Consider the following 238,461-nt stretch of genomic DNA (forward strand, 5'->3'; position numbering starts at 1 on the left):
ATTATACTGTATATACAAATTTTCATTAAAATTTTTGAATCAGATGAATTTTTTTTATAATGTAAAAAAACTTTTATCTTTTATCATATATAGTATATATAAAATTCAAAATATATAAAAGCTCAGTGCTTCTTCAAATGTTAATTTAGAATTAATTTTTTTTTCAAATACTTTATTTGACAGAAAAGAATTTTCTAACAATCTTAATTATAGGTGTCTTGAATACAATTCGATTATTCGCGTTAACATTTGAATTTATAATCTCATTATATCACTTTCATCAAAAATTTTATGAATTGCTTAATTTTAATCTTTTTAATATGATTATCAAATAATAATCGAATTTTTTGTTTTTTTTATAATGTAGAATTTTATGATCATAATGAAATCTTTGTATAATATTCTCAGTGAGTAAATTCTATTTATATTGTTAAAATAATATTACAAAAAATCTATTGATTAATAATTTATCTAAAGGAGGAACTAATATCATCACAGATATCAGCTTATCAGATAATAAATATTACGTATACATATCTTTTGTTTGATGAATGATATTTCTATTTTTTCTAAAGATAAGCTTTTAAATATTAGAAGAGGCATATTGTGGAATAATTATTTTTGTAGAGATTTTGGATCTTTAAAATTTTTTAAATTTGAGTAGTTTGATTTCAGATATTTCACGAATTATGAACAAATTTGTAATCTTTGGAATATCATTCAATTTAAAAAATTACGAATTAAAATTTGACAACCTGAGTTTGAACATGAAGTTTGTTTTAATAAATGTAGTATAAAAACATTACAGTGACTTAAAGAAATATACAAACATGCATAATACATAATATATAAATAAGAACTATTAGATACATAAATAATATTAGATACATATAGATACATAAATAAGAACTATTTTAATTGATAATTAAGATAATTTATTAAGATAATATGCAAATTGAAAATAATGCGTAATAAAGAAATAATAAAAGAAATGCAAGAATTTGAGAACCACAAATCTAGAATTGTCATATAGAATAGTTATTTAAAGATTTAAATAATTATCTTATTAAAGAAAACTTACTCACCGTGAAAAATCTGATTTTAATGAAATAAATATTTTAATGATTTTAATGAAATGAAATATTTATATTTTATATAAATATATAGAGCAATTTATTTTTTGATAGAAAATATCATTGAATGCGTGATATCAACAAGTTTTTATCATTTGTTGATATCACGCATTCTTTTATCATTTATTTTTCATTTTTTTATACTTTATTTACTTTACAAAGTTACATTTAAACGAAAAAAATTATTGAAATATCAAGGATTGATTTCATCTCCTTGACTGATATTTTATTAATAAGAAATTTGTTTTATGTATAATTAATTATGATTTATTCACAATGTTTTATTTAAACAAAATATATTCTTGGTTTAATAATTTATTATTAAAATTTTCATAACATGTATGAAAATTTTGTGTCGTATACAGGATGTTAATATATTTATTAAACATTTTTGGAAGGTGGATACTAAAGACTAAAATAAATTCTAAGATTGATAAATAAAAATGTCGTATATTTATTAAATTATAAATAATTAAAGTTTGTATTAGAAAAAGTAAAAAGGATATAAAATAAATACACTCTATCATATTACTTTTTTTGTTTTTTATATTTAACATAAATTTGTTTAAAAAATTAAATAAATTTTAATCGATATTTTTTTGTATCAACTTTTATGATTATTTTAACTTAATTTGATTTTTTGATAACTTGATCTTTAACTTGATCTTTCAAAGATATTTTACAAATATTAAGTATGTAAATAAGTTCCTTTCCCTTTTTTTCTAATCGATCATAATTTTTGGTTGAGTTGGAATTACTTTGTTACTTTGGCGCCATTTGAAAGAGCGTTTTTTTATTTTTAAGAAAAATCGAAACAACAATATCTAAGCAACAGAAACAATTGATTCAGAAGATAGAGCAATTTGCCTCACGTGAATTGAGCAAAAGATGAATAAAGAAAATAAAATCGGGATTTCTGTTGCCTTTCATGATATAAAAACAAAAATTTTTTGCACAAATTTGTTGCTAGCTATGAAAAATAGATCTTTTATGACAAACAATAGAAATTATTCAAACAAAATTTTACTGTCTATGGGAGGAGAGGGTGGAATTTTCAAAGAATCATCCATTATAAATTACTTTCACTTGAAAGGACAATAAAATCAATTAATGATTTTATATGATCAGCTAGAACAATACACAACACGATAGTGCTAGGCTATATATTGCAAAAGGAACGCGAGACACAATTTATACGTTGGGATGGGAAGTCGTGCCACGTGCGACATATTTTCCAGACTTGGCTCCATCAGACTATCGTCTTTTTTGGAGTCTCAATACGAATTATTGGAAAAGTATTTCAACTCGGAAGAAGTGACCGAAAATGTATTGATGATTTCATAACCAGCAAGTAGCCATCATTCTTCAGGAATAGAATTTATAATTTATTCATCAGGTGAGAAAAGATTATAAAAAATGAGGGTGAATACTTTGAGACGTGATCTTATACCTGATGTATGTAATAAAATCTTGAATTTGGAAAAGAAAGGAGAAAGAATTTATTTGCATATCTAATAAATTATAATTAATTATATTAAATAAATAAATTTCTTATTAGTGGAATATGACTTTAAAAAAATGAAATCCCTGACGTTTCGTTTTTAAATATAACTTTTATAGAGTAGATAGAGAAGATAGAGTAAAAATAAAATATAGGTTTTTTCTATATTATTTCTCGAGATTATATATAAAAATGAAAAAGTGATGAGAACTTATTGGTATTAGACATTCAAAGATATTTTCCATCAAAAAAAAAAAAATAATTTTATATATTTATATAAAATTGTTTTCTTGACAACAAAATAATGTAATTTAAGTTTTTATAGAAACAATAAAAACTTAGATATAAAATTTAAACTATGAAAAAACAAAATAGAAACTTATAAATCAGTAGCTATAACTTATAAATCAAAATCACAAAAAACATTATACGTCATATTGAAATCATTTTGATTTCAATATCCTTAAATTATTTATTTACGTTAAATTTTTTACATTTAAAAAATCACTGCAAAAAATTAATAAGAAATGAATTTAATAAACAAAATTTAAAATATATATATATATATATTATATATATGTATATCATATGTATGTAAGCATCTATGTCATCTATGTCTATATCTTTAAAAAATTAAATTTTCAAAAAAAATTTATTTATATATGTCCAATTTTTATAAACACCAATTAAAGAATCAGAAATAAATAATTAGCACAATAGAAATTTTATTGATTTATTTATCTTTCTAAATTTTATATAATATTATATAATATTATAATATTATATTATATATATCTTTAAATTTTATATATTTCGACGATATAATACATGTAAATCCAAAATTTGTATTTTTGGTAAAAATTTTAATTCTTGTCTATTTTGTCTTTTGATCTAAGATTCTGAAATAAATGTCAAATAATCAATCACAATCTTATATCAGAAGATACCCTCTATTATCCTCTTTATTCTGTAATCAAATCTTTTAGAAACAATATCTCTATTTTTTAAAACAAGCTTAGGTCGCTTGTTATATTTAAAGATCCCAAATTTTTTATATATCATATGCATGCAAATGTAAAATTGCAAAAATTTATTTCTTGGTTTTTTAAATTATTTTTAAATATATTATTGAGGAAAAGATTCTAAACAACATTTTATCTTGACACATAAGTAGTGATCGATCTTCGTTTTTGAGATTTTTACAATAAAAGATTGCTACTATTACATGAAATTTTATTTATATATACATAATATACGTCTATAAAGTAAAAAAATTGTGCATATTTAATAGTAACTCGGGCAATTTTCATTTTAATAATTTTAAAGTCTTAATTCATAAGTTGAAATACTGTAATATTTAAAATATTTTTCCGCAATTATTCAAAATCTTTGGACAATATTTCCTTGCAATAGTCACATATGGGACATCACTATTTACGTTTACTTTTTCACCATTGCTTAATTTATTCCACACATGAATTGTTATTGCTTCTTCTATTTTTTTCATTGTTGCATTTTTGTTCGTTGTCTGAAAATATGACTTCCAGTTCCCATAATGAATTGGATAAAAGGTGGAAGATGGATAAATTTTGAAACCTTTACATCGAATCATGGACATGTCCTGCAACTGTAGACAAATATTTTTGTATATTTATGTTTATAATTTCAATATTAAATTGATTTGATTGATTTAAAATAGAAGTAAGAAATATATAATATAAAATAAAAGTAGAAATGAAATAAATATTATAATTGCAAAATAATTGAAATGATGCAATTATTCAAGAAAAATTATCTTTATTTTCAATATATCCATATTGATGTTTTTGGAATCTGTTTTCGATTATATAGAATTTTAATATTATCGTGATTTATTTTTAGAGAATCGATTTTAAAGACAAGTTTAATATTTAGGATAATGTCAATCAATAGAAAATTTATCAATAAAAGAATCAAAAAAAGTGAATATCCAAGATTAGGAATTTATTCATTTATAAATTATAGCAAAATAATTATAAGATATAATTATCTTTGTGGGTCTAATTCATATAAAGAAGTATACTTTTTAAATTAAAATATTATAATATGATAATGTCATATTTATTTATAATAATTTAATAATGCATCGGCTCGTTCCAAAAAAATCATTTGATTCTAAAACTTTTAACGAAACTCGTGAAATTCATATGAGTTTATAACAATGTAATAAAATTTTTTATTTTTGAATTGAGACTTTTTTTAGATTTATTAGTAATAAACGTGCATGAAATTTATTTATTTATTTATTTTGTGTTTAATAGTTATAAATTGACTTTTTTCAAAAATAATTTATTAAAGTTAATTTGTGATGGTTTCCTTAATCGAAGTCTTTATCTAAAAGAAGATTTTGAAATTTTGCTAGTCTTCAAATATCAGCCTCATTAATAAGCCTCAACATTGTGCAAATACAGAGAAGATGGATATAATCGTTAATGTATTTTTTGATTCTTGAAAAATGATAATTGATCAATTAAAAATACTTTAAAAACATAAAACAAACCAAACGAAAATCGAAAGACAGAAATAAATTAATCAGAAACGAAGCAATATCAATCATCGAAGCAATAGTAATCAACTATCAGTAGCAATATCCTATCAATATATCGCAATCATCTCAAGAAATTTTGCATCATTAATTTGGAATAGAATCAAAACGCTATCAATATGCAATAGATCAATTTTTTAATATATTGATATATTGTTGAACATAATTCTGAATAATTTTTTCCTTTGCATTGTTGCTATTCGCTTTTAGTTCGTGACGTATTTGCAAAAAAAAATTGCTATTATTATATAGAATTTCGTCTATAAATATATATCTATTGCGCCATCAAGTAACTGCTGTTTATCAGTTAAAATATATTTATATAAATATATCACAGCCAATTGGAAAAAATGTAACATGTGAATTAATATCATTATTCTTTGGATTTTCGAAATATAAAAATGAAATATAAAAGAAACAATGGATAATTAAAAATTATAATGATCAAAATTATAATATTGTCACATATACTTCTTATTAATATTTATTACAATGATAGACGAATAAAAATTATATTTATTGATATCAAAGAAAGAATACAATTATATACAAAATAAATAATAAATAAAAAAAATTATTTATTGTCTCGTCGGTCAAAATACATTTATAGTCTCTTGAAATATATTTATATATTATATATATTAATTGAATATTTTAAATTTTAGGTGATATATAACCTAAGTTATTTTTTTTTAAATGTAATTTTTTAATTCAAAATTAAAATTTTTTTTATTTACAATTTTATTATTTTTTTAAAATAATACAATTTTATTATTTTTTTAATTTGTGTAATTCACTTTTTAATAGTCTTCATTCCTTTTTTATTTAAAAACTGTAAATAAAAAAAACATTTAAATAGAAAATTTTATTTTTATTTATATAAAAAGTATTCTTCCACTTAAGAATTAATATATGGAACTCTGATTGTCTGAAACGAAAATTTTTATTTATGTGGATATATTGATTATGATATTTAATAAACTTATTATTATCATTTTTATTTTTAATATATTATTATTATTATTAATTATTACATTTTTAATTATAATTTATTTATAATTATTTACGTTTATATATAAATTAATTTATTTTTAAGAATCACAAATATTATTTCAAATATAATCATTTTTATATGTAATATATAAAATAAAAATAACAAAATAATAATATATATAATAATAATAGTATATTTGGAAATATATCTAAATATATGTATTTAAAAAATAAATAAAAAATACATATTTATTCAAATAATATGAACTAAAAAACAGATTCTATATTATCTGTATTAACATAAATTAAGTAACATAAATTTTTTTAAATTAATGTTATTTTTTATTTAAATTTTAAACAGTTTTTAGTATTGTAAATCTAAAATTTTTTTATAAAATTTTTTATATAATATACTATTAAGCTCTTTTAACTACACTACAATAATCTAAACTTGTAAAAATAAAACTATGTAAAAAATAAGAAAAAAAATTTCTTAATTTCAGAAAAATATTTAAACTATTATAAGAAATTAAATACATTTTCGTTTGCTTTCATATCATCATATCAATTTCATATCATTTTTTTCTTTATAAACATACTTTATTGTAAAATTGCAAATATTCAATACTATTATATTACTATTATACAATTATTTATAATATATAATTATTAATTTTGTTGGAATATTATTTTTATTTCAATTTATTATGATTCTACATTATTAATTTCTTCTGTATTTAAATAAATTATATTTCATCATATACATATAATATATATAATAACTGAAATTCGGATAATTAATGTTTTACCATATAAAAGATATAAATATATTCATAGAACATCTCTGGAGGATTAATTCTAGAAACTAAAACAAGCACAAAAATTGTAAAAATGTGCAAAAATATTGATTGTTATAAAAGTATATTAAGTTATTAATAAATTAAGTTAAGTTTAATTAAGTTATAAATTAAAGTTTGCAAAGTTAGAGGAAACGAGACGATATATATTTCTATCACGCTGTCTTGTTATGTTTCTATTTCAGATCATATAATGAAAATTAAATTGCTTAAGATTTATTAATAAGCCTTAACCAATATTTATAATGTTATAAGAACTAAGCATTTTTCTATTTTTCTTTTAATCCTTGGAATCGATTCTCTAAAGATATCTCACAAATACTCCGAATATTTTTAAAAATATCTCTCTTATATTTGTATATAATTATGTCTAATTAAAAATCAAAATTAATTTTGCCAAAGCATTTACATATATCTTAAGTAAACGTAACAAGAAAAATTGTGAAATCAATCAATTTGATTGTTTTCGTGTATATAATTGTATTATTAAAAAATAGATTTAAAAATAATTTTTTTTTACTATTATTATTATTAATTAAAATTTATATCGAATATTCATTATATTATTAATATGTAAATCTTTTTGTACTCACTTTTTCTGTTGAACAAATTTTTTTTAATATTCTGGTAATTACACCGGGACCATTGTGATTCCAGATATCGCCTCGAAAATTACTTCGTATCTCCTGAATGCATTCATTAGCCATGCGACGACCAATCATCGAAGTGTCGAATCCTATAATTCCTGCAGCCACTTGACTTTCATCCTCAGCACCGGCGAAATTTGCTAAATATTTAATCGGTCTGTCAAAAAAAAAAAAACATTTTGTGTAATATATTAATTGCAACTTTTATAATTTATCATTATTTTTTTCATTCTATATATACATACTATAACATACAGAATAGCAAAGATTCATAAAACACTTGCTGTTATCGATATTTATTATGATTAAACTGCAAATATTTATGCAAAATATTTTAAATATATTTGATAGATACAAGTAAAAAGATAGAGATCAAAGATTTTTTTCTATTAAATATTATGATCTATTAAAAATTTAATATTATAATAATATTAATATTATGATAATTAAATTATAATTTGGATGTTTTACATGATTTTGTACATTCTTATATTTTCTCAATACAATTTAATGTAATTATCTTGTAATTAACTTTCATCGAAATTTATTATAATGCATTCCTTATTTTAAAATTTCCAAACATATTAGAAATAATAATAAAATAATAATACGTGATTAAAAATAATAAAACATTAAAATAATTTATATTTATATAAAAAGAAACAAAATTACGAAATATAAGTCAATATAAAATATTGTCATTCTAAAAATCTTGATGAAAATAATTAATCCATGACTAAAACACGTTGAAATAAACCCATGAACTTGAAATATATAGTAAATAAGTGTAAAGTAAAGAATAATATTTTAAACAATTTTTTTGTTTTATATATAACTGGAGATATGTATATAAATATTATATAATATATAATAATATATATATAATATAATATAATATATAATATATGTATTAATTAAACTTTATTATTAAAATCAAATTTTTATGATTAAAGAAATAGAGATTCTTCGAATATCATAATGCGTTAAATATTTCATGTTTTTTTACATGTGTATTTTATAGATTTATAAGATTTTTAGATGTATAATTTTATATAAATAATTATAATACAATAAAAAAAATACAAAATATAAAGTATTAATATAATACAACAAAAAAGATGACACATATTATTTATTCTTTTTCACATTGATAAATTATTATATATTATTAATAATTATATAAATTTATAATTGTTTTAATGAATCAGTAAAAATTTTCAATTTCAAAAAATAAAAAAACATTGTTTTAAAGTTATATTGTTAAATTATTACCAATAAATAAATATTTTACTATTGTTTTATGAAAATTTTATATTGACATAACTATATTTTAAATGTAATATGTCATTTGATTAATGTTTAAAAAATGAAAAAATAATTGTTTCAATCAAAATAAAATAACAATCAGAAATTGACATATTTATTGTATTTCAATTTTTCTTTTGTAATTATTAATAATTAAGAATCATGAAAAATTCTTTTCCTTTCAAATATTAAACATGAATAAAACTATTTACAACAAATATATAAAATGTTAATATATTCATGAATAATATATTTAGAATATAATATAGTAATATATATATATATATATATAATTTTTATATAATTTTATATATATCTAATTTTTATAATATAATAATATTTTTTTATAATATATTTTTTATAATATTTTTTTATAATATAATAAAATAATTGTATTTTTTTATAATATATTTTATCGTTTTATCTCGTAGACAAAATTAACAATGAAAAAAACACATGTACATTGATTATTAAGATATGAATTTTTTTGTTAAAATAATAATTATATTATAAAGACATTACTTTTTATTTATTAATTAATAATTTATTTATTAAAGATAAACTGATGATTGATCATTATATATCTTAGATTATTAGACAATAATTAGATGCTATATATAGTGTTTAAAATAATTCCATAAATCTCATAAAAATATGAATATCTATGGAGGATGGATTCTAAATCAAAACGATGAAAAAATTCATATATATCTGATGAAAACTTAATTAATGAGTTATAAGCATTTTAAGTTTTATTAGATAGATTTTCTTAGATAGATAAGATAGCGAAAGAGAACACTTAGCTAGATACACGACAGTACTATATTGTTTGTATAGTGAAGCCCCCCAATAAAAATAAATACATTGATATTTTTTTATGTGATTATTACACAATTTTTATTATACATTGATTTTATTGATTTCAAATAATTTTCAGTATAAGATAATAACAATGTACATATTATGTAACTACTTATTTAACAAAAACTTCGAATAAGTTTTAGTAAATTCCAGGATATTAATAATATACTACATTATTCACCACATTATATAGCACATTGTAAGTCTACATCATTTTATGATACAAACATATTATTTAAATCCATAGCTGAATTGTTGTAATAATCAATCTGTCTACTTATCGAAATTCATAAGAGCAAAACACACTCCCATAAAATTTTAGATTAGAAAGATTGAATGTATTTTTCTACACATAAACTTGGTTATTTTCACATGTATAAGAAAATCATTAATGAGACTTGAATAAATTTGAAATTCACAGATCAATTGAAACATTAGTTGAAAAATTTTTGTTTCTATTTTATTATTTTGAATTCAATGTTTTTTATTTCGATATGACATAATATTGATTCATATTATCAATAAATAAAATTCAAATCAACTATTATTTTTCTCTGCATAAGAATAAGAAATATTGTGCAAGTGAAATAAAGATAAAGATTTGTTAGTGATTTAATTGAATATTTAATAATCAGAAATTCAAATTAATTCAAGTATCATTAGTACTTTCTGGATTTTCTTGTACATATGAAAATAATTAAAAAAGCAATTGTGCATATAAAAACACATTCAATCCTTTTAATTTAAAATCTTACAGAAGTATTTTGATTTGCTTCTATGGATTCGTACTGTAGGTTGAATGAAATACAACGATTCATCTATGATTTTAAATGAAATATTATGTAATTATCATAGCTTCAAATTGAAATTTGCTATAATTTGTTCGAGATAAGTTTCTGTTAAATTATATAATTTTGAATTTGTATAATAAAACATTTTTTTTAAACGATATAAAAATGTTGCATAATTATATATATTACACGATATTTATATGTATTGTACATAACCTTATACTGAAATTTATTTGAAATAATTTGAAAAATATATTAAATTTATTTGAAATAATTTGAAAAAAATAAGTGTTTTTACTTTTATTGCTACAAAAGCGATATTGCAATACGGTTCTGCATCCAGTTCTCTTTTGCCGTCTTACTTTATCCAATACAAACTTGAAATGCTTATATCATTAATATCATTAATTAAGTCTTATCAGATATATATATTTATGAAATATATATATATTTTTTTTTTCATCGTTTTGATATCTATCCTCGAAAAATGTATTTTTTTGAATATATATTTGTATATATCTCATATAAAATATATATATTATGGTTGATACGAGATATTTTTATTTTTTCTAGAGATAGATATTTAATATTACAAAAAGCATCTATGAAATAACTAAAAATTTTTTACCTTTAAAAATAATTTTGAATAATATGACATTGTTTAAGTTATTTTATAGAATAAAAAAAATTTGTGATGCCTGAAATATTATTCAATTTATATCATTGAAAATATAAAAAAAATCTAATTTAAAAATCTGAATTAAAACTTGACAATTTGAGTTTGATTTAATTTATTTTAATTTTATAATATTTATATATATTATACTTTTATAATATGTATTAATTTTATAATAGATAATAAATTAAAAAAATATGTATCTATTTTTTTAGAATAATTTTAAAAATTATTTTTTCAAATAATTAATTCCTTAATTTACTATTTTCTCAAATATTCATTTTATCTTAAATTTCATTAATTAATCAAGAATATTATCTTAATTGAAATATATTACTTATTTAATAATATATATTTTATTTTAAAATAATTATTTTTAAATTATTATTCGAAATATATTAATAATAAATTAAAATCATTTTATATTTATCAGCAAAAATACACAAATATAATATTTTTATAAAAGAAAAATCAAAATTATTTGAAATTCAATTTTTTTCTAAATTAATTTAAATATTAGTATAAAGATATCAAATTACAATTAATTGATTCCAAGGCAGTTGTCTTCCTGTTAAGCGAGAATAATGAACTATACTATATGATGTTAAAAAAATATTAGAACATTTATAAATTGAAAATTCTTGAAATAATTTTAAGCAACGTTTTTCTTTGCAAATACTTTCGTTATAACTTTGTTAATGAAGTATTATCAAAAAGCATTAACTAATCATAAAGTGCATTACCGTGATAGTAATGTTACGTGCTATCAGCTAAACAGGAACAAGCAACATATCTCGAAGAAAATATATTGAATATAACATATTTTTTTATCGATATTTTATATCGAATTATATCAATGAATAAATAAATAAATATAATATTTTATACATTTTTTTTGATATGTTGCTTGGACTTGTTGTTATTTAATCGACATAAAGCTGATATTATTGTCGCAGCTCAATTATGTTACGGGCTCCATGATTACTTAATGTTTTTTTATTAATAATTTGTTAATTTTCGTAAAGCAAAATTTTGCATGAAATTCTCAGAAATTTATTAAATTATTTCAATTTACGGATATTCCAACATTTTTGGGACATCTTGTATAGTGTAAAATATATAATTTGTTATATATGAATACAGTAGTATACTTAATTCTACCAATAAATTGCAATGTGTATGAAAATATGCTTACTTGATGACAATAATGTCTAAATCCAAATATATTCCTCCGTATTTCCAAAGTGTCAGATATCTTAAAATATCAGACATATGATTTATTGGCCATTTACTTTTCTTCAATATTTCGGTTTTATACCATGCATCCAGAGGTGTATTTTTCATATAATCTTCGGGTTTGATACGCCTGATATGAATATTCGGATATGTTTGCAATTGTTTGAGTAATTTTCTGAATCGTCTCGAAACCTTTGAAGGAGAGAGGAATAATACATATACGTTCATATCTGGATTCATTTTAGCTGCGGATTCAACGGCGCATGCTTGACGAGGATTCAGTGCTAAATCATTTTCATCAAAACAAGATGTTTCGTGAAAAAAGATATTCCAGTCCGTATCTGTTGTTAATTGAAATAAAAAGAATGTATTTGCAATCATCTGTTTGAAAATTTGTTATATCATTCAAAATATTGTATATTATATATAATATAATAATTATATAATATATATAATATAATAATAATTATATACATATAAATTATATATAATATATAATATACGTGAAAAATTATATAAATTATATAAACCAATTTTTTCAAGCTATTTTATTCGTTTATTTATTTTTATTTTCATTTATGGAATATGTAATTTTCATTATCTAAAAAAAATATGCAACTTTTCAAATAATGTTTTTTTATTTATATTCTATTAAATGCAAAATGATATCAAAAATTTATTTAATTTTAAATAAATATATTAATTATTAAATAAAATATTTTTGCACATATCTCGAAAATTAATCCGTCTATTATATGTATGCATAGGAAAAAATTGTTGACTTTGATAACGTATTTCCAAAGATTATTTTATATAATTATTTTAATTTTTATTTTAATAAATATATAAAATTCTAATTTTCGTATATGATAAAAAAAATCAAATACATTGCATTAATATTTTCAAAAATTTATAGTTATAATGTATTAAAATTAAGATAAATAACAAAATTAAAAGCATAATGCTTTTTATGCAAAATCATCTAATATTAATTAACTGCTTTATAATAATCTTTATAAAAATATATACATTTTGAATATATAAGCAATTTTATGAAATTTTATATTTTGTTTAAGTTTACAAGACAATTCTGTTCTATATTTTATTTATGATTTCATTATTAAAAATTAATTTTAATTCTAACCACTATGCTGCAATCTTATTCTGCGCTGAATCGATAAGATTGAGAATGATACTAAAATGATAGAAGAATTCTAAATCATATAACAAAAAAATTATTGCATTATATATCTCTATTTTGTCTATATATAATTCATTTATAAATAAAATATGATATAATAGCATATCATATCAATATTTTTAATAAATATTATTATATTTATTATATTTTTACCGGTAATATTTTATTATTATATTAGTTTTAATTGTAATTCAATTTTACTATCGCGATGCGATAGTCAATTTTCACATATTCTGCGATAATTGTATATTAATATAGATTAAATATAAAAATAAATCGATTGATAAATTGATTATCTTAAAATAATAAAAATATGAAATAATCAATTATTTAAAACTATCTGATAAAATAACAGTAAAAAAAAAATTGAAAAAATGAAATTTTTTGATTTTTTTTAATATTAATTATTGTTGATGATAATTGTTCGAATTATTGATTTTTTGAGTATGTAGAAATACTTGTTATTAAACACTTTGAACAATTTTTTCTTTGTACTGCCATTTAATTTTCGAGATTTTTAAAAAAAGATTGCTATTATATTGTAAATTTTCTTGTGTAAACGACTACAAATGTTTGTATAAGAGATGTTATTAATGTATTTATTATTATTTGCGATATTATGCTGCCTATTTAGATATTACTAACATCAGTGTAATAATTATATATGTTCGCTGTAGTAATTATCATCATTGAATGTTAAATTAAATCGATGGAAAACAGATTTCTTTTGTGAATTATTTCTTTTAAATACTATACATTTACAATATAAAATCGTTTTTATTTAAAATAACAATATTTGTCACATCTTTACGTCTTTTTATTTGCACATTGTTTTTTTCTATTTTTTCTTGTACTTGATATCTCTTTAAAAATATCGATTTATCTAGAAATAATTAAATCTAACTAAATTTATATAAGCAAAGACATTTGGTCAAATAATTTCTTTTAATTTCTTAAGAATTTAAGGAGATATTTTGTATTGATATTTTGTAAAAAATATATGGAAGATTATATTATATATAAAGAAGATTATCGAGCATGGAAATAAGATGAAAATATGTTTATAAAATGAATTTTTTTATTGAAACTCACAATAAGTTCTACTTATAATGAGTTCTAATCAATGTCTCTTTTCGAATAGTTCTAATTTTTTTTTCTTGATATATTTTCGAGATTTCATTATTTGGATTTCATTAAGTGAAAAAAAAAGAACGAAATACCGTCATTAATACTAAAATTTAGATTTTTTGCGATATTGGCTGCTATTTTATACAAGTAATTTTTGTTATCGGCTGTTTCATTTAATTCGATACTCGATAACGATAGCTACTATAGTGAAAACATTTGTATTAATATTTAAATAAACATATTCATTCAATTATTAACATCTGAATACGCAGTTTTCAAAGTATAATATTAAAATTTATCATTTTTATATCACAATGTTTTAGAATATATATCACGTGTATTTATTCAATATTATTATTTGTATTAAAACATAATTTGCTGTGAAGAAAATATGATGTGTAACATATGAAATAAAGAATGTTTGCATATCTTTGATAATTCCTTCATATCAGAGAACAAAATATTTCTATCTTGTTGAATGTCATTTATTACTTTAATCAATATTATATCTATAAATAACATTCAGTTATATTATTATAAGTATTGAAAAATGGAAATGCAAATTATTTCATAAAAAACATTATATAAATGATATTTTATATTATGAAATATTTCGATTAAAATAGAAAATAGAAATATATATTTTATTGCTTCGAGTGATACATAATTTTAAAAAATAAACTTTTTAAATAAAGAAATAATATTTCATATATGCTACATTTTAATATGAATTCATATAATACTTTCAAGCAGTTTCTAATTTTAATATTTTATAGTACAATATAACGTATTAAAGTTACATTATTATTTATAATATTGTTTATAAAGATATGTAAACCTCAATCTAAATATATGAAATATAAGATTAATATATTTATTTAATTAATTATATATATTCGATAATATTTTGTAAATAACAAACAATTAATACTAAATAATATATTTACGTATAATTTAAACAAAGAAAATAATATTTTCAAAATAGTAATTTGATTTAAGCATGAAATAAAATAGTCAAATTTTCAAATATTTTTTTATGAAAATATTTCAGTTTTTACTATTTTGTCTCAAAATACTAAAATGTATTTTAAATCTTTTCCAGAGTTAGTCTAAACTCTGGAACAAAATATCTAAAACATATTATCGATCTAGATCGATTAATTCTATCAATTTGAAATTTAAACTGTAATTATTTATGCACAATATTATACAATTAATGTACATTAGATCATTATTCTAAAAATTTCAATAATCTAACATTGAATTACTAATTTTTTATTTGTTAGACTAATAAATTAAAAATGATTATTTTTCTTTTTTTTTAAATTAAAATTTTATTCGTATACGAAATTCTTAGAAATATCAAATTTAAAATAAAATTGTTTTCATTTAAAAATTAGTTTTTGAGAAAATTTAATTCAATCAATTCATGGATACGATTTTTCATACTATTTAATCTCGATTTTCTTAAAAACAAAGATTTAAGTGATAAAATTTTTTTTATATTTTTTGTTTCACATGTAAAATAACTTGCTATCGATAATTCATTCGATATCCAAGTATCCAATTAAATTTTATTTACTCAAAAATTTTTATTACACTAAAAAAATTTTTTAATCTCATTTATTCGAAAACGAAGTCTAAGTAAATTTTATTCTATTTTTTAACTTAAAGAAATTCATTTTATCATTAATTATATTAGATTAATAAAACATTATTATATATGCGTAGATATCACCTCTGAGTTTAAACTTAAAAAAGATGTTTTTAATTTAAAAAATCGTATAATGAATAAAAAATTCTTATTAATTAAATTATTTCAAACTTAATGAAAAATTATAACTGAATAATATCAATCAAATTTAATAAACATACCTAATTTCCCATCAATGCTTGGAAGACTGTCCGATGTGCTTGTTTGATTGTAACACAAAATATTCATACTGTCAATGTTTTTTCTTATCGGTTCAAGTTCATCTTCTTCAATGAAGTTGTCATTTAATAATATTATTATATTTTTTATTACCAGGACAATTATGACGATGCAGAGAAAATATAAAAACAATTTCTTCTTCATTTTCTTTCGATGTCTATCGATTTCAATTATCACACTATTTATAGTTCTATCAACGTTTAAATGTTAATTTTTTCAAAAATTAAAAAAATTTTTTTTTCAAACATTATTTTATATTTTTGTTAGATACAATATAAATATATATAAAAAGAATTTATTTTTTTATTATTTCAAATGTTCATTAAATTAAAATTATGTTTTTTTATATATTATCTTTATACACCGTTTTTTTATTTAAATTATATATTATAATTTTATATATTATAAATTATAATTTTATTAGTGCTTTAATCAAGTTTCATATTATAGTCGATTCATTTGATTGTTTTCTTACAATGTATAGTTTTTTTTATATGAATATTGATCATTTCGATACGAAATTTTGTTAAAATAAAGAATGAGTTATAAAAAGTTCACTTACTTAATTATATTGGCTAATAGTTAACCTAAAGTCAATATCGGAATTAATAAATTGCTTTCACAATTGCTTTCACAATACCAATAGTATATAGAATAAAGATAAAATGTTTTCTGTAAATAGCAATCTATTTGATAAATAGCAATATTTTTATTGGAATCTAAATATAAATAATTATAATATTGATTGCGAACAAATTGCGAGATAATTAGAAGTTTGTTACTTCTTTAAAAATAAATTAATTTATTAATTTCGATTTTCCGGAAAATATATTTGACGTCGAATACTTGAAGTTTATCGAAAGATTTACAATGTTTCAAAACTTACAATAATAAAAAATTGAATTTTTTTCATAACTTATAATTTTTTTGTTTTATTTTTATTTATATTGAATTAAATGTTTCTTTTATCATAATGAAATTATTAATATTAAATTCTCTTTCTTTTTTTATATAAACTTAAAATTCAAAAATATAAAACATCAGTGATAACAAAGTAAAACTTTCTCAAAAGGAGATTAAATTTAAAAGAAGAAAGAAATAAATGAAGGAATTATTAATATATCAATTAAATTATAAATCTAATTAATATAATCTATTAATTAATCTATTATAAATCTTGTTTTATGTTGATTTAAAAAATTATCTATAACTTAAAGTTTATCGATAAAATGTATTGAATTTTTTAAGTTAAGCTAATTTATATCTTCAATAAAATTGTAAAATTCTTAAAAATCATTTCATTTACAATAAAGCAATAAAGTTATAATAGTTTAAATTTATTTAAATTTTCGAAATTGATTGCGAATTTTCAAATATATATTGTATTGATTATAAACCAATTGAACTATAAAGTTAATAATGAATTTTAATAAATATAATAGTAAATTAAATAATAAAATTTTATTCTAGCTGAAGCTATAAGATGAACTTCTTTTATAAAATTTATTTATAATGCATACTTGTCATTAAATCTTACAAGATTAATGATAATAAATAATCATATTTTATAAAATTTATATTTGGATATTAGTTGAAGATGAAAATAAGAATTCTAATATAAAAATGTGTTTTAATAGTAGTGATTTAGAATTGATCTAAAGATAATTTTATGAATAGAATAACAAACAATTGTTATTTTTTATATTTTAATAGAAGTTATTAATTATTACTATATTAATAATTCAGAAAAATTCATATATAAAATATATGTATTAATCTGCATTATTAAAGAAAAAAAAAATTCAAAACATCTATTGCATTTGAATGCAACTTACTTATTTATGGAACTTGCGTAATTTTAAGATATTATTAAAGATTTGTGAATAAAAAAAACACTAATAAAAACAATATATTGTGTTTTGAAATAAACATTTAACTATAATAATATATTTTTAATTTTATAAAATTATTTCTAATTATTAATATTAATATTATTCTGTTATGCTTTCGATATGCAATGGTTCAACTCTTTTTGCTACCTGAGAATAGATAGTAGATACTCTTTTGTTTGGCTAATGATGATTTCAATTCTAATTGGCTTTTTGCGGAATAACACTACTGCTAACAATTGTTATATCCTCGAAACAATTTGTAGAATTCAAAGAGAAGATCAAGATTCAGAAATGTCGATTCAACTCAAATAATCTTTACAAGGAAGTGTTTTATTCTAGACTTTCTTTATAAAAGTGAATATAATTGTCTTAACGTTCTAAAACTGTTCTTCGAAAAACTGTTTGTCTCGAATTGTCAATCAATCTTTTTTAATCTTTCATCTTAGACGGGAATTTTGAAAATAAACAATCTTCGAGAAGAAATTTTGCACACTTCTCGTGTTTTTGAATTCTTTACTCGAGATTTTCACAATCTCTCTTATGATTTACAATATCCCAAATATAATTGCACTGTTACAAAATATTATCTTCACGCATTGATTTTTGGAACACTATAATACACTTTTAATACACTTTTAATTTTGTAAAATATATAAAATATAAAATAGATATGTGACAAACGAGATTTTGTCGATATGATGGAAATAGAACTATTTTATCTAAGACAAAAAAAAAACTTATCAAACTTATCAGATATATTATCATAACAGGAAAGTCATAAGATATTATGTAAAAAAAATTATAAAGGGTATAGCTGTGAAAGTATAATATAAACTCAAGCGATTTAAACTAATAACAAAATTGAAAACGATAAAATAATATTCCATATGTAAATTATTAATTTAAGCCTTGAATCACTTGAATCAATACATACATCCCAGTAATGTATGTTTCAGTGGATATAAGCTGTTTATAAAATAATAAAATAGTAAAATATAAAATAAATATTTAACAATTTAGAAATACATGTGTTCCTTAAGTTTATTGAAATTTCTATCAAACTATTGATAATATAAAAAAATATTTCAAATAAAAATTCAATAATTTCAGAGAGCATACAATTTAATATAATTAATTTTTTTGTTAATACATATAGAGAATATGTGAAGAACAATTTTCTTTTAAATTGAATCATATATTTTTATTTATTATTGAATACAGGTAAAGATTTTCTATAAAAAAATATTAAGATTTATATATCTGTATAAAATTATTAATTCAGAAAATATAATTTTAAAAATATATTTGATTTGAATATTGTGTAGTCATATCATTTATTAAAAATTAATTATCAAATGTTCATTTTTTAGCGTGCATATAAAGATTCAATCTATTTCTATCAATAAAAATGATCTATCAATATTTTTAATATTTAATTAATAAACAACTCAATTTTACTTTCAACTTAAAAATATTTTTATATATAAAACATATACAATAAGTAACAAAAATATTTGGACAATGATATAATTTTGTCAAATAAAACTACGATAATTTTTATGAAATAAACTCAATTTTGGAATTAATAAAAAAACAATATTAAACATTAAGATAATATATTAAATTCTATTAAAAAGATGAAATATAAAATTATTTTATATTTATTACAATTATTAATAAAAAATAAATTTTAATATATTAAATTGCTTAATATAATATTATATATAAAGGGAATATAACAAAAATTGTTAATTTAATTCTTTTAACTTAAATTTGTTAAATATCCATGTTTAAATAATAGTTTATTGAAAGTTATTTTGCTTTTTATTCTAAATATATTAGTCTATATTTACATATATTTATCTATATATTTATCTATATATATATCTATATATATATTAGTTATCTATATCTATATATATTTATCTATATATATTAGTTTATTTTAGATATTTAGATATATACATATATGTATGTACAGAATATCTCAAAAATGTTGGAATATTCATAAACTGGACATTTTTGAAATAATTTTAAGCAATATTTTCTTTTCCAAAAATTTTCCTTATAGCTTTATTAACGAGTTATTAACAAAAACACTAGCCAATCATGAAGCGCTAATCGATCACATACAAATCCAAACAATATATGTTAAAGAAAGTATATTGAATATTATAATTTATTTATCATTCGTGACATAATTTGACATAATTTTTTTATTAATAAAAAAGTATTTGTTTTATTTATATTTCAATATATTTTCTTCTACATATGTTGCTTGAATTTGTTTGAAGATATATAATCAACGCTATCAATACAGCTCGACTAGATTATGCGTTTCGTGATTGGCTAATGTTTTTTGTTTATAATTCGTTAACAAAATCAAAAAAAAAATTTTTTTTTTTACAAAGGAAAAAGTTAAAATTACTTCAGAAATATCCAGTTAAAGGATATTCTTACATTTTTAAAACATCTTGTATATATAATTATATTGGATATAATTTTTATTATATTTATATTGAATATGGTTATGAAAGATTAATGTTATTAAAAAAAATGTTTTACATATTGTTTTTTTTAGAATTTTTTTTTGCAAGCCGAATAATGGGGAAGATTTCAAGATCAAATTAATTTTTGTAATGAAATTATATAATTTGAATTAATAGATTTATTTAAGCACTTCTTATTAAATATGATTAATCAAAATATATGATTATTTTTATATCAAAAAATCATTGGTTTATATATAGAAGATATTTTAATTTAAACATTGTGATAAAATTCGAAAATTGAAAAGATAATAATCTGTGATTGGTTCTGCTTTAGTAGAACAATTTTCACGGATAGATACATAAAAACAAAAGATACTATTTGTCCGCAAATTCTATTGAATTACATTCAATTACAGACAATTATCCTAAGCTTTGAATTTTAATAGAATTTTATTAGGGAATTACAATAAAAAATAATCCGTGCAAAATTTGATTGGATAATGGAAAAATGTATCCTTAAGTATTAAAATAATTAATTAAATGCTCATAAAATCGATTTTTCGAATTATCTTTTAAATTATTGATTATATCAAAAAACATATCAGACAATATTCAGATCATAAATTAAAAAGATTTTATTTATTTGAATCCAATAGATTGTAAATATGCTCATAATTATATATTCAAATTTACACAAAAATTTTCATATATAATTTTGCTGTAATGGAAGTTATATCTCGTAACACTATATCATAAGCTAATATAATTTATTTATAATTCTTTATAAGAATTACTTGTAAATAATTCAAATATAATAAAATAAATAAATAAATAAATAAAATTTATAAATTTAGAAAAAACACGTTTATTACTTTTTTTGTAGTTTTGTGCAATAAATGATTTTTGAAAAAAAGTAAAAACTTGAAAAAAATTAATTATTTTTTAATTTCGAAAATTGCAGTGTATTTTTTTTTTTTATGAATAAAAAGTACAACTTTTTTTTTATTTTTAACTTTAGAAATTTTTTTTTTAAATTTCATATGATATTTTTTAAAAAATTTCGTAAATTTCATTTATTAAAAGTTGAAAAATTCAATTTAAAGAAAAAAATAATACAATTATGATTAATTAAAAATTTTTTGAATCAAGAAACTTATATATCAATGATAAAAATTCATGTTTTTAGAATTTTTATTTTTTTTACGTTCAACAGTCGAAAAAGTGTTAAGCTGATTACGATTTTCAAAAATATGATTAAGAAAAGAGATATTTTTACAGATATAAAGATACAAGGATATAAATATTTATACCATTTCATCTTTTACTATTATCATCATAAACATATCGCAAATTTTTTCGTTTCTACTAAAGTATTTTTATAGTATCTCTATAAAATTTTATTTCTATAAAAATATAATAAGCTCATTTAAAGTTGAATATGAATTGACTTCATTATGACATGTTCATCATGATGACCGATGAATATGTTCGTATTAAAATATTTGAAATTAAATAACTTTTAATTTTGAAATAAGAATTAGGTTTTTATTTTTGCTAATAAAAAACAGCGAAGAGAAAATTATAAGTTTTTTACTTCTTTCATGTTTCAAAATATTAATAAATATCTAAGGATAATATTTAACTTTGAATGGTCTTTACAATATTATTATATTATTAAATTAATTAAATTAGTCTTCTGTGAAACATAGCATTATTAATAACATTGTTAAGTTAATTAATAAAAGTTATATGAATTTGTTTTAAAAATTTATTATTTTCTTTTTCAGAAAATATAACCGGAATGTGCAAATAATAATAAATATACATACATATAAAACACATAAAATTTTCAAAAACAGTACATAAGATTTTTATATTTGCACAATAATATTTCATAAATTAGGAACACGAACACCTCATCCTTATATTTAACTTACTAACTAATAAATGATTGAATCTTATATTCAATTCACAATTTCTTATTGTGTATTTTGAAAACAATTTAAAAAAATAGTCCATTTTTCTTTAACTATTTTAACGCCGTTAATGTTTCTATTAGAAAATCAACTATATATATATATTTTCCAAGTGACATTGTTTTCTTTATAATTGCTACATATTTTTGCTTACAATATTTTATTTTTATTAATATTTTTATTAAAAATTATCTTGAAATTTGATTTAAAATTAAAAAAATTCATTTACAAGGCAGTCAACATGACATATTTAATTATTTATTTGTTTAATATAAATTCTTTTTTGATACGTTAAATTTGTATATTATATTACGAACATTCTTTTTTTATTTTTATTTCTTGTTGCACAATATATGTTGTTTTATTATTATCAATTAACATATGCTCGTATTTTTCTTTAAAATTTGATTTTTAAATAAATTTTTGCTAATTTTTCATTTGTTTTTTGCTTGTCATGTCGTTAATAAAATATTTAGTTCGCGTCACAAAAGACATTGTACAAATATAGAATAGCTTATCTTGATGAAATGAAATGAATGAACAATAGATAGAAGCATTAATACTTAAAAGTAATGATAAATGAAATTATATTATCTAATGAAATTATACTATAATGTTTAATTGAGTATTGAGATTTGAAAGCGAAATTTCTTTTGTTACAAAAAAAGAAATAATAACGTAAAAATGATACACTATTATCTAATATATGCACTAATATATATACTATAATACTATATAATATATACTATAATACTGATTAAACCTGAGTAATGTAATGAATTTATTGGTTATTGCAAATGAAATGATCGAATTCTTAAAAATTTAAAAATTATTTTTTTATTAAAAATAATATTAAACAGAATTGATTAAATAAATTTACTATATTTTTATTGAAAAAAAATTAATTATAAATAATATAATTAAAATCTTTTAATTGATTGTTATCAATTAATTCTTTATATCTTCTTTTATATTTATATTTGTCAATTTAAATTTTTCACATTAAAGGCAAATTATTTATTCTTTCATTTTTAACATGATTTTTTCAAGGATTTATTAATGCAATTAAAAATTATTGAATTATTGATTATATTTTCAATATATATAAGAATTTTAAATATATATAAGAAAAGTATTTGAATTTAATATTAAACCATAATTCATTATAATATATAATTTCCTATTCATAATAGATCTTTTTCAATAGATAAAATATCCAATTATTTGTATTATTTAATTCGTTCATTAAAATTAAAAGCATGAAGTTGATGTGTAACAAATATTATTTAAGTACATTTAATCATTAAATTCTAGTGTTTAATCATAAATTTTAAATATTTATGAAATCGGCTATTTCATATGCAATACAATATAATAAAACATATATCATTACATTAAAATTAAAAGTAAAATTGAGAATAAAATTATTGATAAATCTTATAATTCCAAAATTTATACACTTTGATTATTACTATAAAGAGTATATACTCTCGTTCGTAAGTATTGGATTATTCATTCCTAATCCTTATCAATCTTTGAACTGATAATAGTCGTAAAAAAAATAATCTTCTTAGAATAATTTTAAAATTGAACTCTCTTTTTGTATCTTTAAGTTATTATCTATCCTATCTATCTAAGTCATTTTGAATAAAAAGTGTGTTATTAAAATACAAGTATGAAATACAATTCAATATTAGAATAGAGAATTTAGTATATTATTCAACATAGAATAATATGGCGAGAAAAAATCGTATACCAATCGTAATCGTAATCCAATATCTTTTAAGAGAAGCTGTTGTAAAGAGAATTTTTAAATTCATGATAATTTTAATTGTATACAAATTTTTTTTAACATTTACATATCATTTTTTCAGTTTTCTTAGAAAAAATTATTTTCATTTTTTTTACTCACTTGCTACTGAAATAGTTTTCAAGAGAATGTAATTTCTGAACATAAATAGAAAGTTCAATCTTTAAAATTATTTAGCGAAGTTATAACAATTCAAGGATTGATAATTCAATAAAATATTTAAATATTTATGAATAAATGTATATACTGCAAACTTCACAGTTTTTTTTATAAGCAACATGATTTTAAATAGATACTTGATAAAATTTCTTTAAATGTTATACATCCTCAGAATTCTTTGTAATTCACAAATAACGTTATAATTGCACCAACAATAAATATTTTTGATGCAACAATAAATACTTTTGGCGAAGTTTTCATCTCAATTTAAAAACTGTAGCTATATCATATATCTATCTTACATTTATATTATAAATACATAACATATATACATGTATTGTACATATTTGTTTTCATTTTTTTTTTTTTCACTAACTTTCGTCTTTAATATTGTCATAATTGTCTGTTCTTCATCAAACTTTATATACACGTGTTCATTTAAATTTGTTCATAATTTTTATTTATTAATATTATATAGAAAAATACAAGCATATGTATTGGATATTTATATAAATTAATCTATATCATTAAAAAAAATTTCCTAAAATATTGTAGAAAGCATAGTTTGTTATCGTAAAAAAGATATGCATTCATTGAGTAATGCAAGAGATGATATGATTGTGTTCTCTTATTCTAAGTTTCTTTTTTATTTATTAAATTCACTGATAATTCTTTAAAATACTTTCCCGCAATTGTTAAAAATCTTTGGACAATGTTTTCTCGCGATATTCACATACGGTACATCACTATTTACGTCCACTTTTTCAGCGCTGCTTAATTTGTTCCACACATGAATTGCCATCGCTTTTTCTAACATCTTCATCGTTGCATTCTTGTTCTTTGTCTGAAAGTATACTTTCCAATTGTCGTAATGGATTGGATAAAAAGCCGAAGGAGGAAAAACTTTAAAACCTTGACATCGACTCGTGGACATGTTCTGAATCTGTGCAAAAGAAAAATGATTTTTATTATATATATATTATATATTAATTTATTATTTATTATTATATATATTATATATTAATATATTATATAGATATAAATATTAATTTTTATCTTTATTGTTTCATTATCAACTGAATTATAATAAATATTTAAAAAATACAAAAGATTCAGGATCGAAATTTTTCAGTTTAGTTTATTCAATAGAAATATTGATTCTTATTTGTATATAATTCACTCATTTTATTTTGTTTTATCTTTCTTATTTTATATTAGATTGGTTTTTTCACTAATGATGCTCTTTCTTCCAAATGAGTTTTTTGTATTAATATAAGATTAAATATAATACAATTTGAATCATATTTGTGATTTTTTTTATGAACTAATAAATATAATTCAAATCTATGGATATAACATTTTATCTTATTTTAATTAAAGAAATTTATAAAAATTTTATTAAAGAAAAACCAAAGAAAATTTTAAAATTATATTAATATTATTTCATGGATATTTGAACTTGAATTAGATTGCAGCTCAAAACTTCCGTGATAATGAATCTTTTGCAATTATGCTGAATTTTGATTTTATAGTTATAAAATATTGAATGTATTTCATTTTTTATTTTATTATAGTTTTTCGGTATTTTTTTAAATATTCTTATTGTTTTTATCATTTTTGTTATTTCATATTGTTTAATATTTTTTTTTAATTTTCGTTTTGGTTTTGTTAATGAATTATTAACGAAAAACACTGAATAATCAAAAATGTATAAATTTATCAATTTATCACTGCAGCGGTAAAGTTGAGTATATAGTTGATGAATTGACAGTCTCAATATATGTTTGCCTTCATTGCTTTATTTGTTTGTTAAAATCCATTTGCCTAATACTATTGCTATAGCGCGATAAGTTTATGTAAATTTTTTTGTGATTGATCAATGTTTTCCACTAATTGATTAACAAAGCCGAAACAAAAAAAATATTGTTTAAAAGCATCTTAAAAATCACTGATTAAGTCTTTTTTGTCTGTTAATTTCTGATACCCTGTACAATATTTTAGTTGTTCTATATATTTACAAAATAATAAAAAATTATTCAAAAATTAAAATTAATAAATATCAATTTTTATTTAATGTCAGAATTAGATTTTCTGATCATATAAATAATTTATATAATTTATTTTTATGTATTTTAAAAAATAATTAATAACTTATATTGTAACTATTATATTTTCTTCATTATTATATTTCTTAATAAAATTTTTAATAAAATAATAAAAATCATATTTTGTTTTAATTGTCAAGGAATATTGTATTAATTATTATATTAAAAAAATGTATTGTACGTATTCTATACTTTTACATTATAATTATTGTATGCAATCTATTTCATGTAATATCGATAAGAATTTATTTAAAATAATATGAAAATAATTCATTTTTTCAAAGAATGATAAGTAATAATTTTTTAATCTTACTTACATTTTTTGTTGAACAAAATTTTTGTAATGTTCTAGTAATTACACCAGGACCATTATTACCCCAGATATCGCCTCGAAAATTTGCTCGTATATCGCGAATACAAGCATCGGCCATTCGTCGACCTAGCGTTGAAAAATCAAATCCTATTACACCTGCAGCTACATACTTCCAATCTTCAGCACCGGCGAAATTTGTTAAATGTTCAATGGATCTATCAAGAAGTAAAAAAACAAATTATTTGATTATATATTTATAAATTTTATAATTTATCAGAGATTTTTTTAATTCTATTATATTTTTATTATACATATATAAATTACGTAATATAAAGAATAGTATTAAAATTTTATTGAGATGTGTATTATAATGAATATTTTTTTACATAAACGAATGTAGAATAAATTAAATAGCTAATAAATATAGTGATCTTAAAGCCAAATATAGCATTTATCTAATTCAAAATGTAATAAAAAAGATTGTATATTGAAAAGTAAACTGTACGTTATGAATAAAAATCATATCAAAAATTTTATTTTTTTTATTTTTGATTTTCATCGTATTTTGACTTATCATTTATAAAATTCTTTATAGATATCTGTAGTCAAACATCTTTGTTAAAATAAATAAAATCATAATTTTATGATGTACTATGAGATTAGATAAATAGATTATATATAAAATTAAAATAGAATTCCAAAAACCTCTGCTAGCCACAATTTAGAAGAATAGTAGAGAAAGAAAATGAAATATAAAATTTTAATTTTGAATATTTATTAGTTTATATGATATTAATGAAAAATTTTATTTAAAATTGTACATTATATATTATGAATTATATATTAAATTATTATAATGTAATTATATTATTATAATTATAATATTTATTATTATTATTATTATATAAATTATATATTATATTATATATTATAAAGAAATGTATAAAAAATTATACATTAAATTCTACCTATGTAGACATGATTAATATAATTTGACTTTGAGAAAAATATCAAATGTATTTGTATTTATAAGATATTCTATGTAAAATATTCAATTGTTTCCATAAAAATTCGCAAATATTAGATTTTATAGGGATCGTTTTTCTACTTACATTATTTTTATGTATTTTTTAATTACAATATTCAATATATTAATAATTACATATTTCTGTATATACAGTTTGTCAATGTATAATATCGAAATTTTAATATTTCAAAAACTAATAAATAATCGAAGCTAAAATTTTAGATCTGATCTATTCCTTTTTCCCTTTTCAAATTTCGCATTAATTGCAAATCAAGAATTAATCTTATACTCAAATATTTTATAATACTTTTGAAACTATAATCAAATGTTAATTTAGATAATATTCATCATGAGTTATTAATTTTTTGTATATACAGTGTATTATTTTAATTATAAAATATATTTCTCTTCTATTTATTTGATTGCAATTATTTTATAAAATACAAATATATAATGTAATTAAAAAATAAAATATAAAACATTGTAAAACAAATCTAACTTTTCTTATATTTTCATATAATGAAAATATATTTAAAAATTAATATAATTCATATAAGAATAAGAATTCATATAAGAATCTTTATTATAAGTTATCTATTTTCCACAATCTCTAATCACAGAATATTAATGTAAATAAAATTCTGACATTAGAATATTGATTCTAGAGGACAAAAGAAATGAAAAATTGATATAAAAATTGATTGAGACTTATTTAATAAAATATTAAATAATTGAAATTTGTATTAAATTAAAATTGCGAAGATGCAGCTTTATCTCCGTCATATCGTTATATCATACGTTATATCATTTTGTCTCCATCTTGTTTTATTTAATACAAACTTAAATTGCTCATAATTTAATAAATAAGTTTCATCAAAATTTTTGTAAATCAACTTTTTTTGTGTTTATTTTAATTTTTAGAATCGATCTTTCAAAAATAACTTACGAATATATTAACATTTTGTATATTTTTTTCAAATAATAAATTGCAATTAAAATGCACTTACGTAATAACAACAACATCCAGATCCAAATATATTCCTCCGTATTTCCAAAGTGTTAGATACCTCAGAATATCAGACATATGATTTCTTGGCCATCGACTTCTTTTCAGTATATCACTTTTGTACCATAGATCCAAAGGTGTGTCCTTTATATAATTTTCGGGTTTGATATACCTGATGTGAATGTTTGGATAAGTTTGTAACTGTTCAAACATTTCTTTGGACTGTATGGAAATCTTTGAAGGAGAAACGAATAATAGATATACGTTCATATTTGGATTCATTTTTGCGGCGGATTCGACGGCGCATGCTTGCCGAGCGTTTAACACCAAACCGTTTTCATCAAAACAGGATGTCTCGTGGAAAAAGATATTTCTGTCCGTGTTTGGTTTATCTATTTTTAATTGGAATAAAAAGAATACATTTATTTATAATTACGATTTTTTTAAATTTTAAATGAAACAGAAATTTAATATTTTTAAAATAATATTACAGTCAGAAAAATAATTTGACAAAAAAATTTTTGATAGAAAAATATTTTAATTAACATTCTAAACATTTTATGCGAATTTTATATATATTCTTATTATATATATATTCTTATTTCTATATATTCTTATATATATATATATATATATATATATATATGTATTATATATAAATATATATATATTTTATCTTATTCTAAAATTAATATTTATATATCTATGAATATTAATATATATATCTAAATTATATGAATATTTATATATAATACATGTAACTTACACACACACACGCATATATATATATATATATATGTGTGTATTTCATGTATATGATATATATATATATAATATATACATATAATATACATACATACATTTTTTTTAAATAGAAAAATGGAATATCTTATGAAATATAAAAAAAAAAAAATATAGAGACAAAAATTTGGATGAATTTTCGTGGTATAAAAATTTGTCTATTATAGTAGAATAGACAATAAAACAAATCAATTTTTTTTAAATAAAATTCGATATTTTTTTTATCTATAACATAATAATTTACTGAAATGAATTAATCTATATAATAATTAATATTTTTTAATAAGATATTTATCAGAGTTTCAATTTATTCGATCAATATTCGAGTTTACTTGGAAATATTATTTTAGTTTCCAAATTCATAAAATGTTCAAATTTATTACATTTAAGTTTAAGTATTAACTATTAAGTATTCAAGTATTTGGAAGTTTTTTTTTTTATTTTCTGAAACATAAAGAATTTCGCTAGTCAAAGTTCAAATTCACTTATAAGATATTTTACTTCTAATTCTACCGATTAGATTGCATATTATACACATTTAAATTACATTTATTTTCTGAAACATAAAGAATTTCGCTGGTCAAAGTTCAAATTCACTTTTAAAATATTCTATTTCTAATTCTACCGATTAGATTGCATATTATACACATTTAAATTACAAACATATGTATACGAAACAGATATAATGTTAAAAAATAAAAAAAAATGGAATAGATCGAGAGAATCAAGAATGAAATAAAATAAAATGTGCATTCTTAATGATGCGATAATATACATGTTGAAGGACAAATAGTACAAAAAATTGATATTTAATTTTTAATAAATAGTGATAAATGAAAACGAAAATTCATTATTATAATTTATTTTTAACATTTCTTATATTCTTGATATTACTTTCATATGAAAAATATTTAATCAAGAATAAAAGTTAATTTATGAGTATAGTCGTTAAAATATTTGTTATTAAAATATTGTTGCCTTTGAAAGATTTTTAGATAATAGATTTCAACTTTAAATATTAAAACAAACATAAAAGTTATGCAAAAATGTCAGTTGAAATTTTATTAAGTTATAATTAAATTATAAATATTTATATAAATTACCTATAAACATAGCAACAGAAGTTGATATAAAAATCTATTTCACATTTTAAATAATATATTATAATTAAGTAGATATTTTGCTGTAGATATTTGCATTTTTAATTGGATTTTGCTGTTATGTTTGCATTGTTATTGCATTTTGTATATTTCTGTATATGTAAATTTTTCGTAAACTTTTGTAAATCCATAGAATTTAACCAGCAAAAATAAATATTTCAAATATTTAATAACTTACTGTTTGGCTTAAATAGTGTTTTAAATAGGATGCTAAGATTTCTGGAAATTTTTTATTTTAATCAAACCATAATAAAATAAATAAAATATTTCTTTTTAACAATTTCAAACATAAAATAAAATATTTTATTTTAATAATTTGATATGAAATAAAATATTTTAATTTTAAAATATTAAATCATTTCACAATAGTTTTTTCGATTTATTCTCATAAAATCTAAGAGTTTCTAAATATTTCTAAAAAAATTAATGAAAACAAATAATGCTAAAAAATTAAATTTTTGCAGAAAAACTATGCTATCAATTTTATCACGATTTCGATATATAATATATAAAAGAATATTAAGAAATTACTTATTACAGCTATTTCATAATCATACTCATAATCAAATTAATCATTAAATATAATGAATGCGAATCGTTATTCTCAATATTAATATTTAAAATAAAAGAAATGAATTGAAATAAATAAAATATTATAAGATGAAATATTTTCCAAATATTTTTAATATTATTCTTCGAATAGAATAATATTTTTAAATGCTATTTTATAAAACTTATTATATCAAAATATAAAATATTTTATTTTCAAAATTATAATTTAAAATAAATAGAATTATTTAAAATAATATTTTATTCAACTTTGTATTTCCAAACGTATCTTCTTTGTCAATAATTGTTGCAGGATCATAAGTAATTTCCTTAAATTTGATCAAACGAATTGAATTTTTTACAGAAGTTAGGATTAGTTAACTATATTGAAGATTAGTTTACTATAAAGCTAATTTTTAACAACTAATAGTAAAATTAATTTTTAACAACTTTTTTATCTGAATAAAAATTATGAATGAAAACGAAAAAGATATATTTAAAGATATATATAGATTATATATTAATTACATATATATATTGGAAATTTTATCGAAATCAATTAATTTTGTTATGAATTAAACAATTAAAAACGGTGAAAAATTGCAGTTTTTCAACGCTTTCGTAATAAATATAAAAATTTTTACGTTTTTCGATGAAATTTCCATCAAAATTGATAAGTAAAAATATAACTTTACCAATTAGAATAAAATAATTTTCTTAAAATTGAACTAAATGATTTAAATTTTTTTACTTTTTTTATTTGAATCTTTTTTTTTATTTATAATGAAAATTTGAAACATACATTTTGTAAATTTATGTCAGCGTATGTATTATACATATATATAGCGTAATTTATAAAATATATGTTTCAAATAATATCTAAATTTCTATTAAATTTCTAAATATACACGATTATAAATGAAAAATTAAAATTTCAGTTCCAGGATTTGATAATTAAGCGATAGCTAACGTATTCGATAATATGAATATAAATACTTAAGTAAAGAGTATATGAAAAATAAGACTTGTAACTCTTATAACGTGATTTTACAGCTCTGGATTTTTGATAGAAATTTGTTAAAAAAAATTTACCGCAAAAATTTGACATTCAGCGTTAAATTTTTTTATATTACATTGGATAGCTACAAGGAACAAAAATATCAAAGAATATACATATCACAAATAAATTTTTCTTGAAAAATGATTTTGAAGTTTTGTAAATAATTTTGTCTAATATATTTATACTCATAGAGAGATATAATTGTTTAAAATTTAATTAGATATTAGCTAATGAAAAATGAATTTGATGAATAAAAAAGACGACTGTATTCGAGAGAAATATCAATTTGATTTTCAATATATATTAATAATTTAGTATTTAGAAATTAATATTTCATTCTAACATATTAGAGATCAGATGGATCTCATAATAAAAGGTCGTTGCTGTTCATCTGTTTATTTATTAATGGACATATAATCATCATTCCTGCTGTTTATTTATTAATGGACAGTAATTCAAATAGGAATAAATCGTAAGAATAAATCGTATATTCATATATATCTAATTATACAATCACACAGTTTGACAAGATTTCTGTCTATGGATTATGAAAAATGAAACGCAACTTTTTAAATGCATGCTTTTTAAAATATGTGGTATTTCTAAAATGAAAAGAATATCAAGATTTGAATTTAACATTTCGCTTTCAATGTTTGTCAAGAATTATACTATCGGCTTCATTTTTTTTTATTTAAGTGAACTTCGATAATTCATAGTAACTCATATATAACACAATTATATCTCAATCAACTAATTCGAAAAATACGATAAACAAAATGTATTTATGTCTTCGTTCAAATGCGAAAGTATTAGATTTATTTTTTCAAGAAGCAATGATAGACCGTTTCTACAGTCTGTTGTAAAGTATTCGATGAAATATGAAAATTTATATGAATTTTTTGTTGGAAATATGATAATTATTTACTTTATATTTCACAATTATATATACAAAATATTGTCAAAACGACAATAATGTTAAATGTTAAAATCATTTTTCAAGAGAATGATTTCTTTAAGACTTTTGTTCCTTGTGTATTATATATAATGTACAATATACAAATAATAATAAAAAAATTTAATCTTGATTTTAAAATCTAGGTTAATTTTGCGACAAATTTTTTAATACATCTCCATCATCCATCCAGTGCTGTAGCATCACGTAATAATTATAATATTATTTTTCGTATATTTCCTATTCTATGGTATTTGACGAATATATCATGAACTTTTCCAAAAAATATGGAAAAAATTTTTTTCACATATTTCTTTTTGCATATATGTTCAATACAAGAATTATTATTTAATATCCATTGTCATTTTGGATTTCGTTGCATTTTTCATCGTTTTAACTGTTTTTTGTAAAATAAATAAAAAAAATATACGCCATTCAAGGAACCCATTTCAATTTTTCATGCCTTTAATTATATTAAACAAAAAATATAACAATTAATTGTACATTGCTATAATTACGAACAATTTATGTTTCCATTAGATGAAGTGACAAAACTCATTGAAAATGAAAAATGTTCATTATCATTTATCCAAAAAATGTTAGAATATTCGTAAATTGGAAATTCTAAAATAATTTTAAGCAATATTTTCAAAAACTTTTGAAAATGTGTTGAATATTATAGTTTATTTATTGTTCGTATATAATTCGGTATAATTTTTTATTAATAAAAAAATATTTATTATATTCAACATATCCAAAATTTTTTCTTTGACATATGAATTTGATCGTACTCGATCTATAGCACATAGCTAATGCTATTCAAGGTTACACACTTCATGATTGACCAATGTTTTTTTGTTAATAATTCATTAACAAAGTGTAAAATTTTTGCAAAAAAAAATATTTTTTGAAATTATTTCAAGAATCTTCAGTTAACGGATATTCCCACATTTTTATGAAATCCTGTATAAAACTCCTCAATAAAAAATTTATAATACGATATATTTAAAGCATTTTAAAGGTGTAATTTATCATACTAAAATATAATATAAAAGAAAAATATTTCATATAAAAAAAAATATTTTATCTAATTCATGATCCATTTAGCTATCTATTCTCAACCTTATCTATTTTTCATTATTTTGCTACTATTACTTTATAATAGATTTTGCGGCGATTCGAATAAGATTTTAATAAAAAATTAAACATATTAAAACACATGTTGTATACCTTTATTAGATGTTGTATATTTTATCAGCTTTATTAAATTTAAAATTAAAGTTCATTCCTTTTTTCAATTTTTCCAAATTTCATATCAATTAAAAGCATATTTTTTGGAAGTACAATATGTCGATGATCGAAGTTGACAAAAATATGTACATTTATTATTTCAATTTATTTTTCTTATTTACGTGTTATTATTTTTGAGACGATTTTGGCCGAAATTAAAACCGAGCAATGATTATATAGGAAAAAGTTCAAAATTTTGTCATAATTAAAAATATTTAAATTTCTATAAAATATTATATTTATAAATTTATAAAATACGTTCTTATTTGGAATAATTATCAAAAGATTGTTATTATTACATAGAATCAGTTTATATGCATTTATATTAAAAAAAGTTAAATGCGATCCCATACTTACATATTGCCGCAGAAATATATATATGTATATATAATTCTATGTAATAATAATCTTTTTGACACACACACACACACACACACACACACACACACACACACACACACACACACACATATGGAAAATTTTACAATAATAATTTTCTCTTGCTAATATTTTGAAATGCATAAAAAAAAAAATATTAAAAATCTTGAATATATATATCTAAAATATATCTCTATAATATATCTAAAAATCATCAAAATCGATAAGAAAATAGAATTTTTTAGAATAGAATTACTAAAAAATTCAACTTGTTTGGTCAATAAAAAAGTTATCTAGTTTAAAAGATAATACTATTTTTAGAGCTATTGTAAAATAACAGATAATAGTACTAATTTGTTCTTGAGACTCGACATATAAGTCGATAGCCAATAGCTATACTCACAATAATTGGATAAATGTTTTGTTTATTGCCTCGTATTGTTGTGAAAATTATATTTATTTGAAAAAAAACTAAGATCTATTCAATGAAACAAATATAATAATATAATAATTCAATAATAGAAATAACAAATGCAGTGATAGATGTATGAGCAAGACAAGGTTAGAAAATAAAAAGATATTTTTGTGAATAATAATTTTTCTATACGTTTTTTACTTATAATTTTGGTATACACACTTTTTCATTTAAAATGAAGATTATTTGTAAAAAAAAAAAGCACGGAATAATGGTACCATGCTTTAATAATGACATAATTTGCATTTGAAGATCGAGTGGCAATTAATTAATAACTATATCCGTAGTAATCTATTATATTTTATTTATTTTTTGTTATGTTATCTATTATCTGTCCGAATTAGATTAATTCTAAATTAATATCAAATGAAAAAGAAGTCTGTTAAGTTCCTTATTTCTTTAAAATGTTTCAATTTACATGTTTCTTCAAACATATAAACTTTAAACACTAATTGATTTTATTATATTAATTCCAATTATATCGCTTCCATTGATTATATACGATCGGTTTATTTTTATATATAAATCACGATTTATGAATGTGAAAAAAGAAATTAAGAAATAAAATAATATCTATAATGCAATTATATTTACTAAAGAAAAACATGTTTCAGATTGCATTGTAAATCAAAGTAATAAAGTTGATAATAATTTAATTATTAAGGAATCAATCATATTAAGTATAAATATTGTAAAATATTAATTGTAAAATATTATAAAACTAGATTTAACTTATAAAAATAGATTATCTATCTATACATTATATCAGAGATAATTAGATTTACCTGACATTTACCTGATAGAGGAAAAATAAATAAATAATGAAAATTATTTTAATTAAAATTGTATTGTTTTTTTCATATTAATAAATATTTATACATATCTTTAAAAAGAATCTCGAAAATTTATTCTAATAAAATAGCCATTTAATTTAAAGTCGGTTTCAATAAATCAGAGTTAAACATTAAATTTAAAAAAGTAACTAATAAAAATTTTGAATAAAATTGTTTTAATAGCTTTGAATATTTAATTATTAAAATAATTGAAATAACTTTATTCTTAACTTCAATTGTTAAAATTTTATGCATCTTTCCAACAATGTTATAAGATAAATAATATCTTAAATAAATTGATAAGATTTAGTGACATTACAGTTTATATCAATGATGTTTTGCTTGCAACAAAAACATTAAAATATTACCTATATGTTTTAAATTTCTTTATTTATTTTTACATGTTTTTTGATAATTTTTTATGTTTTTAACAAAATATCTTAAAACAACTGCGAATAATAAGACATTTTTTTTTAATTTTACATTGAATTTTATTGAATTAATTTTCTTATTCAAGTTATAAAAAGATATTTTTTTGTATTATAAAATTTTATTATTAGGGGAAATTAAGAATAAAGGAAAATAAAATTATTATTATATATTTGATGTATTGAAACATACATTCAGAATTAATTAATAGTAAATATTTTGATTGACTAAAGAAGAATTGATTTATTTAAAATAAATTTTTCGTTTATGCATAAGAAATAAAATCGAATTATGAATAGATAAATATAAATTTCTCTTTACAAAGATTATAAATTTAAGATATTCTATTATCTTCTAGAAAAAAGTGACGAAAAAAAGGGATATGTATTGAAAGGAACTTATAAATTTTTTGAAGATGGAAAATTTGCCCAAACGATTTTTTTGTTCTATAATATAGTTCTATTCATGCATATGCATTTGCATCCAGTTTTAAATCATTATCCTATCAAACATAGTAATACGTGATTAAATGTTTTCGATTTCAAAAGTAAAATTTTTAATAATTTCTTGAAATGTTTTATGAAGTGTTGTTATTAGTTTAATTAATTTCTTTTTTACGACATTTGATCAATTTATTTAAGATAATATTATGAATTATCTAAAGTTTTTCGTTTAATAATAAATATTGATTAGATTTTCAATTTATTTGTTAAATTTATAAAATAGATGCTCTTTTCATAAATTTTGGAAAACCTTTTCCAAAATTTCACTAATTCTAAATATGCACTTATTTTATGTAAGAAACTTTTTTTTAAAATATTTTTCTTCATATTTTTTAATTTAAATGTGTAATCTGAAAAACGTGAATGAAATTGTGTTAATATAAATGAAATATAAGAAATGAAATATGAAAAAAAAGTTCAATAAGATTAACTGCTAAATTTTTTAATTATAATACATAATCTAATATAATATAAATTATATTTAGCTAAATTTTAATTATTTTTATTAAGCAGATTAAAGATTCAACTATTATCTTATTTATTTATGAACCAAATATAATAAAAATTATTTGCTATAGATGAATCTTGATCTTTCAAATTATTTAAAAAATGTGATAAAAATTCTATGAAAATTATCTAAATTAGTTATTATATCAGTATGCTATATATTTGAAAAAATAGTAAAAAAAAGCCAGTTCGAATTAATTCAAGAGTTTTTTAAAAAGTTCTTTTTTTATTATACTATTCTTTTCATAAATGTCCGTTCCAGTACAACCAATTTATAAAAAATAGAAAATATTTTTAACTTTTTTAAAAAACGAAAAAAAAACAAATATAAAAGAGGGTTAATAATAGTATGACTATAGTTAAATAATTGGCTCTTTCGATCTATTAAAAATAAAAAAAAGAAGTAAAATAGTCTTTTAATTTTTTTATATCTTGTTTGAAACAAAAATGTCTCTTTAATTCCTTTCATCTCTCTTCTACTATTTAAGATACTTAATCAACGTAAAAAATATAAGTCCAGCAATAAATGATAACAATGTGATTTTAATTATACAATACTCAAAATTGTTCTTAAAATAAGTATATTTATATTTTTGGAAATTTGTTATGGAGATTTGTTGATAAAAATTATTGCAAAAATTAATCTTAAATTTAAAATTAAATTTTCTTTCACAATCGTAATAATCACGATTATAATAAATTGTATTATCATATAAAATATTAAAAATATAGGAACATTCGTATAAACTCATTCCTAAGATAAAGTTTCAAGCATTTTCATTGAATATAACTCATTAAAAAGACTAAAATTATGAAAAGAATCATTAGTTTTCTTTAAAAATAATAAAAGAATTTTACGATTATTAATTATGTATAATATTTAATCTTATAATTTGATTGATTTTTCATGCATACTAATCCTATAATTATGACATATAATCTTATTATTATAACTTAATATTCTGTTTTCTATTCTTATTAAGTAAAATATGATGTCAATATCAAATATATTAAAAAAATAGCAAAATATATAGAATATTAAAATGTGATACTATTGAAAATTTTAACTGTATTTAATCCAGCATTTCAATCAATATTTCTTATTCCAATATATGAGAAAACATTATGACAAAAAGATTTCGAATTTTTTTTTCTATTAAATCGTTATATAAATTTACATCTTCAGTTTTTTACTTATTGTATGAATTAATAATAATTAATTAAACTTATAATAATTAAACTTGTATCCAATATTTTTATATTTATTTTAGTTTCCAGAATTAAAAAAATTCTAAATAATACCAAAAATATATTAACATTCTACAACAATTCAAGTTCAATTCAAGTTATCACACTTGATTTAATATATTTATTATTAATTCTCAATAATTATTACTCACAATGAAAAATGTTTCATATGAAAATTAAATGATGTTGAGAAGAACACGTTATGATAGATATTACTAGTTTTTTCATGAATAAACTATAAAAATTAAAATTATGTATAAAAATTACTCATGAACTTAATTTTATTTAACTTTATTTTTTTAAATGGAATTATATATTTTTATTTTACTACATTAATTAATGCAATTCGATATTCTTCATATAAAAATATTCACTTATATATGCCTAAAAATTATTAATTTAGAAGATATTTTAATTTGAATTTTATAAAATTTATTGTATGAATATCGTCTGTTTGTCTTTTATGTCTCCTTTGTCTTTTATACTTGTCAATATAAATTTTATAAAATTTAAATTAAAATAATTTTATTTTTGCTAAATTATAATAATTTTTAGGTATACATAAGTTTTGTATAGAATATTAAATTATAAAGAATATCAAATTTCATCAATTAACATATTAAAAAATAATTTCATTTAAAAAAAAATTATTCTTTATATTATTTTTATTTATCTAATCATAAAAGAATTAATAACATCAGAATATATTTTTGAAATTTTTATTAATTTTTTTTTTTTTTCGTTACAATAATACTGAGAAAATCAAAATATTAAAATGAGATGATATATGCTATATAGGATCTTTCTATATAGGAAAAGAAATTCTTTTGTTTTAATAGGAAATGATTAAATACAATAAATTATATAGTATAAAACGTCTCTTATTCTCTATAAAAAAATATTATAAATATTTTTTGTATTTTAACAAATACAATATTTATTCGAAAAAGATTAATTGCATAAAATTAAAACGAATCGCGAAAAAATTTATTAGAATTAAAATTAAATTTAATCTGTAAAGTATTAAAAAAAAAAAAGTATTTTATTGATTAATAGTAATTGTATCAAACAGGTTTAGAATGATAGTAATAGAATGACAATAATAATTAAGTTTAATATTTTCATTAATTAATAAATTTAAAAGTTAATAATTTGAAAATTTATAGTTTCTAAAAACAAAAATATTTTTTTTAAGAAAATAAATTAAATAATAAAAAAAACGCTTTTCATAAATAAAAAAATTATGCAAATAGTTAAAAATTATATAATATTAAGAACTTTCTATTCTATTTTAATTGCTATTTTCCTAAAACAAATGAGTATATGAGAGAAGGCATGTCAATAAGATATTGAAATTAATAGCGAAAATTCTAAATGGAACTGAATATTTAATATCTTAGTATGAATATTTAATTCAAAATAGATTTTATTGAATATTATCTTAATATTAAAATACATTATATAAAATAAGTTTTTTATTCAACTAATCTTTTATTTAGTGTGGACTTATTTTGTCTAAAGTGGTTGATAAAGTTTATTACGCTCATTGTAGTATGAGATTACCTCTAATAATTATGGTATATTATGGTAATATTTCAACAATTATCTCATTAATTGTGACATTTTTTTAAAAATCTTAGTGCAATTGAAGTTAACAATTCAGCTGATACTTGTAATAAAATGAAGAAAATAGAATCACATTATAAGAATATTTTAACCATATTTTAATAAAAAATAATTTTTATTATATTTTTAAGCATTTTTATTCATAAAGTAAATTAATAAAAAGAGATCTATTTCATATTAGAATTGTATGAAATATACAAATGTTAATATATTTGTGGAACATCATTAAAAATTCGAACATCTTAAAAATTTATAGAAACAAATGTAAAAGTTGAATTAATTGAAGCTATTTATCAAATTATAAACAATTAAAATTTGTTATATATAAGATAGTAGCGCGTCGTACCGGAAATATGTGATTTGTTTTATCTAACTAACACAAATTTAAATTGCTTAATAATAATTTCAATAATAACAATAAATAATAAGAAAATAAATTTCAATTGGTATTATATATTAGATATTACTAAAAATAAATGCAAAACTATTGTTGTTTTGTATTTATTTTAATTTTTAATTATCCCAAAATTATTCTAGAAATATTTTAATATGTATATTTCGTTACCTATTGGTTGTTTTTATTTCATTAAAAAAATTTTAATTGAATTATATGTAATTGTTATATGTGTAAATGTTATATGTGAAAGCATTTATCAAATGGCTGTTTAATTTTTTATATCTGTTCTTTTATAAAATATCAAGATTACATTTAATTTTTTCAAGGTCGTTTTTTTTTTACTATTATTTTATAGCTTAATTTAAAGATTTTATAAAATAATTTTAAACCGATCTTGAACTTTAAAATGAAACAAAATATTAAATATAATACAATTTACATGTTAGAAGTTTCTCTATTATGAACATTATGGACGAAAATTATAATATATTTTAATTAATTATAATTATATATATAAATAGAATTAATATCACAAAATAGGTAAAGTTTAGAGATATATTATATATGTTGTAGAAAATTTCATTAAGTATTGCTCGTGTAGTTGTTTTTAAAAACATTTATAATAAATGTTATTTTCCCAAAGAATTTTTTACAAATGATATATATATATATATATATATATACAAGATATTCCTGAGAAGTCGATCGACAAAACTCAATTAATGAATAAATTAAGCAACTTTTTCTTTTGTGAAAATTTTCATTTCGAATTAACGAGTTATTAACAAAAAGCATATAAAGTGCGCAATAATATGCTATTACATCATACTGTCAAGTCATTTGAACAAACAAGTCAAAACAATATGTATTAATGCTAATTATTTTATTCATTGCTCATAAATAAAATATAACTCGATATAACTTTTGCAATAATAATTCATACTTTGATTTGTTTACTTTGAAACAGATAATGTACAATGTATCAAAATTTAAAAATAAAAATTAAATTTTGGTTTTTTATTATTTATCTATTTTAATATATTATAATAATATACTTTTTATAAATAATCAATAAAAATACAGTTACAAATAATAAATTTATTATTTTATTTTATATTATATTTATAGGATATAAATATTATTAATTAATTGTTTTATAATATACACAAAATATAAGTATATAATAATGTAAATATATAATGTTATAAATAATATTTATAATAATAATATTATAATATATATTATAATAATTAATTATAATTAATTTTTACTACATCTCATTATATTGTTATTATAGTTATTATTTACATTATTTCTATTATTACTTCTATTATTTACTTGCATAGAATTCGGTAGAATTTTGTAATTGCAGAAAAGCTTGAATGTAACTTCAGTTTTTTTTCTTCGAAAATTATTATAGCAAAAATATATTTGTTTATATAGATTGTGAAAAGAAAATCCTGAATAAAAATGAAGTTATTTTGAAGAATATTTTTTAAATTAAATAGTTAAATAGTTAATAACCTTAAAAGTATCAAAAGAAATTAAAATTTATTAATTTATTAATTTCAAAAAATTGGAAAGAAAAAATAAAAACTTATTAAAAGAAAGAATATTTATTTTCAATATTTTTTATTTTACTAAATTATAAACATATTTCATGAAAATAATAAAAAAATTTTCATTTCTATAAAACAATTCATTACTTCATCACTTAAAAAATAAATTTCAATTGAAATTTCTGACTTGCAAGTAATATATCCAGATATAATTGATATTCGATTCATTGTTTTAAAAATACTTCTAATTTTATTAATAAATATCCAAGAAATTATGAAATTTTTATGTGCTACCATAAAACTTGATTTTTTGATTTTTATCTTATAGTTAATGTACTGGCGTCAAGCGCAAGCGCTTTGTGATTAGTTAATATTTTTTGTTAATAATTCGTTAACAAAGTCGAAGTGAAAATTTTTGCGAAAAAGAAAGTTGCTTGAAATTATTTCAGGAATCACCAATTAAACTTTGTCAATATTTGAGACATTATATTTATATTATTTTGTATTATTCTGAAAAATCTTTTCATGTATTTATATGCATGGATTTGAAGAGCAAAATTTGAAAAATACACAAATTTGTTTATTTTTAATTAAAATTTTATTTTCTTATTGAATGTTTTAGATTTTTTATAATTTATCTGCATATTATTATTTAAGTTACAAGTTACATAGATTAGATCTTTATATGAAATAGATTACAATTAACGTGAAATAAAATAGTCAAATAATTTGATGAATCTTTATAAAAAAAATTGGTTCTTTCGAATATTTTTTAAATAAAAATATTTTAAAAAAATCGAATGGTGAAAGTTTTAAAAAAATTGAACTTTGACTCTTGAATATAAATAGAACGCTTTGTATCTAAATAACATGTATAAAATTTTATAAATGATAAAATATCATTAAAATATATTAATATCATCTAATCTATTTCAATAATCTAATCTGAAAAAATGAAATTTATAAAAATTATGGAACAACTAAATATATATACATAATAAAATTTATGATTCGTTAAATTAACTCTATTGATTGACTAGGATTTTAATATTTAAAATAGCTAGACAAGTGCCACTATGATACATAATTGATATTGTATGGTTAGTCTATCTATAGGCACTTTTAACGTTTAAATCGCATATAATTTATAAAATAACTTTAACCGACATTTTTGCATTTCAATTTTTATGTTTATTTCAATCTCTAAAAGTAATTAAAGTGTTCTATAAATATTATAATAATCTATAAATAGCAGTCATGCAAAATTCAACTGATTGATATTGTCGAATTTGACTTAACTATTTCAGACCATTCTTATTTTATATCTGTTCTATATCAAATCCATATTATAATAGATAAAATGATAAAATTATAAAGATTATTAAATTTTTACTAATAAATATTGTCATTTTATAACTAAGAAGTATAGAATTTCATTTGAAAAAATTAATTCAACTCTCATTCTCCTATTACACTTTCAATAAAAAAATTGTTAAAACTACATAATTTCACAATTTATAATGTTCAAATCATTTTTTTAAATAGCTTCAATTTTTGCTTTTAGTTACATAAAATTCATTATATATCTTGAAAAATCTTCGACTTAGATATTTATAGATGCTTATATTATAAATGTTAAATTGATAAGAGCATAATACTAATTTAATAACTTAAAGCAATAATAGTTAAAATATTAAAGATAGTAATGTTTATTGAAACGTCTGATAAAAGTTTTGAATGTATGAAATATTTTCATTTGTAGATTTTGAGATACGCATTTATTTTATTATACCACAAAACAAATTTAAAAATTATTTTTGTTCTAATTTTAATTAATTTTTATTTTATATTAATATGCAATTATTTCAATGCATTTGTCAATTTATTCAAAGTTGACATCATACAAATTTATCGTTCAAGATATCATTCTAAGTCAAGGAAAATTTCAAAAGTATTTGAAAAGTAAAATATATATCGACATTAAATAATAGATTTACATTAATTTTGGATTGCTTGCTGAATACAAACAATTCAAAAATAACAAAAATTCATAAATTATTTGAAATTCAAAAAATTATTTGAAACTTGAAAAAATATTTCAAATCAACTAAATAATAAATTTCTAAAGTAGTTTTGATTAATAGAATTTCATATTTTTTGAATTTATCTTATTTAACTAATTTGATCAAATGTGCACAAATATAATCAACTGTAAATTTGATAAACAATAAATGCAATTAAAATACAAATATAATATTAATTGATGTAGATTCGTATAAGCGCATAAAATAAAAAAATAATTAAATTACAAAGAATTAATTTGTTTTCAAAACGGAAATTTCAATGAAATTAGCAATTTGTGATTTTGTTGTACAGAATTTAATTCGAATATTTTGTTATGTCTCTTATCATATTACTCATATTCATATTACTTACGACATAATAAAAAATCAAAGAAAAAAGCATTACTTGAAAAAAAAATATTATGATAGGCAAATTTTTCTCAATATCATATTTTTTAAAATTTGAAGAATGTCAAATCTTTTTTAAATGAAACTATATATTTTTATTATTGTTTTTTTTATTATGATGATTGAAAACCTATTATAATAATCTTCAAATGAGTTTAAATATTTATCACAATTAGATAATTTATTTTCACACTAAGTCTGTTCGAAATAATATAAACTTATATTTATAAATATATTTATTTAAATGATTCATGAAATTGTCCTTTTTGTAATTCGTACATTGATATTATGATACGTATAATTCTTATTATTTCTCAAAATTAGATAAAATTAGATAAATATCAATGTAATTTAATAAGAATTAAAAAAAAAAGTTAGTAAATTATTTTAAATATTTGTTAAAATAAATTTATATTTATTAATATTTCTACTATAATTATTTCTTTCAAGTCATCGAATTTGCTAATAACATTTATTTATCGATACATTAAAATCACTGATATTTTTAAACTTGGACTTTAATCTATAGAAGATTTATCACTTACTTGATTAATATTTTTATGTTTGATTTCTATATATACTTATTTATAATAATAGCTTAATTTGTATAGAATAGATGAAATGAATTCATCAAAAGGAAATCAAAATTCTAATCAAATTGAATTTTTCTCCTCCAATCGCGATAAACATTTTTATTGTAGTTTTGTATTCAATAAGTCAAAAAATAGGAATAATTTATATTATTCGGTACGAGAGAAAAGACTAATAACTATAAATGCAGAAATACAGAAATAAGTATATAATTCATAACTACGATGCTTTAAATCATAATCATGCATCGGAACAGTTAAGATATGAAATCATAAAATGTTATAATAAACGGAAATTTCTTATCTAATAATAAAGCTGGCAAATTTGTTATGAATATAATTACAGAAACTGAAAAATCTATTCAAATATATTTTCCCAGAAATACTTTAAAACAATACTGAATATTATTTCAAAGAAAAAAAAATAAGCATAAAGTATTCAAAAAATATTAATAATTTTAATTTATCAAATAAATTATCGAAAATCTTAAATGGAAAATTCTTTGTAGAGATTATAAGAAAGTAAACAAGAAATATAATATTATTTTTGACGAATATGATAAACTAAAAATTTTAGGAAAAATTTGATTAATGGAAAGTTAATAATATATTTAAATTAATTTCTAACTTTTATAAACAATTATAAATCATATATGATAATATTGAACAGAAAAATTAAATTCTTCTTTTAGTATATGCACTTTTGTCATCGAAATGATAGAAAATTTACGAATTATTATATATTAAAATTTCTTAATATATAAATAGCTTCTGAATTAGGCATTGTGTTAAAATCATAATTTGTTATTATGAATTTTAGAAAAATTGTCGTAAATGCAGTCAAATTTCATCGACAAAAATAAAAAATTATTTTTTCATTTATGTTAAAAATTATATAGAAAAATTGTAAGCAATTATTTATTAAAAAATAGATTTAGTAAAAAAAATATAAAACCTATATAAAATATTCAATTCACATTTAATGATTTAAAAAATTTACTTTCTTTTAAAGCTAATATCATTATAAAATGATTTAATAAATATATATAAAATGATTTAATATATATATAAATGGCAGCATTAAACGTAATGCAACATTAATGATTCAACCTTCACTATTTTTATCGAAAATAGTCGGCCTATGATAATGATTCGTGTAATTTTCCATATTAAAATTCTAAAAAAGCTTGGCACTGATGTTGATAATATAATCGCAATAATGTTTTTTATTATTCAAAATTGAAATTTAAAAAGAGCTGAAGATGTTCTTAAAAAATTATCATTATCACAATGAAAAAAGAAAAAAAAGAAGATCGTGTACAAGAAAATAGGATTCAATGAATAATATAAAATAAAATTAGATGTACACGGAAATGAATTTTATAAAAGTATTACTACATAATATATTTTTATAATACAAGTTATATTATATTTATATTATTATATTGTATATAATATGTATATAATATATTAATCGATAAAGTTATGATAACTTTTATAATTTGCTTCATTATTTTTTTTTAATAAAAATGATAATTTTATGAAAATGAATATGTAGATAAAAACACGTTTACTAATAATAATTAATAATATATATAAAATAATTGTCGATAAAAGATGATCAAAAGTTCGATGAAATAAATATCAATGAAATGACTGTCGATGATTTTATATCGATAAATAAATAAATATTGTCGGAAAATTTGATATCAATGAAATCGTATTAATAAAAATGTTGTCAATGAAATAATTGTAATAATAATTAATAATTAATAATTTAAAAATAACTCAATTATTTTATTAGCTATTTCATTATTTGTATTGATTGGTCAATTTCTATGAATTTTTTATATTCAAAATTATGTTAATATCATAGTATTATATCATTGAATTCATTTTAATTTTATCTATTACAATATTATGTAATTATATTTATAATATTATAATATTATATAAAAATATATAATTCTATTTAAAAAACTTATATAATCTTCATATTATATTATAAACAATAAGCAAAATGTAACACAAACGACACAATTAGAAGTATAAAATATAATCAAAATAATTTACTTTTATTATTCCACCAAGAATCACTATTTAATATATGTGTGTATGTGTGTGTGTACAAAATTTTGAAAGATCCGTAATGTATGATAAGTGGATCATTTTAATGTTAAAAAATGATTATGTCTAAATAATATTAGTTATATTTCATAAACATACCTAATTTAGGATCAAAATCCAAAAGACTGTCTGGCATATTCGGTTGATTGTAACACGAAATATCATCCCAAACAACGATGTTCATCAATGGTGAAACGTGTTGTTGAATAAAATCATTGTCAGTAGAAATCATCAAGATGAAGAATATGACAGCGCAGAAAAAGCAAAGGACCAATCTCTTCTTCATTTTCCTTGAATGACTGTCGATTCCAACAGTCCTACCAGTTATAATTGTATCAAAATTCAAATCTCGATCTTCTCAAATGTATATATTTTTTTATATTTTTAAATACTATATTAATATTAAATATAAAAAAATTTCTTATAATCATATTTTTAATTCTTTATTGAATTAAAAATATGCTATTTTATCGCATTATATTTATATATGGTTTTATACAAATTATCTTAACGTGTATAAGTTATATGTATAGGATAAATTCTAAAATTTTAAATAATAAGATCTTATTTATAATCTAATTAGTTTTATATAATCGAATTTCTGTTGTTTTATAATGTAAAAATTTTTTAATCATATCGAAATCTAATATATAAAACAATTGAATGAATCTTGTAAGTGTTTTATGAAATTTTTCATTAAAATGATGATCAAATTATGAAGAATTAAAAAAGCGATATCAAAATTGAAAATCGGATCTTCGCAAATATTTGATTTTTGAAAACAATTCTTCGATTTTAAAAAGTTGTTTGATGTTACTCTAATATTTTGCGGCTATCAAAAAATTTATGGAATTGGGCATATTATTTAATCGTAAAAATTCTATTTGTTCCATTTTTTTTTGTAAAATTTATTGGAATATATTGATTATAATATCATTTAAACAATGAGTGAACTATGATGATACTTATTGTGATATGAATTCTTAGAAAAAATTTAATTTTATATGATGCTTATGTCGCATATAAATTGATCTTTATTCTTATTGATGTATAGAATGGATAGTAATTTTACAAAATTTATTTATAATACATATTTACTGTTGATTCAAAAAATTTTCAAAAAATTGATTCAAAAAGTTTTATTTATAATACACATTCGCTATTATCTTATAATATTTAATTTATTGTACTTTGAACATGAATTTGTATATTTTAAATAATCTTTATTGTGAAATAAGTAGAAATGTATATATCCATCCTATATTATATGATTTTGAATTCAATTCTAATACGATAATAAACAATGAAAATTGTCTTTAAAAACTGTCTTTATTATTTTGTTTTTTATTTTCGACTTAATTTAACATTAACATTAATTTAATAATTTAATAAATTCATTAATTTTTATAATGGGATATATATTTTAATTTTAAGTTAAATTTTATAGTTAATTAATTAAAATTAATTAAATTTAATAATTATTATTAAATTTTATCCAAAATTAAATAATTTAGTTATTATTTTTTAACATTAATCTATTAAGATAAATTAATTTATAAATTAAATTTAATCGTTATTGCTGACATTAAATTTATCTTTATTAATTTTAATCTTCGAATTTAATTAATTTTTAATATATTTTTAATATCATATTTTTTTACAAATTATTAATATAATTAATTTTTAAATTTTAATAAAATTTTATTTTTATTTAATAATCTTTTATATATATTATTTATTTATTTAATTTTAAAATTAAAATTTAAATTCTATATCTTTTAAAACTTGCTCGAAATTTCAAATAAGCATTAAATAATATGTATTTAATTTATTTAATCTTATTTTTTTATAGCATTTATATAATTGATTAACTATAACATAAGTGTTTCAAAAACTTGATATAGATGATGTAATATAAATAATGAATATGTAATATAAATAATGTTTTCTTCTTGTTTTTCAAATTCCTATAATTCAAAGATAAAAATATCCATATATTTCATCCTGTAAATCATAATCTATTAATTAAAGAAGATAATATGAAAATTGGATATGTATGATGATATCTTATATTTATTATACGAACAAGATATTTATATCAATTATTGTATTCCTAACTTATTTTTTTCTATTCATAATTAACATAATCAAATTATTGATAACAAATAAATAAATAAATTGTATTTATTAAATTATTTATTAATTTTTTATCTATTATTTATTTATTTTAATTAAAAATATAACACATTTTTTTTTAATTCTGAAAGCAATATTTCAAATTTCTAATATTCGATTTGGCATAATTTTTATGTAAAGTTAAGAAGTTTAGAAATAATTCAGTAAACAGAATTTAAGAAATATCACGAAATTTATTGTTTTAGTAAATAAAAACTTTATTATATCTATAAAAAAATTTATTATAAAAAATAAATAATAAAAAAATAATTCATTTAGAAATAAATATAATATTTCTTTTTTTTTTAAATAATTCAATATTAAAGTCAATTTTAAATTTGTTTCTTTTATTATGCTATGCCAAATGTAGTCAAATTTTTAATATGTTAATTACTATCGCAAAAAATCTTTTAGTAAGACATAACCTTATTTTGTAACAAACAAACAATATAGAACAGTATCTAATATAGTGCACAGTATTCAGTTTTTTATATATATTTAGTATTCAATTTTTATATGTACAATATATATTCAATAAAAGAGTACAATAATTAAAACATAGCAATTGGTTTTTCGTCTTTTAAAAACAATATTTTTAAAACTCATTTGCTTTGTTTTCATAATAATTTTTTTTTATTTTCATTGTTATTTGAGGTTATTTTAATATTTTATTTGCAAACACTACTAATAAGAAAAATATGAAATACTTTGAATACATTGGAAAGTAAAAATAAAATATAAAAGTTTTTATTTATTTAAAAGATACAATAATGGATATAAATACTTTATGACATATATAATAAAGTAATAATACAAATTCGAATCGAAGTAAACGTACGTACGATTTGCATATTATATGAAGTTACACGTCAACGTTCATAGTAAGGGTGGTCCATACTGCGCACCCATCGGTTCCTGTCCTTTTTTCGTATCAGTCTGTCTCATGGAATCGATAAACTGGAGGGCGATTCCGTTATTCCGTACGGGTATATTTTGTACGAAATGTAACATCGTAAATATTATTGTATTGAACAAATTGTTCTTTTCTCACAAACACTACCGATTTTAACTAAATCTATTCTTGATATAATTTTTATTGATACTCATCCTATTCAATTGTTTGCACTAACATCACTGTCAATCATTATCCTTTTCTAAACTCATCCGAAAAATCTTCTATTAAATATTTTCCTTTTATTTTGTTTTGTAACTTGATCGAAAGATAATTATTTTTATATTCATTAATATATTGGATATGATCATGAAACACTTGAAACACTCGAAATGAAAGTAATTTATATAAGATGAATGATATATTGTTGTTTAAGATTTTATTTAAGATTTTTTAACGTTATTCACGGAACTGTATACATTTTCGCTCGTCACTGCATGCATACGTCTATCTTTATACGCAGCCGAACAGGGTAGTCTTGCGCATGCGTATTATATAATTAAAGTTAGATATGTAATGCCTCATAAATATCTTACTTAAAAATATTAACAGATTTATTGTTTGCGAATAATTATAAATAACTTTTTAAAATTGTCGTATGGCTTATAATTTTTTATGTTTTTGTTCAAGTAGCAGTAAGATAATTCATGTTTCAAAAATGTCCAAGAAATTGCCGCAAAGTTTAAATGATTTTCAAATGTTTTATTATATTATAAATTAAAATATTTAATATCTTGAAAAACAATTTGATATTAACCAAGCATTAATATAAGAATTGCGAAAATGATATTATTATGATATCTTTACATCTATAGGAGATAATTATTATTGAAATAATTATCTCATAATAAAAAAATACAGACAAATTACGTTATCTCATAAGTTATAACTATTAACTATTATTTATTTCTATTTAAAAAATTTTTATATAATATTTTTATATAATATTTTAAAAATTTATCTTTTACAGTCTTGAATATTTTAGATTATTCTAGACCTAAGAATTATGATTACATTATTCTTTAATTAATGATGAAAGACAAAAAATACTTTAATAAACTTTAATTCTTTACATTAAAACAGAAATAAAATACAATACATAAAAGAAAACATAATAAAAATAAAATATAATAAATATAAAATTAAAATACAACATATATATATAATATTTATAATATAAATCGTATATATTTACAAATATCGATAAATTATATAATTAGGCATTTGGTAACTTTTATAGTTTAATAAAATATAAAAAAATTATAAAATCAAACATAGATAAATAATTAAACAATAACAGCATAATAATTAAACAATAATTACCTTATTATCTAAATAAAACATTTCTGAAAATTAAAAATTAATTGTGATTAAAGGATGATTAAAATTTAGTTGTTAATCGTGATTGATGATTAAAATTGTTATTTTTTCACATGTTCAATATTTAATCAATTATGATTTTCTTTACAATTAATTATTTAATTATAATGATAAACATATGCCTGAATGAATGAATTGATTGATATTAAGGATGATTTTATATATGTAAAATATGTATAATATGTATTTATTACATATATATATATAAAATATGTATTTTTATTATATATTTTTAGCAAACTTAAAAATTTACATTTAAATAATAAGCACAAACAAACTATTTATATTATTATTAGAAATAAAAAATTTTATGATTAAAATAATATTAAAATATATATATATATACTACATATCGTACAATTAAGAATAAAATAATAATACGCATATTATTATTTCTTAAGAATTGTTTCTTAATATATATATATATATATATATCCTTATATAGATAAATATTTAAAATCTATTTAAAATTGTTTTAAAAAATATATCTCATGCCTTTTAGTTCTCATAAATAATTAATGCATATAATTATTAAAAAATTTAATTATTAAAAATATCACAAACATATAATTATAGATTGTTCATTAATTATTTGTATTTAAACTGAATATTAATTATTTATAATAATATGAAAAACATTTTAAACAAAAAAAAATAATTTTTATTAAGAAAAATATACAATTATTATTTTATTTTCTTTGAAATGTAATGTACAAATATAATATGTAATATTTGATTCAACATTTTGAAGTAGCATTAAATAAAAAAATTAAGATATATTTCCAACTAACTAATGATATATATTTTAATAAAAATAATAAATTTTGTGATTAAAAAACCCGTGCATTTGTTTATTTAATTCTCAATATATTTACTAATGAATAAAAATCTAAAATTATGCGCGAAAAAATGCGGAAAAAATATTATATACATGTTCGTGACAAACACTTCCATATAACAACATTATTATCTTTATGCGGAAATATATATGCATTTAAATTTATGTTCTTTCTGTCTTGAAAAGTAAATAAGAACGTTGAGAATGTTACCTTGGATTGTAACATATAATTTAAAATATTCTCGTATTATAATACAAATCGTGCAATTGTTATCTTTGCAATTTTTCGCTTGACTCAGTCATATAATTTTTATAAATATCAGTCACGCTCTATGTTGAAACGATTAATAATATAATTGTATTTTACTACGTAATGTATATGAAAGGCTATTATATATATTTTTAGAGGACATAACATGATATGTCATCTAATTATAAGGATATTTTGCAAAATAATTATGTAAAGACTTATATTGCATTATACGACAAATTATAAATGTTAAAATTAATAATGATTTAATATTCATTAGATAACAAAATATTTATTTTATTATTAATTTTTTTATATTTGTATAATTTACAATATCGTTATAGAACATATTAATTATATGCAACAATATGCATATTGTGTATTCATGTTTACATAAATGTAAGAACAGTTAACAAAAGAATTTGATAAGTTTACGTTCTTACTTATCATATATTGATAAAATTGTAATGATAAAAATTATTTTAAAGGAAGATACAAAATAATTTTATTTTTAATTAATAAATTAAAAAAGTCTTAGAATTAATGTTTAATGTTAAATATGATCATTTATTTTTTATTCATTTTTTTTATCAATCAATTACTTTTAATGAATAGAATTTAAAAATATCAATTTTAATTTTTAAAATTATATAAATAATTTTTAAAATAATTCATTTAAAATTATGTAAATAATTTTTAAAATAATTCATTTAAAATTATGAATAAAATATAATCTAATATTAATTTAACTTATTTCTTAAATGTAAGGTAAAGATAAAATTAATAAAACTGAAACAAACTTCAGTTATTATAAATCGAATGTAAATCAAATTTAATTTTAATATTAATATTAATTAAATAAAGATTTAATTAATGTTATTTGGAATGTATACAGAAACAAGAAATCTGCATTACCAATAGTGTCATCAATCTATTTTTTATTTCTATTTTAAAGGACATATCATTTCTATAACTATTGATTAGTTTTATTAAATATGTATATGTTAATAATACGCATTTTTTTAAGAACATAATTTTTAAATTATAGTTTTCAAAATTTAAAACTTATAAATAATCAAAATTATTGATGTAAGATTAATCATAATAAATATAATAATAAAATTAAGACTGGTATTTTTGAATTAAATAAATAAATAAATACTTCCATAAATTAAATTTCGACCGATTTTAGAATTATAAATATTTTGTATCTTTCCAACATTTTTACATAAATTAAAGTTTTATCTTTTGTAGGATATATTTCGTTTTTATCTATAAATTAAAGTTAACATTATTATAAATACATATAATAAAATAATATAATTTATGTATATATGTAATTGTATTAAATTATTTTTATATTTCGATTAAATAATTCAATTATTAAAATGTCGATAAAAAATGATGCCACGATGCCACAATCTTAGTTCACATTTGATCTGCGATATGGAAGAGGGCGTTTATATCGCTTGAGCCCAGAGTAGTCAGTATACAGTGAAAATGGCGCCGCTTAAGTGAAGGTGGGTGATTCTGTGCGTGCGTGTGTCCGGAAAGTGCGTGTTTTTCGGAAATGTGGCAAGATCTGGACGGTCTGGGGGGTGCGGGAGTAAATTCTGGTGCTCACCAGCTCGACCAGTTCGGCACAACAGGTACGAAAATTTTCAATAAATTTAATATATCTGTCTCTATGAACAGCACCTGGCAAAAATCTAGGTTTTCCCTGTCAGAGCGCACGCGCTCTTTCTCCTTTTCCATTGTATATATCTCGTAAACAAAAGAAAAATTTCTTTTTTCAATAAAGTCTACGAGATTTATAAAATATTATTTTGTAATATATAATTTTTCGAATATCCGATTAAACATCATAAAATATTCAGTCTTTTGAATGTTCATCCCCATCTGTCAACAAAAATGCAGCATCAAAGAGAGAGATAGAATGAAAGAGATTGAATGAGAAAGAGATTTACTGGAATTAAGAATTAAGAATAATGAAAACAGTTTTATACTCATTCTGAATTAATATTATACAATATTCGAATATATAATATAAAAAAGAAAAATTTTTCGAAGTATTCAACATATACTGATTATCTTTTCTGTTTACATCTTAAAACAAAATATCTCAGTGAATTATTCGATTACGCAAAACGCCGTATCATATTTAATATCTTTAACGGTTTTAATTTTTTCGAAAATGTGATAATGATATTATCGTTACAACATTGTATCGTTACATTATTAACAATTGCATCGGAATCATATATCATAGTTTTAAGATTAATAGTTTTGAAGACATTCTACAGTTAACGGTATTGCAATTTAAATCGAATCCTTCATGATTGTCGAAACATGTATATATGTATTGTACTCCGTTATGTATTCCTTATACTTTAGATAGAAGCAACAGTTTCTAATTGTTCTGCTTCTTCACGTAACCTAGCCTAATCCGATCATCGACTTTCCGTTCGTTGCGCGAAAGGAAGAGGTTAGCGTACTTTCCGTTCGAATTACATAACCTCATGTGGAGGTCGAGTCACGGGATCATACGGTACCCTCACGACGTAGCGCAGGTGGCAGAACGCATTATGAATGGCGTATGAAACACAGTTCGCAATTTCCCCCTTCATTGCTCCCCTCTCTATTCTCGCATTTTCATGTTTACGCTCGCTCGGCGAACGGCAAATTATACAACACAGACATCGCATTATTTATTGACACTCGATCGCGTCTTTTCATCCATGATCATATTATTTTGATTCAGTTTTATTACTGCTAATATGCTATTTCTTCTAGAATTCTTTCGAAATTAAACTTTAATTATTACATATTTTTTATAATATACAATTTGATTGCAATATACGATTAAACATCCAATTGCATAAATTAATTTATTTTTTTTTTATTAAGATTAAAATTGCACATGTTTAATCATTTGATGAAACAAACGTAATCTAAAGTTCGTGATGTTTAAAGGTTAACGCTTTGATTCTGCTAGTAGTATTTTTGCCGTAGCATTTAAATCGCTCGGGTATCTTCGTTGCTAATGCTATTTAAGTAGTTATACAAGGTGTTCCGTAATTTGTGACAAAAATAATTTTTGATTTGAGAAAATAAATATAAAACAAATTGTTTAAGAAATTAATTCTTAAAAAATATTTGCATCAATGAATTTAATTTGATTATTTTAAGTAAAAAATTATTTTTTGTCGTATCTTATATATTCTTAGTAATTCTTCATGATTATATTACCTATATGATCCTATATGATCATATTAAATTTTTTTTTAAAACGATCAATACAATGAATATCTATTATATCATTATTACATTCATTGATCTTCGTTTGTATAATTAGAATGTTAATTATACAGACAAAATATTCAAAGATAATCTTTATCATAATGATCCCGCATAAATAATATAATATATTTATTTTATTTATTCTTAACAATATACATTTTAAAAAAAAGGAAAAAATTTATAATACATTATTTATAATATATTATTTTTTATTCTATATATATTATAATTTATGTTTTTATAAATTCCGAATAAAATATATTTAATACAATAGATTAATTTTTAATCTTTTATTTAGTAATTTTCTTTAAAATTTAAAAAGTTTTTTATTAGAGTATTTTTATTTAAATAAAAGTATATTTATATAATATAATATATAATATTTATTATTATTATATTATATAATATTATATTATATAATATTTATATAAAAGTATTTTTATTAGAAAAGTTATCTTTTATTAGAAAGTTATTATTGACCAATTAAAATGAAATTTTGTAGATGTCATAAGAATAAAAAATAAATCAAGAAAAGTTTATATATATGCATGTGAAAGGAAGATAGATCAATGTGAATTAGATTATGAATTAGTATTTTGGAAAATAACTTTCTATTAATGAGATTCGTTGTTTTTTGTTGTTTACATTTGAACTTATATAGCGATCGTCAAATTTTTTTGTATTTTTATTTTTATTTTTATTTAATTTTTATTTTTTTATATATAATTTATTTAGTTATAAGTTAATTATCTTAGAAATATAGAATTATGTAATAAAACATATCTTTATTATTATTATTATTGTTAGAGGATGGAGAGTTGCATTGACACGTCTCGAAATTATAGATAGTTATACATGTAAATTTATTTTTATTTTCGATCCTTTTTTTCTTTAATCCATTGCTCTTCTCTATGTTTAATAAAATTCAAAGAATTCTGATGAAGCCATATTGGGATTAAAAGTCAATTCCACTATTCTATAAGGATTCGTTTATATTTATTATCCTCTATGGCACGATCCAACGCGACTCATACAATCATTCTTGCGTATCACTGAATTGATATGCGTGGTGTGATGACATGAACACTTTCAATTGTTGACACGTCGGTTAATGTAAACGAAACAATAAGTTATACAATTTTTGATTAGATATCCAATTTTTTATTTTGATCTAAAATAGAGATAAGCAAATTTTATTCAAACTTAAATTAATAATTAATAATAATTATTTTTAGTAAGTAAAAAATATTGGTTGTAATTATATATACTAATTATTGATTAAAAAAGTTTAACGCAAGAATATTTGAGACAATAATAAAATTGAAGAATAGATTATTTGAGAAAATTTATTTCTGAAAATTTATTAATCATTTAGTAATCATCAGTAATAATAATTATAATAATTATCTATTTATATATATAATATTAATATTAAATTAGTATTAAAACATACATACATAATTAATTCTACTTTTCTTAAAGAGACTTCTGTTACAAACAAATATTTATAGAATTAGATATATTAAAATATTATTTTAAATTATTAGTTATAATTATTTCATTAAAATAAATCAAATGATATTACATATATATTATTCATAAATATATTCTTCATTATATATATACAAAATATACAGTAAAATTAAAAAAATTATTAGATTTATAAAAAAAAAGGTTCAATCAAGAAGTAATCGATTTTAAAAAATCTTTATTTGGTTATCTACAAAAAATCTAATTACATTAAATTATGTCTCCTTTGGAATAATTTCTTATTTAAATTATTTTTTCAAACATGTAATAATTTGCATGTTTTGTTTATAATCGAATTAAATTACATATAATGTAGGATTATATGTAATATATTATATTTCATATTTTATATATTATACATAACATATATACATAACAATATAAGTAATATTATTATACATAAATACACATACATATACAAAATACCACATTTATAATTTTTCAACACATGACAACACATTATTTATAAAATATTATTTCTCAATAACTTTTCAACTCTTGAGAAAGATATGAAACATAACATTCATGATTTTTATTAAAATATATATTACATCAATATATATTATAATATATTAAAATTTGCAAAAAAAAAATGATTCAAGGTGTTTATAATAAAACTCGGTTGTTCGCCATTTGTTCCCCTTCGAAGTCTAATCCTATTTGCGTTTATTCAGTGCGTGTACCACGACCCCAGCCTTAATTCGAAAGACCTATTTTTAGATATGTTGTTAAATTGCTTCTAATGAGACCCCTTCCTCAGCCTGGCTCTGTCATCGAGGATGCGCTATTGTATCCGAACACTGCTCTAATCGAAACCAGTTCTCGTTCAATCAAGTTCAGGATCAATTATTAATCGTTGGTATCTGTTCGTTTAATTGATCTGTGATCAAGTTTCTCTTTCTATTTCGTATATATACATTTGTGATACATTTGTGATCGAAGAATGGCATACTTGTTCCCGTGAGTAATAAATAAATCTCTATCATTGTGCAGTTTAGCATGAATTAAAGTTATACAGTGTTGAGCAAAATCAGAGCTACAGAAAATAGATTTTTAAAATAGATAAATAGAAGTGAATATTTTTATTTCTCTGAGATTTCTCTGATTGATAAAATTTTGCGAATAAATTTTTATTTCAAAATAGTATTTAAATAAAGAAATAGTTAAATATTACATTTCAATATCAATTTATACAAATATATTTTGAAATAATATTTCGAATAATAGAATTTCAAATAATATTACAAATAATAATAAATATATATTGATATCGGTTTGATATCGGCTCTATAATCATTATTTTTTTGATTTTATATTAATTCCAAAAATTTTAAAATCAATTTTAGAGTCCATTTTTTTGGAATTAATATCATTAATTATTACAGCTGCAAATTATTATATGTGCATAGAAATGTTTATCTATATACATTGATTTCAACGAAATGTTGAAATAAATAACGTTAGCTATTATGATATTTATGTATATATTATTTAAAAGAATAAAAAAAATTTCAGTTTTTTGTTTTCAGTTTTTATTTTATTTTATATCATGATTAACATTTATATTATAATCATAATTAATAATAAAAAATAAAATATAAATATACAATATTATAAATGCTAACATTCTAATGATAGATACAATATGTTTGCATTACATGATTTCTTCTAAATGTTTTTTTATATGCCTTTTTATAAACCTATATTTTTTGGGAAAAATTAACTTGCTTAAAACTTAATAAATAAGATTTAATCAACATTTTTATATGTCAATTTTTTATGATTGTTTTGGTATCTAGAATTAATTTTAACGTTATTTTATAGAATATTTACATTTATGAAACAACTTAACAAGATCGATTCTAAATAAAAACAAATAGAAAAGTTATAGATAATAAGATACAAAAATATTTGTTGAAGCTTATTTATTAAATTATAATCAATTTCAGTGTTCAATTTCAGTTTTTATTGATCGAAATAAAACAATAATAAAAACAGTGCTGTGATGAAAATCTTTTCTACTCTATCTATATTGCTTCATCAGATGCGAACTTAAATTGTTTATAATTTAGTAAATAAATTCATATTTTTAAAAAATCAATCTATATTTTTGTGTTTGTTTTGATTTTTAAAATTGATTCAAAAATGTCTCATTTTTGAATATTAAAATTAACATTTTATATATGAGACATCTTTAGAAATTTTATTATATATTTTATAGCATAAACGAAAAAAAATAAAGAATGTATAAAAATATTGAATGAAATTTATTCATATAATTTTTATATATTATATAATATTTTCCATACATTTTTTTTATAAAAAATTTAATTTTTTATTAGAAATGCATATGTATTTTGATTTTAAAATCTTATTCATAACTATTTATGACTCAATCTATAATACAAATATTATGGAAAATCCTTAATTCATTACTATTTTTCTCATTATACTATATTTCAACAGCATTTATGACAAAAGTGACAAAATTTAGAATTAATCAGCTTTATCGTCTTTTTATTTTCAAAATACATTTTAATTAGAGAAATAATTTTATTTTAGAGAACTTTAAAATAATGAGAAATTAAAAATAACAAATTATATCATTATTAATTTTGAAAATTGAATATTCTCTAAATCATCGCTGTTTTAGTTAATACTAAAACTAAAAAGCTAAAGAAAATAAAATATTTATATAATATTTAAATAAATATTTTTATTAAATATTTTTGTATATAATATTGGGTGGTATTTTATTAATAAATAAATTTTTTAAAAATAATCATAAAATTATATAAAATAATTACAAAAAATTATGAAAATTGCAAAAAAAAATTTCAAATATAGAATAATGAGTAATACTGAACACATATAATAAAATTTTAATTTAAATATTTTATTTAATATTTGAATATAGAATACAAGAAAAAAAATTTGAAATACTATACACAATGTTCAATCTTTCCAAAATCCATAAAATAATCGTTTTTTAATTTCATTTAAGCATTTTAATTTCATACAAATTATTTACGTAGAATTTATTTTGTACTTATTTGTAATTATTTGTAATTATTATTAATAAGTATTTTAAACTTTTGTAAATTCTTATTTATTTAGTTTGTAAAGTTTTATTATTATTATTAATAATTTAAACATACTTTTCTTTATGGAATGCATATGGAAATATTTAAATTTTCTAATATTTATTTCAATTTATATTTATTATAAATTTTTATATATTTATTATTTTTTTATGTATCATAAATTTTTTCAACTTTATGAATGAATACTAGAGTACACACAAATAAGACTTTTTTTTCTGTTAAACAGAATTGACGCCCGAACACCAAAAGATTCTAATAGACATCAGACGAAAGAAGACGGAATTGCTACTCGAAATACAAGTAAGTCAATTGTCCTTCCTCTTATCATTATTTTTATGATTTTGTAATTGGTGAAACGATATCGTGAAATATACAATTCTCTGCAATTTTATCTGATTTCAAATTTTTATAATTTTTTCATTAATTTAATAAGAGAATATTGAAGATTGATGTACGCTGATTTATTGTTGAAATTTTTTTGACATAATTGGCACACTTCATTGATTCGTGTTTTTTATTTTAAGTAATTATTTTAATTGCTTAATTAATTATAGTACAAGTACATTTAAATATTTATAAATCGTAAATGATAAATGAATATTGAAAAATTGCTCGATTAAAAATTATATTATTTTTAAAGAATAAATCTAATAAAAAATTTATAAAAAATTTTTCGAAAAATTTTTAATCATTAATAACTTGTGTTATTAATAATATAATATTGTTGAAATTAATATAATTTTTTCTTTACATGAATAATATTTTTTATTTATTCAATGATGCAACACGATATATAACTAATTACAAATTAATATAATTAATTCTGTTTAAAACTATCTTTTTGTATTTTGTTTCATTGACTCTTGTCTCAATTTGTAATTCATGTTGTTAAATAATTTTCTTAAGTTTTTCTTGGGTTTTAAAGATTAAAACTCTATCAATTTTCTATTAATGCATTATATATATATTTTTATTATAACTAATATTTATATATACTTATAAATTGTAAATGATATTTATTAATAGTGAAACATTTTTTATTCATTTTTTATTATAACAAATTTTGATCAAAAAAAATAATATACAATACAACAATAAAAGAATAATACACAAATATTATACGATATGATTATTTAATTAACTTCAAAGGCAGAAGAAGAAGAAGAAAAATGAAATTTACATTTCTTAAATGTATTAAAAAGAAAGTAAAAAAATAGAAAATATAAATAGAATTTCTCTACGTAAATACGATAGATACGTAAATAGATACATAAATAAAAAACCATAATAGGTATATAAAAAAAATATTGAAATATAAAATCAATATAATGAAGAAAAACTTAATAATTCTTAATAATATAATGAAGAAAAATTTTTTAATAAAAATACTTTATTGAATATCATCTATCAAACATTTTAGGATTATAATATGATTATAAAAATTATTTTAGAAAATTATATAATTATAATTATAATATTGTATGTTATAAAAAAGAAGTCTATCTCTGTTACCTTACATTATGAAATTTCATATAGTTGTGTCAATAAAAATTATCCAGCTCGTGATACCGTTAACAATTATTAATCAATTATACATATTGTGTATCTAACATACAAGTGTTAATAATTTGAAGGATTCTAATTCTAAAAATAAAACGAACACAAAAGTCGATATATAAAATTTTTGTATATCAAATTATTTATTAAATTATTTTATTTATTATAAGTAAACTGCGGATATTTATATATTTATGAAAAATTTGAATATACATAAATCTATAAAAAGTACAATTATGTAAAATATTGATATAAAAAATATTAAAAAATGATTATACATTATGTTTGAAAAATAATTAATTTATTTAAAAGATAAAATATATCTTTATTTAAGTTCTATATTTCATAATTCATAAAAATTTAATTTTGCATAAATACACGCAGTTTAGTTATAAGCAATTTAATTGTAATTACATAAAACGAGACACAGATAGAATGAAATGGTTCTTCGTATATCAACATTTCAATTCTAATTCTCTCTTACTTTATCTAATACTTTAACATAATTATATATATGAAATGCTACGTATAAATAATGACATATTCGAAATGATAATTTTTAATAATAAGATTAATAAGTTTTAAGATTCACATTTTGAATACGAAAAAAAAAAGAATAAAGCTATGTATTAATCTTTCTCTTAAACAAAATATCCAAATTTTTTTCAGAAAAGAATTTATGGTTGATAGTGAATTCCTAAATATTATATTTTGTATATATTATTTTTTTATATTATTGTATATATCAGAATATAATATAAAATATTTAATGTTTCAATGTAATGATAGTGTAATAATTATTTGAGTATTAAAAAATTGATAAATAAAATATTGCACTCTATTTTTCTAAATTTTGAAAATTTAATCAATTTTTTATTTCATGTTACAATATAAATATTAAATTTTTTTAGAATATATTTCTGTGTATATAGAGAAGAAAAGGAGGGCAAAATGAATGTTAAATAAAAATATCAAAGTTTTTTTTACACAACAATATAAATATTTATAAAGTAAATACCGATTATATTTATATATAAATTCAATAAAATTGTTTAAATCGTTTGAAGGATGTTATTTAGTTTCTATACAATAAATATCTATTATTACTTGAAGATAATTGCGTCAAAAAAGTCTTATTCGAGATTCAATCTCGAGACTTGATCAATCTGACTATATGTGTATTCATGATACTTTTTTTAACTATTTTTCATCACTAAATTGATAATATTTATGCATTTATAAAAATTTAAATATAGAAAAATCTAATACATGAAAATAAAATACATATGATATGCAAAAAGATATAAAATAATCAAACAATCAATAATCAAACAATCAATAATCAAACAAAAAATTATAATAAAATTCAAGCCAAAATTAAATCTTAAAAAATTGGAAATTGATTTTTTAAACTCTATGCATTGCTTTCTATTTTAAGTAAATTTTTGTATATTTATAAATAAATGAATAAATTTTCCATAAATGTAGAAATGTAAAAATAAATATAGAAATTTAAGGAGTTAAGAAATGATATTTCGTTTATAATTAAAAATCACGCAAATTATAATTATTATTTGGAATATTTTTTGTTATTGTTATATATTTTACAAAATTTATTTCAATAAAGCTAAATTTGTTAGCAAATTTTTTACACATAAGGAAAGAATAAATTTAAAAAGAAAAAAAATTCAAACTGAAGAGAAAAATTTTAACATAAATATGAATTTCTGTTTCACTATAATATCGTATAAAATAAATATATGTATTGAAAATGAATTTAATATATCATATAATTTTAATCAATTTATTAATTAATTCCATTATATTGACAATAGCAACATGATTTTTTTTTAATTTCTGAGTCATTTTACGATTTCGTTATTCTATTCTTGGCTTACACGAGCTATAAATACTTATATAAATTTATATATAATAGAATTCTTTATATATATCTATCAAGCAATAAAATTTTAACATAATAATGAGAAAAAAATTGATAAAAGCCAAAATAAATACAAAAATTCGTATATAAAAAAAATTCACTTTAATTCCTTATAACAAGTTAAAGATTATGCAATGATTATGTAATGACAGAAGTCAAAATAAATACAAAAATTCGTATACAAAAAAAGATTCACTTTAATTTCTTATAACAAGTTAAAGATTATATAACACAGTCAAAAGCTTATGTGTTAAGGATCAGATTGCCGCAAATTATTTTTGAAGTATTAATTGTTACTATTATTACATTGAATTTTATCTATATACACATCCATAAAAGTATGTATTAATATTGCTTTTATATTATTTCTAATTATTGTTTTCATCAATGATTGACACTCAAAATATATAATAATGAGGTATATTATTATATTTACTATTTATTCATAATGAGTTTGCATATTTTACAGATTTTTCGGATTCTTATTTATTATTGATGAATCTTCTGATTAACTTCCTTTTATCTATCTTTTTAAATGACAATTATTCTAAATAATGACGAATGAACAAATATATCATCACATTTATTATATCTATTCGGGAAGGAATTTTTTCGGATTTGTAAATGAGGATTTTCGAATACGAAAATAAAATATAAAACAATTTCTGCTTGAAATTAGATTAATAGAAATTAGTTTTTCCATTATATATATATTTTAAAAAAAGTCCTATTTAAATTCATAAGAAAATAGATTTTCGACAAACTCATTCGTTATACGTACGTATTGGTCAATCACACTTAAGCGATAGTCGCATACTGATGCATAGACACTTTGTGACAGATATTCACATATAAACAGAATTCAATGTAATACAAAAAATGATATAGTAGCAAAAGTTCTTTGCAAATAATTTAAAAACTATAGCTGCTGATTATATCTAAAATAAAAATTGAAAATGAAGCTCTTTACATATTTCAAGCACATTAAGATCGGTAAAAATATAATCGAAATTGATCTTATTATTTCTCTAATTATAAGCAGTTTGAATTCTCGTTATATGAAATGAAACAGAAATAAAATTAGAACACTGTTTTTTTTATTTTATTGCTTTATTTTTATTTTATTTGTTTTTCACTTTCTTTAATGCTAAGTTAAATTATTTATAACATAAACCTGAACATTTTTCCAATTTTTGCATTTATTTTATTCGTTAGAATTAATTCTTCAAAAATGTCTTATGATATATTATTATATATTAATGCCTTGTGTAATAAAAGTTGAAATTACTTTTTCTTGTATTTACATTGTGTGATATTCTTATATGTTTTATATTTACATATATAATGCAATCAATTTTTTTATAACATAGTTAATTTGTTTTGTGTTGTATCAATGTGAGTGAAATTAAAACTAAAGAATAATTAGAATAATCAGAAATTAATGAAAACAATGTAATGAAAACATTTGTACTATATTATTTAAATGTATAATTTTATTTAAATATAATTATCCATTTATTAAATCGTAATTTATTATATTATATTATATTATATATATATATAATATTTTAAATTTTTTAAATTATTTCTTTTTTTTTTTTTTTTTGATTTCATATTAGATTTAACTAAAAATATTTTGTTAAGGGATTGTATAAATTTATTTTTTATATTTTTCTGGAATAATAGAGAAGCAAAAGAATTATTTTGTCAATTTTTCTCGTGATATACAAATTGAAATGAAAAGATAAATGAAACATTAGAAAAATTGCACGTTCAGTATAGTATAGTCTTATTATATTTATTATAATAATTCTATGAAAATAATGATAATAATTGAGAACAATAAACGTTGTATTAGAACACTGACTCGGTTTCTTAACTGGATCTCTTATCGTAATAAGCAAGGAATGATCTCACTCATCAGTTTCGTCTAACAAGAATGACTCATCAGCATATGCGTTCTGTTTTGAAATAGTAATAATTGTGATAAGGGGTCGAATCGAAAAAATCATCGAAACTTGTAAATTATATTAGATAGAACGCAATAGAAGAAAAATTCTTTATTCATGACTTCTAACAAAGAAAAGTTATTCTTTATAATAATATTTAACATATTAAAATCTGAATTTGATCAACAAATTTTTTAAGATATTGCAAACAATTAAAAAATATTATTATTGATTTTATAAATTCTTATTCTGCAAATTACGATAATTTTTGTTTTTTTAATATGTACGAATTATTTAAATAAATTAATTTTAAATAAAAAAGATTTAAATTTTAGGATTAAAGAAAATTATTATTTTGGAAATAATTTTGTATTTTTTAATACATTTATTTTAAAATATCAATAAATTTATAATAGAAAGATGAAAATTTGATTATTAATATAAGAGAAATTATAAAATCAGAAAGAAAAATAAAAATATATATAACAAAAGAAAAAAATTAGAATTTCAAATTTATAATATTTCAAAAATTTTAATAAAAAATATTTATTGCATAAAAATTGGAAAGCAAATTTTTTTCATTATAGAAAATAATCATACAATTTTAACTTTTTCGTTTCATCCTGTTGTGGATCCTCGTGATTTCCGGCAAATATGGTAATCGATTTTTATTTTTCTTACCTGAAACAGGTGTTTTAAGGTCTTTTACCTCGATATTGTCAGCTGTTTGTCGTACCCTGAGAATTTTTGGAAAAAGAAGAATAGCATATTGAAAATTTGAATAAATCATTTGTTTTCTTAATTTATACTCCTGCACAATAGCATTAATAAATAATAATAAAAAACAGGAAAGTCGATGGGAACAAAATGTATTGTTTAAAAATTGGTATTCATAAATCAACAATAGAATTTCTTTTATTAATTTTTTAACCATAATTGAGCAAATTTTGAATAATGAATATCTAAAGGAATTTGAAATATTTATCTGTAAATAATAAATAAGTTGATTTTATTTATTATTTAAAAAAAGTTATTTGTTATTTAAACTAATTAATGAATAAATATAATATTATGTAATTAAGTTTTTATCAATTCTTATTTCTTATTTTTTATCAAAAAAATATATCGATTTAATTTTTAAAGTGATTAATAAAAGAATATAAAAATATTATTCTCTATTGAAGTCATGAGATCAATATTTAAATCATATTTATATAAAGCAACTTTTGATTGACTGATATGATTGATTTGATCAACCTTACATAAATCATTCACAAATGTCCGTATAATTATGTTGATCAAATTGAAAATTTCAATAATTATTCAATTCAAAAATTGTTCATTTTATGCTCATGTCAACAAATCTTATATATTATATAAATGAAACAAATTCTGATTAACAAATGAAGTTAATAAATCGTAATTCGATAAAAATTATTAATATAAGCTAAATTTCAATTAGAAAATATGCAATTTAACATAAATTAAATTAAATATATTGACAATTAAATATCTGATAATCTATTATATTCTATTATATTCTATATTTTATATATTATTCATATTTATAATAATCTCCTATCTTCGATAAAGATTTTCTTTAAATTATATAAAGTTTTTTTTATAATAAATTCGCATAAAAATATCCAAAGTATTTAATTAAAAAACAAAGTATTAAAACAATGATTCTTTCATAAAAGCATGAAAAATTATGAATAAATGATTTAACTTATGCATTTCGATTACTTATCAGATTGTCAGAAATTATAAATTTAAAGAAATAAAAACAGTTGATTTTCTTATAACACAATTAATTCGTTTGATATTGTATCAAAATCGTTAAATAAAATCTAAAACTGTAGAAGACAGTTTTATTTTTTTATTAAATAATTTTAAATCAACCAAAAATAATTAAAAACCAAATACTATTTCAAATGTATTATAAATATGATTATAAATATAAAATATAAATATTTTTTTTACTATAATAAATATATAATTTACTTCAGTAAATATGATTTCATTATTGGAACTGCCGAAATAAAAAAAATAATAATATATTAAAGAAATTTAAAGAGACTTAATTTTATTATAATCATTATATTATAATGGATAATAGTTAGAATAATATTCTTATATTATATGTAATAATATTTTAATATGCAATAACATTTTTAAAATTGCTATCATTTTCAAATAATTCGTCTATTTTTGAAATCATTTAATGTGATGTTTTTTGATTTCAATTTGTTATAAAATCACAACTCATTTTCTTCATTCCATATTTTTTTGCACATTTTTATATTTTTCAATGAAAATATATTCTTGTCATCAAATCAATTGAAAATTATTCATTGTAATCGATATTTATTAATATATAAATATATAAATATTATTAATATATAAATATTATTAATAGATAAATATTATTTTTAATTCTATTGATATTTGCATTCTTGTTGCATTGAATCGTTCCATTCTAAAAATTCTTATAATAAAATCATTAATATTGAATGAAAAATTTTTCTTTTATATTATTTTTTATTGATAATAAAAAAAATTGTTTTAAATTTAGTATCAAATTCAGTATCTTTTTTGTATATTCTTTTCAAATAAAAAATTATATGATATTTTTATATCAAATAAAATATATAAAATAAAAATAATATATGTATAAAAAAAATGTATAAAAAATGAAATTACTTCTGCATTATTGTTTATTTAAATTAAATATTATAGGCCTAATACAGATCGATTGTTTGCCGTGTTATTATTTCTCGAATTTTATTATTTTTAATTGAAAAACAAAAAAAATATATCATTTTAGCCTTAAATAAATACATGGCAAATTACTTTTATATATTTTTATATTGAATAAACTTGACTATGGAAAAATTTATTTTAAAAATTGAATCTTGAAGAATTTATTAAATTTGATCATTGGTTTGGTCATCCAGACACTATGTAACTGCTCTTATCGCTCTTGACCAAATACAAGATAATATATCGTTAGTTTCGTTTTCAATCTTGATAACGATATATGTATAATAGCCTCACATTTATTTATGGACTTATTTCAATAGAAAAACAAGAATTTATTTAAGATTAATTTTATCTATTCGATGTTTTTAATGCATTTATTCGAATAATACTCGAATCTTTCCACTTTAATTTTTCGACTGAATAATATGCGTTCAAATAAATAGATTTTACAGATTTCAGTTCATCTTATATTATTTTTTATTATATTATTTATAATTAAATGGTATTGATTATTTATTATATTTACTATATTTTATATTTTAAATATATTTTATATTTACTATATTTTATTAATTAAAAAAGAATATTAAAAACTTTCACATAATTTATCTAAGATTCATAAAAGGACTGAAATTAAAAATTAAAGTTTAAAATAAAAATAATTATAAATATAATTATTATATATTATACACTTTCTATTTACATATATAAAGTTCATAAATAATAAAATTATTAAACATCAAATTCTGATTAAACTACATATTAATTAAAAAAAAATAAATAAAATGAAATATAATTTCTCTTATTTGATCACATTTTATTTGTATGTTAAAGTGATATATTTTTCAAGTAATATATTACGTTACGTGTTAAGATATCTCAAGTATAAATCATAAAAATTTTATTAACATAAAAATTTTTAATTTATAAATAATATTGAAAATTCATGAATATTATATATCAATTAATATGATAATTAAAAATGATTATTGGTTACGTTATCTATTTTCTTTATTGATATAATAGCTAAATCGAAAATTAATTTTTTATTATATCTATATTTTTTAAATATATTTTTCTTTCTAAATAGTAAATAATAAATTATAATAAATGTCAAAACATTTTATTTTTTCAAGTTGATTAAAATCATGTTGACAAACAATTGAGTATAACATGTTATTATCTTGAAAAAATTGGGGAATATTGCATTAATATATTTAATACGATATTAAAAATTGAAACAGATTATTGGTGGTTTATATATTTAAATATATACAAAAAACTATTGTAAAACAGTGAAAAATGCAACGAAATTTAAAATTACTGCATAATGTTATGATTAATTGATTTGTATTGAACGCATACAAAAAGAAAACCAAATATGAAACTTTCTTTTTCATTTTTCATGTTTTTTAGAAAATTTCATACGTATCAATCGCGCACGAGGAATAGAAAATTCTCACGTTCATATTACTTACATTAAATATATTAAACAATGGTCAAATTTTCATTTTTCATTTCATTAAATATTCTTTATAAAATAATGATTTTTCTTAACGGTCTTTTCTATAAACGGTTCTGTAGATAGAAACAATCTGATGAAGTGGATGTACATCAAGCATTGGCTCAGAATGGCTCGCTGTCTATTTCAATGTTCGTTTTGTTTCTCGTACATTGTATACACATATATTTCTTCTTTTAAATCCACACACAACCTACGACAGTTGCGCGCGCATCGTATTCTCATTGTGTCTTCTGATATAGACAGAGAGAGCGGTAGTACTTGTCTACAGACGAGTCTCGGGTAAAGACTGGTCAGGTGCTTTTTTTATCTCCCTCGAATCCATCTATGGAAAGAAGATTGAGCTTAGATCACTTCGATAACTTTGCACTGAACCATTTTTAAGTCTTCCTCAGGAAAATTCTTTATGTTCTCTTCATCTGATACTTGAGAAATGTTAATGTCATCGTTTATGATCAATTATTATTGTTGAAAATATAGGATATTAGAAGTAATTAAAATTTTTTAGATTAATTCTAAATATAAAAGATTTATAATAATTAGATATATATTCTAAAAATATCTATATTTTTTTATGCACATAATAAATGAAAAAATTTATATACTATAAAATATTTAAAATAAAATGCTTCGCATATATATGATATTTAATGCAGTATTTTTTAATCTGGATTATGACTATCAAGAAGATTGATAAAATTTTTATTTGGAATCGTTACATAAAAAATTTTATAATAAAACTTTTCTATATTATTTATATATCTATAAATATTTATTTTAATATATCTATTTAAATACGTAATAAATTATGTTATGTAGCGCAAAATTATTATAATATTTAAAAAAATATAAAAATATTGTAATGTAATATGATAAATATTATAAAAATATAAAATATTATAAATTTATTGATTAATCATATATTGAATATTTTATATTTTCTATGATATAAATTTTTAATATTTCATTAATATTCTCAATGAATTTTATGCATATGTGTAATCAATATCGCTAAAAATAAAATATTATATTTATTTTATGTTATTAAAGATTATTTTTATATAATTATGAAAAGCAAAGAGGTTATAGCTTATCTAGATATTATAAAAGGAAATCGTGTCTCAAAATAACATTGAAAAACATTGATTAATACGTAATATAAACTATAATATAAAACATGAAAATGTATATATCATAAAATCTACTTCATTAAATATAAATATAAATAAATATAAATATAAATAATTTAATGATATTAATTTTAATTATTAATATATTGATTTAAAAGATGAATTTTTCATAGATAAAATGTTAAAAATTAAAATGCTTAATTAAAATCAATGACAAAAATATGTTTTACTTACTTATTTTCTATAACTATAATAAACTTAGTTACGTTATAAATAATTTTTTGAAAGTTTTAAAATCTGTAGTTTAGAATATAATCTAATTTATATCTTTGTATATCTTTAAGAAATCACATTTATTTTTTTTTTAATACATTATAATGCATTTTACATAGAAAATAAAAAAATAAAGAAAATAAAAAATATTTTTTTGTGAAGAAAATATTTTATTTAATATATCAAAAATTTATTTTAATATTCATTTGAATAAGTAAAATTAAACTTTAATAAATTGAAAATTAAAAATGAAAATGTTGAAATTTAATTCAATGATTATTCTATTCAATATTGTTGATATTTCTATTCAATATTGTTGAAATTAATTATTAGTCTCAATATTAATTAAGCCATAATGATGATATTTTGAAACCAAATAATTACATATAATTAACTTTCTTTTCTATCTTAAACTCTGAGGCATTTTACAAAACAATATATCTTGTTATTTTTTGGAATTTAAAATTTAAAAATATATTTTTTATAAATATTTTATTTTTTTACTGGTTTATATAAATACTATAATATGAGAATCCTTTCTTAAACTAATTACAAAAATCTTGTAAATATATTATTTTTTGACATATTTAATTTCACAGATATGATTAATAAAACATAAAGCATAAATTTTAATGGTTTGTTCTTTTTAATGTAATTTTTAATGTCATCTTATATTTCCTGTATAGTATTATAAAATTATTGCTTTTATTATTAAAATTAATATATGTTAATAATTCAATTTTTAATAAAATATTATAAATAAAATAATATAAATTTTAAGATTTTTAATTGGAAATGCTCAAATTATATAAAATAATTTATTGATGTCATGAAACAACTGGCGCGTTTAATGTAGATGGTGATTTTTATTAAATATTACGCATAATATAATTTCGGAAGATTAAAATCTTCATAAGATACTATTTATTTCATCTTTATAAATAAAAGTTTTCGTCGGATGAAAAATGAATTTGTATATGGAGAGTAAGAACAATAGGATAGATTGAGTGCAGCTTTTAAAAAAGGACATGTTAAATAGAAATATATATATCACGATGAAAATAAATTAATGTTACATTGTTAAAATAAAATACATTTTTTCCTGCAATTTTGAGAAATAAGAAATCCTACGTTTTAAAATAGGAATATAAAATGTATAAAATAGGAATATTAAGTAATTCATTGTTAAAGAGTATTATCATAAAATAAATTTAAAAAAATTATTAAAAGAAAAAATATTTTTCATATGTATTTTAAAAATTTTATTATAAATTTTAATATTAAATTTAATATTAATATTTTGTTTGCTAAAATTTTATACTATTATTTATAATGTTGCATCATTAATAAAAAAATCACAAGAACGATAATTTTATTCAAAAATATCTATCACAACTATATAAAACTGTATAAATAATCCTATTAAGATAATTGTAAAATGATCGAATCATATCGCAACATATCAACGATTAGAAATTTTTATGGTATAAAAAATTTAAAAAAATATCCGCATTTATTGGCAACAGTAATTATTTAATATTATATTAAGAGATTATTTTAAAGAGATTACATTAAAGAGATAAAATCAAGATTGCTTCTCTTATTGTGCCTGATCTTACTACCGCTTTTGCGGTTTTCTTAGTCTTATTTTATCGGTAACAATAGACTTTTTACACGTTTCTCTGCACTTATTGTGAACCAAACCGTTATTTCTCGAGAGAGGAAGACGTATAACAATGAGGAAATTGAGTAGATGGCGAAGTGTTTTGTCAGGAAAACTCATTATGAAGAGAAACGAACTCTCGAATGTCTTCGGTGAAAACATAAAATAGACGTAAAATAGTAGAACGAAATATGTGAATATATACATAGTTTTGAAGTAATATTAAACACTAAGTTAACGACAATTAGTAATTGCAATTGTTGTCGAAACGATGTCACTGCTGACTCTCCAGATGGCAGTACTTATCAGTTCCTCTAATTTAAAGTATCAATTACAATTAAATATAAAATAAGATTATATTATATTATATGGAATATCTAAATATATAGAAATAATAACTAATATAATTATTTTTTAACAATTTACTGATATTCAAATACAAATTTCAAATTTAATATTTATCTGTAATTATAGTAATTTTGAATGTTTAAATCTTTTTTTTTAATAAAAATATAATTATATTTTGTAAGATTCAAATTATCTTTAATAATTAATAATAAATTTATTAATAAATGTTTGATAATATTTTTGAATGGTAATATAATTTGTAGATTTCTATCTTTATCCTCGGTTGCTTTCAGTTTATCACTGCAAACCGTGAGGGCGCCACATACAGTATACTATGTTTACAGTATCGTATGTTTATATTCGTAATATTTAACTTTTTTTATTTGCTAACAGATAATCTTAATTCATGATATTAATTGGCCTTGTATATAGGTTATCAAATTTGTTTCATCAAACAGTTCGTCTTATCGTTGACGTGTAAATGAATAAATAATTAGTTATCAATAATATTCTATAATTGCTATCAATTATGAATGGAATATTCCATGTGAATAATAAAAAAATAAATTCTTTCTATATATTATAAATCTATAAAATCATTTCAAATTATATTGATAAATGTTTTGATTTTATATTTGCATTTAATAAAATTTAATCTGCATTTAAAAAATATTTATCTTATATTTATTTATACTTTCTAATGTTAATGTTGTAATTAAAAGCCATTTAATACTGAATCATAAATTATGGTAATTATTTATAAAAAGATGTTTCTATTGATTTCGATGATCTTGAAATATATTTATCAAATTTAATATTCTAAACTATTTTTTGTTATAGATACATGTTACTGTTGCTCCGAGTCTCCGAGATATTTTCAAAAAAATTTTATTACTGTTATATTTAATTTCTATATATATTTATATACAGCATATGATCGCTGTTTATCTATTATTTCTATAAACATATTATATTCAAAATATATATGGATCTATCATAGTATTTATCTATTATAAAATTATAAAAATCTTAGTAAAATAGCCATATTTAACTTCATACTTATTGTTAATATCTATTAATGCAACATAATCTTTGGAAAATCAATTTAAAAATTACAATAATCGATGTTAAATTAATAGATATTAATAAATATGAAATTATTATTATAATTTCAGTCATTGTAATTTTAATCGTTTTATATTTTATTTTCCGCGAATCTGATAAATTTGTCGAATGTTTAAGTTCGTTAAAATAGAAACTATAATTATATTATTAATAGAAAATCTAATTACATTAATTTACTGTTGTATAGATTTTGGTTGTCGATTGTTGTGATGTTTATAAAAATAGTAGATAAGCGACAATTATATAAACATGTATCACAAATGCAATAATAGCAATTCTTTTCACAAATATACTAGAACTCATCTATTATGAACATCATCATTAATCTGTTCTTGAATATCGAATTAAATATATGTAGAATATAATTTTTTTGTTAAATTTTTCTATAAATAAAAATTTAAACAGAAATTTACTTTTATTGAAAAGTTGCACTAAGAAATTTTTGGTGATAAAATATTGAATTGTTTGATGAATATTAAAACATTATTTTAGTTTTTGAAACTTGTCATTTTTTATAATATTTTTAAAAATCATTGAAATCAGAGAGAAATTAATGTTTTTGCACCCGTTATTGTTATATATTTTATAATTTCAATAATTATGTGTGAATTTTTATAAATAAAATATATTAATTATCAATATTTCATGAAAAACGAATGAAATCTTTTTTTTTTTTTTTGAAGTTTACCTCTATCTGTGATTTTATTGTTGAATTGAAATAATCAAATGACCAGTTATTTAAAAACTATTTTTCTGTAGCGCGTGCATATCTGTCCCCACAAAATTTCCAGGATAATGTCTTTACGATAACACATTTCCGTGTTATAATTGATAAAATTCATGATTATTCATTAGATTTTATTTTATATCAATGTTGTATAAATATTATACATTCAGTTTTATTATTTTTAAGAAAAATAGATTTAAAAATTCAATAATATTTATTTTTTGAATAATATATATATATATACATACCATTGATATTTAGAAAATCGATATTATTACAATTTTTTATTATATATACTCTTCAAAAGTTTACAAATAATCATATTTTTTTATGAAATAAAGAATCTTTTATAAATAATTACCAAAGAAACTATTTATAATAAATTTGCTGATATTGATTTTAGAAAAAAATAAATAAATAAAATTTATTTAAAGATAATAAAAAAAATAATAATAAAAAGATGATGATTTTGATGAATCAAAAATGATTTTAATCTATTTATATTTAATTAATATTTTATCATTTTTTTTATATAAATATATTTTATTATTTAACAAGCTTTGATTATAATAAGTAAGTTTAATACGTGAGTTTAATGATTTTATTTGAAATATTTTCTATTTTCTAACTTTTAAACGTATTGTATTTTATTATTATATATATTATTAATAACATATATTTAATCAAGTAGGTACATACAAGTACATCGACATCGGATAATGTTTAATTTACAATAGATTATATTAAATTCAATTTCTTTTTATTCCACATTAATAAATAAAGATATGATAATTTTTCATTTTCTTTGATTAACATTTTATTTTAATGATAAATTTTTTTTAATGATAATTTATTATAATTTTTTTTAATGATAAATTAAACGGCTATTAACCTAATTAAATCAATTAAATTAAAAAATTATCAAATAAATTAATAATATTTAAATATATAAAAATTTATAATTGTATTTAAAAATATAACAATTGATAGAATTAAATTTATAGAATAAATTCGTTTAAATTTTCTTCATTAAAATTTTTATTTTTGTTCAATGTTCATTGGTATTAAAATTATATACTCTTGAGATTTTGTAGTTGGTAAACTAAAAACGAATACTTCATTCTTAAAATATAGATTATTCTAAATATTTTAACAAATAGTTTTTCACGATAAATATAAGAAGTCTCATACAAATTTTATTTAATGTGAATAGAAAAAAAATATACAATATATACAAAATATATACAATCAATAGATAATAATAGATACAATAAATAAAAAAATTATTTTCAATATATAATTATTTCAATAAAATATAAATAACTTTTATAATTATAAAGAAATATAAAATTAAGAAAAATAATTAAGAATTATTATATACAAAATTTCAAAAAAATTAGATACGTATTATTTATATAATAAATGATTAATATTAAAATTTCTTATAAATAGATTATAATTTGTAAAATTAAATTAATAAGATCATTTGATTAAGATCATTATTTTATTGTTAAAATATAATTAATTTCGTTCATAAATAATAAAATTGAAAAGAAAAAAAATTTCAAAGTTTCTTATATTGGAAATTAATTGTATATATATTAACAATATATATTTCAATAAATGAGTTATTGATTTTAATTGATCTAATTAAAAGGTTTGATGAATGAGTTTTTTGATATTAGATCGAAAAGTGTCAATGATATTGATATATAATATCAACTTTTTGAATTTTCCAAATTATTTAAAATTGCGAAAGAACATTAATTTAATTTTACTTTTAAATATTTATTATTTATAATATTATTATAATTAGAGCTAATGTTATTCTCTTAAAATGGCGTTGATCAAATTTTTCAAATTAACAAGTTGAAAATTTACATAAAAATTAGTTTTTAATCAAATCAATTTATTTTATGAAATTGTATTATAAAAATAAAATACATAAAAATTGAGAAATCTTTGTATTTCTAATTTCTATCTCTAATATTATTTATATATATTTCAAAATATACAATACAATATACAATATACTTTTTAAGTTTATTATCTTCACAGAAAAGTAATTATATTAAATAAATGGGGAGCATAAAAATAAAGCTTATTTCTAATTTAATTAATTTTATTAATTATCATATTATTCTTATTATAATATAATAATAATCTAGAATTCAAATACTATATTATATATATATATATATATATTTCTACATTATCAAAATATATTTATATAATTTTTATATATTTTTTTTAACTTTTGTGACTTTTTATATATTTAAAATTATGCGCATACATGGTTTCAAAAATTAATAAAAATCTCTCCTCCATAAAAAGAAAAATAAATAAAAAACTTTTATAGATTCTGTATTAATTAGGCAACCATTGACATTTCACAGGTTTCATCTTCCGTTTAATGTAATTAAAATAATGTAAATCAAGGTATCGTTCATTACGATACCTACAGTCGTAGGGACTCTGTTATAACCGCAACAAGGTTGCAGTTATCAACAAACAGTCTGACACATTGTGTATTGCGATACGTTGCTTCTCACGATCAGTTTCAATACAAATCAGTCGTATAGATCGATATTACTAGCTTTTCTGTTATAATTCTTTTTTATTTTTTACAAGAAAGTTATCATTCAGTTCATTTTATGAGTTAGTTGATAAACGATGAAAAATGCACAAATGTAATATCGACAGAGGTGAAAAAAAATATAATGTCGATCGGTAAAGTCGCGCTGTGTTATTTCAACGATTCTCGTGCTAGTGGGTCTTCCTAAATGGATTTAATCGATTTAGCGATCCGTCGTCTGATCCACGTGGGTCCTGACCCTCGACATCAATGACATCACGCTCTTGTTGTGGCAGTGGACACAAATGGATCTGCTGGTGGTGCTCATGCTCTGTTATCTGGTTCTGCCGCAAACGATCTCGAAAGGTGAATTTCGTTCTAATAAAAATTGTTTACATTCGATTTCACGATGATAACACGTTTTATACGTATGTGTATTTACATGATTGATATACATAGTATTTATTCGTTATATGTTCATTTCTTGCGCACACGACAGTGCTTCTATTAAATGGCAGATCGTAAGACTAAAACTAATAGTTTTGTTATTCTCATCCTATTGAAATCAATCAATAATTTCATATATATGGTTTAACAATTTAAAATTTTTTTGCTTTTGTTATTTAAACATAATTTAAAGTTTAAAAATAAATTTAATTTTTGTAATTTTGACTTTTTTTTCATATTCATTTGTGATTTTTTTTATGAAAATGAAACAAAACATGATATTAAAATGATAATAATAATATCATAAATCTGTAAATAATCTCCTTACTCTGCTTCTACTGATTTTTTTTTATTCTTTATTATTTATTGTCTTTGTTTCTTTTTTTTTTTTTTTTTTTTTTTTGTTATGGTGAACCAAGAATTTTCATTACTCCAGTTATTGAAGGAAGTTGAGAAATTCAATCGATTCTATGAAAAATCTAAATAATTCATAGTAATAGACAAAATTATTTTACTTGTTGAAAAAAAATGTTTTGATCAAAACTCTTCGTTATTTTATATTATTGTCAAACATTGATATTTATTATTTTAAATAGATTTATTATTTCTTATTTTTGTTAAGGAGTGCCAAAAATATAATAATTAGCTAGCAATTACTTTTTTTTTATTTTTCATATTTTCTTTTGATTTTGTTGGATAAATTTTTGATGAAAAATTTTATAAAATGACGGAATTTTAATTATGTATTTGTTGCATATTTAAATTTTATATAAAGCATTAATAATTCCAAACTTTATTTTTATATTATTAGTACATATGTGCTCATAATTGACTTTTAGTTGTGAATTAAAAACGAATAAATACTATATATATTAAATTATGCATTTTTAACTTCTCAACTAGTTTTTTTAATTTTATTTGATTCTTTATTGAAGCTTGATACTAATTATAGGAAGGCAACAATATTTTTTATTTTAATTGTATTATTAATTTGCTTTTTACTAATCCGTTAAGATTCAATGTTATATTAATATTTTATTTATAATGTACAAAAGAAAAGTACACAAATTCTCTTTGAATATATATATTTGAAACAAAAATAGAAATAATTTTTTTTTTTGTAAATTGAAAATTAAAAAAATATATTTTTATTATATAAATAAAAAATAATAAAAAAAAGTATATTATATATTCTTTAATATATTGTAAAATTTTAATAATAAGTTATGTATATATAATATAAAAAAAATTTAAATGCTTTAAATATATTTTTAAAAATCAAAAATCTAAATTCAAAATCAAAAATTTTCAAAATCATAAAGATATGAAAATATTTTATTAAAAAATTGTTTAAATAACATTATGATAGCATTTATATTTATTTCAAATTTATATTTATTGCTATCTTGATGAATGATAATGAATTACATATTTCTATTACATATTTCTATTAGTGCAATGATTTTATTAAGATTTGTTAATAGAGTTAATTAATAAAGATATTGAAACTAATTGGTACTTAATCTAATTTTTTTAACTTGAAATATATAATATAACATTAAACTTTTATGTAAAATGAAAAAATTTTGTTCTTTTATATTAAAAGTTAAGTGGGTTAATATACATATAAGATGCCATTATGATTAAGTAATATGGAAAAATAATTATTTACTGACCTTGAATAGTAAATTAAGTTCAGATAAAAACGTGTCGATTGTGGATTAAATTAAAGTGATAATCATATATGTATACATTTAATAGAAGTAGTATTTATATACATAAGTATTTAAATACATAAAGATAAACACCATATAAGAGTTAATCAAGAATGATCACATTGGAAATCGAAATTATCTAGAATTGAAGAAGCGGCCAAATAGATAGTAAATATTTGCCTGACTTTAAGGTCGTTTCCCAGACTGCTTATTGCTCTTGTAATGCAAATAGAATCGTTCGTTCCGATTTCCGAGAAAGAAAATAATAAGATTTTCTTATATTCAACAATGAAATCGCAACACATAATTTCATCTATCTTAGAAAATATTTTATATATATTATATATTTTTTTTTATTCATTATAAACAAATTTTTCTAAAAAAAAAACTTATTTGGGAAAATTGTTGTACATTATTCGACAAACAATATTTTAATTATTAGTAATTATAAATGCGGATTTTCAAATTTGATTATCTTAAAAGGTAAATTGAATAAAAAAATTTGTTTTTATATTTCCTTTTATTATTATTATTATTATTATTATTATTATTATTATTATTATTATTATTATAAAAATAATGTCCATTGCTTTGCATTTTTAACTTATTAATGACGATAAGGGAACTTTTCGGAAATTCGAACTTATTTTCTTCGAGTAAGAAATTAATAAAATAAAAAGATATACATATAATTTTTCTAAAAAAATGTAAAGGCAAAATATTTTCAATAAAAATAAACTATTGTTCAATTAAGTAATTTATTCAATTTTAAATTCAATTTTAAATTTTTATTAAAAATAGAAATTCTTATAATGATGATTAAATTACAATGATAGAAAAAAAATTATTTTCGTAAATATAGCAAAAATCTATATTTTGTATATAATTATTTCGCAAATCTCATATAATATGATAAACAATTATTATAATCAGATTCAGCATTTATGAAATACTTTTTCAAAAAATATTCATAAAATATGAAATATTTATTTTTATTTTTTAATATTTTATTAACATATTTTATTATTATATATTTTACGAAGTCTGTGGTATAATTATTATTTTGTCGCATCCATATGTCATATAAATTGATTAAATTTGTAAATAAAAATGTAAATTGTAATTAATCTTTTATGTAATTAAGAAAGGGATACTTTATATACGTATACATATGAGTACATTAATTTTGAAAAAAACATTGAAAATCATAGGCTATTATTTTATCAAATATAAGTTTTGAAAATATCAAGAAAGAATTGTTCAAAATATTATTTTTGACAATATATTTCAAAATCATTAAAATCAATAAAATGTTTTTTTTATAATCATCTTTTCTATAATTTCTATAATCACCCAATTTATTGATTATTTAATAACTATCTCGTCAAAAATTTCAAAAATTTAAATGAAAATGTAATTATTATTTTTTAATTTTGTTAAATATTATGAAATGATTAATTTATTTTACAAAGAAAATAGTAATAGAATAGAGAACGAACATAAATATTTGAATTTGAAAATAACTATTTGTACAATATATATTGTATAATAGTATTTGTTTCAAAATTATGTTAGTAGATCTATTGATTTCATGGTTTTTTCCTAATTCACATAGAGACTTAGAAAGTCTAATTCACACGTGACTTGGAAAATATGGAAAGCAAGCAATGGGAATTAGGTCAATAGATCTTGAAATAACTTCTGTGATTTTTATTATTTTTGATAAATAGTAAATATGGTGGGAAAAAATTTGTTTTTATTTACGACTGTATCTGTAACTTATCTCGCATTTTGTTCTTTTATTTTCTTTCAAATATATATATATATATTAAAAAAATTATATATTATATATATAAAATTATATAAAATTATATAATATATATATAAAAAATTATATATATATATATAAAATTATATATTATATATATAAACTTTCTTTTTGATCCAAAATTTTAGTCTTATAATTTTCGATTTCTTCTAATTAATTATAAATTTCATTTAAAAATTTATTATTTATTATAATATAAAATCATTGTGCATTAAAATTCGAAAATTTTAGAATTAACTATGTAATCAATACTTTTGATATTATTTTGTAATTATTAACTTTTTGCAAACAAATACCATCTCTTCACTGGCATCGAAGTTATAATTAAATGAAATGAAACGAAATTAAATTAAAATTAATTCTAATATATATAATTCTAATATATATACGAGTTCCATATATATTTTTTTTTATTCCTAATATTTAGAAATAAAGATTCCTAATATTTAATTTATAATTCCGTTTTTTATAAAAAATTATATTATTTATGTGCAAAGGATTAATGAAAACAATGTGCACGTTCAAGTTGATTTTCTCTCAGTTTTAAAAATTATTAAATATGACAAATCTTTAATTAGAAAACTTTTCTGGTTTTTTTGTATCAATTAAATAATTTCTAAAATCAAGATTTTTAACTTTCACACTAATTGCATACCATTAAAAGAATTAAATAAATAAAAAATATATATATATATATAGTAAATATATATAAAGTAAATATATATTTTTTTATATTGTAAAAGATTAGTGAATGTAATAGAAATATTGATACTTAACTTGATCGAAGTTTGGAGTTTATTTACATCATTTATGAATTTATTTATATGGCTAATACAATACAGTTGCATTCATATTATATGCAAATTAATCCAAATATTTTCTCATATTTCACGAGTTATGTTATTTATGATGTTACTATTAAGAGATGATTTTTCAATTACTGAAATTGATTTCTAAACTTTATAATATATAAATAATATATAATAATATATAAACTTTATAATAACTTACGAAAAATAAATTGCATTATATATAATATAATACATATAAAAAATAATATAAAAATAAAAAAATAATCGATCATTTATATATATTATATATATATTTTACATATATATATACACATACATATAATATAAGAAAATTGAAGAAATTTAAAATTTTATGCTATAAAAATATTTGAAATATTTGAACTTCTGTTCAAAGAATTAAAATAGTAACTTTTTTATATAGTATTTTGTTTAGAGTTAATATTTTTATGATATAATACTAATTTTTTAACAATTTTATGTTAAAAATTGTTTAATTTTCATAGAAATAAGCAATAAACTATAAAAACTTAAAACTATAAAATCTCTATAAATTTATGATGCGTTTGAATATTTTCGTAAATTTAAAATGTATTTTTCTTTCGTATTTTGATTAATATTGAAATAGAATATAAGTATATATTTACATAATAAATTAACATTTATATATATTTATCTTTTTATACATATATTATTATAATTTTTTTATGATTATTTTATTATTCATTGTTCGTCAATAAAGTATAATCCGATAATTTTTTCCAATAAATATTCAATATTTTTTTTTACACCTATTGATTTAGATTCTATTATTATCGCGATTCGACAATTTTGTGTGTTTTATGATTGACTATTATTTTTTATTAATAATATTTTTATTAGTAATATTATATACAAAGTCGAAAATTTTGAAAGAAAAAATTTAATTGAAATTATTTTAGAAATTTTCACTTAAACAATGTTCTCATATTTTTGAAATATCTTTATTATAAATTTTCAAATATTTCATTTTTATATACATTTTGTATTTGTAATATTAACATGACATATTTTTACAATATTGATCATAAATATATAATTTTAAATGCGTTTGTTTAAAAATCTTATTTATTTTATACCTTTGGAAATGAACATTATACAAATTTTATGAACCATTGAAACATATATATTTTTAATACTAGAACTATTAATCTATTGTATTTATTTTATTGTATTTAAATGTTTTTTTATATGTACATAAATGATAGTGATTAAAGTGATAAAAAAATATATCAATCATAAAAATAAATAATTACATATAATTATATTTATATCTTAATAAAGTGTAATATTAATTTTGTCGAAAACATTTTCATGTTTTCAATAATTATAAAACGAAAATTATGAAATCTATCAATTTAATTGATACTAATGTAAAATTTTACAGATTTAGATTTATAATTTATTTTTTATATTTACATTATAAAAATAAAAGAATATTAAATTATTCAACAAACTTACATGTCATTTTCAAACAAATAAATTATGAATAAAAAATACAAAATTGAATATCAAATATATTTTATTTATTAGATAAAAACTCACTATAAATAAGGTTTCTTAGTTAAAAAATTTATTTACATTGATATCAGCACATAATATGTTTTTAAATTTTATCGAACTTCGAAGCTGGAAAATGCCTGTTGAGAAAATTCTTTTTTTTTTGCAAATTGTGTGTTACATTCCTTTGACCTCGAGCAAAAAACAATTTCTTTGAACTTAACAAAGTTACCATTGGAATAGTAAAATATGATTGCGATTAAAGTAGTTATTTTTATCTGAATTGAATAGTTCGACGATGACGATGATATGATTATTTCTGAGAAACCATATTGCGCGACAGTATAGAAAATTGTTTGTATAATGAAGATCGTTCAAGATAAAAATTTTGTTAAAAAAAATTAATAAAAAAAAAAAGATTACAAAAATAATTTAAATGTTGTTTATAAATTTAATTTATATATTTTATATGTAGAATGAATATATATAAAATAACAAAAATATTTTGTAATATATTAAAATATGCTATCAAATATTGAAAAATAAAAAAATTATAAATCTTACTTAATATATAAATCTTTTTTCTTTTTCATTTTTTTATATTTAAATAATTTATAATTAAATAGTGAAATGAATATTCAATTTAAGATAAGAAAAACTATATACGACATAATTTTTCTAGGAAAAATTATTTATTCTAATCGATTCTTTTAATAAGTAGAGTTGTTTTTTATTTCTCTTAGATGATTTCATTATTTTTTTCTTTAAATATTTATTATTGTTTTTTATCAGTTTTGTGTAATTTTTGATTTTAATATTCAAAAATAATAACAGTTAAAAAATAATTATATTGTAAAGAATTTATTATTTTATATAAAAATTATAAGAATTTGTTATAACTTCTTCCTAATCAAATATAAATTAGATCATTATAAGTAATTTCATTTTAAATAATATACTTTCAAAAGAAAAAAAATAATATCTATAAAATGTGAATTTTTATAGTATATATTTTTAATAATTTTAGAAGATTATGCAATTTAAAAAATGTTATTATAATAAAAATAATATTATAATAAAAAGAAAAATTATATATATATATATATATATATATATATATATATATTATATATAGTGCGTTAGAAAAATATAATAGATTTAATAGATATCTAATAATATCAATTATATTATTTAATTTTTGTTATTATTGCTTTCGTTATAAATAGATATTATTAAACTGAAATTTTTTAATAACAATTTATTTATAAAAATTGTATATTTTCTATTTAATCTTTTACTAAGTCTTTAATAAATTAATTCTTGATAATTTGATTTTTCTTATAATAAGTAATTTTAATATCTATAATTGAACTTTTTAAACGATATTACATTGAGATGATCTAATTTATTTGAGATACTGTGCAATAAGTTAAAAAAAAATATTGCCAAATGTTAGCGAGAACTTACAGAAGAAATTAATGCATCAATGCAATAATCGGTAGATATACTTATTATAACATTAATGGATAACGTGAGTCATAAGACAAATTCTTTGTATAATAACCTATACGACATAGCGAAGTTCTAAATTAAAGAGACTGGGTTTGATACAACAATATCAAGGATCATATTCATAGTATATATTAGTATATAAGTTTTTTTAAATAGGAGATAAATAAGATAAAATATATCGAGTTTTTAGATTATTTTCAATTTCTATCATTAAAATTTCTTTAAAATCATATGACATAAATTATATAAAATCTATTCTTTAGAATAGTTACCAATTTACATAAATAATTTTTTATTAATCTGAAAAATTTAATGATGTTATATTTGAATATTGAAATTGTTTTCATGGGATCGCATGTTAATATAAATTATTCGTTAGTATATGGTATCCCTTGAGAATGAAAGAACAAAATTCATTACATGTACATGCATTTTCGTCGAATAATATTAACTTGTATGTATCATATTTTCATAGAATTATTCGAAACTGTGAAATTTATTAATGGATTATTAACATCGTAATATGTATGCATAACCGAATAATTTTATCAAGAAAGTGGATTTGTTTGTCTTATTGCTTTCTCTTGACTAGATTATACTCACTGTTTCGGCGTAGCTGGCCGAACTCTGCCAATGGAATGGTAATTGCTTTTACCATTCGAATTATTCTTGTTTTCTTATTCTTATTCTTGTTTTACCTATTCTTTTATTTATCTCGATTCTTTTTTTATTTTTCTTTCATTGCTATAATTGAGATTGATGAGATAACAGCTTATTTTGAGATGAGTAAAAATAACAGACTTATTCATTTCTGTTTTGTTACCTGTATTTGATTGAATTTTTTCAATATTTTTTTGTTATATCGAAATAAAAAACTGTCATGTTATAAATAGTGATACATATGATGCATATATACACTGCATATTTTTTATATATATGTTTTGATTACGTTTATATATGCTTATTATACTTATATGAATATACTATACTTCTGTTTATATTGCTTATATATACACATATGCTTCGATATGTTTTATAGTATATTTTGAAGTATACTATGTATACTTATTATAACTAATACTAATAAAGAAACCGTTATATTTTTCTATTTCTTGCAATCTATATTTACTTTATTGAAATATATATATATATTCAAACATATACATATTTTGATAAAATCTATTGCGCGAAGAGCAAAACAAATCGGGGCAAGTTTTGTAAGGGACATGCGCGCGCATCTGCGTAACCGTCACGCGATAAACTCGTGCACGTCTGGTTAATCGTTCGTTCATGCAGCTGTAGCAGGTGCAACGATGACATGTCGTTGAATCGTGTTTAAATCCCGTGATCAAATCGCGGACTGATTGTTTCCGGAAGATATCGTCGAAAATATGAACAAACGTATGTTCAATTATGCTGTAATAGCAGGATGATCGTATAATCTCGTTCGATTTTTTGTTCGCGAACTGAAAACGAGGGAATCGTCAGCCGATAAAGAAGAGAGCAAACAAAATCGAGCATTTCTTCCGTCCGGTTTCAATCGTGAATCACGCGAAAGGAATTCAATTGTTTTCTGCGACAAAAAGATTTTTTCGTAATTGGCGAATCGATAAGTGATTCTTCCTCCCTCTATTTCGTTTCGCTTAACGTGATGATATTTATCAAACGTATAAAAATAGAATCAGAGTAGAATGATGTATTTATTTACATATGGAATGAGCATTCGAAAAACAGTAAAATACACGATATTTTTGTATCTATATTATAATTCCACTGATGCCGCTATCAATTGTTTGATCTATATATATGCAATTTTTTGTAATTTTTAGTATAGATTTCACCAATATTCAATCATTAATCAACAATATATTTAACTTCTAATTGTTGGAAAAATATAATAACTAATAATACCAGCATGAATTTTCATTATTTTCTTATTAAGATGAATATTAACATTATATTCGATAATTTTCATAGTTCGCAAATTATTGTTGAACCAATCAAATCGAAGAAATAATAATCTTCATTTAAATGAACTTTATTTTGTTATTTAATTTGATATTTTTTATCAGAATTTTTTTACACTTGACACTTGACTTAATGAACATATGATATTAAATTGGACAATAAAAAATATATCGAATATTTTCATATTTTATTGCATTATTATTATTATTAAAATAAGTATTATTATTAAAATAAACCATTATATATATCGAATTTTTCCTTTTCCTCTCATTAACATTTTTTTTTTAATTAAAATAACAAGTATTTTTATTCGATTTTTATTTTTCTTAATACAAAAATTAAAATAATGATTTATAAAATTGTAATTAATTATGTAATTAAATTGTAATTAATAATGTTTAATTAAGATGCTTAATTAAGAACGATTGATAAGGTATAACTTTAAATGAAATCATTCTTTTCACTCAGCATTCAAACAAATACGCGAAGCAATTAAGTACACGAAAGTTGGGTAAAATAACTTGTCGAAGAAGCACAGACAACCAGATAAAATAGTCACATTGAACCGTGGCCTGTCAACGCCCTTCACGACACTCGAGCGCCGCCAATTGATAAGCAGTCGGCGAAATTTCAGCCTGCCCTGTTCTCGGAAGCATTCTTTTCACGATCCTTGGCAAGCATGCGTGCTAAAGTATCCACTTGCTGTAACTTGTATACATATATATTATGCTCAAATTGAATATCCGTAGAAGTTCGACCTTCGAGTTTAACCGATTATTCTTTCGAGTAGTACTTGAAAACTTATATTCATAACTTTTTAAACTTAAAATATATTATATTAAAAAAATTTTTTATATTCAAAAATTCTTTCAAACAACACTTAAATTTTTTGAATAATTAAAAAATTATAAATAATGCGTAAAACTTTCTTTTGCACATTATTCGAATTATAAAAAAAAATTTTATACATACATATAATACATATTTTGAAAAATTATATTTATATGTTTTTAAAAATTTTTATATTTTTATATTTATTTTAATTATTCTTTTTCATTATTTTTTTTATAAAAATATTAGTCAATATATAGATTTTAGGAGACCCACCATTTGCTGAGAAAGTTAAATATTATGTCAGAAAAAAATATAATTCATGAGAAAAAATATCTATCTTTAAATATTGATCTTCTGCTTTCAACATATTATTCAATTAAACGTATCACGTTATAATTATAAACTCTTAAAATTACCGAAATTGCGTTTTTAAAGTTCTTCGAAGCGAGGAGAAATCGCATGCTGCAATTGAGAACTTTCTGCGGCGCGCGCATTCAGTGCTTTTTAAATCATATTTCGCCCATAAAATGTAGGATTGGTTTAATTTTACACTGGAACTAACGTAAATGTAGTATACATTGATTTTTGTAATTGCGATTCATACTTCATTTTCACAATGTAAAGAAAAAAACACTACGCAAAAAAAAAAAAAGAAAAAAAATGAAAACTAATTGATTCAGAAAAATTCAAGTTCCATCAGTTTATTTTTTTTTGTAAGTATATTTATGCAAAACATGATCTTGTTCATTTTTCATTCATAAGCATCTATATTTGTATTTCGGTCAAATATAAATTACTCTTTTAATTAAGCTATTCTTTATATAAATGTTTTCAAATAAAAAAAATAAACATTTTATAATATTTCACAGAAAATAAGTCTCAATGTGATTAATCAATATTCATTTATTTGCACATTATTATATTGCATTATATTTACATTGAACACATTTAATATTTTTTTAATCCAGCACATTCTGTTACTTAGATAATACTAAAAAAAACCGAGTTTTATATATATATATATAATAAAATTTTTATTCTTTCTTATCTTTATACATATGAGTTTCAATCAAATTATCTGATTTATTATTTTCTATGTTATTTTTTTCAACATGTTTATTTGGAAAAAAACTGTAAGTAAACTGTCCCAATTGCAAGAATCAGCCTGTATTCGCATACGCGTGGCTGAGTTCACGCTACGTCCACCACGAGGCGCCAGCGCGTTTCCACCGCAACCGTTTACTTTAGCTCGTGAGTTGCACGTCAGCCGCTGCATGAGGCGGATCGTTCTTTCTGTGTTGGTATCATAAACTTGAATAACTGATATTAAAAGCGTTATTCGATCAAAATTACACTTTTTTAGTTACGATATTGTTGTATTGGAAAATTAGTGACAAGAAAATTAATCGTGCAAGAATATTTTTAAAGGGCGGGAAGATTAAACATCGTAAAAAATATTTAGTTTTATCTGATTGTTATCATTGTAGGTTATAATCAAAGTTTTATCAGTGTTAAGTGATAAAAAAAGTTTTATTAAAAAATTCTATTTAAAATTAATATTTTGCTCGTCATTCAAGCGAAAGAAAAAGTGAAACATCCTAATCAGAATTCTAGATGTTTATTTACTAATCATGTGTAACCTTCGATATACGTTAATGGAATTATCGATTATGCATCGATTGAAGGATATTCTTTTCAAAGAAATTGCATCTTTGATTCAGGATCATTGAACTATTGAGATCTTCGATTTCGTACATCGTTTCTTTCGACAAGGAATTACTTGTGACACAAGCGATCATTCTTGATCGCGTGTTGATTGGTTAACAATAAAATATATAGTGCCAATGTCACCCTTGAGATTGAACGATTATAGTGTCGCATACAGCGTATGTTGTCAGAACGTGTGGTTAGGTTGTTCCTGAAAGTATCACGATTCAGACGAAGTGAAGGGAGCCGAGTGCAACGAATTCCATTGGTTTCTGGAGTTTGGCAACGTGAACTCGGCATCAAGCATGATTTTCACCGGCAGGTCGGTGGACGCTCTCGACGAAGTTCGCGGTAATAACGTCCAGACGGAGAACCGTCGAGATGTTAGCGCCGTCGCTATAGCTGCAGGATGGTTCTCCAGTCTACGCAGACCCGGTAAAAGGAACAAGAAGGGCTACCAAAAACAGGCCAAGAGCGCATGGGACCTTAGCACATTATCTATGGTTAGTTAAACGTTCTGTCTGGCTGCACCTACTTCCTTGAAACGGTTGTTCGGTGAAGTCGAATTCCTTCTTAAATATCGGTCTTTGTTTGTCGAATTATTTATGTGCTCTAAAACCGTTTTATTATTTTTGTCTTTGTCAATCTGGTTTAAGTATGTTTTTGGAATATATTAAAATTTATTAAAAAACTTTTTTTTAATAAATCTATTTATTTAAAATCTTATCTATTTAAAAACAAAACTATTTAAGAATTTTCTTTTTATTCATACGTTTAAAGGATCGATATTTCAAATAGGATATATTTAAAAAGTCATTTATGTATTCATGTGTTTTGTGTTTAAAATTAACTGTTTAAAAAAACGCGGCTATTTTTGAATCGTATCCGCTTCGATTGTCGAAGCATACCGAGATTGTATTGTGAAACTTAATACATATACGGAGTGCAGCCGAATCGTAGTTAGCGATGTCAACATCTTTTCTTCTTAACCTTTTTCTTCATTTGTTTATCTTGTTCAACGTGCGAACGGTTTCTATCTGCTAAAGTTTAAATTCAATTGGAAAAAATAGAAATATCTTTATTCGAAATAATATAAATAATATATATTAATATATAATATCTATATATTTTATATACATATAATATATATTATCTTAAAAATAATAAAAAAATGTTTGCAAGACATTGAGTTTATTTAAATAGATATCAGTTATTGTATTTATTGCATAAATAACTTCGATTCAATTGCGAGTTTATTAGCTCGTATCAACTTCAAGTAGTAACGAAAAGTTACAATCGATCAGTATGGACCGATTTCGACGATCGGTAATTGAAAAGCCGCCAAAAGATACTTCCGAAATAAATCGTAGACGGTATTAAGAACAGAGAAACGATGTAAAATAAGAGTACAGTGGCGCTTCAAAATTGGCCGACCAGCCAAATTTATTTCTAGGGAGTTAACACCGGTAGAGCCGATTCTATGTCCTCAAATTTGTTTTTGTTCTTCTAAAAATAGATCTAATTGAATTTTATTGAATATAATGAAGTACTGTTAAAAAAATATATTTTTTATAAAAAAAAATATATATATAAGAAAAATAAATGAGTTATAAATAATAATTAATAAGTGTTAATACTTATATAAGAAAAAAGACACAAAATGCTTTTAAAATGCAAATAAAATATTAAATGATATAATTGTTAAATTTTATTGCAAATAAAATAATACGTTTATCAATTGAATAATAATTCGTGTGTGTGTGTGTGTGTCCATAAAAATTTTTGCAAAATTTTAATCGGAATATAAAAAATATACGTGATTATATTATTATTTGAAATTGGTAGATAAAATCACGTCTACATAACTCTAATTTATCGCGTTCTGAATCAGTTTTCTTATTTTTGTAAAATGCCAGTCTTTTATGTGTAAATATAGAAGAATAAATAATAGAATCATAATTTTTATTTTGCATTTCGATGTAATAAGAAATGTGTAATTTATGATTCACTAATGAAACAAAATATAATGATAACTGACTATGCATGTAATAAATGCAAAAATAAATATATAGATAATTCATTGTTAGATGAACAAAACGATTTGAATCTACCGATTTTTATATCACCCTATACCGTGTTGTTTGATGAAAGAGACATGCTACGTAAATATTTATTCATAATATATGTATAGTATATCTTTGGCATACTTTAAAAATTATATCTACAATTACCTAGCTATAACTAATAAAACAATGCATTTTTACTTGTGTTATTATAATTCTATTTCTAAGAATGATACATAATCATATTTTATATATATATATATAAGGTACAAAGATCAATAAAGTTTCGATAAATATTTTTGCATATCAATAACAAAATAAAAGAAATTATAGAATTACTCATTATATGTGATATTCTTAAATCATTTCATATGATTGACAAAAGAACATCGATGATTGATTCGTGCCGATTTTAATGAAACTTTTCATTAGATTAATCTAAGAATTTTATTGTCTTAAATTCGTGTTTTTTATATTTTAAAGAAAAAATGTTTTTTACGTATAATATTTTTTATTTTTATACAATTTATATATAGTATTTATGAATCGTAATAAAAGAAAAATAATTTAAATAAATATTTTTCTGTTTAAAAAAAATTAAATCTATAGAAAAATGTAAAAAAAATTTCTTTTAAAAAAAGAGAAAATATTTGTTAAATTTTTTTCCAAAATATTTTTTCTTTTATATAAACTTGTAATTCATTTATGTTTTAAATGAATAAAATTCGTATTTAAATTTAACAAAAAAAGAGGAAATATTCTTTACAAAAAAAAATTTTTAACAAATTTTTATGTAAATTTATAGTATTTATAAAAGATTAATATTTATATTTGAAAAAAATTTGAGACCATTTTTTTCATAAATAACAAGTATTTACAAAAATTTGTAAGTTTTTCAAAACAATGAAATTTTTATTTAAATTCTTTTGAAAATCTTATCGTTTATCATTTAATTATCCTTATTTTATCGTAAGTTTAAAAAACTTACGAAACTAGTATGAATTAAAGATAGCAAAATTCTTGATTCAATTGACATTTATGTAAGATTTGATTAAAATTAATATATATCAGACCCTAATATTCTTTTATATTGATTTCACAAATTTTGAATTGTATGTCTATCACAAAAATAACATAAATTTTTCAATAATATATTTAATATTCGTTTGTTTTAAATCTGTGTTCTATTTTTAAATATTATTTTTTAAATTCGTAATTATCATTATCAATAAATTTCATCTAAATAAATATTTATTTATTCTGTATACAAAGAAAATATATTTCTGAATGAATTAAAAGAATCGAGGAAATTGTGTTATTGGCAAAACGTGTTACAATAGCTTCTTTCGCATTCTTGCACGAAAATATCATTCCATGATGTTTCTGACGTCACAAATCGAAGATCGTGTAGACGAACCGAGTCAGGGTGACTTATTTATAGAGAGAATCAGGATACGGATGGAGCTTACGTAAATAGACGTCCATTTGATGCAGGGTTGCTTTTGATAGTTAAACTATCGTAAATCAGCATTCCATTTGTCCTTTTCTATTATGTGGTCAATTATCTTCAATATTTTATTCGTAATGTTGACCACTTTCTTTTGCCTCTGGAAGTTAGATGCTCATCATTTTCAGGTAATTAAGAATTCGCAGAAACGTGATCCAATTATATAAGTTCTTAACGAGTAACAGTATGTCTTGATAATTGGCGATAGTTAAATCAGCTCTTGTAAAATTGTGATTTATATTTGATGTTGTTGTTTCAATGAAGAAAATTTGTATCATTTTTTATCAAACAAAGATCTTTTATAAATTTCTGAATATTTTTATATATAATAATATATATCTAATTGATTTTTGAACTCGATTATAGTTAGACTAATATAAAATTAATTGATTGATCGTAAATTTTTTATAAAAAAGAAAAATTTGTTTAATTTGGATGTAAAGATACATTTAATCTATCTTTGAGAAGAAATATTTATTGTTGATTTAATGAGTGTTGATAATCGAATCAAATCGCAAGTATTATATAGTATTATCATGGAAATATCATTGAAAATTATCAATTTCTATAGTTGTGTTCAAATTGTGTGTTTATAGATCATGTATCAAAGAAATCTACCAGCCACTTGTTGAAATTCCACCTCAATGATTCTATGCGTAATATGCGCCCGCTTCTAAAAAACAATGCTTCCTAAAAAGTTTCTTTTTTTATTTCAAATTAGCTAGTGATACGTAGAAATAATATAGCATGATTTTACAAGTGAATTAAAATATTAACTCTTACGCTCGATATTATCCATACATGATATATTGATTTATTTAATTATTAAATAATTAAATAATGAATATATTTCTTTTTAATGAAACTAGTTGTAAATTTTAATATAGACAAACATCAGTTATCTAATTTAATTATCTATTTTTTGGAAATCTGATTTGGAAATAAATTCGTTTCGGCTTTTCATAAATATAATTAATTGATAAAAAATATGTAAATGTAATGAAAAAATTAAAAGTTACACAATTTTCAAATATAGATATTTATTACATAAAAATATATATATATATATATTTAGATATAAAAAAAAATTAATTGTTTTTTAAATACTATTCTAGAATATATGAATGAAAACATTATTAAATATACTGTATATACTAATATATATGTATAAAAGGACGCTATTTAAATACATGCATACGTGCATACTAATTCATCCTGTATTCATATAATCAGTCAATTTGGATAATTGAAATTCAGATTATCAATATTTTATTGTACATTTTATAAAAATTACATATTATTATTATAAATAATTTTAAAGAAATTTTTTTTTTTCCTCAAAAAAATTTGATCCAAAAAAGTTAAATTTCTGTTAAAAATTAAGAAATAAAATAATATAAGATATACATATATGATTATTTATTATTTATTATAGAAGATACTTATTATTTATTATTATAGAAGATCTAAATACAAATTTGTTTTATATATATATATATATATATATATATATATATATATATATATATATATATATATATATGGATATATTTTAATATTTATAAATACCTCTATTTCAATTGCATCATGATGTAAGACATTAAGTAGTTCTTTCTTATAATTGCCATATTATATATAATAACATTTGCTATATTGGTAGAAATTTCTAATTTCAAGATAATTTTATTATCATATTATATGATTTCCACTTTATATACTTATCTCTTATCTACTTGGAAGCTGAAAAACACTGCGATTCTGTTTTATTTCGTCTATATTGTTTATTGAGAATTTATGTCATTCTAAATAATTTCGAATGAAATTTGAATCCAGAACAGTGTATGAATGAACCTTGTCTTTGAATATTTTAGATCATAATCATTCAATAAAAGAAAGTATTATAAAATTTATAAAATTTAATATATAAAAGATAAAAATAATATAAACAGATTTACATATTCCTCTCTCTTTGACATCCAATTAAAATATCTCGAAAACTAAAAATTTTTGAAGATAAATATATTTTTGTAAAAAATAAGGAATTATATCAATTAGTACAATTAAAAATTATATGATTTCATTTAAAAAGATATACGTAACGACTTTCATAACTCTATGCGTCTTATGTATATTACAAATAAACGTAAATGTAATAACATAAGCGTAATAATATGTTTCTTTATATCAAACAACTTTTATAAGAATAACTTCAATCTCTTGTGAAATATTCTATTATTCTGACTTAAACATCATCTTGTAGATTTATTAGATATATCGTGCAATACACGTGGAAATTATATAACATTGCATCGTTACATGTATAGCGTTACACTTTATAGATATTAGTTATTCAGCTTGCTGGTCACCAACAATATTTTTAGATTAATGGGATAGCTTAGTGAGCGAAAGAATGATCCACAGGGAATAGTAGGAGCAATAACGATTGTTTCAAAGAAAACGGAGAAATTTTTTCTTTGTTTCTTTTTCTGTTTTTCTTCTTTTCTTGTTTTTTGTTGATCGGCGTATCGCGCGTGTCAATCGATAAAACAGTCGTATTTATTCGTCGTGGTATGTGATGGTAAAGCATCGTTGAACCCTCATAAATCGTACAACGAGAAAAAGTGTGTCGATCAGTTTTTGAGTTTCACCATAGGCCATGTATGAACCTACGTCGCTTTTACATAAATTGCATTTCGCGGCAAATAATCGGCCAAACGCATCCATTGTTATGTGTCCTGCAATATAAATATTTTGGCGGTGAAAGTTTCTTTCTACTTTTTATAATGTATGTCTCTGCATTTTTGTACGCATTGTATTTATATCTATGTATGCGAAGAAAATTTGAGAAGCATGTATTATAATTTTTACTACATACATTTATATTACTTCAATTTAAAAAATCTTTTGAAATCACTATTTAACAATATATGTACGTTTCTTTAACTTTATATTATATTGTATTATTGTGTAAATATTGTGACATATTTTCTGAATTTTTAGTATTATCTATTTATTATTCATAGCATTATATTATTAATTATTCTCTATTAAAAAATTTCTGAATTTCTAAATTAGTATTTTAAAAGATGGTTTTATATGGTAAATTTGAACTATCAAATTTAAGAATAAATGTATGTATATATATTTCTGATTTTTTTTTAAAATTCTGTAAAATTTTATTCAATCAAAACCTAACAGTCTATAACTCTTTCTTAGTATCCTTATTAAATATCTATCATAGTGCCAACTCATAAATATCAATAAAATAAAAAATTATTCAAATTTGTAAATATTATTTGGAAATATTTCATAAATAATAATAAAGTATGAACACACACCAACAATAAGGAAAAACTATATGTATAAAGTGTTCAAAAACCAATCAGTGTAAGTCAGATTTTTTGAAAATGATTTTTATAATTCAAAAATCTCTTTATTATTCAAATTATAGTTCAAATTTAATTGAAAAATCAATTAAGTAACTATATTTATATTTATAAAAATATATAAAATATTATTTTAGTATTGATTTAATTAATTATAATCAAAAAATTTAAATAATAAAGAGATTTTTGAACAATTAAATCATTTTCAAGAAATGTGATTTATATTGATTGACTTTTGAATACTTTATATAAAATAATATTTTTATCTTAATAAAACGTCCCATTTTGAATATCAAAGAGATGTTTTGGTTACAAAAATGGCAATACTGCGATGTAAGCCATAAGTCAATATTGATCATTCACAAGTATAATATTGAAAATAATATTGGATTTTGTAAAAAAGATACAATAGTTTTGAACATTTTACAATGTATAATTGAAAAAAGCATATTTGAAAAATATTAAACTTAATTTTATTCAATAATTTTTAAGCCTTTGGCAATTTATATTTTATTGTTAAAGTTATATTATACGTAATATATATATGTATACATATGTTGGGATATTAATATATTCGTATTGATAGTTAATTATGGATATTCCTACAATTTTAAAGATTAAAGCTTATTTGTTAAGTTATAAAAAATTGAAATTTGCGAAATTGAAATAAAATGAGATAAAGCGAGACATTTTTTTTTTATTTCCCTTATACCAGAATATTATTCTGGTTCATTCTCTGTTTTATTTCACTTAATGTAAATTTAACTTGTTTATAATTTAATAAATAAGTTTTAATTAATATTTCTTTATATTTTTATAGTTGTTTTTAGAATCGATTCTTCAAAGATGTTTTACAAATATATTAATATCCTTTATTTATACTTTATAATTATAAAACCAATAATGTAAAAGATCATTATAAATTGACGTTTTCTTCATTGCAAACACAATAAATGCACGATTAATTTGAATCTAATAATAAAACAATAAATATTTTGTTATTTTAGATTCTTTTAAGTGAAATTTCTACTATTTTTGTTAGTTTTTTTTATTAAAATAAGCCCAATGTATAATTTGGATATTTTCTTTTTTACTAGTTATTATTTATTAAAAATACATAAATATAATTTAAATTATGTTCTATTTTATTTTAATTAAAGGAATCTCGTGAATATATTAATAAAAATTATATAAAAAAAATTAAACAATTAAATTAAATAAAATTTTATTGTTACATTTTTATTACATTATTATCTCATAGATATATTTTTTAAGTATATGATTTTCTCTTTCATTCATTTTCTTTTCTACGTTCAACAAGAAACATAAACAAATAAATTACGATTGAACCATATCACAAATAAGAATCAATACCTCTATTGGATAATTGTACAAAGCTTCTATTCAAAAATTGTTATAGAATATTTATTAATTACAATTTTATTATTACACTTCATCTTAAAATGATTATAATCCTTATATATTATTATGTATTATTATAAGTTAAATTATATTAAGTATTTATTTTCTTAATTTTTATCAAAAATTTAAATGTTGCCATATAATATATTTATATTATAATATATATATTATAATAAAACTACATATATATATCATATTTTGCATAATGCATATATCTATGTATTTTTTATTTATAATCGTTATGATTGGAAAATTAAAAAAATAAATTAGTAACAAGAAACGATAATTTCATTAAATTTTTTATTTTTTTAATTTTGTTATTTCTTAGTTTTATTTAAAATTTCATAATATAATAAAATTTTATTATTCAAAAAGTACAATATAATAACTTATTTATAAAGATTACAACTTTAAAAATTATTACCATTTTCTTTTATTTTCTATTACTTTTTTTTCTTTTTAAACGAGAGATATCAAATGTATCGCAAGTATAAAATATATATAATAATTATTGAAAAATATTGTTATTTTAATTTTTTTTTGTTTTTATATATAGAGTGTTACATATTATGTATTTTTTTTTTTTTTGCATATCTATATTGCATATTCAACAATAATATTTTACAAATCTCTACATAGAGAATATCTATGAATCTTATGATGGATATTCAAGGTGTCGTAATGCGATTCATATTTTTCTATTATTTATAGTCATAAGAAAATATTTTGAATTATATTTTAATGATATCGAATATATTATATATTATAAATAAGAGAGAAAAAAATGTCAAAAATATTTTTATAGCGAAAACATAATCACTTTTGATAATAAATAGGATCATATTTGTTTTATAAGATTATAAAAAGATTATAAAAAATTTTATGATAAATTCAAAAAGCATATTAATCACACATCAATATTTTTAATGATTCAATATAATCTTATGACAAAAATAGCATATGATCATATTCATGTTAAAATGATGTTGATTTCGCTATAAAAAGAAAATATTTTCGGAGTTTTTATTATTATTATTATTATTATTATTATTTTTTTTTTTTTTTTTTATAATATACTCGATGCTATTAAAGTAAATAGCTCAAAAAATAACGAGTCGTATTGATGCGACACCAGTATTTGCAGACGATATTGTCAAGCAACGGCTGTATCGGGTGTTCTCGCGACTGTCACGGACTTGCACAAATTGGACGTTTTGACGTCCCCGTATATGTCACAGGCATAAGCGTTAAGGAGTTAACCTATTCAGCATTTTAAATGTCTAGTATAAAAGGCACACTATCTGTATGAAATGATTGCGGGGAAGGAAAGAAGACTGTTAACTCTTTTGTTAAGGAAAGTGAGAAAAATGAAATACAACATTCATTGGAAGCATCTGATGTTAAGCTTGCAATTTCGCAACAAATTAATCTAAACTTGTACGTAAGCACAATTACATCTTTAGATTAGATTCGATCGGTCTATGAGTTAAGAGACAATTTCCGCGTTGAAGTTTCATCTTTGCTTCCATGTTCGGGATTACGTAATGTATCATCTTGAGTTATAGGCATTACATATGAAAAACACATGTTTGCTAGATCGAATATTTGAGAATCTCGAATTTTAGGTATTATATAATTATTTAATAATTATTTTATTAGCTAGAAGAGTGAAATAGGATTAAAAAAAAAATAGAAATAAATAAATATTAAATTGGTATTATTTCATCAAGTGATATCGAATTTTGGAAAAAAATTTTTTTTTTTTTTTTTTGAAAAATAATTATTAGCGATAGAATCTCATAAATTTGAAATCTTTCTGATTAGGTCGAATTTTCTATAAATATTTCGAATAGTATTATCGAAAAATAGTATTTTTAATTTATAGATTTAAGATAAATTCGAATTTTTTATAAATATTTTAAAAAATGAAAATAATATTTTTAACGATATTTCCATTTGATTTTTAATTTGAATTGATTTGAAATATTTTATCTAATTGCTTTTATAAATTCGTTACTAAAAATTCTTTTTTTATTTTAAAAATTCTTCTTTCTTCTATTATATTAAAATTAATCATGTTGTTTTTTATGCATAATTCAATTCTACAATTCTATAATTCTATTTTTATATTATTTTTTATATTCTCATTATTTTCAAAAATAAGATATATGAAAAACGATAGATTTAAAACTAAACATTATGTTAAATATATTATTTAAAAAAATAAATAAAATGAAATGGTTTGTTTATATAGTCGTTACATTTACCCAATCCACTCTGTCTTTGTCTCACTTCACCTAATGCGAATTTCAGCTTTTTATAACTTAATAAATAAATTTTAACCAATATTCTTGTTCTCTCTTTTATGTTTGTTTTGACTTCTAAAATTGATCTTCCGAAGATATGCTATAAATATTTTAACATTCTACATAAGAAATAGAGATTTCAATTGATTAGACAAAAAAATACATGTTTGATTCGATAGATCCAGTATATTTATATAAATTCTGCAAATTTAACATTAGTTATAATAAAATAATCAAATTAATTAAAACTTTACGTGAAATCTTTACTTGTAATAAATAAAATATTATTATACAGATATGTACAGCATATAATATGCATATGAATATATATATATAATGGAAATTGCTATTATGCATGAATTTCGGTATCCATAGAAGTTTTTAGTTATAGAGCCAAATTATATGTACAAACAGGCATAGGATAATTTCTTATGAAAAAATAAGGAATAAAATCAAATTTCATTAAAAATTATCATCAAAAAATTCTTCGTTTTATTAAAATCGAATTTAAAAATTTTTCAGTATAAGTAAAATTGGTTAATTTTTAATTCAATAAATTATTGATTTTGCATATGAAAATAAATAAAATATATAGAATTAATTTTATTCTATTTATAAATTAATTTTCGAGAAAAATGAATTTTAGAATTACTATTCTACAATTTCACTTGTATCTTTTAAAAAATTTTCAAATTTGATTTTTTTTAAAAAAAAACCTAGTACAAAAAATTATTATTTATTGCTATTATTATTTATAAATTAATAATAATATATTTTTCTATATTTTATAATAATGATTTAATAAAAGATTTAATAAAAGATTTCTAATGAGTTAGAAAAATAGTAAATAGTTTACAAATATTTATGAAATAAAAGTTTTGTTCATATCGATTTTGCGAAAACCGATTACATCTTCGATAAATCAAGATTATGACCAATCATTGAAACTTTCAAAAAATTACAAATTTTCGACATTATTGAAAATTCATTAACAAAAGAAACGCGAAACTTCAATATTCTCTATTGACAACATAATATTGAGAAATTCAATCTACTTTCAATTATTAAAAAATAAGAAATTAAAAATAAATCGTAAATTATCTTTCATGTTTATTGCGTTTTAATTAAAATAAAAATAAATATTTAATTTTCCATTGAATTCGAATGTAAATAGAATTTGCCCATTAAACATTATGATATCTTCAAATAATATTTATTTATTTAATATGAAAATAAATTAAGTTACATGTTTAAGTTTTCTAGTATTTGTTTTCACTTCTTTAAAATTTTTCTGAGCATTTTTTTCTGTTTTATTGTAATCATGCAAATATTTTATTGATATTTCGCATTGATAGAATTATATTTATCGCAAATGAAATCTTGAAAATTAGTAAGTATTTTTCCAGTATTTTTTTTTGATTTATAAATGATTAACTGGAATATCTAATATTTGTTTATGCAAATATTTCAGTTTCTTAGTAATTGTTTCAACTTATTACAAATTTTTCTCGTCTCTTAATTCAACGAATCGTGAATCATCGTCATCATTATTTTTTGCTACATTTTCCAGACCTTTACAACATCCGGTCTATGAATCATTCAACAAACAAATCATTTAATTCTGATGTAATTGTTTGTCATAAAAGTATCGAGATTCAGATGTGTCGTGACGTGATCTCCTGATAATTTTACTTTACCAATTTGCTAGTACAAGTTCTTATCGGCAGTCATATATACCTGACGATTATATATATTTATTTACTCATCTGAATGTTTATCAGAAGACTTAATCAACCATTGACGTCAATATGTCATCGATTCTAGTAACGATGATATTGCATAAGCTGATAAAACAGAATTGCTATTATTTTGAATATTTTGTTAAATATTTTAAATAATCTTCGACGAATCATAATTAATGAAATTTGTTTTGATCTAAATAATTATAATTCGAGAATTATAAAAATTGATAATATTGGAATACAATTATTATTTGATATATCGATAATATAGTTAAGATACCGTTAATGAATAGAAAGAGATAAATTGCAAAATTTGAATAATTTCACTGCATGATTTTTTTAAATTAAATTATTTTCATTTTTTTAAAAATATTGTTTAATATATTGATATGTCGTTAAATATCAATAATAATATCAATAACTTATCTAGTTATTTCTAATCGCTTTAACAATGATATCGTTGAATATATATATAGTTAAGTATATAAGAATATCAATAATTTATCATTATTTTGAATATTTAACGAGTTTTTACGAGTAAATGGGACAGAATTATGATAAAGAATCTAGGGATTGTGGTTTATATATTTATAATAAGAATTGTAACGATAATAATTTATTTTTTATTTCTTTTTGTAATTATTTCTGGTTTTATTTGTTATTTTTATTTCAAATAAAAAATAGAGTTTATTAAGTATTTTGTGTTAGATCAAATATTGTTATGTTCAATTGATCTTGCAGCAAAAGAACAGATAAAAAGTAATTACTTATAAAATTATTGTCTTTTCTTAACTTTTTTTTAATTAGAAAGAAAATTGATATATCTATATAATAAGCAGCCAAAATTTTGCGTAAACTAATAAAATAAAATATTTATTTGATTTGTACTTTAATTTATATAGAAATTAAATGCATTTTTCTATGCTACATAATATGCTCACATATATAATTATACATGATATATTTTATATACATAAAAATGTATATAAAATATATATTATTAGCTAATATAATTAAGAATTTATTTATATTTTTTTATTTATATATCAAATTTTCCACTGGCATATACTCACGTATATAAAAAAGAATTCATATTTTTACAGTTTTTTTAGCACTTATGAAATTTTAATATTTAATAGATAAATCTTTTAATAATTTCTGTACATTTCTACAATATCGATTTAATCGATCGGATATATCAACTAATGAATATGGACTTTTTTTTTTTTACACGATAAATAATTTATTGCAATAAATAATTCTATATTTTTCAGTTTCTATATTTTTTATATAATTTCTTATAACTTCGGTTTCTAGTATTTTTCTACATCTATCTTTAATAATATAATATAATATAATATAATTTCAATAGAATTTAAATTTAAGTATTCTTGTTCCGGCTATTTCATTAATACTATGTTCACTTAAGAATGTTTTAACAACCAACAGTATATTTTCAATCATTATTCATCTGATAGATTTTCTGGTATACATTCTTTGGCAAACGGAAGTAATATTTTTTTTTACAATGACTAAGTATATAAATCTGTTCGTGATATCTGTTATTTGATGAATCGGATTTATATTCATCATCACCTTTTATAGTCGATTTTATACAATTCTTTTATATATTTTATTTCCATATATCTAACATCTTATATACACTTTTCTATTAGATCCAAATTTAAATTAAACTTGGATTCGCCAAGTAAGTAAAAATTACTTTCGATTATTATTACATCCGATTAATATGTTTTTTCTCGAAAGTGATTTTTGCTCTATGATTTTTTTTTTAAGATAAAAGATTTCTTGGCAAAGTTATTTAATCGAAATTCATTTAACTTTCGTTGCACAGTTCTTATATTAATGTCTTTTAAGCTTGTTGATTTTTATGAATATTACCGAACTTTTAAATCTTAAGATTAGTTATTCTATTAATTATTCTATTTTCAGAATCTTGCATCACGAGAAACATTATCCGCTGTTCCATGTCGTTCAATAAGTCTTATAGCTTCATGATAAACGTAAACAAATATATGAAATTTATCAATTTTCCGATATAACATTCTATTTTTGCAAAGATCTTGCACTGATTCCCATTTTACCATGATATACTTTCGATTGTTCATCGTTATACAATTGCAACATGTCTAACAATGTATTTACAATGTTCAAGGGATACTGCGAAATTTTGTTTACATTCTAAGTATTTTGACTTTTCTGCATATTGCAATGTACATCCGCTACAAAACCGATAGATGAAAACAAAATATTTACAAACTGCTTCATTTCGAAATAAAAACCTTAATTTTAATACATGTATATTTCAGAATAGGTACTTTTTAGAAATAATTAATAAACAATAGCTACAGATGCTTTAAAAAAAGACACAAAGATTCAAAATATAAATATATATAATGTAGATAATATACCGGCCGCCATTATATTTTCAATAATCAATCATTCAGTTAATAAATCGTTCAATTTCTGATCAATTTCTTAAATTTAAAACTGCTTTCGATTTGTATAAAAAGAAATATTTATTTTTTGTTAATAACAAATAATAAATCTTAATTTGATTATTGATTAATCGTTATTTCATTAAGAAAATAAATCATTTGTTTTATCTAATCACAATCTTACACAATGTAAAATTTTTTTTTTAAATTTATCACGCGTAATAATTCAAATTTTTGGAAAGTGAATCTGAATCTCTTTTTTGCTACAAGGTCCTCAATTCAGGATGCCACAATGTGGTGGAATAAAAAGAAAAAAGTAAAAAAAGGAAGAAAAACGCGGTAAACAAAGGAAACAGGTTCTGTTTTTAAGCGATTCTTCTTTCCGCATCCGCTCCGCTTATTCCCGCCTTTTACAACCGCCACTCGTGTATTTGGGTTATACGACTCCTTTTTGGACACCACGGAGAAAAAAAAGAATATCGTTGAGTGCATGTCGGAGAATGGTGGGCATTGTAGAAGAATGAAACGTATAATTGAGTAAATAAGTACATGAATGAAATAAAATTAGGCAATTTTTATTCGATTAACGAATAAATCTCAAGGATTTTTTTGTAAATAATAATAATTGCATCCAAAAAAATTCGTTAATTTAATGAACTTTAATTTCTCCAAATACAAAGATATTAAGATATTTTTTATTTAGATTATATTTAAATATTCATGATTTTTAAATTTTGAAAGTTAAGATTATAATTCTAAGAATTTCTATAAATTTATGAAAAGATACATTCAAATTTTTTTGGAAAAAGTTTTATCGCAAATCAATTTGTAATTTTATTTGAAAAATATTTATTCGAATATGATTTTATTCATTGAAAACAGATGAATAAATATGAGATTGTATGATGCTAACTTCATATCCAAGATTGAATGTTATTGAATCAAATTCTTATTTAAATATTTATCAAAATGAAAATTTTAAATATAATATAAAAATTTTATATATTCTTATTTGTTGTATTAATTATCTTGAATAATATTATTTATATAATAATGATAATAAAGTAATTATAACATTTATTATTTTATTTCTAGAATAGAAAGTATAAAAATATTTTTGTATGCGGAAATATTTTTTTTAATTTCTATTTTCGAAAGGCATTTTACTTTTATTTAAATTTAAATATGTTATATCTCTTTTTGTACTTTTTAATTTTTTTCACATCTCAAATAATGTTTCTATATTAATATAATAATATTAATATTAATAATGTGTTAATATATTTGTGAGAAAGATTCTAAAAGCAAAACAAATACAAAAATTGATATATAAAAATATCTATTGAGACTTATTTATTAAATTATAAATAATTTATTGCTTATAAGCTAATAATTAAATAAAAAAAAATAAAAGAAAACTAAATAAAGATTTATTCGAATAAGAAATTATTTGTTATTCCTGATTATTCGAAAATCATTCGTATAACTATGGAAGAACTTGCGAGTGCTAAGATGATAATAAGCGCGAAAAGGGAAGGTTTGAATTTGAGAAATTGAAGTGCTAACATTGAGAGACTGATCTCGCAAGAAAATTCTGCTTCGTTGGAATTATTTAATGAAAAGATGTTACACACATACAGAGATATTGAGATATTCGGTGGATAGGTGGAAAATGAGGAAAGTGAACGTATGAATGGAAGATGTATAAATCTACAAAATGAAAGGAATGGAAGAAATGTGCGAAAATTTGGAGCCATATCTCGGGGATTTCTGTATAAAGAGATAAAGGGATTAAAATTGAAAGAAGATCAGAAAAGAAATGGAAGATAATAGAAATTTCGAAAAAATGGCGTTTATGTAAGGATTTATATGCATTTAAAAAAGATATATGTAAATGAATACAATAATACATAAATAAAATAAATAAGCATAAATCAAATAAATAGATTACCAAACAGATGATTTTGTATTGTATAATTAGTTATCTTGAGCCAACATTTCCAAGAATAGGAGTTATATATGCTGTAATAACCATGATTATTATATGTTGAAATTTACAACTTATGCTTGAATAAAAAGTATGATGATAATTTGTATCTATAAATAATAAAATCTTTAATAACAAATTCATACATCATTACATACGATCGATGTAATAATTAATTTGAATAAAAAGATATCTAATCTTGAATATTAAATCGAAGAAGATTTAATCTTCTGCACTCCAAATATGAGATACATCATCATATATTATTTTATATTATGCTATTTTTGTATATTATTTGTCTATATTGAATAAAATATTGTTTTGTATGTAACTTTTCAACACATTATATCATATAATGATTTTTATATGAAAAAAATATAATATTTTTTAATGCATAATATTAAACAAAGCATAAGTATCTTATCATCCTAATATTTTGTTTTATATTTCTTTAACTGAATAAAAAAGTTTCACATTCAAAAGAATAAAGATTATTTAAAAATTATGTTATATAATTATTATTCCCACATTTAAAATTTTATATTCCGAATGTAAATGTGAATAAATTGGAATTAACGATAATCGCATTAAAATGTTGATGGGATGCAAAGAGTTAAAATAATTTTTCTTATTTTCCACTTTAAAATTGAATCATTTTTTAACATAATTGTATTAAAATATTATCAGATAATACCGTTATCGACTAGTCATAATAAAAATTGTGATTTCTATCCAACTTTTTTACATAAAAATTCATTCGATTGAATGAACATGATCGACGTAATATGCACATGTTATTCTCAAATTTAGATTCTTTTGTGAAGTATTCATATAATTAAACAAAATTGAATTATTAAAATAAACGTTATTAGAATGTAATAATATTTTAACATATATAATATTAATAGTCAAATTTAAATGTCGACCTAAAAAGATAAAGATTATTACATAGGATAAGCTTTCAAAGGAAAGAATCGCAATTAATCGCCATTATCTCTTTAATTTCGAAATTTGCATAATTTTGTCTGGATCATATAAGCTATTGGTGTTTGTTTCATCTGAATAATATGGAAGCAAGATCATTAATACAAGAAATAGACGAAAATTATATTTATCTCTAAAACATACGTAAACGTGTTTACTTCGGTGGAACACGTGTCACTGGCCGGCTTTAAGCGCAGCATTGTGTTTACAGTGCAGACGTATCGATCTATTACTTCGTATGCATACCGCGCATCGACGACCATTCGGGACCACGAATAGAAGCCAAGAATGTGATCGACTGATTCGTGGAGTTTTTAATACTATCTTTGTTACTACGAACTTAAATGTGTTTCGAAATCTCGAAATCATTCGAAATTTAAAAGAACTTGAAACTATTGTTTTACTATTTTTATAATTCGAAATCCAGCTAAAAAATAATATGTAAATCATGAGAATGTGTAAATTTATTTCAGATTCAATTATGAATTGATCTCAATTAGATTAGATTCTTTAAAAGATTCTTTCAAAATAGTTATTATCAATGAAATTAATATTACAATATTTTAAATGGAACAAATATAATATTTTAAAAGTAAAATATTAATTTATTTTTCTCTATATCAGATTGTTGTTATAATTGACTATGAACTTAAATAATTTAAGAAATTAGTTTTAAATAAAATAATATTCTTTAAAAAAAAAAAAAGAAAAAATTAACATTTTAAGTTTTATTTTGATATTACGAATTTTCGAATTCGAATTTAAAAATTAGCTGTTAATGTACTTTTAGATATTGTTTGTCCTTTAATCCTCAGAGTGCATATCGTAATTAGGTTAATGATGACCCATTTCCAGTAGATTTAAACTTATATAATTTTTGTTATATAATTGGCGTTAAGCTGATTGCTAGATTAAAAAATCATCCATCGAATCGAAAGGGTTAATTCTAGAGAGATGAAAAAAGTTTTTTAAAATACGAAAAATATTATTTTAATACTGATAATATATTATTTCATATTTTGAAATGTTAACAATTACGTCGAAAATTCCATTACTTTTATTAATTTATTGTCTAGAATCTATTTTAACAATTACTCCAATTACATGGTATACACAGTATTGGTTTCCATCAGGGAATCGCAAGCACTTAATGGACGCCCATAATGTCATTTACTAAACCAAGTTTGAACACATGTGCTGACCTATCGATTTTCAAGGTCCGTTGAAAAAACAAAGTATCGCAGAAAAATCGACGAAACGATCGACGTCATAGCCGAAAATATGTATCACGTAAGAGACTATTACTGTTGCAATAATCATTCGAAGCTCGTAATCATTCCATCACTCGTCTTCCATATTTACAGAATTATGATGGAATAAGGGGGTTAATAGAATAAGAGAGTTAAAGTGAGAACTATATTACCTGAAAGATACGATTATTCCGGTTAAAGTTAATTCAGAATCAATGGAGAAACTCGCGAAGAGAGCCAAACTGGACCAACAGTTTGGCATACTTATCGATTAATCAAGTCCAAGTACTTAAGAAAATTGCAATGGACGAATTTATTGGGGCATAATGCATGGTAGTAACCCGATCGTGAAAGTAATCGAAAAGCTAACAAACCTCGACGACGATTGTTGAATTAATGACTAATGGGTAACTTGAGTATCGAAGTTCCTTCTGGGAACACGATTCACGACTAACTCGGTTCTTTTGTCTGTTTGCATAGTCGTTTGTCGAATGAATTGTATCTGGCCTGGCCGCTTTTTGTAAGCTACTTTCGAAGGAACGAGAAGTTCGTAATAGGTAAAAGCATAGGCTATTTTGAACTACTCTTTTATTCTCTTGTACTTTTTGCTATAATTAGATTTTTTTTTTAGTTTCGATAACTATTAATTCATTTGTGCTTTCATCTATTTTCATTCAGACTTGAACATTTTAAGAATGCTTCAAATTACGATATTTTAAAATTATTTTTTAATTATATAAGAAATAATTTATTTTTGAAATATTTCATAAAAAAATTTCATAAAAAATAAATACATATATTTACATAATTAAATGATTTAAATTAAAATAAATTATTTATTATTTGAATTCAATGAAAATAACTAGTTTCTTAATATAAATTATTCGTCAAATGTTTATGTTATTATTGTTTCTGGCTAATATTATTTATTATTTATTACGCTTATAATTCAATATGTATTTTAAAAGTTATTTAAATTCGAGTTTTTTATTTATTATTTGAGGAAATAAATATTATTTTTTTAAATATTGTTTAATTTATTATCTTTATTTTATTACAATTTTTTTAATTGAAATAAAAAACATAATTTTAATTGAAATATATTATTTATCAAATAATAAATGTTATTAAATAATTATTTTTAAATTATTTGAAATAGATTTCGTTCACATCTATTTTTATTCCATATAGATTTTACGTGTTTCATAATAAATATTAAAATGAGATTCTCTTTAACGATTATTAACTTTTTGCTTTAAAATGTCGTCTTTGATATTTTATATTTCTGGGACGAAATATATAAAATATACAAAATTGAAAGTATGATTGTGTAATTTTGAAACTATCTGTTGCAAATTTCATTTCTATTTTTACTGATTTATTATTTCATTTTTAAATGATTTATACGAATTATGGAACATCGAACGAAATTAACATTTGAAATAATATTTCTCGATTTGTTGAGTAAATTGAGTAAAATATAAATGTTTTGTCGTTCTAAATAAAAATATTTCTTTATCATCTATGTGATCAAGTTTTTTATCATTATATTTATCTCTTTTATTGGGAGAAGAATCTATTTTCTATTCGAATTCGATTTAAATGAAGCGAATAAATTTCATATGAAAAGATCAAAAGAAATACTCATAAAATTCCTAGACTCTCAATCATTTTTCGTCTTTTACTATTTTCTTCTTTTATATTATTCTATGGCTGACAAAGATAAAACAAGATTTGAGTTTTATGTGCAAATAGGTGATGTCCAGATATATATGAATACACAACTAGAATTATATTTAGTTATATATCAAAAAACTAGTCAAACCATTTCTTAATTCTAATAATTATTTTTCTAATTTAGTTCCTATTAAAATTGTTAGAAAAATTCAATTGATTAGTAATTGAAAATATAGTTACATTTTCTTCAAATAAAGTAAATAATATAACTTTTTGATTATTTTATGTTATTTTGATTATATAAATCTTAGAAAAGTTAATGAATAGCCTACTCATTTGATCGTAATCAATTCACGTATATAAAACTTTCACGTGCACTGAGTCATTTTTGATTTGCAACAAAATTTGTATTATTTCTTATAAAATGAAAGATATTGAATAATAAACAAGTCAAAAGACTTGTTTCGACATCCAACGGAAAATTAATGCGATAATCCCATAGGTCAATGAAAATCAATAATCGCAAAATGCCATCTGCGATTTGATATCAATAAAATGATAGATAATGAAATGAGGTCAGCGACTCGACTAGCATTAGATCAGTTGAATATGATACAAAGGTTTTCGTCCTATTGAAAAGAAACCTTAAAAAGCTAGAGTCATCGTCCGCAACACAAGCTTCAATAATAAAAAAAGAAAGAAAAGAAATAAGAAGATACTGAAAACTTTTATGCATCATTTATATAAAATTCGTTTATTTTTCTTTTGTTCTTTATTAGAATATTAGAATATTGGTTTCTAAATTATTGGAAGCATATTTTTTTAATATCATTTTTAATTAATGATTTTTATCATTATTTTAATTGTTAATAATAATTATACGTTGATATATTTTACAGAATTGAAATATCATTCTTTCGCTGCTTAATTTAAAGGCAATAACTCTAGTCATTTTCTTGCGATAAAATTATGTATTAACTTTTTTAACATTACTAATCTTATAATAATTATTATTAGCTAAAAATGTTATATACAAATGACGAAAGATACTTTTTATTTATAAAAATAATTAGATTTCTAAATGAATAGAAATTAATTTTGTTAAAAACATTTGTACATTTTTAATAATTATAAGAACAAAAAATCCATAGCTAATCAATTTGATTTCGTTTGATAATTCCAGTGTCAACATTCGGACCATCGTAATACAGAAAAAGTTAGAAGTCGCGATCAAAGTGGAGAAAGTGAGAAAAAACTGTAGTGGAAGAACTGAAAGTGAGAGAGTCAATAATGAATGTATTTATTGTTAGGGTAAAGTTAGAATCTTTCTCTCGATATTATTTTATCTCACTTTTTCTACTTAGAATAAAATAAGTCAAAACTAACATTTTCTTCTTCGTTATTTTAAGTCCAATTTTTGATTTCATGATTTTAAAAATAAATTTCAAATATTAATAGTTAAATATTAATAATAATAATAATTAGTTTCTAAAATATTAATTTTATGTTAAAGAAAAACGTTAGAGTTTATTGATTTGCCAGCTCATTTTCTTTCATCTATAGTTTCTTATATTAATCTTATTTATTTAACAAAATTATTTTTATATAGTTAACGAATTTGAATTTAAATTTTTAAATTGATTAAATATTTAATGATTAAAATTTTAAACAATTAAATATTTAAAAAAAAATTATACAATATAGATATATTTGCGATATCGACAATAACGAAAATATCTTAATTCTAAAGTAATAAAAAACTCAAATATTCTAGAGTTAGTTTTTTTTATTTTATATGAAAATGAAAGTTACACAAATATAACAAAAAAGAATTGCAATTCATGAAAGATTTGTAAATCACTATCTTGAAGGCAAACTTACAATTCGCTTTAATAAAAATCTCTTTTGACATTAAGATATTTGGCCGTTCTCCAATTACATAGTTCGCGTCCTCAGCCTTGCTAAATATATGCGAATATTAGCATCTCTCATGTCCATTGATTCCTCGTGTTTCTATCCTTTCCAACTTAATCGAAACATCGATATTCTTCGAATTCATCCAATTTAATTACAGCATTAAAGAGAATACAGTTCGATTAATTATCGCATTTAACTGTCACGAAATTATCTCTATCAATTTCTAGCATTGTTTCGATTGAACATGTGATCTAAAATGAAATATAAGTACTTGTAAAAGGCCGTTTTCTTTTATTTTATATCTATTTATAAAATTATTTTAATCGAATTGTAAATACGAAAATGATATCAAACACGATTATATGACACGATGATTTTCAAAACAAAAATTATGCAATATATAAATATCTCTAAAAACTTGAATTATGGATGATAAGACAATTACGTAAACAATTTTTTCTTATTCAGAAATGTTTTTTTCTTTCTTATCTGTTGCAAGCCAATGAAGCAAACAAAAAAAAAAAAAAACTATCGCTAATTTTCTAGAACAACTATCATCTCGAATCATTTCGATCTGAATCATGCAACCGGAAATTATTTTAATTGATTGTTACTAATTATTATCCAATTTTGATATTAATTATAGAAGAAACAACACTGATTAACTTGATCTTTATATATATATTTTTAAATATATTATCCTGAATAATTTTTTCTTTTAACTTAATCGTTGGTCTTTTACATAGATATATATTTTTTCTTTTATAATACCTTTTCGAGATGCAAAAAAAAAAAAAAATTATTAATACAGCATCGCATATTTATGTCTGTATTCGATCCCAATTGCGGAAGTGACTTCTGCTGTGAATTCAACTGAATCAAGGAGAAGAAATATGATGTGTGTCGAAATACGATTGATGTCAAGTTTCATTTATCACGCTTCAAGTTCACTCTGAGGTTCCATTTCCAAGAATTAGTGAGGACGCTTAAACGAGCAATATTATATTACATAGAACTTCACCTATGCATATATATAGCAATGTATACGTCAGTATGTGACTAGTGCTTATCTACAGTTTCTATAAATATCGCAGCAGTAACTATTTGGATCCTTCGAATTCGTGGAATGTGAAAATGAAATATAAAATTTTCAAACGACCAAAATTGTAATGACCGAAGACAATGATAAGATATCAAATATGATAATGATACTGCTATCTATAGAATTTCGCTCGATCATTTTATATTATATATCCTTTGGATCAAATTTATTATAGATATTAATAATAAATGTAATATTAATTCAATAAATATTTATATATTTTGAACATTAATAAGTTATATATTGATATTATCATGGATACAAAAAAAAAGCAAAGTTTTATCTCATATCAATAATCTTTTTTTGCAAATATCTCGAAAAATGTAAGAGATCGCCGATTAACACATAGACATCAGAGAGCGCTTTTTCTTCTTCTATATATATATATATATATATATATATATATATAACGAAACGTATAAACTGTTCTAGTGCGCATGAGTTAAATTATAAAAAGTTATTCAAGATAATATTCTTGGCCACATAGTGGATAACGAAAGTATTCAAAGGCTTACATTTACAATTTTTGATGAACGAAAATATATATGTTGAAGGAACTTGTTTAAGACAATAAGAAATGTATAATAAAAGGGAAATCTCAAGATTATGTCAGCAAAATTTGAAAATGATTCATCGATTTGTACGGCAGTTATAATACATTTATTATAAACACAAAATATATATTTGTAAGATCTTTATATGCAATACTCTAATGAAAACATTTACATGGCACTCTGCGAATCATTCATTCAAAATCAGTTAAACAAGAATAGTACTGTGAAATTAGATATCGTATCGGATAAGTATCATATAGTAGGACGTATACATTGCACGCAAATCGCGATTCACGAATCGATGCGTGAAAATGTATCCCATATGCGAATTGTATATGTGATTCTCTTGTGAATAACATGTGTTTCATTGTAAGTGCTCGATGGAAAATAGAATCAGTAAGAACATGTACTTACATACAAATTCTAAAATATAAAATGAAATTTGATAAGTGAGTATAACATATATTATTTTAAAATTTACTGATTTAGCATTATTAAGCTAAAAAAAGCAAGAAATTTTTCTTATTAAAATCAAATAACGAATGATAAATGGTGTAAATTATTTTATGATATAAATATGATATATATTTATTATTATATATATAGTTTATATACTATATTTATTTTATGATATTTAATAATAAATAACTCATTTAATTGCAAATATATTCTTTTATTTTTTTAATGAAATACTTATAATTATGTTATTAAGAAATCAAAATCAAAATAACAAATAATTTATTTTGTGAATAAATTAAATAAGTCATTTAACTGCAAATATATTTTTTTATAAAATATTTGATAAAATAACTATATTATTTTTAAAAGATAAATTATTTTTCATAATAATTATTAGAAATAATTAATTAACGTTAACAATTAATTTTGAAACAATGTAATTTTAATAAATTTAAATTTAAATAAATAAATAATCGCAATGAATAACCTTAAATCTAAAAATGTAAATGTTTTACAATTGTCATAGTGTCTTCAAAGCAAGATTACTAAATCTGGCAAATATATAAAGTCATAAAATGATTAAAGAAATCGTAATTGCAATTGCCATTCGATGTTCTTTCTCCTAAATAGAACAGTTTGTAAAATCGTTCGATATAACGAGATTATTGAAAAGTTCCATTGTGATATTGATATCGCAGTGCAAATCAACACTGAATCTTTCAATTGTAACGTTTGAAATGGCAGACATATGCGAAGAATATATACACAGGTGCTTGGAATATGAATCGTTGACTGTATTCGAGGTTTCTGGCGTAATCGGTTAAGAGTCATATAAAATTGAAACGAAAAATTGAAAATCAAGTAATATATAAAATATATAAAAAAAAAAAATAATCATACACATGAAATCATAATTATAATACATGAATTTAATATAAAAAATAAATAATATAATATAAACTATATTAAATAATTCGTATAGAATCTATCCCCTAAACGAACGTAAATAAAATAAAAATATATATGTATATGTATGATATAATAATATAATAATAATAAAAGTATTTATAAAATCATATAAAGAAATAATAATTGTCATAGAAAAATCATAGTTTGTTTCTAAAAAAATAAATTAAAAATGAGTAAGAAAGATACAACTATATATATATAAAAATAATTTTACAATTATCTTTCGTTTAAAATTGAAAACTTGTGAATGAATATGCCATCTTATTCAGCTTTAATAACGAATAAAATATCATATGTATTGAAGTAAAATAGTTTATGATAATATATTAATTTAATGAATATAATTGACACATGAATAAGCTAATATTTCTATACTTGGTATAAGACTCGTGTCACTAATTTAAATTTTAAAGCCTTGTACTTATATTCTTTGAAGAATAATTTGCAATACCACTATATATTAATTATACTATAATATATTAGCAAAATATTATGTAATAAAATTCATTCATTTAATTCTTTAATGTAATATCATATTATATTAGATATACTATAAAATAATTATAAAATAAATCAATCGATATAATAAAATGATAAATTCATTTACCTGTGCCATTTTAGCCAGTACAGATAAATAATGTCAAAATAATATCGAGACATTAAATTTATTTTAATGTACAATAATGTCTTTATAAATGGGACAAGTTATTGCAATTCTTAATTAATAAAGCGATAGTTTTACTCAGTTTTAATAACTCAAGCATTTGTTTTCAAGTTATTTTGACTCTTTTGTTTCGTGATAAAGAAAAAAAAGTGTACGATTGTATGAAAACAATTGATAATAAATAAAAAAAAAAAATAACGAGATAAATGATATGAAATAAGAATAAGCGAAATATAAATTTACGATATTGTTATTATCATTTTAATTATATTGTATTTAATTTTATTTTTATTAGCATACCACATGAATATGACAAAGACATTTTTCTTTAAAAAAAAAATCAAAATTATAGGAATTTAATTTTTCTTTAAATAAATTATGTTTATACAAAGGAGCAAAGAAACATCAAATTAAACGATTGATTAATTCTGAGGCAATCATTTCTCTTTTAAATATACAGAATATTGAATATTAGCACATTTATAGACTGGAAATTCAATTTCACATTTTTACAAAATTTTATTGCCTACAATAAAATTAGTTTTATTTAAATTTTATATATTAATATTTTATATACTTTTGTAAGCTATATAATTTTATATTCATTTTCTATTATATCATCTAATGTTTATCTAAACTACATAAAAAATTTATATTTAATAGCAATAAATAATAAAAGGGGAAAAAATGACATTTTTAGCCCAATAATCTCTAATTTAAATAAAGAATACAAATTCCACTTAAAATAAATGGAATATCATTGAATATCCCCAAACAACAAAAGTAAGAAAAGTTTTATAACGCGGTTGGAACATTTTAATTTAATTGGGAAGGCGTAATAATGTACTGACATTCGCTCAACTCGAAGCTCCTTCTGCTTCCTTTCTTGCAGCCAAGGACTGTTAACCTTTCCGTTACGACAAATGCAAAGGACCACAGACACACGAGAAGTCGTTTAGGTATACACACAATGCCCCTGTCGGTATAACAAGGCTTGTTTAAGCTTTCTTAGCCATTATACGTGTACCGTGTCCCTTCGCAGACGAACTTTTGTTTTCACAAAATGTACGTATCCACCTTTTGCAAACGAACGTTTAGTTCTTCGAGACTTGTATACACGAACATTTGCCATTGAAATACAATCGAACCTTAAGTAATTCGAATCTCAAGAAAAATTCGAAATATATTTTTTTCAAGAAATTTTATGTAATTTTCCAATTGTTTTATAAAAAAAAATTCAATCTTCGAACGCAAATTTTGTATTGTATACAAGACATTTTATAACTTATGATAAAATTGGATAAGAGATAAAAAAAAAAAATAAATCGAAAATATAGAATTTTTTAATTTTAATTTTAATTTTTAATTTTTTCATTTGAAACCTCAAAACTTTTTTGAGTAAAACAAGTTCGAAAAATTTTCAAATATTAAAATTAAAATTGATACTTTCTTTATTAGATATAAATAAATTATCAATAAATAATTTCACTATACTATAAAAATAAACCAAAAAATGCAGAATATATTGATTATACAAGCCTTTTATTATATATATTCAATCTCGATTTTCTCAGAAATAAAAATTTAAATGATAAAATTTTATTCTATATTTTTTGTTTATTTTCATATGTAGAATAACTACTTTTATTGATTTATTTTTATTCATATCGAGAAATAATCAATTTTAATTATATTTTTTGAATTTGTTTAATTCAAAATTAAAATGTCTTAAATAAACAAATTTTATTTTACATTTTTTATTTATTTTTTCACATAGAATCCTTTTATTCGGTTATACTATCAATTACAAGATATCTCATATAAACGTAATTATAAGATACGAAAAACAATGCTTACATAAATAAAAGCTATACAAAGAAAGAGTAAAGAAATAGATATAGCGATTTGTGTTGTTTCATATTATTTGAAGCAGTCATTATTGTTGAAAAAAAGGATATAATATTGAATGATTGATTTTTGATATCTTGTAATATATAACTATGAATTTTGAAAAGGCGATAATAATAATAGCGATAATAAAAATCCAACTTATAGAAATAAACTTCAACTTAATAAAATCTGGATGTATCTGGATAATCTGGATAAACTCGAGTTACAAATGTAAAATAAGATGTGCTCCATCAAAAGTTGTAAAAATTATTATATTTTTACGTTACACACTAATATTTAATTAATTCATTTTTGATTCTAATAACATTTATGAAATTTATATTGTGAACTAATTATTATTTATCTTATAATTATTTAATCTTTTATCCATTATTATAAATCCTCAATAGAATTAATATCTAAGTTTTATGATTTATAATAATATAAAATATTTTATACTATATACTATACTTTATACTATATAGAATATTTTCAGGCGTGTATATGTGCATATATATACTTGGAAAAATAAAAACTTTCAAGAATCTTATACGAGAAAATATTAAATCACAAATAATATTTGTTCTAAATTCATTCCGTAAATAGGTAGTACATATGTTTTTGAAGTACCAAGCATTGAAATTCTACTAATCCTTATAGTCAAAGATGCTTCAAGGTCATATATATAAACGTGAAGGTATGCATAACTATCATCTTGTATAATGTGATTATAATTCCAACATTAAAATTCTGATTTTCATTTTAATGAGATAATTAATATAATGAGAACAACCTAATATAAAAAATAAGTATAAGATAATATAACGCAAAGCAAATACTTTTTTTTAAATTTGTTTAATTTAAAAAAATTATTATATCAAATATTATCTTTCTTTTATAACCTGCATATTTATTGGAGTGGAAGTTGCATTTGTTATAACAAAAAAACGATCGATCGAAAAATATTAAAGGATAATTTTGAACTGAAGGAACAAAACAAAGATTATAGCAATCGATATTCCGATCGAAAGTAATTATCGAAAACTTATGTGTTAAACGAATCTTTAATGTAATAAAATTACAATGAATTCGAAACAGTATTTAGAAAATAATTGTTCTTTTATTATCAAAATTATTAAAAGTTTTAATATTAGATGCAGAAACTTATACATGTAACATATAGCATTTCAATTCTTTATAGCCAATAAATAGCCAGTAATTTCATGCATAGTAACATTTAAGATATGAAATTTCTATAATTTTAATCCTTAATAGCTTACCAAATCTCTTCGATATTCACTATATAATATATAAAGGTGTTAACGAGAAGAAGGTCGGTGTTCTATTGAATTTCAACGATAAGAATAAACCGTTTCCACCTCGAGAAAGGTGCGTCACGCTCGAGCGGCATACGAAGAGTTTATAGCGATGGAATTCACGCGTGCTATTTAAACGACTGATTCATCGACGACCGTAACGTAATTCCAATTTCTTCCGCGACCGTTTTCGTACGATCGTTTTCACGGCAATATGAATGAATTTCCAACACTCGTGAATCTCGTATTTATAACTCTTTCATCCGGTTCTGGTTCCTTCTCTTCCGCGTAATGTACATTCTTTACGATGACGCAATTAAATTCATTTCGATCCATAACAATAATGATACAATTGCAAAATTATAATTTTTTATTTCGATATATCAAATTATTTCTAATGAAAAAAATTAATGATAATTGATTATTTGTTATACGAATAATAGATGGTAATCATATGTATTTATTTACTCGTTATTTATAAGATTTATATTTATATTTAACTTTTTAATATTTATATATTTTTTTTAAATTAATTTTTTTAAATTACTCGATTAATCTATGATATTTCTTAAAATTTATTAGAACGGATGATAAGATATTTATACTTTATTTAATTTTATCTGTTAAAAAATACTTTGTTTTTGTATGATATATAAAAATTAATATTGAAAATATAATATAATATTGAAAACTTAACAGAGTAGTCGAAATGCAATATATATACACATAGAATGTAAAGATTAAGAAATATTATATAATATATTATACCATTTTATTACCAAACAAAGGTAAAAGTATCCAACCAAGTGAAATACGTATTTTAGAGCAAAATTAATTTATAATTTATCATTACTAAAAAATAACTAATTAAATAAAAATAATATAAAAATACAGTATGACATATATATTTAAAATTGCGACAAATGATACATAATAATAATAATATATAGCTTTCACATTTCAAAGGATTAAAAAAATATTTATCCAATGAATGTGGTTCTATTTCTTGCCACCGGAAATTTTACGATTTCGTCAAGAACGATTCTTATTTCCTTTCGTCAGGATCATTTCCTTTTGTCCTGATTTGTTTATCCTGTGTTGAATGTATCATGTCTATCGGGTCATTTTGATCGAAATGAGTTTATAGTAAAACGGAAACGACTATATGTAATTATTTTCTATCGTTAATAATAAGATTAGATATATATACAAGTTATCTATTTTATCTAAATACAATGAAATAATTTTTAAAAAAACATTATAAAAAAATATTATGAAAATTATATATAATCTTTAAAAAATTCAGTATCTTTAAAAAATTATCCTGTTTGATCGGGAAATATATTATGTAATAATTCTTTTGTAGATGAACTTAGGTCATGTGAAAGTGATTTTTACTTTTTAAACGAAATCATATATTTTTAGATGTATTAATCGATGTTATTCGTTACTTATATATTATTTATTAAACTTCAATATCTTTTAAATTATTTATTCTTTGATACAAATAGTTTAATACTTTTTCTATAAAAAATAACAACCTGCATTGATTATGTGTATCAAAAATTATATGACTTCATTTTGAAAAACGAAACGTTATATAATTTTTACAATTCCATTTAAAAGAAAATTAACGATATTGCATAATGATTATATAATTTTATCGAATAATTTTTGTAAAAATATTCTTTTCGTAACATTTTCTCCTTACATTTTTTTCGTTATAATTTTTTCTAGCAAAAGATATTTTACTGTATTTAATTAAAAGAGACATTCTATATAAATGACTATTCGAACATGAATGAACAAATGTTTCTACGAACGATGATTAATTGCAATTCTTTTTTAACGTACAGTTATTTATTTCTTACATTGATTTGTCAAAGTTAGGTTATTCAAGGATACAAAATAATTAAGCAAAAATTTTAAAACAAATTAAAAAAAATATAAATAAATGAATGTCTTTCCATTCAAGATTTTCCATTCAAACTTCGTTTGTATTTTTACAATTATTTTTACAAATGAAAATAAGATTAAAATATCATAACATAAAATCCATAAATTCATTATCAAATAGTTATATCTAATAAAAATATGAAAGGATACATGATGATATTATTTTTTATATTAATTCAATAAAAAGCATGATAAGATATTATCATCAATATAATATTTATATTGTTTGTTGATATAAATACTTTATTAGAATCACTATAAATTTATTGATCAAACTTGCAGCCATAAAATCGAATAACACTTCGAAATGAAAATATAAATATTTATAGAATATTTAAATTATTTTTCATAATTTTTTATAATCTTTTAATAAAACATTTATGGACTTTTTATTACATTATATTTTAATCTTATTTTACGATATATAATGAAGTTTTTTTTTTTTATTTTACAATATATAATAAACGCAAAATGTAATACCATATGTATTTAATATCTTTATATGTAATAAATATTTTTAAAAATAATAATTTTTAAAGGAAGAATGAGAATGAAGATGAGCTGTTAATTATTAGTTATACTATCATCTTAAAATCATACACTTATGAAGGCATTATAGTGAAATATCTATTATTCTATTTATATGTATATTCTCTAATATCCAAATCTATTAAATTTTGTATTATATCCAAATCTACTAATATTATACTATCTGATGTTTTTAATATCTTATTTACTTACAACAATAGAAATAAAATTTAATTTGAAATTGTATATACATACATATACATGTTCACATAATATATGTTTGAATAATAACATCAAAATGTAAATATATATTTAGTGTTGACTCTTGATATGAAAACTTAAACAACTGCTAAATTTAAGAAATTAAAAAAAATATTATAAAATTGGAAAATAAATATTATTGGGAAATCTACAATCATTGATATTAAAAAAAAAAAGAATGAAATATAAAATTATTTACAAGATATTATTTGCATATTCCTTTACATATTAAAAAATTTATGCAATATAGCAATTAAAAAGATATGATATTTCTAATTTTATAATAAAAATTGTTTTTTATATCATTATTTCAATTTTATAAATAAGTGTATTATTTTTCGTAAAATATGGAATAATTTATTCAAAAAAATCTATATTCCATTATCCGAATGATCTTATCTTCCTATAAATAATAATGGTTCTACTGTATTTTTAAATTATTATTCATAATAAACTTCACTTAATGATTTACGATTTTCAATATTATAAAATCTAACATGAGATGATAAAGCGACATGTTATAAGAAAGAACAGTGGGTTAATAATGATTCATGTCACATTTTACTGCGTATTTTTTAAAAGTTCTTGTTATCCCATTAACTTTTTGTTGATCACGCGAGAACAAAAATAGAGAAAAAGAAGTGAAGAAAAAAAGAGAAAGAAGAAAGAGAGATACTACGGACGTTACGAGTTATTACTGGTAATTAAAAACGGCGTTAATGAAATTATGAGCTGTTAATGCGTCTTCTCTGTCTTTTGGAACGACAGAAAGAACGATTTTACTTTTGAATTTAGCGCTTTCGCCCTCTATAGGTTGCTGTAGGTAATGCGTTGATTGAAATTATACGCTGCAACGCGCAATGACGCTACTATACGCTCAATTATAACTACCTATTATCGTGTTGTAATTAACCCAGCACCTGTGCCACAGAAATTATCAAACGCAGTTATTATGGTTTTATCGTGGTTTCCATTAGCTTTGCTTTCCTCTTACTTCCAATAACCTTTGAACATCGTAATATATGACGAAAAAGCTGGAATATTGGTAATTTTAAATAAATATTGGTTATTTTGAATTTAATGAATAATGATTGATTTTAAAAAAATAATAATAATAGTTTAAGAGAAAACTAGATAAAAAGACGAACATCATAACGATAAATAAACCATAATAACTTTAAATAAATAATTTTTTATTTAATAATAATTAATAATATTATTATATAATTATATTATATAATTTAATAATATAATTTTAATAATAACTTTAATTAAATAAAATCAATAAACATCTCGATTATTTTGGAAAAATTATAATTTTAATTAAAAAAAGAATCAATATTAATAATTTATTGAAAAACTATTTAGGAAATAAACATCATTTTCATAATGAAAACATCTCAATTATTGCAATATTGAATATGCATGAATATTTTGATTATTTAAATAAAAAAATTAAAATAGAAAATTATATTTCGATTTTTAAACTTTGATTTTTAAAAGAAAATTGTGAAAAAAGTTTTTAAATTTATTTTAAATAATTCATTTTATTATATAATCATAAAAAAACTTTTATATTAATCTTTACATATGATACAAATTTTGGCAAAATAGATTTTAAATAGGCAGATAATTTTTCGAAGAATTTTTTTAATATTGAATAATTAAATTAATTTTAATATTAATATTAAAACTCTTATGTGAAAAAATATAATTTCGTCGTTTTTCTTTATGTTTTTTTAGAAAATTTAATAATTACATTTATTACTTTATTTTGTGAATTAAAAAAACATTCTAGAATTACTAGAATATACTATTTATATTAACGTATATTATGTTTTTTATTTATATTATAATCCGTGTCATCAATTATAAAGCTTATCTATATTAAGTCTATCGAATTCCAAATTTGATTCAAATAGAACATGCAGAATGAAAAATATTTTTGTGTATATCTTAAAAAAAAGACAAGCCAATGATTACATATATAAAAATAAATTATTCGATATATCTTTCACAATATATTTTATCGAAATTCATAAAGTGATCTCTCTATTAAAAATATTTTTCAAACATATTTTCAATCAAATTATATGCGAATATTTCAGACTAAAATATTTCAAGAACGATTCAATTTAGAATTTTGTCTGTATATCGTTAAAAATAGAGAGAAAAAAAAATCAATTATCGTATTTATGAAAAATATTTTCGACAGTGACTCATTTGATCTTTAAATTTATTTTCATTGCTAAAAAATAAAAAAAGAAAAAAAAGAAAGAAATTAGTCGTCGCATATGATCTTTTAATCGTTTCGGTTAGATACGAAACCAAACCACGCGGTTGGTGACCGAGCGAAAGGAGGGGAATTCCCTCGTCCTCTCTTCTCTTGTTGCTCGGCCGACGGCCTTGAGAGGTCACTTTACTGGAACCGTTCGCTGAATACCTGGCGAAGAAAGGAACTGGAACGTAGTAGAGGGAACTGGTATTCCGACCAGGCATGATAATAACCTCTCCGCATTTCCAGCGAGTCGTCATTTTCTCTTAGGCGAATGCGTATCGTCTTGTTAATTCACGCTCCACGTTTCATCATTCTCTTATCATTCGTCGAACATTTATATTTTTTATCCTTTTGTTTTTCCTCTCTTTTTCTTTTTCTTTCTTCATTCCTTTGATTATTCGTATCGGATAATTTTGAATTTAAGAGACTTGTGTCGGGTAAACGACGCGAAATATATATTTGTGCTACGATGCAGTGTGTACTGAGATTGCGCGAAACTCGTTGGACTGCAAGTTTTTCTCTTGATTGTACAGGTACTAGTTGCGAGTTAGTGTCGAAAGATACATTTATATTTATTTATTATAAACTCACAGCTTGGAATCGGTTACGAGTATATGTATACCATCAATTAAAAGTTTAAAATCACTATTATATGTTTTATATATAAAATCTAAATATTTAAAAAATAGTTGTATAAAACATTTCTTTATCAAAATTTATCTAAGTAAAATTACTGAATATCGATATTTGTAACATTAATTTTGATTTCGTAATAAAATTAAAAGAAAAAAAAATATATATCAAATTTTGATAATGCACTATATATTTGCAAGAGATATTTTGATAATAAACTTGAATTTTATTCGATCATGATAATCATAAAAATATAATGATCAACGAAAAATGAAAAGAAATTAAGAGTTAAAGCATTTGAAACAATTTGTGATATATATATATATATAATTTTATGTAAAATTATTTGCTTCGTTAAATTAAATTGTAAGAATTTTTCAACGTACAGTGTTAATATTCATAGGAAATTTTTGAAAGAGGACAAAATAAACACAAAAATTGACATATACAAAAATGTCCATTGAGGCTTATTTACCAATTAAAATTTACATGAAACAATATGAAGATTTATTTTCATCGTTCACTATTTTGCATTCTATCTACTTTATTTCATGTAACGCAAATTTAAATTGCATAAAACCATATAAATAAATTTATTATAAATAAATTCAATATAGTAAATAAACTTCAATTGATATTTTTACCAACTATTGTTTTAACTTCTAAAATATTTCTCTAAAAATATGTCATTATTATTTTTAAATAATACTCTGTATATTTTTAACCGATGATTCTAATAATTTATTACTTAGAGAAGAAAGAAGATCTTGTCGATATCAAGTTGTCAAAAGTTAGACAATAATTGTGTATCGTGAATAATGGAGCAATGAAAGTTTTGATCCAATTTTATTCAAGAATGCACAGAACTGAATAAAAATCACAGCATATGATCATCGTCTGACATTTCTATTGTGCGATAAAAACCATTGATTAGATATGAATATAAATTTTATTCTTCTTTTTTATTCTATTTTTATATATAAAATTTTATTTTTGAAATATATTTGTGAAGTTATTTTTGAAGATAATTTTAATGATTTCTTTATAATTTTTGAAAAAAATTTTTAAAAACTACACATTTTTATTTATTAGATTATAAAAAAGTAAATAGCTTCTATAAATAACAAGTATTTTTTATAGAATTATTTTGTAATTCTTACTATAAGTTTACTTTCTCTATTTAATAAGAAAATTATTTTGATATTATTTAATTGTATAATTCGATAATTATATAATTAATTTAGAAAAAAATTAAATTCTTATAATTTTGATTTCTCTTTTATAAAAGTATATTCATTATAATCATTATTTTTTTTTTTTAGTAAAAAAATAAATCAATATATTATAATATCATCCACATATATGTGCCATTCGACTAACACAATTTACTCATTTTGGTCATTTGAAATCCTTATCCACAATAAAACAAATGACAAAAACTTAACTTAACTTATTAACTTAACACTTATGAATAAAGAAATATTATTGTTGATTTTTTATTATCTGTGCTATCAATGGTTAACGTATCATACTATATTTCAATCACTGATAGCAACAATTTTTTAATGATATTATCATATATTGCGATTTCATTTATTAGTAAATTTCCATTTCCATTTTAATTTATGATTGCCCACACAGTTTTGTGATATAATTCTAAAATTAATTCGTATGAGTTAAATCTAACAGTTACGATTTTTTAACTCATTTATATTCAGTATAATTAATGTTGCGCATATGCAACATAATATTTTCATTTACTATAAAACTATATTAAAAATTATATATAATAATATAATTATAATATATTTATAATATTATTAAATTGATCATATCGTTTAACATATTAAACCATTTTTTATAATTAATAAAAATAAAAATTATTCATTAAATGATAAATTAAATAAAAGCGAAACTTATACATATTAAGATACAGTTTACTTTTTATAATAAGCAATTGTTAATATATAATGTTTATAAATACAAATATAATATTTATATAATTTACACATTATCTAAATGTTTTCAATGTTATTTAATTTATCGTTTATTAAAACTATGTATATTAAAAAACAATAGAATTCAATAACTACTATAAATAAATATATATATATATATATAATATATATAAATTTTTATATAATAATTTCTCATATATGAAGAATTGATGAAATAGATTTCAAATTTTATTAGTATATTAAATCTTTTTTATTAAAATATTACAAAAAAATATGTTTCTATTAATGAAAATTATTTCTTACTTCTAAAAAAGATTAAATCTATAAAAGATTCTTATTATGAAAATATCTATATTTATTTTTTTATTTTAGACTAGAATAAAAGAATAAACTATATTAAAATAAAATATCATTTAAAAGTGAATTTATTAAATTAATAATAAATTAGTAAAATTAGTAAACACCTTAAATAATAATAAACGATTCGTTTGAAATTATCTTATCGAAGTCAAAAACCAATAATTTTTTCAATATTTATGAAAAATATATAAAGAAAATCGAGATTGATTTTAAAATTTATAATTATAGTATCATTTAAAAAAGAAAATTTAATTATAGAATTACTTATTAGCCTTTATAAAATCCACGATTAACTCCCGAGATAATTTTTAAAAAAAATTTTAAAAAAAAATCATAATAAATACGAGCCACTTTTACCAACTTTTAAAGGTTACTTTAAAAAAAAAAAGGAAAAATGCGAAACTTATTGAAGATGATGTCTAGTTTAATAGAGGTTCATCGAGCTATAAGCCAGCCAGTTAAAATAAAAGGACAATGACGAAATGAAAAGGAAAAGAAAGGATAAGAGTAAAGCGGAGAGTAAAGTGAATAAATTGGAAAAATAATCATCCAAGGCCGTGTTGAAGATAGCCAATAAATAATGAAATAAGATGAATAAAGAGAACAAAGAATTCAAAGTTGTATGATTATATGAATTATTTTCTGTTTTCTATTTTAATAGTGGAAAAAATAATCTCAAATTAGTATAAAAAAGAGTTTAAAAAAAATTAATTTTTGCGATGCTATTAAGATGTCGAAATTTTAATTTTTTGCTTTTTTCGAGCATATTTTTAAACATATTTTTTAACTCTCACATATTCGTAATATTGAACATGTATTTTATTTAATTTATTTTTAACTATTTTTAATTTAAAAATAAACTATTTGTATTTTATATTTCCATCATTATGTATAGTATTATATGTAAAGTATTTATATATTTATTGATTCATTTATTTATTATTTATACTATTTACATAATATATCATTGGGTACGTACAATTATATTTGATTATTTATTAAGTGTTTATAGAAATTTATTTATTACAAATTTGAATTTTAAATAATAAATAAAATTCAAATTTCATATAAATTATTAAAAAGTATGTAAACTTATAGAAAAATGATTAAAGATCATATTTGAGTTAATTTACATATTATCATATTTATTACACAATAATTAATTTCAATTTAATTTTCATAGTAATTATTTTTTATAATATTATAATTATTTTTTATAATTAAATATTATAAATTTCGCAAATAAAACTCTGAATTTATTTAATTAAAATTTTAATTAATTAAAATTCTTATTATTTGAATTGAAAAAAATTTTTAAACACTACAAATTATTATATAATTATTATCTATTATATAATTAGATTCTATTGTAATATTAATTATAATATTTTTCCTAAATTTTATATTATAAATTTATTCGTATTTTAAAATGATTATAAAAAGATGTTCATAATGTAAATGAATAAATTAAAAATTTGTGCGAAATGATAATTTATTCCAAATTTAAATTAAAATTATTTTTAGATAATAATTAATTTAAAAAATACTATGAAATATATACATAAGAAATTAAATCACTAAATATTTATAAAATGAATTTATAAAATGAATAAACTAGATGTATAATGAATAAATGGTTTATAATGCATCAAAAATTTGATTAAATTTAAATTTTAAATATTATTATGAAAATAATTTTATACAATTAGAAATCATGAATAGCAAAAGAAAGTATTTCATCTTTATATTTCGTTTCGCTCTAAAGCAAAATGACTGAAATCGGACATTTGATCTTTTTAAAATTCTTTTAATTGTGTTAATATTAAATTAATATTAAAATATATTTTTCATCGGTAAAAAAGTTTCTGATTAATCATCTCAAAATTCATGTAAAAAATATTATAACATTTTTAAAATGCTATAATTACACAAAAGAGTTTGAAAAAACAATGTAGTTTATAAAAATTAAAAAAATTAAAAATTAGTCTATAAAAATTTTTTTTTTATTCTTTCTTTATTTTCACATATTAAAATAATATAATATAAATGTAAAATAATTTATTTAGATAATTTATTTAGAATAAGTCTCAAAATGTTTTTTTGTTATAATAATTTTATTTACAAAGAATATGTGTTTAAAATTGTAAATAGTATATTTTGTTTTGATTTTAATATTTTTTCTAGTTTCAATTTTTTTATTATTATCTAGTTTTTCCATAAATTTGTTTTTCTTAATTATTCCTAATAATATTTCCAGAATTATAGGATAAATTCATAAGAATAATATCTAAAGTATCTATACTTTAGTCAGTATATTTTATTTAAAATTATTAATCTTTATTTAAAATTAACTAAACTATTGTTATTAAACTTAGTACTTTTCTTCTATATTTCGTTTGAACCTAGCAAAGAGGTTTCTAGGAACCGCATATCATGTAACTGTATTTCTGATAATCGTGGTGTCATTTTTTTGCATAGCAAACCAACCTTCCAAGGACGTTACGAGACTACCAGTTGTCAGATAAAATAGCCGGACCTCCTTTTCCTTTCCATTTCGGAGTCATGGCGCGTAGAGATGTGTCCGTGATATGTAGGTCGTCAGAAAAAAAAAATGGGACGAAAGTTGACGCAAATATGCTTCTGGCCAGACAAATCGTTTTACACGAGTTTTTTTTTTTTTTTTTTTTAATTTTTATTCGTTTTTCTTTTTCTCTTGAAGGAATGAATGATAATCGCAATGCGTAAAATCTCTTGAAATTGAATCTCTTGAAAAAAAAAATATACCATAAATTTTTAAATATTCAGATATTTTGATTTGTAATACATAATTAAAAATTTTTGAATATGTATTTAAATGTTATAAAAGTGTATATTAAAGATTAATTATTAATTAAGCGTATAATAAAGAATAATTAATAATGAGAAATAATATTCATTATCTTCTTACATAGTTAATAAATTAGTAAATAAAATTATTTACTATAAAATTTAGTAATAACTAGTGTAATAAACGATTTATTGATTTATGTATTATTACATTATTAATAAAGTTCAAGTTAAATTTTAAAAGAATGTTATTGATTTAGAAAAATTTTTGTTTATTCGATAATAATATTTATAATATATATTAACAATTAATAAATTGAACAATCTAATAAAAAAATATATAATTTTATGAAAACAATTTTCTTCGTTATTATTTGTACTATAGTACTATAATATATATTTTTTAAAATTAATTTTATAATATATTAATATTCTATATATTATACACTGATTTATTCACTAAGAAATAAAATCATTACAAATACTTTTAGATATTTAAATAATTTTAATCATATTATAATATATCTTGCCAAAAATAAACATGTTTTTGTACAACAATGTACATATAAACATGCTAAGCTAGATTTACGTAATATTATATTTGTATTTAAATGTAGACAATTATCATTTAGATAAATAAAAAATATAAATTAAGAAATTAAAATTAAAAAAATAATAAAATTATTTACGATTGTCTTTATTATATTGCTATCGTGTTCTGTTTTTGTCTTGCTTCATCTAATATAAATTTAAATTACTACAACTTAATGAATAAGCTTTAACCAACATTTGTATTTGTTTTGATTTAGTATCGATTTCTCAAAATTATCCCACGAATATATTATACTCTATATACTTATATAAGCATTATTTTATTACATATATATTTTATTTATTATCAGAGTAATATAATAATATAATAAAAAATGTAAAGTTAATATATATAATAATAATAATGGCTTAATTATAATATGGCTTAAATATAAAGGAAACTAAATATAATGACGTTTAAATATAATAATAATAGCGACAAAAAATATGCATTCAAAGAGTTAATATTTCGAGAAAAATTGGATTGAAAAATAAAGTTATTTTTATTTTCTATAATATATTCTTTGATGGACCTCAGTTTCTAGATAAAAAGAATAGTGTTACAAAAGACGCAATTCGCGCCAAGAAATTTTTATCTTCTTTCGATCTCCTTTGTCGTTCCTGAAAATGCGAAAAAAGAACGAATTATTATATAACTGTTAGAAGAACATAAGACATAAAATTATGTTAGAACCACTATCATCTTAAAAATAAGAAAAGAAGTAATATCATATCAAAGGATTTTATTTTTAACGTGTAAAGATACTTAATTCAATTTATCGCGATAATATTAAAAAAAAAAAATTAGATAATACGCTCGTGTTGATAAAATTATTATTTCAATAATAATATAATTGGCAATACATCGATATATGTAAGTTGAATATTTTTCGATCATCCAATATGATAAAATAGATTATAAATTTTTTTACATAAGTGATCAAATGTTAATTTCGTTTGATGAGATTGTAAAAAAGTACTTTTATCATGATTTTTTTCACTTAATAGTTATATAATTAATAATACGTAATAAAAATAGTATTTAACAAGATATTATATTTACTTAATATTATATTATTATATATTATAAATCGAAACTATGTAAGAGAAATGATCATTATCAGGGCCAGAGAAAATTTCATGACATATGCATGAATTTACTGAATAATTTGAGTTAAAATAATAAAAATTTATAAAAATATTTCCATAAATAGTATTTTAAAATATTTCATTTTGCTTAAACCAAATTACTATTGTAAAAGTACTATTATTTAATATTTTATTTAATATTTAAATTGTAAATGAATATTATTTAATTTTAATTATTTTATTTTCTAAATATGAAAAATAAAATATACGAGTTTCAATACGAGAATTTAAAATTTTATGTTTAATTTATATTTTATATTGTATGAATTACATGTATAAATTGAATGAATTTTATATGACATCATATATACCATAACTTCAATATATTATATCATATTATAAAAAATTAAAGTTATCCTTATTCGAAATACTATTATTTAAAATTATATTTTCTTATATTTTAATAAAATATTTATTTCAAAATACTATTTATATGATATTATATTAGTATTAAAATATACATTTGAAATACTATTTTCTTAGAAAGAAAATTTAAATATTTTAAAAAAAAAAATTATTTGCAAAATTTTATTCGAAGAAATAAAACTATCTCTATTTATCTATTTCAAAAATCCATTTTCCTTAGTCTTGATGCAAAGATTTTGAAATTCTTTCTACATGAACTTTCAGTCCACTTCTAAAAGTCGTATAAGCGTGTCACGAACCAGGTAGTAGGCTGGCATGTAACAGAAACGGGACAGACTCGTCTCCAGGGATCTAAAATAAACGTTAGACGGTCTATTATTGGATTAAACGAGAACAGGAAAGGGAAGAAAGCAGAAACGAATAAGCGTCGATTGTACAAGGAGACACATGTTTCACGAATGATTCGAATAAGAACCGAGGATCTAGGATGGAGATACCCTTTGAAATAGCCTATAAATATTAATAGGAACCCTTGAAGATCAAATACGTGAAGCAAACTAAAAATAGTGAAAATTATCATAATAATAACTTCTATTATTAGCACAGTGGATAGATGATAATTTCTAGATAAACCTTTCTTACCACTAAATAGTATTATAATAGCCTAGCAATCAGTATTTCACAATTATACGGAATGTACATATACAGAATGTTTATATATTTATGAGTTGTTTTTCGAGAATTGATTTTAGAAGCCACAACAAATACAAAAAATGATATATAAAAATATCAATTATTTGAATTAAATGAACGAAGATAGATAGTTCTATCTCCATCAAATTTCATCTAAGAGCAAAGGTCAATAAAAAACTTAATGTTCTCTCTTTTTAACCTTAATCGATAACATTACATTATAAAACATATAGTGATTACATGAACTACATGTATACACTGTCTTATACTGCATATTTAAAAAAGGGATTCTTTTTTTAATACGCTTATGACTGGAATATAAACTTAAATTTCTTATAATTTGAAAAATAAGTTTATCAATTATTTTTACAAACTATACTTTGTGTTCGTTTTAATTTTCAAAATCGTTGCTTAAATTTTCTATTTATTTTGAATTTATTTTTGTCTGAACATTATATATATTCTATCAATAATTTATTTCAAAAAAAGAATGTTAATATCTACCATAAATTTGGAAACTAAAACTTAAAAAGTATTAAAAAGTATTTAAAAATATTAAAAAAATGTTTAATACTTTGTATGTTCCATTATATATGTATACTTATGTCTTAGATATTTCAATATTGATTGTTTCAATTGTATATGCAACTATATACATATATATATATATATATATATATATTATTCCTCCTTATTATTCATCAGTTTTCATTAGAATTTAAATGATATTACTATGAATTCATCACTTAACTTTAGAGGAAAGTATAATTTCCAGAGTGTATCTAATTAGATATTGTATTCGCCTGATGAATATTCAATTTTTGTATAAAATAATAATAATAATTTTAATATATTTTCTAAAGATTGTCCAATTGGATATGGTATTGTACTATCATAAATATTCAATACTATCACATATTCAATATCACAAAATGTCTATTCAAATATATGAAAAAAAAAAATTAGAAAGAAAAAAAAGTGTATAACATCCTCTGTTTGGTAGTAGATGGTATATTCCATTGTTATATGAATTTCATTTACGTGAACCTAGTGTAATATCGATGAATTCGATTTTCATAATTTGTACTCTCTTTTGTTTATTCGTGAAGAGATAATATTAATTACATACTTGTGATGATCGTGAATATATTTAGTCTTTAATTTTAATTAATTTTAAATATATTCCACGATATAATTATTTTTCTATCTGGTTTTTATTTATATATATATATATATATATATATATATATATATATAATAACGAATGAATAACACGGAGATCTTAAGTAAATAATATAATAATATAATAATATAATAAAATATAATAAATAATATAATAAAAGTAAATAAATACGTAGAATAGATTTAGAATAAATATTGCATTAAAAAATGGATTAAAAAAAATATTAGTAAAATATTTTTCAAAAATATATAATTACATTTTACATTCCATTACATTATGTTATATTTAAACTAAATATAAATTTATTGTTATATATATTTTAATGTACTTTTATACAAAAATATATAGTGCTCAATTTTCTACACATTTAATTGTTATGGAAAATTTCTTTATTCTTAGAACTTCAGTTTCTGAAGTGTACCTGAGAAACTCTGTTAATTCTTAAAATACTTATCTTCTTTTTATTGTAATTGTTCTTTAATAATATTATTTCAAAAATATTATTAGCACATGTAATATTCATTACATCTATGAATAGTCTGCTACACTTATTTAGCAATCATTTTAGAATCAACCGCATAATTCAATATATCCAATTCGACGTTTTGTCAACATTTAACATTTTGCAACTATCAAGTCAAATTGAATTATTTTTTTTGCAAGTAAATTATAAATTATAAAAATGTAAAAATTTAAATGCCCATGGAATAATTAATATTAGTCTTTCTTTTTATTTAGATAATACATATGTAATTACACATATCCAATTTTTCATAATATTTTGACTTTAATCACTAAAATAAATTGATATATTTAAATACATACATATAATTGGTAATTTTAATATTATAATTAGTTATATATATCACATAATTAATTAAAAAAAATTTATAATTTGAATTTTCTTTTTAAAAAAATATATTTATCATATTCATCTAGTAATTAAAATAATTTTAAATATATACATAAATTATAATAATGGATTAATATTATAATGTTATAATAATATTAATCTATTATAATTTATAATTTCTATATATCTATGTTGAAATATTATAATTATAATTATATTTATAATATAATTTATTTATTTATATACTATTTAAGTACACTATTTAAGTTATTATTTAAGTTGAGTCTTCTGTAATATCATTTATAATTCTATAATATATTTAATTAACAAGCTTAATTAATTAAAAGTAATTAATATTTCCGCTTCAATTTATATACAAAATATCATTTGCACGCAGAAAAATTATAAAAGTAAAAACAACTTGATAATAATTGATATTTCATATATATTCTATGTCATAGAAATGGTCTTATTTGCTTATTACCTATTAATGATATTTATAATTTTTTAATAGTTCTGTGTGAAAATTTATAAAAATTTTTTTAATTTCTTTAAGGATTTTTTGTTTGTATTTGTTATGCTGTAGAAAATTATTAAATTTCATTGCCTGTAAAAAATTATTATGACATAATTGATTAATGTTAAATTTATCAACAGTATTTAGTATATAAGTTTCTAATTAAATTCAAATTAAGGAATTTATATTTGATTGTATAGATCAATTATTCAGTTATATTTATATCCGTTTGCATTAAGAGAATGCATGGCTAATTTCAGACATTTGTTTTGAAAGATTTACAAATTGTGCGATCTATCTATACAACCATGGTATAAGTCACAAGTGTTTGTTCGTTATAACTTTACGACTGGCTGTGAGCATATATGTACAGATACGAAACTAACTTTTCTTTATCTTTGCCAGCAACAATAACCATTGAATATCACGAATAACTAGTAAAAGACAAGAATTCGAATCGAAGCATTTGAGATAATTTATGATGTATTGATATAAAATTAGTCGCTTCACTAAATTCAAAGAATGGAAATAATAATATTAATATAATATTGATAATAATAAGATATATCGTTATTATCGTTAAGATATTAATAATAAATAGATGAAAATAATTAGATTCAATTTCAAAATTCTAATTTTTTTTTATTTAAAGTTATTGTAAACTGTGGTTAAGGATTATTTATGAATTTATTTATGAAACGATATTTTATTGAATTTTTGATATAAAATATTATTTTTGATTTAAATTATCAATAATATATATAAAAATGGCTGAAATATAACTACAATATACTTTTTCAATAAATATTATTTATTTTTATTATAATTTATTAGAAATAACATTTTTATGTGCCTTAATAATAACTTTAAATAAGCAAACATTTTAGTCACATTTATAAACAGTATCTTTAAGGATTGTCGATGTATAAAAAATTGTTAATAATAAATCGATAATCATTATTTATTCATTAATCAGAATTTTATTTAGTAAATACAGTATCATATTACAATACATTGTAAGTTTTGTTAAAGATTATTGTAATATATGCATTAAAAAATAATTTATAATCAAAACTGATATCTAAATATTTGAATATTGCTTGATTCACTTGATTATATATGATTATATATTTTTACTGGCAAAACTGAAATTAGTAGTTTCTATTAGCAACTCGATTCTTCTTGTGCAATTATTCGATAAGAGCTAACTAAAACTAACTACTAGTATTTTTCAAGATAAGATATTTTTATTTTTTCAATATGATATATAGAAAATAAAATTTTAGTTCGAATATTTCAATTTTATTATTTTTGACATAATATACAGAAATGAATAGAAAAACTTTATCTCTTTTAGTATCTAATATTGACTTATGTAACATTAATATATATTAACACTCCTAATTTCACTTCAGTGATGATTTTTCAATAATTAAAATGCAAATATTTCCTTATTTCTTTTTCTTTTATTTCGAGTACTTTATGTACCTTAAAATATTGTAAATCAAATCAAGAAAAAAATATTTCATCACTATTATGAAATTATAAAATATATTTCATAATTGAATAAAAATTTATCGCAATATCAAATAATAATATTTGCATACTATAATATAATATGACTTCTCTTTCCTCCAAATATGCAATAAAACATTGATTGTCCAAACTAATTAAGATAAATCTTTTTGGATTTATATAGCGATTTTTTTTTTTTTTGAACAATTGATTAAGAAGAGGTAAACGTTAATATGTCATTAAAATAATTATAAAGAAATTTTCAAATTTTAACGTTTATTAAAATAATATGTAACAGATTTTTAAGAAACAAACATAACTTTTACTTTTTGATGTAACTAACTTCTATAACTTAGATGAAACAAGTTAGAAACAAAGTAAGATTATAATTTGATGGAGCTATTGCTCTCGTCTTCTTCTCGCAATCTTGAAATGCTTATAATTTATGTTTATATATTTCTAAAATGTATGAATAAAATTCAAAAAAATTCTAACTCATCGGTACTATTCGAAATATTCGACGAATATTAACAAACGAATATCAATTTCTTGAGCATAGAGACGCGAATTTGTAGAGAAGCTTGTTGTATTTCGAGCGCTTAAAGATCGCGGCAGAGGGGAGCGCAGAAATGTCGAGTCACAGCAGTCCAACGACTTTAACAACGACTGTAACCCTCTTTTCCTCCACGTTCGAGCTGTTATATCCGCGCTTGCGGACACCTACTTGAGATACTCGGTTGCTTTCCAACTTCTTTGTGCTTACTTTCCCCAATTCATACCTTCCCCTTAGTACATACACTCCCGTCCATAAATATATGAATACTTAATAATTTTAAGAAGCGATTATATAATTATGTAAATTATTACTATAAAATGTTTGTTGCTACATATTATTACAGATATTTATTTAATAATTTATTTAATAACATTTAGGATATAATTAATAACATTAAAGATATAAAATTAAGTATTAAATCTGTCAAAATGAAAAATTACACATTTTTATTTTAATTTTGTGTTTTTTTTATTTTTTAATTATTGAAAATATGAAAATTTTCCGGAAAAATTAAAACTATTATACTTTATTACGATAGAAATAATTACATATATCTATTTATTTATCACATCAGTTTCATAAAAATCATTTGATCATTAATGTATAGACTATTTAATAATTATTACATTTTATTTTAAAAGTATATATAGTTATAATATAATTTTTTAAAAATTTATTATTAATGAATTTAAATAATTATTAATGAATAAAATAATTAAAATTTTATATGGCATATCTAATGTTGCATTATGTAATCAGATAGATAAATGCAAAAATAGTATTCAGAATAAAAAAATATTTACGAGGAATTTTTGTCAATTTACAATTAAACAAAAAAATATTTTCTTATTAAAATAATGAAAGAATTAATAGTTAGAGTTTTTTTTCAAGATTCATTTCAAGACTAAGAGTATAAATTGATGAAAAGAATATTTAATTATTATTCAATGTTGATGTAATATGTAAATAAATTTTAATATAAAAATTTGTTTACTCAAATGAAACAAATTCATTGTTTATTAACTTGTTTTATAGTTCAAACGAAATTCTATTAATCAAAAAATGATCTGTTTCTCGTCAATTAATTTTTCAAGAAAAACGAAGAAAATTTTGTTGTAATTCTGGATCTAAAATGATCCACCGCTTACCCATCCATTCAGGAAATATTCATATATTTACGTACGAGAATGTACGCTTAAGCCTCTTCTTTTAATTATCGTGATATTCTCTTTCCTTATTCGATGCTCGCCCAACGATAATGGCCCTCTGTGTGTACGGATGGGCGGATGAAACTGTCGTGTGGGTGGTTAGAGACCGATCGATATCGGACAATGAGTCGACTGTTGGACTTGGTTCGATAATAATTGCGGGAAAGGAGAAAAGGAAATTGTGAAAATGTTTCGCGTGCACGATTTCAAGACACCTGGAGGGTGGTTGATAATACCTGAGAGGAAGGAAATATTAAGTAAATGTTGGCAGGAAAATAAATACTCTGTCTGATTAATATGGTATATTGTTTTCTTCGAAATTGCGATATTGAAAGTGTGCTTTTAAAAAAATTAGAATTACAAATGGAAATAAGATTTTTCGAAAGATCAATTCAAATTTGAATTTAACTATATTATGGATTCTTTAATATTAAAAATCTGATGTAAAATCTAAGTTTTTTATTTTTTAATTAAATTAAAACTTATAAGTAACTTTATATTTTTATTGTTTTATTACGATACTTTAAAATTTGTTTAAGAGAATTAAGTAATTGTATGAATGGTTTTTTTTTTTTTTATAAAATAACAAGAAAAGTAAATGGTTATTCTACAATTTATTTTAAATTGTATTAGAAACATTATTATTTCACTATAAAAATATATAATAATTATATGTTTCTCTCTAAATTTTCTTATTTTATTTTTTAATTTTTTTAAAAATTAATAAATACATTCAATTTCAATTCATAAATTTATTATATTGAATGAATCATGGATATTTATGAACAAGACATTATAATAAAATAATTACATATAATAAAATCACGTGATTATCACGTGATATATCATGTGTATTATGTGACTATCATATTTTATTTATAAATTTTTTATGTGTTTTATTCATAAATATAACAAATTATAAGAAATTTAAATTAGGTTTAAAAAAATATTTTATATTATTATTCTTGAAGAAATATTTGATCGAATGTAATAAAGAAAAAATAAACAAATAGTATCTAAAAAAACAATTATTAAAAAATAATTATAAAAAATTTTAGATCGAAATAGTAGTTTTAAATTACGTACGATTAAATTGTTAAAACTACGAGATAAATATAAATTTCTTGTAAAAAAATTCATTACTTTTAAAATAATTATAATGTATCATTTATGTTACTTTTTATTTACTTAATACATATTTTAATTTCTACACATATAAATAGCTATTAAAAGTTAAAATTAACATATGAATTTTATAAATATTAGAGAACTGTGACAAAATTCTCATAATACTATATTTATAATAAAATATTAAATAATATGTTTAAATAAAATCTTTCTTATAGTCTTTATCTTTTATATACATATAATTGTAATATTTCTCTATATATTTCTCTATATTTATCTCATATGATTGTAATATTTACGTATTATATTATAAAAATAATATAAAAGTATAAAATATAAAAATAACAAGTTTAATAAATTATATGTAATTTATTTTGTTGAGTGTAGGATTTACATACGTAGGAATACAGGATTTTTATACAGAAAAAAAAGTTAAAATATATTAGGAGAAAAATTCTAACAATTTTAGAATACTAATATAAAATATAGTATATATGGAATACTAATATAAAATTTGGAATATTATATTTTATTACTTTTAGTTATAAAATATATTTTTCTAATAAAAATTTTTAACTTTTATATTTATAATATTTTTATTTCTATTATTTTGTAATGGAATTATAAAATTCCATTCGTTCAAAATTCTTTAATCGATAATATTTATTTTATTTTAATGAATATAAAAAATTTGTTGTATCACAAAATGATAAAAATTTTCTTATTAATTAATTAATTTTAATCTAAATTTCTTATATTTACAATTATATTTTATTATATTATTAAATATTTCTTAACATTTTTTGAAGATAATACAATACTACATCAATTAGTACATAAAAAAATAATTTATACAAAAAAAGTTCAATAATAATTTCATTTAAAGAAAAAGACATGATGTTCTAATTTTTATCGAAGTTTTTTATCAATTTTCATTATTATAATTTATTTTTAATTGATTAATGATTAACTTTTATTTCAATGGAAATGAAAAATTGTATTGAATACATACATATATAAGTGTCTTCTATCTATTCAACATTTTATTATTTAAATATTTTTTTATTAATTATTTCTTATCTTTTTATGAAATAAAATATACATACATATATAATTATTATATATGTAAAATATATTACTCAATGAAAAATGGAATCTCAATAGAAAATGGAATATCTAATTTACGTGAAATGTTTGAACGTTCAATTATTTATTATTTTATACCGATTTTAATTTTTTTGTTTTTATCAAATTCAGACAGCTAAAATTAACATAAAGTTTATATTTATAAATTAGTATAAAGTTTAATATGTCATAAATTAATAAATAAAAAACAAAGAGCTATTTTTAATATTACATAATATAATTTTTATTTAAAATCAAAACATAATTTTATTTATAATTTATGAATATAAAAAAATTAAGATTGCTCATTGTTATTTATCAAAATTATATATTAATTATATAATAATTAAAAAATATTATTTAATTTAATTCATAAAAATCATTTAAATTTATGTATTTGAAACATGTATTTTCATTTACTTAAAAAAATACAAAAATTTTACATTAAAATTTTAGTTTCAATTTTTATATTTGAATGTAATAAAATTTCATATAACATTAAAAACTTTATTTATTCTATGCTGGGAAAGGGAGAAATTAATTGAAGAAGCCATAAGTTGACAACAAGGTTATTATTTTGTGGGAATTAAGGAAGAAATTAGTGTAGTCAGTGAATTGATTTATACTATAGATAAAAGGAAGTAGAAGTTATGTTGCCTATATTTAAACGTAACATAGATATAGAGTGGGAGTAGAAATAATGTGACATCATTCCCTCCAGAGAAAATTTTTATTCTCAAAGGGTTGCTGTATTAAATTGAGGGAAAAATTATTATAGTCAGTAAATTTATTACAATATGATCATATATAACAAATAGAAATGGATATCACATTATATAGGTATGGAATGAAAGTAATACTAGGAGTAGGAATAGAAATATTTCTCCAAGAAAAAATTTTTGAGACACCACTGATTAGCAACTCTTGAAATTACTAGATTCAGAGAATTTTAATTATTACAAATTAATAAATAAACTTAAGAAGACAAATAAAAATTTTCTTTAGGAATTTTTGTGGAACTGGATTCTAATTAGCTTTTTCCTTCTCTATTATTCATAAATTAGATATGAAGCTCTAAAAAAATCTAAAACCTCCTCTAATAATTTTATTTGAGAATTATAGAAAATATAAATGCCTATCACAATTGTAATCACATTATTTGCTTGTAAATGTAGTAAAAACTATTTTCTGATTAAAATCATATATTTATTCTTTTCTTTTTTTATTCTTGTTTTCTACAATTAGGGCGTATATTTATGAATTTGTTGTGACAGAATAATTAATAAAATTCATTTTTTATTTGCATTTATAAGCAAATTCATTCACATCAATAAAAATTATTATATCTACTTCAAAGCAGTTAATAGTAGCTAATTTCATTTCATATTAAAAGTAGGAAAAATTGAATTCTACTAAATAAATTTTAAAATTAGAAATGAAAATAAAAACTATTTAATAATATATAATTTCAAAAATATCAATAATATTAAAATCAAATTTGATATAAATCAAATACAATATGTATAATATTCTTAATTTTATAATGAATTAGTTAAATTTAAGAAATAATAAAGTTATAATTTTAGGATTTACTTTTTTAAAACTGCGTTAATAATTAATAAGCAAAAGAAACTTTATCACGTTTTATTATATTAACAGGTGAAAATCCTATCGTTCAATATGTCACAGAAATTTACTTTTGTTGAAAGATCGTTGTTATAAACGAGTTTTATGTAAAGTATTGTATAAAAGTATACCAGAATGTATCGGAACGCCGGATATACGGGGGGAACGACTTAGTTCAATAAATCGGTAATCCGGACTTCCCTTGCTAGGGAATCAATGCCTTCTATAATCTAAGGTTCGATGTAGCTCTGGTATATTCACAGTTCGCAGATATATAGTTTGCATGTAACGGAACTTCGGTTATCTCGACGAAGAAAGAAAAATCTGATTTGATAAACTGCTGATAATACGAAAAATTACTTTCTCTTCGATTCAATCGTGAAAATATCCGATGACATTCGTTATTATTAATAAAGTAGAAATCCATTCGAAGATTCGTTGATATCGACAAATTTCGAGTAACTATTTCACTGAACAATTAATGCATATTTCTTACAATTGCTCTCGAAGAATTCGAAAAAATACAATTTTAAGTTAGTCAATAAATAGAAAAAATTAAGAAGCAATATATAGAAACAATGGTTTTTCGAGAGAAAAAAATAGATTGGATTTATTCGGTCGGTAAATAAAGATTGGATAAGCGAAGTACGTATTTTATCTTATGTTTTATGATCTATGTTCTACTTTGCGGAGTTCTTATAAAGAAAAAGCACATGTAAGTCAGTCGGATTAGGCCTCTTTGAATGCGTGTTTAGAGATTGCTAATAATGGATATTCGAAATGATTCAAAGTTTTTAAGACTGTAGATTTAAATCATTTCGAATGTAATTTAAAGATTTGAATACAATTTAATAGCTTTGGGAATTTTGAAAGTCTATTTTTAGTATATATATATAGTAGAATTAAATATAGTAGAATAGAAAATAATAATAAATAAAAGAGAAAGAAGTTCGCGTGTTGATTACATAAATTCAGATACAGAAACAGATCGATGATACAAATTAACACAATATATGCATATTTTTTATTATTTTAACGTTAAGATTTTCTTATTTATTTGCTATTCTTTTTTAATTATTTTTTTTTTCTCAACTACTATCCTTCAACTTAATTTTATTACGAGAAATGTTATTAAAACTTTCAAATATTTAAAGCTATTAAATCTTTTTTTTAATTTAACTTAAACTTTTTTAATTTTAAAACTTGTCAAGGTTGATAAGAATTCTAGATTTCACAAAAGTTCGAATTATAATCGAAATAATTCGAATTTCAAGAAATTCTCTTTGAGTTACAGAAGTTTTTATTCATTGAAATTTTCGAGTGAAAAAAATTTCACAAACGAAAATTCAACATACAAAAGTTTGCATGAAAGATGATAATTTTCCAATAATAATTTAAAGACAAAAAAATTCGACTTTTTAACATAAATTATTTATTATTTAAATATATAATTGTAAACATAAAACCTATAAAAAAACGAATTTTCATGTATATGGTTCAAGAACAATTTATCTTGTAATGTTCAGATTATAAATCAGCAGTTTTTCATTTTTGGCATATAATAAGTTAATAAATTTTCTTATTTTTGTTGTACTCTATTGTAGTATATTTATATTCTATTATAAAATCATATACATATAGAATAATATTATAAACACTTAAAAAATAAAGAAATCTGATTTATTGTCTGAATATTACAAAATAAACCAAAGGAAAATACATTTTTAATTTACAATTATACATTGCAAATTTTTTCAAATATCACATATCAAAAATTATTATTTTATTATACATTTTTAGTCCAAATGTCTTTGTGTTAAAATAATTAAAATTAAATATATTATTTTTTTAATGTTCAAATATTTTTATGAATAATTACTGTGCCAACAAAGATATATTTATATATATATATATAATGCAATAAATAATGCTGTATTGCTTTATTAGTATACAAAAATGCCAAATACGATTTATTTATTTATAAGCAATTTAAGTTTATATTAGATGAAACGAGATAATGGAGATAATGGAGATAAGATGAGATAGATAGCAGTATGACGAAAATATAAGTTGTCTCATTCCATTCATATTTCACTTTATTTAACGCAAACTTTAATTATAATAATAAATCTTAATAATTTATATTATCAACTTTTATAATGGTTTTAGCTTATGAAATCTATTCTTTAATCAATGTTCCACGAATATTAATGTTCTGTGTATATTTCACATTAAAAAAATCATCAAATCAATTTTCCTTCAAATGATAGAATAACATTATTTTTTTTTTTTTTTTTTAATGAAAAATATGTCAAATGTACACGAGATATGAAAATTAAATTATACTTAAAACACATTGAAAAATAAAAATAAAAAAAACGAAAATATTTATTTGAATAAAAATTCTGAAATTGTAAAGAACACACCGATATATATACTCAATATTATAAGTTTATTCGTGAAATGATAGATAACAAGAAGCATTGCGATCGATTTTTCGCTTTCTTTTCCCATTCAGATTCACCATTCATTTCTACTGTTTCTAACTGCTCGTATCACTCGCGAGTTTCCTTTTTCCTTGAGTACCGCGCGATGATGTATTTGAATTTGACATGAAAGGAAATCGCTGGATCAAAACACGAGGGGATAACTGTACGATGGCCTGGGACGGAAACCGCACATTTCATCATCGCATTTCACACTCGTCGCTGAGAAAAACGAACGAGGCTATCGATAACCGATCCCCGTTTATCTTTCTTTCCGTTATATTTGCATTGAGAATCCGATAGGTGGTAAATTCTCTGTATTCTCAGATATATAATTGAGCCTTTCAAAAATCGAATTGATTAATTAGTTCCATTGAAAATTTTTTAATTTTATTAATTATATTAATATTTAATTCTCAAAAAAAATAAATAAATAATTCTCAATAAAATAAATAACTTGTTTTCATAAATTTAACACAAGAAGATTGCATAAATCATAATACATTCTAATATGAATATAAAAGAGTGATACTTATAAGATTATCATATTTTCCTATTTTACAATTTTTCATAAATATCGATTATAAGTAGAGTTAATTAATATAAAAAAACAAAGATTATAAAATAGAATAATAAGATATACATATATATTTATCATTGTAACATTCAAAAAATAGAATTTAATTGAAATAAGATTTAGCAATATCAATTTTATTTTTACGTTAATAAAAAAAAAGAATGTTTTCAATCTTGATTTTCTCAAAAATAAAAAGTTAAATAATTATTTTATATAGAAATAATTAAATGATTGAAATAGATAAATAAAATATAGTTTTTAGTTATTTTTATATGTACAAAATATTACCTATCAATAATTTTTTTTTTTTTTTGAAAATGAAACGACAAAAAATGATTATTTTATATTTTCGATTTATTTTTTCATAAATAATCATCCATCTTATTATTCACTAAAATATCTTTTATGTACTTTAACAATTGAAAAATTTTTGATAGTTCTACATTTGATCAAAAATTATAGTTTTATTAATAATTTGTACATTATAACTTGGTTTGAAAAACTTATTTGTTATAATTTAAAAAAAAAAAAAAGAATGTTGAAAATTTTTTAATGATTTTATATTATGATTTTATTTTGATCAGGAATTATAATGTAATTAACAATCCGAGTAACCGATAAGCTATACAAAAATTGCTATTTAAATAAATGAAGAATGCGGAAGTTCAAGACTTGCGTGTTTCTGAGTATATCTTGGTTTTCACTTTAGGTGGTTTAACAAGCTTAACAGGCAAAACGAGCATTGATGAATGGGTAATCTAACACTAATATATCTTTTTCTGGTAAATCTTGAGAATTATCCATGTATAAACTAGCATTGAATTACTGTCTTGCAATGAAACGAGAAAATTGATAGTTTATTTTTTTCAAAACTAAAAGAAAAAAGATACAAACTATTTATAAGTGAAAAATGCGGAGAAATCGAATTCCATAGATTATTATTAAATAAAAAGTTCAGATTTTTTTAATGTTTATTTTATATATTTAATACTCAAGCTTGACATTTTAGAGACATTTTAATCCACAATAATCCATGTGCAAATAGATTTTTGATTAGTTCATGCATTATGTGTCCTAGTTACTTGCTATCTTCACACATTTACATTAATAGAGGATAAATGGTTTTTCACTCATACTTATCAATACGCAATCATAGACGTATAAGAGAAATTTTATACAATAATAATAATAATAATCTTTTTTTGCAAAAATCTTGAAAATTAAGGTTAAGCGGAAATAACATGTAAAAAAAAAAAGTTATTCAAAATTTGATCCTTTATAACATATTCAAAAATTCATGAAAATTGATGAGAACTCTCCTATTTCAAATAATTACCATAATTTTTTCTATTTAATCTTATTCTTTTTTCCAAATATTTAATCCTAACAACTAATAATTAACAAATATAAATCGAATAATTATATTATTGAACATTTTTACAATGTTTCAACTTCCCAATAGGAATAGGGATGAATTTTTTGCAACCGTAATATAGATTAGTTAGATAAAATATTTATCGCGGGTATAGTCAAACCACATTCAATCAATTCTCATTTGTCTTTATAAGTGGATAAATCGTACTTGTCTATCTTTGATAGCCATTTTATGTCATAAAATGACGTTTAAATCACTTCAAACGAGATTTACATTTGTGTATGAAAAAATAATACTAATGAATTAACCGTAATCGTTCACCTTTGATATAAAATTTCCGATCGATAGAACATTTAACATTTATAGTTGCTATATTGTTGCTTCATAGAAACAATTTCTAGAAAATAAAGTTTGGTTTCTTTTAATAGCATAGCATTATATGTATTTATAAATAATTATAAAAAATGTATTGATAAATATTATTTTTATTGTGTTATCTATAAGATACAATTCGATTGATCAAATTTTAGATTCTCTCTATGATATATACATAACATTCTTTTTTATTAAGCGTTCATTTTGAAATTCATTGTGATTTCTAAAATTTCTCTTCCAGACTCTGTTTCTTGTCAAACTTCAATCTATTACACATGCAACATCCCTAGAGAAACACTTGTCCTGTCACGTGCAGATACGACAATCACTAGTCAACCACTTTACTCCAGGCAACTAAAAGTTTGCCTCAATAGACATAGAGTCATCCCCACCATTTCTTGAAATTGCTTCACTCAAATGAGTATCTGCGTTTTTTCATACATTGTCAGAAAACAATCGAATGTTGATGTTTTTTTATTTCGTTCAGACTATTGTTTCTCGCTCTTGTTAAGGAGCATATCAAATATGCGATAACACCAATTCCAAGAACTTATTTCCATCGTTAATAAACGTAACATGCATATTATAGTGGTATTATTATTATAAATAAGAAAATAAGATAAATAAAATGGTATATTATATAAACGTAAATATTATATAAACGTAAATTTTAAGATTTGTGATCTTAATATGTATTTTAAGATACTATTAATTACTCAATTTGTAACTTTTACACAATATAGAATTTATTAAAATTTATTCAATTGAATTAGAGAAATAGATCACGATGGAAATAGATCAAGATGGTAGATTCAAGGCATAGATGAGATGTAAAAATTTGAAAGAATATCAATTTAGTAACTTAACAAATTATATTATGTATCTCAATCTCGCAAGAATGCCAGTAGACTTAAAATGACAAATTTTATGAATATGTACATATGGAATACACTGGATCTCATGTAAGAATTATTTTAATGCATAAAGATAGAAGAAGAACTGAACTTCGAATAATCCCTAACAATTTATTAATTTATTAGTTCATATATATGCTTATGTATATATCATATGTGCATTTATTGTATCTGTCTAAGGAATATGAAATTTTATTTTACTTCTTATTTGCTATTATTGTTACAAAAGAATCGGATAAATTAGATCACTGTGTTTGTCGAGGATTAGGGGATTGACTTTATTCAACAATTATATAATTTTGCATTTATTAAAAAACACTCTTTTTCTTATATTCGTTATCCTTCTCTGTGTTTAACTACATTTGACTTAACTTCTATTATGTGCATGAGAAATGCTATCGAAATTTTTAAAATTCCCAAAATTATCAATCTTACAAAATTTATCAAGATTTTCAAGAGTTCTTCTAAGTTCTTCGAATTTTATTCGAATTGATTCGAATCCTTGAGTTGTTTCGAAATTGAAATTCGAATATTCATAACATGTATTACATATTTTCAAAGTTCATTTTTAAAAAGATATGATGACTTGTATGAGCTCTCGAAGCATCTTTCCGACTATTTACATGGTAGCTTTGCGACCTCGTGACATTCTACTAGAATATCCGTCAAATTGGCACAGGTGCAACACGAAGCGATTAATGTAGTTATGCGCGCGTTTGACTTGATATTTGTTTTCGACAAAGAAATCTATCCTTTCTAATTCAATATAGAATTAAATCCTTTTATCTATTCACTGGAATATGTCAGATTTATGTCATTTTTATGTTTATATCTCCTTCGTATGGGATTTTTGTTCACTTCCTTCGTTCTACCAGAACTATTCGAGAAAATAAATCGGTTTCGTTATCGATACATATTGTTAAAAGTTAATAGGAATCCATTTCATATATTTAAATTGCTGCATTATTACTTATAAAGCGTAGCAGATTTGAAGCCCCATTCAAATTAATCAAATTACTTGAAGTAAGATTATTAGATATAAAAAAGATAAATAATTATTTGTAATGAGATGATTATTTATAATATTTACAGATGAATTCTAAAATTTTATTGAGATATAAATTATTTAAATAGTTTATTTGTTAAAATTTATAATTTATAATTTCAAATTGTAATAAAAAATTAGTTTTTGTCTTAAATTAAAAAGTATAGAAGTCAACAAGTGTAAAAAGAAATTTTATATATTAAACATAATAATAAAAGTGATTTTGAAGAATAAATGTATATAGAAAACAGAAATTTTACATAGAAAAATCACGTTAAAATTATTTGTATATTTTTCTAATGAAATCAAATGACAAATATCTAATTATCAAATGAAATAAAGAATATTAAAAGAATTTATATTTTTTATATTATATATATATATATATATATATATATATATATATATATATAATATATAATTATACAATGATATATAATAAATATTTAAACAACATTATTTAAAATAACTATTATATATATATATTTATTATGTTGTGTGAATTTTTTTATTGAAAATGAAACTACACGATATATCTAAAATGATATTAAATAGATAATAATAATATAAATTTATTTTTCATTCATTTTTTTTTTTTCTGTAACACATCTTTATATTTTCTCATTTATCATCATTTATTCTCACTTAGTGGTATGCTTTCTTTCCTTGTCATCACCAAAAAAATATGAAGTCGAATTACCAAGCATACTCGAGAAATTCAATTGCTTCTATGATTAAGAATCTTATACTTTCTCTATATTTGGTATTGACTGAGTTATTGCCACTTATGGTGGCTACTATCTGGGACTATGTCTGCTCATATATTTAAAGAGATTTTCGAGATTTTCGACAATTGTCTAATGTTTTCTGGCTCACTCTGCCATGCATACATTAAAGCTAAGAATGAAAAGAGATGGTATGAAACAGAAAATAGAATGTAAGAAGTATTACAATCAGATCATGTTTCGATTCTATATAATATAATAATATAACTTATTATTCAAACGAATATATTATATTATCGAAATTATCGTTCGATTATATTAATCGAAAAGAAAATAAATATATACGTATCTAATGTATTCTTTTTGAATTTTCGATATATGTTTTAACGACAGATTACAATACAAAATTTAAATAACAACGCAAAATAATTGTAAAGATTACAAGCAAATGAAATTAACAATATTTTAATTTTAATACTCTTAATTTAAGGTATTCTAATAATCGTATATTATTTTTTATTTTTATACTCTCTTTTTTCTCGCACATACGCTCTTTATTTTTCCATATAATATTGAACCATCCTCATATTTCGTTTTTCTCAATATCTATTTACATTTATCTTTTTTCACCAATCATATTGATAAAATTCATTGATTCAACAGACAATTCAAAATTACTTCCTATAATTCTAAATATGTATCATTTTTATTATAATATTCTATCGATGCCCATATATCGTTATAATCGTATCTCTGGTAATTGATTATTATAAAAGTTTATCATTTTTATTAAATTATATTATACTTATAAAAATTAAGATATCGTAAAGTATACTAAACCATTCAATTTGGATTTACTTAAAATAGGAGTGAAATATATATATCCAAATTTTTAAACGATAGTATCTCTATATATAAGATATACTCTTTTTGATTCTCGAAACGAATCTTTAGGATGACATCAAGTTTTTCTTCATATTCTTTGTATTTTTTATGTACGGATTTACGAATTTCGAGATCGTTTGTGAATTGTGCAACATGATTAAACGCGATTCGATTCTTCTTTGTCTTTTGTGCAAATTTCCTGTTTGTACTTTGAATAGAAAGAGTTTTTTCGTGTTTCATTGTCTAATGATGAAACTTCCTTTTAAAAAGGAATTCAATGTTAACCAATTGTCTGTATTTCTGTCTAAAAAGTGGCGAAATAACTCAGGACGCAGATGTCAGAAATAAACACTGTGTGTAAGACATGACTCTTCAATTATCTTGTTCAGGATGTCTCAATATATATTTCAACACACACTCGATACAACACAATATTATAATACTACAACGTATACATTCAAAATATAAAAAATCAATTATATTACATTAAGGATTAGATTAATCTTCTATATAGAAAAATTTCTTCTAACTTCTTTTTTAATAAAAAAAAAATAATAATAAAAATATAGATTATTATAATTTCGTAAATTTCCATACATATTGAAAATTAAATTATAATTATTTGTAAATCATGAGTAATTGATGAAAAAAAACAAAATGTATATTAATAGTTTTATAATAATCTATCTAACTTTTTCCCCCATTTTGTTATTCATTCATTATTTATTGAAATTTGGATCTTTTATAATTCAATTTTTAATAAGGATATTATCTATTCTATTTCTTAATATTACTATACATGTTTTGTAAAATAAATATTTTTAATTTTTAAAATTGACCTTTCAAATTATTATGCTCATAAATTGGACATAATCATAATTATTGACAACTATCAATATATTTACATATACTGCATTATATAAGAGTTAGCTATAATTATTTGTTTTCTTTTTTAAATATTATATGTATTTTATATTTTTTATTTATATTATGTATTTTGGTTATTTTGTATAAATACATGAATATATTTTATTATTACTAATTTTATAATATAGTAAAATTTTCGTTACACGAATGAAGATAAAAATACATAAGAAAATTTATATTAATAGAAACAACAATAAATTGTTAGTACTCGGTTGTATTTAATTTACTTAAGAAAAAAAAAAGAAAGTGAATACATTTCATTTATAGATAACTCTTCAATAGTTATACAACACAGTACAAAAATAAATAATATTGAATTCTAAATTTTTTTTAAGAGTTAAATTATATAATTTCTTTATTATTATTAATTATTTTGTATTACATTGCTGTTGAGTAAATCATCCTATTTCTAAATGCCTCAAAATATTACATCTTCATTAATACTATTATTGGTTTAATAAATAAATTTCATCGTATGGAAAAAAATACACTTCATATGTTTACATATTGTAATAGAAAAATTCTGTTCACATAATAGAACAATATGATAAAACGTTCACATAACGATTGTTCCCTGTATTTGAAAAATTAAGCCAGAGTAATCAGTACAGATATCCTACTTCCTTTTTCAAGGAACTTCATTCAGCGAATCGATAACTCAACGGCAGACTGATATCCCTTAAGAACCTCCCTTACTGGTTCGCGCATGGAAAATGATTTCGTTCTGGACTGTCCCCGGTGGAAAATAGCTTCCATTGTTTCCGACATGCCGGTAGAAAGATGTAAAAAAGACGGTCTCGATGCAGATTCCCCGAGGTCTCTGGTCACGTATTGTAAGGAAACTTGGTATTGTTTCCTTCGGCAAAAGTATCGTGGAAAATGCGAGAAAGAAGCCTTCCTTTCTACTCTTCGTCGTTGTGTTGTCGTGTGTGCGCGAATCCGCTTCGACGATGGCCAAGAAATATTTTTTGTGAACTTTTAACTGGCATGCTTTTTCCTGTTCGCAATAATCCGAACGATGCTTCTGATTCCGCTGTCGGTGGAACAAGAGGAATGGAAGTAACGAATATTGCGTGTTGGTATATGTGAATTCCTGGAAACTTTCTTTGTTTGATGGATCTTTAGTTCTAGATGCTAGCTATCTTGGATTTGCCAAGATTATCGAAGCTAACTATAAAGCAACTTGAGAGTGAAAGATCAGACTCTTTATTTTTTTTGTTCACTTTACATAGGCGATTCTAGAAAAAAATTATGATTATCGGTTTGTATCTTTTTAAATGCACAGTTAACTATTTCGAGATTTTGATACAACATGAATTTTTGTTACTTTTATTATGTTAAATGAAATTCTTGTAATTTATTATTTAATAAAAAATTATCTTGAAAATATAAAGGAAATCGAGAAAGAAGTTATTAACACTTTTCATAAAAATTATTTTCCCGATTAATTGATATATTCCAGTTCCGATTATGCGAATTCTGACAATTTTAATAATTGTATGATTATTGTATCTATTTTAGTTCTATTCTAGTAAATCTAAAATAGATTGATTATGGAAAAAAATCAGCCAGTGTTAATATTTTAAAACCAAAGCTCATTTAGATAAAGCAAATGAATTGATTTTGCACTGACAATTGTCACAAAATCATCTAAGTATCTATATATATATAAATTATGTTTAAATTTTTTATATTATTCTGATGACTTTTTGATTATTTCGATAAAAAAAATATAATATGCATAAAATTATAATATTGTATTCATTTCTATTTTATGTTGAGAAAATAATGATACCGATCCTCCACTCCAGTGATTAAAACTAAAAATTAAAAAAAAAATTTTTTAAATTATTTCTGCAATAATTAAACATATAACGATATTGTTATAGATTAACAAAAAATACGATTTATAAAAAAAATAGAAAGTTTAAATGTAATGTCGATTTTTTAAAAATACAATAGAATATATTTATACAATATATTTAAATATACATAAATATACAATATATTTAAAATAATATAATAAGTATACAGTTATTAGTTTCATGATACTTCAGTGCGAGAATATTTGCGATTTATGGAAAACTAAAGAAGAAAGAAATATATCAATTAATATACTTTTTATAAATCGTAACCTTTTCTTATTTTTTAAAGTTTCCCTCAGTAGTAAATAAATATTTAATTTAATGAGATCGGTTAATTGCAATATCATTTTTCATTGAAAATAAAAGTAAATATTTTAATTTGTCGCAAATTTCATTGTTTAAATTTGTCTAAAACAACAAAAATCTATAAAAAAAAAAAAACAATATTACGATTTTTTTTTCAACAGTCAAACATCGAACTATTCTAAATATCTTATTTAATTTATCTTATCTTATTTTATTTTAATTTATTCCATTTTATCTTTTTTTAGCTTCGATATCGTATGACTCGTTCATGATTCATTGTCGATCTTCGAAAAGATTCTGGAATATTAATAACATTAATACGTGAATAAAGTTTATATACTATCAATTTGTCAATTTTGTGAATAAAATTTTTTCTACGGATATTGGATGTTTCGACAAGTTCGATCGACGTGTTTCCGGCCCCTATTAATAGCTACAAAAGACGGTCGAGCGAAGCTTTTCATTTCTGGACGATTAAACAGGGCTCGTGATTAAAAGCCACTGCTCCCATGTGGGTCAAGTGATTTAGTACACAGATCGAATTCGCTTTCGTGGAAAATTCCTAGATTGCTCGATTGCGCTTTTTTTTCTAATTTCCAGTTTCGATACTAGAATCGTTTCATCCAATTTGTCCTGCATTGCAATTTGGAAACTTAGAAAAAATAAATTTATTATAAATATAACGCTGAATATATGAAACATGTTTTATAAAATAATTTCTTATAACTGTTATTCGAAAACAGGACTGAGGAATAGATTTTTGAAATATAAATATATAAATATATATTATAAATAAAAATAAATATTTCTATTTGTTCAAATAATATAATAATTCTAAAATTTTCTTTGAAATAATATTTACATAAAGAAATAATATTTTAACTATATGTATAGTAATATAATATAGTAATATAATAAAATATATATATATAGTATGATTATATTCTATGTGCATAAAGTTTTATTAAAAATAAAAAAGATTATTCATTAATATTTCACTTAAAAAAATGAAAAAGTACTTTTGTAAATTATTATACATAAAAATTTTTTTTAAATAATATTTATATGAAGAAAAAAAATTTCAAATATTTTAGTAAACTTGATTTCATATCTAGTAAGATTGATTGAGTTGAAGGCTGATGATATAATTATAGCCACACTTAAAAGTATTTTGACTTTATATTTAATTGCTTTAAATATCTTCAAAATATATTTGTAGAATGGATAATTAATATCGTAGCGGTAACGATCTATTTCGAAACAAAAAAATTTGTTCTATGCGTAAGTGTTTAAATCAATGAAAAAATTAAGAACATTTAAAATAATTAAAATGAATTTATTTAATATTTATTGTATTATAAATATTATAATAATAATATATTATAAGTAATATTAATAATATTATTAACATTTTCTTATTTTTAATGTAAATGAAAGTTTAAATAATAAAAATATTTCTTTTAGCCTATACAATTACAAATTGCAAATATGAATATATGAATATTTATTAATAAAATTAATGCTTTAAAATATATCGACCATATGATGAATAGAGTTTCATAAAATATTTAATTGTTCGTTATTTATATTTGTAAAATAAATTGAATTATATAAATAAATTAAATGTGAGAATTATCTATTATATATTTTAAATTAATCATATTTGATGCAATTAAGAGAATTTATACAAATATTTTTCTTTTTTATTTTATATACTAGGAATAATAATTAACGCCAGAAATAAAAACCGATTAAGCTATAAAAAAGATAACAACAATTATAGCCAACTCAACATTTCTTAAAAATAAGAAATATGCGAAATATTTGAATTTTACGAAATATTTTTTTTTTTTTGAAAGTGATGTTTAACTTATATTATTATTAAAAAAAAAAATGTGAAAAGAGATACGAAATTTAAACCAGTTCGAAATATTTGTCCCTCTTTTTCTCTTTCTTTCTTTCTTCTTTTTTTCCAAATAAAATGGTAAACAAGAATACAATTAATACAAAGCATTTAATAAGATTTTTTCTCGGATTCTATTCGATTGTATTTCCATGTTTTTTTCGAAAATAAAAGATATGCTGCGAAGATGAACAGCAAACACAGGAGAAAAGGACGAAAAAGGAAAGATAAAATATAAATAAACTGTCGAATGGCCGAAACAGGAGCATCCTGGAATTCAATTCAAGAAAAGCAACATGTATCACTATGTACATATGAAGAATGCGATAAACTGTATACAGTCATTTCCTCTTTGTACAGATTATGGAATCACACTGCTTTTTTCCGGGTCTGTTCGTCTTGATAACGAGAATGGTACAAATTTAGTTGAATAAATTAAAATAATTAAGATAGTGAAGAAATAGTGTAGTGAAGTTAATATGTAAAATTTAGAAACTAATTATAAATCATTATCATGTTATTTATTAATTGATATAGGATATTGCAAATAAACTTTTATAATTTAATAGATTATAAACAATAAGCTTTAACTGATATTTTGATACATTAATTTTTATGTTTGGTTTGACTTTTAGAATTAAAAATTAAAAATATTTTGCAAATATATTATCATTCTATAATAGTGATTTCAATACATATATCATACATACTATAAAATATTAAAATAAAAATTTATTTGAAATTGAAAATATTATATATATTATACATATATTCTATTATTAGATTATTGTTATTATTTTATTTAATTGTAATATTATTTACGTATAATAATATTTTTGTAATGTAAACTATAAAAATAATAATATTAAATTAATAATTAATATTTTATATAATAATTTATTATTTAGATATATTATATATAATAGTATATTTCTATAACATATAATAAATAATATATTATTATCATATTATATCTTATATTTTTATAAAATACTCATTTTAAAATCGTATTCATATGAATTAATATTAAAATATATATCTGAAACACTATATTTATAACTATTTTAAAGAAAAATTTATTCGCAAAATTTTATATTATTACAAAAAAATTATTGATAATATATATTTAAATTTTGTCCTTAGCTATGTAGTTTTAGCTACATATTTTATTCGATTACGTAACATTTATCACGAAAACGCGCGCGCGCATACTTCGATATTTGCGAATGATTCATGGTTTCGCTCCTCTATCTGGAAGGAACTTAAAATGCAAATTGCCATCGTATTCAGCGCGCGATCCCGCATTGTTTGACATGGGAAAGTTGGAAGACGCCCGAGTTCAATTCACAATAGCTAAATTCTTTGAAATAATAATGGGAAAAATTTCCAATAAATACTCAAGAAAGCAGACAATCTTTGGAATTTTTAGAATTCTTTTAAATTCTTTTCGCAAAAATTGCATCACTTTTTAAAAATAATGTTCAAATGTTTCATTAATATTGTTTAATTTAAGGAAACTTTCATTTAATTCATCATATTTTTTTTATCATTTTATTTCATTTATTTTTTTTATTCTTTTTTAAGAATTTTTAAGAAGATCGAAATTTTCATTAGATGTGTTCAGAATTTTGCGTAAATCATATCTGAGCAAAATTTATTATTTTCAAACTATTAGAGATTTATTAACTATTAATTAGTTTAGTAATTAATTAACTATTAATGTAAATCTAATGTAAATTATAACAAAATAGTAAATATATAATTATTTTAAATAATTTTAATTATTATTTTTTATTTATTTAGAAAATATATATAAATAATTTTAAAAAGAAAATTTTAAAAATTTTAAAATTTTATTTGCATTATTATTTAATGTATAGTAAAAATAAAAGTTATTTTATTTCCACTTTGAATTAAAAACTTTGAATAAAATATTTTTCTTTAAATAAATAAATCAAAACTCATATAGTTTTCTATCAGATCGATAAAAAATATAATACTTTTTGATATACTACAGCGTGTAAAATAAAAAAAGTTAAAAATCGTTAAAATAAGACAATGAAACGCAGATTAATTCTTCGCACAATTTCAAAAAGCTTCAGAGTTTACAAAGAGTAATCTAGAGGACTTCCTGCGATGGCAGTTCGTTTATCATGGAACGCATTGTCGTAAACTGAATTAATTGAAAGGGTCATGTAAGGACAGCCACTTATATTTTCTGCCGATGATGACAAACATGTTTATTAGCAATGCTAAGCATTATGCGACACCTTACACGATTGCATACTTTAGAACTTACTCGAAACGTTATTTTGATGCAATGATCGCGTTGTATCTTTCATCGATGCATGATGTTTCAAGAACCCAAAATTCTAAAAATGCATTTTTTTTTTCAACATCAATAAATAAGGATATATTTTATCTTTTTATATATAATTTCAAATATAAATGCATTTTTTAAATTTTGTTTTCACATTGAAATAATAAAGAATGTTAAATATATTATCACATTGGAGATAAATGAATAAAGAAAACAAATATTGTACGAGAGAGAAAATAATTAGAAATATATTTCTTGTGACGTAAAATGTCTGTTTATTTAAAATAACGAAAGAATGAAAGATCTTATTAAATTTATAATTAATTAGATTACAGAAAGGAAAATATATGTATGCTTGCTACTCGATTTTTCGATTTATACACTTGGATAATATGAGTTCAGATGAACATACTCGAAATTTTCACGAATTAGAAAAAAAGAGAAATACTATTGGAAACAAAATATTTCAATATTTTATTATTATTTTTTAAATATCATATTAAAATAGAGAATAGAAATCTGAAATATCATTTTATTCATTTTAAAAAACCTCAAAATAACTATAAATAAAAAATCAGATAAAATAAAGAATTAATTCTTCAATCAAATATTCATATGAAATAATCAAATTTCATATGAAATACACCATATAAATATTGTAAATTTTATTTCAATTTTATTTCAATTTTATTTCACATACATTACATACATTAAAAAAATAAATGCTTCATTTTCATACTTTTTTTAACCACTGTGAAGAATATTTGATATTCATTTAATTATTATATGATATTTTAAATCTAACATCTTAATTTTATATTATTATATTTAACAATTCTCTGATAATTTTTTACTATTTTACATTTACTACTAACCTAACCTAATATAATATAAATCAATGGAAGTATCTATTCGATTTCAGAAAGTAATTAATTTAAACCAAGTTAAAGCACTTAGATCATAAACTTTAAGAAGATATAAAGCTTTACGATTTCATTGATCATAAAGTTTCGAGAGATCCTTGATTGTTTCGTTCCGGATTTTCTTCGGGTCAGTGCTCCCAATATTTCACAATTCGAATAAATAGGATCTTAAAATTATTCTTAATCTTCAAATAACTCGAGTAATATGAAAAATGATATTTGTTGTGTGTATTTCTACTCAACTGAGAAAATATGCATAAAAGAGAAACCAGGTAAAAATATTGCTCCCGATTCGCTCGAACTGAGTAATTTCTTGGGTAAGGAAGAGGTCAACGTATGACCGGTTAATAAAAAGTTTTATGGGGTCGATGTATCTAATATAAAAATAAAATTAGTTCGCGAACCAGAGAATAAATAGTGCGTGTATGTCGTTTAAGTAAATTAAGTGGAATATAATGTATATGCGGCTTATAATCGATTCATTTGCGATCAATTATTCACAGTAATTTAATCTGTAATCTGTTTCGAAGTAATTGAAAAACGATATTCCTTCTGGATATTTATTCATTACATGACCACAAGCCCACAAGGACCATGAAATTCGATCCTTATTTTATCTCTTGTTGACAACGTGGACGATCGTAGAGAATGACAGATAGCGAAAGATGAAGAGAATTGAGCTTCAAGCATTTAAAGAAATTCAGATTTAGAAATTTAAATAAAAAAATCGTTCAATAAAATTCCTGAATTATATTCGCAAAAGTGGTCGAGTATATAAATAAATAAATATTGGATATAAATAAATTAAGGACTCGAAAGGAAGAGAGAAATAATAAAATAAAAAATTAAAAAATCATTATATTTAAAAAACATTGAATTTAAAGAGTGAACCGCTAGTTTATCGAATGACAAATATATTCCGTAGCTATATTATTTTAATAAACGAAAGTCTGCTTGTAAAAAGAACAACATGCTGCATAACGGGGTTAACAATTACGTTGAAACGTCTACTTGACGAGATTCATTAGAGTTAAGGTTAAGGTTCATTAAACCCGAACTGTACTAGGGAAGTCTATGAGCGACTTTATTACTGAGAGCTTGGTAATTTTTGCAATAACATCGTTAAATATTCCCATATAAATTACAATATCCGATACATAATTTGAGGTTTGTTATACGTGCGATTTCCCGCGTTCTTTTAACTTAACTAAATAGTATTTTACCGTTTATCTTCTTTGTTTATCTTGAAACATTGAACGGATGAAACAGTGATTTCCACGAAAGAATATATAATTTATATTAAAATTATTTGATAAACTTTATTGTTTATAAATTTTTAGTTTAGATGAAAACTATATATATATGTACAACTTTGTACTTAATAAAATATTATTAATCATATAGATAGTGATACATTATTCGATTATTTATAACAAAATAGTAAGCTCAATTATTAATATTTCATAAGAAAATCTGTAATTATTTTGATTTTCGAACAATTTGTAATGCAAAGTAAAAAAATTAAATTTTGTATTACTATTTTTTCTGCCATAATTTAATATATAAATTAAACGCAATCTTTTTAAATTACTTTAAACATTTTTTTATTAATACATTATTGCTAAATTTATTATGAGATGTTTTGTAAAAGATGTACAAATTTACAATATTTTTAATTGTTTTATAATACATTTCATATTGTTTAAATATTACTATATATAAATTATTATATATATTTTTTTAATTTTTATTAGAAATTCAGCGTTACTATAATTATAGAAAATTGGATAGAATTATATTTTGCATGATTACTTATATATTGGATGATCTTTTTATTTCTCTTTTTTTTTTAATTTTATTATGAATGATTAATATTTTTTATTATTTTCTATTTATTTTTTTATAAACAAATTTATGAAGAAAAAATTAATATTTAATTTGATTTCAAAAAAAAATGTAAAGGATTTTGAAAAATAATTCGTTGATTTTCTTATAAAAATTATTTTTATATAACTATATAAAACTATAACTGACCTATATTATTATATTAATTGTAATTAATAAAATTTTTTCAAAATATAATTTAAATTTCAAATAAACGATAATTTATTCAAATTAATTCTAATTTCAAAACTTTTAAATCGTAATAAATACCCGAAAATTTTTTTTTATATATAAAAAAAAAATAGTAACTATTTATATTTTCCTAAGATACTTAAAAATTCTCTAAATTCTTTGAATGTTAACTTAATCACGAACTTTTTCATAGATATCTATCTTCTATTTTCATAAAAACTGAACGCGCGCAACACCCAGTTAGATTTTCCGATACAAATTCTTCATTGACAAGCGCTTCGGATACCGTGTCGTCGAATCCAGTAGCCACTTCATTGAGCCGCATGCTACGCCCTTGGGTCGATGTTACTCAAGGTCGAATCAGAGAGACGATCGATTTTACCGACACAGAGACAATGAAACACAGACGGTTCGCATTTTCGCGTCTGGTTTGCTTGCAAGAGTTGTTATCATATTGTGTTTATACTGATAAAAGCTGTTTGCGAGTTATTCGAAAATCATATTTTCAAACTTAAGTTAATTGTTGGTTAGATTAAATTAAGTTTTAAAATAGATTTGAAAATAGGGCAAATCTAGGGTGTTAAAATACGAAATCAAACTTGTTAGCTCTCCATAAATTACAATAATTAAATTTTAATAATTTATCTTTATTCCAAATATTAGTTGAATTTTAATGTTTCTTAAATTCAAATAAGTTAATTTAAAGCAGTACAATTGTACAATTTAATATATTTATTTATAATAAACGTGTAAAATGTATTTTTTTATGTCTCATTTTTCAATTGCAGTATGTGTTTTTTTCACTATGAAACATATTTTATATAAATGATAAATTTTTGCAAATTATAAAATTTTTTATTGCTTCACTTTTTATTCATTTTTATTTTAAACTGATATGTGTTTATTCTTTAATAATTTGTTAGTTTGTTCAAAATTGATATCATACAAATTCACCATAAAAAAATATATTTAAATTAAAAAAAGTTGAATGAAAATTTCACTTCAAACTTGAAAATTTTTTAAATCAAATAAATAATAAATTCATATCATTAAAGTAGATTTAAATATATTATTTTAAATTCTTTAAATCATTAATCAATTAAATTAAATACAAAGCTTTATTATATTATTTATATTATATATTAAGTCAAATTAACAAATTAAATTGATAAAATGATTTTAAATCCATGATTGAAAACTTCATTTAAAATTTAAAAAGATTCAAATAAATTTATATTGGTAAAATAGCTTCAAGTTATATAATTTTTGAATTCTATCAATCCAAACGAGAATAATTATACAAAGTGTTAATATATTCGTGAAACATTAGAGAAAAAGAGAGAGAAAAAGAAATTAGTCTGTATATAAATATGTCGATTGAAGTTTATTAAATGAGATATAATTAATCTCACGTTTATATTACATGAAGTGAACCAGAAACAGAATGAAATAGTAATGTAACAGAAATAGAATATTTCGCTTTGTCTAACTTGAATTATTTAAAACTCAATAAATAAGCTTAAAATGACATTTTCATATATCAATTTTTATTTATTTTAATTTTTAAATTGGTCTTTTGAAGATATTCCTCTGAAATTGGTCTTTTGAAAATATCCCATGAACATATTAAGACCCTGTAGACACTAGAATCACACTGTTTTCTCACGCATCGATGGAAGAAGATGGCGAAGAAGGGAAAGACGACTGTGGCCGGATGCGAAGTCGAAGAACGGACAAAAGAAACGCATAACGGACAATACAACTGTGTCCCGGCACAGGCGACCAACGTTATTGTCCATGACTCGGGTTATATCGCCGTAACCATCCGTTAACGAGGTTCATCGAAGACAACGAGCGACCACTTCCGGTCTCAGTGTCTTTTTTTCCGATTACCGGTAAAAGGAAAGAGTTCTGCGTTGCTGACGCGAACTAATTTCTCTTCTTCCTTTTTCTTTTTATCTTTCTCTTCTTATTCTACCTTTTTTCTTTCTTTCCTTTTCACGAGAGAGTTTTTGGCATATACGATATTGTCAAGGAACGTGATGATTTGTCCTTTCCATCACGAAAATTCAAAGTTCAATGAAGTTTATATCTTTTGTTTGTTCTTTAATATTTATTGCGTAGCATGATTTATAATTATTTTGATAATATTAGGTACGTGATTATTGAAAGAATGTTTATGATTGATATTAGGCATCAAAGGTCGATGAAATAAAATTGAATTGCTTATTTTATATTTATTGCTATAAAAAATATTTTTATATTTATCACAGCATTTACGTACTAATTAATTGGATTCAAATATATTGTATTTTTTATCGTCTAAAAATATTTTTATTTCTTTTGATATTATGAAAATGAAATATTGAATTTGATAAAAGATTTCGTTGTAAAATAGGTATGTGTAATTATTTTTTATAATTTATTATATAAATAGCACATAATAAATAGTAATTGTTTTAATTAAGAATTATATTTAAACATTAAATACGTGTTTTTTTTTTATAAACACAGATTTAAAATTTCATATAATTATAATTTCATATAAAATTTCTTAACAATTTTGAAAATGTATTTTATAATAATATTCATCATATTTATTAAAAGCGCAAGAAAACTTTAATGTAATACTTATTTTCTATTTAATTTGTTCAAAACTCATTAAAATGAAAAAAATAATCATAATCAAAAATTTGTTTTTTTGTTTTAAAATATAGATTGTTTCTTAAAAAGCACAATATATCAGTTCATAATTTAGCATTCATGAATAAATTTGTTTTTTCTAATAAAATTTATAATTATAGAAAAAATTTGTCCTTTTTAAGCGAATGTTGACTAGAGTTAAATTTCTTTGAAAAATAAATTTTATTGAGAAATAAGAAATAAGATATTATATCATTTCTCGATAAAGAGGAGAAACACTAGAAATTAGATATACGATTAGCTCGGTATTGCGTTGCAGAAATTTCATTCCAAGTCAAAGGGCTGGTTTCTGTAAACGGAGGGTCGAAGGTTTTTCTACCTTCCCTCTGGGACATTATCACCCCTCCGATCAGCCTATAGGAAAGGGGCCACACCTTCCGCAGACGTTGCAATGGCTTAACGACCGAGACATTCGCGTCGCGTTTCTATGAAATGTTTTTCACGCTTTAGGTCCTTGCCACACGTCAATATTCTTCGTTTCACTCTTAAATAGTGATGAATCAAAATTCGGATTGTCTATAAATATAGTTCTTTATTAATCGAATCTCTATTAAGAAAAGGAAAAAAAAAAAAGAATCTCTATTAACCGAATCAACATTTCCCAATCTTTTTTTACGATAGAATATTTTGTAAATCTTGAAATTTTATCAGAACCTTGATTATTTTATATTTATATTGAATAAGTAAATATAAATAATAAATAAAATAAATGAATAAAATCTAAGTATTGAGCAAAAAATAAGCATTTATTTTCAAATGTTAATTGTTTTATTTTTATCACAGTAAATAAAATATAAAATAATTTTTATAAAATGAAATATAAAAAAAATAATGAAATAAATTATCATATATAAATTTTAAAATTAATGATATTTTTAATGATATTTTTAAATTACAAATGTTTTCAATTTACAAATTTACAAATTTAGATATAATATTAAAAAATTGAATATTTGTTGTAATATCAAATATATTTCTAAACTTTGATTTGCAACATAATAATCATGAAAATCTTATATCGTTCTAGATAAAATAACACTAATTTTCATACGTTGAAGTATTCTTTTGTTAAATTTCTTCTTTTTTATAAAATTATTCAAAAATCATTTAACAGTAAAAATCAATAACAATTTCTTGTATTTTTCATTTAGGCAGAGTTATTAATTAAATCAATTATAGGACATTTAGTGGAATACTAATGTTTCAATATAATATCTTTTATTATCGTAGTAATAGGAATAAAATTTAATTTAAAATTGAAGTTAAACATAATAATATATAATAATGTTTATCAAAATATAAACATATATTTAATGTTAATCATTGAAATCGAAAATATTTGAGAAATTAAAAAAAAAGTGAGAATAGTAGGACATCAGAATTGGTAGAACTACTTATATTCTAATGTTGCAAAAATTCATAATTGTATTGTCGAATGCAAAAAGTTTCATCTTTAAAAAAATAAAAATTTGGCCAATATTGACTTGTAAATTATGTTATAACTTGATTAGTTTTGAACAGATACAACAATGAAATTTACAAAATATTTGTAAAAAGAAAATAGAATCTAATTAAGTATTTTATTTAAAAAGAAGCATTCTTGCAAAGAAATATTCAATAATACAATTATTGATATTAATAAAAAAATTAAAAAAAAATAAAAATAAATTATTTATAAGATAAAAAAAGATAAAGATAAATTATTTATATATTCTTTTACATGTTAAAAAATTTGTGAAATTCAATAGTTAAATAAATATAGTTGTAATTCTATAATAAAAATGATTTTTATATTATTATCTCAATTTTATTGTACATAAGCATTATTTTCTATAAAATATAAAATTCATTTATAAATATATAATTCATCTAAGAAAATTCTGTGTATTATCTGAAAATTCTTTTATTCAAACACTGTTGTCTAGCATTAATTCGAATACTGAATATTTCATTGCATCTGAACAAAAGAAAAGAGGTTTTTTGAATCGAATGATATGAATAGATATGAATATATGCAATAGATTCAAACTTTCTTTAGAAATGAAAAAAATAGTTGTAATATAATCAAACATTAGTTCGAAAAATTATGAATATTTTATTAGAAATTTTCATTTAAAATCAGTTTTGTTGATTGTCTTTAAAAATGCAGAGTAGTATCTAGTGTTAACTATTACAGAATCGAAATCGAAAGACATCAGGAGAGATTTTGATCCTAAGTTTCCTAAAAATTATCGATAATTTTTTGTTTGTCGATTTTATTTCATTGTTTTGCGAAAAACAAAAAAAAAAAACATTTCTAATAGATGAAATAGAAAAAAAAAATTGATGTTTTGTTTTACGATATATCTTATTTTTGAAAAGATATTTCAAGCGATTAAATTATTTTGTTCACAATGTATTTTTTTATATTTTTGGTTTTATACAATCGAATCTCAATAATTCAAATCTTAGCATAAAGTTAAAATCTTCAAAGAAATTTAATTTTATTAAAGTTTTTTTTAAAGAAATTAATAAAAACTTTTTTGATAAAAAAACTTTTGACATAGAAATTGTTTAAAAATTAATTTTAAACAATTGTTCGTTTTGAAACAATTGTTATAAAATAAATAAAATATTATTTATTAAAAGTATTAAGAAATTTCGTAATTATGAATAAAACATATTAAAAAATGATATAATTAAATTAGATAATAGAAATGTGAATGATGAAAATTTAACTTATAAAAATAAATTTCTATTTGCGAATTTGTTTGAAATAAATATTTCACAGTGGTGAAATAATATATCTAAACGCATGAAAAATAATTCGATTTAGGTATAGGAATTTTATATCGATTTGATAAAATGGTATAAAATTATAGTTATATCGAAATTATAGAGGTTCAAGTTATCTAGAATTAATTACATTATATTTGGATTGATCTCATTGCAGTTTGTGATGCAGATACATATACATATCAGTTTTCATTTTAATAAATTTAGGAAAGAATATAATTTAGGAAATGCATATAATTTTTAATATTTTATTTGAAAAAAATTAAAATTTTATAATTATAATAAATATAAAATTCTCAATAAAATATGGAACAAAATAAAGAATTTCAAAATTTTTGAAATATCATTTTTTTGAATTTTTTTTTTATTTTTAAGAAAATAAAATTTCAATATTTTTTGGAAAATCTAAATTTAGTTAGGAAAGTTAAGAAAATTAATATTCCTATTAGTAGCCAAATATTTATTTGTTTTATGTAATATTTTTACACAAGAGTTATTTTAGAATCAAAAATTTTAAAGACAAATATATTTTCTCTAACTCTTATATCTTTATTAACCCCTTTGGAATAGTTAAAGCCTATCTATAGGACAACTCGACTTCCTTTTCCGGCAGTAAACATCACAAAGATGGCTTAGTTGCGCAACACCCTCCGGGTAAATCCAAATAATATCATAGATATAATTTCAAAAGACAGACTCTCAATCTTTATATTTGTATCTAAAATTTTTCAAATTTTCAAAACATTATTCAAATTTTAATTTCAATAAATTTTTTAATTATAAAATTCTATAAATTCTAAATTTTATATAATAATCTTGAAGTCTAAATCAATATTGGATATACTTAATTGCAGTTACATTTGAAAATTATTCGATGGAAACATAAAAAATTTGAAGTTTAAAAAAAGATAAAAAAAATATTTAAATATCTGATAAACTTGAATAAATTTTATTCGAAATTAAAATAAAAAATAATCATTTGAAATTTATTTTCGTTATTTCTAATACTATTATTTGAAAATATTTTGAAAATATAGATAATATTGATTCATTTGTAATAATAGAAATTTTAAATAATAATTCATTATTTTAAATTTAGCGAACAAATTATTTTATGTAAACAGAAAATATAAATATAAATGGGATACAATAATTCTTTAATTATTTATATTAACATTTAAAATTAAATTATTTGAAATGTTAAAACTTATTAACTTATATATATATAACATTTTGATTATATCTTAAAACTATTTTTTTTTATAATTTGATAGAATTTGATGATTTCAAGAATTACAATTTAAATTATAGGAATTTTTTTTTAAAAATCATAGATGGATTTAAATTGTAATCTAATATTGATTTAAGTTTGTTATCTTTTCGCAAAGAAAGAATGGAAAGAATATAATAGAACTAAAATATAAAATTATGTAAAATTATATATATAATAACATCTTGAGGCATTGTAAACCAAGCTTGATTTCAATAAATAAAAATTTAATTGACAATTAATATTAGAATTATTCTTTTTAGAATGAATTGGTGTAGAATATTTCTGTTTTTTATTGCTACTATAAATGACATAATTTATAAATCGTGTAATCATTAACTTATTAGACGTATAATCAACAAACAATACGCTTTTTCATCATATTATTTGTTATACATAATTTTAATCTTAGATATTTAATTAAGATTAAAATTGTAATTAAATTAAAGTTATACCACAATATTTAAAAATGTCTTAATATTTTTATACTCAAGAAACTAAAGTTTATTTTTTAAAATAATATTTTAAATTATCTGAATAATTATCTAATTATTTTAAGTAATATTACAAATAATTATAAAATATATTGTTTTAAATAATAATTTCACTTCAAATAGCTCAAATCAGTTATCGAAATTAAAAAGTGTTTTTTCAGACAATTTATACTGTTCAAACAATTTAGTTCAATCTAACATACGCAAAATTTTGAACTTATTTTCATTTTTTATGATAGAAATAACTTTTTTTTTTAATTTAATTTTTCTATATGTAAAATTCAAAAAATGCAGAATATTAATTAAAAAATTAAATTTTTTAGTATTAAATTCAATGAATGCACAAAATTTATCTTTATTTTTTTTATACCCTTCTTAAGTCTAACATTCTAATATTTTCATATATTATATTTTTGTATTCAAAGAAATACAGAAATTTCTTTAAACAATCAAGTTCTTCATTATTAATACTATTTATTTCAATTTAACATGTAAAAAATTTCCAATTTCTTTTCTCTTTTTTTCAAACTTAATTTACAACTATGAATCGAAAACTTTGAGGGAAATTTCACAAACGTAATTTTTAGTGATTGTATTTTTAGCATTTCTAGTATTTTTAGTATTTTCCAAGATAAATATAAAAGTGCTTCGAAGCGAGATGCGGTGAAATTTCTTTTTTTCCTCGCGAACGAAGCAACGATCGAGGAACCTGAATAACAAATAGAGCGGCATAAAATGCGCTTAATACGATCAGTATACCTCGGGATAACATCTATTCCCCTTCTCTCAATATTATCGAGGGTTGCTCGCCAATAGGAGAATATATGTGTATACAACCCTTTTGCCGTTCACCTTTACACTCTTACCTTTTGCGCTCTAACAATATTCCTTCCTAGTTTTCGCTTAATCGAATTTATATTTAAATTTATATGTATAAAGGATGTCTCATTTTAATCCTTCTATGTGATTGTATCGATCCTAAATTATTTATATATATTCGAAAATATATTTCAATTAAAATTTCTGTTATGTTTCGAAAGAGATCGGTTAGATTTCATTATGTGCAAAGTGAAGAAGATCTCTATAAACAAGATATCATTCAATATCGATATCAGCATCAATAGAAAATGTAAATATGTTAGTGATTTCTATGAAAACAATAGAAATTGCAGAAAATTAAAAAATAAATTTTTTTGATTATACTTGATCTAAATTTATATAGAAGATTATTGTTCTTTGATAATATCTAATAATTGTGCATTCTAGTATGATTATATTTGATTCATTGCTACTTTTTCAACTTATCCTTACGAATATTTGCATTTCTAAATTTCTATCTAGTATTTCTTCAGATTCAAATCTTAATTGTCTGAGTATTTGCATCATTTTCTAAATTAATAAAGTTATCGCTGTGATTAACAGTTAAGTGAAGAAAATCTGAATTTGCTTTAATCTTCAAATAACTCTTCCATTCATCGTCTAATTTAACTTAATTTAACTTTATTATCAACTTAACTTAAATAAATGAAATTTCTGCACAAAAACATTTATATTGTTAGATTCCTCTTTGAATACAAAGATCTATAGTCTATATATGCGAGATTTATCACCAGCACAAAATGAAATGAAACAAACAAAAAAAGTCATACACAATAAAGAAAAGATTAGCAAGTAGAAGAAATCAGAGTCAAAACAATTTAACTTTAAATTTACTTTACTCAGATATTACATATATACAATGAAATCTTGATTATCCAAATCTCATGGAGGTTTCATATTATTCTAAAAAATGCTTTGAACTTTGCGTAGAGTTTCGATTATTTGATTCACCGTGATTTTACATTATCCGATGTTGTGAATTAAAATATCATGTATATAATGATACTTTAACTGCTAAGCTTTATCTTATATTGAACAAAAAAAGATTAATATATTTTTTTTACAACATCTAAGGAATGCAGTAGCAAAGAAAAGAATATATATTAAGTTAAGCAGAAAATAATTTTTTTTAAAAGTTTAATAAGCTTTCATTTAAATAATTAATTAAATTTAAATACATATATTTAAATATATGAATATTATATTGTCAATAATATTTCTACATTTAATATCAATAATAAATTTGTTTAATGTCCAATGTTTCGAGTAACGACGATTTATACACTGTATAAAATATGTTTGTATGTGATGTATTTTATTTTGATCTTATAGATAAACCTAATACAATAGTGTTGCAAGATATATATAGATATATATTAATGTAAAATGAATATGACTATAAGTTGACTAGATATGACGTTTAAAAGGAATAATTTATATCGGACCTATTTTATTGATTATTTTATCGGAATTATTAAAACAATAAACTGATACATGTTAATTTTTAATATTGTAAGATATATAAATGTTTCAAACTTTAAAGCAATCAATTTAAAACACATTAATATAAAGTTACTAAGTAATTTACTAAGTAAAAAAGTAAATTATCTTTCTAGAATTATTTTCTAATTATTATATAAATTATGCATCTCATATATTTAAATATTTGTATATTTATAATAAATTGTTAAATGTTACTCATTAGTGTCATTTATCATAAGTAATCGAAAATAAAAAATAATTTCGTGTTAAATAATAATAATTCAAAATATATTTCAAGTATAATTCAAAATATGTAAAACTTATATATTGAGTTTGTATTTTTGTCACAATCTAAAATGCAATTTTGAGAGAATATTTTATTTTCTTTGTAAATTTGAAAAAAAAATTTTTTTCTTCATTTTTTTTTGCATATCATATATTATAGAAATATATAAAATTTTTTCATTTTTTTATTTCATTCATACAAAAATTATAAAACCATACACAAATTTATAATTATTCAAAACATTGTATTTTTATACAATAAACAATTATATTTAGCAAAAATTGTTCGTCATTGAATATTTCTAAACAAACATTTATAAAATGAAAATAATTATTTTACATTATAATATTTCGTTTTACTTTATTATTTATTTCTTAAATTTTAACTATTAAACATGAATAAGAAAAAGAATTGTTATAATAATTTGATAATTCCAAACTTTTGTCCAAAATAAAATATTAAATATTATTTTGCAAAAAAAAATTAACAATTTTAATGAATATATTTTTTTCAAACATCAATAAAATAAATAAACTGTACTATTTCACAGAAGTTGGAAATGCAAAACGCATTAAACTAGTTTCCTCGGGAGGGGATGATAAATATTTTATGATCGCATGTTCCCGTTATTTTCCACCGCGACATTGGTAGAGATCGCCAGGATATCGTGCAAACCACCGCGTCATTTGCACGTGCACATCGATTTTTTTCTTCCATCCTTCTGACTACCTCGACGAGTCTTTCGATACTTCTCGTTTCGCAACCGAACGAACGGAGGTTTAATCTTTGCCGAGACAGAGAAGATATCGAACGTTCTACTGGAAAACGAACGATTCTTCCTCATTCCTTCCAATCGGAATCTCTCGCATCTCGTTTTCCTTTTTCGATATCCTGGTTCCTTTGATCGAGTCCTCACGACTGTACGATCCATCCTGTAAAAAACGTTGGATGGAATATTATTTCGATGGAACCGCGATAATTTTGCGAATTAACAAGTTTATTAAGAGGGAATATATCTGTTTATAATATGAAATATTTTTAATTCAAGTTTGAATAAATTAAAAGTGTTTTATAATTTGGCAGCGATTGATTTTGTTTGTTATACATTTTTTTCCTTTTTTTCCGTAACTAATTCATATCGATTTTTTCTTCAATCCTTCTATCTCGACAAAATTCTATCTTTCGAATATACAAATCGATGTATGGCGACAAAGATCGAAGATCTTTTAAGAAAACTTTCTCTTATTTCTTATGAGTATAATTAAATAATTATATCTGTTGAAGCTATTTTATTCTTCAGAATTCTTTTAGTTTTCATGGTTTTGTTCTTTAGAGTTCCTTTAATTTTCATGATTCTTCGACATAATTGATATAATGACGTATTTTCTTCATTTTTCCCAACATTAATATTTTTTCTCAGCAATTTACTTCGCTCCATTGTTTCATATACATTATATAATATTATCTAATTATTCAACAGTGCACAAGATGATTTACTTGGTTTATACTTTCTTCTCAACTTATTAATTATAATTAGACTACGGAATTTTGCGAATATATTTTTTTATATTATACATATTTTTGTTATTATATGAATAATATAAGTATAATAAAATAAATATATTTTACATACTTTATAAATGATATATATAATGCGATCATTTGATAAGTTAATTCTAAAAATCAAAACAGATGCAAGAATTGATGAATCCAAAAATATGGATTGAGGTTTATTATCTTATAAGCATTACAAATTTGTGTTAGCGATGAAGTGAAACAGAGTATCATTTTAATACTTTATTTCCATCTTGTTTTATCTAATACAAATTTACATTGCTTATAATTTAATAAATAAATCTTAATATTTTTATATATTATCTTTCATATTTCTTTTAAATCAAAAATTTTCTAGGAATATATTAATACTTTGTATATACATATAATTCAAATTTCAATAATTCAAATTTATATACTATTTGGATTATTAAGTTCGACAGTCGCCGATTGTATTGCATATTATTTATTATCAGATATATTAACAGCAACTGTAGAATATATGAAAAAAATTAAAATATTTTCTAAAATAATCAATTTTCGATTTAAGTGCTTTTCTATGAAAAGGATTGATGCATAAAAAATGCACAATTCATTTAAAAAGATGGAGAAAACATTGAAAAAATAAAATTAAAATATTTTCTAAAATAATCAATTTTCGATTTAAGTGCTTTTTTATGAAAAGGATTGAAAATGCACAATTCATTTAAAAAGATGGAGAAAACATTGAAACGTTTCTATTTTCAAATTATATTCATACACCATATATTGATCATCATTGATACTATATAATTTTGATTTCTAATGAAATCTTCTAATTAATTTAAAAACTATGATTGGATTCTTTTCCGTGAAACCTTGTGTTCAAGGGCAAATTATGGCAAATAAATTTAAAATTATTCACAAATGCAAAAATTGTATATATTATACATTAATGCTATATATATATAGTGGAACGAAAAAATCAAAATTATATGAAACTTTAATCTACAAGATTTAGTATCCAAAAAATAGTATAGTAGTTTTTTAACTATTGCAATAATTTTAAAGTTTTAATTTTTCGATTTTCATTTTCAAGATATATTTTTTTCTTTAATTTTATATTAAATTTATTATATTTTAAAATAAATATATAAAATAATGTTCTTCATAAATGAGCAAATTATTGCTTAAAATGATATTAACTTTCAGTTTAAATTCCATCTTATATCGTTTCTTCTATAACGAAATTTCGACTGGATTCATACTTTCATCGACAAGTGTCCCATGACAAAACGGACGTCGACGTGCTCGTAAACGCGTAGAATGCGTCGTGAATGTATCCGGTTAAAAATAAACTATACTTCCTTGGACGTGGGCCTCAATAAACAGCTTTTTGGTCGAACTGACTAAAAGGAAGTGGAAAATTTATTTCGCTTCCCTTATTTCTCCCGCTCCTGGATCACCAACAATTTTTCTTTTTCCATTTCTATTATTTCCGGTGAATATGTTATCTTTTCTATCCTGTTAACGAATTTATTATTTTGCGTCTGTGGATTTGTTATATTTATGATTATTATTTGAATTATTGATAATTATTTTATATTAATAATTTTGAGAAGTTTGAGATATAAATCATTACATCTTCATTATATTGTAAAAATATAAGTCACTTTTATACTATTTTAAAATATTAAATATTTTAATGTAAATAAAAATTATGAGCTATTATTCAAAAATTTCACTTATATTTGTTATCTCGATTATTTATATTTTTGTTTATTATTGTTTAAATTGTATTTTATATATAATTTTACATTAACGAGTTGTTATTTTTCATTATTGAAAAATGACTTAAATCCTTTTCAATATTAATTTTTTATAAAAATTTTGGATTTGTATGTTAATTTTGTTTCAATAAAATAATTATAGAAATGTACGAATCAATGAATACCATAATGATTATTTATCATAATCGAAAGTATTTAAAGTAAGTAAAAAAAATATAAAGAAAATCTAGATAATCTCTATTTGAGAATAAAGTTGAAATATCCTATTATAAGTTCGATAAATGTAAACATTAAAGAGAGTTATGCCATTTTAGAAATAATTATATTCATAGTTCTGTTTAATAATAAAAAAAAATTATTAATAAAAATGAAATTTTAAAAAGAGTTGAAGTTAAAATAATTAAAAATAAAAAGACTATACATTTTTGTAAATGTAAACATTCTTAATTCTTTTTAAAAAAAAATTTACCACATTATACAAAGTAAATTGAAGTTTCTTTATATATATAAATAAATTGGAAAATTTTGTCAATCGTTATTATTATTTTAAATTTTTGTTTGTACATGCTTAATGATATATAATAACATAAAATGAATTTTTTAACAACATTTCATTAAAATAGATAAGAAATTAATAATATAATTTAAAAAAAGAAATAATAATATATATTTTAATGCGAACATTTTATTTATATACAATTATATACAATTTAAAAATTGATTTAAAATAATATAAAAGTAGTGAAAGTGTCGAGAAAATTGATATTTTGAACAACTGAATTTTTTTATGTTGACAAAAATCCTAAATATAATTTATATGTAATAAAGAAATATTATATACTCTAAAGTTTTAAATAAATTTCCTAGTCTTCTGATATTAATAATCGTAATTGAACACAATATTAATAATTTAAATAATTGTAATCTGCAACAAATTGAATAAACATAAGATTACATAATATTAGAAATAAAGAAAATCTAGAAAAAATTTCGCAAGAAAAATCATTAATTAAAGATAATTCCTAAATTGTAACAAAAATTTAATAAATTTCATTCCTGACTGCATTGAAAGTGCACATAGTTATCTAACAAAATATTAATGAAGAAAATTAATCATTATATATATATACATAAAATTACATGTACAATATTTATAAAAAAAATGTTTGTATATTATTTCTTCTGCACGATTTTTATTAATATTTCATTCACAGTGATAATTTGTTTAAATTTTTTGAATATTAATAAAAGTTTTATTATGTTTTTTTTTTATTAAAGAAGAAAATACAAATGAATATAAGATATCCATTTTATTTTTTTATAGTATAGCCGCAGAATAATAATAAATAGAAAAATTAAATTATGTAATTGTTATTTTATTACTAATTAATTATTTTACTGTTACTTTTTTTAAAAGCAAAATGAGACTAATACAAATTTGGATATAATAAGATAATATTATTTTTGCAATAAAAATATTTTCAAAATTTTGTAAGCTATTGATAAAAAGATTTTATTGATGCAACATAATAAATAACATCAAAGATATTAAAATTAGACAAATAATTATTTGTAATATCCGCGTGCGTAAATTAATTAACGCTTTTTGGTGTTATTCATAATGAATCATAATTGGTGTCTAATTTATTTTTGAAATTTTCGGAAAATTTTACATAGTTATTAATCAAATATATTATATTTATATCAATTTATCAGTTTATTTTTTTATATAAAATTATAATTAAAAACAAGAAAACTTCAAATCTTTATTATAAATATATTAAATTATAAATATATTAAAATTATGTTATTATATCTTATCTTTTCTGTTTCTTTAAAAATTAAAATAAACTTTATATTAATAAATACACATAGAATCTTTTTATTATAGTCAAAATATAAAATCTGTGAAATAAAATAAAAATAATTATCGACGATAATTGTTATGAAAGAATTTTTTAGAGAATTAGTCTGTTGTGATATTTGAAATATAATTTTTTTTTGTCAAATTCTTGATGTTTCATATTTTTATTTTACATCATATTCGTATTCTTTTCTCTGTTCTCTAAAATAAAAAAATATTAAACTATATGCTTGCGAATGAATTTTAATCATTTAATAACAAGCATAAGTTTCATAAGAAAAATCGTGCAAATTTTATGTGATATTCACTGAATTACAAATTTTAAATAATATTCACTGTGTATAATTTGAATGCATTCCAAGATAGATTAAAATTCATAGATATCATTTTATATGATAATATGTATTTATAACTCATGCTAAATAAAAATTATTATTTTGTCGAAACAGATATTTTGATTATAGATATGCAAAATTCATAGAGAAAGAAATAAAAATATTAGTTAAGTACTAAATAACACAACAATCATTTAGTTTAATAATAACACTATATTTTATATTTAAGATAATTATAATTTATGTTATAATATTTTTTCAAATAGTCTTTGCACCGATATCCATTCTTCTCACATTGAAATGAATAAATCTTTTTTGAATAAGCGGGAAACGGAAATCGATCGATCACCACCGAATAATTTAATTCTAATGTGTGTGTTTTCAATGTTACAATAAAAGAAATATATTTACATTTACAAAAATGTATAGTCTATATATCGTGTTTAAAAGAAAGAAGATCAATTTTCTATTTCAATAAAAAAAAAAAAAAAAAAAAAAACTTGATTCAACGCAGTTTATGGCTGACAAATAAAACCAAATCAATCGATTTCTCTGTATTCGTCGTTGAGCGGCACAGGCTTTGCTGTGTTTCAAAAGTTTCCTCGGCGTGGTGTTGCAATTAAGAAGCATGACAGCATTTTTCCGGAAATGTCTGATCCCGGATTAAGGTCGGCATGTACCGGGACGTGGCTGGGTCAAAACATAATCGTGAGACACACGCACAACACCGTGGAAATATTATTCTGTCGTTTCTCGTTTCAATTTTTTCCTCTTCACCTCGACAAATGAAAATGTACGCTTGTTCGCGTTATATGTATGTGGACGCACTCTCACTTCTTTTTTTCCTTTTTTGTCTTCTTGTTCTGCTTTGCGAAAAATTGTATTCCGCCTTGATTTCCGTAATTGTGATATTCCTAGGAAGCTTGAGCATCGTGTGAAATTTTTTTTTTCTGCTTTGAAAGATTTATCGTCCATTTTCACATATTTGATGCGATATCAGAATCACAATTAATATTATAAATGGGAAAAGTTGATTGGAATTTTTGTTGGAGTAAAATTTTGATTGAATATAGTAATTCTTAATGGAAAATTATTCGTAAAAAAGAATAAGTTAACGAAATACTATTGTTTTACAACGTGCGATGAAGAATGAAACGAGAAGATAGAAATTACATGATTATTTTCTAATAATATTTTTTAACTAATAATGAAAAAACTCGTTTAATGTTTAAAAAATAATATTTGTAAAATTAAGTTTTGATGTGTTGGAAATCTTAATGCTTAAAGTATATAAAGTTTTAATCTTTTTTTTTAAATATATTTTTTATTTTTATTTTTATTATATTATTAATTACATTTTTTGTTCTTATGTTATAAATTTATTAATATTTTAAAATGAATATATAATATATAATATTTGTAAAATGTTATAATTTTTTTTAATTTATTTCAAATTTCTCTAGAATTATTTTATTTATAGTATAAAATAATAAAACAAATAGTAAAAAATAACTTTTTAATTATCTCTAAAAAAATTTAATAAATTTTCTCACATTTAATTAGTCGTATTAAATGAAGCATCAAAAATTTTGAGTCTATCATATTGTAACTATCAAATCAATAAAATTTTTTGAATCAATGATCATTGATGAATCATACCAATAGTTTTCAATTTTTTTTATAAATGCGCATTGCTAAAATCAAAATTCATCAAATTATCTTATATGTAGAAATTTAAAATATAACAATTTGTATCGATTAATTAAAAAATTAATTCGTCACTTTTCAAAAGAACTTTATGGAAACATTTTATTTAGATTATTTAATTAATTATTATTACTCATAATTAAAAAAACTACGTTAATATATACGTTAATATAAATTTTTAAACAAAAAAAAATGTTTATATAACACTAATTACAGAAATACCACTCAATTGTTTTTCCTATATTATCAAGTAAAAATTATTAGATTAAACGATTTTTCATTTTTTTCCAATGAAAAAGATGTATATAATACTAGAATTATCAAATAATGGTTATCACATTTTGTTTTTACGATTATTAGAAATATAAAAATATTTTTGGTAAAATTAATATTGTATTTTGTTAAGAGAAAAATAAAAATATATGTAATAATATTTATTTATTTATTTTCATAGTATTATTTTAATTACAATCATTTATACTTAAAATATTTAGATATTATATTATACTATTTATTGCTTATTATAGACTTTGTATTACAAATCAATAGTTAATTAGCGTTAACAAGCAATAAGTAAAATTATTCATTTGTTCACTTTCAAGAAATAAACAGTTTAATAGCTTGAAAAGGAAAATGAAAAAAACGGAATCCGCGGTACGTTTCTAAATTCGGTTGTAGATCAAGAAATACCGTAGAAGGAAATTGTGGAATGAAACAACTAGTAAAATTGATAGGAAATTCACGCATTGGTACATGCAGTAGTTGATGAACTGTTTATATATATTTGTAATATCTGCGTTTTATAAATTAATATAAAATTATTTAAGAATTATTATTGATTTTTTTGGAAATTATATTATCCAAAATAAAAATTATTTTATAAAATATATTGAAATATATTAAAATATAATATATATAATTTTGTAAAAATTATTGTTGAATTTTAAAAGTGTATAATGTCTTTTTTTGAATTTTACTTTAAAACAAACGAAAAAAGCTTAATAAAAACTATTAATTTTAGAGTTACGAAATATTTTTATCACTAATTATAAAATGTTACTCTTATAGCATATATTCGATGTCCATTCATTTCATGATAGACTATTTCTATACGTTTCGTCATGCATGCATTGAAATCTCTAACGTTATCCAGTATTAATATACGTATGTATATGGTTTTAATATATATGTATATATATAGAATTTTTTTGAAAAATCCATTTTACATCTCAAAATAAACACAAAAGCAAATACACTAAAATGTTAATTGTAAACAATTTAAATTTAAATTACAATTTAAATTACAATTTAAATTTAGATGAAATGAAACAGAATGACAGTATGATGTAACGAAGAGAGATTTATTTTATTCTATTTTTATCTCGCTTTATCTAAGATAAACTTTAATTGTTCATAATTTAATAAATAAATTTATAGCAAAATTTTTAAATACCAATTTCTATACTTAGTTTTAATCTCTAGAATTGATTTTCTAAAGAAAATTCTCTCTGATGAATATATTTACTATTTACTATATATCATATTTAATTGAATTTATATTGAATTGCCATTTTGAGAAAATAATATAATACCATTTTTTCTTTTAGTATATATAGTTGACGAATTTATTTTTTGAGTTATTTACAAAATATTTTTGATACTATGTTATTCTATCTATATATATATACATGCGACGATATGTATGTTAATATCTGTTAATCATTACTATATAATATATTAATCACTATTTATAAATTATTTATATAAATAATTTATTGATTGATAATCAATATATAATGAAGGATTTGAATTAGGAATGAACAATTTATCAACAATTTATTTCCATATAAATTTGAACGGGATATTTTTAAGTTTTTTTTTTTTGTAATATACTTGCTATGTATGTAATATATAGAAAAACTATTAAATGTAAAATTGATATGGCTATCATTAGGTTATTATATTAATTTAGGTTATTAATTTCGGTTTTATGTTTTATTTTTCTATTCCGCAGATTCAAAGGAAACTATCACAAATAGGCAAAATTCAATGATATAATTCCAATATTTAATTATAATTATTGCAATTTTATATAATTATTGTAAATAATTTGAAAATAGCTAATCTTCGACGTAGAAAAAAGTGAAAATGATGCTCTTTATAGTTTATTACAAGAGCATTATTAAAAATTATTTATATCGATAAGGAGGAATTTAATCGACAGACATTAACTGCGTATAATGAATGCATTTACGATTGACAAAGATTGTATAAAAAAATAACTATCAGGAGAAATATTTAAAAAATATAATTCGAAATTCTATAATTATTGTAGGATGATATTCTTAATGTTACTATGAAATTTTTGCAAATCTATTCAATAATAATCGCTAATCCTGAAATACGAAACTCATCGTGTTTTTTAAACGCCTAAACTCTACACTCTACATTCAATGTGACATTCATAACGTTTCCCTCCTTGGTATTCACCCTTGAAAAGTTCTTCACTTATCTAGATCGGAAAGACGAGAGCACGCGAGGTGAAGGACTTTCTTTAAGCATAGGAAGTACAACCGAGCAGAAAATTCTTATAAAGAAACGAAGGTGAAGGAGAATGATGGAAGTAAATGTGAGAGGAAAGTTGCCAAAGAAAATGATTTTTTATCATAAAAGACCGATTAATTCTGCAAAATTTTTTAATATTTTTTTATGTAAAATAATAAAATAATAATAGAATTTTTATTAATAATAGATATGATATTAATCTTTCTCGTAATTTTCAAGCATAATATCCAAGTATTTATAATATTGTAATATTATAATATCAAGCTATATCCTGATGTAAAAGTCGAATATCAAAATTATTCAAATCGATATTGAATTGAATATTTAGCAATCAAAAAGAATTGAAAAAAATTAAATCTCAAAATCATATGTATTATATTTATTGATATCAAACATGAGAGAAATGAATACAGAAAAATATGAGATGTACCAAAAGTCAATAGATATGATTTCTATTTTTTTTTTTTTTTTTTTTGTGAAAATTTTCGTTTCGGCTTCGTTAATGAATTATTAGTAATAAAAACTGGTTAATTATAAATCGTATAGATATATCGCAAAGAGATAAAATTGGATATTTGTCATTAAATGGACTTGAATAAAAAGTCAAAATGATCGTGTTGAATTCGATGCACTGTTTACTTATTATTATAAAATGAAGTTATATTTATCAAAAGATATTTCATAAAAAATATAGTAAAAATTATTGTTTAAAAAATTAAAAGTATTAAATTTATTTGTAAATTAATTGTTTCTTAGTAATTTAAAATATATTTTATGCACATAGTAAATATATAATTTTTATTTAGTAGCAGGCAAAAGTAAATTTCTGAAATTCTATTTGATGAATGTTCTTTAAGCTTTTTAGAGATATAAATAAATTACAACAAATCGAGTATCACAATGAAAAAAAATATTTTAGATTTTTAATTATAATAATAAATAAATTAATAATTAAAATTTAAAAATTGATTGTTTTCAATTTGATAGTATTATAATATATCATACTAACGAATAAGCCAAGAGTTTTATTTTATATAAATAATTCAAATATTTCAATTCAAATATTATAATATTTTATATAAATAATTCAAATAATTGATATCTTAAATAAGAAAATTAATAATATATATTTAAATATAATTACCTATCTAAATAGTTATAATTATAGAAAGTAATAAGAAAGTAAATCATATAGTAATTTTACTATATAACTACTAAATATTTAATATATGTTCTTTTTTAATTTTTTAACTAATATATTTCTAGTATAGATACTAGTATATTTTAGAATCAATATATTTTTCTCTATTTATCGAGTATTGTTATTAGTAATAAAATTTGAAATCGTTTCGAATGAATATTGTATTACATATAATACAAATTCACTTCAAATTTAATTTTTCAAAATATAAAAATTTTTGATATTATTGAAAATTTTGAAAATCTTAATCAATTCGAAATTTTAGAGAATCATATTATCCTATTTCATTATTCATTCATATTATCTACTTTTCATTCTTGTTTTCGAATCGAAGTTAGATAACCAATTTGTCAATCTTTAAAAACAAGTAATAAGTAATGCAAGTAAAACAAAATAATAATGCTCAAGAGTTTCGAAACTAAAACTTTTCAACATTTTTAAGATTTTAAAAAATTTTTAGACCTTGAAATAAGTTTAAATCTAATCTAAATTTCCTCTCATTTTACAGATATATAATAATGTAAAATTATATAATAAATAACATTCTAAATTCTATTCTTAAATTAATTCTAACTATTAAAAAATACAATAAAAATTTCAACAAAAATACAAATAGAAATATAAATCTAAACATATATATAATTTTGTTTCTTAAAATTCAGTTATCCGATTTTATAAATTAATCGGATTAAGCTTAAAACAACAGCCCCGTTTAAATCTTCGATCCGCTTAGTAACCTTAGAACCTCGAAACAATACGTTCAAATTCACCCTCCGAGAGAGGGCAAATCGCGTTAATTAGATCGTTCAATTCGAGAAGAATCAAGGGTACCCTTCCCCAATTCGAGATATCGAACAGAACGTGGAAGCCATTTTCATGCAGTTTTGTTGACCCGTTCGTTTCTGTTGCAGCAACTGAAAGATGAGCTGGGTGAAGTGGTGGCTGAAATGGAGGCGATGGAGGGCGGTGGTCTCGCTGCCGATGAGACCAAGCCATCGAATAAGGCTAAGCAGACGTCGATCGGCCGTAAGAAGTTCAACATGGACCCTAAGAAGGGCATCGAGTACCTGATCGAGCACAATCTGCTAGCGCCGACGCCCGAGGACGTCGCCCAGTTCCTTTACAAGGGCGAAGGTCTTAACAAAACAGCGATCGGCGATTATCTTGGCGAAAGGCACGACTTCAATGAGAGGGTGTTGAGGGCATTCGTCGAATTGCATGATTTCACCGATTTGATCCTCGTGCAAGCCCTTCGACAGTTCCTTTGGTCGTTTCGATTGCCCGGCGAGGCGCAAAAGATCGATAGGATGATGGAGTGCTTCGCGCAGAGGTACTGCCAGTTGAATCCGAATATATTTACGAATACGGACACCTGTTACGTGCTCAGTTTCGCTATCATCATGTTGAACACGTCCTTGCACAATCCGAGCGTCAAGGATAAACCTAGCGTGGAACAGTTCATATCCATGAACCGTGGAATTAACAATGGCGGCGACTTGCCTCGAGAACTTCTTGTGGTGAGTTTTTTTACTTGTTCTTGCTTGATGTATACATATATAATCGAAAAAAATCTTCATTATATTACCACTCCATTATGTTATATTATTTTAAGAAAATTTATCTAAAGAAAAATTCTGAAAACATTTTTAATGAAAGTTTGTACATATGTAAAGAGATTATATATGGAGTTTTTTATCGAAATCTTTTTAAAAGAAAAAAATAAAAAATCTAAAATTTTTTTTTTTTTTTAATACAATTTTACTCGGAATTTTTTTTATAATATAATATAATAGAATAGAATAATAGACATTTTTTATTTGAAAAATTTTATTTTATATAACGTAATAGTTATATTTAAAAAAATTAAAAAAATCATTGAAACTTTGAGCACTTTCATCTTCTTGAAGTGATAAAAAAATTATTTCATATATACACTTATTTTTGTTATAAATAAAAAATTTTTATTTTTTTATCTTTTATTTGTAATTAAACTTTGTAAATGTGATCTGATAGAACTAATAAATTATATATAGAGTATCTTTTTAAAAAAATGCTAAAACTTTAAACTTTAAAGACTTCACCTTACTTCATTTAACTTTACACACAAAGATGATTTCAAATTCTCAAAAAAATTTTTTCTTGTAAAAAAATTATCCATATTTATAATATAATTTAATAATATGAAAGAAGAAATTAATTTAAATGAATTAAGAAAATAATTTATAAACAAATAAAATTTAATTCGTTTATATTATTAAGTGAATTAAAAGATATGAAATTCATAAATAAATGAAGAAAAATTATATCAATAAAATTATATCAAAGTTTCTATTTAATGGAAATTTCAATAGAAAAAGAATAAAGAAAAAAAAATTGAATAAAAAAAAATTTTTTGATCGAAAGGATTAATTCATTGTATCAATAAAAAAGTATGGTTTATTATTTGCAATTTATCAACATAAATATGCACGTGATAATTATATTAAATAAAACCTTCGTATCTGTGATATAATATTTTATGTATAAATTCTTGATAAATTTGCTCATATTTAGTTTTTTTTTAAGTTGTATTTATTAATGTGGGAGAAATGATATCTATGAAATCAGTAGAAAATTTAGCCTTCACGAAATTTAGCCATCTGAGACGTAATAAATTTTTAGAGCTTTATATCAAGATCAAGATAATTCAGTTAATTTTTATTCATTTTACTTCAAATTTTAAGTAATAGTTTCTAATACTCATTTTTTTCAAAAACAAAGATACCGAATTTTTAATTATATAGCATAAAAATTAATTATTATTAATATATTAATAAATCGTTATTAATATTAAATATAAATTTATAAAATTTATGGAAAAGAATTGATTATAAACAAAATAAACAAAAATTGATATAAAAAAAAATGTTAGTTGCTTATTTATTAAATTATAAGCAATTGAATTTTGCACTACATGAAACAAGGACATGAAAATAGAATGAAATTATTCTATCTCTCTTATATATTATTGTTCGCATTCTGTTTCTGCTTTGTTTATTTAATTTAATTTTTTTATAATACAATAAATAAACCTTTATCGATATTTTCGTTTATCAACTTTTGACCTATAAAATTGACCTTTCAAAGATATTATTCGAATATATTCTTTCTATAAAACTTCTCTAGAGATACTACTTCTTTATTTATGAGTAAATCTATCACTAATAAACTCGATTTTGATGAAGTAATTTTCTTTGGAATCGATTTCTTTTTGCTATTTCTCAAACAAATAGTCACTTTCTTATATAAATAATATATTAAAAAGAAAAATAATCAATTTGTTTCACAAAACGAGAAAATAAAATATTAAAATGTTAAAAAAATTTAATGAATCTTTTAAATTTTTAATACTTTCAATAATAATATTTGAATAAATATTTTTCATAATGAACTAATTTTTTGATCACTTTTTTTTCATACTATTCCTTTCTCCTTTATATAAATTTTTATACTAATAGCAATTTTTTTTATTTGAAAAATATTAGAGAATCATTTTACTTGAAAAATCATATATTATATTAATAATGAATAGATATTATAATACGTAGATTCTCCTATCTCGCTTCGAATCCATTCCTGTAGCAATTAGATTCAAAATAATTGATATATAGAGATTTAAAATAATTCCAAATGATTTTGCTAGTTTTGAGATATGTCTTATGGCTAATGACCCATGATGACACAAATCTCATCATATAGAAATATCTCATATATAATCTCATCATATAAAATGTACATACCATTATAGTTATTCGTATAATCAGCAGAAGGTGATTTCTTATGAAAAAATAAATCGAAAAGGAAGAATAAAATTTTTTTATTTGAGACTTCATTTTCGATTAACCAAGTTTGAAAATTTGTCAAATGCAAGTGAAAATAACTAAAAAATAAATACAATAAAATTTTATCGCTTAAACTTTTTTAAAACAATTAAAAATAGAACATATAGAATGAAAAATAACATATTATTAATAATTCATTTGTATTTGTTAATTTGATTTGTATTTCAAAATTTTCCAACTTAATTTAATAAAATATACGAAAACGAAACTTTAAATAAAAAAATTTTATCTTTTTTTTTTTAATTTATTTATTTTTATATATTTATAGGATTATCTATTTTTTTTTTTTTTTTTACCGTATTATACCGTATTATACCATATTATCTTTTTTATTAAAGTTTTACTAGTATCAAAAAATGTTATATCAAATAAATATAAAATAAATAAATAAAAAAAAAATGTAATCTTATATATCAAAAATCTTACTAGTTTCATTGAAATTATATAACGGATCCAAAAAGATTGAAAGACATTAATCCAAACATATTGTCATATAATTTTTTTTTTAAATATGATTGGAAATTATCTTAATACGGATAATGGATTGAAAAATGCAACATTAATATTTTAGAATAATAATTTTAGAGAAATCGAATATAAATTCTTTGAAAATAATAAATTAGTACTTCGTTAAGAGAAACAGCGAAAAATTTGAAATAAGTTAAAATATATATTTAATAATAATTTAATAAAAAACAAATATTTCTTAAACAAATTATAATATACTATTTATAATTATAAAATATTTGATTTGTATTTTTAGATATTTTATATAAATATATTATTATATTTAATATTTACATGCGAATTACATATTTTTTTTTTTTCGTATAATTACATTAGAACGCAATAAACATTCTATTTTTCATTTATTCTTAGATACCAAAAATAAATTGAGTTTTGTATTATTACGTTATATATCAATTTCGTAAAGTACAAACTGCAAGATGAATTTATACAAAAAAATATAAAAATATAAAAATAGAGAAAAAACAGAATAATGTTTTTTTTTTTTGTTAAGATTTCGAATAAATCAAATAATTCGAGATATTAAAGATTTGTTGAATTTATATATACTTGATTATGCTAAAAACTAATTTAGATATAATATATAATAAATATTATAATAGATTATACTATAAACTAGTTTTTATTGCATCTGCATACAATACATGAATTTCATCGATGCAAGATTTGTTATTTTAAACTTGATGTTTTGTTAATATATAGTAACAAAGAACATATTGATATAATACTCGCCTAGATCGGCAACATATTTATAGTTAATTATTACAAAAAACATTGAGTGAATAGATGATTTAAAGAGTCGAGCGAACATTTGCAGAATATACATCATTTGAAATACGACGCGACGGCTGTTTTCCATCACTTAAAAAAAATGTATAGGATCAAATTTTCCAATTTTAAAACAAAATTCCAGAATTAGTATAAGAAAACTTACTTCTATATAATGTTAGTTGAATTCGATTTGGATCAGTCGTGGAAATACAACATTACTAACTTTCTAATTTAACGTCATTCCGTCGATCATGGATTTATTTATAAAATCTTATTAAATCGCTTATTATGAAGACATTTTAAGTATTTCCAATAAAAATATTATCTGCATTCTTTGTTAAAAAAAAAAAAACATCTTGGAAAATGTTCATAAAAGTTTTTACATAGAATTCAATTATATTGCCAAAAAAGAAAAAAAAAGATATTTTCAATAATATCAATTTTCAAAATTTTTGATCGAGATATGATTTTATTTTAATAATTCCTTAATATCTAATTAGAAATCTAATTAGAAATCGAAATGATAATTAAAAAAGCACAATCATATTTTTAGATAAATATAAATAAGATATAAAAGCGTATATTCATTTCATTAAAAATATACGACTTTTCAACATCAATTTATTCAGAAACAAAACTTAAATGAGAAAAACATTATTCTTTTTTTTTTTTTTCTCTTCATATAGACCTTTTTGTAGCTTGTATCATTGGATGACATCTTTTATAATAATAAAACTTCAATGTATATATTTGCATATATTGGTATTAAAAACCAATTTACGATGGAAAAATTTTAATCTATATTTTTTTTTTTTTTTTGAATCATGCTCCACAGTTATTTGACTATATTCTATATATATATATATATATATATATATATATATATATATATATATATATATATATATATATGTATACATATATATAAATTTGAAATATTTTTTTTATTCATTTTTTTAGATATTTTTTTTAAATAACTTTATCAATAGAAAATTGAAACTAATCCATACAGATTATTATGATTACATTTTTAAAGAATGAAAACTTACCTCCTGAATAATTAGCGTCTCTAAATTTTTCATTTTAAGAATAAATTATAATAGAACATTCATTATTCGAATATACTAATATTTAAAAAAATGTTTTATTAATCGAATATTTTATTATTCGAATTGTACAGCATCTTATCACATTTCAGATAATGGGAGTTCTATATTCAATTAATATCTAAATTATACATAATATATATCATATACATATTCATAAATATATAAATAATATATAATAGCAATAGAAACTAGTGTAAAAATTTCGTAAGACTTATGTTTCACATAGATTTGAGAAGATAAATGAGTCTTAACAAATACAATAAATAACACAATAGTGTGTAATAACGGATTATTCGTATAAATGGCGATAGTGGTGATATATGCGTGTCACCATCTGCGCAATCCGTGGCCAGGATATAAAGCAATTGGCGCGTTTTATAAGTCGCCTTGTAACAAGCGGATCGTGATTATTAGAATTAATGCAATGGCTAACGGGGAAGTCCGTTGCAATGATTTAATGATAGATTTATGCAAAGTGGCGCGATGTGCCTCACCTCGTTTCACCTCATCTCATCTTACTATTATCTACTTAGAAAGACAAATTTATACATATTTATTATATAAATATTATTATATATATTTATTTTGAAAATAATATATGTATAGAAATATTCATGTTATGTTTATTCATATGTTGATATAAATAATAATTACATTTAATTATAATAATAATAATAATTTAATAAATAATGTTCAATATATTACTGAATCACAATTTAACAATCAAATTACCAGATATAATTTATTTATTACTGCTTCAACTATTCGAATATAAAGTGAATGGATTTTGCTATAAAAAATAGATTTACGTCATTTTCAAAATAAATAATCCAATTCTATTTATTAATAAAATTTCAATTAATTAACATAAATGAATATTTTAAGATTTATATTTTAAATTTTAAATTATTTATAAATAGAACTTTTATATTAAAATATGTAAATTTTTATAATAATTTTTCGTTTTTACAAAAGTTTTCTTATATTATTTTCAAAATAAATGTTCAATAAAAAATTTATATTACTTTTAAATTTATAAATTTTCTAGAAAACAAAAATTTTTTTCAACACAATATCAATACAATATCATACTTTCATATTTTTTTATATAATCATAATTATTAAAATAAAATATTATTTTATTCTCGCCTAAAATAGCTGCTCTCTCTCTCTCTCTCTCTCTCTCTCTCTCTCTCTCTCTCTCTCTCTCTCTCTCTCTCTCTCTCTCTCTCTCTCTCTCTCTCTCTCTCTCTCTCTCTCTCTCTCTCTCTCTCTCTCTCTCTCTCTCATATATATATATATATATAATATATTAAAAATTTCATTTATAATATATATGTATTTTTAAAAAATCTTGTTCAAAATGATAAGAATTTCGACTTATTTGTTGCGTCCAATAACATAATAGTAATTTGCGATTTTTCTTTTTTTGCAATATTAGAATATAACAATATTAGAATTATAGTCATTTGACAGATTGACTATAACAATTTTCTTATATATTATAATCAAATATAATATTATAATCAAAAATTGCTTTAAATCTCTAATAATTATTTTAAAATTAAAATTATGAAATAATTTATCTTTTTTTTGAAAATCATAAAATGAAATAAGAAAAAAATAAACCAAAATAAATAAATATCATTTAAATATACAAATGCAAAAATTTTCTATCGCGACAAAAATAAAAAATATTTATTGACATTTAAGAAAAAATAGTATTTGTGAAAATCTTCATTTTTACTTAAAGTTTTATTTATTGTCAAAGATTTCACTTTTTTTTTTTTATAAATCATAACCTAAATATTTCATATTCTTATTTCTATCCTCTATATAATATTAATATAATATATTAGGATATTCCATAAGTTTCTTTCGGACTAGGAATAATTTTAATTGGCTATTTTTATATAAACATACAGACTTATTTATTTTTTAGCTGTTTATGGTATCGGTTTCAATCGTCCCAGAGCTCTTTTAAAATACATTTTGTTGATGGCACAGTCTCTTTTAAAATTTTTTTTTACATTATGAATAGCCAAAGGAAGCATTTGCGATATGTTATGCTTCATTGCTTTAAAAAAGGTAATAATACAAATGATACTGAAGATTTGTACCGTTTACTGGAATGTTGCTATGATTATTACAATTATCCGTAATTGGTATAAGAAATTTAGAGCTGACAATTTTGACTTGAAAGATCGCAGGGACCGTCCAGCAACGACGGATACGGACTTTATCAAGGCCATGCTCGTTGAAAATCCGTGATATAATATGTCCGAGATACTGGATACCACTAATATTTCCAGGACAACGGTACATAATCACCTGATCAAAATGGGATATGTCAATCTATGGGAAGTTTGGATGACATAACTATTGACAGATTCCGGCTTTATGAATCACGTCTCTACGTGCGATTTGCTTCTCCAAGGACAGAAATTATTTCTTAAAGAGACTTGTCACTGGAGACGGGACTTGGATTTTGTATCAAAATGTGCATTGAAAACGTATTTGGTCTAAGGATAATAGATTTTCAACTGTCGCAAAGTCTGGATTTTAACTGAAGAAAGTTCTTTTGTTCATTTGGTGGGCCCAGACTACAAAAGTGTAGTCTACTTCCTCAAGATGAGTTCCTTTCTCAAGATGAAATTATTAATTCTGTCAAATACAATCAGCTTGATAAATCAAAAGCCTGCATAGCCGAAAAACGACCAGAATTGGCGAACCGATGAGGCGTCGTTTTTCATCACGATAATGCAAAATCGCATATTGCATTGACTATTGATGTAAGAGAAAAGCAGTTTCATTCTACCGTATCCTCCGTACTCCCCAGATCTTGTTTTATCCGACTATTACTTGTTCCTATCATTAAAAAAATTCTCTCTATGATAAATGGTTCCAATCCGTAAGCGAAATAAAAACTTTGAGGAATATTTTATAAGTAAACTCCAACAATTTTGGAAAGAGGAAATAATGAGGCTTCCTAAGAGATGAAAAAAGATGATAGAACAATTAATATATAACGCAATAAATCAATCTTAAACAATAAATATCGTGTATTCATTTCGTATTAAAAGAAAAGAAAGAAACTTATGGGACACATTAATATTAATTCTTTGCATTCGTATATCGCTATATTTTATTATACATTTATTTAGATTAGTATTATATTCTATTACAATTCTTGTTACATTGTTTTGTTTTAGTTTCTGCTTAAATGTGTGTGTATGTATAAAATAAAATAAATAAATAAAAAAATAATAAAAGATTTTTCTTCTTTTGTTTTGGCTAATTGATTTTATTTTCGAGATCATTTATTTATAAAAAAAAGATTTATAAAAAATCTTAAAAAAAGAAAAATAAAAATAAAAAACAAAATATAAAAAAATATAAAGAGATATATAAGAACAGAGCTTGTGAAACTCTACTCGGGTAATCTGGCTTTTATTTTCAATAGTTTGAGTACCTCCAATAATCTAACAATAATTTATGTATTTTTCAAATTTTTCTTTATTAAAACCACAAGTTAATATTCCCAGGAAAATGCTTTCATTTTAATCGAATATGAAAAAAAATTTCGAATTGATTGATAATCTTCTTAAATATAAATACAAGTGTAAATGATTAAAGTATCATTAATTTTATTTTGTTGTGAATTAAACGAAGAATAGTCATTTTTTTTTTTTTGCTATAATAAATCATTTATGTGTTAGTTTTGTAAAAAATGAATTAAATAGTTTATTTGAAAATGGTTTTTTTTTTCGATGAACGATCTATTTATTTTATGGATGTTTGGATTCTTTAAAGAATGTTAACATATGTTTCCCTGATGTCATAAATCATTTTCTGTAATGTATACTGAATGTTTTTCTAAGGTTTTAAGAAATGTTTAGAAAAACTGGAATTTTCATCAACATGACCATCCCGATTTTTCTCCAATGTTTTTCTTGCATTTCTTTTTCATCGTTAAAAATAGCTAAGATTAAAAGAACAACTCTATAGACATTCAAAAAATTATAAAAATTACAATGGGAATAGAAAATTAATTTTTAATTTTTTTTAAACGATCATTTGAATTTACAAGAAGAAATTTTAATTTTGACTTAAAATTATTGTATTGTAGAAATATTGTTAGATTATTCATCGCAGTCACATTTTATTCAATTTTATATAAAATTTTTCGATTTTCAACTTTTAAACTTTTTTTTATTTATATTTTCACAATTTCACATTCAAAGTAATTAAGTTCGTATAAATAAAATAAAAAATAAATAATACAATTGATGTGCAAACAGCTGCAAAAAATAATTACTTGAATATTTAAAAAAAAAAAAAACTACAAAAAATGTGGTTGATAGTTTTACAGTTATCTAACAGAAATATTGATTCTTCTACTATGATAAATGAATGGAGTTCAAAGTTTGTTTATGTTTTTCGTCAAATGAATGAGAGAAAGGAAAGATAGACAAACAGAAACAGAGAAAAAGATATAGTAATAATATTTATTTTTTTAAAATAAAATTTTGAAACTTTGGTATTTGTAAAGTTTTTTTAATTAAAATAAGATCAAATAAATTTAATAAAATTTATATTATATTTATTTAATAAATAAAAAAATTTATTATCTCTTAAATATACAAATATAATGTAAATTATATTGTGTTATATTATTAATTATAAATTATTTTAATTTTATTTTAATTTTATTTTTTAAAAATTTTATTAAAAAAATATAAAAATACAAAAATTGCACTATTATTGCACTATTATTAGAAATATTTGATCTCGAATCAGATTAAATGATTCATATTGATATATGTCAAAGATATATGTCAAAAGAAATCCTTCATTGTTAATAAGAATAAATTATTTGTACTTATGATATAAATTGATTTTACTATTATGAACAGAATTGCTAGAAAATTTTCAAATGAGAAAAATATGTTAGAATTATACATAAAAGGACCTAAAAATAATTGAATTTAAATAAAATATATATTTTTCTTTTTTGATGTTATATAAACTATTGCATGAAATACATTATGTATGAAATGGTATACTCTTGTTTTACATTTTCTTAAAAGCAATATTCATTAAAAAAGAAATTTTAAATTAATGTTTTTTTTTTTTAATTATTTTAAATTATAAAATATATATTAGTTTCTCGAATTTTCTCAACTGATTCTTAACTGATTTCTCTTAGTAGTAAATTTATATAAATTTATATGTTAATAAAGAAAGAAAAAATTTATTTTAAAAATTTATGCACTTTCTTCGTCGACTACATTGTTTGGATTTATTCGTATTTGATCGACGTCACGGCCAACACTACCGTTGCAGTTCAAATAAACTACACATTTCGTGATTGGCCAATGGTTTTTTTTAATAATTCGTTAAAAAAACCATAATGAAAATTTTTACAAAAAAAAAAAAATGTTGCTTGAAATTATCTCATAAATCTCTTATTAATGGATGTTCCCATATTTTTGGATCATCCTGTATATTTATTAAAATAATATTGTTTTGAGCAAATTCCAAGATGTTCTCTCTTTTTATGTTTATTTTATTAATTTTATTAACTACAATATATTTACAATATTAATCTAAATATAATAAAAGAAAATATTAATAAAAAAAACATTTTTAAAAATCATGAGTTTTAATCGTTGGCTTTTTTTTAGAGTTTATACGAAAGTATAAAGACAGAACCGTTCAAGATACCGGAAGACGATGGAAATGATTTAATGCATACATTCTTCAATCCAGACAAGGAAGGTTGGCTCTGGAAGCAAGGTAATTTTTTCGTAGATTATCTAATGTACAATTCTACCAACGTTTCTCTCTTCCTCTTGACCTGGTATGATCTGAAATGTGAAAATCTCTTTTGCGTGGCTGAAAGAGAATGAAAGAATGCTGCTCGAGCCGCGATTGATCGAACAATGTTGCGAATGTAAGCCCTGGCCTGCATGAGATCTTTTTTTCAGAAAGATTTCACGAGTGCATGAGGATGTTAACTCTTTATAGCGTATATACATATCATTTAACCAAATTTTATCAATATTCTTTTGCAATGAAGAGAAAGCTTTTTTTCCAATTTTTTTTTCTTCAATAGAGTAGAAAAAAATCAAGTAGAAAAAAGTTGTGGAAAATAATTGAATAGTTTAATAGTAATTTTCCTCTAATAAAAAATGATTCTTATAAAAAATAAGGAATGTTAAAATATGAGTATATGGAAATAATTCATTTCTTTTCTTTCTAGTAGGCTTGTCCGTCTTTTTATTTATGTAGAGCTTGTAGTTTTTAAAAATGTAAAAGTAATAACCTGTACTGATTGATGTTATATAAAACATATTCCTTTATTTTGAAAAATTCTTAAAAAGAAAAAAAAATCACAGTTCAATGAATTTTTCATTCGCTAAATGATTGAAATTTCATTTTTTATTTTATTTGATTCTAATAATTCCCTATTCTTTTATATCTACACGTAACGTATCACTTGAACTTCCATCGTTCTTTGCTCTAACGAGTTCTCTATTGTCCATGATCCCACGATATTCGCGCCACCCATGGCGTATAAAGCAGTCCGGATCGTTTCCGCCGATGATGCGGGTACTCGATGACTTACGTGACAGATAAAACGATCTATCCGTTCGAAGAGCTGATCGTTAACATTAAACCAAGACTAAAGATCAAAGATTCATAATGGAACAGCTTATTCTTTATATAAAATCGGAAACAGATGAAACGATAAGTTGACGCTATAAAGGGTTACGCAAGGACGAGTGAGAACATCCTGAAACAGCGTTTCCCAAATTGTCTGGGATCGGAGGTTAAACGCCTCGGATGACTTGAATATTTTCAGCATTATGTCCAAGCATTCCAAAGATACTGGCAGTGATCTAAGATGCAACTTGTGACATTTTGCATTCGAGTTGCAGTGAAACGCGTTCAAAGTTGTAAAAAATTACAAATTATACTTTTATTATAGTACAGAAAAAAAGAAATGATTCTACGTGATAAAATACTTGCAAAAAATGTAGAATAAAATTTCATTTATATTGAGAATTAATAAAAATTTTATATAGGATAAGACGTGTGATATGAACTTAGATAGAGAATGTTTTTATCTGTACAAAAGTTGAAAAGAAAGAATAATTTTTTCATTCGAACCATCATTTTTGAAAAAATTAAATTTAAAAATTTGTGTAAATATACAGCTATTTTATTTAAATATAATGAAATATTTTTTAAAAAAAGAATATTATGAAAAAAATATTTTTTATTATAAAGTTTTTTAGTATAAGAATACATTATGCATTATAGTTTTTCTGTAAATTAATGCATAGAGGTTAGATGAAAATAACTTTTGTTTTTTTAAATGGAATCATATATTTTTGAATATAATAATCAATGCAGCATATTAATATATAAATTTAATAATTAAATAATAATATTAAAAAAATATTAAGTTTAATTGTCAAATATAATTATTAACTTATTATTAAGAAAAATATTAATTTGGTGTTTATAAAATTTATATGAATGTTATATGAATAACAAGGAACACGTAAGGAAAACTATTGTTTGTATTTTCTTATTCGATGAATTTCCAAATTTAATATTTGGTATTTTTGAAAAACTTTTTATTATAAATGAAAAAATTATATCTTACGTTTTTTTTTTATTTATTTTCACATGTAAAATAATTTTCTATTAATAATTTATTCGTATTTCAACGAAATTAAATCAAACTAAACAAAACCAAAATATCTATTTTATCTAAATAATGAAATATCTGAAATATTTAAAATTATTAGCAAATTAAAATAGAAATTAATTAAAATAGAATTCGTATATATTTCAATTCATTTTAATTAATTAAAAATAACAAAAAAAAAGTAATCTTGATATTTTAGTCATACTTTTCATGAAATAAACATTACGAAAATACAATTTTTTTTCATCATATTATTATTTTTTCTTTTCGCAACATTTTTTAAAAATATTAAATCTTAATTGTCATTACTCAATGTAGTCTTTATTTCGTTTCCTTTAATAATATGTTATCATATGAGAAAAATGTAAGCAAAAATATATTGCTTCAGCATTTTCTGACTCTTTTACGATAAATTTTATAAAATTAAAATATTAAATTTAATAATTTCTTTATATGAATAGATTAACATATTTTTATAGAAGATTATAAATTGAATTAATAAACTTAATAAAAAATATGTAAATATAATGTTCATTTAATATTGATTGATATTCCCATCAATTCTCAAAAATTTTCAAAACCTCGCATTGATTTTTTTTAATTCTTCGGACATAAAAATATTAAAATTATTATATAGTTTCATAAAATTTAGTGAATATATTAACTAAAAGTCAGTTTAAACTTAGGAATGCATAAAATCCAAATCATGCATTCTTAAAAATACATATTATTGACTCATATGTCTAATAGATGAATTGGTGATTACACAAGATTGACTATAGACAAGATATATCATCTGTAAAAAATATCTTTACATGTAATATCCTGATTCATTGATAGAAATGTAGATTTCTAATCTTTCATGTATCTTTCATGCATTCAGAAAAAAAGAAGATATTAATTGTTAATTAAATTTTTATTTCTTAAAGTTAAATTTTATGTTTATAATGTATGAGGATTGTTTTAATTTTGTTCTTTAAATGTAAAACAATAGTTAGGTTTGGATTAACATTAAATTATATACTCTTAAAATTAAAATTCTTTTTGGAATCTATTCTTAAATTAAATTCTCAATTTGTGAACTAGTATCTTTAAAATTTTATTTCTAAAATATAAAACTTTTTTTTAACTTCGCAGAAAGACTTCAAATATATGGAAAAAGAAAAGAAAATTTGATTCACATTTATTTTTCGTTCAAGTCAAATTTGAAAAAATCATATTATCATATAATTATTTAATCCGATAAGCGGATTAAATCCCAATTATAGACTCTTGTAATTTAAAACATTTATAATTAAAAGAAATTAATCTTCATAAATCTTTCATATATTTCATTTATACAAAAATTAATAAAAATTATATCTTTTTGAAAGATTCAAATGTTATGTGAAATATTTTTCTATGAAATTAATTTATATCAAAGTTAATCAAAGTTATAAATTACTTCATTTTATATATTTGATAAATTTTTAATTATGATAGGAAACAAAACTTTAAATAAAAGAATTTTATAATTTATCTTTGATTTATTTTTTTCTCTTAGAATCATTTCTAAATGTACTATATTAGAATATCTTTAATATTATTTATATATTAAATTATCTGTATATTATATTTATCATTGAATAGAAACCCAAAAACAAAAAAATTTGAGAATCGCTGTTCTTTAAAACATCCTTCGATAAACAAGAAAAAAATTCGTGAAAAGTCTGAACCTATTTTTCTTATATCGTATCGCTTTGTCCTTCTGCTGCCCTGATGGAGACAGCAGGTAAATAACGCAGTTAAGAATTGTTCATCGATCATTAACTTTTAAAATCTGCACGGTGATGGTTGTTTCAGGCGGACGTTACAAGAGCTGGAAAAGACGGTGGTTCATATTGAACGACAACTGTCTTTATTACTTCGAGTATACAACAGACAAGGAGCCACGAGGTATCATTCCGCTAGAAAACATTCAGGTCAGAGAGGTGCAGGATCGACACAAGCCGCATTGCTTCGAGCTCTATGCCGCCGGCTCTGAGTTTATCAAGGCGTGCAAGACAGATAGCGAAGGAAAAGTTGTTGAAGGTAATAACCAGAAATCCTGGATGTTAATTGATTGTACCTTGACCTGTAACTAAAAGTATTCGATTTTGGCTTACTTCATTCAATTATTATGTTCTCAAATTAAAATCAAATAAAAAATCTTTTTTACATTTTTGGAAAATTATTGTCTATGTTTAAATTGTATAAATTGTGTAAATGAAATTAATTTCATTCTCTAAAGAGAATGAAACATATTCCATTCTTTATAAATTTTTATGTAATTTAACAGTAATACATATTTATTCACATATATTCACAGAAATGTAGTCTTAGGAAGATTGGCCATGAGCCTATAGCTGCAAAAAACATGAAATACTTTGTCTTTGTTAATAATATATGATCATAAAGTATGATAATTGATAAAAGATGAAAGAAAAAAGCCAAAACATTTAAAAAATTTATATATATTATATTTTTAATAATGTATTGAATTAATTTCACATAGAATTTAAGCGAAATATCCTCTTGTCTCCTCTCCTCTCCTTTCTGTCTTTGTCTTCCAAAAGTCATTATTAAGTAAGATGATACATATATTCAAATTTGCAAAAAACTCAAATTATGAATAAATATTGTAGTTAATCAAGTTTTAGAAAAATGCATATTTTAATTTTAATTTCTAATTAATCTTAAAAATATACAAATTTTTCTTTTTGCAATTTACTTTTTTTTATTAGAGAATATTAATATACATAGTTATATATACATATAGAATACTAATATATTCATGAACAATTTTTAAAGAATTAAATCTAAATAATTGAAATGAATTGAAATTTATTTATCAAATTATAAACAATTTAATTTTACATTAAATGAAGCAAAAAACAGATAGACTAAACTTAGTTGATTGCATAACGATATATTGCAATATCGTTTATCTAATCTGGCTTCTTAAAGAAAACTTATGTATTTACTCATATTATTTTAAATTGATCATCTCACATTATTAATATAATAATGATAATATTAGAAAAAATGTTTATTTGTCCAGAAATGGCCTTTATTTCTAGTTTTATAGAAATAAATAAAGATTTAAAAAAACATAAAAAAAGTATCAAAAGATTAATTTTAATTAAGACATTCAAATTAAATTTTTGTTTAATTGTACGATATTTTATTTGAATATAAGAACTTATAAAAAGAACTTAATTATTCTTCTGAAATATAATATTGAAGTATTTTAGTTTTTGAGTATTTATTTATAATATTTATATTTCGCAAATAAAAAAAAACATGTGAAATATAGCATGTTAATGAAGTAAAGTGAAAACAATCTGTGACAACGATATAATATTAGAGATAAAATGATTCATTCCTTTTCTGTTTTATTATGTAATTAATTTTATTTATTTATACAATATTATTTATATAATATAATTTATATAATAATTATTTATTTATATAGTATTTATTTATTATATTATAAGTTTAATGCTTACTTTAATTATTTATAACTTAATAAATAAATCTTAAAGTATTTCTGATGATATATCAATTTTTGGCTTCTAAATGGCTTCTAAACACAATATAAAATTTATAATTTACTATTTAATAATGATTATGTCGAATAAATTACGCAATTGCACAACAACTTCACAAAAATTGAACGACAGTTCACTTAAAATTGTAAAAGAATCATTATATTATCTCAATCTGCATATTTTCTAAAATCCTGAAAAATTAATTAAAATTAATTAATAAATTTATAAAAAGTTTAAATATATTTAAGCTAAAATAGATTCATTTAAAATGGTATTAATATCATCTTTAAAATTTTCATTAAAGAATTGCAATATTAGTACTATATAATATACTTATTTACAAGTATAAAATTATTCCAATTTGCTTATAAATAATTTAATAAATAAATCTCAACATTTTTATATTTGTTTTAATTTTCATGTTTGTTTTGTTGTTTAAAATTAACTATTTAATTAAAGATTATTACGAATATGTTACGAATATTACGAATATATTAATATCCCTATATTAATCTATATATATTAATATATAGAGATATTATTTAATGTATTTGTATTTTTTAATTTATCTTATGAAAAAATATTTTGAATAAAAATTAATCAGTATTTTATTTGCAACGAATTAAAATATCTAAAATTTTCAAAAAAAATTTTTTAAAAAAGATTTTTCTTATTTAATAAAAAAGTAAGATCATTTTGATTTTTTTCAAATAATACGATGTAGTTTTGAAAATTCATGAGTTTAAATTGATGTCAAACGAATTTAATAATCTAACTACACTATGACTATAAAATGATTTCCAATTTAAGAATTTAAATTGATTTCATATAATATGAAAAATTTCTCAAGATATTATGCATTTAGTTTATCATTTATTTATCATTAATAAATTATAATAGTAAAAATTCTTAAAAATTTTATTGATAAAAAGTCAAAAACATCTTTTAAAAACATTTTTAAATAATTGTCATCAATTAATTATCAATTTTGTATGATATGAAATGCAATCTGGATAAATCAATCATATTATATTCAATTTATAAATCAAATATATAATAATAATAATAATAATATAATATAATAATAATAGTAAACAAGTAAAAATAAGTAAAAAGTAATTATATCATTATAGAGTCAATCTTATGTATGTATTTATGTATGATATTTATTATTATTTATAAATTGTAATATAATATGTAATTTAAAAAAATTAAATTGTTTTATAAATTGGGTATTCTCATTTAATCTCAATTGAAATTAAAGTCATTTCTTGTTATATGTATAATGTGGAAAAAATCATAATATGGATAATTGAATTTAGTTTGATATCGGATATCATTCATCATTAATTATCAAAAAAAAAAAAAAAAAATGCATACCTATTAAAAGATAAAAATGATATTGATTTTTTGACGTTTTTTAAAAGTTTTTTAAAAATTTCAATATTATTTTTATTTTTATAATTTATTTTTTATTTATATCATTTATATTACGTATATACTGAAATTACTTTATTACTGATTAACTTTAAAATTAACAAAAAATGTCTAAAAAATCATTAGAATAAATAGATCATAGATTATATATATCTATACTAATTAATTTATTATGTATCTTTAACTCTTACTGATCATTATCTCAAATTAATAAATGTTTATATATATATATATATATATATATATATATATATATATATATGTACGAATCGATGTTTATATGATTTTTATAAATTCTATAATTATTTTATTTAAATTAAAATTTGATTGATTTTTATATGTATATTATATATATTAAAAAACATATATGAAATATATATAAAAACAATGAGAAATATAAATTATTTTATTATTATAATAATTGTTAATATATATATCTTCTAATTAATCAATTTTATTAAAAATCATTTACTCCTTTTAACAGAGAAACAATAAATATTAAAATCTCAAATAATTAAAAAATATTATGAATTATTTGTAAAAAAATACTATGGAAATCATAAATTTACAATTAGTAAAATGCGCATTTCTAAATTATATTCTAATTATTTAATATTATTATTTATTAATCTATTTATTTAATCTAAATTATATTATTTCATTCATCGTATTTCATTCATTTATATTCATATTTAATTTATCATTCATATAATTTATTGAAAATGTCGTAATTTGAAAAAAATTGATTTTAAACATACGATAAAAATTATTTTTTAAGTTGTTAACTTTTTAAAACTTAAAAGAATGAAAAATTAATAGAAATTAATAGAATATAAATAAAGAATTCAAGGGATAGGTTGGGAAAAACATTTTTCCCATGAAAGAATTGAATTCCATGCGTGTTGCATTACCATTTAATAATGAGATTTTTTTTTTTATAGCACGTCGCCATGCATACTATAATTAAAGTGACACTATAACGTTGTATTTTGTTTGTTGTAGGGAAACATACCGTGTACAGAATGTCTGCAGCCACAGATGAAGAAAAAGAAGAATGGATCAAATGTGTGCGGTAAGTTGTTTTGTTGTTTTTTGTAAATAGATAAAAAAAAATTTTTAATTCTAATAATGCTAATCTTGTTCATTTAATATATTTTCAATTAATATTATTAATGGTTAAGAATCTATAATATAATTTTTTCTTTTTAACTTTTTTAAATAAGAAAAGCATTGCAATTAGTTTTTTTGAATATTTAATTGTTTAAAGTATATGTAGAATTTATATTACAATTAGATTATTTATATTATTTATATTAATTATAATTTATATTATTTTTGATTTTATAATTGATTATATTAATAATTGAAGTATAATGAAATATAAATTCTTTTTTAATAAAATAATGTCTTCAATGAAAAAGTTATAATTTATTTTATAATTTTTTTAATTTAAAATATTTTTATTATTTGAATATATTGAATATGTATTAATATTTTATTTACAATGTATTCAATTTTGTTTTTAATTTAATTTTTTATTTATAGGCAAAGTATATCGCATAATCCCTTCTACGATATGCTTGCGGCCAGGAAAAAGAAGGCACAAAAGACCAATGTACATTCGAAGAGTTAAACTTTACCATAGACACAGCTTCGAGAGAAGCTTGGCGAGATATAAAAAGACTGTCTATTCACGATCCTGTTTTCCTATCAGGATCGTATAGTACAATATACAATCAAATGAATCTGGACGAAGGTTCATCCAACTATATGAAGAGAATTTAGCAGGAAAATATACCTGTTGATAGATATTTATCAATGTAGCATGTTGATCCAACTAAGAAATACACACACAAAAGAAAATATACTTGAAAGGAAAAGAAAATGATAACATTAATTCATTTTTTATAAAAATTATGCTGCGTTTCAGAGGCCTAAATACATAAATGGAATTCAACATAAATTGGAAGCATTTCTTTAAGACATAAATGAGTATAGAAACAAAAGTGTAATATTATATTTAATAAATCATACAGTGAGCGTGGCAACGATGGTGGATAAATTAGACATGCAAAGACAACATTTTTTTTTTTTTTTCGTAATATTCAGAAAAAGTTAAATAAGAAGAATTTTAAAAAACTTCAACCATATACTTGATACTTGAAAATATTCATAGAAAAATAATGTGTATGTATTTATCGATCGTTGGAAAGACAGATTCGTCCAGAAGAAGAGATAATTGTAGAAAGAGTGAAATCTTTCTTTATTCTCTGGCAGCTTTAAAGGAATTATCGAAATTCGAAATCGCTTCGAGCAACTCAACATGCGTAAAATATTTATTATATACAATATTTTCGTGCGTTATAATATTTTATGTTCTTTGTAAGAAGAAAGAATAGGATAAAAGTGATCAGAAAAAATAATATATGGGACAATGATTTTTCATAATTGTAAACTGACATTAAATGCAAGAACAAGATGCGTGCATTATGTGATAGTTGTGTATTTATTTGAGAAAAAAATAAAATATGTATAGATAAGATTAGTTAAAAGAAAAAATTTCTTCAATATGCCAGAAATTATCCTAAACTGTACATTGTCGCACAGTTTGTAAATATGGCATATTAGCCAATTATGTGACGGTAGATTAGAATAATTATTGTTTTTTTTTTTTTGTTTGAATATATATGTATATATAAATATATACATATATATGTACATATAATGCAAATGACGCATGAGGCATTATAGCTTTATGCATTATACGTATTGCAATATAATAATTACAATAGTACAGGAAAGTTCAGTAGCAACTTGATAAGATCCGATTAAGAACCTGCATCCAAACATTATCCAGATTCATATAATAAAATCTGAAATGTAAACAGTTATGACATCTATTTATAAAAATAATTTATTTCATTAGGATTATTTTAGATAAAAATAATACAAGAATCCATCTATAAGTTATTTTTCCTTTTTTTTCATTTTTCATATAAGATAGATATAAATTTAAGATATATATAACAAACTTTTGAAATAAATTTTTCAACTATATTTGATAATGATCTTTTTAGATATATGTAATGATTTTTATATTGCAAAATATATTATTGTTAATCAAAGTTCTTCTATTCAGTGAGTCATGTTTGAAAAAATATATTTAGAAATTTCAAATGTTTCTTTTTGAAATAGATTTTATATCTATTATTATTTCTTTTTTTCTATTTTAAAAAAGTGTAGTGATCCGTCTTCATATTGCAATTTCTAAACATAGATCCTTCCAGTTTAGCAATTATCTAGCGAGCTTAAATTAAATGGTATTAATATTTATAGAAAATGAAAAAGAAGAAAGAAAAAAGGCAAAGATGCGGGTGCCTTTGAGATCTTGTTCAAGCTAGTCTTAACAGTTAATCAATCCGTCATATGTAGGAATATCTAAAGGATTTTTTTTTTTTTTTTTTTTTTTTTTGCTACATATGAGAGAGTTAGACATCGAAAAAGCCTTATTACAATACAGTAAATAATGAAACGCAGAAATAATTATATAGGGCCAAGACTAATAGGACATAAGTTTTTTAAAATTACGCTACTCATGATAGAATGTATAATTGTTCTGTATAACAGTGATTTATATCCAATTGTAGTTTTCAAAGAAACGCACTATTTCTACTATAAACAATAATTGATTTGTGGCTACCAACCCGTCCTTGAATCATCTTTATACAAGATATTTTAATTTTTTCTGTTTTTTCAATTCCCTGCGATCATATTATATAAATAAATTAAACAATATCGCGTTAATCCATTATTTGTCTGTAATATTTATCTAATAATGTTGTTAAATATATTTCCTTTTGCAATGCTGAAACGATAGATGTAAAATAAATGGTTATATTCATTGTTAGGAAATTGTGTAAAATTAGTTTAGGAAAATTCTTTCGTCAAAATGTTCACATTTCGTTTGTTTAATGTTTCTTTGAAGAATTATTTGATGATTGATGTAATATAATTTGTATCTTAATAAGAGATGATTGATTGATTATTTTTACTATTACACGAAGTTATTATTGTTAAAAAAAATAGATTGATGTATAAAATATAAATATATTAAAATTATATTTATTTTTAAAAATTTATGATATTAGTATTTCAAAAAATTTACAAAATCTTATATATGAAACGAAGTTGTAAAAGAAAACAAGTCAATACAAAAATATCATACTATTGTAAAAAAGCAATATTTTAATCAAAGAAATTGATTAAATATATTTTAATAAAATATAATACAAATTTTGATTCATGAGAAAAAATTTATCAGTTTAATAAAAATGATGCATACCACGAATAATAAAACTTGTGTATTAGTAAAATAATTAATATAATCCAAGAATTGTATAAAGAACTGCACTTTATAGCGCAGAATTGTACATTTCATTGTATATTATTTCACTCAATAATTGTTTGATATTCATAATGATCTATGTACTGTATTTACAACGTTGTATGTATTAATTTAAACAAAATTAATAAATATTTCCATTTCATAAAAAACTTAACAAACAATTATCGCTTTTTTAATAAAAAAAATGTTTAATCATTAATTTTTTCCTATAACTTTTTACTATATTTAATTTTCTAAATTAAAATTAATAAATGCATAAACTATAATATGATAATATGATTTTTATATTAATAGTTTTTATTTTGATAATTTATTTATTATTTTTAAATAAAACTTTATGCATAAAAATATAAAAAGAAGTTGAATTTTAATTTTTAAATACTGAACTAACATTTTTTAACATTTTTTACACATTTCAATGGCATTTTTTGTATAGATTAACATTTAAACCATAATTTTAATGTTAGGAATTTATAAAAAATATATAATTAAAAAGTATTTATATATCCTATACCTCTTAAAATATTAATAAATATCTAAGAAAAATAGTAAAAATATTATATGTATAATCATATTTTATTTAAATATGAATATATATAAAAATTGTAATTTTAACATAAAAAAAAAAGAAAAAATTTAAAATATCATATATTGTAAAAAGATAGATGTATAAAATGCATTGGAATTACTATTTAATTATGAATTATGAATTACAAAAATCATATTAAATAATTCAGAAAATAAATAAGTACAAAAATATTATGAACATTGATGTAATTTATATTTCTCCATTAATTAAAAATAATTTAAGAATAATTAAAACAGAAATTTTAAAATAAAAAAATTTAAGAATAATTTGAAATTTAGTAAATTCATTGATAATATACTATTACGAGCGCTGATAATTATTATTGATATCAGCCATATTAGAAAAAGAAGCATTACTCTTAGATATTCCATATCGGTTAGGTCTATTAAATGACTTCATATTTCCAGTCATTTTTAATCTTTCATCGCCTTCGAATTTGGAAAAATTTTCCTTTAATCATAAGTTATAGGATAAATTGAAAGTTATTGAAAAAGCGATTCGTTTAATCATTGCATAATGAAATTATAATATTTGCCAAAACGAATTTGCGTATAAAAACTTTTTTCATAAATATTATTTTTTCATATTAAAATGAAAAAAATTTTATACAAATAGTTTAATAGTTATTGAACATTTGATCCATATGATTTTTTTATTTTTTATATTCTATATATTAATATAGTTACATGACTTTAAAAAATCAATCTTCAAATTATTGAAAAATAAAATTATTATTTACAATTTTGTTATTTTCTTAATTTAGTAAATATTTGATTGAAGTATTAAATATGTATATTTCAATCAAAATAAATATATTGTACTAAATTTTATTTTATAATTATTGATATTTTTCGAATTATATATTATTTAATAATTTCTATTTTCATTCTTAATTTTAAAATGTGTTTAATATATTTCAATGTTTTTTTTTTAACATTATAAATATAGAATAAGAATTATAAAAAACAAAGCTTTAATTTAAAAAAAAAAATAATATTAAAGTAGCAGTAATTTTTATTATTATTAATATTAATACTTAATTTCAAAATAATTAACCAAAATTTTTGTGTAAAATTTTAATAATACTGGTATTATTTTCTTTAGAAAGAAACAATAAACTTTCAAAATTCTTTTTTTTTAACGCTTTTTAAGATATTTTGGATATGAAATAAATAAATTTTGAACTTATTAATTTTATAAGTATGTAAATATATGCATAGAAATAACTCACATTTAATCAATTTTTCACAATAAGAGTAAAAAATTAAAAAAATCTGTACGCACGGAAAATAACATCATCTTCTTTGTATCTTTTTTTATATAAATAAATATATCTTATCAAGACATACGAGAACAAAAAAATCATTCGCTAATCATTAATTGTTAGATAAATTAACTGATTGCAAGATTTATCTATTAATGAAATTGTGAAAAATAATTTATTAGTTATAGATTATAATAGTATAAATATAATAGCATAATAGTATAATAATAATAAATAATATGATAATAATATATATATAAAAATATAATAATATAAATTATAATATAATAATATAAAATATAACAATTTTATAAAATTAACAATTTATATTTGTTATAATTAATATTTAATTTAAATTAATTTTAAGAATTTGTTAATACTGGCAAATAAAAAAAACGAACAAAAATTTTTTAATGCATTAAGTGATGAGAAAGACATCGAGGAAAAGAAATTCGGGGAACTTTGAAGATAGAAAAATTAAATCTTGTTATGAAATCGAAATTACGCGAATTAGGCTGATTAAATGTTTCTAAATTGATGTATGAAATAGTAATATTTTCAATGGAAGCATAAAAATTAAAGAATGCATATATAGAAAATTTAATGAAAAGATAAAAAAGAAAAATTCATATTATTAAAAATCTTGCAATATGTATAGATGTTGATCGCGAATGAAATAATTCGCACAAATAATAATTTTTTCCTTCTTACACAAAAATTCAAGTAACAAAGAAAGATTGTTCCGATCAAAAAAGTATTCTACGTGGCATATTTACTTCAAGAAAAGTGAAATTCTGAAATTACAAGATTTATTAAATCATACTATAATCAAATTTTTTGGGTATTTAATAATTTATATGAAAACGAGAATATTTTAGAAATAATATTGAAATGAATATACAAATTCACAACAAAAAGAATAAACGAAAATTTGATAATGAAACAGATTCCGATTTATAAATCATCTAAAATTTAATAATTTTTATATGATTGATTTCCATAACATTAACAATTTATTTTCATCAATTCTCTAATAACAATATTATATATTTATGTTTTTTATCTTTCAAAATTTTTATAACTTTTTTCTAACTTCTTTTATAATAAACTTTACTTTTGAATTTTTTTGTAACAAAAAATTACATAATAAAATTCGAAATTGTTTTCGCTTCGTTATTATCATCCTATATGACTTCGATTTAAAAAGTTTAATTATATTTAAAAATAAAAATATTAATTTATTAAAATTAGAGATAATAAAAAAACAATTTGAATATCTTTTAAATTAAATTTCAATATTTATAAAATAATAATAAAATTTTACTTAATTTTTTAAATTGAAAAATTTAAATTAAAATATACAATAATAATAATTATCGTGAATGCAAAAATATGTAATGTCATTACCAATACAATATCAATAATGAAATGTTATATTTGTGAAGCTATTCAAAAAATTTCAATAATTTATCAGAAAAAGAAATTGATTTTGATGCTATAAAATTCAGTCTGTTAATTTTATATACTAGAATTAGATTCGTTGAAAGTTTGCTACATTTATCATACAAATTGTTTGTCAAAAAATAAAAAAGATGTAAATAAAAATATAATAAATTCAAAGAAAAAATAAATCCAGAACAAATTTAAAAAAAAACTTATAGTTGATATATAAAAACAAATAATATTCAGAAATATACAATAATATTTTAAAAGTATATTATTTGCTACCATTAAATATATAAAGATGTATTTTACATTAAAATGATTTTATATTTTGCATTAAAATATAACTTATAATAATTTTTAAAAAATACAAATGTCTTGTGAAAGTTTTTTATAAATTCTGAATTATCATTTAAAATAACAAGTATTATATTAATAACAAAGTATATATTAATTAAAACACAAATCAAGAATTTTTTCAATAATTTTTTTCAAATTGTTTAGACTTAAAAACAGGTACATACAACTAAAGCATGACAACTTAAGAATTTCTTCAAAAATTTTTTTAAATTGTTAATCAATTTTTCAATTAAAAAAATTTTATCCAAATTTTATTTCGCTTTTTTAAAATAATTTTTTTCATTATTTAAAGTTTATTTTAGTGACAATATCAAGTGACAATATCACAGAAACAGCAAAGTTATATTGATTTATATTCGTGACATCCAATAACTTCAACATTACATAAGATTGATTTATAAGCCAATACAAAATATATTATTAATATTAATTATCTGAAGAAGCAAACATATTCATTTACATTATACAAAGAAATTCTTTAAAAAATAATATTTTGTGTAGATAGGACTAAACAATAATTTAGCTTTTTATTTGATTTTGTTGATATTGATGTTGAAAATTGATATTGTTATTCATTTTAATTATAAATGGATCATTGCTTATATTGAATCTAATATTGGAGATAAGAAAGGATAAGAAAAAAATTACTTGAAACATTTTGAAACAATTAAATGAAATTACTTCTTCCAGTACAAATTTTTGAAGAAAAAAATAACAATAAAAACGACATAAATATATTAAATAAAAAATACTGGAGCAATTAAAAAAAAAATTAACAAAGAGGATTTTAAAATTTTAATTAATTAAAAAAGGACTTTCTTGAACTAGGTTGGTAGTCTAGAATATTGCACAAAATTATGGTGATAATTAAGAACTTATATGAAGAACGATATATATTTATATAAATTTTTTTGAGCATAGGATAGATGTTGGTCGCCATTAAGTCAATTTGAGTATATCATTCTTGTTGTATGTCATCATTTGGAATCACATTATACTTCAAAGGGATTAAAATATTTTAAAAATACATAATTACAAATATCGCCTAAACTCTCTTCAAAAATGATATTGTTTTTCAACATCATTCTAGATTTTTTGTTTAAACTTAATAAGAAGTTTCACCAATTTTTTTTTTTTTTTAATTTATAATCTAAGCTAGCAATCATATTGTTTATGGACTTCGTAATTTCTTTTAATACAATCTCAAAAATACTGCTCAATTCCATTCTAATTCATTCTAGATAGTATTTCTATAAGTAATTTGGAACCAACTTCTGCTAATGATTGAAAGAATATGAAATTCTTTAAAAAATTGTTTTATTTTAAAATTATTTTATAAATGTATTATGGGGACTTAATATCTTGAAAATATAGATGATCAGTAACATACTAAAATTTATAGCAAATATGGCAATTTTTATGAATAATAATCATAAAAACATAGAAAAAAAATTTAATCATAATATCATGAAAAGAAATTAATTTTCTATATTAAATTTGCAATATTTGAAAAAATTTGTTTTCTTTCAAAAAATCTCCGCAAAGATTTTAATAAAATATATTATAAGAATATCATTTTGAATATTTTTTTTCTATATACAAAATTAATAATCAATTAATTTAATCAAAATTTAGTTTTCGAGTTATTTAAAAAAAAAACTTTCGATAGTGTTAGCACAGAGGTCAAAATAGATGTAACATTTAAGATGTGATGTTTTTTATCACACAAATTTGGAGATCATCTTTCTTCCTTATCTTAGACGAGATATATGATAAATCGCATATAAGAGGTAAAATGTAAAATAAATTATGAGTAAATATAAATAACTATTAGTACGAAATTAAATACAAGAATCCTATGATAATTGAATGCTATGATACATGAATGTTATTATGAATTAAAATGGGATTTACATATCATGTTTACAGTAATTAAGAAAAGCAAAGTTTTGTTAATTGAGAAACATTTTTTGAAATTTCCCATTCCTGAATAATTTTAATCTTGTCTGAATCTATTTTTCCTATCTATTCCAACTTATATTATATATATATTTACATATTTATATATAATACTTTATATATACTTTTCTAAAGAAAAATTGCATTTCTTCGAGGTCATAAATAGATTTGCAGACGGAAAATTTTTTTTTAAGTTTATTATTTTTTCTTCAAATATTTTTTCATAAATAATTACATCATTTAAATATACGCAGATTTTCCAAATGAGATCTATCAGCGCGGTATTCATTAAATGTTCAAATGTGGCAGGAACGTTGCAGAATCCGAATGGCATTATTTTAAATTGCTATAATTCAATTTTTATTTTTTCTTTCTCATCCATCGAAATTTGTCAATAACTATTTTGAAGATCAAGAGTTTCTTTTATCTTTTATATTCTTGGTAATGGATAAGAATTTTTTTTTTAATAATTTTATTTAATCATCAACGCAAAATCGTACTATCATCCTTCTTTTTAACAAGAATGGAAGATCAAATTATTCAATTTTTGACGCAACTATTTGATTTTTCTATTATTTTTTATTTCAATATTTTTTTTTAACAATTGATCCACTTTCTCGTGACGATTAAAACCATTGTTTGTTTAATAAGTCGATATTCTTTAAAATTGATTTTATGTTGAACAACGTCACATTTTTCAAATTCTTCTAGATTTTTCAAAATCACGAAATTCAATAAGTAATTTTGAAAATTCTTTTTGTTGCTTTCTCTATATATTTATTATAAACTTCTCGTAAATAATAAGTAACTTTCTCATAACTTGTCTTCTTTTTTTCTTCTCTTGAATTCTTTTTATTTCTTTTCTTTTTTCTAAAAAATAATTTCTTTTTCATTGATGAACATATTTCCGATTGAAATATCTAATCGGCATTTATATTTCTTAAGAAAATAAATGCCTAAGAGACAATTCCTATTTCATCAATGTAGTCAACTAATAAGAACTTTTCTTTAGTCTTAAAATTTTCTATTTTTAATAAAAATAAAAAGTTACATTGTTCATAATTTCATAACTTCTCTGCCGTCAAAATCTATCTTTGGAGCATGATTCACTTTCAATAGATTTAATTCGAGTCTGTATTTTAATTTTCTTATTATTAATCAAACTATTTTAATTTTCTTATTATCAATGATTTCCTGAGAATAAATAACTTTAAAAATGGATCCATCTTTAACATGATAGAGGCAATAGGAATTGAAGCCGAAAATTCTCTTTTTACATCGACTTTCTCTGATTTTTCTTTTTTTTTTTTATAACAATCTTTTTAAAAATATTCTTACTTGCCGTAATAAGTATTATATTCAATGCAGGTTTATTATTTCCATTTTCATTTTTTCTTTAGCTTCCCAGAAACAAAAATAGATTTGTATTTTAGTTCTGGTTTATTTCTTTTAACTTCTCAAGACATATATTTCAATGCATTCATTTTCAGAATCCTGATAACAGTTGTTTTTAAGATATAAAAGATTGAAATGAAGAGTTTTTTTTTTAAATAAAAATAAATTAAGATATGGCCAATTTGTCTCGCATTTTTGGGAGACAATCGCACGAGTTCTTTCAATTTCGACAGCCAACACTGAAATTAATTTCCTTTTCCACTGACGATAATTTTGAAATAATCTAAATTTCATCATTTATAAATTTCATAAAAAATTAATCATAATTGAAATTTCTTGTAAATTCCTTGAACCAAAACGGAATTCAATTATTGAATTTAATTTTAAATAATCAGAATAATAATCGGGAAAGAAATTAATAGAGCAATAGTCAAGAGCATAGTCTCATCCCATGCCAATTCAAATTGTATTTTGAATTCCTCTCAGAATGAAAATCCATTAAAATATAGAAGCTTTATTATATATCCAAGTGATATATATATTCGTGAACACAGACAAATGAAGATTTAAGAATGGAACATTAGTAAAAATCATTCATCCAGATGCAACCGCATAATTTTCATTATTATTCGAATTATTATCTATAATTATTTACAAAAGCGAATGTTTGTTTCGTTCATTTCCGCTGTTCTAATATTCTAGAATTATTATTAATAGAATATAGTAATCCTGAAATAAATAAACTAAATTGCAAGATTTGATCTTCAAATTGAGCAATCCACTATTGCATGTCTTTAGATTTTTGTTTCTATCATTGCTATTTTTCTGTAGAATTCATTGGTATTTTTCCTTCCAGCGATTATTCCAAAATGACGCTGTTCTGCAAATTATTCCTCAATATATTTCGCAAACCAATTTTTCTGAAAAAGTTTGTATCAGCGGACATCTTTTTTTTTTTTAAAAATTCTCCGAAATCCCATTCTCAACATCAATGTGACATCCGCACAATAGTAATTAGTTTATTATATAATAATATAATATTTTGAGAGCAACACATCTGCTTTGCTCCGTGATTGATAAATTTATAATTTCATTAAATTGATATTTTTAATTTTCTATATTGTCATTTTTTATGCTGCAATTCATATTAGCATAAAATTTCACACTATAGTTTTTTTCAAACTTTTAATAATATAATATTTGTTTAATGATAAGTTTTAATTAATTTTCATCAATTAATTTTAATCTCTCTTTAGCTTAAGTTTTTCCAATTTTACTATCAAAAATACTATCAATAATTTCCAATTACATCAAAAACTGCATCAATCAGAGTATCAATTGGACCATGATATTTAATTTTAATTACATTGCCTATCTTTGTACCAATCCATATCTTCATTAATCTAAAATCCAATTCGCCAAGTTATTTTAATTATATTGGGATTTTTCTTGTACGTTTTTTTTTTCAAATTTTTTTATAATATACAATATCATTTGTAATTTTTCATCTTTTGCTCGAATCTGTTTCAATCTTAAATGCTTTTTCTAGTTTTTTGGTAGTTTCTAATTTTGAGATTATTTATTTATTTATTTTTTTGCATTATTTTAAACACAAATAAATCATCTTTAAATGAACAAGCAATAGAAATCAACTACTACCAGCTACTAGTTAAATCAGTAAATCATTAACGTATTTTAAGATTTAATTGATAATTTTAACTTCCTCTCTCACTTCTTCTGGAAATTGAATGTGTGCATCCGATGCTCCAAATCAATCTTTAGGATTGATATTGATAGGAGCGCTGATTTTTATCTGAAACAAATGCATCTATAAAAATATACAATTTTAAAATCAATTTCTTGTTTTAAATTAGATATACTTTATTTATTGTCTGTATAATGTATATTGTCTTAATATAAACTTACTAAAACGGATTTCATTGGTTCGTATTCTACCGAGATTCATATCTTGAATATCGACAACTGAGCTCATTTCTGTAAATAAGCATCAGAAATCAATGTAAATCTAATTTGCATGATATTCCTGAATTCTAATTCCTTTGAGTATAATCATTTATTTTCTTCATTTATATTCAACATTTTGATATTTCTTTTATAAATCTATATAGTCCTATAATTTTAGATTTTTTTTTTAGAAAAAAAAAGAAGAACATAAGAGAAATATTGCTGAAAATTTTCACATCATTATTTACATGATATGACATAAAAATTTATTCATTAATACAAAATCAATAATATATATATATATAACTTTTTTGAAAAAAAATATATTATACTTATATTTATGATATTTAATACACTTTTTTCGACATATTTTTGCTTGGATTTATACTCGAATCTCCAGTTAATATTCCCACATTTTTAGAATAAAATATATAATTATATTATAATTATATAATCTATAACTAATATAATATATAATAGTTCTAATATTTTAATTTTTATATTTTATATATACATATATAATATATAATTAAAATATTAAAATTATTATATATTTATTATATATATTTATATTTATATATTTTTTAATGTATATTATATATATAATTGTAAATATTATAATTAAAATATTAAAATTATTATATATATATTTTGATATAATATTATATATATATATATATATATATATATATATATATATATATATATATATTACAATTAATTTTCATCAAAAAGAGCAATCCATAAAATTTTTAATATATTTAATTACATACTAAATTGCATAAAGTAAAAAAAAAAATAAAAATATAATATTTAAATTTGTAATTTAAATAATTTTTTTGAAGAATTTTTTAATATTTCACAGAGACCTAATAAATGCAATTATGCTGGTATATGTGAAATGCTGTAATTTTTAACTGTTACTGATTTGAATTACATTATAAATTTTTAATTCAGATAAATTTTCATTGCAATACACAATCACAATTCTATCAAATGTAATGTTCACCATCAAAAAATAACATTGGAACTTGGAAGTATAATAAAATCTTTAAATGTATATAAAATTATATTTATATTTTATCGAAAAAAATTAATAAATTATAGTATTTTCAAGTATTATTATTATGTAATAAAATAATAAAATATTCTTAATATAATATTTATATGTATATTAAAAAAATAAACATATGTGTATTAAATATTTTATAAAAATAAAAGTTATATATATTTGAAAAGTAATGTATATCTATTTGAAAAGTACCTATAATACAAGAATATATAAAATTTCCTTCTAATATTAATAAGTTCCTAAAATGATGAATATTATCAAATTTAACTTTCAAGGAATAACTGCATCACAAGAATACATATGAAAAAAAAAATATTATTGCATTGTTTTTTATATATTCAACTAAAACAAAAATTTTATATTTATATGAATATATTAAAATAAGATTTTAGATGTTCATTGGTAAATAATACATATGCATTTGTTTGTGACAAGGAAAATATACAAAATTACTAAATCAAAACTTAAAATAAATAAATATAATATAAATATTTCAAATAATAAAGTCTTATTAACTTTAATTATTTAATAATTATTTAAACATATACTATTTTAAAACTACTATTTTGGAAACATATATTGATAAAAAACAAATAATTTTGATTACAAATTAGCAATTCTTGCAATAAAATATCATAATATATATTTTAAATAATATATTCAAATAATATAGTTTATGCATAAAGATTCAAGTCTAAAGCATAAAATTTTTATTTTACTTTTTTATTTTTAATTTATTTTTTTATTTTTAAATTTATTATTTACATCTTTTTATGATATATAAGTATTTAAAAGAAGTTATTTGGATATTTATTTTGATTATTTTAATTACAGAAAATGTAATAAATATGAGCACAAATTTATATCAATATAAATATATTATTGTATTATTTGTATAATTGTAAGTAATATGCATAAAAACAGTTATATTGTTAAAAAATTAAATCTAAGTATGAAATATCTAATCTAGATTGAATTATAAGTAAATGATGTTAAATATAAAAATTACTACATTTATTATCATATATATATTACCATAATTATTGTGATTAAATAAAATATTTATATATTACATGAAAAACTTTTTTAAGAAGATTGCATATTCACTTAAGGATCTAAATATTTTCATTGCAATCAAGAATATTTAATAAAAAATTCTTCAAATATAATAAAAAGATGCAAAAATACATGGTAAATAATTATATTAATATATATCATATATCAATATATATAAGCAAAAAAACAATGTTATAATAAAGATAATAAAAAACAATTCAAATCATAATGAAGAAAATTATTTCCATTAATTAAAAAACATATTAGAAAACATTTGAAATCAAAAAATTTAGAAGCTAATTCAAGATATATCCAACAACAATAGTATTTCAACAGAAAACTATCATATTAAATTAAATAACAAAATTTGATAAAATATTTTGTTTTATCAATTGTTACATAAAAATTCAATAAACTGAAAATAATATAATAATATATTATGTTAAATAATGTATTTTAAAGTATATGTACAAAAATAGATCAAAGACATTTTATCTCTTAAAATAAAGTTTAATCTTCTAATTTTTGCATTTAAATAAATAAATACTTACATATGAAAAGATTTATTATATTTGTTTTATATTTTATTATATTTGTTTTTTTATTCCATATTACTAAAAATTCTTTATATTAAGATTTATTCATTTCAATATATATTTTATTCTCTACATAGAACAATATAAAAGTTTTCATTTATGTTTTTGTTACATATTTATGTAAAGATTAAGGAAAAAATTATTCAGTGTAGGTTAGTATCTATAAACTCTTAAATTGTATTCTATATAAATCAAACATTTTGTATATTTGCCAGAAAATATAATGATATACCTAATTTAAAGTTTGTAATTATTAATTATTATTAGAGAAACAATTAAAAAAAATAATATTTTTATTAATGATATATAATATATAATACATTTTATTATGATATATAATATAATTATCATAAATTAAAAATCTTGATAATTAAAAAAATAATTAAAAAAATACTTTAAATTTTTAGTTTTAATTTTTTTGAATTTTTTCAGTTAAAAAAAAAATATGAAAAAATCAATATTTTTTAAATATTGATTCAGAACTATCAGAATCATGTATATCAGCAAAACACTTATTTTTTAAAATTTTATTAAGATAAACACAACTCATAATTTTTATTATTTTTACTTTAAAAAAATTTGTATTTTAATACCGTTAATAAATATATAAATCAAAATTAATATAAAAAAAAAATCTTATGATTTTTTTAAAAAAATTCCCAAGATGAAAAAATAGCATTCTAGACCAAAGTTAAGATGAATGATTAAATTTAAAAAATTTTTAAACTTAAAATTTTAATTTCCTTGTTAATATTATCTATATCGAATACGCAAAAAAATATATAATATATTTTGTTTCAAATAAGTAATTTAAATTTCGCTCTCAATTCATATGTCAATATTGTTAAGTCAAATTTTCATGATAATATAATATCCTATATATTTATCAATTAATATCATATTGAATTTTTATAGAATAATTATAATCATTTTTATAATATAATATTCTTTTTAGTTTGAAATAAATAATAATAATAAAAATAAAAAATTATTTTTTAAACGGAAGAATAAAGTAAGAATATTTTCTAAAAATAAAATCTCTAGCATAAAACTGTTCAGTTCTATGTACATTATTGGCTGCAGTGATATTACTAATATTCTGCATTGCACCGTCTTGACGTGCGTATCGTACGGAAGATTGTATCCATTAAATTGTATAAAAAAAAAAAAATGTCAGCAATGGTAAGTCAGTAATTTTAAGTTCAAAAATTATTATAAAAAATATTTCGTTTCATTTTTTTTTTTATATATTTTATATGTTACGTCTCATATTTAATTGAATATATATTTAGATAAAATTTGTATCATCCCCTCCTTGTTTCAAGTTTCATCAATAACATGTACCTATGATCAATATTTGATTTAAAATTTATTTTTTATAGAGGATGAAAGCAGTAAGATGTCCTACTGATGAACTCAGTATTACAAATTGTGCTATAATTAATCCAGATGACTTTCCAGATGATATTAGGTAAAGATATCATCTTATGATTTATTCATTGATTTGATACCTGTAATAAGATTTAAAGCTTAAACGACTATATATACACATAATGATTTTAGTAGAACTTTAAATTAATTAAATTGAAATATTATATATATTATATAGTTTCTATATTTTATTTAGAATTATTTTCAATTATGTTAATTTTAATTAACAATATTATATATATATTTTTTATGATTAATAATTTGGAATTTAAATGAAATAATTCAATAATTTAAAAATATTAGATTAATAAAATATAATGAAACAATAAAAATTTAACTCATGATTTTAATTTTAACTTTAATTTTATTTATAATATCCATAGACATATTGAGGTTACTACTGCACCAAATCATCATTTTGTATTTACTGTAAGACAACATCATGAAGTACCTAGAGGATCTGTAGGATTTAGTTTACCTCAGAGAAAATGGGCTACTCTTTCCCTTAATCAAGAAATTGAAGTTCGACCATATCATTTTAATCCCACTTCAAGTACAGAATGTTTATGTGTTATTGTATTGGAAGCTGATTTTTTACAAAAGAAATCGTATGTATATTATGTGAAAAGTTAAAAAAAAATATATTTCTAAATGAGAATGAAATAATTTGAAATAGAAAAAAATTTTTAAAAGAAAAATATTTATTTTAGGACTACTTTGGAACCGTATAATACTGATGAAATGGCTAAGGATTTTTTATTTCAATTTTCGGGGCAGGCATTCACCGTGGGTCAGCAGCTGGTATTTCAGTTCAAAGATAAAAAAATGCTTGGTCTTCTTGTTAAAAGTTTGGAAGCTGCTGATCTTTCTGCTATAAATTCTGGACAAAATACTGTACCCAAAAAAACTCAAATGGGTCGCTGTTTGGGTAATACTGTTATACAATTTGAAAAAGCAGAAAATTCAAGTTTAAATCTTGTTGGTAAAGCAAAAGGAAAAATAGTTCGCCAATCAATTATCAATCCAGATTGGGATTTTCAAAAAATGGGAATTGGTGGACTGGATAAAGAATTTACTGCTATTTTTCGAAGAGCCTTTGCATCACGAGTTTTTCCGCCAGAGATTGTTACACAATTAGGTTGTAAACATGTGAAAGGAATTTTACTTTATGGTCCACCAGGAACAGGAAAAACATTAATGGCTAGACAAATAGGAACTATGTTAAATGCTAGAGAACCTAAAATCGTTAATGGCCCTCAAATCTTGGATAAATATGTAGGAGAAAGTGAAGCCAATATTAGAAGATTATTTGCTGATGCTGAAGAAGAAGAGAAAAGAGTAAAAATATTTTTAATCTTCATCCATTCAAAAATATAACATCATAATAAATGAATTTTAATTTTCAGCTTGGACCAAATAGTGGATTACATATAATTATTTTTGATGAAATTGATGCTATTTGTAAGTCTCGAGGTAGTGTGGCTGGTAATACAGGAGTTCATGATACTGTTGTGAATCAATTACTTGCAAAAATTGATGGTGTAGAACAATTAAATAATATTCTTGTTATTGGTATGACTAATCGAAGAGATATGATAGATGAAGCTTTATTACGACCTGGTAGATTAGAGGTATCTTTTTAGAAATATTAAACATATCATATATTATTCAAAATATATCATATTAAATAAAATATATATATATTTAAAGGTACAAATGGAAATTAGTTTACCTGATGAACATGGAAGATTCCAAATTCTTAATATTCATACATCTAGAATGCGAGATTATAAAAAGATATCAACTGATGTTGATTTAAAAGAATTAGCAACATTAACTAAAAATTTCAGTGGAGCAGAATTAGAAGGTTTAGTTAGAGCAGCACAAAGTACTGCTATGAATAGATTGATTAAAGCTTCTAGTAAAGTAGAAGTAGATCCTGCTGCAATGGAGAAACTTATGGTTTCCAGAGCTGATTTTCTTCATGCTTTAGAAAATGATGTTAAACCTGTATGTAATTTTAAAAAAAAATTCAAATATTATTAATAATTATTATTTAAGTCCTTATCTAATTTATTTTATTACAGGCATTTGGTACAAGTGCAGAAGCATTAGATTATCTTCTTATACGTGGAATTATTAACTGGGGCAAACCAGTAGCAGAGATATTGTCTGATGGTAATTTATATATTCAAGAAGCACGTTCTACAGAAGGTTCAGGTCTTGTCTCAGTTTTATTAGAAGGACCTCCAAATAGTGGAAAGACAGCTCTTGCTGCACAAATAGCTAAAAATTCTGATTTTCCTTTTGTCAAAGTATGTACACCAGAAGATATGGTTGGTTTTACAGAATCTGCAAAATGTCTTTCAATTCGAAAGGTAGGTACAAAATTAATATTTTCTATATATAATTATAATATAATATATAATATACAATTTTTTTGTAGATATTCGATGATGCTTATCGTTCACAACTTAGTTGTATTTTAGTTGATAATATTGAACGTTTATTAGATTATGGACCTATTGGACCACGATATTCTAATTTGACTTTGCAAGCACTTTTAGTTTTATTGAAGAAACAGCCACCGCGTGGTCGTAAATTATTAATACTTTGCACTACGAGCCGCAGGTAAAATATAATTATTATTTTGATAATAAATTAATAAAATTATATTATAAGATAATTATAATAAATAAAAATAATTATATTATAAAATTATATATATATAATAAATATATTTTTTATATTAATATAATAATTATTATCTCTATAGACAAGTTTTGGATGATATGGAAATGTTATCAGCTTTTAGTAAAATTCTTCATGTACCTAATTTATCAACTCCTGATCATCTTTTAAGCGTTTTAGAAGAAGTTGATCTATTTAGTAAAAATGAAATTGCATCTTTGCACACCAAACTTCAAGGAAAACGGTATAACTTATCAGAAATTAAGAATTGATTTTCATACATTTAAATGATAATACTTATGATTTATATGTTTTTTCCAGAGTATTTATTGGTATAAAAAAATTACTATGCTTAATAGACATGGTACGTCAAGTGGAACCAAGTTATAGAGTTGTGAAATTCCTTTTAGAATTAGAAGGAGAAGGAGCATTAGAGTAATAAATGTTTAATATTTTAATTATTTGTGTAGAATTGAATTAGATGCCATTCATTGAATAATATACACACACATACACACATACACATACAAACACATATTAATACCTATGTAATAAAAAAAATTGCATTTATATATATATATATTATATAAATGTTTTTTACAAGAATTTTTCCGATTTTTTTCAATTAATATAGATTTTATATATACATTTATAAAATATTCATTTATATATATGCATAAAATCTATATTAATCGAAAAAAAATCGGACATAATGTAAAAAACATATTACAATATAAATTTATATTAATTGAAAAAATCAGACATAATTCTCGTGAAAAACATTTGTGTCTTAAAAATACTTAAGTAAAGCATTTGAATTCTGAAATATTTATATATATTTTATTCAAAAATTGCATTTCCTATTATTTTTAGATGACTCTATTAAAATATACTACATATACATATTTATTAATTATTGCTTTCGTATATACTAGATAACTTTTGCAATTTGTTAGTTAATTTAAAAAAATGTAAAATATAAAATGTAAAAAGAAAAAAAAATATATATATATATATATATATATACATATAATAGGATGACATTCGTGAATAGTGATTTTAAAAATCTATAGTTATTTAAAAAGAATGTGATTAAGAATGCATTGAATTCAACAGTCGCTTTGGATTGAATGTAAAAAAAATAACGGTTGTTGGATTATTTGGATTATTTATGTTGGATATTTTATTTACTTTTATTTTAATAGTTCATTTATTGAATTCATTTTTTTATAAAAGCTGAAAATTTGAATCTGGCAATCAAAATAATAATAATAATTTAGAATTATTATTTTAAGTTAAATGTAATAAAATTATATTATTGATAATTAAAAATTATCAATAGATAATTTTATTAATTTTAAATTATTAGTTTCTTATGGAAACTTTAAAAGATTAATTTATATTTAGCACAATAATTGTGTTTGAAATGAATATCTTATGTTATATATGTATAGAAATAAGATTTGTCTCTGCAAAAGACAGAAAAAAATGCTTCCTTTAATTTTAATTTATTGTTATAATCTATTGTAAAATAGATTTATTCCATATCAATGATATGTTTTTCTAGCAGTTGTTATAGCAATAAATATAATTATTTATTTATTAGCAAAATTTATCATATGTATTATAAATATATATTTTTATGTCTGCATTTATATATGTATGTATGTAATGTAAATTCATATAATACAATTTATCGTTTACTATTTATTGTAACAATCTATTTTTTTTTTTTTTTATAGTAATATAGTAATTCTAATTGTAAATGTATGTATGTCTTTATTGATGTTTATTAGAATCTTATAGATTAATGCTTTTTAAAAGTAAAACTAAATATATAATTCTAAAAACAAATATATGCAAATGTGTAACTCGTTATAATGATAAATATATGTAACAATATAATAATGTATTCTTTCTATTAATTAAAAATAAATTAAAATTGTTTTGTTTTTAGTAATTTTAACATGTTAGTTGATAATTATTCTATGTAATACATATATATATAATATATTATATTAATATGTATAAACAGTTTAAATAATTTGTTTTGCGTATACAGTTTAATTTAATGCCATTTACAAATTATTATTAAGTAGTTTCTCTAATTTGGTATAAATATGTATATAATTAAAATATTAAATTATTTTAAAAAAATTTGTCACTATTAGATTTTTTGTTATATTTGATAAATATTGTAATATGAATAATATCTCTATATTTATGTATCTGTTAATATATTGCAATAATTTTATGATTGTATTTAATTGTGAATAAAAATTAATCTATTGGAATATAATAATAAAATCTATTGGAATATAATAATAAAAAAAATTATTTTTTATAATTTACAATTTACTTAATTTAATAACATATATTTCAAAAATGAAATATACAAAACTTATTTGATGATATTATTTCCTTTTTGTGTATTTTTAATTAAAAATAAATGTTAATTAGAAACAAGTATACATTATATTATAATATAGTTATAGTAATACGATATAATCAAAAAAATATTGATACATTCTTTAAAAACGATTTTTTAAAATTTTAATAATTTAAGTTTTTTTGAAAAATTAGATGGATTAGTTTACTAAATTATAAATAAACACAATTTTTTAATGGTTTGCACTTCTTTTTCGCGCCGGCGAATCAACAACTCCAGACAATTTCCCGCACCCGTTTGATGAATTTTTTAGCTAACTTAAAATAATTTCACATACAAATTAACATATAAAACTTTTATATCTTAATATTTTCTATTTTCATATAAAAAAAGAAAATTTGTTGAATATTAAATTGTTAAATATTAAAAATCTATATTGCGTGATATTTTAAGTGTCAATGACCTTTGAGCGTCAATCGATGTAATGCGATAACTCCAGAGAAGACTCTCCGGCACTTGAATTGATGCAGCAATTCGAACGGCGAAATTATTTATTTATGTTTGATTTTTTTAAAATATCGCTTCATAAATAGATTCCTAAGTTCTTTACGTATAATTATAAAGTGTATATAAGAATAATATATTATCAAATGGTTAGATTTTTTTATCTGAAGTTAGATTGTGATCGCAGATCAGAGCTGCGTAATTGCGACTTAATCAGAGTTTGACAGTCATGATGATAAAAATATTATTTTTAAAGTTTCTTTTGTAAGCATATAATACGGTAATGAAATTAGTTCAAGTGAAGATGAGTTTTTCGTTACTAAATAACGAATTATTTCTATTCATTAAGAAATTCATAATAAAAAGAAAATGATGAAAATTGAAATACAATATATATATTAAGAAAAAGTAAAAAGAAAGAATAATAGATAATAAATGTGAGAACACGTTATTGGAATATAGTTCAAGATGAGTTTTTCATTATTAAATAATGAAATTATTTCTAATCATTGAATCACAGAAATTGATAATAGAAAAAAAATAGTGATAAAAATAAAATAGAAATGTAGTATAAGAAGATGAAAAATAAGAATAATAAATTGATTGAGAAAATTAAATTGATAAAACTAATATTTACGACTAAAAATAAAAATATTTGATATTTATATTATATTATATTATACTAAAAGTAAGAATTTATTAAATTTATAAAAAAAATCAATTAATTGCGAAAAAAATAAAAAAATAAAAAGTAAATTGCTACAAATAATTTAGAATGAACTTATCAATGTATAATATTTTCATCGATTTTTATAACTTTTAAATATATTAAAAAGAATAAAATTTTGAATACTTTTTTAGAATAAGAGATTCTTTATCAATTTGAATGATTTAGAAATATGATTCTAATTTTTCTTTATATAAGCTGTATAAAAAATAAATGTCATGGCCATTATGATTCTATTTTTGAATTGATGAAGATTTATAAAAAAATTTTGCCGCAAAAACGATTTTGATATTTTTTTTTGCATTATATAGTATTCGTCGAAGAATAAAAATCTTAAAAAAACTATAGCTCGTAAATGAATTTTTTTTGAAAAACGAGTCTAAAATTTGCTAAATTTTTTTTTCAATAAATTTATATTTTTATTGAAATATTGCAATGTAGATAATATGCAATTGATGTGCCAACTAAATATAATATATTATCGAATTATGAAAATTCAGTAAAGAAAATAATTATGTCCCGAGAAAATATTAATTCGATACGATTTCCAGTAGCTAAATCAATAATTTATTGATCAGAAATTAATATTATATCATTCTAAAACTCATCACAAATCAATCTCAATGAAAGAGAAGCATCATTGTTTTCGATAATAATTCGATGAATAAGAATAGATCAAAAAAAAGAAATCATATACTTATATAGTCTTCAATTAAACGATCATAGTTTGACAAGATTTCTACCGATGGATTATACAAATTGATATAATATATATAATATAAATCATACTTTATAAAATATATATTTTAAATGCAATCCATAATATTTTGATATTCAGTGTTTTTCAAAGTTAGTGTAATATATCTTATTCGCAGTCGCAATAATAGTACATATTATAATGGTTTTGGTGGATGTAAGCTAGGTGCTTGTCGAATGTCTTTCGACAGATTTGCAACAAATGATATATTTCTTAAAAATATATCATTATAGTCGACTGTATAAGTGATTACTTGTGCGGAGCGCGTGTCTATTAGAGAGCAAGATCTCTCACAATGTCACAGCAGATAATCGTCCGACAATCAGAGCATATGTTCTCAAACTACAGTAAAAACTCTCGTATCCGATCTAATAAGAAGACAAAAGACGATAATAAAAAAAAATTTCGGATAATAGAATAATTACTTTTTTTTTGCATTAAACTTCATTTATTCAAATAGAAATGAACAAAATTGATAGTTTCTTTCAATACTTAAGAATTTCATATCTTTTTAGCTGCTAAAAATAAATTTTGTATTATAAGCAGTTGTATAGAATTATATTTCCGTTGCGTCTCAAACCATCGAACCATCTACTTGTACCATGTATTCTTACTAATTTCGTGGCACTTCACCATTTTTAAGATCTTTAATTATTTTGTATTTCTCTTCAATATTTAAAACTACACGTTTTCGTTTACTTGCCATTGAGATATCGTTCTCTGCTTCAGATTGAATTGATATGATTAAACTTAATCGATCGAACACAGGAAAGTATTTATTACATTTAAATACGTTGTATTTACGTTGTAATCTAAGTATATTATATGTAAACATTGCTACGAAACGTTGTGCGGATAACAGAACATATGGATAATAGAATATCCGTAAATTAAGATATTCGGAAAATGAAGGTATGGATATGGGAATTTCTATTGTATCTAATTATCATTTTATATATCGGCGGTCAAATTACGGCATGATCACCATGAGATTCTATTTGCAAGTGAAGCTCGTGCTCTCAGAAAAATCTCTTCAATTGGGAGAATCATAGTTTGGTCGATGGAGCACGTCAATAATATCGCGGCTGGTATCTGGTTCGTCTCACCCACTAAATTCGAAGAAATTCTTCGCTTGGATGGTCATCTGTATACAAAGATCTCACAATAAACAGGTCAGCGTATCTTTCTTATAGATTTTTCAAATTATAATATTAGATTCTTCAGAACAATGTTATTTGTCTTTGAATCAGTCGCGTCTGAAATATATCACCATTAGGATCGGTTCAGTTAGTCTAAAGTACGTCAGAAATATATAATTATATATAATTATCGGCTAAATTCTCAAAGATAGATTCTTCTCAGATAACACTGTCCTTTATTTAGGCTTAATAGAGGCTCACGCGCGGTAAAAACAAAAAGAGTTTTTTATATAAAAAATTTTTCCGAATAAGCTGTTTATAAATCTCGCGTAATAATAAATGCTCGCGAACATATCTAAATTTTAAGAATAAATATTCTAATATAATAATATAAAGTATTTCTTTTTAATAATATAGAACAAAAAATTTTTTTTTTACAAATTTAATCTGTTTATGTAAAAAATGAATACGATAAAATAATAGTACTGCTAAACAAAATATATATATAAACTTACATATAAACTTGATTTTGTTTTATATTATTATAAGAAAGAAATAATATATAGATATTATAATTTAGATATATTGTACTAATTTCAAGAAATATTGAAAATTGAAAGAAGCAATAAAATAGAATGTGTTTTAGAATTTTTCGTGGACTCTATTTACAAGAATTATTTAAATATTAAGTAATAATATTACTTATGCTACAGAAATTTTTAGAACAGATTTTAATAATTATTTATTTATTTATTTAGAAATATTATTTATTTTAAAAAATTTAACCAGATAGATATGGAATTCTTAAATATGAAAACAAATTAGTTCAACAAAAAAAGAAAATATAATTTGAAAATTTCTTTATTCAAACAATTTTAAATTGATTGAAAGTTCAATGATGTAATCGATGAAATAGAAATATTATAGAATCAATCAAACATTTAATATTGAAATTCAAAAGACAATAAAATGAAATATAAGAAAGATAAAAAAGTGAGTAAAGTACAATTTTATATTAGATTAGTTTTGATATTTCAATTTCAATATAATTCTTATTCGAACAAATTCTTATTGAAGTTATTTCATTACTGGTATCAATATGATTGTTAATTCCAATGCTTTAAAATATTTGCAACTTACATTATGTTTTTATTGGCAACTATTTTTGACCATTGTTTTTTTCAGATAATGTTGAAATATATTTAAACTTATTAAAATTTTTATTTTCTTTTACTTTGTAGAAAAATAATATTTTTCCGTCGAGTAATAATATTTTTTCCATTACACTACAATATATTTTTGATATTTTAATATTGCTATTATGTGTATTTAGCCATATCTTTTTTTTCGTTAATTGTTTATCGAATAAATAGCGTTTTACTTAATTGCACTTTATCACTTTATATTTAAAATCTTGGATGCCTAATCCTATAAAACAATATTAGAAATGGTTTCAATGCTATAATCTATCAATTCATCTTTTTCAATAAAGATATATTCACCAATCTTCTTACAATTGCACTTTTTTTTTTCATTCGCATTATTTGACTTGTCTCTATATCACCATCTTATTTGATTGATAATAAATATTATCATATATGAATTATATTTTATATATGAATTATATAACTGTAATATTAATAATATTATATATTATAATTATACACTAAACTTTTTCAGAAATTCATTCAATGATAATTGTATAAAATTTAATGATGTATAAAAATGTCTAATTTAGAATGGAATCATTACATTTTTTTTTTATCTTTTTATTGCGATTGTATCTAATATACCATGTAGTTATTTTCATAATAATGATAATTTTCACAACAACAAAAATTATATTTAACATATAATTAAAAAAGTGATTTATTATCATATGAAATACGATAAGATATGTTAGATATGTTTTCACACTATAATGAAAATTATAAATTTATTGTGTTATTGTATATCATAATTTGTGATGGGATCAAGCATATACTGATTATAATCATATATATTAATATTTGAAACTTTTATAAAATGTATCGAAATTGTTAATTAAACGCTCATTGATTATTTTTATATTTTATATGTGAATTTTTTATAAATAATTTAACAACTAGAAAAAGATGAAACAAAACAAAATATCTAATATATTTTTGATTATAAAAAATCAAATGATAAAAAGGTTTGGATAAGGTTAGAAATGTTAAATGGATATTACGAACAAATGAGATTCTTTTTGAAAAAAATTATTTTGAAGAATAGTAGAGCCAAATAATATTTTAAATATTTTTTGAAAGTATGCAAATATGTTTTGTTTTATAGGAATGAGGATATAAATTATAATGGGGATATTTTATCTAAAAAAATATATATAATGCAATATAATTATAAAATTTTTATTTTTATTATTAAATTATTATTACTTTAAAAATAATAATAAACTTTTTTTAATAATCTTAACAAATATTAAGTTGTTTTAATTGTAATTTATATTGTATTTCAATTTTATTATTAATTTATGATATATATATATATATTAATTTATATTAATTATTGGAAAATTAATTTTATTTTAAGTAATTTTAACTTATATATATATTTTTATTTTAATTATTTTAATTATTTTATTATTTAAACAAAAATTATTATTTAAATAAAATGTTCATCGTCACACGTTTATATTGTATATATCATGTATATTGTATATATTATATATATCATTTATAATAATATATTAATTCATTATATTAAATTTTTTAATTCAAAAACTTATATAAAAAAAATAATATAAATTAATGATTATACAGTTTTTAAAAATGCCTATAACAAATAATTAATATATAACAAATAATTGTTCTTAATATCTACATAAAAAAAATAAGGATAAAGTTGTTAAATTATTTGCAATATAATATAATTATATGTAATATAATTCACTGAATATTTTTTATAATATTATAAACATCATAAAAAACTATATATTTGTTTTCAATCATAACAAAAAGAAATGAAGTCTTAAAAAATAACTTTTAAATAGATATTGATTTTATCACATAATCACATATTCCAATCTCAAATAAGCAAAATTAAATTTATTAACATTAATTTATATAATAAATACTTCAATATATGATAAAAAAAATAGATAAAACATAAAAACATGAAATTAATAAATATAATAATATTTAATTATATTTTATTATTCACATCTTTATTATATGATATTTATTTATTACAATTATTACTAATATAATTAACAAGAAATAATTATTTATTAATTTATTATATTATTATAATTTTAATCTTTTTTCTTAATTGATTTTTTTTATTCATATTTCTTGCTTTTAAAGATATTTTCTCAGTAAATACTAATATTATTATGATACACAAATAATTGTTTGTTATTTCTGATAATATGAGATATTTGACATTTTCAAATGAAAGTGCCTTATAATTTATATATTGTAATTAAATATTTTTTAATTTCGAATCAATAACTTTTAAATTATATTTATTTATAATTTATAATTTTTATAAGTTTATAATAATAAATTCTACTGAGGTCATTCTAAATTCAATTATTATTATTTTTAAAAAATTTAAATATCAAAATATTGGCAAAAAAATTCATAGTTTTTAAAATATAAATAAAAAGCAATTTTTTTATGAAAAAATTATTAATTATTTAATAATATATTGTTCATTTTGATTTATAATAATTTTCGAATAATTTCATAATACTACGTTTGTAAAAATGCTTATGCTTGTAATTCTTCTAGACTCTAATTTTTATTCATTTCGATTTTATTAAGAAAACAAAAAAAAAAATTTTTTAGAATTATTAAAATTAGCTTTAGAGTTGTATGCAAACTTTTTTATCTACTTTCCGAGTTTTTCCACTCTACAGGAATCTATATTATATTTATATTTCTAATTACGCGAAACAAAACACGATAAGGGAATAGTCAATCATCAGAACAGGCACATGGGATAAGGATAGGAAAGAAATTGACCAGACTTGATATAGATTTCTAGTTCTTTCTTATTCTTCTCCACAAGAATAAGAAGAGGAATCGTATGAGGTTTGCAAGTTGCCAAGACTTGATTTAGATTTTAAACTTTATAATTATAATTATAAGAATATAAAACTCCGAAGTTTTTGAAATCATAACGAAATCATAATCATGAATAACGAAAATAAGATCTTCGAAGATTATATATTTTATTAATAATGATTTAGAAAAAAAAAGGATATCTAAAAATGTGATCGAAAAAGGTATAAATTCTCAAAAATAATTGTATGAAAATAATATATCTATAGTATGTTCGATTTGAATTTTTATACGCGATTATTTCTGTAAATATTCAAAATGCAAATAAATATTTTAAATGAAAATTGATATCAATTGAAATAAATCAGAATAATAATTTGATTTTAAGATGATTTTTGAAGAGACAATTAAGTTTTTAAATAAAATTTTGTATTTTCTATTATATGTTCTCCTCACCAAGATCAATAAATTTTCAAAATACTATATATATATATATCACGAATATAGTACTTTAGAAAAATATATTTATATAACTTTTCATAAGAAAGTTTTTTTAATTTTCGGAATGTTTTAAAAAAATAAACTTTTTTTCTACAGAATATTAATATATAGAATGTTATATCAAAGAATCGTTCCAATAAATAGATCTCTACATATAAACAAAGTTAAAATATATAAAATAGTTTATACAATATTTAGAACGATATACAATATTTAGAAAGAAAGAATTTATTGCAAATCGCAAATATAAAATTTTAATTTTAAGAATTTATTAGTTTCCAAGATATTAATTTTCATTAATTAATATAATTAATATAATATAATTAATTAATAAGGACAAAAACAACATTTATAAAGTGGTTAGATAGCTTGAAATTTATTAAATTTAATTAAAAATGAATTTATAATTAAAATAAATAAATTAAAAATTATTAAATCTATAAAATAAATACAGAATCATTTGATTGTTATTATTTGTGGAATTAAAATCATTAAAAGTAAATTATTATATACTACAGTTGATTTAAAAGACCAATTCTTTAATCAGACAGTTAATAAATTTCAAAAAAATAATAAAAGAAAAAATTAATTTTATTTTGACAAACTAATGTTATAAATTTAACTAATTTTTTATTTTACTTTATTAATTCAATTTAAAAAATAATTAAAGGAAGTTGATTCAATTATAATTGGTATAAATTTATGATTTATTCCACAAATTTCAGAACATTAACCAAAAAAATTCCAATTTGTTTTTTAATTAAATGTAATTGATTAATTTGATCTGTAATTGCTTTAAAAAGCTGGAATCAACTTTAATTTTTAATGAAGGAATTGTTTATGAATGAGTTATATATGAGTTATATTGATATAGAAATTAAACGGCTCTAGCATTTTCAATAATTTAGCAGTAATATATAAGTGAATATACGTTCCATAACGCTTTCCAGATCCTCTTTGAAGGATTTTCTGTAGTAATCGAAACAGATATAACAGCAATGACCACTTCATACTTGCGCGCCTTGCGATGGATCGTAAAAGCGATCGCAAGAGTTATGACCCTCACATTACAACGTTCGTTATCTCCCGCAAGAGCAGATCCTCCAATGAGACTGTTAGTTGCTTTAACTTCCTCTTAATTTGTATTTTCACGGAAAATAATAATTGAAGCAAAAATCAAGATCTGCGACAGTCTTTTAAATCAGTTAGAATAAAATAGAATTCAGATCAGAGAGAAATCAGCATGACATAGTTCACTTCAAATAGTTAGAATCAAATTACAATCAGCATTACAATCAGTCGTTAATCAGCTGCAAATAGTCAGAATAAATCACTATTCGTTCATTCTAAGCTTATAATATAAACAATTATACAGTCTTACAATCATAATAAACGTAATAAATACAACCTTTGAATAATACACATCAGTTTAGGCATTTTATTTATGCAATATTCAAAGTCATTAAGTTGACTTTAATATTAATATCTATTACTAATTATATTATTTTGTACAAAATTTGCATATACATGTTATAAATACATAGAAAAATATTTATATGTTAAAATATTTATATGTTAAATATAGAATATACAGAATAATTATTTAGATGTTATTGTTAATATTCGGGCAAAGAGAGAATTACACAATGATTTATAATTATATTCAAATATTTTTTCAACATATGCTTGGATTTGTACACATTCAGTTGGCGCGATAGCATGTAGCCAATTGTACTCTCGTAACTATGTGCTCTGTGATTAGCCAGTATTTTTTGTTAATAATTTGTTAAGTCATAATTTCTGCAAAGGAAAATATTGCTTGAAATTATTTCAGGCAATCAATAATCACTTAACATATGTTTCATATTTTTGGGACATCCTATATATCTTAATTGCTTGCTATTACCTATTATTTTATAGAAACAATAGAATTGCATACTACCACATATGCAGCTGTAAATATTTCGAAAACTAAGATCGAATGATAATTATATGATATTAGTAATAATATATAAAGAAAAAAGATATTCAAAATGTTGATTTCTATGACATATCCAAAAATATCGAAAAATCGTCGAAATCAATGAAGACTTTTCATTTCAATACTATATATATTATATAATGATATACAATAATTACTGAAGAAAAATATAATTTTTAATTTTTTTTTTAAATAATACACTTTAAAGAATTCAAAAATTAAAAATAAAAATTCAAAAAATTGAAATTTTAATTGAAAAAGGAAAATCGGAAAAAAGATAATTGATCTTAAAAATACAAAATTTTAATTAATCAACAACAATTATTAATAAAGAATTATAGGCTCCATTTCTTATTGAAAAATTCGAAGAATTTCACTAATTTGGATCTTTTTCGTTGCTATTTCGTTAAATTATCTTAGACAATTATTGTGATTATTTCATAATTTTTTATTGTATTTATTGTATTTTAAGATATATCTACTATTGTATTTTAAGATATATTCTTTTTATTCTAGAATATTTATAATTTCTGTAAGAATCAATATTCAGAATTTTGCCATAATCAGATAACGATGCGAATGATACGAAAATGATAAGACTCAGAGAAAAGAAATTTGAATTATGAAAACATATTATATAATTGGTTTATTCTTATATCTAATTTGTGATACTATGCAATGGAATAAACAAAAATATTGAAAAAAAAAAGTTACTTTCTTTGAGAAAGTTTCATAAATATAGGCTGTACTTTTTATTGAAAAATTTATTGAATCTCTTTTCCTGAATATTTACTTAACTAGTTTTTTTGAAACTGTTTTCAGATTAGCAGATGATTGATTTTTTAGTCGAACTTATGAAGCTTATAATTAATTTTGTTAGATTGTAATTTTGCCATAAATTGGAAAATTGGAATTAAAAAAATTTTTATTTTCTTTAATGTATAAATTGATATATTAATATTAACACTATATTTTCATAAGAAAGAAAGAAATAGGAAACCAAATATAAAGTTTTAATGTGAGTATTTATTAATTTCTTAAAATTAATGAAAATCTTGCGATATTATTTGTATACTTTTGTACATTTTGTATACTTTTTATATATACTATATATATACTTCTATATATACTTCATATATATATTATTTATATATATGCGTTCGTCATAATATGTATATCAATATGCGACTTCCATATTATCTCTTTTATAATACTGGCACAAAAATAGATACTTCGATTATCTTAATTTCGGTCATTTTAATTTCAATCGTTCAAATATTTTATATTTTATTTTTGCATAATGCTTTACAATATTAATTTCATTAATTAATTAATCTATTTTAAATGCCGATTGTCACGATATATTTATAAAAACAATAAATAAATAGTAATTATGTATTGATGCTATTATGCGCATAGATATACCCATAGGTAACATTCAAAATATAGTAACGAAAGATTTTTGCCTAATAAAATACCTAAAAAACTAATAAATATTCGTAGTTAAAATTTTATGCCAATTATAATACCATTTAATAATGTTATAATATTTTATTCATTGGCAGCAACAAAATTAAAAATCATTATACATATATGACATTTGATGACATTTTATTTATATTTGCAATAAATTTTATTAATTTTATTAATATTTGTAATATATTTGCAACGACATTAAAAAAATTTTTTTTTTGTCAAATCAGTTTTTTCTTTTTTTCGAAAAGCGATAAAATATTTTTAATGTCGTTTATTTCAAAATTTATTTCATGTAATATATAATTTCATATATAATATAATATAATTTAATATAATTTTATATAATTTTAGTTTTATAGTTTTATTATAGTTTTTTTTTCAATATAATTGATTGTACATTATCTCTTTGATAAGATTTATGTTATCGTAATATTTTCATTTATCTTTGTTTGTTATATTTTAGCTTCTTTTTATTTCAATTTAATTATTTTATTAAAATTAAATTTAATAAAATTGAAAAATTTGATAAAATTTGTTTTCTATAATTATTTTAAGGAAATTCATATATTTTTTATCTGTTGTTATCTGTTCACTTTTTACTTCAACTTCTGATATAATTTCTTTTAAATTATCAGTTTCGTGAATTCATGCGTCATTCATATATCGCTGTAACTTTAAAAATCGCTGCACCGATTAAGATATTCTAAGAAAAAGTTACTTTGAAATTTTTAGTTTATCTTTGACAATATATATTAGAATCGAGATAATCGGAATTATTTCCTTTATAATATATATTAATCGAGATTTTTATAAAACATGTTCACATCAATCTAAAAATGCAATTAATAGATATTAAAGATATTAAATGCAATAAGATTAGATGCAAGATATTAAAAAATATCTGTTATAAAATATTACATTTTTTTTACATAAAAAACCACATGATACATAAATCTCGATTTTATTTTAATCCAAAAACTTAAAAGATGATGTTTATTCATATAAATAAGTACCTTATTTATAACAGATAGAAATAGCAATTGCATCTTAATGCATGTACTATCATAAATCTATATGTATAGAAATGCAATTGAAATAATATTTTAT

General features: G+C 20.6%; 4 protein-coding genes and 1 long non-coding RNA gene across 9 annotated transcripts; 2 read left to right on the forward strand and 3 right to left on the reverse strand.

Annotated features, from left to right (window-relative positions):
• Nucleotides 1-3,991: 3,991 nt before the first annotated feature.
• On the reverse strand, nt 3,992-16,990 carry LOC147656335 (alpha1,4-N-acetylgalactosaminyltransferase 2-like). The gene is made up of 4 exons (XM_086915805.1): nt 16,789-16,990; nt 12,544-12,925; nt 7,662-7,872; nt 3,992-4,261 (listed from the first exon to the last, which is right to left on the reverse strand). Exons 1-4 carry the CDS (start codon nt 16,988-16,990, stop codon nt 3,992-3,994), a joined length of 1,065 nt encoding a protein of 354 aa, XP_086771931.1.
• An 8,531-nt stretch (nt 16,991-25,521) lies between these two features.
• On the reverse strand, nt 25,522-52,188 carry LOC100863408 (alpha1,4-N-acetylgalactosaminyltransferase 1-like). Its single transcript, XM_012486643.3, has 5 exons — nt 51,599-52,188; nt 48,681-48,898; nt 29,628-30,018; nt 27,598-27,808; nt 25,522-26,118 (listed from the first exon to the last, which is right to left on the reverse strand). The coding sequence occupies exons 2-5, from the start codon at nt 48,865-48,867 to the stop codon at nt 25,849-25,851; spliced, it is 1,059 nt and encodes a 352-aa protein (XP_012342097.2). The 5' UTR covers nt 48,868-48,898; nt 51,599-52,188; the 3' UTR covers nt 25,522-25,848.
• A 3,469-nt stretch (nt 52,189-55,657) lies between these two features.
• step (cytohesin steppke) lies at nt 55,658-205,708 on the forward strand. 5 transcript variants are annotated; one of them, XM_086915808.1, is made up of 8 exons: nt 55,709-55,825; nt 62,337-62,410; nt 79,912-80,050; nt 185,505-186,110; nt 196,570-196,681; nt 200,448-200,675; nt 204,614-204,683; nt 205,157-205,708. In XM_086915808.1, the coding sequence occupies exons 3-8, from the start codon at nt 79,955-79,957 to the stop codon at nt 205,242-205,244; spliced, it is 1,200 nt and encodes a 399-aa protein (XP_086771934.1). In that variant the 5' UTR covers nt 55,709-55,825; nt 62,337-62,410; nt 79,912-79,954; the 3' UTR covers nt 205,245-205,708. The 5 variants fall into 5 exon arrangements, with proteins under 5 accessions (XP_086771932.1, XP_086771934.1, XP_086771935.1 ...); XM_086915807.1 differs by lacking the exon at nt 55,709-55,825 and adding an exon at nt 59,790-59,966; XM_086915806.1 differs by lacking the exon at nt 79,912-80,050 and having other exon boundaries at nt 55,658-55,825.
• A 10,878-nt stretch (nt 205,709-216,586) lies between these two features.
• LOC147656336 (uncharacterized) lies at nt 216,587-219,908 on the reverse strand. The gene is made up of 3 exons (XR_015294606.1): nt 219,671-219,908; nt 216,953-217,021; nt 216,587-216,839 (listed from the first exon to the last, which is right to left on the reverse strand). It is a non-coding gene; the product is annotated as an uncharacterized LOC147656336 (long non-coding RNA).
• A 914-nt stretch (nt 219,909-220,822) lies between these two features.
• Nucleotides 220,823-225,782, forward strand: LOC100864953 (vesicle-fusing ATPase 1). The gene is made up of 10 exons (XM_031916533.2): nt 220,823-220,897; nt 221,098-221,186; nt 221,530-221,754; nt 221,857-222,484; nt 222,553-222,777; nt 222,857-223,156; nt 223,234-223,524; nt 223,593-223,777; nt 223,923-224,081; nt 224,159-225,782. The coding sequence occupies exons 1-10, from the start codon at nt 220,886-220,888 to the stop codon at nt 224,274-224,276; spliced, it is 2,232 nt and encodes a 743-aa protein (XP_031772393.2). The 5' UTR covers nt 220,823-220,885; the 3' UTR covers nt 224,277-225,782.
• The last annotated feature ends 12,679 nt before the right edge of the window (nt 225,783-238,461 follow it).

The sequence above is a fragment of the Apis florea genome, unplaced genomic scaffold (genome assembly GCF_048593485.1).
Source record: "Apis florea isolate Af1SG1 unplaced genomic scaffold, ASM4859348v1 contig_3794_pilon, whole genome shotgun sequence".
NCBI lineage: Eukaryota > Metazoa > Arthropoda > Insecta > Hymenoptera > Apidae > Apis > Apis florea.

Bases quoted from the DNA above. Each gene is read 5' to 3' on its own strand.
- LOC100864953 (XM_031916533.2), top strand. The intron at 221,187-221,529 runs GTAAAGATATCA...TAATATCCATAG, and splicing joins GACTTTCCAGATGATATTAG to ACATATTGAGGTTACTACTG. The intron at 222,485-222,552 runs GTAAAAATATTT...TTTAATTTTCAG, and splicing joins CTGAAGAAGAAGAGAAAAGA to CTTGGACCAAATAGTGGATT.
- LOC147656335 (XM_086915805.1), bottom strand. From the start codon at position 16,990: ATGAAGAAGAAATTGTTTTTATATTTTCTCTGCATCGTCATAATTGTC. The intron at 12,926-16,788 runs GTATGTTTATTA...AATTAACAACAG, and splicing joins AAGCATTGATGGGAAATTAG to ATACGGACTGGAATATCTTT. The intron at 7,873-12,543 runs GTAAGCATATTT...TTTTTTTGACAG, and splicing joins TTAGACATTATTGTCATCAA to ACCGATTAAATATTTAGCAA.
- LOC100863408 (XM_012486643.3), bottom strand. From the start codon at position 48,867: ATGAAGAAGAGATTGGTCCTTTGCTTTTTCTGCGCTGTCATATTCTTC. The intron at 27,809-29,627 runs GTAAGTGCATTT...ACTTCTTGATAG, and splicing joins CTGGATGTTGTTGTTATTAC to ATCCATTGAACATTTAACAA. The intron at 26,119-27,597 runs GTAAGTAAGATT...TCTTTTGCACAG, and splicing joins AATTTTGTTCAACAAAAAAT to ATTCAGAACATGTCCACGAG.
- step (XM_012486635.3), top strand. From the start codon at position 92,349: ATGATTTTCACCGGCAGGTCGGTGGACGCTCTCGACGAAGTTCGCGGT. The intron at 92,547-185,504 runs GTTAGTTAAACG...TTTCTGTTGCAG, and splicing joins ACCTTAGCACATTATCTATG to CAACTGAAAGATGAGCTGGG. The intron at 196,682-200,447 runs GTAATTTTTTCG...TGGTTGTTTCAG, and splicing joins AGGTTGGCTCTGGAAGCAAG to GCGGACGTTACAAGAGCTGG.